The sequence below is a fragment of the Thamnophis sirtalis genome, unplaced genomic scaffold (assembly GCF_051295495.1).
Source record: "Thamnophis sirtalis isolate CommonGarterSnake01/CBP01778 unplaced genomic scaffold, rThaSir2_p1.2 scaffold_21, whole genome shotgun sequence".
Classification (NCBI taxonomy): Eukaryota; Metazoa; Chordata; class Lepidosauria; order Squamata; family Natricidae; genus Thamnophis; species Thamnophis sirtalis.
In genome coordinates, this window is record NW_028261401.1 from 141,928 (window position 1) to 430,285 (window position 288,358).

A 288,358-nucleotide genomic window follows, 5' to 3' on the forward strand; every position below is an offset into this window, starting at 1 on the left:
TTCCCCTTTGTTTGAGATTGGGTCTCTCTTTCATTAATTTCCATTCATTGCTTCTTCTGCCTTCAGATGCTTTTGGGAAATAGTTTGGCCCACCTCTTCCTTGTGGCATCCCCTCTCAAATATTGGAAGACTGCTATCCTGTCCCCCCTTCTGTGCCCTCTTTCCTTTTCTTCCCCACCACAAGACCCTTTCCCACATTATGCCAGCCCAATTTTGCAGCGGGCACATGAGGAAATGCCACCTGGGTGCTACAACTGCTCCTGCCCCCTTGTTCATTTTCACAGACTGACTAACACAGCTCTCCTCCTGCAATTTCTAGGAAACTTCACTGAAATCTTCTATATTTGCCACTCTGTTGAGATGCCAATCTGATCATCATGACCTCTGGCTCTTATAGAATGGCATGTTAAATTTCTCTGCTCCAAGGGAAGCAATCTAAAATCTGTTTTGTTGTTGTTGTTGTTGTTACTGTTGTTACTGTTGCTGCTGTTGTTAGAATCATTTTAGCCAAATAACTTTCTATACATCAGCATTTGGGAAAGAAATGTGCTTTTCTTACATAACATTTCTCTAAATACATTTAATGGGTTTCTTTTCTACCGGTTGGCTGATCTACAACATGCCAAGCATTATCCTTTTAATCTAGATTTCATGTCATGTCATAGTCCTTTCCTGGCACATTTTCTTTAGTATTCAGGAGGCCATTTCCTCATATTTCTTTTATTACAGTATGCCTGTTTCTTTATCCAGGCTGTTTCCTATTTGCAAAAACAATCAACTGGGACCAGCTAAGAACTTGAGAGAAAGTGACTTTGCCATCCACTCAAGTCCTTCGGTGGGGCTCACATTGGGAGGTGATATTTGGTGTGGGGGCAGCTAATGAAGCTTTTGAAGCCCCAGTCTCAGAGTTTGATTGCAATTTCTGAAAAAGTGCCTCACTTAAAGCTTTATTTGCACTAATCAACATCATGTTGAGCCTCAAAGCTGAAGCCCTCTTTAGCAGGAAAGCCCCTGCCGAGCTCTTCTGCCAGAAAGAAGCCGGTTCTCCTGTTTACTTTTGTTCTTTGCACCGTATCTATTTTTAATGGAAGTCTTTGAAGTTGCTTCCCAAACCTGTTGCACAGGTGCGAGGCCTCCAATTCCTTTTTAACACCTTCCTCCCACGTCTCCCTTCTTTGTTCATGAAAACCCTTCCAAGTCTTCAGACCTCTCTGCTGCCTGGGCACTGACTCCATTCAAAGAGGACAGATTGAGGGGAAGGCAGGGGGTCATTCATAGTCACACACCAGGCATCTCTTTGTCATTGTTTTCTTCACCACAATCCTTTAAAACTCTTCTTTTAAATATATTTTTATTATTTTTACATTTTAAACAATGCAGTATCGCGAAGTCGAAGTGACCATACATTCACATTATATACAGCTAGTCTCAACCATTAACAATTAGCCTACTTAATACATTGTCTATCCTTCTGTCCAATCACAATATATACAGTTTGTTCCAGTCTTGTCACCTTGTCTTATACCAATCATAAAATCTGTTCCAGACTTCAAAATATTCCGATTCCCCTTTATTTTTTAAGTTCAAGAGTGAGTCTATCTGCTTCCACACAGGCCAACACTTTTCTGATTATATCTAGCTCTGATGGTGTATTTTCTTTTTTCCAATATTGTGCGTAAGTTATATGTGCCGCAGTTAGTACATGTATAATTAGATAAAGTGTATATGGTTTTTATGGTTTTATTAGCATTTGTAGGCCGCCCTTTTCCCTGAGGGGACTCAGGGCGGCTCACAGAAAACCAGGGAGAGGGGAATACAACATTAAGACAACAACATATAATAAAATAGTAAGCAACATCCATTCATCATTCGGGCGGGGTAGCGATTCTTATCCCCAGGCCTGACGGGTGGTATCTTTCTTAAACCCCTCCAGTATTATACCTAAGAGAAAAATTCCTGGTTTAAACAAGATTTGGCCTCCCAGCATTTGTTCGAATCATTTTCCAATATTTTTTGCCTCATTGCACGTTCATCACATATGATAAAAAGTGCCTGGATTTTTTTACACTTCCAATAATTTGGGGGCCAGATTTTTAAACATTTTGGAGAGCCGTGCTGGGGAGAGATGCCATCTGTAGAACATCTTATAAAGATTTTCTTTATACGCCGTAGCCATTGTTAGTTTCGGATTAAGTATCCAAAGTTTTTCCCACTTAGCCAATTCCACATTAGAACCGAAATTTTTCACCCAGGCAACCATAGTTTCTTTAACATGTTCCTCCTCTAGCTTATATTCCAAGAAAAATCTATACAACACTTTGATCAACCTGTCTTCTGTCTCTATCAGAAGTTTATCTAATATTGTGTAATCTTTGGCAATACCTTCCTTCTTCCTATCCTGTGCAAACCTTGATTGTATCTGTAAGTAGGACCCCCATTCTACTTGTACCCCTTGTGATGCCAATTCTAATCTAGTTTTGATCTCCCCCTGTCTGTTCAATAACTCTTTATATGTAACTATATTTTCCATATTAATTAAATTTGGGTGTATATATCCTTCCATCGTAGATAGCAAATGGGTGTTTTGAGGATGCGCCTAGGGCTGATCTGCTCCCAGATGCTTCCCATCCACCCGGCAAGGCCTGGATCGCTGAGAAAAGGGTGGGAGCGCCATTTTGAAACAGGTGGAGCCAGGGAAAGAGGTCACGACCTCCATTTTGTCTCTCCATTCACAGTGAATGACAGCATGGCAGACAGCAGCATGTCTGATCTCGCTCCAGAGGCTGGCAGGAACGCCAGTATCCTGCTCGCGCTAGGTCAGGACTCCATTTCCCCCACTGGGCAGCCTGTGACCCAGACTTACCAGGGGGAAAAGGCCTCGGGCAAGGGCTCCTCTTCTTCTGGCAAGGGAGCAAAGTAAAAGACTTACAAATCGTCCTCTAAGGATAAGCACCGAGAGGAACCTGGCCCATTACACCAGCGGCTCAACAAGGGTCCCGTGACAATGGCCCGGCCTAGTCTCCTGCCCCACCTGCACCTAGAGCTGAGTCAAGGGCCGTTTATCCACATGCTGCCCATCGACAAGTCTGGGCTTTGGGGCAGTGCTGTTTCAAGACCACTGAGAAGGGCTGCGGAAGCCACCTTCACCCCTACCGTGGCTGGCCTCTGTCAAGAAGCGCAGTTGTCCACCTTGCAAAGAGCCTTCCCCCTGCAATCAATGATAGTTGGTTTCCAGGACATTATAGCTGAGGCCATTAAGCAGGGCATCACAGCAGGCCTTCAGGAGAAGGCCCAGGGGGTGCAGCCCAGGGCTTCCTGACCTACCCCTCAGGCAGGGACAATTCCAGAGTCAGGTGCCCACTTATCCCCGGCAGAGCTGGTCTGCAGCCCTTCCCTCACCTCCAAGGAAGGGGAGATTAGAGACACAGACCTGTCTGAGGAGAAGGTCGCCTTGCATGGGCCTCTTCTTCTAGGGTAGGGCTGCTCCCTACTCTGGAAGACAACCCTTTAGACAGGAGTATGTGGGAACCTTTAGACACTCAGACTACTCACCATCTGGGTTTTGTCAGCAAGTTGGCTTCGGCCAACACCCAAGGCAGCAGCAGTATAGACAGCAGAGGGGTGGTCAATCCACGCGCCCCTTTCTGGGGGCCAGTAACCGATACTACCGCAAACCCTAACCTAGCTCCGGATCGGGCCCCCATTGTGGGAAGGCTGCGGCACTTCACCAATCAGTGGGAGGCCATGACTTCTGATAGGGTTAGAACCACAGTCAGGTTCAGTCTGACCCTGGAGTTCATCTCCTACCCCTCTAGGTCCTTCCTCCAGTGCCCCATTTCCAGTAATCCCCAGAGATGGTTGTCAATGAGACCAACACCTCCTAGACATTGAAGGCATCCAGGTGGTGCCCGCTGACCAAATCCATCAGGGATTCTATTCCTTGTTATTTGTCATTCTCAAGGCCTTGGGGGTAGGGGTGGAGAGCCATCCTTGATTTAAAATGGTTGAACGATATAGACATTTTAAAATGCATGCTTTGCAGACTATCTTGGAAGGTGTGCAGGAGAGCGATCTCCTTACTTCAATCAATCTCACAGAGGTGGTACTTGTACGTACCCATCCTGCAGGAGCACCGCCAATTTCTATATTTTTGTTATAACTCTTGTCATTACCAATACATGACTTTGCCTTTTTGCCTTTCTTCTGCTCCCTGTGTCTTTACTAAGGTTCTGGTGGCCCTGGCAGCTCATTTATGCAAAGTGCCAATCAAGTTATAACTATATATAGATGATATCTTGGTACAATCAACCTCTCAGGACAGGGACAGGGCTGACCTCCACACCACAATACACGAGTTACGAGCCCATGGCTTTTCAATTAATGAGGCTAAGAACCATTTCACGCCCACCACCAGGATCCTCCATCTAGGGGCTTGGATTCACTCCAGGGCTGGGCAGGTCTTCCTCTTGGAGGAGTGGATTGCTAGTCTTAGACAACTGGTGGCTGAGGTGATCACGAGCCAGGGGTATCACTTGCCACTCTATCTAGGCTGCTCAGAAAGATGGTCTTGGCCATTGCCATAGTGCCCTGGGCTAGGCTACATACAAGGGATCTCCAATGGTTTTTACTGCCCTTCCAGAAAAAGAGGAACAGCACCTTTCTGAGGTGGGTTAATCTCTCTGGGGAGGTCCAGCAGTCCCTCTGTTAGTGGCGGTCCCCAGCCTTAAAGAAGGGATGCCATTTCAGGGTGAAAGGTAGGATCACCATCACCACTGATGCCAGTCTGTATGGCTGGGGAGCCCACATAGGCACGCATATGACGCAGGGTCAGTGGTCACAGGAGGAGACCAATAGGAGCATTAACTGACTGGAGCTCCGGGCCATTAGATTGGCTCTAATAAGTTTTCAACAGCACATTGAAGGTCAACATGCGCTGGCCCTAACAGACAACATCACAGCCAAGGCCCACATAAATGGACAGGGAGATACCAGATCTAGGGATCTCATGCTGGAGGCTAATGTTTTAGGAATGTGGGCAGAGAGCAATCTCCTTTCCCTTGTAGCCGAACACATTTCAGGAGAGGCTAATGTTAGAGCTGGCTGGCTAAGTAGGTACACAATAGACCAGGCTGAATGGCAACTGCACCCTTCTCTTTTTCAGGATATTACGCAATGATTCAGAGCTCCAATCATGGATCTATTTGCCACCCCTTCCAACACTCCGGTCCCCAGATTCTTCACGAGATTCCACATGCTGGGAGCAGAGGGAACAGATGCCCTTGACAGCCCATGTGAAGAAGGACCTCCTCTATGCCTTCCCTCCAGTGCCTCTCCTCCCCAAGGTTATCTGCAGGATCATCGAGGTCAGGGCAGAGATCATTCTCCTGGCCCCTCACTGTCAGAGGCGGCTGTGGTTTGCTGACTTTCAGACGTTGTTGGTGGAGAGGCCATGGAGGATACCACCGGACAAGATTGCCCTCAACCAGGGGGCACTTCAGTACTTGGAGCCCCAGTGGCTTCAGCTGACTGCCTGGCAGTTGAGCGGCTCATTCTGACAGAGGGCCAATTCTCTGCCAGGGTCATTAACATTATACAGGCCTCCAGGAGGCCCTCTATGGTATGTATTTACAATGCCACCTGGAAAATCTTCAGTAAGTGGTGCTTGGACAAACAGATTACTACGACGGACTCCACCATTCTTCAAGTCCTGGAATTTCTGCAGGACGGGCTCGATAGGGGGTTATCACCTAACACCATTAGGAGGCAGGTAGCAGCCTTGGGCACCATACTTACCTGGGGTGGAGGACAGACTCTATCACATCACCCTGCAGTGAAAAGGTAGGGTCATGGTTCCATAGAGCCCAGGAGGTAGTGCTCCCTAATTTCTGTCCCACCCCAACTAACCAGATGGAGAGACAATGGCACAACCTCAACGTGCATCGGGCACTTAAGATATATATCAACTGTACATCAGAAATTAGGCAATCAGTGGCACACTTCATTTCCTTTCAATCCTCATCTTTGGGCAGGAAGATCTCCACCACGGTCATTGGGAGATGGGTCAGGTGTTGCATAAAGGCAGCCTATGCAGCCCAGGAGGAGAAGGTCCCAGAGGGTATAACAGCCCATTCTATGAGGAGCTCTGCCACCTCCACAGTGTGGGCTTTGCAGGCCTCTCTGGACAAAATCTGCAGGGTTGCGGTGTGGGCGTCTCCTTCACCATTCATTAGGAATTATAAGTTAGACAAGTTTGCATCGGCAGATGCAGCCTTTGGCCGCAGGGTCTTGCAGGCTGTTCAGGCTGACAGAACATAACCAGGACAGTCACCTTCCCACCCTTGAGGACACTAAGCTTGGGTATGTCCCATGCATGGATGCTATCTCCACTCTTACTGAAAAAGAGCATTGGTACCTACCTGATACGCTTCCAATAAGGTGGAGATAGCATCCACCCAACCCTTTGGGGGCGACCTTTTCATTTCTCAGTTCTGCTGTTGAGGATTGCTCCGGCTGATTATAAATACCTTATATGTTACAATTCATTTAACTCACTAAATATGTTTTTGTGAATAACACGTTGAGTCTGTTTTTCTTTACTTCACCGGAAACTGGGTGGTGGCACTCAGAGGCGCAGGTTATATAGTACATTAATTAATTAGTAATCAGACTCATTCCAATCAGAGTCCGGACAATGTCAACCCATGCATGGATGCTATCTCCACCTTATTAGAAGAAGCGTATCAGGTAGGTACCAATGCTCTTTTCCTTTAGGAAAAGGACTCTCAAGAGTCTTCTCCAACACCATAGCTCGGAAACAAAAGACACTGGGCCAGAAACCAAAAAGCATGAGCTCTAATCTTGCTTAAACATGGAAATGAACCAGTTCACTTTAAGCGAGCCATGTCTTCTCAGTCCCAGGAAGAGGGGAATGGCAAACCACTTCCAAAAATATTGCGCAGGAAATTACTGGGATTAGTCCAGGCAGTGGCCTGGAGTCAAGAGTGACTTGAAGGTATTCAAAAGTATGACTACTGCCTAAATCAACTGGTTTCAATTCGCCCATTGTAACCTTTATAGGAAATTGACACTTCATTTCATTTATGCAGCTGGATTGCAAAGGAAGTGAGGGCTGCATAGAAAACAAAAATAACTGAGACATTCCGAAGAGTAATTGTGACACAGGAATCAGGTTCCACCTGTTTTATGATCAGGGTATTTACGAGCATCAGCTTTGATCTGCACTTTATAGATGGAACTGAAATCAAGAAATCTCAGGCGAATCCCAATGTTTGGAGCATTAGACTCGGGCCATTCTGGTTCCTCTATTTCCAACCCTGGAAAACGCCCAGGGAAAAGGAAGCACTTATAAGCCTCCATTTTGGGAGCAGGGCAGGAAACCTTCCCTCTTCAGTGAAATGTTTGTAGCTGACAGGTCACTCACTATTGTAAAATCACCCGGCAGAGCTGGAAAAAAATTGCCACCTCTCCTCTTTTCGTTTACATCTCAGTTTAAAGGGAGTTTGAATTACAGCTTTCCCTCCAGACAGGGCAAACCCTTGAAAGCGAGCTGAGACCATTGACCAGACAGGGAGTGAATTGGCCCTGGTCGTGCTGGCTCGGTAGAGGGAAATAGGCTGGAATTGGGGTGGGTAAATGAATGAATACACCAGGCGCCATGCTCCCTGCTTTTATTGGCATTTGATTTGTGAGCTTTGCGTTCGCTGTTGTACCTCATATCTTTTAATTACCCATTAAAAGAAGAGCCGCTTCTGGTTGGTCTCTGTTCCGAAGCATGCTTTGCCTTCTCACTTTTCACATATTAAAAGATCTTTGCAGTTTAAGAGATCTGGATCTCTCACTCTTTAAATGCAGGTACCGTCTTCTTCTCTGGTAAACAGTGGCAAGTAAGGATGGAAGAAAATTCAAATGGGCAGGCCAGGAGAGATTAGGACAATTTCAACTGGATGGATGGATGGACGGACGGACGGACGGACGGACAGACAGACATAGAATATGTTACAAATAACCATGGCTGATTCTTCCCTTATTTCTGAATTTTCAGTGTCTAAATGACTGGCCATCCTTTGAAACTGTGATTCAGGTTACTGGCGTTGTGAGCACCTACATTCTTGGCCCAGAAAGTCCCCAGGTGAAATCCTGAAATTATATTGAAATATGAAGTTGCTCTGGGTAAATTAGTACCTAGTTGTTACGGTAACAATTATTAAAAAGAGGAATTTCCATTTCATATGGATACTGAGTCTTTTAAACTGATTAAAAAGTTTAAATTAATTTGGCTTTTAAGTGTAATATGACAGAAATCTCTGTCACTCAAAACCTCCCACTCGCTTCTGAGAACATCTATTGGGTCCTCAAGCCTTATTTTATGGATGTTCTAAATCTAAGTGGTGCATTGGTAGCCAGTAGCCAGGAATTTTGCTGAAGCTGAGCAAGTCTACTGTTGTAAGGGAAGATATTTGAAAACTCTTATTACTTTTCTCAAGAAAGGCATTGCAAGAAACAATAAAACTGCTGTTTCTAACAATCGATGTTTTCTCTACAAAGCAGGACCCACAGCTCAAATGTAGTGTGAAAAACAGAGCTGATAGTTCTGTCTGCTTCGCTGTTGGTTTGATTGGCATCCTGCTATGAATATGGGGGGGAAATAATGCCTTTATTTTGAAGGCACCTGTCGGGGCTTGAGATGTATATTTTTCTCCAATTTCTTTGTAGACAGAGCTGGCTGTTTGGAATCTCTCAAAAAATCAGTTCTTTATGATACTGTTTTTCAATTGGATAAACTTATGAATATCAAGTGTGTTTCGCGTGGCCAAGACAAAATGGCAAATAATGGGTTGATGGCTCATGTAACCCAGTAGGTGGTAAATAATTTCAGAATCACTTTTTTTCCCTGGCACCAAAGAAAACCATTTACTTCAGGAAGAAGACCTCTTTACTTCCAGCTATTTCCATTGTGGAAGGCTTTTCTGGGAGATCTCTGTTCTGAATGTTTTCTTCCTTGGGGAACCAATAGTATCACTGCTCACATAATAATATAAAAGTGGTGGGAGTTACCAGTGGTTACCAGTGGTGGTAAAAAGTTACCAGTGGTGGGATCCAGTTCAGCAGGGAGCCATAGCAAGGGGTCCAAAGAGCCACATGCAGCTCCAGAGCCACAGGTTGCCAATACCTGCTCTAAGCGACTTGCTGAGGGGCAAGTGAGTCACTTGCCCCCAACAATCTAGGTCCTTATTTTATCAACCTTGGAAGGCTGGAAGGCTTTTTCAGCCTTGAGCCTGGTGAGATTTGAACTGCCAAACTGCTGGCACCACCATGGCTCAGTACAACAATAGATGAGTTTTTTTCTATTTTATTGCAAAATTTTATTAACAGAATCTTGTGAGTCTGGAAGTACTTCTCTTCCCCACCTCCCCTTCTGCTTTACAATAGAAGAAATTAGGGAGGGTGCCTTTGGAGATCCTTGCCCCGCCCACACTGGGTTTTCCAACCATTGCCCTAGCTGCCTCTCCTTGTCTTGAGTCCCAAGGTCATTCCCACATACCATTACATCCCTGATAACAACTGTGTCTGCGTAGGTTACCTGGCAGTTATGGAAAAGGCTCATCCCTGCCTCCTTCTGGATTTTTCTTTGATATCTCAGTTTTGCCTGTCATCTTTGGGAATTCTTGGCATCCTGAAACAGCGATGAGTAGCTTCCAAAATAACCCACTGTTTCAATTGCCTTTACATTTTTTTAAAAAAAGTCTTGACCACTAAGTCAATTGAGTTTTGCACTCTTTTAGAGATCCTGTCATAAAATCTGATCATACTCCTGTAATATTATAGTTTTTAGCAAGTTGGTTTAAGGTAGTGTATGTCATGATGACATGATCCACCATTTTAACTATAAACAATTAATCAGTGGAACAACTTGACTCCAGAAGTTATGGAGCTTTTAAGAAAAGATTGGACAACCATTTGTCTGAAATGCTATAGGGTTTCCTGACTAAGCAGGGAGTTGGACTAGAAGACCTCCAAGATCCCTTCCAACTCTGTTATTGTATCCAATTCTATTTCTTGATCAACCCACCCCCAAAAGACTTTGAGATTTACTTTTTCAAAGAAATACAGGGTCAACAAATGTGAAGAGTTTGAAATATATATAAAGCTTTTACATAGGCTAAAATTACAGCACATGCTTTACAGAAGCAGCAAAAAGAAGAAAAGCTTACTGTACTCATTTAGAAAGGCAAGAAAAAGGAAGCATTGAATATGTATGTGATAAATTATACTGTGGAACTAAACAATGCCTTTCAGGTCTGCTAAACCGGCACTTAATCAACCACATGAATATTCATTTAACTGTATTAAATAAACAATTGGGAATAGCAGAAACCTGGAAAATGATAGCTTCTCAGCTGAAACAATACAGTGCAAGATTCCCTTGGAGGGAAACATAATAATTGAGGGGCAATTTTTGGATTGCTATAATTGTTTTAGAGTTCGAAAGAGATGATAACAGGTGAGCAATTGGAAAATTTCCTGTACAGAATAAGTTTGGCAAAATTTTCTCCTGCTTATTCAAGGATATTAACTGTACATTTAATGCTACAGTTAATGCTAAAAACTAATTTAATACAATTAGTTTTATGAGATTCAGAGAGGCCCCAGTGCAGATAGTTTTCCTAGCAAATGGCAGTAGCAATATAAAGAGAACTTAGGTCCTATAGTGTCCTATAGAGATATCCAATGAATCTTTTGAAAATTAGCTTATATTTTGTGGTCCTTGATGCTCTTTGAGCCTGAGTTTTTTTTTGTAGGTGTTTCATTACACAACTAGGTAACATAACCAGTGCTACCATGTTTCCCCAAAAATAAGACAGGGTCTTATTTTCTTTTGATCCCTGAAATAAGCGCTTGGCCATATTTTCAGGGAGATCTTATTATTTTTGAGGTGCAGTAGGCCCCTAAACCTCGGCCCGCAGTTGATCCAGAGAGGGATGAAAGTTCTGTCTCTGTTTTTGGCACACTCTTGCCAGCCTTGGCATCGCTGGGCCTGCCGCTCTTTTTGTGGCCGCCACTAAGAGAAGGGGCATGGTAGCTAGGGTTTGTGGGAGCGGCCTCCGTAAGGCCATTTCAAATGGATGGCAGGTGCATGTGGGGTGTGTGGGGCATGATCTCCCCCTTCCCCCCAGGAAATAGCAGGGACCTGGCTGCACATGTGTTTTGCTTATTTGCTTATTTTAGCACATATGCTCAAAAGCCTGATTGGGCTTATTATCCGGGGAGGTCTTATTTTGGGGGAAACAGGGTAGAAAAAAGGGGATATAAGTTTATGATATGAAAGTCCATATAAGTATTATTCTGAAATTGAGAAAGAGTCCTTACGCAGAATTTCACAGGTGAAACCCAAATCCAATTTTATTGCATGTGTATTCAGGCCCTTCTCTGCAATCTAGAGATTATCCTGGAAGCCAACATATGGTTTACTGTATCCCACCAACTTGGGGGGACTTTCACCCATGTAAAAATAGTGTGAAGTTCCCAGAAGATGACCTAATTAATTTACAAGCTTTGAGACAAAGTTCAAAAGAAATCCATTCATTTATTAGGATCAACATTCTGGCATGCTCTTCTGTGTAGCCAAAACTAACTTCCGTTTAATTGCATTTGAACTTTATACATGTGTCCCCTCCCCTCTGTCTGGGTCATAAATCACATTAACCAACAAAGTTGTAGAAATATGAGATCCGACTCTGGCCAAAGGTATATGCATGGAATCCTCCCTCCAATGCCAAACTGATAATAGTCATGGCAATGCTTTAGAAGTTGACATCCAGCTCCCCTCACTTCCCGAAAGCGACCTGTGTGACACAAAAACAATTTGAGTACAAGTATATAATTTAGGGATGCATTCCTCCCCCAGACTTGCCTGGATTTTCTGCATGGAATTTTGCTATAAGGAGATCAGCCTGGCTATTCCTACTTTTTATCCAAGATGCCTCTGATAAGGGGTAGCTCTTCCACTTGATTAAGTATTGGAGTTGTCTCCTGTGCCACCTCAAATCAAGGACTCATTGAACTTCATAATGGGTTTGGCCCCCTATGACCACAGGGCCCAGGAGCTCCTGGGATAGTGGTCTCAGAGTGGATCTGATCACAGGTTTTAAGAGGCTACTATGAAAATGCCCAGTGTATCTTCCCCAGCAATCGAGGCAGTTTCAATTGCACTGTGACTGGGTTGATGATTTTTACTATTGGGAATGGTCCCATAAACTTTGGCCCCAGTTTCTTGCTAGGCAGTTTTAATCTCAAATATTTTGAGGAGAGGTGTTGTGGCCCAGCAGGAGCCGTTGGAGCTGCAAACAGACTCTGACAGTGAGGGGCCCTATGAGTTGGCTCTGGAAGATGTGGAGGACCCTGGGCAGGGTTCTGACTCCGAGCAGGGATTAGAGAGGCTGGTTGGCCACCAGGAGGCATGAAAGCCAAAGGGAGTGTGCTCCTGACGTCAGGCCTTGGAGCAGTGGGGAGGAGACAAGGGAGTTGGTCCTAGATGCCTGGCAACGGTGGACAGATCAACATAGAGAAAAGCTACACAGGTACAGAAGATAATTGGACCCAGATGGTTGTAATTAGGCTCCTCTCAAGAAAGTATTTAAGGAGAGACTCTGGGAGGAGTCTGGTTGCAGGATTCAACTTAATTCTCAATGCTGGAGAAGCTGTTATCTGTATCTGTCGGAGTCTGGGTTGCTGCCAAGGTTCTTCATCTGTTCATCGTGCTTGGGCTTTCAGCCACCAAGATTTATGTTTCCTGCTAATAAAGTGTTGTGGCATTCCAGCTAAGCTTGTCTCAGCATTCGTTAATGGACGGAGGAAGGGGTCAGAACAGAGAGGTAAACCTTCTCTCCCACCCAGAATAGCTGTTGCAGAGCCCAGTGTTTATCTGTCTGTTTCTTATAGGTTTGTGCTGCTTTAGCCAGTGCTTTTTTGACATTCTCCCAGGTTGTTTTCAGCATCGACATCCAATCAGTCAAGCTGACTGAGGAGGGGGGATCCCTTGGATACTCAAGCATTGGGACGAAATCCATACTGCTCACTGTTTTGAACGGCGTGAGTCCTGTGCTACTGTATACAGCATTATTGTACGTGACCTCAGCAAAAGATAAAAGGTGTGCCCAATTGGATTGCTGATAGTTCATGTAGCACCTCAGGTACTGCTCTATCATGGTGTTCAGTCTCTCTGCTGCCCCATTGGTGCTCAGATGAAAAGCTGAACTAAGACCCTGAGATGACCCAATGAACCGCAGGAACTCCCTCCAGAACCTAGCTGTGAACTGGACCCCTCTATCTGAAATAATTCTTCAAGGTACTCCATGAAGTTGGTAGATATGCTTCACGAACAGTTTAGCCAGCTTGTGAGCTGAGAGGAGTCTGCTGCAGGGTATGAACAGGTCTATTACAGTCCAAATCACTGTGTTTCCCCCACTTTTTGGCAACTCTACTATAAAGTCCATTGCGATCACCTCCCAAGGCCTCGTTGGCTCTGCTACTGTTTGCAGCAGTCCAGGGGGGTGGGGTCCCAGTCAGCTCTTCATTGTGGCACAGATGGTACAACTTTTCACATAACTATCCACATCTTTCTTTATGCCAGGCTACCAGAATTGCTTCCGGGCTAAGTGTAAAGTCTTTAGGAACCCAAAGTGGCCTGCCGGTTTGGCATCATGGCCCCTCTGGAGAATTAGGGTGCGTAGGGATTCTTGGACATAGAGTTTCATCCCCTTCCATGCAAGGTCATCTCTTTTTGTCAAAATGTATTGGTTATTTTGGAACCAGGAGTCTGCTAGCAGTTCGGGTTTTAACTTCATGGTTAGGTCGCTTGCAGGTTGGTTTTGCCAGTCACGGCGTTACCACCTGGTGGTCACCTGGGCAGCTGTTTGAGTAGAGGGAATGTTGGCGTCCACTACGTGCTCCCATTCGCATTTGCACTGAGGCATGCAGGAGAAGGAGTCAGCTAGAAAGTTCCTCCCCCTGGAATGTGCTTTAACACAAAATCAAAACAGTTGAAGTATTGAGTCCATCAGACTTGTTTGAGTGATTTTCCAGATTTTTGTGGTCGGTCCAGACTTCGAATAACGCAGATAGTCCAAATGAACAGACACGAATATACAGACAGATTTTCTTCACTCCAAATTCAAACGGTTGTTTCCTGCAAATGTCCCCTCCCAACGTCTCAGCTATAAACTCTCTTGGGAGGGGCCAATCCACAACCACCTATGCTTAATTAGCTTCTGTGAGTCTGCCTACAGAGTTGCTACTTCCGTTTCTCAGCCCTTCTTAATCTAGCATCGGGGACAAACTGCCTTTGATCCTCCCCATTGCTCCATGCTTCAGGTGCCTCCTGGTGGCCAACCAACCTCTCTGAGTCTGAACCCTGCCCAGGTTCCTCCACATCATCCAGAGCAGACTCATACAGTTCCTCGCTATCCGAGTCCATCAGCAGCTCAACCAGATCCTGCTGGGCCACAACAGGTGCCCATGGCATTCTAGGTGGATATCAGCTGAATCAAGGAATAGAGCTAGCTGGTCTGAATCCCCGTCAAGCTTTCCCCTGAATTGGGGTGGGTCATTCAGCCCTACTGCTCCAACCTCCTGTTGGCCTCTGTATGCTTGCACCTGATATGGCTGGCCATCTTCCTCACCTCTAGTTCGGAGGGAGGGAGGAGTTTGCCTGCCCTAGACAGCCTGCCTGCTGCTTGGTAGAGGCACTGGTTGCAGTTTCGGGCTCCTTCTGCTTCTACTGGGTGGAGGAGGGGGGGCTGCACTCCAGTCTGCATCTCCTCCCTCAACAGGATCATATGTTCCTCCCTTCTCTTTTGGGTGGCATGATGGCCCCTCATCAGCAAAGGTGATCATGTCAAAATCCTCCCTCTGTTGCACTATTGCACTCTCCAGGGATTCCATCTGGGGCTTTGGGAGCCTGGCTTGTGTCCAGTCCCACCTCCAGTCCACTCTTGCCAGCTCGCTGGACACCCTTCCCTGTATCTGGAGTCTAGGGTAAGGGAACTCTACTTCAGCTGCCTTAGGGGCTAATTTCCACCAGTACTCATCCTTTCTTGCTTCTGCTGCTGGGCTGTCTGGAGTTTTGAGGTCTCTCTCTTCAGCCATGGTTGCCTGATTTTCCCTCCAAGCACTCCAAATATTGGGGGAGTGCTTGGAGAGCCCAGGATACAGGAAACCTGGAAATCTTGATAGATTTTTAAAGTCAATTTTGGCTCTCTGTGAAGTTCCAAGAAGATGACCTAATTAATTTACGAACCTCAAGAAAAAGTTCAAAAGAAATCAATTCATTTATTAGGATCAACATTCTGGTATGCTCTTCTGCGGAGCCAAAACTGACTTTTGCTTAATTGCATTTGAACTTTACCCTTGTGTCCCCTCCCCTCTGTCTGGGTCATAAATCACATTCACCAACAAAGTTGTAGAAAATTGAGATTCGACTCTGGCCAAAGGTATGCATGGAATCCTCCCTCCAATGCCAACCTGATAATAGCAACACTTTACAAGTTGACAAATAGCTCATAAAAACTTGGAGCATTGAAGTGGATGGACAAGATGCAGCCTACTTCAAAATATATTCCATGTCTAAGAATGGCCTTACAGCCCTGTGGTGAACTGATTAAAGATGGACTATATTGTAATGGATGCTGCTTTTGTCTCGCCGATACTCAAATTTGCTGGCTCTTGCAAAAGAAATCATTGCATCACTTGAATGTGTCTACCAGGAGCACTCTACAGGCCTCCCAAGCATTCTGTGTGCACCGTATTTTTGCAAAAAATGGGTGAAAAACAGGCCCTAGAGTCAGGAACGATTACACATATGTGCAAGGGGAACCTTTACCTTTACCTTTAACCTTATCCGAAGCTGTCAAGCTTCTACTGCTAGCTCATCAGTATTGTGGAAACATATTACTAACTTGTGCTAATACAATGGAGGGTCCATCCAGGATAGGTGAGGCCACTGATACATAAATGAACATATATTGGATCTCTTTTAACCACCATCTGTGTCACTCCATTCTGAATTGCAAGAAGTCTGCAGAAGAAGCTGACAGTGAGGTTGTGTAGAAATGGATGGGAAGGAGAAAGACGTCATAGGCTGTCTTCACTTATGCAGTGATAAATGCAGGAGGGATCGGCTGCAAGCATAACAAGACCATAAATATGAAGCTTGTTTAGTGGCGGGGATGTCGGAAAACTACAGCAGTTGATATTTTACATTTTATAAATTGTGCCAATTTGTTTAAAAAAATGTTAAGTATGTTTGGAAAAGATAGGGAGTCACAGGGATACTTTAACTCTTTCCCCACGCCCATTAATCTTAGCCCATTTCATTCTCAGAACAGCCATTTTTAACTCAATACAAGCCACAGTGGCATTTTCAAAAGGGGAAAGTTGGAAGTCTGGCTTTCGATTAACCCTCTCATTCCCAAGAGACAAGAGCTCTGAGTTACAAAATGGTTGAAGATCAATTGTCAAATTATGGGAAATGTCTACAAGAAAGGAAGAAACGTTTGTCCTGGGTTCAACTATTATTTTGGTCAACACCTCCCTTGCTTTTGAAGCTCAAGAGAGTTATCTATCTATTGGAAATGTCCTTGAGGAGCTGGGACATTAATTTGTTATATTTTGGTCCAAAATATACAAGGTTGTCCACATGTTTTTAAAGTGATTGCTCCTTGCCATAGACAGACAGGCAGACAAAGATTGTTCATCAAGGATATCTCCCTGCTCCCTGCTCTGTGTATATATATATTCTGTTATTCTATTTGTTTTTCAGTGTCCCCAATATTTGAAATTATGTTATGGAAAATTATGGGTCAATTGTCTATGAAGTATAGGCAAAAGAGTAACTCTGAATCAATCTTCCAGTTTGCATCAGTGCATTTAAAGTAATCTTTTCAAATGTCTGAATGAGTCTTACTTCTTCAGAGAAACAACAGGAAGAATTTTATGAAAATTTACTCAAATTTCCTAGAGTTCAATTTTCATATGGACATTACATGTTCGTATCAACATTACATGTAGTTTTCGTGACAATAATAGAATGGCATTTTGAACAGATTCTTTCAAAGTATTTGCTTGCTGCTGTTGCTGCTCCTCCCCCTCCTCTTCATCTTCTTCTTCTTGTCATCTTCTTCTCCTCTTCCTCTTCTTTTTCCAGTCCGAACATATTTTGCATGCATTATGTCTACATCCATCTTGATGCACGTGTCATGCATTGCATTAATGGTTTAGACAATATGACCTGAAAGATTTGTTTGTTATCCTTTTTTTATATTACTCTTAGAAATGGCATCAGATGTGAAGACACATGCAGAAACCTGTTCTTAGAAACTCATACTGCCTGCCTCCTAATTGTTCCGCTTCATTTTTGCATATCGATAACTGGTTAACTTTTAAAAATTGTGTTTTATTAGTGTTGTATATCAATGATTGCATAATGTTTGTAGATACCATATGATCAATCAATCAATCAATCTTTCAAAATGTTGTTTCCCGACTTTCTTATTAGTTTTCTGCTCTTATTTTTGGATGATGATAATGAGAATCATCACAATGATTTTTTTAAAAAAAGAGGAACATCAGAAATCAATGGAGCCATGCATGCTGTACTAATTGCGTTAAAAATTAATAATGTCTGAACAATATTTTTTAAATGCCTTTTGTAAAGGAAATTATCTGTTAAAAATGATTGATAATTTTGATCATTTAAAAGCATGGTAAATGGGAAGTCATGTTGATCTTCTCCTATTAAGGGGATGTCCTGATGACTGATCCAAATATCAGCCTGGTCCAGCTCTTTTTTGAAATGAACTAAAATTGTCTAGTTGTTGCCATCTAGATGGACAATGTTGACAGCAGAAAGTGCAACTGGAAAAGTCACTCTTCTGTCTCTACTTGAATTCCCGAGTTGAAATTCAGCCTTTGGTTGAAGCACTTCCCCCATGTTGGTTTTCAGTAAAGCAACGGAAAATAAAATGCAATGTTCACAAAATGGGGATGGGGTAAATTTAGCAATTCTCAGCAGCAATTTTTTGCTCTTAACCCTTTCCCAGAAGAGCTACTGTTTCTACAGAATAGGTGCTTCTTTTAATAATTTGTTTCAAAAAAATCTCTCAAAGAATCATCACTCTCATTTGACTCCAGGCCTTTGTTTCTAAACAATGATATTTTCCCTCAAGGGAAGCGGGAGAGAGATTTTAAAAGGTCAGAAACAGGGAGTTGCAAGGGGTGGGAAAACACACGTTCCGACCAACACCCTTTCTCAATAGTGGTGGAGATAGCATCCATACATGGGAGATATCCAAGCCCAATTGTCCCTACAGGAGGGAATCAGATTGATCTGGAATAGTTGCAGTAGAATGAACCACTTGTAAGACCTTGCAGCCAAATACCACCTCTGCAGACACAAACTTTTCTATTTTATAGATGGTAATGAATGGGGTAGGTGAAGCCCAGGTAGCTGCCTGGGAGATCTCTTCTAGAGAAGCCTGTGTGGCCCAGGCTGCCGTGGTGGCCGCGCTCTCATAGAGTGAGCTGTTATGCCCTCAGGTACTGGCTGATGCTGCAAAATGTACGCCCTGACTATACAACTGCGGAGCCACCTGCCAATGGTAGAGGCAGACATCTTCTTACCTAGGGTCTCGGACTGAAAGGAGACGAATAAGGCTTCTGGTCTCCTAAAGTCAGACATGCGACTGATATAGACCTTAAGGGTCCGTTGCACATCCAGCTTGTGCCAGCATCTCTCCAAGGGATGAGCAGGAGAGGGGCAGAAGTTGGGCAGAACTTCTTGCACCCTATGGAACCAAGAGGAGACTGTCTGCGAAAAGTAGGGGTATAATCGAAGCACAACTCTGTCGGTGTGGAAGATACAAAAATCCTCCCTGACAGAGCCTGCAGTTCCAAGATCCTCCTGGCGGAGGTGATGGCCACCAGAAAGGCCACCTTCCAAGTAAGGAACTGTAGTTCCACAGAACGAAAGGGCTCAAAGGGTGCTCCCATTAGAGGAGACAATACCTTGGGCAAATCCCACATGGGATAACAGTGAACCACCGGTAGTCTCAGGTTGACTGCCCCTTTTAGGAACCTTCTGACAGCTGGGTGATGGGATAGAGGCTGTCCCTCTCCACAAGTCAGAATCATGGATAGAGTGGCAATCTGCCATCTCAAGGTATTGGGTGATAGCCTTTTCTCCAGCCCATCTTGGAGAAACTCCAATACCTTTACCACAGAGGTAGTTGGGGAATGAATAGACCTTTTGTCACACCACTTACAGAAAATACGCCACATAGTGTCATATATGAGGACCGTGGAAGGCCTCCTGGAGGCCTGGATTGTGCCCATGACCCTGGAGGAAAGATTGTCCTCCCTCAGAGAGTCCCGTTCAAGCACCAGGCAATCACCTGGAGCCACTGAGGATCTGGATGCTCCAGTGACCCCTGGCTGAGGGCACTTGCGGTCTGAGGGATCCTTCAGGGTCTGCCCACCAACAGGGTCTGTAGGTTGGCAAACCACAGCTGTCGTGGCCAATGTGGGGCCACCAGGATCACCTCTGCCCGTTCAGTGATCACCTTGCACAACACCCGAGGAATCAGGGACAGCGGGGGGAAGGCCAGGGAGCCACTGCCATCTGAGAGTGTCTGTCCCCTCCACCCCCTGTCCAGAACCTCATGTAAAAGCACGGAAGTTGTGAATTGTCTGGAGTGGCGAATAGGTCCACTACTGGTGATCTGAAATGGGCCGAGATCTGTCAGAAGAGATGCAGGTGGAGGTGCCATATGGCATTGTCCACCTTGGCTCAGCTGAGCCAGTCGGCCCAAACATTCGCCACCCCCGAGATGTGTTCCACAGTCAATGAAGCCAAGTGCCTCTCCACCCAGCGGCCCAGATCCCTGGTTTCCGTCATAAGAATCTTGGACTTCGTGCTGCCTTGCTGGTTGACATGGGTTTTGGAGGCCACGTTGTCCATTAAGACTAGCACATGTTGCCCGGCTATACTGCCCAGGAATCTCTGGAGGGCCAGATGGATGGCTCTGAGTTCTAACCAGTTTGTTGTAAGTCCTGTCCACCAGGTCCCATTGCCCCTGGGCCATCTGCACATGCAGATGAGCCTCCCAGCCATACAGGGTGGTGTCCGTGGTAACCGTCACCCTGTGAACCACCCTGAAGTGGAAGCCCCTGGTGATGGCAGTCAACTTCCACCAACGGAGAGAGTGGAGGATGCCCGCCAAAATGGTGACCTTCAGCAGTGATGTACCCTGCAAGCCTTCTGGAACGGTAAGAGAAACCACTGAAGGTCCCTAGTGTGGAGACATGCCCACGGCACAATGTTAATAGCTGACACAATTTTCCCCAGCAGGCGGGATAAGGTGGCCACAGAGACTGTGTGCCAACCCAATACCTCCCCAACCAGTTGTCTAATGCTTTTCTATCTCCTGACAGGAATACCTGACCTGAGATGGAATCAATCCATGCCCCTAGGTGTAATATCTGGGTGGTAGGTTCAAGATGGCTTTTCCCCAATAATAAGCCCCCTGGACACCACCCCCTCCGAAGTCGGAGACGGAGCCGTCTCCGACTTCGTCAGCCTAGGGCTGCTTGTTTGCCGACAGCTTGAAGTGCTTCCCTTGGGTCAATCAAGGACTTTGCGATGTCCCTGAGACCAGCAAGGCTTTGTCTTCCTGCTCACCATCTCTACAGGATGGTTTAGGTCCAACTGGACCATCCAGTGGCAAAAGTGTCAACGGCGGTCTCGGACTGTCGATGTCTCACTTAACTGCATTGCTTATCTACAGAGTTGCTGACCCTAATTGTGGTCGTTAAGTAAGGATTACCTGTAATCTCTACCAGCCGAGGTGGCGCAGTGGTTAGGGTGCAGTACTGCAGCCACTTCAGCTGACTGCTAGTTCGGCGGTTCAAATCTCACCGGCTCAGGGTTGACTCAGCCTTCCATCCTTCTGAGGTGGGTAAAATGACCCAGATTGTAGGGGCAATATGCTGACTCTGTAAACCGCTTAGAGAGGGCTGAAAGCCCTATGAAGCGGTATATAAGTCTAACTGCTATTGCTATTGCTATTGCACGTTGTATTGTTGCGACATTGGCTCCTCCCCCCAGCCACCACTATCTTATTGAGGTCTTGATGGGCCCTCAAGTTGGTAGCAGGAATTCTTTGTTGTAGCTGCAGCAGCCAAAACAGGGAAGACCATGCAGGTGTCGGCGTAGCTCATAACGCCATGCAGGTAGCAGATGCTTTGGCCTTAGTCAACAAGGTCTTTAAGTGGACCAACTGGAATAACCCTGAAAATGGGGCTTTTTCTGGAGCAGGCTCCTCATCTCCAGAGAACTCTCCGTCCTTAATCTCCACATCTTCTGAAATAGGAGACTGGCTCCTGTGGGACCTAGCTGGTGACAGAGGTCGCTGCACTGATGGGACTGTTAGAGTAGGCGGATCAGCCACAGGAGGCGGTAGTTGGACAGTCCCAGGCCTCTGCTGCAGGCCAGCCGCTATGCCCAGGGCAATAGCCGAAGAAATGACTTCCTGAATATTAGGTACCACCACAGCAGGCATTGGCATATCAGGGCAGAGCCCTGCAGCTGTATGGGTGAAAGTGGCTGTCACAGGTCTGTTACCCATGGCTCCAAACTGAACATCTTGCAAAATGTGCCCCTGCAATTCAGTGCCAGACCCCCTAGACCTGAGGTGTTTATAGGAAACAGGAGACTAATAACAGGACCAGGTGTCTGGATCACACAAATAGAAGGCTGAACAGACCTGAAGCAACTGGCCTGTGATACCCGATTCTCTTTTGAGGAAGAAGAGGAATGCCTGTGAGGTGCCTTGGGTTCATTTTTGCCCTCTGCTTTGCTTTTGTTCTTGCCAGACCTCTTTAATTTTCGAGTGGGCAATCTCTGCCTCAGGGTTTTCCTTCCCCTTGTGATCTGAGCCAGACCAGGGGTTGGAAATTTCTACTGTCATCAGGAATCCCTGAGGGATAGGAGAGTCCTGACTCCTAGACTCCTGACTCAGCAGTGTCCGCCATCTTAGTTGTAGTTCTGGCAAACAAAATGGCACCTCACGCCTTTTTTTAAAACGTTCACTGAGGCCTCAACAGTAACTTAAGACAAAATGGCGGCTCACACCTTTTTTTAAACATTCACTGAGGCCTCAACAGTAAATTAAGACTGAAGCTTATGGCCCTGGTTCGTCTGGGGCACTCACCTGCCTCCCTGCAGATCGCTCTCCTGGCTCTCAGGCAAGCATGGGAAGCCCGACTCAGCTGAGTTAAAGGGCTGGCTGCAGCTGAGGTGCGACTTAGCTGGTTAATCAGAAACGTCGCAGCAGCGATTTAAAGCCATCTCACCCACCACTCTCCTCACTCCGGCCACCTTAGCTATTTTAGAAGTGGCGCCGCAGAACGCGCCTCCTGTCAATCTCTCCAGCTACCTCTTTGTTAAGCCGATCTGAGGGAAGGGGTAGCTACACAGCCACTTCAAAGACAGCTGTGCTGGAGCTGTCAAGCCGGCAATCTGAAAGCCTCAATTGTTTCCAGCTGTCAAAGCCATGTTTTTTCGGAGGAGAGCTGTGGCGACGGTTGTGATTGTTCAGACAAGTGGGGAACATAGTCACTGTGAGTGACCAGTCAAAGAGCGCTTCACTCTCTCCTGCCCTGGCAGAGCCTCAGGAGCAAGACAGTGTGGTATAGGGCGAGCTATGGCCCCAAGGCCTAATGCTCCAACCCAGATGGACCGCTCAGGGTCAATTTTTAGTCCCAATAGCAAGAAACACTGGAATAAGGTCAAGACCACAATATCCAAATGATTTGATCAATATTCTCAGGAGATATTCGATGACACAACCGTCCCTGAAGTGGACTGAGTCAAAAAGCTAGGTAAGGCTAGCAACAAGGAGCGTATCTTAACTAATTTTAATCAGACTCAGTCCAATCAGAAGGTGGACAATGTCAACCCATGTATGGATGCTATCTCCACCTCTATTGAGAAAGAGAATATTCAGATAGACTGAAGGGTCGATTCATGTGTAACATGTGAGGACAAAAAGTTAGTGTTCAATTAAACTGTAGAGCAGCTCTGAAAGACACTCAAGTCCTTTGTAAGTGTGTGTGCTTTTTAGCTTCCAGGTTGTTTCTTCTGCATATAACTTTGTATAGGTTATACAAAAAATTAAGTAAGCTTGATGTACATTACTTAAACTTTAACATACAATTTTAGGAATGTCAACTTCTATAGATATCCACTTAGATCAGAATACATCCACAACTGATGTGTAGGGTATAATCCCTTTGAACTTTTAACAATTCAACATCTATGAGGCCAATTGGTAACATCCACAAGCAAATGCAATTGAAGTTAAAAAACAAGGAGCACAATTTTCAAGTTTTCCCAGACAGAAGCTGCAAAGAAAAGAATATACACCTCCCAGGAATCTGATGCGAAATCCTCCAGGATACAAAGGCCCTTGTTAACATGGACTTTTTGGGGCTATGGACTAGAAACAAGTGTGGTTGCTGGTGTTGTATATGTACTCAAAGCTCATCTGGTTTCCTTCAAAATTATCTTAGGTGTTCACATGTTCTTGAAACTAAACCTTTTAGTTAATCCCAGCTTCCTTCTGGGTATTTCTTCACTATTTTATGGTCTTTTAATAAACGTGTGTATTTTTCAGTCAACTTGCTCTTGGATATGGATTGTACTAGACAACCTAAGGTTCTCCAGACTGTAGAGAAATCCTTCAGTTCTCAAGAGCATGGAACATGAAGTGAAAGGATCAATTTTTATTTTTTTAAAGAATGCATTTCCATCAATTGTAGCCATGAAAATACCATGAAGGTTTGCAGCTACTACAAGAGAAAGATACAAGCAAGAGGTGATGAAAATGAAATGCCCCTTCTCCCCACAATTAAGCCAAAAATCGGGGAATCTGGACAAAAATTAAACAAGTCATTTTCAAGTCTTTAAATAATTGGCCACAGAAGTTTATACGAAATATAGGATACATACAACTGAGATCAGTGTTTCTCAACCTTGGCCACTTCATAATGTGTGAACTGCGACTCCCAGAATTCCCCAGCCAGCCCTGTTGGGAATTCTGGGAGTTGAAGTCCACACATTTAAGGGTTGCCAGGATTGAGAAACACCAACTTAAACCTATGCAAACAACACCGTATATGAAGTTTTTGATAACCTGTTGTCAAAGAACTAGAAGGGAGAGCCTTCAAATGAACATACCCAAAGGCTGGTGTGGAGAAAAACATCTATCGATTTTATTATTTTTCCATTACCAAAAGGAATCTTGAATACATAGCAGAAGATCAAGGTCCCAGCACTCCAGTAAAAGCCAAGAATCAACTGCCCAACCTGCCAGCTTTTGTAATCTATTGCCCGGTGCCCACAAGGATTGGCCGAGAGAAAAGCTGCGGTTTTGGCTGCATCGGCTTGTTGGCTGGACGACGATCCCACAACTGTCCCTCCTTGATGAGGGGGATGGAAGCTGCCTGTGGGAGGCGTGTTCCACACCGGGGGGAGGGCCCAGAATGGAGCCATTCTGGAAGATGTGATGAGAAGCTGTGGACCTGTCCTAGAATGAGCTTCTTCTTCCATCAGGAGGCCCATTCCTCTCTCCAGCCCTGAGGTCTTTCCCTCTGAAGCGGGAGAGATGGTTGGCCAGTCTCCCTTCTTTGCTAAGTAGCCAAGCCTTCTTCGGGCTGCTTTGCCTCTCTTCCCCATCGGCCTCCTCTCTCAACTGGACAGAAGGCTGTTTGTACAGCATCTCCTGGCGGATCACCTCCCTTCTTCTCTCTTTGCCAAATTTCCTTTCCTTTCTGCCTCCCACACCTGAGGTAACTTTTCTTAGAACTTTTTCTTGGAAAGGAGGCTAGGAAAGAGGGAGCAAGCCTGCTCTGTGGAGCTGATGCTCTGATGGGTGGTCAATCCCTTTTAATGACCTTCAAATCCACCCCGATGCCTGCTGCACAGAGGTTTTATCATTATATAATGAACCCCCTAAGTATAACAGTCCCGGTTCTTATTGTACATTTAAATAATATAGGTGTCTATTTGCCTCTTAGCAGGATCACAACATCCAGCAAAGAACTTTGTGCAATTGATTTTTTTAGAAAAGCTGTTTCATTATATCATAAATAGATGGCCCTTGTTATAGGTTTTTACAATGTAAGTCTACATCAAAGAGTAGCTTTGGCTGTTTGGCAACCCCAATGTACCACTGCCTTTCCCATTCTCCCTTCCTGTCCTCTTCCAGCCACTTTCCATGTAGAGGGAAGGTCTGGATAACTCATTCTTTCTCTGTTATTCTTGCCTTTTCTTAACACAGAAGAAAGTGTGTGTTTGAAAAAGTAAAATCTAAATTTAAAAAAAATCAGGATGACTTGAATTGTGTATGTAATGCAAAATATATATATTTCTATATTTTCTTTGGGTTTTTTTTCTTCACATCTACCCCTTTAAAGTTATACCGCTGGCGTGTGTGCTAAAGAAATCACTCATTCGCATGGGGAACGTAAGCCTATGCCAGTGAACTCCATACATAAATGTATGTGGACACTGAGACAATTATAAAAATAGAAAGGCAGGCCCGTATCAATCTATTTTCAGAGAATGCTATAAGGAATGGAAATCTTCTGCCAACCGTCATTTCTTGGTGAGGGAGGAGAAATGCTCTGTATGCTCTGATCAAGTTTACTTTCTGCTTTGGAAAGAAAACAGATTTCTTCTCAAATATCAGTGTTGGTCTTCAGACAACTATATATGACACCCAGCAATCCAACTGACAGTTTATAGGGAAAAGGAAAAATATATTCGTTGGGCGCGCAGTCACTCTTAATCATCCAAACCCCGCTCTTTCTCCTCCTCGGGAGGGCTCATGTAGGACTCAACTGTATTGTAGATGAAAGGGTACAGCTTGACTTCTGGCCTTGATGTAGAGCAACACCTGCATTCCTCATTGTAGTATCGAAGCAACAGCTTGTAAACATCTCCTGGAAAATGGAAACAAAACAGAGAGAAAAACTAAAATTTACATACAGGTCCTCGACTTATGACCACAACAGAGCCCAAAATTTCTGCTGCTAAATGAGACATGTATTAAGTGAGTTTTACCCAATTTTACGGCCTTCCAGTCAACCACCCCGGCTGATTCACTTAAACCACTGTGATTCCCTCAGAGCCAGCTTGGTCTAGTAGTTAAGGCACCAGGCTAGAAAGCAAGGCACCGCGAGTTCTAGTCCTGCCTTAGCCCTAAAAGCCAGCTGGGTGTCTTTGGGCCAGTCATTCTCTCTCAGCCCAGCTCAGTGCTTTTGTTATAGGGAAAATAAGAGGAGGAAAATGTGTTGGATAGGTTCGCTGTCTTGAGTTATTTGTAAAAATAATCAAAGTACGATATAAAACAAACAAAGAAACAAATAAATAAAAAAGCTGCCCAACTCAAAGAAGATTCTAGGCAATCCAATGTGCAGATTAAAAGCACATTAAAGGCCACATAATTGCACAGATCAAAAGACAACTCCCCATTAAAAATTGCAAACTGGGGAGACATTTCTAAGGGGGTTGGAGACCACTACTCAATAGTTTTTGGGAGTACATGCAGCAAGAGCCAGTGGTGATACGTTACAATATATAAGTTCCATGGTCCTCAGCTTCTATTCTCATGGAAATCATGTTAGCTCGGTTTATGCAGCTGTACGGGTGGTCAGCAGTATGAAGTATCTGGGGTTGCAGATAACTAACAATCTGAACTGGTCTCTTCACACATCATCCTTAATGAAGCATGCAAATCAGTGTCTGCATTTCCTGCATCGGAGAAGGCAAGCACATTTTTCTCCTTCTGTCCTGGCCACTTTTTACAGAGGTGCAACTAAAAGTGTTTTACAGAGGCACAGTTGAGAGCATTTTAACAAACTGCATCCCTGTTTGGTTTCGTGGCAGCAGTGCCTCAGATAAAAAGTCCATATAGAGAGTGGTGAGGACAACCAAGAAGCTCACTCCCTTGATTCAGGGCACTGCTTATAAGTGCTATGTGCTTAAAGCTCGAAGGCTCATGAGAGACCCTACACCCTCATACATCCGAACTAGACTGTGTTGTTTCTCTGTGTCATGGAACATATGCAGGTATATGCATAATTTTGCATTTATTTATTCTGTCATGATTATATAGTGTATATTTGAGAGCTCCATCCAATGAAGTTTCATTTTAATGTATGCTGATTAGTCTAAAGTGACAATAAAATTATTCTGTCAAATTTAGTTCACCCCAATTTGACTTGTCCATACCAAATTCAGATTTATTTTAAAAAAATCTCCAAGGTGTTTTCCTTGACCTATCCTAGTAAGCATTGCCTCCCTTCTGTGCTGTCCACGGTGCTCTTCAAGGGAAGGGAGATGATACATACCCACCACTTGGCCCCTCTCGCTCAGAAACGTGTGCATGCTGTAAATGTCTCTCATCAATTCAGCATCTCCAAAGGTGAAATAAACCACGTCGCGTCCAGCCTCAGCAGCTGCTAAGATCTGTATTAAGGCTAAAGCAAATGAAGAGAAGACAGTGATCAACGAAGTGGAGGAAGAGGACCCCATTTTTCATCTGAAATGGACTTTCTACAACAGGTGACCTGCACTGGGATGCTTCTCCAGCTCCAGGCAAGGAGAAACTGTGGCTGCCTTCAAGAGACGTTATCTAGGTGAGTTTCTCCTGGGAAGATGGAAAGTGTAATTCAGCAGCAGGGAACATGTGCTGCTTCTCTTTCAGCTGGGCTGTCAAGACAAGGGGAGCCAAGGGGGAGAAGGGCCGATGGTTACTTTATCTCTTGACTTAGATGTTTCCCTATACAGGAGATGATGTGTCTACTGATCAACCTTAAGTGAATATTTTATTTGTTCAAAATGATAGGATTTAACTTTGAATTGCATTAAAAAAAAGTCCTTGGAAAGACAAAACTTCCATATATAAATGCAAGAAAGCATCAGGGTCTCTAATGGAGCCCACACCTAAATCATTGGGGGACACATGAGTTCAATTTCCAGCAAGAATGGTGGTTTTAATCAAGCTATGACAGAGGCTATGAATTCTCTGCAGCTTCAGTAACTTGATTTTCATGAAAAGTCCTCGTTAAGAATACATGACTTTTCTTTTCAAGTAGCAATGACGGTGACAGGAAGGCGACCCTCTGCTAAGAAAGAAGCGATGCACTTCCTATACTTGGGACAGCATGATGAGGACAGAAGACCGGAGAACTGCAAAGTGAAATTAATTTACAGGAGATGACCACTATGCTGAACCCGAGGGAGAGGTCAAGCGTGTCATCAGTCTTGAATACTTTCCTGCTCACAAGAGATCTAAGTCCAACCCCACTTGAATTCCTTTGACTCACATCTACTGTCTATTTGCTTTGGACTGTTAGTAGTTCAGATTCTTGTCAAGAGCTTAAGCTTGCAATAAACCTTTATATTCATTTGAACTGCCTGGACTGCTTAGTCAGTGTTCATACAGAATTTGAGAGCAGAAGAAAGAGCTTGATTTCAGCCTTCCCCTGTCCCATCCGTGCCCTACATTCCTCTGGCCTGAAGCTGCAGAAATGGCGAGCGCTCACGGCAGCCAAAACCCCCTGAGATTTAACTGCAAGGAGAGTCAGGTTTACCTTTCAGTCTTGAGTCGCCTCCAAAAGCCCCGCAGCCCCAGTTTCCTGTTGCAACAGCTGGAAGGTGATGTGGAGGGAGACCGGGACGAGAGAAACCACAGAAAGCCTGCAGGCAGACAAAAAGCTCACAGCCCCTGGCAGCCTTGGTTTTTCAAGAGCATGCCACGATAAACTTTCCTTTTTTTTTTTTTTAGTGGATTGGCTGTTTTTAACCCACAGGGTCAATCCAACATTAAGGGCACAGCTGAAAAGAAGAAAAGAAAGGAAAAACCTTACAGGGCAAGAGGGATTAAGAAGTTACTGGCCTTGTTCAGCTCTCTTCTAATTTTCTCCGGAGCGAACTGATCCAGAAAACGTCTGAAATGAAAAGCATCTATAGCCACAATTTCTGTGCAGCGTCTCTGCCATTCATCCCTGGCAAAAGGGAAGAGAGAGAGAGAGAGAGGGAGGGAGAGGGGAGGGAGAGAGAGAGGGATAGAGGAAGAGAGAGAGGAAGAATATGTTGTAATTAGTCATATAAATAAGACAGATATGAGTTCATCTCTCAAGAGATTAACCGAAACCTCAGAGCACAAAAACAAGCATTAGGAAAGGCAATGTTCAACTAGATTACCAATAATCTGTATTAAAATTGAAGAAGACAGATGAGAGGGGAGAAGACAAGATATTTTGTCTCCTAAATATATTTCATGATGAGAATGTCAAATCAGCCACACTCCAGGATTGTCAACCTCCCCCACTAAAAAATGTTGCTACGTAGATTATCACAGTAACAGGAATATCATATGCCCAATTCAAAGAATAAATTCTTTTTTTCTTTAGCATTTCTTTGTTTTACACTGAAGCTCTAACTTTCAGGTGCAGCTGTCAAGTTTTGATTCACCATTGGCATATTTATAATAAACCAGGGCATGATTGATTTTGCAAAACCTCTACAGACTGTGTCAGACTGGCGCTACCCTCCCTTCCCAAATTTCCAATTTGTATTTAGGGGGAAAAAAATAACCCTAGCAGATATTATGGAAACGGTTCAAGTGGGAGGTCAGACTTCTTTACAAATGTGAAAAATCGCCATTTTTTTCTCTACATGAAGATTTTTTAAAAAAAATATTATTATATACTTTATTCATTAAACATGACTCAGTCAACTGAACATTCAAAAATGTATCACAAATACCAATGACTGGTGCTAATGGTTGATACGGATTGCTGCCAGTGTCCTAGGTATCAACCAAGTACCTTCTTAAAATATACAATGTTCTGAGTAGTGCAGTTTTTTTGCAGTTCCGCTGGTGTTATTGCAGGAAGCTGCAATTTGTTGTTGTATCTTATACAATTCTTGGACATGGTACCAAGTGCCCCAATGACAATGGGTATCACTGTTACATGTTTCATCCATAATCGGGTAGTTTCGATGGCCAGGCCGCAGTATTTTGTATTTTTTTTCCAGTTCTTTTTCATCGACTCTGGCATTTCTTGGTACTGCGATGTCAATAAATTGTACGCTTCGGTTTTTGACATTTGTGGTATCTGGCATGTTGTGTTCCAAGTGACGATCCGTCTGTATTCAGAAGTGAGACAAGATCTTTACCTTCTCATTTTTGATAACTTTTTCCACTTTATGTTTCCATTTACTGGTAAATTGTATTTTTTACATAATGACCTGTGGATTAATTTAGCAAATTGATCATGCCTACCTTTGTTTTTGTGATTTTGCTGTATTCACATATTAAATGTGAAATAGCTTCAACTTTGTTGTTGCAAAGTTGGCAGTTTGGATTGTCAGTGGATTTTTGTATTTTGTATTTCGAAGAGCCGAGGTGGCGCAGTGGGTAGAGTGCAGTACTGCAGGTCACTTCAGCTGACTGCTATCTGCAGTTCGGCGGTTCAAATCTCACCGGTTCGGCGGTTCAAATCTCACCGGCTCAAGGTTGACTCAGCCTTCCATCCTTCTGAGGTGGGTAAAATGAGGACCCAGATTGTGGGGGCGATATGCTGACTCTGTAAACCGCTTAGAGAGGGCTGAAAGCCCTATGAAGCGGTATATAAGTCTAACTACTATTGCTATTGTATCTTCGCTTTCATGGGATTCGTTTGTAGTGCTTGTTCTTGAGCAGCAAACATTAAACCTGTTTCTTTCTTAATGGTTTCTTAAACCATGTTCTTGTCAAGTTGTCATCACATTTGCCAATGTTTTTCAAGTACTGTCCATGCAAAGATTTGGTTTTCCATCTATTTACTCTGTCATCCAGCTGTTTTTCCTTTGTTTCTGTTGTTACTATAATGTTCTACATTTTCACAGCCTGCAGCAATCTTTCAGTGCTTTGGTTCACATAATCATTCAAACTTCATTTTTCTCCTTCCAGAGTTTGATGGATTTGCAGTAGCCCCCTGCCCCCTATTTTTTGTGGCAGGTACAACCTGTCAATATCACTTTGCAGATGTAAAGCGTAATACATATTCAAAATTTTTTGCGTTTTCTGGTTCAGATTTTCCAGGTCAGTCAAAGTCCAGTTGATGATTCCAGCTGAGTAGCATATCACTGGAACTGCCCATGCATTAATGGCTTTAACTATATTTCCAGCATTCAGCTTTAATTTTAGTAATTTGCGGACCCTCCTGATTTATTCCTTTTGCATTGACTCTGACTTTTCCATTCAAGATGTTATCTGCTCCCAATATGCCTAGGTATTTGTAACCGTCATCCTTTGCTAAAGCTTTCACTATGCTTCCATTTCCCAGTTCTATTTCTTCTAATTTTTCCATTTTTCCTCACTGCATGGATAATGTATCACATTTTTCAAGCCCAAAGTTTATTTTGATGTCACTGCTGAACAGTTGAACTGTGTTGAGGATTTATTTAAGTTGAGTGGGGCTTTTGGCATACATTTTTAAGTCATCCATGTATAGTAGATGGTTTATCTTGCCATGTTGCCTTGAGATTTGGTATCCCAAGTTTTGTGTTTCATAGGATTATTGTCAGTTGAATTAATGCGATGTTGAACAGTAGTGGTGAAAGTGAGTCCCCCTGGAAGATTCCTCATCTGATATTGACTTCACCAATGTTCTCCCCATTTGCTGTTAGAACTGTTTTCCATTTTTGCATATTTGTTTCCAAAAATGTACAGATATTTTTGCTGATTCCAAAGTTTTCCAGACAGGTGTTAATCCAGCTATGGGGTAATTAGTCAAATGCCTTCTTGTAATCAATCCACGCCATATTTAAATTTGTTTTTCTTTGTTTTGCATTTTTTAGTACCATTTTGTCTATGAGCAGCTGATCTTTTGTTCCTATTGATTTTTTATAATTTTCTTTTTGTTCTACTGGATACAAACTATTTTCCATCAGATGATTGAATACTGAATTTGCCAGTATTCTTGCAAAAAGTTTGAATGTTGATGGTAGACAAGTAATTGGACAATAGTTGCTTGGTTCTATGCCCTTTTCTGGATCTTTCATTATCAAGTATGTTCAACCAGCTGTTAACCAATCTTCACTTTTTGCATTTTGAAGCATTTGATCAAATTGAGTGGCCATGTGATAATGGAGACTGATCAGGTATTTTAGCCACTATACATACAGTTCGTCCAGGCCAGGCACACTCCAGTTCTTGACCTTTTTTGCTTGTTTTGCCACCATGTCAGTTTTTATTAAAATATTTTCCATTTTGTTTCGTGTTGTTTGTTGTTGAATATCTTTGATCCATGAGGTAGTTTTGTTGTGTTCCACTGAGTTTTCCCACAGTTCTTTCCAAAAGTTCAAAGTTTTTTCTTTACATGGGTGAACATTAGTTTGGATTCGATTTTCATTGAGAGACCGGTAGAAGAGGTGTTGGTTTCTTCTAAACTGGACATTTTCATGATATTGTTTTATTCGTCTTTTGTATCTTTCAATTTCACAGGTCTGTGACTAAAAAGTTGTTTGATTATTTTCATCTAATTTCCATGTATTTTGGTGTGCTGAAAACAAATAAAATATTGAAAAAACTCCTAGACGTCATATTTGCCACAACATGCAAAATTGTCTTCAAATTTAGCAAGGAGGGAAGGAAGGAGAGAAGGAGAGAAGAAAGGAGGGAAGGAAGGAGGGAAGGAAGGAGAGAAGGAAGGAGGGAAGGAAGGAGGGAATGTAGGAGAGAAGGAAGGGGGGAAGGAAGGAGGAAAGGAAGGGGGAAAGGAAGGAGAGAAGGAGAAAAGAAAGGAGGGAAGGAAGGAGGGAAGGAGAGAAGGAGGGAGGGAAGGAAGGGGAGTAGGAGAGAAGAAACGAGGGAAGGAAAGAGGGAGGGAGGGAAGAAGAATTAGGACCGTTGTAAGATAAGATGGATCTATGGGATGATAAAAAAGCAATCTTCAAGTATATTGTCAACAGTAGGGAAAAATTGTTATACATATGATTAATAACAGTTATGAGATCATATAATTGTGAATGTATATATGAAATTGATAAAATAAAATAAATTATAAAAAAAATTGTCTTCAAATTTATCATCTTTTTTAATTTTTGGTATTTTTTATATTATGGGTTTTTAACCAAATTTAAAGTCCAAATTACTATTAATTAATTTACATAAGTGCATTTAAGATATAAAATGCCAAAAAAACCTTAAAGGATTTGTCCGAGTTATGTAAAAAAAATATAGCACTGTAAATCTGATGGTCAGCAATATATACACAAGCTAAGCAAGTTTTAAGTCTGTGAATGGTAGAAGGGGTTAATCTTTCCTGAAGAATCCAGTGGGAGGGAGACACAGGGCAGATAGGAGCACCTCCGGTCAGTGCAGGGGGCGTGGCCAGCACTGTGATGTCTCATGTACAGACACAGAATTGCTCTCTCCTGCATGCCACACTTGTGCACGAATTATCATCAGGTTCTTGGTTCTAGGCTGTTCATACTTTTTCATCGCAATTCATGTTAGCTTGTCATTCTTCAACTGTTATGTTATGGCTCCACGAAAGTGTATTAATTCACCAGACAGTTTCTGTTTCATCTGTGGTGAATATGCAATGTTGAAGCAACAGCAGAATATTACAGACTTTGTGAAAAAAGTATACGTTGCATACTTTGGATTAAAAATTTGAGATCAAGATAAAGTTTGGGCGCCTCATAAAGTATGCAAACGGTGTGTTGAGGACCTCCGAAACTGATTCAAGGGTAAGAAAAAATCTTTCTGTTATGGGATTCCTATGGTATGGCGAGAGCAAAAGAACCATAGTGATGACTGTTACTTTTGTTCATGCGATGTGAAAGGGTTTAATTCCAAATGGAAGCATTCCATTTCATACCCCAATCTTCACTCAGCAATTCGTCCCATCCCCCATAGCACAGATAAACCAGTACCCAAGCCCCCTGCTACCTTGGAAGAGATATCTAGCTGCAATGAAGGCGAAGTCATACCTGAACCAGATGACGAATCAAGTTCTGAGTTTGAAGATGATACAAGACCAAAATTTTCTCAGGAGGAGATGAATGATTTGGTAAGAGATTTGAATCTTCCCAAAGATGCCGCTGAGTTACTCGGATCAAGGCTGTAAAGCAGGAATTTACTGTTGCCAGGAGTGTCATCTTCATGATTCAGACATCATGAAAAGGAGTTCGTTCCTTACTTCGCCCAGGAAGACAAGTTGGTTTATTGCATTGATGTCGAAGGTCTGATGGGTCAATTTAAAATCCAATATGATTCAGAGCAATGGCATCTTTTTATAGATTCTTCAGAAAGTAGTCTCAAAGCAGTTTTACTCCACAATGGTTTTTACACTTCCATACCTGTAGGTCATTCCATACACTTGAAGGAAACCTATGAGAACTTGGAATTGGTTCTTCGTAAACTTAAATATGAAGACCATGGTTGGCAAGTGTGTGGGGACTTGAAGGTCTTATGAATGTGCTCGGGCAACAAGCTGGGTACACCAAATACCCTTGTTTTCTGTGTCTATGGGACAGTCGAGACCGACAAAATCACTGGACCAAGAAGAGTTGGCAGCCGAGGGTGCTAACAGTCGGTGAAAAAAAATATGTCCTCCAAGAAACTTTGGTACCTTCCCATAAAGTTCTTCTACCACCTCTCCACATAAAATTGGGATTGATGAAGCAATTCGTAAAATTACTTCCAAGGGATGGAGAATGCTTCAAATACTTGGTCACCAAGTTTCCATGCCTGTTGGAGGCAAAATTGAAGGAAGGTGTGTTTGTCGGACCAGACATTAGAAAGCTTATAGTTGATCAAGAGTTTGTCAATACTATGATGGATCCTCAAAAAGAAAGGTGGATTGCATTTAAAGAAGTCATACAGAAATTTTTAGGCAATAACAAAGATCCTCACTACAAAAGGATCGTCGGAAGAATGCTGAAAGTATTTCAAGCTTTAGGCTGCCTGATGAGTTTGAAAGTGCATTTCCTCCAGTCCCACCTTGACTACTTTCCTTAAAAGTTGGGAGCTGCGAGTGAGGAACAAGGTGAACGATTCCACCAAGACATTAAAGAGATGGAAAGGAGATACCAGGGAAAATGGAGCATTACAATGATGGCAGACTACTGTTGGATGCTTCAGAGAGACATTCCAGATGCTACTCACAAGCGTAAATGCACCAAGAGGAGCCTCACAAGGAAGAAGAATCGAGTTTAGTGTGTGTAGGTGAGCTCATTTCAGTTCAAAAAAGGATTTTCATGAAAATATTTTAATAAAACGTTAATTTTATAAGTCTATTTCCATTTATTTTTAGGCCTTATTTAACAGAGTTGCCTAATTTGTCAGGAAATGTGATGTCTGTGGAGGTCATTTTCGGATTCAGTGGACCAAAAAACATAAAGATTACATGGAATAACCAAAAACAGCTCTCGAATTTTTTATTTTTTTTGGCAGACCTGGGTTTTCTTTGCTGTTGCTATTACACATGGTTTCAGTTCTTCCATGATTTCACTTGCTTTTATCTCGAGGTTGTATTTTTTGTATAAACTATTTTTCACCATTTTGTTCTTTAGTTTCCTTCTTTCAAGTACTTCAGATTGCTGACATCCCCTCATAGTTTTTTTTTAATATCAAGTCAAATTTTCCACTTTGGTGTTCCAGCGGGGGTTTGGGTTTTTTTGGGGGTATTTTATAACCCAGTTCTGCAGTTATATTGGCAGCTGTGCTATACATTAAATGATTGGTTTCATATAATGTGCTGGATGAAATGGAAGTTAAAATGTTGTTCACAGCAGTTAACAGATTTTTCACTCATTTGCTATGCGCTTCGCGAATGGTAGGTAGTCTTTTCCTTTCTATATTTTCTTTGATGTGGTTTTCAATTTTTCCTTTCAGCATTTTTGCTAGATAACTTAGCTCTACACTTTTGAGTTGTTGCACAGAAGGATCTTCATCCTGCATGTTGGTTTCTTCCACTGGCTTATTGTTTTATTTTTAGCCAATATTTCTAGATGTTACATTTCCACATCTGTGAAAACTTTATGTCTTTGATCCATTAATCTTTGTTCAGTTATGTCACTTTCCTTCCACAGTTGCATCATTCTTTTTTGAAATCCTCTAGCTATTGGTTCTGCCTGGTAGTAATATTTGAGGATTTCTTGATTTTCTTCGGTTGTCCAAGTTTTGTGCTTTGGTTCCAGTCGCTTTGCACCCTGGCAGTAACAACTGAGCCCTGTAGACCCTTATTCTACAGATGTCCAGGAGCCATCGCATCTGACGTGGTCCTTGATGACCCAGGCGATGACCGATCCAATGTGGAATTTTGTTGGTTTTTTTCTCATCATTAGTGATGGTAGGTGCCTGGGTTGGTATTCAGTGCTAAGCCACTATTGATTCAAAGATGATACCATAATCCCATATATTATTATTATTATACAATTGTTTCATAGCGGCCAGTTGTTTTGCCGGATTTGGCATTGATTACTAGTCGGGCCCCACCCAGGGGCCTAGGACGTTGTAACATATTTTCGTAATATGCATGCAGATCCAAGCAGTGCGGCTTTTTGCATTTGACTGATAGTGATTTTGTCAATTGTTAACTGTTTTAAATATAATTCCAGTGCTTTTGGAATAGCACCCAGTGTGCCAATTACCACTGGAATTACCACTGCTGGTTTGTGCCATAGTTGTTGAATTTCGATTTTTAAGTCCTGGTATTTTGCGATTTTTTCATGTTCCTTCTCAGCGACCCTGTTATCACCTGGTATTGCAATGTCTATGATTGTGACTTTATTTTTCTCAACCAGTGTGATGTCTGTGCCAGTATTTTGTCCGTTTGTATACGGAAATCCCACAAGATCTTGACCATCTGATTTTCGGTGACTTTTTCAGGCTGATGTTCCCACCAGTTTGTTGCTGTTTTATTATTATTATTATACAATTGTATCACAGCGGCGAGTTGTTTTGCCGGATTTGGCATTGGTTACTAGTCGGGCCCCACCCAGGGGCCTAGGACGTTGTAACGTATTTTCGTAATATGCGTGCAGATCCAAGCAGTGGGCTTTTTGCATTTGACTGATGGTGATTTTGTCAATTTTTAACTGTTTTAAATGTAATTCCAGTGCTTTTGGAATAGCACCCAGTGTGCCAATTACCACTGGAATTACCACTGCTGGTTTGTGCCATAGTCGTTGAATTTCGATTTTTAAGTCCTGGTATTTTGCGATTTTTTCATGTTCCTTCTCAGCGACCCTGCTATCACCTGGTATTGCGATGTCTATGATTGTGACCTTATTTTTCTCAACCAGTGTGATGTCTGGTGTATTATGTGCCAGTATTTTGTCTGTTTGTATGCGAAAATCCCACAAGATCTTGACCATCTGATTTTCGGTGACTTTTTCAGGCTGATGTTCCCACCAGTTTGTTGCTGTTTTAATATTATAATTTTTGCACAAATTCCAATGGATCATTTGCGCTACTGAATTGTGCCGCAATTTATAATCAGTCTGCACGATTTTTTTACAGCAGCTGAGTATGTGATCAACAGTTTCGTCAGCTTCTTTGCAAAGTCTGCATTTGGCATCATCAGAGGATTTTTCGATTTTGGCCTTAATGGCATTTGTGCGGATAGCTTGTTCTTGCGCAGCCAGGATTAGTGACTCTGTTTCTTTCTTTAATGTACCTGTTGTTAACAATAACCAAGTTTGTTCACTGTCCACTTTATCTTTTATTTTTTCCAGAAATTGGCCATGCAGTGCTTTGTTCTGCCAACTCTCCATTCTTGATTTTATCACATCTTTTCTGTATTCTTGTTTCGTCCGTTGGGCCTTCAGTAGTTTTTTGTTCTTTACTTCAATTAATAGATGTTCTTGACTTTCTTTTAAATAATCAGCCAGTGCATGTTTTTCTTCTTCAACTGTTTGCTTCACTTGTAATAATCCTCTGCCATCTGATTTTCGGGGCAGGTACATTATTATTATTATTATTATTATTATTATTATTATTATTATTATTATTATTATTATTATACAATTGTATCACAGCGGCCAGTTGTTTCGCCGGATTTGGCATTGGTTACTAGTCGGGCCCCACCCAGGGGCCTAGGACGTCGTAACGTATTTTCGTAATATGCATGCAGATCCAAGCAGTGTGGCTTTTTGCATTTGACTGATGGTGATTTTGTCCATTTTTAACTGTTTTAAATGTAATTCCAGTGCTTTTGGAATAGCACCCAGTGTGCCAATTACCACTGGAATTACCACTGCTGGTTTGTGCCATAGTCGTTGAATTTCGATTTTTAAGTCCTGGTATCTTGCGATTTTTTCAAGTTCCTTCTCGGCGACCCTGCTATCACCTGGTATTGCGATGTCTATGATTGTGACCTTATTTTTCTCAACCAGTGTGATGTCTGGTGTATTATGCGCCAGTATTTTGTCCGTTTGTATACGGAAATCCCACAAGATCTTGACCATCTGATTTTCGGTGACTTTTTCAGGCTGATGTTCCCACCAGTTTGTTGCTGTTTTAATATTATAATTTTTGCACAAATTCCAATGGATCATTTGCGCTACTGAATTGTGCCGCAATTTATAATCAGTCTGCGCAATTTTTTTACAGCAGCTGAGTATGTGATCAACAGTTTCATCAGCTTCTTTGCAAAGTCTGCATTTGGCATCATCAGAGGATTTTTCGATTTTGGCCTTAATGGCATATGTGCGGATAGCTTGTTCTTGCGCAGCCAGGATTAGTGACTCTGTTTCTTTCTTTAATGTACCTGTTGTTAACAATAACCAAGTTTGTTCACTGTCCACTTTATCTTTTATTTTTTCCAGAAATTGGCCATGCAGTGCTTTGTTCTGCCAACTCTCCATTCTTGATTTTATCACATCTTTTCTGTATTCTTGTTTCGTCCGTTGGGCCTTCAGTAGTTTTTTGTTCTTTACTTCAATTAATAGATGTTCTTGACTTTCTTTTAAATAATCAGCCAGTGCATGTTTTTCTTCTTCAACTGTTTGCTTCACTTGTAATAATCCTCTGCCATCTGATTTTCGGGGCAGGTACATCATTATTATTATTATTATTATTATTATTATTATTATTATTATTATTATTATTATTATTATACAATTGTATCACAGCGGCCAGTTGTTTCGCCGGATTTGGCATTGGTTACTAGCCTAGGCCACCCAGGGGCCTAGGACGTCGTAACGTATTTTCGTAATATGCATGCAGATCCAAGCAGTGTGGCTTTTTGCATTTGACTGATGGTGATTTTGTCCATTTTTAACTGTTTTAAATGTAATTCCAGTGCTTTTGGAATAGCACCCAGTGTGCCAATTACCACTGGAATTACCACTGCTGGTTTGTGCCATAGTCGTTGAATTTCGATTTTTAAGTCCTGGTATCTTGCAATTTTTTCAAGTTCCTTCTCGGCGACCCTGCTATCACCTGGTATTGCGATGTCTATGATTGTGACCTTATTTTTCTCAACCAGTGTGATGTCTGGTGTATTATGCGCCAGTATTTTGTCCGTTTGTATACGGAAATCCCACAAGATCTTGACCATCTGATTTTCGGTGACTTTTTCAGGCTGATGTTCCCACCAGTTTGTTGCTGTTTTAATATTATAATTTTTGCACAAATTCCAATGGATCATTTGCGCTACTGAATTGTGCCGCAATTTATAATCAGTCTGCGCAATTTTTTTACAGCAGCTGAGTATGTGATCAACAGTTTCATCAGCTTCTTTGCAAAGTCTGCATTTGGCATCATCAGAGGATTTTTCGATTTTGGCCTTAATGGCATTTGTGCGAATAGCTTGTTCTTGCGCAGCCAGGATTAGTCACTCTGTTTCTTTCTTTAATGTACCTGTTGTTAACCATAACCAAGTTTGTTCACTGTCCACTTTATCTTTTATTTTTTCCAGAAATTGGCCATGCAGTGCTTTGTTCTGCCAACTCTCCATTCTTGATTTTATCGCATGTTTTCTGTATTCTTGTTTCGTCTGTTGGGCCTTCAGTAGATTTTTGTTCTTTACTTTGATTAATAGATGTTCTTGACTTTCTTTTAAATAATCAGCCAGTGCATGTTTTTCTTCTTCAACTGTTTGCTTCACTTGTAATAATCCTCTGCCACCTGATTTTCGGGGCAGATATAGTCTATCAGTATCACCACGTGGATGTAAACTGTAGTGCATTGTCATTAGTTTCCTGGTTTTTCGGTCCAAAAGGTCCAAATCAGCTTGTGTCCAGTTAACTATACCAGCTGTGTATCTTATAACTGGTATTGTCCAGGTATTTATGGCCTTGATTGTATTTCCACCATTCAATTTAGATTTCAGAATTTTCCTAACTCTGTTGGTGTACTCTCGCCTGACAACAGTTTTTACTTTTCCATGCTTGATGTTATCCAACTGCAGAATGCCTAAGTATTTGTAGGCTTCATTTTCTTTGCATTTAATTAGTTGGCCATTGGGCATTTCAATTCCCTCAGATGCAGTGATTTTGCCCCTTTTTATGGATACAGTGGCGCATTTTTCCATGCCAAACTGCATTGAAATATCGGTGCTGAATACTCGGACTGTATTTGTCAATTATTGGATTTCTATTTCTGACTTTCCATAGAGTTTCAAATCATCCATATATAGTAAATGCGAAATTTTTTCAGCTTTTTTGGCTGTTTGGTAGCCTAATTTCATTTTTTTTAAGATTACTGATAGTGGGATCATTGCGATGATGAAGAGAAGAGGTGAAAGTGAATCACCCTGGAAAATTCCTCGCTTGATATTAACCATTCCGTAGCTCTCATTCCCTACTGCCAACTCAGTTCTCCATTGTTTCATTGCCTTTTCAGTAAAGGATGTAATATTTTTGCTAATGCCAGTTGTTTCTAAGCATTTTATGATCCAACTATGCGGCAGTGAGTCAAATGCCTTTTTGTAATCAATCCAGACCATATTCAAGTTCGTTTTTCTGTTCTTACAATTTTCTAATATCATTTTATCAATTAGAAGCTGATCTTTTGTGCCCCTGCTCCTTCTTTTGTTGCCTTTTTGCTCTACTGGCAAGATGTTGTTTGTTTCCAAATAATCCATCATGTTATCTGCAATAATGCCTGTGAGTAATTTGAAGGTTGTTGGTAAGCATGTTATTGGTCTATAGTTTGCAGGTGTTGTTCCTTTAGTTGGATCTTTCTGAATCAAGTATGTTTTTCCAGTTGTCAACCATTCATCAATTTGGCCCTTTTGTAAAATTTCATTCAGTTGCCTGGCCAATATTGCATGTAAACTGGTCAGATATTTGAGCCAGAAACCATGTAATTGGTCCTTTCCAGGTGATGTCCAATTCTTTACCTTTTTAACTCGATTTTTGATCATCTCAGTTGTTATTTCTAATACTTGCATTTGTTTGTTGCCAATGCTTTTCTCAAAGTCATGTATCCACTTTGCTTCCTTGTTGTAGTCCTTTGCATTTTCCCACAATTCTTTCCAGAATTCAACTGTGGCCTGCTTTTCTGGTTTTTCACTTTTGGTGTCACCATTCACATTAAGACTTTGATAAAAACGCCGTTGGTCTGATCGAAATTGCTGATTTTGTTTATATTGGATGATTCGTGCCTCATATCTTTCAATTTTTCTAGCTGTTGCTGTTATCTGCTGTTTTACAATCTCTACAGCTTCATTGATGTTTCTTGTATCCAATCTATATCTTCTGATTAGCCGATCTATGATTTTGTTGTTTTTAAGCCGTTGCTCATGCATGTTCTTTAAGTTACTAGCATCTGCCCTCAATTTTTTGATTTTTTGTTCTAGACGGATTTTCCACTTTGGCTTTGATGCTTTTTCTGTTGTGTGACTAGGTACTTTAATTTTAATGCCTAGTTCATTAGTGACTATTACAGCTGCACTGTACATTAACTGGTTTGTTTCCAAGATGGATCCCGGTTCAATTGTTGAAAACACTGCATTAACCATTTTCATGATAGGGGCCAAAATTTTCTTAGGCACAGTTTTTAGTGATGGTAAACGTTGCCTTTCCTCATTAAGCAGAAAATGCTCCATGATCTTATCCTTCAATTCTTTTTGTTTTTGAGTTAGTTCATCAGTTGGTTCAGTGATAACTGGTTCTAGTGGTGGTGATGTTATTTCCTTCCTGAGAGCTTCTTCTGGGAGTTCTACTATAGTGTCTTTAGTTGTGTCTTGAATATCAGTTATTTCCGCTTGTGATATTGTTTTTTGGGTTTTGCAATTTGCCTGAATTTCCTCATGTTCAACTTCACTAAACACTTTATTCCGTATAATAAATCGCCTTTGATCTGCTAGTCGTTGTTCACTAACATTTGAATCTGGATATTGTTGTTTCCATAATTCATACATTCGCTTTAAATATCCTCTTTTTTCTGGCTCTGAGTTGTAGTAACAGGCCATTATGGCACGGTTTTCATCTGCACTATATTTTTGTCGTTTTGTTGGCTGGTCCACTTGTAGCCCACTTGTCGACGGATGTCCAGGGACCCCAACATCCGCCGCGGCCCTTGTTAACCCGCGCGACAACTGATGCGGTATGGAATTCTTATTCGTTTTTTTCACCATATTGTATGGGTTGGCAGGGGTTTTTTTACGGGACCAGATGCCAACCTGATCCCAACCTTCCTCCTTTCTCATCCGGGCTTGGGACCGGCAACGGCGGAGTTATTATTATTATTATTACACAATTGTATCACAGCGGCCAGTTGTTTCGCCGGATTTGGCATTGGTTACTAGTCGGGCCCCACCCAGGGGCCTAGGACGTCGTAACGTATTTTCGTAATATGCGTGCAGATCCAAGCAGTGCGGCTTTTTGCATTTGACTGATGGTGATTTTGTCAATTTTTAACTGTTTTAAATGTAATTCCAGTGCTTTTGGAATAGCACCCAGTGTGCCAATTACCACTGGAATTACCACTGCTGGTTTGTGCCATAGTCGTTGAATTTCGATTTTTAAGTCCTGGTATCTTGCGATTTTTTCATGTTCCTTCTCGGCGACCCTGCTATCACCTGGTATTGCGATGTCTATGATTGTGACCTTATTTTTCTCAACCAGTGTGATGTCTGGTGTATTATGCGCCAGTATTTTGTCGGTTTGTATACGGAAATCCCACAAGATCTTGACCATCTGATTTTCGGTGACTTTTTCAGGCTGATGTTCCCACCAGTTTTTTGCTGTTTTGATATTATAATTTTTGCACAAATTCCAATGGATCATTTGTGCTACTGAATTGTGCCGCAATTTATAATCAGTCTGCGTGATTTTTTTACAGCAGCTGAGTATGTGATCAACAGTTTCATCAGCTTCTTTGCAAAGTCTGCATTTGGCATCATCAGAGGATTTTTCTATTTTGGCCTTAATGGCATTTGTGCGGATAGCTTGTTCTTGCGCAGCCAGGATTAGTGACTCTGTTTCTTTCTTTAATGTACCTGTTGTTAACCATAACCAAGTTTGTTCACTGTCCACTTTATCTTTTATTTTTTCCAGAAATTGGCCATGCAGTGCTTTGTTCTGCCAACTCTCCATTCTTGATTTTATCACATCTTTTCTGTATTCTTGTTTCGTCTGTTGGGCCTTCAGTAGATTTTTGTTCTTTACTTCGATTAATAGATGTTCTTGATTTTCTTTTAAATAATCAGCCAGTCCATGTTTTTCTTCTTCAACTGTTTGCTTCACTTGTAATAATCCTCTGCCACCTGATTTTCGGGGCAGATATAGTCTATCAGTATCACCACGTGGATGTAAACTGTAGTGCATTGTCATTAGTTTCCTGGTTTTTCGGTCCAAAAGGTCCAAATCAGCTTGTGTCCAGTTAACTATACCAGCTGTGTATCTTATAACTGGTATTGCCCAGGTATTTATGGCCTTGATTGTATTTCCACCATTCAATTTAGATGATTATTATTATTATTATTATTATTATTATTATTATTATTATTATTATTATTATTGCTGCTCACGGCAGGCGGGCATGTTTTGCTTGGTTATAGCCTCAGCATTGGGAACCTGTCAAAATATGAACTACATTTGGGAACATGAAGATCAATGAAAAGAATTACACAGCACAGGAAGAAGAAATCTAGCTCTGGCTTGCAGCAGTGAATTTTTCATATGTTATTCATCAACATTCTTTTTCCACAAACAGGTAAGAAAGAAGACTTTTGAGCATATTGGTCGAAGATTTTGTAGTTTTTTACTTTTGTAGATTTTGTAGACATAATATCCAAGCCTTTAATTGTCCTTTCTTTTGCTTGTTTTTTTTTTAAGTCCCCAATTATCCATAAGTACTGTGTTAAAACTACTGTGTATGAATCATTTAATGCTGGTACGTTTTTGTTTTTGACTAGTGTAATGTAATGCAATGAAACTAACTTAAAATGAACATCTAAAGTCCAAACGTCATCTCGTTCTCATGAGACGACGTTTCCTTTTGGTGCTCCTGAGGGAATCGCCGATATCCAAACTATCGGGGTGGTTCTTTGGGACCGAAACCATCCTGTAGGGACAGTGAGCAGGGGGAACGAACCCCAACGATTCCAGGGACTCTGCAAATTCCCTGATTGAATCGGAGGAAGCTTCCCAAACTGACAGCTGTGAAGGCAGGCATTGCAAGCCGCTACAAAGCTGGGGCAGCCACAGCAAAAGTGTGGAGGAGGAAGAAAGGTGTGAATGGTTCTAGTGAGATCACACACACACACACACACACACACACACACACACACACACAAACACATTTTCTTTTCTTTTTGAACCTCCTTGGAAACAACACAGAGAGGAGAGTACGGCTTAAAGAGGTGGTGGAAGTGGGGGCTCCACCTCCGATAGAACAGTTGCGAGGAAGGCAGATGGAGCCAAAAGAACAAAGGGGAAAAAATAAAACTGGCTGAGAAAGATTGGTTTGAAGAATAAAGACAGAAAACCAGACTGGATATTCAAATTAGGATTGATAACTAAAGCTAAAGTGAGTATACAAACTTTTTGTTGTTTCTTTTGTTTATAAAACTTTTTTTCTTTGAATTGAACAACATTGCCATCTAGAGGCACCAGTGTAAATTGGAGGACATAAAAGCCAGGATGAGATGTGACCTTGGGAGCCTGTGAATTGAAATGATAAGAAATTGTTTTGATTGATAGAGTGCGGAACATGGGGAACTTTGTTTTTGCTTCTTACTGAATAGTGCAGCTCTTGGGACTTCAAAGGTGAAATAGTAGAAATAGACTATAAGGATTTTTCTTTTCTTTTTGTTTTTTGGATACTCTGAAATAAGATTCTGAGTTTTGCTCTTTTTTTAGTGACTGTTATCTGCCTTCTTATTTTTAATTCTATATATTTTTTATCTTCTTGGTGGGCTGATTTGGATTACAAATTTTATTTTTATTTTATTTTTCCTGTTCCTGAGGTAATTTGTATTAAGGTAAGAATAACCTGAAGAAAAGAAGTAAAATTCTGAAATTTGGATTACAAAGGTTTTTTCTATATTTTTTTTCATTTTTTTTCTTCTCTTTGGGGGGTTTTCTTTTCTTTATTTCTTTTTGTCCTCCTTTTGTGGGGATTCATATGTGGATTACAAATTGGATTGGAATTATAACAATTTATACTCAGTGGATTACAAATACAATAATATTTCCTTGTATTGTGAATACAATACAATGTATTGTATTATATTGAAAGGTGAAGAAAATAATATCAACACTGTCTTCAGCATCTTCTTCTACAACGTCTAGCCCTGCTGGGCAGAGAACACTGGATAATATGGCACAAGAGGAAACATGGTTCTTGACTTTCTTCCCATAAACAACGGACAATGGAAGCTCCACTCAAACTCAAGGCGTTGGAGGATTGTAGAAAAACAACTGTATCTTGATGATCCCTTCTCACATCCTCAAGTTCAAGGAACCAAACATAGGTGACAGAACCCAATAGATAGATAGGTTTTTAATATAACTGGGATTTTACAGATATTTTTTTTACAGAGAGATGAAAAGAGTCCAAGCAATAGTGAGCACAGTTAGTAGATACAGAATATGGTTCAAGGAAGGAATGAAAAAATATATTTCTTCTTCTTTTGGAGATCAAAATGGTCCCAACCCATAAATCAATTCTTTACTGTTTTAAAATGTTTTTAGTATTTTTATTAGTAATATATTTTTTTAATTATAACCCACCCAAGTGATTGACAGAAAGGGGAAGATAAAGCAATCAAATGAAATGAAAGAAGGAAGACTGAGGTGTCCTGCTTGGACGAAATGATGGCCTGGATTTCTGAAGAATACTTACTTTCTGTTGCAGATTTCCCCAAAATTATGCCAATACAAATTCTATTATTTAAAGTTAATTTGGAGGGTCAGAATTTTACCTGGGCCTGTCATCTTCATGGCTCCTGGCCCACTGGTAGGTTTCTGCATATCCAGTATATTCACTGTACTGTTCAGTCCCTGAATTAAAAAAAAAAAGTGGCATTAAAAACTCATTTTCAGATGAGCATTTTACTTTATTCTAGCATTTTCTGGATCTCTCTCCAGCTTCTCTCAGTTTTCAAGGTCAGCAATGGGGAGGAAGGAGAAGAACAATGAAGCCAAAAGTAACCTGGATGGGATATTAAAAAATAGAAGCACAGAAGATCAATACAAAGGGGAAGATCTCTCCTCTCTTCCCAGGAAATATAGCCTATTCTAAATCAGTGTTTTTCAACTTTGCAATGTAAAGATGTGTGGACTTCAACTCCCAGAATTCCCTCACCAATGGCACCCTTTGGAACTACGGGTCTGCTGTATTGACTCTGAAAATGGCTTGAAAGGCACATAGAACACCTCTTTTTGGAGCTGTTAAAGCAGGCATTTTCCCAATTTCCCCAGCTGTCACAGCTGATTCTGCATAGGAAAACCACCCACTGGAAATCCACCATATTCATAAAAGCTTCCTATTGTATTAATTTTAAATTTTAGAGTTATATAAATGAAACACTCGGATTTATTAATTTTCACATTCTGTCTGCAACTATCAAAGCAAGAAACAAAACATCTCAGAATACAATTATTGGATCATGAGGTTCTTTTGATTCATTGGTGGGTTAGGAAAGGTATCTGTTTGTGTTTTTTGCATGACTGATCTCATATTTGTTACTGGGATGATCTCAAGCAGATGCCGGTCAATTGCAACAAATCTAATTTATTTGCAATTTCTCAGCCTTCTGCAAAATTCAGCAGCACAGTCTTATCCATTAGGCCACTGAGTCAAGATACATCACTGAAAAAATGTAATCTATCAGACAGATAGCTGTACACAGCAAAAACCTGCTTAAGTAGAGGTGGAAGCCAGCCAGAGATATAATGAAGATGATGAAGTGGCATTTTCCATTAGAGAGTAGAACGCTGCACCACAAATATTAATTAGAAAACACCAGAATAACTATAGGACTTTGAAAAAGAATTTTACTTTGGTTTGCACATTAGAATCTTCACCTTTTGGATGTAGGATCCAAAAATCTTTGATTTACCAGCAAGAATTGTTTTTAATCCCTTTCTGCCAAGCCTTGCAGGATCATCAGGTACTAATATGCAAACAATACTGACATTTAGCAAACAATTCATAAAGACCACAAGACTATTCTCTAGTGGCTCCCTGGGTTAGCTCTCTCAGCTCAAACTAACTACACTTCCCATTGGGAAGATTTTCATACAGATTAATGATGAAATTATAATAATAAAGTACTCTCAATCACACATAAAATCATTGTCATTTGGATCCTGTTAAAGCCTATCAATTTTACTTATGTTTAAGCAACACTTTAAAATGATCTAAGGACAATTGATTTATTTATTCACCTTCCTATTAACAGTATCTTCAAATCAACATAAACACAACCAGTTCATTTCTCATCTTCCTGTTTTCCACTTTCTGTTTACTTCTTCAAACTAATTTGCCAACACCTAGCACTGCTGCTCTTTAAAAATGGACTTTATTTTTCAATCAAACAGAAGCATCTATACAAGAGTTATTCAGCTGTTACCGAGAACATCTTTCTGCAATTTTTTTTTGCAAAAACCCCACAGCCACGAATCTACTTAAATAACAAACTCTAGAGTGTTTATAAAGATTGTCATATTTCTTATTCAATAGAGCGCACAGGAAAAATCTCTGTGATATACTTGGCCTCTAATAAAAACCATGGGGCCTTGCCAAACGATGGGAAATGAGATTCCATTTTCTAAATCGATCCTCAAAATTAAATCCCCATATGCATTAGAAGCTAAAAACTGCAAAATGCTACAGGAATGGCCCTGCTAAAAATGGCAGGATTCTGTTCTGGTAAACCGAGAAACCATTCGCTTCTTTCATTATTCAATATAAGCGATCAATTTTTGTTTAATCAATAGGTGATTTTTCTTCTAGGACTCATGAATTGACTGGACAGTTTTAAAGAAGGCTAAATCTTGCAGCAAAGGTGACTTCTCGTGGTTTTGGTCATAAATCAACCAATTGTTGCACAGATAAAGATTCCCAGTGACCTCGGCTTTCCCAAGAAAACCCTTTTATAGAAGGACCAGAAATTCTATGAATTACCAAGAAGACCCAAACTAAAAATGGGAAGAAAATAAGGGAAATAATAGCACCAACTGCTTCAAAGTGAACTGTGAATCTAGAGAGCTGCTCTTTTAAAGTGTTTCTCTGATTGTGGAACGGAAAAGCTAGTTAACTATGAAATATATGACTAAGGAATCCCACATTGTAGAAAAGTAACAGGTGAGACCCTTTGTTCTTTGCAATACAACAAAGACTAAAAAAGGAGAATATTTCTAGTTCAGGGTTGAAATGAGGGCTCCTTGGTGCTCTCTGAGCTTGCTTGTTTCCTTCCAGATGGTTCATTACTGAAACTAGGTAACCTCATCTAGCACTCATGATGTTACCTAGTTGGGTAAATGAGACATTTTGAAGAAAACAAGCAAGCACAGAGAGCACCAAGGAGCCCTTACCACAAAGACAATTCCAGATCTCCTTGTACAATCTCAATTCTAGAGCATGGTCAATCTTGACTTGCTTTTTACCAGTGCACCTGTGAATCAAGCTGAGTTCTGCAATCCACAGGAATCCATCTGGAGAAAAGAGTTACTCACCTGTGATGATCAGACATTCATTGTGATCCAGGACCTCCGTAATGAGACGAGAGACGATCAATTCTGGATTGATTAAGAACCGGATTTCTTCTTGTACCAATCCTGCACCAGTGACACCCCCTCCGACAAAGCGGTTGGCAAAGTCCACCTGACAAGATACGCTGAGCGTTAATTTCTGAATATCTGCCTTTGCTGACCCCATTCAATAAATCCAAAAACGAACGGAAATGCCCATCTCTTGTGGCTGACAGCTACATGGTTGATTCTGATCACAAGCCACTCGACTTTGTTCATTGTTCATGGCTAGCCTAATGTTCATTTGGGGTTTAGGTTTAGGTTTAGGTTTTATTGGGATTTATATGCCGCCCTTTTCCCTGAGGAGACTCAGGGCGGCTTACAACCACAGGGGAGGGGAGGTGCAAGGTCAAAACAAAACAATTGGTGAACAAAAGAAAAATAATAAAACACAACTTTCATTCAGCAATCAAACACTCGGGCGGGTGATTGGAAACCTATTCCCAGGCCTGCTGGGAGAGCCAGATCTTGAGGGCTGCGCGGAAGGTCTGGATCGTGGTGAGGGTGCGGATCTCCATGGGGAGCTCGTTCCATAGGGCCGGGGCAGCAGCAGAGAAGGCTCTCCTCCGTGTGGTCGCCAGTCGGCATTGACTGGCTGATGGAATTCGGAGGAGGCCTAGTCTGTGCGATCTAATTGGCCGATTTAGGGAGGTAATCGGCAGAAGGCGGTCTCTCAAGTACCCAGATCCACTACCATGGAGTGCTTTAAAGATGGTCATTAGTATCCTGAAGCGCACCCGGAGACCAACAGGTAGCCAGTGCAGCTCGCGGAGGACAGGTGTAACGTGGGCGAACCGAGGTGCGCCCACTATCACTCGCGCGGCCGCATTCTGGACTAGCTGTAGTCGCCGGATGCACTTCAGGGGCAACCCCATGTAGAGCCCATTGCAGTATTCCAGTCTGGAGATCACAAGGGCTCGAGTGACTGTTGTGAGGGCCCCCCGATCTAGGTAGGGCCGCAACTGGCGGACCAGGCGAACCTGGGCAAATGCCCCCCTGGTCACAGCTGACAGCTGGTGGTCAAAAGTCAGCTGTGGATCCAGGAGGACTCCTAAGTTGCGGACCCTATCTGAGGGGTATAAAATTTGACCCCCCAGCCTAAGCGTTGGTGTATTAGCCAAATTATTGGGGGGGAAACACAACAGCCACTCGGTTTTATCCGGGTTGAGCACCAGTTTGTTAGCACTCATCCAGTTCTTAACGGCCTCCAGACCCTGGTTTCTTAAACTTCATTTCTAAGCTATGCAAATATGCTAAGACCGCCAAAGGCTACGATAAAAATGGTGCAAAAGCTTGCCTTTGAAGCGTTGCTCAAAATACCAAATCATTAAAAACCAATATTGTCTTTCAAATATTTAGTCTGGCTACAGTACGTCCTAGCAAGGCAATTTGCTTTGTTTATTCAGGATCAGAGATCCAGCAAGCTTAAACAGGACTGACAATTCCACCTCACAGGTGAAAATGTTCTGGATGCAGTCAAAAGTAAATTTATTAAAGCACAACAATGCAGCCGAACGTATTTCTCATTCCTCTTCCCACAGAGTTATAGTTCTGGAACGGCTGCTTCATGATCAACAGGCATGTTGATGTCAATGCATATTTAATTTTAAAAAATTACATTACTGGAAAAATGTCTTATTATTTCAAGCAAAACAAAAAAACACCACACAGTGGACAGTTTTCTGGGCTCAGCTGGAAAATGGATCCTGCAGCTAGAACTTTTGCAACCTCAGAGACTTAAGATATGAAAAATCAACAGCTGAAGATGCCCGAAGCAGCAGGAAACTTCAAAATGTTTTAACAGCATCCTGCTCCAAAGATTATATTATATTTTATTTATTATTTTATTAAATTTACCATAACAGGTGGGATCTGTTATTATTCAATCAGCCCCCTTCACTGCGGTATAGCCACGTCTTTGGGCCCTTACTAAAAGATGGGAGAGTTGGAGCCAACCTCACATCGGGGGGTGGCAGGGGGAAAACCCCAGCAGAAAAGGCCCCCCACCTGGACCCTGCCAGTTGGAATAATCGGGCAGACGGGACCCCCACCAGGCCTCCTCTGCCAGCACGAATGAGGTAGGCCAACCCCAGTGGGGTGAGATGGTCCCTCAAGTAACCTGGACCCACGCCGTGAGGGGCTTTAACCTGGATCCACGCTGTGAGGGGCCATCTTCCCTCCTCCCTTAAAAACTGAGCCATTCCTGAAAGGGATAGCCATCTATAGCAAGGACAAGTACTACTGGCTACTAGTCAGACTACTGACTACTACATTTAGTAGTTTTTTGCACACAGTAGTAGTATCCAAAGACGCTAATCAAAATTAAAACCCATAAAAATGTTGTTTGAACATAAATGGCTGACCATTTTCTGAGAAGCTCTTAATCAAATTTATGATCATCTGCCACTGAATCAATTTAGTTAAGTGGCAACTAAAAACTGGCATCAAGCTGCCTTCTAGCATTATATTCACAATATGTTTCTGCATATTCTCCAATTTGAGAAACTAGTGTATTTTCTGAGGTTGCATATGAGACCAATTTCCTCATTCTTTTATGCAATTAATTTTTTTATGCATTCCTCATTCTTTTATGCAATTAATTTCAGTTACCGTATTTTTCAGAATATAAGATGCACTTTTTTACCCCCCAAAAGAGGGTGAAAATCTGGGTGTTTCTTATACTCCAAATGTAGCCTCGCCCATCTGGTCTGCACGTTGGATTTTCGGTTCCTGGCGACAGGGATCCTCACTTCCACATGGAGTCTGATTCCCGAAGCGGCCCAGGGAATTGCATTGAAAGCATTTTGAAGGCTCCCCTCAGGAGCCACCAAGTGCTTGCCACCTCTCTGACACCCGCTCAGCCTCCTCCCATCGGAGACGTGCATTCTCTTTTCTCCTGGCCAGATCCGCCACCTGAAATGTGAGGATCGTGGAGGAAAGAGCTTTCAGGTGGCAGCGCTTTCTGCATGCACCGTTTTTGGAATTGGGATCCGCTACCTGACAATGCTTTCCTCCACGATCCTCACAGGTGTCAGAAGGGCAGCAAGAGCTTGGTGGCTCCTGAGGGGGGTTGAGCCTTCTCCGTTCGCAACGTCTTTGCCCTGGTTCACCGACAAAAGGGCGAACGACAAAACCGCGCCTGACTAAACCGCGGTGACAAAACCATGTGTTCTAAAGCACTCCGACGAATGAGCGCTGAATCGCGCCGACAACAGCGCGGTGACAGAAGCACGCTGTAAACCTAATCTCTAACCCTAAATGTAACCCTAAATGTAACGCTGAACCTAACCCTGAACCTAACCCTAACCCTAACCCTTACCTTGTTAAATCGGCTTTCTGCTGACGCGCTGTTGTAAAGCGCCCTTCTGCCTCCGCGTTGTTGTCGCCGCGTTGATGACATCGCGATTTTAGCGATGCGGTTTTAGCGACGCGGTTTAGTCGGGCGCGGTTTTGTCGTTCGCCCTTTTGTCGGGTCACGCTTTGCCCTGAGGGCATCGCTGGTAGCCGCTTCCCGCAGCTCAGGAGGTGTGTGGTCTCCCCACTGCTGCTGCTCGGCCTGAAAACGCTTTCATCCACGATCCTGTTTCAGGCCGAGCAGTGTCAGCGGGAAGAGCACGAGAGTGGAGCTGCTCTTTTTTCCACGGGGCAGAAGGCTTTGAATCAAGTTTGATTGTACCCTATTCCAAGTTTTAACTTTCCAACCTAGCGTCCTAAGAAATCTAGCGTCTCTGAGACACCTCTCATTTGCAGGACGAGGACTACGACGGCATATACAAAAGCCTCTTGAGTAACTGGTAATGAAAGCCGTGCTTTTCGGGCGGCGGTTTTCGGCAGATTCCAAGCATGGCTTTCTTTCTCAGTTACTCAGAGGCTTTTGTATATGCTGCCCTCCTTCTCCTGCAAATAAGAGGTGCCTCAGAGACGCTAGATTTCTCAGGACACTAGATTGGGAAGTTAAAAACCTGGAATAGGGTACAATCAAGCTTGATTCAAAGCCTTTGTCTTTGGGTCACTGCGCTGCCACCCAAAAATGCTATTACAGCAATCTCTGTAGAGCCCACTTCACCTGCCTCTTCTCGGGCAGTTCCAGGTGGCAGAGATCACGGTAACAGTATTTTGAGGTGGCAGCGAAGCGATCTCAGGAGCTTGATTGGATCCCATTCCAGGTTTTTAACTTCCCAATTTAGCGTCCTGAGAAAAGCCTTCATGGAGAGGAGACTGTTCCTCTTCTCTTCCTCCACCCCCACCTCCAATCTGCCTGGATCTGTCATGCAGCAAAGAGCCTGGCACTTTGCTGCATGACGGGGGTTGTGAAGAGGGCTGTGAACCTGCCCAGTTTTTCAAGGAGGCAGCCTAGCCAGGTCATATTCTTTGGGCTTTCCTTTTGCCGCTCAGGCACCACCACAAGGAACCGTTAATCCAAATAGAAAAAATCCCCACCCCTCCTCGCCCAATGGGCCCTTCCCGGTCAAGCACAGTAGCAGCCGTTCAGCAGCCGCCACGTGTCTTTCTCTCCTCACTGAAGGGAAGAGGCGACTGCTGCTCCTTGGACCAAGCGGCTCTGCTTGGTTGCTGATCAGAGGGAAGGGGGAAAAAAATAAAGGGTGGAGAGCTATGTTTAGTCCTGCCCTGCCCTGGGGAGGGTTAGAGAAAAACGGATTGAGATCGATAAAAACCTTATCCTTTAGGATGACTGAGCACGCACATCCCGTTTTTGCCCTCCCTGGCCCCCTGAAGCACTTTGCAGGCCTCCCAAACTCTCTGCATGCCTCAGTTTTCAGAGGGTTTGGAAGGCCTGCAGAGTCCTTCTGGGGGCTGGGGAGAGTAAAAACTTTTTAAAAAAATTTACCTCCTCAAAATCTTGGTGGGCCTTATACTCCTGTGTGTCTTATACTCCGAAAAATACGGAACTTCTCTTAACTCCAGGATATGTGATGCACAATCTTCTTAATCACACAACTGTTGTCTCTTCGCAAATGCCCTCAATTTACTATTTTGGTTTATAAAATGCATGTCACAATCACAACCCACTTAATGACAACAAAAGTCAAAGATAACTATTGAAAAAGAATAGGCATAACCCTTTGTGATGCTTTTGCAAAGGGAGAATTTTAAGCTGCATCCAAAATTTATTTGAGTGGCTTGCTTGTGGTTCATGGCTCTTACACTTAGGGCCTGCCCTTTTTTCAGGATTAAAAGATGTTTATTGTGAAGAAGATCCTACTTTATCCCCACAATAATTCCACAATGCTGCTTAGACTGAGGTTCCTCAACCTTGGCATCTTTAGGCATCTATGGTTTTCAATCCCCAGAATTCAGAAGTCCACATGTTTTCACGTTGCCAAGGTGGAGAAACAATGGTTTACCTCAAGTGAGAAAAAGTAGCTGTTCTGGAGTGAGTTTTTAGAGTTAAACGCAGATTTGAACCTTATCCAGCATTGTCACCACAAACTCACTCTGCCGTGAATAGAATGAACATGCCCAAAGGTTTAAGGAAAATAAAACGATATTCGAAACACTTATTTATTTGGGTTCAAAGTAGAAGTCAAACGAACAACCGATGTAGGTCAGAGTACTTCACGCACTTCAAAATTCTTCTCTCTCCGGTTTGCAAATATGCAAACAATGCCTAAGGATTATGGACAAGACAGGCTCCTTATCAAACTGTTCTGGTTGACTGGTTTTCAGATGAAGCTTCCTGAACTTGCTGAGCTGGTCACCAGACAGGGCACAGAAATACTGCTCTCAGTTTTTTATGTTTTTTTGTTTAAAAAAGGGCAAAAACTGAAAAATTGGCAGCCTGTCACTCCTCTACCCTGGCCCCCTCTCCTCCGACACTTGTCAATCTTCACCTGACTTGGAAAACAAACAAAGCCTAAACTCCATTTAGGTCTTCCGACTGTCAGTCAAAAAGGCTTTTCTCAAGATAGGAAACTGAGCCAATAGATCTATGTTGCAACGTGATGTGTGATAGCTTTGACATAACCTAGCGCAGAACTGATTTGTAGACATGTGCAGATTCTATGCCTACCTGGAGCATTCCCTGCCCGTTGCTCTCAATCGTCCCTTCATGGGTGACATGCAATCTGGGCAATTTTTTTGGAGATCTGTAAAAAGAAGCACATCAAAGCAACATGGGGGGAGTTGTTGATTTATTTTTTTTGTCCTCATCTTAATATGCTCTGTGCCCATTAATAAAGCAGCTGCTGCCTCTCCAACTAACAAAAAGTCCCCAAACAGCAGGAAAACTGTACAGAAAACAGGCTGTATCTCTTGCAGGTTTCATACCCTGATTGTGCGGCGTCTTTTTTTGCACCCGCCCCAAAGTTGCATCATGAACTTGGTTCTTAATGCAATCTGTCAGCTGGAAATGGATGTAAAGGAGCCTCAGGGGACGATTTTGGGTACAACACCCTGTTGTGCCAGCTACATTGCTGATTTGTGAATCATACAGCAGAATCTTTTTATTATCTTTCATTGAACCCTGCTGAAATAAAACGTGTCATTTGCAGATTGCAAGGAGATAAACGTATTGGCAGCTGTACCCTTAACTGGGGCTTTATAGATTTACCGATTTACCAAAATAGCAGCGACAAGAAGCAAGTTTTCAGGGTAATTCTTAAAGAAGAATGGCAAATTAAAGACTTTGTGTTGTTGAAGGTTTAAGATCAGGATGACAAGTTATCAATTTCTATCAAAAAGGAGTACTTGAGGATTTTCATGCAAAATAAAGTTGCTTTTCTCCTTTAGAAATAAAAATAGTCACCATCCTAACATACAAAACGGTTTTGTTTGTAAAACACACCTCTTGGTCTAGCGCTCCTTTTATATGAACATCGGATATATGGACTTTGTTTCTCTCAGTGGTTTTGGCTATATTTGGGTGTCCAGCCTTGGCAACATTAAGATCTGTGGACTTCAACAGCCAGAATTCCCCAGGCATAGCATAGCATAGCATTTAGCATAGCATATAGCATAGCATAGCGTAGCATAGCTGGCTAGGGAATTCTGGGAGTTGGTCCATAAACCTTAAAGTTGCTGAGGCTGGAGACCCCTGATCTATATGGTTCTAGAGAGGTGGAATCAGCTGCCCTTATATACCTTTATCACTTGTTATGCCCATTCTTTTTCAGTTACTCGGGCAATCCTGTTTCTCTTTATGTTGTTTGTTCCTGACTGGTAACAACCATGAAGTAATGATTCAGGTTGCAAAATGTTCCTACCTTGCTTACTAATTACACAACAAGATATTACTTTTAACTTGTAATAGTGACAATAGCTATTTGTTGAGATACACTCTTTGTTTCAATTTGCATTTTGAATCTTATTCTTGGCCAAGCTTTCACTGTAATGAATTGAAACATATATAGTAAATAAAAAAAGGAGATATTGTTTGACTTTACCTTTCCCATTCTGGAAATTCCTGCAGACACTGTCTGGTAAATGTCACAAGCCCAGTGGGTTCTTAAAAGCAAACAGACCAAAACAGAGAAATATTAGTAACTTCAATATCTATAACTCCAATCTGCAGCCACTGTTCATTATTAAATTCATATGCCGCCCACCACACTACCATGCAACTCTGGATGGGATACAGTCTCATAAATATGAGCATAATACAATTAGAAGTTTTTTTAAAAAACATGAAAACATTAAGCATTAAAAGTTTAAACATTAAAATAAAATAAACAACAGAATACATAAACTTGGATGCCTACTAATAATTAAGGTTGACATTCTACCCAAGCATCTTGGAGAAATCAGAGCTGGACCCAGTAAGTTTTCTAGATAAGCATTGTACCGGAGGAAACAAGTTTATTTTACTTTACTTTCGTTTATTCTTGTGGAAATGCCTCATCTCTTGTGTTTTGCAATGATTTGGCTGACTGATTTGCTAAACGGAGACATGAAGGGAGCAGAATGCAATATCCCTGGAAAATTCTCTATGGAAAATATTTAAAGAGTCTTATTAAACTATTTAGAAGCTGCAAGGGATTCAAGAAGTTTGTCGGAAGCCTTGTTCCATCCCCGCCTCCCCCAGCAATATCTGCATTAATCTTCTGTTTCACCACAAAATGACTATTGTATGAAGAGCTAATGTTGCCCAAATAAAGCTTTCACCTTCTAAAAGCAGAACAGCACAAGAGTTGGAAGGGAACTTGGAGGTTTCTAGTCCAACCCCTTGCTCAAGCAGGAGACCCTCTACTATTTCAGTCCAATCTCTTTCTTAAAAATCTCCAGTGATGGGAGTGCCCACAACTTCCCAAGGCAAGCCCTTCTACGGGTTCATTGCACTCACCGTTAGGAACCCCCCTTCCTTGTGGCAGCCCCTTTGATATTAGAATGACGCTATTTGGATCTGCCTCAGTATCATCTAAACGCCAAGGCTGGAGGGGAATACATGATGCTGCCATCCTTTGGCAATAAACCGAAGTTGATTAATCGGAGGTAGGCAGTTTTCGACTTATGGCCACCATGGAGCCCACAATTCCCATTGTTAAGTAAGATAGTTATTAAATGAGTCCCCCCATTTTACAAACTTTCTTGCCCACGGTTGTTAAGTGAATCACTGCAGTTGTTAAGTTAGTCACAGGATTGTTAAGTGAACCTGCCTTCCCCGTACACTTTGCGTCTCAGAAGGTCACAAAAGGGGACCACATGGCCCCGGGTCACTGCAACAATCATAAGTATGAACCGGCTGCCAAGTGTCCAAATTTTGATCCTAAGGATGCTGCAACTGTCATAAGAAAAACAGTCGTTACTTTTTTCAGTGCCATTGTAACTTTGAACGGTCACTAAACGAATGGTTGATAAATGTACAGTTCATTCAATGACCGTTCAGAATTACAACCATACTGAAAAAGTGACCATTTTTCAGAGTTGCAGCATCCCTGTGGTCGTGTACCAAAATTCAGGTACTTGGCAACTGACTTGTATTAATGACGGTCGCAGTGCTCCGGGGACACATGATCCCGTTTTGTGACCTCCTGACAGGCAAAGTCAATGGGGAAGCCAGATTCACTTAACCATTGTGTTACACTCTAAAGAATTGCAGTGATTCACTTAACAACTGTGGCAAGAAAGATCATTAAATGGGAAAAACTCACTCAACAAATGTCAAGAACAGAAAACTTGGGCTTAATTGTGGTCGTAAATCGAGGACCATCTGCGCTGTCCAATGACTTAGCACGCTGTTTTTCCAAAGCTATGTTTGCTACTTGGTGATGTCATTATTATTAGTTGCAGAAGTAACACTAATAGTGCAACCCATTTCTTAGGGTCAAACTGTTCAGATTTCATAATAATGGGGTGACTTCTTCCTATATATTTTTTACATTCTTCAGAGGTTATGATCTCCCTCCGCCAAAGTTCTCATGAAAGATCCCGAAGCTGAAGGGCTGACATTGACCATTTGTCACGATCTACCAGTCATTAAACCAGAGAGTTAAAGGCTTAATTCCCCTGGGGCAGAGAAAAGGCTACGAGATTAGCCACTTTACTTTTTTCAGTGACTCTTCGGAAGTAGCAAAAAAGGGTTTTCAGCTTCTCAGGCTTTCTCGGAGATCGCCCCTCAAACAATCTACGGGAAGCAAAAAGATAGGACAATTATTGGAAAGTAATTAAGCAAAGCAAAATGAAGCAATTGCATTCCCCAAAGCCCATTTTAAAACAATCCCTGTCACAATTTTTCTCGGTTCTGGTTTGCTCTTGGTACGGGCCAAGGATCTGCAGAAGAAGGAAGATGGTCTAAGTCCACATCAAAATGCTGGGTGGTTCCTTTCTTTGCGTATCAAATGTACTTGTCCAGATTATCTGAATCCAATTGAAAATTCAGAGCCCCAATCGGAACAGATGATATTCTGCTCTTCTAAACAGATACTGTCTTTTTTTGGAGCATAAGACACACCTTTTTCCTTAAAAAAAGAGGCTGAAAATCTGGGTGCGTCTTATACACTGAATACAGCATTTTTCAACTTCCAAAACCCCACCCCCTTCACCAAAATGGCCGTGCATAGCTTTAGGAGGCTTTCAGATTGCTCCTGGGGGCCTGGGAGGGCAGAAATGAGCAAAAATCTTGCTGCGTCTTACACGCCGCTGCGTCTTAATACTCTGAAAAATACGATAGTTGGAGTATACTCAAGAGAGACTTTTTATTAGCCTTATTCAATTCTGGAATTGGGTAATATGTGTTCCGTCCTTGCTCCGTTTTAAGTAGTAAATACAAACTTTGATTTTTTAAAAATGCTTTATTGCTTTACTATCTATTTTTTCATGTAGTACAGGCAATGCGTTTTTTTCTGAGCTTTTTGCTACGTAAGACCTAGCAAGTGAAGGACGTGGTTTCTATATTTAACAAGTGAAAACAAGTAACTCGGCCACTTGTGTCACCATTTCAGCATTTGTTTTCTTGGTCATGATTATATTTGCCCTGATTTTGGCAATAAGCATTTCAAAATCTGCCCCTTTAATATATTGACAATAAGTTAGGTTCCTTCAATGGTTTTTTTTCCCGATTAAGAAAAAGAAAATTTTCTTTTTCAGCCATTTTACTATGCAAGGAACACATTTCCTTGTTTGATTTCAAAGCTGGGGGGGGGGGGGAGGATACCCTCATTAAATCCTGGAACACCTGTAAACATAACTATTTTTAGTCATTAAAAGAGCACATACTTTTATATCCAGCATGTTTTAAACTGCCTTCCAGCCATCTGCACTTATGTGACTGGATTTCATTTCATACAAAACAAACTCCATCGCAATGGCTGGCCTATAATGCAATTTGCCTGGAAGGAGAAGCTGTGGTGGCTTGAGAACAGGAAGGAGGAGGCCTCTTAAGAATCTCTTCGCTAATAGAGGCCAGAGATGGCAAAAAAGATTGGGGCACACTCTCATCTCTCACATCCACTCTCGAAAGGTTAACTAGGAAAGGCTAGGATCTGCCTCATTCTGTTTGGTAGAAAGGAACGCTCAATTTGAAGAAAAAGATTTTGACATGTCCGTGGAGATTCTCAGTCATCCAAGTCATGGTTTTCCCAAAGAGCCTTTATTTTGTTCAAGAGGCAACTGGACTTCCTTTGTTTTTCCTTGAAGAAATTTCGCTTCTCATCCAAGAAGCTTCTTCAGTGAGGAGGAGAAAAAGGTTCTTGAGAACTGAAGAAACTTCTTGGATGGGAAGTAAAATGTCTTCAATGAAAACAAAGGAAGTCCAGTTGCCTCTTGAACAAAATAAAAGCACCTTGGGATCAAATTTCAATAACTGAAATTTAAGTCTTTGTTTGGAAGCTAGCTTTCAAAACAGTGATGCAAAACAAAAAAAACCAAAGTTGAAATAATGTTTTCATAGAAGCCTAGGGCTAGAAGGGACTTTGGAGGTCTTCTAATCCAACCCATGTCCAGGGCAGGGATCCTCAGGCCACCCTTGGCCAATGGCTGTCCAGTCTTTTCTTGAAAACTTCCAGAGAAGGAGCCCCCCCCCAACTTTAGGAGGGAGGGAGACTCTCAAAGTTGGGAAATTTTAAATTTTGGATTGTTCATTGTGAAGCTTCCACCCATTGCTTCTTCTCTTGTCCTCAGGTGGTAGGAAAGCGTCTGCTCTGTCTCCCCTGTGAGAGCCCTTCATGCATTGGAAGGCTGCTATCACGCCTCTCCCCAACCTTCTCTTCTTTAAACTAGACATGCCAACTTCCTATAACTGCTCCTCATAGGATTTAGCCTCTACGTTCCTTACTATCTTGACATTCTTCTCAGCGGTCTTCCTTTGTATTGAGGTGACCAGAACTGGACAGTTTTCCAGGTGCAGTCTAACCAGGGCAAGATAGAGAAGCATTTTCACTCGTTGGTTAACTTCAGTTGTAATGGTGAAGAACACATCCACATAACTCTGGAAATTCCTAAGCTGGGAGAAGATCTAGAGTCAACTTGGGAATTCGCTGGAGATGCTGCTTAAAGTCTATACCTGAAGGTACAGGTGCCTGTGAAGTAGGAAAGAATGAGTTTGCTACCTGTTAACCTGTTAACATGGGTGTTGCATCAGACTGTGATGAATGAAGTAGCAGTACTTATAATAAGGTCAATATAAGGTCTATCCTACAAAATAGACCTTTGGTAGATCTTCTGTGGCCTGGTGGGATTGGTGTCATTGAGACACCTCTGTAGGTGAACAGAATGGTTGCAAATTGCTCAACTTCTCAGTTATGAAGAACCAGGCCTCAGCGGTGAAATTGACCACCTCAGCAAAAAGGTCACACAGCGGATGCTACAGCAACTAATGAACCTCTGTTCTGTTGATTTGGGCTGGAACATGAACTGTTGTGGTCCGCTGGCAGCCTGCAAAGCTGCCAGAAGAGTCGGACAGCAAGGAAGTTGGGGAGGAATATAGACCAGTCCTGGAGTCTGGGGAAGGTGCGGACAAGGACTCTGTGTTGGCATCAGAGAGATGGCGAGGGCCATCTGGGAGTTATGTGCTGCCTCTGGAGCCTCCAGAGTTGGACAGCAGCGAGGCAGAGGAACAAGCTCCCACTGTTCCCAGTGCGCTCATATACAGAGCTGCCAGAAGGCAAGAACAGTTAAGACAGAAGGGACGACTCAGGAGTAAGGCTTGGAGGTGATTGGCCCCTCCCATAGGACGTAAGGGAGGAGCAAAGGCATGTGAGCCTTTGCAGGAAGCAACTTGGTTCATGCTGGTCAGTTTACCTTCTGAAACTCCGTTTTGATTCTTTGCTCCATGTGGCCGTGCTAAGCTAATTGCCAATTAAGTATTTGGCAGCGTTTCAAGGAAGATAAAGATGGGTGCTTATCAGCCTTATCCCAAAAGACTTTGCCAGCCTACTGTAGGACTCTTTCCAACTATTTGGGGCTCATTACAGGATGTGAATGAACATAATTCACAGCCTTTGAAATAAAAAGAGGGTTTGGGGGATTAAGCGTGTGCTTTTTACTGTATTAGGAAACCTAGGTCAGAACAGCAACAGGCATGGAACGAACTAGGAAGAAAAGCACCAGTAAAGTCAAGGGAGTGGCACAGTGGTGCATCTCACATGTTTTAGGAGATTGTTCTTAGGCTAAAATGTCCCAGATGTTTTCTGTAGCACTTAGATGTTGCTGGCAGTGGAACTGTGAGAGAAGTAGGGATGCTGCAACACTTGGGTCTTCGGTGGTGCCCCATCTTACTCGTTACATTTTTATTTAGCTCAGCTAAAGATTTGCAGGAGAGACTTGAAAGCAATTTGTTGATCAGACTTCACATAATCCATTTGCTAATGGAACATTCTGGCTGAATTTCTTTAGATGTTGACCTAATTATAAAGCAATATAAGTAAAAGGCAAAACTCATCGTTTTGATCTTGTAGTTTTGACTCCCATTATTCAGCATCTGAGATTTGACCAATAATGCAATTTGAGTGTTATCGTGTGTGTGTGTGTGTGTGTGTGTGTGTGTGTGTGTGTGTGTGGTTTTTTTGTTTGTTTTCTGCTAACAGGGCAATGAAGCAAGGGTTGTTACCATAATCGTCATTTTTTGTTTCCTAGCAAACCTGGAGAGATTCAGTCTAAAAGCAGGATTATATTCCGATCCACTTTTTTTGGAAGTCTCGATATAAACATCTGATGACAGGTTGAATCTACAAAATGTCTGCTCAGGAAGGAAAGTGGTGGCTTTGGGTATCTTTACGGTACTTCAATTTTACAATTTTCCTTCAAGAATTTTAAAAAAGTATTTTTCTTTTCCTTTTTTTTACTTCATTCTGGTTGCTACAGGTTGTTCCTTGTCACACACTTTTATTTGTAGCAGTTTTAATAATTGCAATAGTTTAAGATTATTCTTACTCCTTTATAGGAAAAAAATGTGTGTATAGTAGAATTTAAGGAAAACAGAGCTCTTCCCTTCAAAAAGTTAAGAGGATTAAAAATCGCATATTAAAGTTTTATTTTCCAGTTTGCCTTTTTTCATATATTAAATTTATTTAAAAGGTGTCCATACCAATCGTACAAAATCTATTTTGCTTTGCCGCTACACAATTGTAAGTACTTTTTCATTTTCTCAAAACATCTTCAGAATCTTTCATAGAGAATTGGGAACTTTAGTCAGCTGAGCATATAAAGAATGTTTGTATTTTACTTTTTCCCTCAAAGTTTTAGGAAAAGAGAATTTTCCTCAAGTGAGATTTAAGTTTTCTAATGAAAAAAGTCTCCAAGCACCTCCAAACCATGTCAAACACAAAGTACCATGGAAAACAAATTCTTGGTTATGGCTGTGAGTCTTTTTAATTAAGCAAATGAGTTTCATTTTCTTTATTTACATAGAAAATAGCTTGGAGGTTTAGGAATCCCCTGGCTTATGAGTAAACGAACACATTTCAACCATTTCACCTCACAGACAATTTCTTTCCATCTTTATTGCAGTCAACCAAATATCAAGTGTAACATCAACTCTACCCAACAAAAAACAACAACTACTACTTGATCTCAAGGTGAATTATTTTTTGCACTTGTGACAAAATCACATGTCCCTTTCCTCTATGGTATCATCTACCCAACAAGTATTACTTTTCTGGCTCTTTTTTTTTGTTCCTGTAGAAAGTGGAACCATTACAAACTTTGTAAATAGAAGAAAAAAGAAAGAGAGGATGGGAAGGAAGGAGGGAAGGAAGGAGGGAGGGAGGATAGATTTTGACTTTGAAAATGAATACAGTTAATTCAAGGTCTTTACATACACTGCTATATTTAACTCTCCTGATGTTCTATTAATTTCTAGCAGGGAAGCTTTTAGTCAACATTTCAGAGTGCCCTGAGTTTCCACCCAAAGGCCAAAGCTACTGGGATGGGCCTCAATCTTTTCTCCCCATGATTCAGTGTTGCATTTGTTTATAGGCCTGTGTGTCTCTATTGAGAGGTCAGTGGATCTGCTGGACAAGACTTCCCTTGGCAGCACAAAAGAAAGCGAAATGAAACTTTTGAAGGCAGTCGAACAATCAAATGGAGTCTCTGACTAAATCCTATTTAAAGGCATCAAACACAATTAAACTGCAAGTCAAACAAAGTCCATGTTGTACCATCTTAACTTAGCAATGTTTGGTTCCAAAATGAATATTGGATATATTTCAATTTCCCCCAAAACTATCGGCCTTTCACTATCCCTCAAAAAGCCAGCTTATTTTTGTGGCTTGAATATTTATGGAGAATTTCCATCATAAAGGTGGCAGAATCAATATTTTTAGTGTTTAAAAAAAGGATGGATGGATGGATGATTACGGTAGCTGTGTAAAACGCCTTATGGACACAGTCTGAAAGGGGCCCCCTGACACCTTCCCAAACGTATCCCAAAGTATTGTTGGTCTCAAAACTGCACAAGAACTCAACAAGGAAATGTTGCTGTTGTGGTGGTTTTAAATTTTCCATGGGGAAATAATATATGGAATTCATAAACAAGCTAGTTTTTTAAACCAACTTCCAGAAAATATTCAGGTATTGGAAATGAACTCATTTGTAGGAGGTGACCAGAGGCAGTTTTCATACATACGATATGGGGCTCTCTTTCCTAAGTGGATTAGCTCAAATAGATGAAAAAATTGAGGGTCATTAAAGTTATCCAATTGATGCTTATGGTAAAAGACAATTGCATTACTGCAAAATCAGATTTCCACTCCCCTGCATAAACATAATGTGCAGCAGAATCATTTCCTTGCAGTTCATGTATCTTAACTAGCATACTTTGCCCTTGTCTTGATTTTTTTTAAAAAAAGTTCACAAGCTTTCTTTGCTGGCATTCAGGAGAGGACAGGGTTCACCACGGCTTCGTCTTCTAGCTTTAATCAAAGGAACAACACACTTCAATCAAAGATTCGTCCCTGCATAATATTTTTCATTTAGAGCTGTCCCTTGTTTCTCAAATATGAACACAATGTTCTTTATGGGGACGTGAGAAGCCAGTAGCTCTGAGGCTACACTGAGTAAGGATTCTTCTTAAAAAGATGACTTCATTCTTCATGAGCAATGAGTTATGGGAAAGGAGGGAGGGAGGGAGGATATGGGACATCTATTGCAAGGGGAAATCAAAGTGAGCTGCCAATCCAAGGAAGTGACCTTTGACACTAAACTATGTCTGCGGCTATATCCCCTAACAAATGTTTAGGGGAGACTCATCAAAACCTGTTGGGGCCCCAACAGGTCCTCTCCTCGTCACCCTTGCATTTTCAAGTTATTTTAAAGACCAATAGCCCTCCAGGGTCCTTCCTCCAGGGATGCTTCTGGCTCCAGTTCCATCAGCAGGGGAGCCCTCCGTAGGTCTTTCCCAGACGGCAGAACCCATTAGGAAAGAGGAGCTACAGCAGAAGGAATCTGAGTCGGAGTCCATCAGTGGGGGGAAAAGCGCAGGGTATGATCAGCCGATCGGCATCCCTGCTCCCTTGGTTCAGCATCAGCTGCGCTGGGCTTGGATTCGCCTTGTGTGTTTCCTAAGGCTGCGCCATTCTGTATAGTGTGCTTTTGGTCTGCTTTGCAGGTCTTTCTGCCGAGCATCCAAAATCTTAGCTTGGCAGAAATATCTGTTGTGTGTCACAGAGCTAATATCACCAATTCACCAAGTGACACAGATTTGCATTTTTGCATGCTTCGCAATTGTTGTGCGAATGTGCAAGTCTCACAGAGGGTGGCTGTTTTAGCAGCCCTCTCAAAAACCCTGAATGTTGCCCCTTAGTTGAAAATGCTGCAGGGACTCTCGACCCAAGAGAAATTTTGGAGAACCACAAACCAAATAAACATCTATAACACAATCTCCGAAATCCCCACCTGGCTCTCCAGAAGCTTTGCAGTAAATGAAGTCAAAATAATCCGCTACATAAAATTCAGTCGGGCTAAGAACTTAAGGGTTTCTTTCTTTTTTTTAAATCCTCCTGATCAGTTGTTGTCAACAGCAGATAAGAAGGGTGACGGAAGCACCTTTGGTTTAAGGAAAATAAAATATGTAACATTTTTAACCTTTTGTAGCCAGCGTCTCTTATTTTGATAAGACAGATGGATAGCCCTGTCATCAGACCTACTGCTTTTTACCGAACAGGTACACCATTTGAAGTTGCTATTTTATTGCCTAAAATGACTCTTACACCATAGATTTTAAAATTATTTTGACAACAGCTGAGTCTCCAAGTAAAAAACAAACAAATGTGAAAGGTTTAAGCTTCCCAAGCAAAGTGTACATTAAATGTCAGTGGAGATTCTCAAGTCATCCAGGTCATGGCTGTCCCTTCTTCAAGAGGGAGAAGATGTTTCGCTTCTCAGTTCCCCATCATCCAATCAAAGCTAAAGAAGCTTCTTGGATGACAAGTGAAATGTCTTCAAAGAAAAGCAAAGCCTCTTGAAAAAGGCACCTTTGGGACAAGTGTATATTAAATTCGTTCTTTTTTTTTCTGTTCCAAAAAGATTAGCAGTCAAATGGCTAGCTCAGGTAATTAACTGATTTAGAAGGCCATATTCTCAAAGATATCAAGTACAAAGATATCCAAGACAAGTTCAACTTTTTCTGAGATAGAATATAATTTCAACCCACAATTGAGATGTTTAAAAAAATGAGTAACTGTGTTGCGGCAAGCTGTGCAATAAATACAAAATGCAATCTAAATCCACGGTGTTTCTACCCCTTCAGAAATGCCCTTAGATGCTCCTATTTATCTCAGGAAGACAACATCAGGACCAAATAAATAAAAAAAGCAATTCGGATCCAAATCTAATTCCTCCTACTTCCTGAATGAACTTCTGCAAAACGACTTCTATAATGAGATATTCTGGAGACTACAGGAAATCCTTGATTTACAACCACAATTAAGCCCAACATTTCCACTGCTAAGCAAGACAGTTAAGTCAGTTTTGCCCTATTCTGCAACCTTTCCTGGACGCAGTTATCATATCATTAACACGGTTGCTAAGCAAATCTGGCTTTCCCAAGGTCAGAAGATTCTTAGAGGGGATCGCTTGACCCTTGGACACCGCAACCATCCTAAGTACATGCCAGTTGCCATGACCATGACCCTGGTACAAAAAATGGTCTCAAGTCCCCCCCCCCGCCCCCACGCTGTCACTAAATGTATGATCTGATAACTCGAGGACCCCCTGTAACCAGAGGAAGCCATGAGGCCCCATGCAGACCGTTCCAGTCAGGGGAGGCCCTGGCGTGTGTTCTGAGGCAGGGAGGGGCACTCTACCTGTTGAAGTTAATGTCCGGGTAGCTCGAATACTCTGACTTCATCTTGGCATTGCGCCGAGGGAAGGTACAGAAGAAGGCGTTGGCTAGGAGAGTGGCTGCCTGCTCCTGGGACAGAGTGACTGCGTGGTTCATTTTCTGCTTTAGAAGAGGGATCGGCTAAAAGAGAAATAAAACAAGAAGGGTCTTGGGAGGGTCTCGGATGAAAGGCAAAACATTTGCAAGGAAAAAACAAAAAGAAACCAAGTCCAGTCCGCTTTTGGAAATGAAGACAAGACATCCTCACTTGAGAGATCTGGAAGAGAAAGCACCCACAAGAAGCCAGGAGAACAAAATGGCGCTTGCTAATTTAGAGGCTCGGGGAGCTCCTGAAATCAGCATCGCCCCGAAGTCAAGAGTTGTTTATCCAGGCTGATTGGGACAAGAGCCTTGTTTGACAAACTGCAGACTTCAATCAATAACAACAAGAAGACAAACAGAACATCGGGGTCTTGAAAAAAAGACAGGGGGAAGAGGGGGAAGGTGAAGGAGCCGGGAAGGAAAAAGAAAGCCGGAAGGGATGGCATTAATTGTGCTTAGCAGGCTGGCTCTCATGCCGTTCAGCAAAGGGCAATCACAGGCAATCACATCGCAACAGCTGTGAGACAAGGCGCCGTGATGAGACACCAAACAACACAACTACATTGGAAGGACTGACATGCTCCTTAGGTTGATTGCCTTCTTTAAATGGGAAAGAAAATTACGGTTCAAGAAAAAAATAAATGGCAAACTGAGGAGCTTCCACCGAAACATCCTGATTGTCTGGTTGCTTTACAAACATGTTTAACCTCAACAAAATATACAGCCAGCAGCCCCCAAATAGGAGATATCCTGAGGTCAGGTTTTTTGTGTGCATCTCCTTAAGAAGAAACTGTTTAAAACTTGCAAACAGAAGTAACTGTTAAGAACAGGGTAAACCACGGAATTCTGGAGGATATGCAGATTCTCAAAATGTGAGGGCATTCTTCGTTAAAAATTATCTTTTCTAAATTCAAGAGAAAGGATTATTTGCTTACTGGGACTCTGACTCATATTTATGATGGTTGCAGTGTCCTGGAGTCACGTGATCCCCTTTTGGAATCCTCTGACATGCAAAGTTAGCGGGGAAGCCAGATTCCCTTAATAACGGAGTTACTAACTTTACAAACTCAGTGATTCACTTAGCAACTGTGGCAACAATGGTCGTAAAATGGGGCAACACTCACTTAAACACAGAAATTTTGGGCTCCATCGTGATCATAAGTCAAGGACTACCTGGATAACTGTAATAAATAGGTTCCATTATGGCTGTATGTCGAGAACTACCTTTACAGCAAATCAATGATTAGATGATTAGTGGCCTGGAGGCTAAAACATATAAAGAATGGTTGCTGGAGTTGAGTTTGGCTGAAGTAGTGAAAAGAAGCACTGGGGGTGACATGATAGCAGGTATTTGAGGGGCTGCCACAAAGGAAAGAGGGCCAAGCTATTCTCCAAAGGCAAGATAAGAAGCAATGGGTGGAAACTAATGAAGGAGAGAAGCAACCTGGAACTAAGGAGAAATTTCCTGACAGTTAGAACAATTAATCAATAGAACGACTTTCCTTCAGAAGTCGTGAATTCTCCAACAATGGAAGTTTTTAAGAAGGAATTGGACATTCACCTGCCTGAAATGGTATAGGGTTTCCTGCCTGAGCTGGGGGTGGACTAGAAGACCTCCAAGGTCCTTCCAACTTTATTATTCTGTTTTATTCTATTCTGCGTTCCTGTCCATCCCATCCCACATCCCATCCCCCATTCTGTCCTGTCCTGTCCCCTCTCTAGAGAAGACCCCTCAAACATGCAGACTCACCTGGGTGCAGATGGTGGGCAGAGAGAGCGCCAGCTTCACCATGTCAGGCAGAATGGACTGAAAAAGATGCTGGGCCTCAGCGTCTTCCAGCACCTGGAGTAAAAACAGAAGGAGAAATTCTGACATCAGGATCTGAGGGAACCAAATCTCTGCTTAGTGTGTTTTAAGGTGATTTGGGAGACCTCTTTTTCAAAAACAACAACAACAACAACAACCCTGATCTCTGGATGCACAAAAAAATAAGGTAATTGATGTTTTTCAAGGAATCCCTCCATCCAGCTGAAGGGAGGGAGCCAAACTATTCTCCAAAGCACCTGAGGGTAGAACAAGAACCAATGGGTAGAAATTAATCAAGGAGAGAAGCAACTTAGAACTGAGGAGAAATTTCCTGACAGTTAGAACAATTAATCAGTGGAACAAGTTGCCTTCAGAAGTTGTGAATGCTCCAACACTGGAGGTTTTAAAGAAGAGGTTGGATAACCATTTGTCTGAGGTTGTGTAGGGTTTCCTGCCTAGGCAGGGGGTTGGACTAGAAGACCTCCACGGTACCTTCCAACTTTGCTATTCTATTCTAATTACAGGCAGCCCTCAACTTATAACTCTTCGTTTGGTTACAACATTAGCAGAAAAAAAATGACTTGGGACTGTTTTTCACACTTATGACTATTGCAGCATCCCTGGCAGCGTTCCGGAAAACTCCAACTCCAATGAAACTCTGAGAGAGGCATTTTCTCCAAGCTCCCATTTATTAGAGTAGGTATAAAGGCATATCTGGGAAAACCCAAATCTGAGAATTCCGGCCTTTCCCTCAGTAAGTCAGAAGTCCAAACCCATCCCCTGCATCCATCTGTTCATCACATGGTCCACTCCCCATCTGTCCCAACTCCAGACATCACTCCAACCACTCCTCCTCCAGATGCAGGAATACCCTGAGCTTGACCGAAAGGAAGAATGCTATTTTATCTAACTATGTTCCATCTACTAAATCCCCTCTCCAGAAGAATGTGGCAGTGTGGAAGCATCCGGTGTTAATATGGCTTCCAAATCTGACAATCCCCTACACCCGACGGGCACACAATCAAAACTCAGACACTCAGCAGCCGACTCATACTTATGACGGTCACAGTGTCTTGCACTCATGGGATCCCCTTTTGCAGCTTTCTGGTAGGACACATCCATGTGGAAGCCAGATTCACTTCACGGGACCCGTCACTAACTTAAGAAGTGCAGGGATTCATTTAACAATGGTGGCAAAGAAGGAGGTAAAACGGGGCAAAGCTCACTGAACAACTGTCTCACTTAGAGGCAGAAATTGGGTTCAAGGACTACCTGTTTCTGATTCTCCCATCTATTTGAGTCATGTACCCATTGCCAGTTGGGTGGGAAAGTAATATTTAAAAACCCTTGTAGAAATGGCCCACTGAATCTGTTTGAAAGTAGTTTAAAGCAGAGGGTTATGAGCCTGTCCTGTAAAGGGGGAAAAAGACAGACTGAGACAACCGGAGCGCAAAGATGAAGTCCAGAATTGAACATTTTAAAGAGAGATTGAGACAAGCCAAATCCAAGGGGGAAGTCAGATCCCCCTAACCACCATGTCACCAACTGCAATGATTCACTCAACAAGAAAGGCAAGAAAGGCTGTAAATGAGGCAAAGCTCACTTAACAACTGTTTCGCTTAGAGGCAGAAATTTTGGGCTCAGAAATTTGGTCGTAGGTCAAGGGCCACCTGTAATCAGATCCAGATCCTTAAGTTTCTACAAGGGAATCTCTGAAGTATTTAACACCCATGTGAATCGATGAGCTAAATTTTGAAAAGTTTCTAAAGGAGTTCAAAGGTTTCCATTTTTTCATTTCTCAATCGATGGCCACCTATTGCGACCGTATCTTTGGAAGTTTCACAAATTGAGGGCCGTCCAATGTCATCCTCCTCACTTTTTCTTCCCACGTGCTCTGAATTTCCAAATTGCGATGTGTGTGAAGTGTCACAGGTTGAACTTGGATTTTAGGAAGTGACATCAAACCAGTGCATGTAAAATTGATTCAAAAGGCGACATTTGACCTTAAGCATCCAGAAGACTGGCAGATCTGGATGGTGCTGCTAGCCTGCTTCGTTTGAAACTGACATGCGAGGCTTTTTCTGACTGCCACGCATCCCATAACCTCCCTCACCTGATGACAGATTCTGGCACTGGGCTCTGTTCCATCTGTCAGCTCTTCTCTCTTTTCTTGATACAGAGAATAAATAGACCCAAAGCACCAAAGACTGAACTGTGCTGCCTCTACCCTGCTCCTTTTCAAGCAATTAAAAAAAAAAACCCGTGGGGTTTCATTAGCAATAAACAACTGCACGAACTGGCAAACTCTTTATTAGCCCAGAAATAAATGCAATTTTGTTGATACAATCCTGAAGTGCTCAGAATACATGAATGTCTGAGAGTGTCCAGACATCACTTCTTTGAACTAGAATACAATTATGTTTAATTATTCCTGTCTTCCTTTTCATCTGGCCTTTCTTTCAAGCAAAAGGTTGCTTCTGTCCTTGATTAGTTTCCATCTGTTGCTTCTTGTCCTGCCTTCTGGTGCTTTGGAGAATAGGTTGACCCCCTCTTCTTTGTGGCAGCCCTCAAATACTGGAAGACTGCTATCATGTCTCCCCTAGTCCTTTTCTCTAGGCTGGCCAAACCCAAACCTGCAACTGTTCTCCAGGCTTTAACTTTCAGTCTCTTAATCATCCTTGTTGCTTTTCCCTGCAGTCTTTCCAGAGTCTCAATGTCTTTTTTATAATATGGTGACCCAAACTGGATGCAATATTCCAAGTGTGTGTGGGGGGGGGGGTTCTTCCAAAGCCGTTTAGCAACTTCCTATGGCTGTGACAGGGCCCCCATTGCTAGCCTTTACTGCTATTCTTATCCCTATTTTGGGTTGCATTCCTGAAAAACAGTGAAGTCTTCTGTCTTGGCCAAATCCATCATAACCTACCAAGAGGACTTCTGTCTGGAGGCAGAGATTCAGCTCTCCTTCTCAATCATGCTTGAACTTCTCTAATGAACCGTGGTCTTCTCAGAGGCGTTTTAGAAAATGGATCTGCCACGATCCTTTTTTTTAAATCCAAAAATACTTGGATACCACAAACACCAAAAATACCACAATGACCTTGAACCACCTTTAAGCTGATTGTTTCAGCTGTTGTGGACCTCTTAATTCCTTTTGAGGAAGGCACAGAGCTTCCCAGGCCTATCAAAGAGCCATTGGGAAGAGAACTGGCTAACCATTAACAGAACAAGCCCCCAGCTCACCTGTTCAGATTAGTCTGCTCAATGGGAATCAGGCAACAAATGAATTTAATAAAAGAAACAAATAAATAGTTTGTGTACTGTAGCCCATTTCTTTAGGTTAGTGTTCTGACCTAGGCTTCCTGAGAAAGCATAAATCACAAGCTTAGTCCCAAAAACCCTCTTTTATTTAGAAGGCTGTGAATTATGGTCATTCACAGCCCGTATCAAGTTGACACAGTATTTTAGGGTAATGTTCATAAGCACCCAACTTCATCTCCCTTGAAACGCTGCCAGAGACCTAATTGCCAATTAGTTTTGCAAGGCCAAACATAGCACAGAGTCAAACAGGACTTCTCAGAGCTTGAACCGACTATATGAACTAATTGCTTCCTTCAAAGGCTCACGTCCGGTTGCTCCCCTTTTATGTCTTATGGGAAGGGCCAATCATCTCCAAGCCTTACTCCTAAGTTGCCCTTTTTTCCTTAATTGTTCTTGCCGTCTGGCAGTTTTGCGCATGCATACACTGGGAACAGGCTCACACTGTTTGTTTGCCTTACTGATGTCAGAGTCCGGAAGCAGCACATAACTGCCCTGGCTCCCTTTCTGCTTCTGACGCAGAACCCTCCTCAGAGCCTTCCCCAGACTCCAGGATTGGCCCATGTTCCTCCCCAACCTCCTCACTACCAGCTCTGTGGGCTGCGGTGGACCACAACACCAGTTAGTTTGTTTCTTGATACTTTTACGCCATCCATTCCCTCAACCACCTTGAAGGCTGAGAGGAATTAAAACAGCAAAAAAATACAATGTTGGCAATGGGTATGAAGAAAATGTAGCAAATTAGACCCCAACCCCAACCCTGTTATTATTTTTGTGATCTAAGCAAATTATTTGGCAATAAAAAGGTTAGGGAGTGCCTTTGTCCACACAAAAGGCCTGCTGTGTCATAATACAACTTTTGAGCAAATAACTTGACACAAAGCAAATTGCAGGCGTGCATCTATCTTCCTTTCTTAAAAGATGACAGAAAACTGACAAGCCCATTTTTTAAAACTCTCATTTTTAAAATAAATGGTATGACTCAGGAAAAGTTCCTTGTTTACACAATGTTGTTTGCCTCTCACAATTTGGGTGAATTTTATCAAGCCTAACTAAACAAAGCAGTTCCTGGGAGTTTAGCCCAGTTCCACCCTTAAGTCACTGGTGAGGCTAAAGCAAATTTGGGGAACAGGATGGAGAATACCTGACCTTCCCACCAAATATCCACACCCAAACCCCTCTGCTCAAAACCTAAGTGACCAGGGCTAGGACAAGCAAAACCCTAGTAAGTTCAGAGAAGAGCAACTAAGATGATAAAAGTCATGGAGACTAAACCATATGAAGAATAGCTGCATGTTTTGAGTCTGGCTAGTCTAGAGAAAAGAAGAATTGCAGGTGACATGATAGCAGTATTCCTGTATTTGAGGGGCTGCCCCAAAGAAGTGATCAAATTATTCTCCAAAGCACCAGAGGTCAGGACAAAAAATAATGGTTGGAAACTAATCAAAGAGAGAAGCAACCTTGAATTAAGGAGAAGCTTTATGATAGTGAGGACAATTAACCAGTGGAACAGCTTGCCTTCAGATATTCATCACGGGAGGTTTTTAAGAAGAGACTGGACAGCCACTTGTCTGAGATGATATAGATTTTGCTGCTTGAGCAGGGGGTTGGACTAGAAGACCTTCCAACTCTACTCTGTCCTATTCTAAGCCTACATTTACTTTAATAATTATTAATAATGTAATACTTACACATCCTTCCTTTGGCTATGCTGAATGTTAAAATCCAAGGGCAACGTGAACAGAGCTTTTCAAAATCTGGGAGGAAAGGGCAGGTAGGTGCAGGTGGAGTTTTAGAAGACTCAAGGAGCACACAGCACAGAGGGGTGGGGGAGAAGAGGAAGGTTGCCTGTATATATTACCAGTTTCGTGGGATGAATATTTATGCCAAAATGGCTTCATGGTATTACATATTTATCCTTCAAAACTCCCAGAGCAAGCGGAAGGTGAAGTAAAACCAGAAAAGTGAGGCTGGACAGTCTTTAAATCTAATCCTGAAAAGATCGGAAAACTAATTCTTTTTAGCAAAGTGCAGCTCATCCTCATTCAACGGCAGTAAACAGGACCGAAAAATCTGTTGCTAAGCAACATGGTCATAAAGCGTGATGTCATATACCTGGGTCCCTGTCTCATTTGCCCCCATTAAGCGAATCACCCTAGTTTATTAAGTGAGTATTTCATGACAATGACTTCCGTCTTCCTGCTGGCTTCCCCACTGACATTGCTTGTCAGAAGCTGGCTGGGAAGATTGCAAATCCCAATCACGGGATTCAGTTAGGATCACGTGACATCACACTGGCTGCGGCTACGAGAACTGAGCTGTAAGTAACGCATGTTCAGTGATGTGTAACTTTGAAGGATTGCTGAATAAGTGTTTATTAAGGAGGACTAGCTATAAATTCTTTCCACTCTCTTTTTGGGAGTTACGACATAAAATAAATCCACCAGGATAATATATACCGAAAGACCTTCACTATCTTAAAATAAATTTTGATAAGAAAAACACAAACAGAGTGAATGAAGTAATCTTTGAATAAAGCACCGAAAGAGTTATTATATTGGAATATACAGAGAAGAGCCTCATTAGAAGACAGTGAAATGGAACATTTGACATTTATCAGACTCATAAACTGACACTTGGAAAAGGGAGATGACAGCTGAGATGTGAGTAGTTAATTTGGCGCTCTCTAATTTTCTTTCCAGAAGGTAAAATATTTCTCCTGCCAATCCAGGATGACAACAATCTCTCAGGTGTATCGCTCTTGACATGTGAGGCTGCCTTTTAATGACTTCAACTGTTTAAGAGACCCAGCAATACCAACTTACTCTCTTTATTAAGTGATATGAAAGTGGCAGTTTTGCTGTTTTCAAAACAGCATTGAGGAACTTGTTCTGAGTTCCTTGTTTAATTTCCATCTTTCCCCCAAGACAGACATTCGGCACTGTTCATAAGCTGTGCAACAAAACGCCCATCTTTCAGATTCATCACAGATCTTTCCAAAATGCAAGCCAAGCAACCAGCAACAATGAAGCTTCTTCCTCCCCTCCAAGTTTCTTCCCTAAATTGACAGTTTAGGGAACTTTAAACCACAAGATGATTAAAATGTGAATAATACACTAGACTTTGTTTTTAAATACATTAGTCTTCGACCTATGGGACAATTGAGCCCAAAATCTCTGTTGCTAAGTGAGACAGTTGTTGAGTGAGTTTTGCCCTATTTCATGACCTTTCTTGCCACAGTTGTTACATTAGTCAGACTGTTGTTAAGGGAATCTGGCCTTCCCATTGACTTTGCCTGTCAGAAGGTTGCAAAAGGGAATCATGTGACTCGGGACACAGCGACCGTCATAAATATGAGTCAGTTGTCAAGTGTGTGAATTTTGATAATGTGACCATGGGGATACTGCAATGGTCGTAAATGTGAAAAAACGGTCATAAGTCATTTTTTTCAATAACATTGTAACTTCAAACAGTCACTAAACAAAAAAGAGAGTTAGCATAGACCCTCCCTTCCTTGCCAGGAGATCCCTTGATCCACATGGTGCCGTCCAGGCAATGCCTCTGCTCTTGAGGGTGTCCGTTCCTTCCCGCCTTCCAGAGTAGGGAAATGGGACCCACAAGTCTCCTTCCAGAACTTCTCTGGACTTTTCTCGGTGAACTCTGTGTGCAGATGATGGACGAGGAATATGGGGGAGAAGAAGCTGATGTGCTTTCGACCGAGTTTGCTCAATGGGCCGTTTGGTCTCCAAATGAGCATTTCTGGTGGTGCTTAATTTCCCCATTAAGCCCTTCTCTTGTTCCTCAGCCGTGCTACTAGACAGATATAGAAGCAAGGGCAGGGCAGGCCACGCCGGGCCTCCTCATCCCTTCTTGGTGATGCCGGAAAACGTCCTTATCAACCAGAGGCCTTACATCATGGACAAAGGATTGGCTGAAGGAGACTCCAAAAAAGGATGACCAGCTCAAAAAAATTATGAGATAGGGCAGCCTTATCAGTCTGGTCTACAACCAGCTCAGCAGAGACTAAAATCCAGGAAAAACTTCCTTAGGTCCATGACCTGTCCTTTGCTCTAGATGAGTTATGAAAAGATGATTCTGGTACACAACTAATTGATGCCTCCTATTAAGGACGCAGTCCCTGGGAATTCCGCTTGTATTTCCGGTGCCCGGTAGCCTGATCTGCAAGCTCTGCAGTCAGCTCCAACCTCTCCCTGTCAGAGGGTCCTATTTCGGACCACATCCCCCCTGAAGGGTGTGTGTGTGTGTGAAGTAAGATGGGACCACCTGGCAGGTCAAGGAGAACCGCATCTCTCCTCCCTGACTGGGAAAGCTCCCTCATCTGACAATGAGAAGTAGCGGTAGTCAAAATGGCTGCCATGAAGCCGGAGACAGCCTGAAGACCCAAGCCTGTGCTGGAGAGGAGAAAGTGAATGGAGTGTGAGCTGGGTGAGAAAATATTTTTTATTGGAAGTTGACCCGAGAAATCCAAGAGAGAAGCATCTTTAAAGCTATTTACTGAAGTTGCGAATGGGCACATAGGAAAAATACCAGAAAATTGAAGAAGGAAAAAAAATCTGCTTTTTAAATAATAAATAGAAACTTGGTTCCTCAAAGTTAAAAGAGTGGTATTTAGTGCATTTTAAAAGCACGAACGCCATCTGCTGACGAAAAGGGAAATATGCAAACTTGGAAATCACTATTCAAAAAAACAACTGTAAATATCTGTTAAATACAGACCTATCCTAAGACCACTAGAGATCTGATTATTAACTAAGGACTTCAGTTAAGAGCCCCTGAACATCATTGAATATTATTGAACATATAAGGTAATTTGAAGAGGCCTGGATAACTTCCTGGTGAACTCAAACTCTTTGGACTTACTACTGATTAGACATTTAAAATTGTGACTTGGAAGTTTGACTTTCTGAATTAATGAAGTGAGGAGAACTTAAACAGAATGGAGCTTTTTCAAAGCATTGAGAAAATATCTGATCGTATAGACCAAAAATTGGGAAATTTAATGCAAAGAATAACAGACAATGATCAGAACAAGGAAGAAAGAATGGAGCTACCAGAAGAAACAGAGGGGACTGTAGAGAGAAAGAAGATAACAAGGAGGAGATGTTTTCAAAATGAACAGTGATTAAGGAACTAAAAAAGGAGGGAAATAATGTAAAAGATTTTAAAAGGGAATGGGAGAAACAAAAGAGAACTGGGGAAAAGACATAGGAGGTGGAATGGTTAGTTTTGGAATTAGTGGGAAAAGGTAGAATTGGGAGGGAAATTTAGACTGCATAGGCAAATCGAGGGAATAAAAGACCCAAGGGAGGGGTCTGACGCTGAAGCGACACGATGTGCGATTTTGTAACTCTGAGATCGCTGTCGATATCTCTCCTGCTGGACGGTCCTTTTGGACCTAAACCATCCCGTAGAGATGGTGATAGTGAAGGGCACATCCTGCCGATCCCAGGGACATCGCAAAGTCCCTGGTTGATCCAGGAAAGGCCTTTCTTTCCAGCGACTACAAGGCAGCCATTAAAGCTGCTGCGGACAGCTCCAAGAATAGGAGAAAGTGTGTCATTTTGGGGAGAGGACTTTTATTCACTATTATTTGAGAGAACACCCTAACAGACTAAAATTAAAATTGAAGACTGAAGTGGATAAGTGGTGAAATTAAACCAAAGTCAGGTTGAGAGTCCCCCCCCCCACTTTTTTATTGCTGGAATTTGGCTGGATTTCTACAAACGTCTTTTATTTTTAAACTGGACTGGGTTTTTTTTCTCTTTCTTTGTCTTTTACTTTTTAAATAACTTACATAACAATTTCCACTGTCATAGATAATTTTTCCTACTATTTATTGCTTACAATGTGTTAACCATACATCGTTTTTGAACTTTCTTTTCTATTTTTATTTTTATTTTTTGAGAATAAGGGAAGTAAGGGAAAGTGAAAGAGAACACTGCCACTGAAGAGGAATGGAAATATTGTTTTGTTTTTTCATGTATGAGTGTTTAGAGGAAAATTAAGACCCGGCGTTATACTTCAAGGACTTTGAATTTGTTTATGAAATGATAGTGGAATGAGCATGGAGAATTGTTTATTCAGGTTCTCCTTTGGGATACTATTAGCATGTGGAGCTTGGGCTTGAAAGAAAGGCTGGAAACGGAAGAAAGAAGTCTGTTGTGACCTTGAAGAGAGAACTGTCAAATTTATCTAAATTCAACATAAGAGTTTGGATCTTACATAGTGGCAGTGTTTTAACCTTGTCATTTTTCCCCACTCCCTTACTTTCCCTCTCATTTAGCCATTGCCAGCTGTTTGAGGCTTGCTGCAAAGAAGCTTGGCTCTTTTCTTTCCTAGCTTGGCTCTTTTCTTTCTTCTTTTTTTAAAGAAGTGTTCCCTTTTTGCCTTTTCCTTCCTATTTTTTTGGATGTATATATAGACACTTATTTTCTTTTTTCCCCTTTTCATTTTTTCCACTGGATTTTGTTTTCTTTTTTGTTTTTCTCTCTCTCTCTCTTTTCCTCCTCTTTTCTTGTTCTATGGTTACTTGGGATTATAACTGACAGAAGAATTGGAAATTTTGTACTTCTCAACTAGATCAATTCTTTGAAAATGAGTAAAAAAATATCGAAGATTGGCTCTACAATACCAACTTCCTCTTCTTCACCATTGGGAGGACAAAGATCAATACAAACAATATTGCAACAGGAAAAGGACAAGGATAAGGAAGTGACACTTCAGATGATTATGCAAGGAATACAAAAAATACAAATGAAAACAGAAAATATTGAGAAAAGAATAGAAACGATAGAACAAAGAGCAGAGAGCATTGAACAAAAAACAGAGAAAACAGATGAAAAAATTGAGAGTATTCACCAAATGATAAAATATGAGGAAAGACTTCAAAAAATTGAAGAAAAAGATGAACAAAGAAATAAGAAAATTGGAGATATTGACAGCTGATTGAATGTGGTGGAAAAAGGCAACAGTGGAATACTGGAATGGGAGAATGATCGATCAGAATTTTATCTCAGATTCCAAAACATTGAAGGGAGAAAATTTCGCAGAAATAATGATAGAAATTCTGGCAGATGCCCTGGAGATAACCAAAGAGAAGATGATAGACGGTATAGATAAGGTGTTTCGAGTCTATACAAGATATGCAGCGAGAAACGGTCTCCCTAGAGAAGTTCATATAAGATTTACTAAGAAAGCAATTAAGACACAAATACTACAAAAGGCAAGAGACAAGAAACTGGAATATAAAGGCAAGGAAATTGTAGTTTTGAAACAAATACCAAGAAGAGTGAGAGAGATGAGAATACCAATTCTTGACTAAAATCCTACTTAAAAAAGGTGTTAATTACAGATGGCTGATACCAGAAGGTCTTATGTTTGCATGGCAAGGACAAAGTTACAGAATAGATTCAACTGAGAAAGCAGAACTATTTTATGCAGAACATTTGAAAAGGAATGATGAGGTGACAGGAAAAGAAGAATCACTAATTGAATTCCAAGAGGAGTGCACAGTTGAGACTGAGAAAGGAGCAGTTGGCGGCATTGACATCAGAGAACAACGTGAACCGAGATCTACTAGAGCAATAAATCCTACTTATAAGAAACAAACATGGAAGAGAAAAAAATTGATTGCAATCAATATAAATGGACTTAATTCAGCTATGAAAAGAAGGAAAACATTTCATAAATTAGAGAAACTAAAATTGGACATAATCTGCTTACAAGAAGTACATATCCAAAAGCAACATGAACAAATATTGGTTCAGCCAAAGTTAGGGAAAATATTTACTGCATTGGCAAGATGTAAGAAAAGAGGAGTGGTCTTTTACATTAAAAATACAATTCCAGCAGAACAAATTTATACAGATGATGATGGAAGAATCTTGATGGTGGAAATTATGGACAATAATAAGAAAATACTTTCAATAGCAATTTATGCTCCCAATGACAATTAAAACGAATTCTATAGAAAACTACACATGAAAATAATTGAATTGGACCATGTCAATATTTATATGATGGGAGATTTTAATGGAATTGTAGACCAGAACATGGACTATAAAACGCAAAAAATAACTAAATTAAATAGAAAGACTCTTCCAAAATCCTTCTTTAAAATGATTGATGAAATAGACTTAAAAGATGTATGGGGAGAAAGAAATCCCACAAATAAACAATATACCTTCTATTCAAATACACATTCATCATGGTCCAGAATAGATACGATATGGGTTACACGATATGGGAATTGATTTGTAACATACAGGAAATTGACATAGAAACAAGTACCTGGGCAGACCATAATCAATGACAATCAAATGGAAATGACAAAGGAGAAGATCTAGATGGACATTAAACAATACTATATTAAAAGAGAAGGACTTTGTATGTAAAATGTAGAAAGAATTGGCTTTCTTTTTCAAAGAAAATAGAAAAGAAGACACATCAACGCAGAATCTTTGGGACACAATGAAGGCCTATGCCAGAGGCTTGATAATAGACTATACAAGGAAAAGAAATACAAAGAAAAGACAAGCCTTCAAAGTACTAGACGATGACTACAAGAGACTTGAAAAAGAATTACAGAAATCTCCACAAAAAAAGGACATCAAAATAAAAATGGACACGATTAAACATAAAATGGGATTAATTTTTCCATTAATCCCATTTTATGTTTAATTGTGTTCATTTTTAGGAGGAATTAGCACAAAAAATTAGAGGTGCTAAACAGAACTATTTTGAAAATGCAAACAAATCAGGCAGATGGTTAACGTACTAATTGAAAAAAGAGAATCAAGAAAAGTACTGCAATTAATGGATGATCAAGAGCAAATTTGTCATGTAAATGAAGAGAAGAAAAAATTATAGATTACTATGGGAAATTGTATGAACAAGAGAATATAGAAGAGGGAGGAGCTAAACAGTATTTACAGAAAGTGAACTTGCCCCAGATACCTAAAGAAACTAAAACAATGTTAGAAGGCAATATAACGATGATGGAGTTAACTGAAGCACTTAAAAAACAAAACAATGGTAAGCTCCAGGTCCGGATGGATTGCCAGTGGAATTTTATAAGACATTGCAGGAACCGTTGTGTTTCCGTTGGTTATCAACTATTGAAGCATTTTCATATTCAATAACATACAAAAAGGAACAAACAGTTAGATATGGTGAAATATTGAATGCAAAGGGTGAACTTAAATCGATGCAAGAACTTGGAACAGCAAGGTATAAAGATGAACTGGTTTTCATATGCGCAAATACATTCTAGATATGATAAAGATCCATGATAAAATGACTGAGCTAGATAAAATTTTGATAGGTACCGATGAAAAGGTAATTAAAAAACTGTATGGATACTTATTAGAGGTTAAGTTAGAAGAAGAACAAGTTAAAGAATCCATGATTGCTTGGGGGAAAATTTTTTGGATGTGGGATCGACTTAAGAGAATTGGCGGAAATTGTGGTCGCAAAATTATAAAATGACCATGTCAACAGCATATAAAGAAAATTTGTATAAGGTGTTTTACAGGTGGCACCTATCCCTGACGAGAATAGCAAGAATGTTCAAGAATAAATCGGAAAAGTGTTGGAAATGTCATCAGATACCGGGTTTATATTATCATATATGGTGGACTTGTATAGAAGCTAAAAGATATTGGACTAAAATCCACACTTGGAAAAGGTTGGAAAAGATGATACAAAAACATATAGACTTTAAACTAGAAATCTTTTTGTTGGGAATTATACCAGAAACATATAGAGAATTGAAATTCTTGATTGTAAATGTATTAACGGCAGCTAGAATTGTATTTACTAAAAATTGGAAAAATGAGAAAATACCAATGCAGGAGGAAGTTATCTACAAAGTAATGGAATGTGCTGAAATGAGTAAATTGACATTTGAAATTAGAGAACAAGAAGACAAACAATTTTATAAGACATGGATTCATTTTATCAATGGCTGGATAAAAAAAACATGGAAATGAAAGATATTATAGAAATCTATTAATACAAGAATAATAGAATGATATTGAATATAATATAAAGATATTATTATTATTATACAATTGTATCACAGAGGCCAGTTGTTTCACCGGATTTGGCATTGGTTACTAGTCGGGCCCCACCCAGGGGCCTAGGACGTCGTAACATATTTTCGTAATATGCATGCAGATCCAAGCAGTATGGCTTTTTGCATTTGACTGATGGTGATTTTGTCAATTTTTAATTGTTTTAAATGTAATTCCAGTGCTTTTGGAATAGCACCCAGTATGCCAATTACCACTGGAATTACCACTGCTGGTTTGTGCCATAGTCGTTGAATTTTGATTTTTAAGTCCTGGTATTTTGCGATTTTTTCATGTTCCTTCTCGGCGACCCTGCTATCACCTGGTATTGCGATGTCTATGATTGTGACCTTATTTTTCTCAACCAGTGTGATGTCTGGTGTATTATGCGCCAGTATTTTGTCGGTTTGTATACGGAAATACCACAAGAATTATTATTATTATTATTATTGTACAATTGTATCACAGCGGCCAGTTGTTTCGCCGGATTTGGCATTGGTTACTAGTCGGGCCCCACCCAGGGGCCTAGGACGTCGTAACGTATTTTCGTAATATGCGTGCAGATCCAAGCAGTGCGGCTTTTTGCATTTGACTGATGGTGATTTTGTCAATTTTTAACTGTTTTAAATGTAATTTCAGTGCTTTTGGAATAGCACCCAGTGTGCCAATTACCACTGGAATTACCACTGCTGGTTTGTGCCATAGTCGTTGAATTTCGATTTTTAAGTCCTGGTATCTTGCGATTTTTTCATGTTCCTTCTCGGCGACCCTGCTATCACCTGGTATTGCAATGTCTATGATTGTGACCTTATTTTTCTCAACCAGTGTGATGTCTGGTGTATTATGCGCCAGTATTTTGTCCATTTGTATACGGAATAATAATAATAATAATAATAATTATTATTATTATTGGATAGATTGAAGATGATGTAATGAATTATTACAACATAAATGATCCCAATATTAAGTATATTGTTGAAAATGAAGGAATAAATAGTGCTAGTCAAACAAATAATTGATTATACACACACACACACACTTGGATTTGTTAATATGTGTTTTTATATAAATTGCAAGTAATGACTATGGAAAGGATGCACAAAAATTTTGTAACCAATTGACACACTGAATGTAATGAAAGATGGCCTTATGGTCTTGTTTGTCTATGTCTGTTTTAAAAAAAAAATGTACAAAAAAAAAAAAAAAGACCCAAGAGACAAATATGGGAGGAAAACTAAAAAGAAAATAAGATTAAAGGATCAGATGCGGGTACGAGATGAAGGATAAGAGAAAATAGAGTAAAATAATAATTTTATGAAGATATTTCAATGTGTATTAATACCAGAGTTATACAAGTTGGATTATTATTTTAGCAGTGTGACAGATATCAGGATAATATTGTAATATAAATGGATATAAAGAAAGGACAAAATAGACTTTGAATGACTGTACTACTAAATATGTATAAAAATGTGAATACCAGTGGAACTTAAGGGGCGATTAGGGAAATATATATAAATATATACAAAACAAATATATATTAATCTAAACATGTATATTAATAGAAGAATTATATGGATTAAAGAACTGGAAAGAACATGTTGTTATGTTATCTTATTCTATTGCACTAAAAAGAGAGGGAAGTCAATGCTTTTCTTTTTTTCTCTCTCTCCCTTTTCCCTTACACTTTTTCCTATTTTCCTCCTTTCCCTTCCCGGCATTTTCATTTTTCTTTGTATTTTATATTTTGATTAATAAAAAAACTTTGATACTGAAAACAATATTTGAACTTTCAACCATGCTGTCAATTTAGAGTTACCCCATGATAAAGATGGGTGAACGGTAATGTTAATTTATTAATACATTTAGTAACACATTTAATGAATAAATAAATACATTTAACCTTTCACAGGCAGCATTGGGGAACAAAATTATCTGAGAAAGACAAGAGCTCCCTCTTCTGTCGTTTTTTTGAAAATTAAGAGAAAACAAAGAGAGCTGTGTCTTATACAGATCATGTTCTCTTAAAATAAAATTCAGGGCATCTTAATTATAAAGTCTCAAAACAACACATGGGCTTTGTGGCTCGGAGAAGTGTGGGGGAATCAGAAATGTGGCATTTTTGTACACCTCTAAAGGGCCAGCAGCTAGAAAGGGCAGGAAAAGATGGAGATTTATTGTGGCTCCTTTTGTCTATGGAGATTTTCAATCGTACAGGTCAGGGTTGTCCTCTCAAAGGGGCGCTTTTTTTTTCATTTTCAAAACAGCAAGAATCTCCTGCATGGAGAGTAGCCCTTGCTAATATGTTAATTAATGAAATAATTAAAAGAAAAACTAAACAGCCCAACAGCCCTTTAAGCTCTCTGGGTGGCTTACACTAATGAGGTGAACCGCAAGGTAAAATAACCAGAACTGTAACTAACAGCAAAAATAAACCAGAATTGTAATTCAAAACTTGCCTGGAGTTACCAAACTAACTGTGTTTTGAATTGTGATAGAACAAGCAGTGTATAAAAATCAAGACTTCAGCATGCAAGAAACATTAATTAATGCGATAGGCAAAAAATAAGCAACCACAAGAAAACAGGCCCAGTTTAATTGCGTAAGTTATCTCTCTCCTCTTCCATTTTTACTTCTCAAAAACAGTAACTGTGAGAGTCTTAGTGGATGAACATTTGAATATGAGCCAGCTGTGTGCAGAAGCAGCCAAAAAAGCTAATACAATCCTGGGTTGTACAAACACAGGCAGAGAATCAAGATCACGTGAAGTATTAGTACAGCTTTATAAAACCCTATTAAGATCATATCTGGAACACTGCAACCAATTTTGGTCATCATACTATAAAAAAAATATTGAGACTTTTCGAAAAGTTCAGAGAAGAGCAACTAAGATGACCAAAGGCTTGGAGACTAAAATTTATGAAGAACCACTGCAGGATTTGGGTCTGGCTCGTCCAACCCCCTACTCAGACAGGAAACCCCATACCATTCCAGACAAATGGCTGTCCAATCTCTTCTCAAAAAGCCTCCAGGGAGCAATCACAACTTCTGGAGGCAAGTCCTTCCACCGGTTCACTATCCTCACTGTCTCCCTAGATCCAGGTGGATTGTCTCCTTGATTAGTGGCATGCCTTCACTGATCCCGTCAATTTCATTGCATCAAATCCCCAATCCTTTGATTCTTTTTTTTGAAAGCCAGGTGATAGAACACATCCACAGTTGGATGTTCTCCCTAAATATGCTGCTGGAATCAATTCTCTGCTGATGGTATTTGCGTTCTGAGAATAACCTAAGCAATACCCTTTGCAGAAAAGCATCGGTGAGGCAATGCAGCCAAACTAGAGAACCGCATATGCTCTTCATCATCTTCTTATAGCTGCCTGTACTGTGTGAGGCTATGGCTGGTTCCTTCCTGAGGGGCCAAGCACCCCAGCCATAAATCCCGAGGGCTCTTGTCAATGACTGAGACAGAGCTGGGCTGCAGAGTCAAATGAAAGAGCGCCTGGGCTCCTTCTCACCTTCTTCCGTCTCTTATTTACGACTGGAATAATCAGGGTCAGGCTCTCTGCCTGTTCATCAGAAAGCACTAAGGGGACAATGGCACTTAAGGATTAATTATTGCTATTCCCAGAGGGAGCATTTTAAAAAAAAAAGACCCGTTAATTGGAAAGAAAAAGAGGTCACAGGGGGTCCTCCATTTACACTCATTCGTTTAGTGACTCTTCTAAGTTACAACAGCACTGGGGGGAAAAAGGGACATTGACTATTTTTCATACGATCATTACCGCATCCCCTGGTCACATGATCAAAATTCAGAATGGCTTGTACTTAATGACGGTCGCAAAGCCCCGGGGTCATGGGGTCCCCTTTTGCGACCTTTTGACAAGCAAAGTCAATGTGGAAGCCGGATTCACTTAACCGTTGTGTTACATGCTAAACAACTGCAGTGATTCACTTAACAACTGTGGAAAGAAAGGTCATAAAATGGGGAAAAACTCACTTAACAACTATCTTGCTTAACAACAGAAATGTTGGGCTCAATTGTAGCCGTAAGTCAAGGACTACCTATATGTTCACAGAGTACCTAAAATACACACTCACACAGAGATAAGATTTCTTCCAATTTTTCTTTGACCTCTATGAATTCCCCACTAGGCACGTTTAGTTAACTACAAGTATATATAAAATAAAATTAATGAAAACATACCCATTCAAATCACATTCAACGATAGGAAGCAGTATTTGTATTATTATTATTATGAGATTTTTTTGCATGTTTCCATTTTTTTTATTACCTTATCGCAGAATTCAGTAAGGGCTGTGAAGTCCCATTTCTTGGCATAGGTGATATTATACCTGAGGATGCCTTCCTACAAGATAAAAATATAGCGAAGCATTGGCAATGGGAAAAAGGAGCTTTGAATCACTGCACCCTCTGCTGGCCAAGTGCTACTTAGCAGAAGATGTAATAGCACCACAGATGCCCGCAGAAAAAAATATGTATATTCCAAAATAATGGATGAGAGTGAAAATCTCTCCCCACTTCCATTCCTATCTTCAGGGCTCCCTGAACAAAATTGCCCCTTGTGATCCCCCTTTCAGCTAGTTTTCTTGCTTTGGGGTTTTAAGGACAGAAATAGGGATGGGAAACTTTAGCACCTCCCAGACCTTCCAAACTGCCTGAAAAAGTAGAAATTTAGAAATGTCTTTTTGGAATCTTGGGAAGGATGCAAATAAGAATAAAAATGCATTTATTCCAATTCCCACTTTTAAATCCCACCCAAAGTTAAAACACAAATTGAAAAAAAAATTTAATTTCACTGAATTAGTCTTGGAGTACTGGGTGGTCACAACCTTTGATCTCTCTCTCTCTTTCTCTCCCTCCCTCCCTCCCCCCTCCTCCATCCATCCATCCATCCATCCCCTGCCTTTACTATTTTTACAAACAACTCAAGATAGGGAACATATCCAACAGACTTTCCTCCTCCAATTTTTTCCTGTAACCACCACCACCCTGTGAGGCAGGTTAAGCTGAGAGAAAGGGACTGGCTCAAAGTCACCCAGATGGCTTTCATAGGTAAGGCAGGACTTGAACTCAGCCTCTCTTGCTTTTTAGCTCAATGACTTAATTACTAGACCAAACTGGCAGTCCTATATACATGTTGAGATGTTGCAAAATTAAAAAATAATCAAATTTCTGAGCAATCAGTTAGTATTGATTGGCTGTCTCTTAAATTATTGCCATTTTTTCCTCCACCTTTAAGGCTGATTGAATAAAGGAACTGAATGTGCATCGACTCTTGGATCAACTCACCCAATAACACCATTTTGGTTGCTCAGTTGTGCAATGACACCATTCTTAGGCTACCCAAGTCTGCCACAAATCTCTGGGCCATTTTTCATGTTAGGGAATCCAGCCACACTGCCAGATGTTCATCTCACTGTGAAGCGTGAGGTCATTCGTCTGAGCTCCTCCACTTTATCAATCACTCAAGTCAGCCATCCCCCCCGCCTCAGCTTAAACAGCAATTCTGTCATATTAAGGCCAGCCAGTTCTCTCAATGGATTAGGTGGCAGCTTAGAAGAATAAGCACTGAGATGTGAGCATGGGTGATCAATTCCAGTTTTCAGATTCATTTTTATCACCCGCCTGCTCGGAATGCAAGCAGAGATGAAGCAGAGGGGTGGGCTTCATTACATTGGCCGCCACTGTGTGAGTGCAAAAGCCATAGCTACGAATAATGAAACCTTTGACCACAAGAAATCCAATCTATGTTTGAGCTAATGTGCAGAGTTACCTTGTGGTAGGGTAGGTGGTCAATAAAATTAATATTAATAATAACAACAACAATAACAACAACACAACCTGGTCTCTAGTAAAGTGTCTTCTAGCTATCAGTCAAATCTGAGCCCATATAGGAGGAGACTGAGTTTTTTTGCATAGATTAAGTTGCCAAATTATTGTTACAACCAGGGCTGTGAAATTTGTTGAATTTCTGCTCCTTGAAGCCAAAAAGAAAACAATCTGATCCCTGAAAGGGGAAACTGAAATATTAACCCCCTCTCCAGCTTCTAAGAAACTTTTCAATCACAGAAGTCCAAAACTTAAGAGAGAGACAGAGAGATGCTAACTGCGCAGGTAAGCTGGACCTTAAACCAGTCTTAAGCCTGAAACTAGCATGTAGTCCAAATGAGCTCTTGAACTGGTGTAAACCTATTCACTTGGAATAATTCTAAATGGAGAATATCCTCTCCTGACTCAAAACAGATAGAAGGAGAGAGGGAGGGAGGGAAGGAAAACAGAACAAGAATTTGAGATGATCCAGAAGCAAATAATATCTGTAACTGGCATTGCAGTTAAATATAGTTAGGATCTATCAAGAAATTGTGATGAAATTATATGCATAAATACTGTACTATTTTAATTCCTTCAAGGGAAGAAATACTTAGACCAGAGCATAGTTCCGGTAAGTAACTACAGCCAGCAAATATTCTTAATGTGTAATGTCTGTCTCTCTTTCTTAACACTGACTTTTTAAAATTATGAAAAAAATCACTGGGTTCCGCAAAAAAAGTCAGTCTTTTAATAAGAAACTGTATTTTCTTATCCAAAATGATGAATTGTAACTATAACATCCCTATGATGAGCAAGAAGTCAACTACCACATTTATAACTGATTATAGTTAAGATAAAGGTTACATTTACTTGTAAATTCCTGGAAATGCATAAAGCAGTTATTTCCTCAGCCAGCAAGCCAGTCAATAATACAGCTTAAGTAAGGAATCAATGCTAAAATTCTGCCGCTTTCTAACTACCATGATTCCTTATTAAAAACCATTCCCAACCTAATTTCATAAATGTTTGCATTCTCATGGCAGAAGTCTCCGACATTTTGAAAAACAGGTTGTAAAACCAAATTGCAGTGTTCAGTGAGTCTCAGGCAGGGAGGACCATAAAGCAAATAGAGGCAGTCCTCATCTTAGGACAATTCCCTTGGTGATGTTTCAAAGTTACAACAGTTTATTTTGTCTTTATGGGTCTTATACTCCAGTGGTCTTATACTCCAAAAATACGGTAAGACTTAAATACAACTTTGTAGTGCTTTACCAGCACTCTTTAAGTGGTTTACAGAGTTAGCCTCTGGCCCCCAACAATCTGGGTCCTCATATTACCCACTTTGAAAGGATGGAAGTCTGAGTCAATCTTGAGCCTGGTGAGATTCAAACTGATGGCAGTGGGCAGAGTTTGCCTACACTAGATTTTAACTACTGGGAAGAGAGGGAGGAAGATAGCAATAGCATTTGGACTTATATACTGCTTCACAGGGCTTTACAGTCTTCTCTAAGCAGTTTAGAGTCAGCCTCTTACTCCCAACAATCAGGGTCCTCATTGTACCGACCCTGGAAAGGCTGGAAGGCTAGTCAACCTGAGGAGGACCAGTTGCTTTTGTGGTGTGGGGACAATAACTTGGTCCTTAAAACCAATAAGACCAAGGACCTTAACATTATAAGACCATAGTCTTATAGTGGAGTACAGAAGGAATAGATCAGACATCCAGCCCTTGCTTATCAATGGAGACCAAGTGGAGCAAGTGGCCAGTTTTAATTTTCTGGGTGTTATCCTAAAAGAGGACCTCACCTGGGGTGCTTATATTGCAGCACTGGTCAAAAGGACCCAGCAGAGATAATACTACCTGAGACTTCTCAGGAAAAAGAAGTCTCAGGTAGTAGAGACTTCTTTTTCATTCTATGAAAAACTGCTGGTGACCTTCTACTGCTGCACCTGAGAGTATTTTAACTTACTGCACTTGTGTATGGTTTGCTAATTGCCCAGTGGCAGACAGGACAGCGCTCCAGAGGGTTAACGTCATTGCTCAGAGGATCATTGGTTGCCCTCTCCTCCCTTTGGAAGAGCTTTATTGGTCCTGCTGCCTTAAGAAAGTTCAAAACATTCTTAAAGATCCATCTCAACCTGGGCACTTTTTTTAAAACTATTACCATCTGAAGAACGGTACAGGATAATAAAAACAAGGACAAACAGGCTGAAAAACAGTTTCTATCGCAGGGCAATAGCCATGTTGAATTCTATGGTATAGTGCAATATTAATGCAATATCAGGTTTTCAGTTTCAATTATATAGCATGTGAAGGATGTGTGCTTGTGTTTTTATTTTTATAGTTATAATTTACACTGAAGATGGCATTTAATTTCATTGTATGATGAGTAAAGTAAACCTTGAGCTTGGTGAGAGAACTCCTGGCAGTGAGAAGTGAGTCAGATTGCAGTGCTGCCTTATAACTGCTGAGCCACCGCGGGATTGCTACTTCCCAACAACAAATGGAGGAAGCAAATTCGCCGCAAGACTGATTCCCTTAACTGCAGTGATTCTCTTAAGGCCCATGCCAAATAAAATAACCACCACACCCAACCCTATAAAACCAACCACCAATTCAGTGGCCTAGCAATGAAAACTTTGGTGATTAGGTGAGGATTGGCTGATTACAGTCTGTATCTGAAAAGTCTTTTACCTTCAAATCTCGTGAACATGTGAATTTCTTGAGGAGCGAAGTCTGTATTAATTCCCATCGGCTCCCAGCAGTCCTCTCGCCATTCTTGATAAAGAACAAATATTTGTATATCATATTAAAACCATTCAATGTCTTAAGGTTTGCTCTCCTATTAGAACAAAGAAAAGTGTGTGTATAATGTATAAAACATTAACTAAATTTACAACTGTGTTGCTGTTCGGGAAGGAAATATTAAGCATTTACTTAAAATTTAAGAATATTGTACATAGTAATCAATTCCTCCCACCTCCCCCCCCCCGGTTTGCAGTAGTAATATAATTTAGTGTCACATTTTCTACTAGAAACTTGATTTTATGGCCACCCACACAGGCTAAAAAAGTGTTTACAGGACCCCGATTTCCTACAGACTTGATATTCTTCACAGCCTTACAATGAAACCCTTAAAACCCTTACAATTATGAATGCATACTCCCTCCTGCAAAATCCAATACCAACTTCATCCCAATGAACCATAAACCAGTTTTCAGATCAACCCTCACAAGAGAACATAAGGTGAGCAAGTCATGCAAACATGCGACAGATACAATATGGGAAAAATATTTTAAGTCACGTGGCCCTCAATTCATTGGAAAGAAATGAAAAAAAAAATCCTTTAAATAAGAAAGCTTTTTTTTTTTTTGCTCATCAGTCCAACTGAGCTGAGAGTGGGCAGAACCCAGGAACCAAGGCCATGAGCCCAGAAGACGATCCCTGAGGCAAACAGGTTCTCAAATCACTTTTTGGCGTAAGTCTCTGGACTCTAAAACACAGGCAGAACACAGGCAGTCCTCGGCTTACAAAAGTTCATTTAGTGACCGTTCAAAGTGACAACGGCACTGAAAAAGTGACTTGTGACCGCTTTTCATGCTTATAAGTCAGCATCCCCAAGGTCACATGATCAGAATTCAGAGGCTTGGCAACTGACTTGTATTTATGATGGTCATGGTGTCCCCCCCCCCCCGGGGTGGTGGTGGTGGTCACATGATCCCCTTTTGTGATCTTCTGACAAAGTCAATAGGGAATCCAGATTCATTTAACAATCATGGTACAAACGTAATAACTGCAATGATTCACTTAACAACTCTGGCAAGAAAAAGTCATGAACTGATAAAGGACAAAGAGGAATCGGAGTACTTCAAGACATGGGGAAGATTTTATGATTGGCAAGAGAAAGCAAGCTAGAAAAGAAAGTAGGGAGAAGATACAGAACCCAGGCGAAGCACTGTTAAATGGAAAAGGGGGGAAGAAGGGGAAAACAGAAAAGAAAATATTAAATATATAAGTATATATTCAAGAGCGAGATTTAAAGGGGGATGGAAACATAACTAGGGTAGACTGGCGAAGGTAAGGGAATAAGAAATGATACTAAATTATATTTGGGTTGACGGAAATACCATTCCAAGGAAACATAAACTGAGTTTTGAAATATACACACACAATAATAGAAAAAGAAAGGGAGAGAGGAGGAATGAAAGGAAAACGGGGGAAAGAAGAAAGAGATAAGGAGAGGAGGATGGAAGGGAGAGGAAGAGAAGGAGAGGGGGGAGGCAGGGGAAGAGGAAGATTAGGAGAAAGGTAAGGGAATAAGGAAGGAGAGGAGGAAGAAAGGAGAGAAGGGGGAAAAGAAAGGGAAAACAAGGTGTTACAAAAGGAGGAAGGGATGGTAAATAAAGGAATCCAAACTGTACATTATAACTGATTAAATGAAATAATAAATGTATAAGAATGATAAATGTAAAGAATAACAATTATATGAATGTATACTTAAAATGGCAAGAGAATAAAAAAAAATAAAAAATTCTTTGGAAAAAAGAAAGTCATAAACTAGTGCAAAATTCACTTAACAAATGTCTTGCTTAGCAACAGAAATTTTGGGCTCAACCGTGGCCATAGGTTGGGGACTATCTCTAAACGTAACCAGCAAAAAGTGGTGCTAACTGTTCAGACTTATCTAAGCCCATCAGTAACTTGGCAAGCGCTTTTCAAGAATTGCACAGTCCAACCTTGTTTGGGACTCAACGTGCACAATCTAGAACTTGTTGTTGTCAGCTGCCCTGTGACTCACTATGTGGAAGATCCCTATGTGGAAAATCCGTTTGGTCATCATTGTTGGTACTCATCGCACCTCCTGGAACCAGTTAATGCTCAGTACCGAGGTACCCCAGTAAAATTGGGACCACTTACCCAATAAAATGATCATTTTCTAATACTGAAATTTACTTGTGAATATAGAACAAGCTGGAACCACAGGTTCGTACATCATGAAAGTATTTGTTTATGGAAATGTAATTGTCATTGTTACAAAAGTTTTACTAATTATAAACAGCAAAACAGCTGCCATGGATATTAGATTTATACAATATATTGATGATTACAGACAATGCATCCTGCACATCAGAAACAATTGGTCAACAAATGTGATCCTCCAGTAAGACCAAGATTATAAAAGGCCCTTAGAGGGCAGCTAAGAGACACAGAGGATCCTGTTGCTTAAGCAGTAACGTTGCCTCACCTCATCCTCTATAGGATACAAATTCTGTTCTGAGCAAGGCATTTTCACGTGTTTATTGTCCCACGAATCCTTATAATGTGTTGGGAAAGGTTTAGGTACTTCTCCTTCCTTCAGAAGATCTACCTGAAACAGAGAAGACAGGATGAAAAACAGAAGCAAATCACCTTTAAGCTGAAGTTCCATATCTGCAACACTTCAAGGTTTTTGCAACCACCAAATCATGTGCCAAGTTGTTTCTCAGCCTTAGCAACTTTTAAGGTGTGGGGACTTCAACTCTGAAAATTCTTCTACTCATTGAAGCCCAAACATTTTAGAAATGTTTAAGGTTGGAAAGCATTGATATATGGAGACCTTTTCTGACATGTTCCAAAAAAATCTTGTTATTTTTGTACAAATTTGGGTATTTAGCTGTGAACTGCGTTACTTGGTGTTTTAGGTGCCATTCGCACTTTCAGAGACTTTAAGCCTGAATATATTTACACATATTTAAATATATTTTATACATATTTAGAGAGAATATCTGTAACTATATCTAATTATTGACTTTACTTCATACAATGCAACCTATGCTCGTTTTACATCAAATAGATATTACATGATTTTCTCTTTCTCAATGAATTTGTAGCAAGTTGCTGTAATAAAATACAGAAAAATAACACATCATATTGGCTTAGATATATTCAGAATTGACTAGCAATTTATGTATGGGCACAACACTTCATCTAAAAAAATCTGCTTGTACAACTGATTGATACAAGATTTCCTTCCTTTCTTCTCCACCTGGAGTCCCATTTGAGCAGACAAATGGGAACAAATGTCTATGGAGCTTCTCAGTCATCCAGGTCATGGTTGCCCCAAAGGTGTTTTTTTCAAGAGACAACTGGACTTTCTAGTTTTTCATTGAAGATGTTTTGCTTCTCACTTCCTTACTTTTGTTTTAACACAGCACTAAACCAAACCTGTTAATACCTACGCTTGTATGAGTGAATGATATCACCGACTTCCAATTTTCACTCTTTCTGAGACCCAGAGTTTGGGAGTATCAGAATGTAGCACTGTAAGTACTTCCTCAACCTACAAAATGTCAAGATGTAATGGGAGAGAGTGGATCCAGGGCCACTCTGGAGGAAAGATTTGCAAGTAAAGGAAATGTCATACTCTAATTGTAACCGTATGATTGGCAGATGGTCTCAAATGAGGAAGATGAAGCCCACAGACTGGCATTCTTCGCATCTCTTCAATTGGGGTCCCAAACCACTTTTTGTTAGTTGGGAGTGAAGGAGGGGTATATCTACAATGCTTCCTTCCTGGGCGGTGTTCACTCCTGTCATTGAAAGATTAAAACGTTCATTGAAGAAAGAAAAACAATTAGCAAGAAACAGGACCGTAATAAAAACTAAAACTAACAAGGATGAAATACAGGAAATCTGTTATTTACAACAATTTGTAGTGACTGGTTGAATTTGCTACAGCACTGAAAAAAATGGCTTATGACCGCTTTTTTGCACTTATTACCAATGCAGCATCCCCATGGCCACGTGATCAAAATTCAGACGCTTGGCAACTGTCTCGTATTTATAACTATTGCTGCGTCCCCAAGGTCATGTGATCCACTTTTGCAACCTTCTGACAAGCAAAGTCAATGGGGGAGCCAGATTCCCTTAACAACCGTGTTACTAAGTTAACAACTACAGTGGTTTTCACCTAACAACTATAGCAAGAAAGGTCTTAAAACGGGGCAAAATTCACAACAGCTATCTTGCTTAGGAACAGCAATTTTGGGCTCCATTGTGGTTGTATGTTAAAACCAGCTGTATTTAGTACTGTCCATTAACATGTCAAACTAACTAGCCAAATTACTCAATAGCAAAACAGCAGCAATTTCAGTATTAGTGAATCTGATCCTTAAAAGCAATCAAATTCAGAAAACTACAAATGATTTTTCCTTTATTATCACTATATTAGGGGCCCACTTCCAAATTGCAACTTCTGATATTATTTTGTGAGAATAGTGGATCAGTTGTATTTTATTCCAAATTTGTACCGACAAAATAGAATAATGGAACAAAGAAAAGCCTTTTAAAAACTCAAGAGAGTTTTGCACCATCCCTAAAACCTCTTCTCCTGTCCTATGCCATCCGGTGATTTTGTCACATTGTAATGGAAAACATCTGTTTTCCATTTTCCTCTGTCCTCTGACTGGGGGTGGGTGGAGAGAGAAGCAATACCTTTTCTCATCCCCTCTATGGACCCGTGGGAAATGGGAGGTAATTTTAGAGTCCTTCCTTCCCCCGTGCTTGGCACTTCGGCCCTCCGATGCCAGGTGAGGCGAGGGTCCCAATACTTCCGAGTGCCTTTCAGTATCTTTCCAGGGATTGTCCACTACTTCGGTGTTGGGGCTAAATCGGGCTCCTTCACTTTTCAGTGGTGCAAACTGTCGCTTTCTGGAATCCGGGTCAGTCTCTGCCCTCTGGAACTGGGGGGTGTTGCCTGGTCCTTCCGACACATCGAGATCTCCGTGGTCCTCGAGAAGGGGGCTGATTTCCTCATCCATCTCCGACCCCTGCCAACTGTTTTTGGAGTTATCCACATCCATTGGCGATTCGGGCTCACTCTCCTTCTCAAAAGAGGGTGACTCCCCTAAGTGCCCCTGATCTCTGTCCCGAAAGCCATAAAGATCGGAAAGTGGGCTCTCCGGGATCAAGTCTGCCTCGTCTGGCTCAGCTTTAACACCTACTGGATCCTCAGAGCTGAAATTTTTCAACAGCTGTGGATTCTGCAGAGTTGCTTCTTTTGCAGCCCAGTCTTTGGAAGCCTGTTTTAGATTTGGAATCTTTGTGGGGCTGCTTATCGAAAGCTTCCTGGCGGGACAGTTTTCCTGGATTTCAGGAATGGCTTGATAAGCCTGAGTGCCAGTTTTGTATACCTGGTGAACATTTATGTTTTCCAAGGACTCGCTTGCCTGTCTTTGTTTCAGAGCCTCGGCTTCAGATAGATTATCCCTACAGGTGCCCTCAGCTGGAGGAAAAAAACACTGCTTGGTGCTCATTTCTGTGGATAAATCTGAGCAGCCCTGCTGGAAGAGGCCTTCGACCTTTTTGGCATCATGGTCGAAAATGCGATCTTTTTTAACAAAGGCCGTTTGGGATTCTGCTTCCATGTTGCTTCTTTTGCTTTGTCTGAAAAAAAAAATATACAAGGTGTTGTACAAAAAAATGGAAACACAATTCTATGCCACTGGCCAGGCTGCTAGCAATTGGTATCCCAACATCTGGAGGGCACCCAGTTGCTTATCTCCGAAGTAAAATATTAAAAAGCTTTTAGAAAGCTTGATTTGAGCATTGCTTTCCTTCTAATTTTTCTAGATTAGTTTCTATCCTAATTCCACCATGAGGTCAAAGGACCGTGTACTTCTAAAGTATTTCTATAATTTGCTATAGTACAGGAAGCCCTTGACTTACAACGATTTGTCTACTGACGATTCAAAGTTGTACTGAAAAAAGTGACTTACGATCGTTTGTCACCCTTATGACCATTGCAGCATCCCCATGGTTACCTGATTAAAATTCAAGTATTTGGGAAATTGCCATGTATTTATGATGGTTGCAGCATCTCCCAGGGCCACTTGATCATGTTTTGTGACTTTCAGATTAGCGAAATCATTGGGAAAGCCAGATTCACTTAACAACTGTGTTACTCACTTAAACGCATGATTCACTTAACCAATGTGGCAATAAAGGTCATAAAATGGGGCAAAAGTCACTTAGCTTTCTTGGTTGACAGATAAAATGTGGGCTCAATTGTGGTTGCAAGTTGAGGAATTACCCATATTGCTTTTTTTAAAAAAAAATTTGAGCATACCAAAGGACAGGATTCTTTTCTGACTTTTTTTAAAAATATGGTTATTGACAGCTTCTAAAAGCTGAAAAGCTCCACAACACACAACACAAATAACATGCAACAGGTATAGTGTTTTCCCATAAAAATGCCCAAAATACTGCAATGAGTAAGTTGTAATTAAAAAATGACAAGGCTAAACTAAGCAATCAAACCGAGCCAAGTGTGATTAAACACCCTTCCTTTACAAAACGCTCCAAATGAGAAGCAGGCCCTCTGTGTCTGATATCAGCTTTGTGACACATATCACTGCTTACACCGTTTCTTCTTTTTGTTGGCATCTTTGTTAATAAAAGTACACTTCACTAAAAGTCATCTCATAACAGCAAAAGCTAACATTTTGGAGGACTATTAGCATTCTGGTGGAAGAATCTGGCAGTAGCCGTTCCTATAGGAGGCTGCAGCAGAAATAAAGTTAGTTAGAATCTTGTTTTTGTTTTACCTTTCAGATTCTACCGTTCTGGGTCCTTTGTTCTCCATCCAGGAGGTAATCCTCTTTTGTTTGTAAACTGGAAGGAAATATACAGTAGTTTTACTGGAAGTGGGAAGGTTGGACCAAACATACCAATCTTAAAACAGACCTCTATAAATTAATACATTTACACTAGTATTTAATTGGCAGGGAGGCTACGTCATCAGTTTGAGACAATACACCAAAGTATTCAGCATCCCTTGCGTATCCAAATATGCAAGTGTCGTTTACCAAAGTGTCACTCTTTCGATCCAGCTACAGGTAGGCCTCAACTTGCAGCCTTTCTTGCCACTTGTTGTTAAGTGAATCTGTCTGCCACGTTGGCTTTGCTGGCCAGGTCACATGAACCCAGGGCTCTGCAACCCTCCTAAATAGGAACAAGTTGCAGTGTGTTTGAATTTTGATCATGTGACCCTCCGAGGATGCTACAGCCGTCCCAGGTATTAAAAAACAATCATGTCACTTCCTCCCCCCCCAAGAATTCTTGTGACTTCTAAAGGCCACTCAAGAAACGGTGGAAAGTCGAGGACCACCTGCAGCTGACTGCAGCCTCTCTTTAATAAGGGGGGGGGGATGTTCCACCTACTAGGTTTAATAGCTCGAAAGCATCTTTAGTGGGGGGAGGGGGGCATCCCGCGTTGAGCAGGGCCTGAAGTCACAGGCTGAACACAAGGCGGCTTCCGATCGGGGGGACCGCCCCCAATTTAAAAGGGGGGGGAGGCAGACGGCGAAGGAACACCGGGGGTCAGGAGAGGGATCTCCTGGTGGCCTCCCATCCCTCCCCGTCTCAATCAACCGGGGGGGGGAGGGGAAATAGGGAAGCTCACCTTTGTTCCCCACGGTGGCTGAGGGGCCGCCGGGTCCGGGCCCTTCCTCCCGGCGGCGGGGAGGCGGCAGGGGCTGCGAGACCACCGCCTGAGAGGAAGGGAAGAAGCCGGAACTCAGGCGAGCCCTTTTCCCGGGGGGTTCACACTCGGGCCCCGCGCTCATGCTGGGGGGGGGGGCGACCCAGGTCACCCCCGGGGGACGGAGGACAACGGACGCGTCCCCACTCTTCCTCCTTTCCCCGCCGAGCCGGAAAGCGAGTGTCGCAAAGAGAGCGGAGGGGGGAGTGAGACGCGGACGGCGGCGCGAGGTGATGACGTTATGGGCACGCGGCGCGCCGGCCGCTCACGCTTCTGGCGCTTAGAGGTCGTCCGCGCGCCGAAGGGGAGCTTCCGGTTCCAGGAGCGGAAGGGGCGGCGCCGAGAGCAACGCGAGGAGAAGGAGCGAAGGGCGGCCTGAGGCCTCCGCCATCGCCGCCAGCATGGAAGGAGGCGCGGGGAACTCGAAGGGGTCCGGATTCGCCGGCCTCTTCGGCGCTGGAGGAGTGGCGGGGCCGGGCTATTCCCACGCCGACCTGGCCGGCGTCCCTTGTAAGAGGCCCTGGCCGCTTCCCTCGGAGGGGGATTGGGAAGGGGCTAGGTGTGTGGGGGGGCTTGGGAGGGAGCGGGAAAGAGGCCGGGAGTCCAATGGAGGCTGGGCGGTTGGGAAAGGGCGGGGGGCTCCGTCTCCTGCTGAGCGGAACCAGCCGCAGCAGCACGTGGTGCGGCTGGGAGGACGGGGCCGGGACGAAGAGGACTTGTGGGGAGGTGGGGAGGCGGTTGTGTCATGGAGGGATCTTTTTCAGTTCTTTTTCTTCCACTCCGGCGTCTCCGGGTACAGCGATGTCAATACATTGTAGGTTTCGGTTTTCGTCGCCATCATCATCGTCAGCGAGGAAAGGGTTAATCCCTCCCTGATGCCTTTTATCGAGAAGTGGTTCAAGCACCATCCGGAGAGCACGTGTTCACCCCCCCCCCCTTGCCTGTCTCCCCTGAAGGAAGGAGCTTGGCTTCCCTTCGCCTCCCAGATCCCAACCTTCCTCTTCCTGGAAGTCATTTAGGAAAAGTCTCCCTCGGACTACCTTTATTTTTTGCCAGGCTAACCTCAGCAGCCCTTTGGAATCTCTCGTCTAGGCCTTGCTTTACTGCTGAATCAGGGCATCTCCACCTGCTTTTCTTCCGGAGCTGGGTCATGCTACTAGTCCCAAAATCCTCAGCCATCGTTTGTTGATTAATTGGAATGATAAATGTTTGAGCCCATCCAGAGTACGTGGGGCGTGGAGTCACTTGCTCAGTTCCCATGCTGTTCTTGTGGAATATTATAGGTCCAGCTTTAGGCTTCTGTAGCAAGGCAATTTAGCATCCCTGCACAGTCATTGTGCAATAGCAATAGCACTTAGACTTATATATCACTTCACAGCTCTCTCTAAGCGGTTTACAGAGTTAGCCTCTTGTCCCCAACAATCCGGGTCCTCATTTTACCCCCTCTCGGAAGGATGGAGAGCTGAGTCAACTTTGAGCCTGGTGAGGTTTCAACTGCCAAATTGCAGGCAGTCAGCAGAAGTAGCCTGCAATACTGCACTCTAACTACTGCCACCATGGTTCAATTATAAACTATAGTAAATTGTAAATGTGGCAGTTATTACTTTCTTTGAAACTTTAACTTAATCCTGGGGAATGAGGTTTCACATATTGAAAGCTGATTGAATTGCTTGATACAGTTTATATGCAATCTAGGACATTTTGTCCGGCCTTGGCTGGAGGTACCTTAATATGTGTCCCTGACGTTAGGTTTCATCTAAATAGTTAAGAAAAATTGAAGGCTGGCAAGCAGAGATTCAGGGACATAGCTTGCTGATAAGCTTTTTTTTTTCTTTTCTTTTTCAAATCCTATATATTAGGAAGGACATAATTAGGGTAGAAACCCAGAACTGCCCAGAAAAAAAACTTCCATGCCTATAAGTTCAAATTTTTAACTGACAGCTGATCATTGATGCTTATATATTCTTATTAAAGGAAACCTGCTTGCAGATCCTTTTGAATCTGATCTTGTGTTTCCTGCCCCTCAGACCTGATTTAAATTGAAGCACACTTAGGAATTCACTCTACTTATGAGAGAGTAGAGAGAGTCCTCAACTTACAATCACAGTTGGGACCAGAATTTTCAGGGCCAAGCAGGGCAGTTAAGTGAATTGCATCTAATTTTACAACCTTTCTTGCCACACTTAACTGAATTATCTGGTCATTAAGTGCATATAACTTCCCTCATTCACTCTGCTTGTTGGAATCTGGCTGGGATCATGGCAGATGGTGATCGCATGACCCCAGAATGCGCAACATTGTAAATACATTCCAGTTGCCAAGCGCCCAATTTTTGATCATGCGACGTTGGGATGTTGTGAGAGTGCGATTGTAAGTCACTTTTTTAGTGCTGTCATAATGTCAAACAGTCACTAAATGAATGGTTCTGAGTCTAGCATTACCTGTAGCCCTCTTTCTTTGAACTGTTTTTTATACTACCTTGGTATGCTTTCCAATTTGAAACCTTTTTTTTTTCTTTCAGTGACTGGAATGAATCCCTTGTCCCCCTATTTAAATGTTGACCCCAGATATCTTATACAGGTAAGACATCCGTGATTGCTCGATGTGTAGTTTGTGAATCAACTTTTTGTGTGATTGTGTAAATGATTTGATGTATAATAGAGGTAGTCCTCAAGTTGCAATCACAGTTGAGCTCAAATTTAAAATTTATGTTGCTAAATGAAACATTTGTTAAGTGAGTTTGCCCCATTTTACTAGTTTTCTTTTTTCAGTGCCAATGTAACTGAACAGTCACTAAATGAACTGTTGTAAGTGAAGGCCTAGCTGTATAGTGGTTTTGAATAAGATTAAAATAGGTAACTAAAAAGTTGCACATGAAGACTTGGCAGTCAGGTGAACACAGTTGTTTGTGGTCAGGAACTGTTTTCTTTATCCTCTGACCAGAGGACTTCTTGAAAACATCTGGCTGGCCAGGTAAAAACGCATTTCTCCCACAAAGTATTTGAGGAAGTCAAGCAAGAAACAAATGGGTTTCTCTGTCATGAATAATACTAACTTAGATTTTAAATAAGTCACATAAGCCTGTGTAACCTAAGTTGTTATGGTACAAATTTATTTCCACTCTATTTGGATGTAATATATCTTCCTTTTTCCCCAACTGTCAAATGGAAAGTTAGCTGGGTCCATTTTTTGAATTTGAAAAAGTATCAGGTTTTTTCCCCTGCTTTATATCATTTAAAAAGAAAATATTAGAGACACTTTCATGATCCATTTTTATTTTTTAGAAAGAAACCTCAGTGAAAGGTTCTTATTTTTTTTCCCTGTGGGTTTTTCCAGTCCTTCCCTTCTATAAACCTGGCCCTAATCTCAGAGCTGAATATATTTTGTTCCTAAATCCCAGCGGTGGTCAGCTGTCTGTGTCAGAACTGTGTCTTTGACAGTGTTACACTGCTGGGAGAGAAAGATACTGTGTGTTTAGCTGTCTGTCATTTTCTCCGTTCTGGAGATAACTGACACCCAGCATTAACAGTATTGTGCTTTTCTGAGAGTGTGTTGAGCAGACAACCTCCTGGTCAGCACTAGTCTGAAAGCATACACAAATTGAACATGTATAAGTTGGCTTTAATTTCTGAAGCAGAGGATATTATGCAGCAGTGTTAGTACAGCTTATATACATCAGCCATGTTGATAGTAACTAATATGGGATTAAGAGCATATTACAGCTTGTCACTGAATGCTGGATTAAAGAAAATAACATTTATTTGTACTATAGAAATACAATTGTTTGCTTTTGTTGGGCTCACTAATACCTGTTTGAACATTCAAAGGGAAAATGGGTAGACACTTTTCCCTTCTATTTTATTTACTGGGTTGACAGAAAATTAACAGTTTAAGAGTAAAAGATTATCATGTGCTTCATTTTATGAAACTAAGGAATTTATATGCAGATATTGCTGGAAAGGATTGTTTTTGTTTCAGGATACAGATGAATTCATTTTACCTACTGGAGCTAGTAAAACCAGGGGAAGATTTGAATTGGCGTTCTTTACAATTGGCGGATGTTGTATTACCGGTGGGTCATCGTTTTTTATTTATATCACAATGTTGGATAGATGTTTCTATTCGGTAGAATAAAGAGAGATAAGTAATCAGACAATTCTTCAAAGTTTCCTTTGGGCAGATAGAGTTGCTATATTTGGTGTGTATCAAAGGATGAAATCCCAGTTTGTGAGACTAAATGAACCCTTAAAAATTTCTGTCATTTACTAGGTATTATCCCAGAGAAATTCAAGAAAAGGGGTTCTTATTTGATTATACATGTAACTACAGCAGCAAGAATTGTATTTGCCCAAAATTGGAAATTAAATAAGCTACCAACAGATGAAGAGATAATGAAAAATATATTAGATTGTGCAGAGATAAATAAGTAGATAATGAAAATAAAGGATAAAGAGGAATCGGAGTACTTCAAGACATGAGGAAGATTTTATGATTGGCTAGAGAAAGGAAACTAGAAAAGAAAGTAGGGAGACGATATAGAACCCAGACGATGCACTGTTAAATGGAAAAGGTGGGGAAGAAGGGGAAAACAGAAAAGAAAATATTAAATATATAAGTATATATTCAAAAGCAAGATTTAAAGGAGGGGAAACATAACTAGGATAGACTAGCAAAGGTAAGGGAATAAAAAATGATACTAAATTGTATTTGGGTTGATGGAAATACCATCCCAAGGAAACATAAACTGAGATCTGAAAGAGACACCTACAACAATAGAAAAGAAAGGGAGAGAGGAGGAGAGAATGAAAGGAAGATGGGGGAAAGAGGTAAGGAGAGGAGGATGGAAGGGAGAGGAAGAGAAGGAGAGAGGGTAGAGGGTAGAAAGTGTAGGAGAAATGTAAGGGAAGTAGAGAAGGGAGGGAGGGAGAAAAAGGGAAAATAAAGTGGTGTTACAAGAGGAGGAATGGATGGTAAAGCAATCCAAACTATTATAACCTATTAAATAAAATAATAAATGCATAAGTGACAAATGTAGAGAAGAAGAAGAATTTTTCAGAGTATAAGACGCACCGAGGTTTTGAAGAGGTAAATTTTTTAAAAAAGTTTTTGCACTCTGCAATCCTCCCAAGAGTCCATTTTTCGCAAAAATGGACCCATTCCCCCCCCCCCCAAAAAAAGGCATGTAGCCTTTAGGGGGCTTGCAGAGTGCTCCTGTGGGATGCCCCCCCAATGAGCAACAAATGCCCCGTTTGTCATGAAAACGGGCCTGTTTTTTCTCAAAAAAATTGCATGCATAGCCTTTAGCTTATAGAGTGCTGCTGGAGAGGTGGGGAAGGGGCAAAAAAAGGGCTGTTTTCCGTTCATTTCTGCCATCCCCAGCCCCTAGGAGCTCTCTGCAAGCCCATTTTAGTGAAGGGGCGGGGTTTGGGGAGCCCCTTTTTGATGGAAAAGGGTGCATCTTATACTATGAAAAATACGGTATGTGAATGAATACTTAAAATGGTATGTAAGAGAACAAAAAAAAAATTCTGGATAAAAATTTCTGTCATATTATCTATACTGCATGCAACTCATTTTTTAAAATAAATACTTATATTTTATCTTTTTGGCTTTAGCAGTTTTGTAAGCAATTTAAAGACTGTTGAAGATTGCTTGGCGAGGTTATTTATTTTACTGTACATTCACAAAGCATACTTTATTATATTTTAGGGAGTCACTGTAAATTATAGTATTAATTTTTATTCAGCCCCGACTGAGAATAATAATAGTGTTTTGGATTACAGAAAGCAGGGAATGTCAGTTGGTCTTACCTGAACTGCATGTCTCGAAGTTGGTGTGGGAGGAGTCACAACTGGGTATTAACACGGCCCATTTGCCCAGAGACGTAGATAGAATTTGAGGCCATTCTCTCTACTCCTCCTGACTTCACAGATTAACCAATGGTCCAGTCGCAGAAAAGCCTGACTGACCAATAACTAACTCAATCAGCCCCCCCCCCCCCCATGCGTGGGAGTGCACCTGAACGGGCGGGAAGTGACTCCTCCCACGGCAACTTCAAGACATGCAGTTCAGTAAGACCAACTGACAGTCTCCGAAGTGAGGCGTGGGAGGAGTCACAACTGGGACATACCAAAGCTAGATGTCCATGGGAGGGAATCATTGGGCCTGAGCCCCCCAAGTGTCCAGCACTCCCTTGAGAACCTTCCTACCAAAGGATGCCTCCGCAGAAGCATAGACATCCAGCCGGTAATGCCTAATGAAGAGAGAGGACAAAGCCTAAGCGGCTGCCCTACACATATCCTCAATGGGTGCCTGGGTGGCCCAGGCCGCAGTGATTGCTTCAGTCCTTGTGGAGTGTGCAGTGTTGCCCCCTGGAACCGGGATCGCACGGGCCTCATAAGCCTTAGTGATAGCTAGTCTAATCCACCTACTGATAGTGGCAGGTGATACCTTTGCCCCTCTGGTAGAAATCTGGAAGGAGACAAAAAGCGCCTCTGACGTCCTGAAGGCAACTCTGCGTTTGAGGTAAATACACAGTGCCCTATGGACATCCAGGTGATGCCAAGACCTTTCCCTTTCTCTGGAAGGTACTGGGCAGAAGTCCGGAAGCACCACCTCCTGAGCCCTATGGAAGGGGGTGTTGCACTTGGGCAGGAAAGCCGGGTCTAGTTTTCATAGAAGGTGCACAGGTCCGCCCTGGCGGATAAGGCATTGTTCTCAGACACCCACTTAGCTGAGGTAATGGCTACCAGGAAAACCACCTTGAGTCTTAGGAGCTGGAATGTTACCTTTCCAGAGGCTTAAAAGGCGCCTCCATAAGGGCCTGGAGCACTGTGGGAAGGTCTCAGGTGGGAAAACAATGGACCACAAGGCCCGAAGATTAGCAGCCCCTCTGAGGAACCTCTATGACCGGGTGTTGGGACAAAGGTTGGCACAAATGACCGTTGCCAAGGGTACTGTGGGCCAGACCTTTCTCCACAACATCCTGGAGAAACTCCAGCCCTGTGGTCGGATCCACCTGGGCAGACCTACACCAAGTTACAAAGGAATCCCAGGTCGCATCATAGATGTGTGTGGTGGACTTCCTTCTAGAAGCTTCAATGGTCCCAGGCGGAGAACTGGGCCTCCCTCAGCTGCTCCCGCTCAAGTGCCAAGCAGTTAGTTGGAGCTACTCTGGATCCGGATGATCCAGACTCCCCTGGCGCAGAACTACCTCCTCCCTGGGAATCCTCCTCCCCTCAAAGGGGTCTCCCTAGTGTTCTGAAGACTGCGCAGGAGATAGAGGAGGGAATAGTGGGCTATCCTCCCTTGCAGAGCCACGGGGGGAACCTGGAGAACCCAGTTAGACCTCTGGCAAAGGTGAAGGCCTGAGAGGGGAGCGTGACCTGGATGGGGAAGGGCTGATTTCCTCCCTAATCCTTCTGCCTGCAGCTCTGGTAACACGGGCCTCCTTGCTAGGCACTCTCTTCCTAGCCGACTTTGAGGTGGCCTTCTTCGAGATAGACCTCTTCCTCGTTACTGCGGTAGCTCCACGGGAGGTCCCCTTGCCCGAATTGGAATTCCCTGATGATCTAGGGGCCGCTCCTCGGGGCATCCGCCATCACCCCTACTTAACAGTTGCTGTTTCACCACCTTCTCTTACTCTGTAAACCGGCCTGGGTTTCTGCTCGTGGTTTGGAGCTCCTTCGAACCGGTGCTATCTGTAGCTACATTGTTGATCCGCGGCTCAAAGAAGCCAGCCCACCGCCGAACCGAAGGCCCTCCCTGGATCACCGGCGGAGCACAGGCCCAAAGAATCTTTTCCGGACCCCGGCGGTGGCTCTGGGTGTTTGCGGCAGCTGAAAACAGGAGCGCCGATGTCCGAGCTCCAGCCACGTGCATCCCAAGATGGCCGCTGTCCAAAATGGCGACTGCTGACCATGCGGCCTGATGCCGAGCCGGCTTTGACTGAGCCTCTCCTTCAGCAGCCTCCGCAGCGTTCCGCAGCCCCTTCTGATGAGTCCAGGGGTTGTGTGGTACAGCGCTCTCTGGCATGAGGCCTGGAGTCTCCCCTGTAACCGCCCAGCGGCTTGGGGGCTCCTTGCTAGTACAGCAAGCCCAGCTTGTGCAAAAGGGGAAAGGTAACTTAGAACAGAGATGCAAGGGAGAGAGGTGGGAGGAAGCACAAATAGAATAAACGAAAAACTAAAATTTAAAGCAACAAATCCTCTGAAACCAAATGGGCAGCCAGCAAAAAGTATTCCTTCTGGGCTGAAGATTGAGGTTAATCTAGGGAGTCAGGGGGAGGAGTAGAGAGAGTGGCCTCAAATTCTACCTCAGTCTCCGGGCAAATGGGCCGTGTTAATACCCAGTTGTGACTCCTTCCACTCTTCACTTTAGAGACAGGAATATTCAACAGTGGAACCAAAAAGGGTTGAGAAAAGCCTTAATTCAGATCTCCCTGACATTGCCATGATTTCCATTTCTATAATGTGACCAGGGTAGATTTGATTTAAATCACTAATAAAAAGGCTTGATTTACATCAAATCAATTTAAATCATAATTTTTAAAGAGCAACTGTCATCTCTGTCCCGCAGCAGCTCATCCTCTGACCTGATGTTGACTCCTCAACAGTCCCAATATTGCAGAATATACAGTCTCATGCTACATAACTAAGCTCCATTTCATGTGGAATAAACTAAATAGAATAGAATATGGCATTCTTTATTGGCCAAGTGTGATTGTACATGCAAGGAATTTGTCTTTGGTGCAGATGCTCTCAATGTACATAAAAACACATTCATCAAGAATCATAAGGTACACCACTTAATGATTGTCATAGGATACAAATAAGCAATCAGGAAACAATATCAATATAAATCGTAAGGATACCAGCAACAAAGTTACAGTCCTGCAGTCATAAGTGGGAGGAGATGGGTGATAGGAACGATGAGAAGACTAATAGTAATGATAATGGAGCCTTAGTAAATAAACTAAAATACTTTAGTTTAAAAAATTTCTTAAATAGAAAACTATCTTTAGATAGATCTTTACTCCAAAAGCAATACATTTGATAAAACTTAAAAAATCATTTTAAATTTTTTAAAATCTTATTTTTTTATTTTTTTTAAAAAACTATTTTTATCCACCCTGAATATCACAGTAATGTTGGAGAACAATTTATTGGTTTTAACTACAAGAATGAGATTAATGTTTTAGACATTGTTCTGTTCTGATTTATCCGAATAGGAGCTGCTTTTGGGGCATTAAATGGCTTGAGACTAGGTTTGAAGGAGACACAAAACATGGCTTGGTCCAAACCTAGGAATGTACAGTAAGTATTTTATTTCATTAGAGGCCATTTACTTCTTTCTCTGCTTTGAGAATTCAAAGCTATTCTTGATGTGAGATCAGAGTGTGTGTCACATGTTTGCTTAATCTCTGCTCCGGTTTCCTGATTCCTTTCCTGATTGTGTCAGTAAAGTCCAGGAGGTTGAGGCAAATTAAAATTATTGGAGCTGTATGTAAAAGAAGCGCATGAATGATTCCCTAAACAGTCTGTCCCTTTTCTGCCAAGATGTTTTAAATTTGGGGTGAATTTATTATTTGATAAACATATTAAAAATCTCATTAAAAACCTCTCTGCTTAAAAAAAACCCTTAATTTAGAAAAAGGGCTCGAAGGGATGACTTACACAACCTGGGAAATAACTTTATTTTTTAATAAACTTTTGTCGAAAGACTCGAGTCAAAATGGTGCCATGTAATCATACCATTGTTCTTAGTTTATTTTGGAATAGCAGTTGCATTTAAATAGACTAGAGGGCATATTTTTGCATTTTCTGCTTGGGTGAGTGCAAAAAGTGTGACTAATAACTAGATCAGTGATGGCTAACCTTTTTGTCCTCGCGTGCTGAAAGTGCACAACAGGACGCATGTGTGTGCCCACACCCATAATACAATGTGTGTGTGAAACACACACGTGCGCGCTTCCCTTGACTCAGCGCATGCATGCACACTACCCCATCCCGTGCCCCATTTTGGGCCTAGCAGGCCTCCCTGCTTCCTGGGACCAAAAAATGAGGTGCAGCGGTCACGGGGGAGGGAGTGCCACACACACACCTACCCTCCCCCCCATGCATGTGTACGCTGTTACAGGTGTTATGTCTGCCTTGTATGCAGCTTTATTCCTCTCTAGCATTCATCTTCATTGTTCAGTTATGCATTTCCTGCCTCTCTAGGATTTACTTGTATCTGCTCCTGTGAGGCACTTCCTGTTCCTGTTGGATGTATATAGTTATATTCTCAATGGCTTGTATAGTATTTTAACTGCATTTTGATTAAACAACACGCAGTGCAGAGACCCGAAAATCAGCTGGCTGGTGGGAGGCACAAGCCGCCATAGATTCACCATCATGGAACTAGATGCCTCTGGCGATTATTTTAGACTTAAAAATGATCAAATGAGAATGGAATCATTTCAACCAGCAGATGGCGCCAAGTGTCAATTAGCCTTTGTGAGGAAGACAGTAAAAGAGGGGAGGGGGAGTTGCAGCCTTGCTTCAGATTTAAGATTTAGTTTATTTGTATGCCGCCCTTCTCCGGGAGGGACTCAGGGCGGCGAACAACTCAAAAGGGGAAAAGGGGATACAAACACAAGCATTTCTGGGGGGCCAAAAGGATAGACTTAGAAGACTCAGGATAACTTTATTGTCACTTTGAGACTAATCGCCATACATTAAAATGAAACTTCATTGCATGGAGCTACAATGACAATAAATAAATACAAAATTATGCATATACCCCCTTATGTTCTATGACGGAGAAACAACACAGTCTAGTTTGGATGTATACATGTCCATGGCAAGAAACGAATCCTGTGACTTCAGCAGATGGATAGCCCAGGGAACAAAGCGATTACAGAATCTGGTAGGCCTGCTGGAGATACTTTGAAACAGATACAGACTGTGAAGTGAGTGTGGGCTCTCTAACGATGCTGGAGGGGGAGAGACAGGTACAGAGTAGCTCCCCTTCAGATGACCTTCTCTTGGAGAAGGCAGGAAAAATCACATTCACAATGCAGACCTAGTGAGGAGAGAAGAAGCCCTGATTTGGGCAGGGGTGTCCCATAGAGCCAGGAAAGAGAGCATAGCACCAAATTCACCATTGTGGAACCCTGGTAGTTTAAGAATAACAGCCCCTTTTTTCATCACCATTGGCAGCATTATTGAGGGGAGGGCTTCTTGTAGCGTTTTAAAGTTTGTGAAACCCTACCTTAAGCCAAGAAGAAGTCATTTCCACCAGCAGGCTCTTATATGGATGCCCTGGCTTGGTAAAATAGTCATACATCTAGGGGTCTCCTATGGGTATAAATTTGTTGCCCCGGGTCATATTAAAATTTCAGAACATTTCTTTGCAAATTCGTTTTCTCAGCTTAGAAATTATGGATACGTGGACTTTACTCCTGTCCATTTCACATAAAGCCATAATGTTTTGTGTTTGAATTCTGAGTTCTGGCAGTAGGACCATAAAGGTAGAAAACAAGCTCTCTTGTTAAAAAAGTGGACCATTCCTTACCATGCCTTTGACAGTAAACGGCTATTATCTGTTGTCCTTCCCCTGGTGGGGATTAGTTAGAAGCTTGACCAGAATACAAAAATAAGCTAAAAAGTTATTCCTTAATTCCTGGTTTCTTCCTGCTTTCTTTTTGGGCTTCTAACCGTTCCACTGCAAAGATGGGAGAGGAACTGAAAGGGAAGCAGACCGTTATTTTGCTTGTTTGCATTATTGATTTTAGTTTCAACAAACTGGCTTTCTGTATGTGCAAGTGAGCTACAATGACGAGTGACGTTAGTAGCAGGTGAAACTGAAATAACAGGCCGTATCCAAAGCACTGCAGTTGCTGCAAATATTCATCTCCCTCTTGTCCACGTATGAGAATGTACTTTCAGGGACTCTTGCTTTGAGGGCTCTTTAACACAAGGTAGAACATTCCCCCTCCCCCCCCAAAAAAAGTGGAAGACCACCTTCATGTCCTGAAGAAGATGACTTTTCTCTCTTCTTTTTTTTTGTGTGTGTGTGGGGGGGGAGTTTCTTTCTAGTGGGAGTCTGACTCCATGTTTCTGACAGTGTTACACTACTGGGAGATCAAAGGGCTGTCTGGGGCTCTGCCAGTCCCTGTCTCTGTCCCAGAAACAGTCGATGTGGCCTGTGTGGCACTGGGCTTCATTGCAAACAGACCCAGTCAGCACAGTTTTGAAAGCAAACACACACGTGTTTCTCCAGTGCAGGGTATCTGTCTTTGATTTATAACGGAAAGACACTAATGTCAAGATATTTTGAGTTTGTAATGTTTTCTAGATGTTACAAATTTTAGTAAATGTTCAGTCATTGTGTATTTTAAATTCTATGTTTATGGTATTGATACAGTGCCCTGCAATTTATAATTTTATGACTGATTCTCAGTCAGAATGCAGACATGGAACCGGAAGATGTTGGCAACGCAAAAATAAAAGTCTGGAAAATGAATTTTACAGTAAAACCAGCCTAGCCAAAGTACAACCACCCAGCTCCATCGGCAGCAAAGGCGGGCCATATTAAGTCATCCATCCTTGGGAGGATCATACCAGCTGCTTCCTGAAACTGACGAGGAAGTAACCCACCTCTGAGCCCAGAGTTGCTTGTCCACTTTCAGATCACCCGCTCTGCCTCAACCAGGCATGTTCAAAGTCCGACCCGTGGGCCAATTGCGGTCCGTTTTCAAATTTCGAGCAGCCCGCAGCCTCTTCTCCCCGTCGGAGTTACTTGTTTAGTCTTCCATAAAATAGTGCATTTGCATTTAATGTTAATGTTCAAAGAATGTCAGGCTGAATGGTTGACCCCACACATTTTCACCTCACCAAATCTGGCCCTCCTTGCAAAAAGTTTGGACACCCCGACCTAAACAGATCACCAAACCGACTTGGCCTTGTGGCAGGCTGGCCCCAGCTGGGATTCCTTCTTGGTCCTGATCTGCTCTCCCCAGACCAACCACATTGCAGATACTGAATTTCCCTAGGAAGAGGCTCTTGGGATGGCCTGCAGGCACCCCGATTGGTCAGGAAGAGTGATGATAGATGATGCAATTCTGTGCTGTCTCACTGGTTCGGCCTGTGCTCATTCACTGAGGACAAGTTGTCAGAAAAAGCACCTGGCAATAAAATGGTTGGCACATACTTTCCTATTATATAAAGTAGCCTGGGAGGAAAGTCTTCTACCGGCCAAGTCCTTACAGTGGTGGAAACAGAGAGAGAGGAAAGGTGGAGGGGCGGAGGTTAGTAACATGTGGATGCCCAGTGCTTTTCTCCAGTTTAAAAATTAGAAGCTAAAGAGATCCTTAAGTGAGGATCTACTAGGAACCTGCCTTGTTTTTCATGTACATGATCATTTGCCTTGTGAGATACTAGTTGTGATTCTCCAGGATTCAGGGTTCATTCGCTACTTGGTTTAAACTGTTTATTGTTGAAATAATTGCTGTTTGTATTGATTGTGCTGCAGTAAATGCTAATTATGCAAGTGCAGTTTTTTGGCCACAGATCGATTGGGTAGTACCGAATTTGATTTACACAAAAGTTCCAGATTTACTGACAATACCAACTGCCTTAAAGTTAGATAAACATGTTGGCAGGAAATCACTTTTGCTCCATTGCTAATCCAGGTATTAGATGGTAAAATTACATGGAAATGTTTGTGTAACACAACGTTCTTTTTCGTGGGAAGGCTTGGTTCATCCTTTAATTACCATTGCCTCATGTAAAACAAGTTATATAAGACAGGGTATTGGCAGGCCATGTTAAATTGACCTATTATTTGGGCGTCACACTAAACTTCCCTCTTACTTTCTTGAAGGATTTTAAATATGGTGACACGGCAAGGAGCATTGTGGGCAAACACTCTTGGATCTCTAGGTAAGTAGGCTTCTTTCACAAACTAAATCTACAAAACACTGTTTGTTTGTTTTTTTAAAAAAAGGTAAATTCTAGGAGGCTAAAAGAGAAGGAAACTTTAAGATCAACTGGAACTGTGTGAGGGATCCAGAAGCTCTTACAAGCCGACAGACTGGCATAAAGATAGTCTTTGACTTATGACTGCAATCGAGATCAGTATTTCCATTGCAAGGCCGTGTTAAATGGGTCACAGCCCGTTTTATGGCCTTTTCTTCAACGATTAAATGAGTCACCCCATTGTTCAACCATTCTGGCTTTCCCCACTGACTTTGCTGCTGGCAGAAGCGAGCTGGGAAGATGGCAAGTGAGAAGATCAGGTGGCCTCAAAGATGCTGCAGCTGTTGTAAATACCTGGCCAGTTGCCAAGTGATTAGATTTTGACCACAGGACTGTGGGATGCTGCAACGGTCCTGAGCCCCTATTTTTCAGTGCTGTAGCAACAATTACTAAACAAATGGCCGTAAGTAGAAAGCACCAGAAGAGTGCTTTCACTCCAAATTAATGGATTGAAGCTGTTGATTATTGTGCTGCTCACTTCACCCCACACGCTGCCTACGGGGCAGGTCTAGATTGCCACCCTGGAAAACAAGCCCTAAGATTTCGGCTCAAAGATGACTGGGTTCAAAATTCAATCGATCCAGTGATACATTAACAGACTCTTCACAGCTGTGTTGCTTTATCTTGGGCAACATTTCTCTGTGTTCCTGATCTTTTGCCCTGACCTGCTTTTGTGCAAATAGCATACATTCGGCAGGCTGATAGGTTACTGGAGAGAGAAGTGAAGATGAGAAAATGTCTTTTTAGGACTCGGCTCCGGCTAACCGGCTGCTGCGCATCCCCAGATCAGACCTTGCCATCCCCAGATCAGACCTTGCCATCTCATTTGCCTGATAAATGTTTTGTTTCAAGACTGAAAGCTACAAAGAGACAACTCTCCGGGCTTCCATCATTGGATCTGGGTTTGTGTACGTGTGTGTACAGGGTCTTTGAGTCTAACATGAATTTCAGGAGGAGGGGTTCGCTTGACAGCACTAGCAACAGCGCTTAGACTTCTATATCGCTCCACACTTTTTTACAGCCCTCTCTAAGCTGTTTTATAGAGTCAGCATCTCTCCCCTGACAATCCAGGTCCTAATTTTACTGGCCTGGGAAGGACCGAAAGCCAAGTCAACCTTCAGCCAGTCAGGATTGAACTGCCAGCAATTGGCAGAGACAACCTGCCGTGTTGCCTTCCAACCAATGCACCATCATAGCAGTGGATGGCAGCACCCACTGTTCCGGTCTCCCGTGGGTCTGATCTGGTGGGATGAGGGGCCTCCACCGTAGCATCACCACCACCAGCAGAAGGACCAAGCACAAGATGAGTGCACTCTTTTTCTTTTCCTCTGGCCAAATTGAATTGTCTACCACTATTAAAAAGAGAAGATAAGGTTATAAGGTTTATTGTATTTATATGCCGCCCTATTCCCAGAGGGACTCAGAAGGTAAACAACAGCGGCTTCCGAGTGAGCAATCGGCATTCCAAGGCCTTTGACGTGCTTGGCATGGTTTTTGCTTTCAGAGGGTGGAGCTAGGTTTAAAAAAAAAACCCTTTTTGAATTGGATCCCAGTTCGAAAGGGGAGAAGAAATCTGCCCAGCCCTCCATTGCTGAAGAAAGAGGTGCCTGTGGCTCCTCTAGCTGCTCCCTTCCAGCAACAGGGCAGGAGGAGGAGCTTCCAGGGAAGATGGGAAACCCCTCCCTTCTTCACATTTGGCTGGTTGTGGTGGTGGTGATGCTGCCAAGCATGCAGGAACAGGGTGGTTGATCAAATCCAGGCAGTCCTCACAGCCACAGTTCAGCCCCAGATTTCTGTTGCTAAGTGAGACATTTATGAAATGAGTTTTGCCCCCATTTTATGACCTTTCTTGTCACAGTTGTTAAGTGAATCTCTGCATTTAAGCAAGTAACCTGTAAAGTGAATCCGGCTTCCCCGTGGACTTTGCTTGTCAGAAGGTTGCAAAAGGGGGTCGCGTGATACCCTCCCCCGGGGACATTGCAACAGTCCTAAATAGGAGTCAACGGGCAAGCATCTGAATTTTGATCGCTTAACCATGGGGATGCTGCAATGGTCGTAGTGGTGGAAAGCGGTCATAAAGTCACTTTTTCTATGCTGTTCTTAACTTCGAACAGTCCCTAAATGAACTGCTCTAAGTCGAGGACTTCCTGTATACAAAGACAGCAGCCCTTCCTGAAGGCCTCATCTGAGCTGAGATTCTGGAGGGGAGGGCAGCTCTTTCCCTTTCGCAGCCCCTGCTGGTCAGCCTGCAGCCATGAGGCCCTTGAGAAGGGCAGGCAGGGAACTGGGTTTTGCCCAGGTTAAGAAATGTCCCCTCTCCCCAAGCCCACCCTGAGGAGGAAATTGGGGGGGGGACAAAGTGGGGCTGTGTCCCCGGCTGCCCTGACGGATCGCCTGGTTTCCTTCCAGCGTTGCTCTACAGTGCCTTTGGCGTCATCGTGGAGAAAACACGGGGGGCCGAAGATGACCTCAACACAGTTGCAGCCGGCACCATGACAGGGATGCTGTATAAGAGCACAGGTAGGGTGGAAGTGGGGAGGACGGCAGCGAAGCCACTCTGGCCACAATTGGGCCCCATGGTTCTGTTGCTAGGCAAGGCAGGGGTTAACTGAGTTTTGCCCCAGGTTACGATTCTTAAGCAAAGCGCTGCTGTTATTCAATTAGTCACATGGTTGTTAAGTGAATTCCTATGGACTTTGCTTGTTGCAAAAGGGGATCACGTGACAATCCCCACCCCATCCCCAAGAGGCTGCAGTGGTCATAAGTGCGTGTCGTTGCCGAGCACCTGAATTTTGATCCCATGATCCTGGGGATGCTACAAAGGTAAACGTGAAAAGCGGTCATAAGTCACTTTTTTCAGTGCCGTTGTAACTTTGAACGGTCACTAAATGAACTGTTGTAAGTCAAGGATAAGTCAATAGCTAGACAAGAAGCATTGACCGCACAAGGCACCGTTCTTAATTCTTCCTCTGGCTCTCCATAAGGGAGTCTTGACGGGTGGCTAAATTCCACCTGACCTTTGACCCTGCTGACTGCCCGGTGAAGGTTTCCCAGAAAGCCCCTCCCAGCTGAGGGAAACTCTTGGCTTGACTGCCTTGGCCGCTCCGAAGGCTGTGGGGGAAAAGTTTTGTTTGCCTGAACTTCTCCCTAGTGCAGTTTTTACAGCCCCCTCTTCCATTCAGCCTTAGTCAGGCATTATTGGATGCAATAAAGCTATTTGTTCTATTTGCTTAAAGATAAAGTGAACTTTAAATCGTAAAAGGCAGCTTTGTTTTATTTGTCCTCAGAGTGACGCCCGATATTGGCCACCCTTTCTTGCATTAACGATGTCCATTAGATAAAAAAATCGGCCTCTTGTCTGCAAAGTGCCATTTAATATGTTGTTCGAAACAAAGTGTCATAGACATTAAATATCAAGATAATATGCAGGTAGTTGTCAACATACAGCCACACGAGCCCAAAATTTATGTTGCTAAGTGAGACTTGTGTTAAGTGAGTTTTGCCCCACTTTACAACTTTTCTTGCCACAATTGTTAAGAGAAGCATTGCAGTGGTTAGGTTAGTAACCTGGTTGTTAAATGAATCCGCCCTTCCCATTGACTTTGCTCGTCAGACGGTCACAAAAGAGGCTCACGAGATACCAGGACACCGTAACTATCATAAATATGAGTCAGTTTCCAAGCATCTGCATTTGATCACATGACCATGGACGTCCCGCAGCAGTCATAAATATGAAAAAGGTAACTTTGAACAGTCACTAAATGTGAACTGTTTAAATCAAGGACTACTTGACCAGTAAAGTCCAGTGAAGCCCTGTTTTCTCTTCAAGCCTTGCCTGATGAACAGGGACTCTTGGATTTCCTCTGCTTTGAGGGCTCTTTAACACAAGGCAGAGCATCTCCCCCCCACATGGAAGACCTCCTTCATGTCCTGAAGAAGCTGACCTTACTCTCTTTTTTTGGAGGGAAGGGGGACTTCTTTCCAGTGGGAGTCAGCTGTCTGACTCCATGTCTCTGACAGTGTTACACATTACTGGGCCGTCTGGGGCTCTGCCAGTCTCTGTCCCAGAGACGGCTGATGCAGTTGTGCGGCACTGGGCTTCATTGCGAGTGCTGAGCGAAACAGACCCGGTCAGCAGAGGTTTGGCAGCAAACACTTGTTTCTTCCGTGCAGGGTATCTGCCTGTGACTTATAACGGGAAGGCGCTAATGTCTGTTAAGATACTTTGAGTTTGTGATGTTTTTTGGAAACATTACAAATTTTGGCAAATGTTCAGTCATTGTGTGTTTTAAATTTTATAGCTAGGCTACTACAGACATTGCCTTGTTCAACTTAGCAGAACTTCGTTCAAGGGCACACTTGAAACAAGAGGCAATGGAGGGACCACGGGTGGAGTAGCAGAAGACAATGCAGAATGCTTAAATTTTTGTAACGGGATCAAACAACCTAGAGCGTGGTATACATGGCACACTTCCACATTTAACAGTCAGTCTGGAATAATGGATTCCCCCATTCCCCAACGAGTGGGTTAACTCAAGGTTGTTCTGTATTCACCTTGCTTCTTGTTTAGAAGTTTGAGTCAGCAACAGTGGGAGCTTAACATCACCTGAGGGAAATGCCTGTCCAATCATTGAACTTGTAAAACCCTAGGCAGCAAGTTACCCTGGGAATGAGGGCCACCCGGATACTTGTCAGGACACATGAGGATGTTATTTCATAGAGTTGTGTTGTATGTTTTTTATTTGTTCTTCTTGAAGCATGTTTTGCAACATGCTTGTCACACTGACCTAGTTTATGGCAGTTGACTGGCACTTAAAAGGCCCTTTGGGATCAGATTGTGTCCTGGTGTTTCAGAATCTGAGCCTTTGTATACTGTGGGACTTGCACTCTGAATATCACAAGACTGTTTAGCACCCAAGTATTTGGATGTACCCCCAATGGCTCCCGAAGGACTCTTTGGCCCCAGACCCATCCCCTGGAGTCTAGATCCCAGGGATAACACCATGGCCAAGACAGCACCATTTCCCTGCCTCTCCCAATTTCTTTTACTGGGGGAAGCAGAATGCCAGTCCCCCCTCCCCAATCAGCTGGACTGCCCATTGCACACTTTCCCTTTGGGGAGGAAACTGCTTCCGATTGCATAGGGTAAGGAGACACCTGTGCAAATGGAGTCATGCAGCTTCTCCATAGCTGGAGGCCCACAGAAAGTGAACAGCTTCTGCGCATTTCAACAGTTGAGTCAGAGGTCACTATATCATCACTTCTTTATAACATCTGCATAACTGGGCGTGGCTTGTCGATCCACTTATCTCTGGTGGGCCCCTGCTCTTCCCAAGAGATAGGAAAGTTAATATTCACCACACACGGAGAAAGATTAGACTGCTGGTCCTGCAGGGTACAAACAGACTCTGCAGCATGACCGGCTGGGGAATTCTGGGAGTTGAAGTCCACAAGTCTTTGGAGACAAAACACACACACACACATACACACACACAAACAGAGCTGCTCTGCGGTTTTGAAATCTTCTGATCTGAGTAGCAGCTGCAGCAAGACAACCTATTATGCTTGTATCGACCAGGACTTGTGCATTCTCACGGAGACAACCAACCCAACAGTTGCCATCCAGTCGTGGTGTTGCTTTTTTTCTTAACTGCTACCTGTGTACAAGACAACAGTGGCATATATCGCTTGCAGACGCAGGGGGCTGTGTTCCGGAGAGACCTTACTAGCAGGGAAGAAAAATCCAGATATAGTTGTCAGGATAAACCCTTTTTAAAATAAAAAATAAAAAAGCTGGCGTAGGCATTTGCGAGAGGTGATGACAAACACTCGCTTTGTGAGGCTGGTGGTGGTGGAGAGTCTACTGCTATCTCATCCAAGCAGGAGGCTGATTGCAGGGGTGGAGGAGAACCGCAGAAGCCTATCGCTTGGTAGACAGAAGGGGAAGAAGGGTTAGAAAGTAAAGTCTGGGAATTCCCCGCCCATTGGCTCAGTTTTGCCTTTTCATGTGTTTCAGGGCAAACTCAAAATTATGTTTGATGTGAAAACAGTTGTTTCCCACCTCTTCTTGCTTCAACCTGACTTTGATATATCGTATTGCACGTCCTTTGCTCTGGTTGCATATTTTACTTTATTATTATTTTAATTTATTTGCTGCCTGTCTCGTGCTTGCCTTGCTTGGGGGAAGAAAGTTCACTGCTCAACGCTGGCTGCTGACATGTCTGTATTTACTGTTGCTTCATATCCTCACAGGTGGATTGCGTGGGATAGCCAGAGGTGGCATTGCAGGACTCATGCTCACAGGTCTCTACGCGCTCTATAACAACTGGGAGCACATGAGGGGCTCCATGCAGCAGCAGTCCCTCTGAGCGCAGGACAGAGCCTCCACTCATGCAGTGCAATCAGACCTGACCCCCTTCACCATTGCAGTACCTAGCGGACACCCAGCCACCCCCATACTCAAGACCACCGGTTCTCACGGCTATGGCCTGGTTCTTGAGCAGCAGCTGGTGAAAAGGGCCATGTTATCTGCCAAGAGGAAGATCTCATCTTCATAAGCATGTTCACTTTCGCTCAGTTTGTACATCGAGACCATTGCTTGATTTGACTGTAATAAATGTGTGTGCTGAAAAACTGACTTCTGCGTGTCACACGGATGTTTCTAAAAGCTCCTACCCATAGCCCGGCCTCAGCAGAGTACCGGGAGCCAGCATTCAAGGTAGGTAGGAAATACTTTGGCGCAAGGGAGACGAACGTTGCGCTCACAGTGCATACACAAAACCAGCAGGTGTGTCAAGGGCACCACTTTCCTTTTACTGACATGCTTGTCACACCATAGTGTTCTTTAACAGAGTTTTCTGGATGCTGAGCTGAAAACCTGATCTGGTAATTTTCGACAATCCTTAATAGACATAAAGGTTGGAGTGCATGTTTTAAGAAAGTTTGGGAAACAATTGCTTTAAGTCTGTTTCTAGAGTGTATATAGACCAAGGTTTGATGGCTTCTTTTAAGTAAAGTTCTTTCAAAATGGATTGGAAATGCCTGGCTCTTCCTTCACCCCCTCCTCCTGTTTACATTGTAGATTTCTCTTCTCTTGCCACTCTCAGCCACTTAAAACAGTTCAAAAGAGCTCTGCTATGTTGTTGAACACCACCCTTTACTAATAAGCTTTTGTAGAAAAGCAGCGGGAGCCACATCTCACATACCGTACTCCTCTTTTTGTAAGGTTATGGCGCCCAACACCATAAACCTTGTCACGGCCACAAATGGCTCGTGGTGATTGGGGGCGTTCAGCAGGGTCCATACCCGGATGGTTGCAGATCACCCTGGGAAATGGAGAACACCATGGGATGCAACCACAGTAAACTATTCCCAGATATGCCCATATATTCACCAAGACACTCCAAGTCCGGCTCTTTCTGTTCCAGAACACATTCCCTGTTCTGTAAGGAAAAACAGCTTTTGAAGAGCCAAACAAAACATTGAATAAAATTTTGCAGTTCTCCCATCAACAGCAGATAAAATGGTATAAAAAGGTCCAGAATTACATTATTACATTAGATAAGCATTTTGATGCTTATCTAATAGCTTACCTCTGTGAAGCCTAAGAGAATCTGATCCACTCTGATGTGAGTGTGTGAGAGAGCAGGGCTTAGGCATTTCATAGATTTCAGACATTAAGCCACAAATGAAGGCAAGCCTGCGTGTCCCAGGATGATACATAGCTGGAACTGCTTTGGTCACCAGGACCAGGGATTTGCTCTCCCGAGCTTCTTTAGGGAACCTGCAATATGTGCTTTGGGCTGTTCTGTGAGTTGTGTGTGAGCAAATAGGAAGGCACCACATAAACACAACTCATGGAATAGCCCAAAGCACTATATTCCAGTAGAGAGGCGTTCCTCAAAGATGTGCTCCAAGATTAGCCCAAAAGCTTGGAAAAGGACATCTGTGGTTCCAGTGGCCAACCCAGATTCTACCTTCAATTGATCAATCCCATCCACAGAGCTATGAAAAGAATAACTTCACGCAAATGTACTTTTTATTCACAATGGTTTAATGGCATACTTCATTAGCATCACACACATTGGATTAATGTAAAAGACAGCGGGGGTTTGATTGCATTACATATCAGTCAGGCCTTCCACAGACCCCTCAGAAACCTGACCAGATACGTTGTTAAGCACTGAAAGGCAAACGAGTCAAATGAGTGGATTTTAACAGATTTTTGAGAATGCAGTAGTCAATTCTTATGACAGCTGGAAGGCCTATTATGCTTGTAAAATGTCTAGCAATTAAAAGTACCTGTAAGCCAAGAGCACTTCAAAAAATGAATTTTTCATTTTTTTAAAAAAATTAAAATTTTAGCATCACAACTTATCAAAGTTGCCCCCACAAATTGTGGAAGCAGGTAGTGGTATTCAAATTTCATAAAGTTTCTAAGGCTACTGTCAACCTATTGGGACTATAATTCATAGCGTGAGAGAAATAAACATTAATTTTTGTTCTGCGATACGATGGATTCAGCTTGTACTTAGTACTGGGCTTTAAAACCACACACATTTCATCCACTCTGTGCTCAATTTTGCCTGCTCTCCTTCCCATCCCAGTCACGTTAATCAGGATATTGCCAAATTTGCCAGGTGCCCATGCCAATCTGTAGGGCATGCTGTTGTCTTTCAGCGGAGAAGAGTACGTATAAATTATACAGAACACAGAATTCAGAAGTGTTTTAATGACTTCGTAAGAGCTGTACCTCGTGAACATGTTCTGTAAATATATTTAGAATTAGGAGTGGAAAGAAGGGCCAATGGTGTGTTCTCTGAACAAAATTCTGCCTCTCCCACCCCAGCTAAGGGTCATCCTGTCAGAATTTGTTTCAAAATACTGGCAAAATACTTAGATTTAACGGCTTTTGTGAGACGAGTTGCAATGCGTCCCGGATCAAGAGAACCCAACAAGGACACTTCTGTTTGAGGACTCAAAGGTCCATTTTCTGCAGCTCAACACCAGCTACATACAGCTTTTAAAGTGACATTTGAAATCTGGAAAAGACAGATGGTCAAAAAACACAGGAGAAGCGACAGGCCGCAGTCGCTCATTCCAGGGTTATGTGCGATGATCAGCAGGAAATCAAAGCAATCGTTTGGATCACACTGCAGGGTGGTTGTTTTTTACTTTTTTCACATCTAGGAAACAAACCCAGAATGGTGGTGTTAAAACAAAAACAATGCTAATCAGGGTCAACCAGTAAGAATATTTCAAAACCGCAAAGGCATTGCTGATGTTCAGGAGAAGATTTGATCAATCGTGCTTAGCCCTGCCTGCCCCATTCTTTATAGGGGAGCTTTGTGCAACCTGAATGCTTAGCCAGGAAGATGGGGCATCTGGGCAGCCTATCTGTTGAGAACCCGTAGCCTTTTGTGGGGAATCAGCTCTTTTAGCGTTGCGAACTGATGCTTGTGCCTCCCCTGAATGAACTGTCAAAAGCCACATTAGGTGTATGTTGATGTAAAACTCCTATTTTTAGACACACACCCTCACTAAAAAATCTGCAAAAATTAATTTTCACCCCATTAAATGACACACCTAACCCACATGACCTTCCACTGGAATCAGCTGCTGGTTTCCAGTTAAGAATCAACACATTTTCTCGAAACACAAAAAGAAGCATGCTGGTTGGATTAGCATCTTATGAGAAAGCTAGACACTAACATTTCGATGTTAAAAATAAGCCGGGGTGTTGCTTTCAACATCTCTGCGTCTTTCCATCACAGACAGAAAGGAAAAGAACTGGACTCTGAACAGGCTAAAATTAAGCAGAAAGCTTAGTTCTAACCTAGCATAGTGAATGGATATCTAACCAACCCTCATGTTCTCAAAACGCGGATTTGGCTTGAATGGGGTCTTGTGGGAGAAGTTAGTTAAGCCAAAAAGCGAGAATGCAACTGGGTGGACTTTGTTTGACGGAGAGGCATTTACCTGCAAAGGTGTCTGATAGAGCCATTTCTCTCTCTCTCCACTCAACTTCATACAGGCAAAGAGGTCGCAAACAGCAGGAAGGTCGTTGTCCTGTAAGAAACAAGAATTGGCTTCTGTGAGATCAGAAAACTTACCGGTCTTCGTCTCGTATTTCCAAATAAAACAGAGGCCAGGAGGGCACCAAAGTTAACTGCCTCTCCAGTGAAGGCTATTCTGACTTGGCAGCTTCCAATTCCCAGAATTCCTTGTAGCAAAGCTGGCTGGGGAATTCTGGGAGTTGAAGTCCACGTCTTAAAGGCACCCCATGTTTTGAGGAGCCCCCGGGGTTATATTAAAACATGCCACAGAGCGCTTTCGGCGGGTTAAAGGAACTGGGTTCTTCCTTACGTGTGCTTTCTTACGGAGCAGCCATTTATCTTCCACGAGAGGCTGGCTGGAGAAATCTGCATTTTTTGAGGACAAGATCCAGCTGTTTATGTTGAAAGGGAGGTGGAAGGGCGCAAGTAGTTCCAGGAGGGAACCTTTATGGCTCACTCCAGCTTCCTCTCGGATCGCCTTCTCTTCGCCGGTCTTCTCTTTGACCTCTTGCTTAGCTAGCCAAGAGGATAATGAGGTCTCCTGCAATTCTCTCAGAGGTTCTGCCACCTCCCGGACAGTGTCCTGTTTTATGGCAGAACTGGCTGAATCCCCCTCTGCTTGTCGAGAAGGATGGAGCCAGATGTTCAGCACAGGCAGACGTGCCTCGAGTTCGGAGACCTCCGCTAGTGGCATCCCGTTTTTATCCTTGCCTTCTTTCCTGAGAAGCCATTTGCACAAGGCTTCCTTTTCACAGTTCTCGTCACACGCGCACTCGGAAAAGCTGGAACACGGCTCATTGGCTCTGCATAGGTCCTCGACTCTGAAAGCGGGCTGCTGCAGAAGCCAGCTGTCGGTGTTCGGCGGCTTCCTCGCATCCAGGTGCTCATTAAGGCATTTCAGATTGCCGAGATTTTCTATCTCTACCCCGGTGGCTTGACCGCCGCAACAATGATTGCAAGAATCATTTTTAGGGAGCCAATCGTTCGGGTTATATTCCTCCCGGAAAGACTTAAAAACCCATTTCCACTTCTCATCGGAGGCATTCTCGTTTTGGGGTTCAGAAGGCACGAGGAGCCATTCAGAAAGATCAGTGTCATCTTGCTCAAAGAGCTCCAACTCATTAATCTTCTCAATGGACAAGGTGGAAGCAATGGTAGAAGTCGAGCTCTTCCGTCGGCGGAGCTCCGTTCTCTCAGAAAAGTCTCGCGGTTGGTTCTGCAAAAGCCAGTTCTCCAGATTTCTCAGGTCTCCCCATGCTTTCTCCAAGTAACACACTTCCGAAGGCTTGGAATCCTAAGGAGAAGACGACACCACAAGCATTTAGATCCATCAAGGTAGCATGCAGTATTGCAGGCTAACTCTGTCCACAGCCTAGAGTTTGAGCTGGATTGGCTCAGCCTTCCACCCTTCCGAGGTCGGTAAAATGAAGACCCAGACTGTGTGTGTTGTGTGTGTGTGTGTGTGTAATAAGCAAATAATGCTTCTACATTGTAAACCGCTTAAGAGGGGTGTAATAATTCTAAGCACTATTGCTATTTTTTGGGAAAACAGCAGCAAGATTAAGATTACAAATCCCATTTCACTCTCAATGTTCCAAGAACAACAACTTTGGATCCACCAGTTCCACTTCTTTTGGGAGACAGACAGATTGATTTGTTGCCCATCATACCATGAAACCTTACACTCCTTAACAACAGGAAGAAACCCCCAATATTCAGAGTCGTTATGTCAGCATTTCTTGGAAAATAAACCATTTGGCTATGTATTTGGGTCCATCTTTTCCAACATGACCAGAATCCCTCCTTCTCTATAAATGAAGACAGTAGATGGCAATACCTGATTGGCCTCCTCAGTAGGTGTTTTCAAGAGCCAGTCCTCCTGCTTGTAGCTAGGAGCATAAGGGATACAGCATGCACCATCGGATTTGGTTCCAAGAAGCCAGTCAGAGAGAGGGCAACCCAGCGTTCCACGGAAAGGCTTTGACTAGTAATCAAGAACAAACTGAAGGTCAGTTTAATCCCAGACAAAACCCACCCTGGGAATATCCACTGTCTCCCCTCAAGGATAGATAAAAGTTTCTGGAAGCCTCGTTGAGGAGAATGTTCGGGTGTTTGTGCCACTGAAAATTTCTGGATTTTAGAATAATTCTTTCTTTAGACTTGAATTCTGAACAACCACCAGCCTATTTGTGCATTTTAAGGACTTAAAATTATGTTCCTACAGATCAATTGTATGTTCTCTTGTGGAGATAAATTAATCTCTCTTCCTGGAACACTACATTTTTTTAATGTATTGATTTATATCCTGCCTTCCCCCCCCCCCCCCAAAATAACTTAAGGCAGCAAACATATCACACCTTCCTTCTCCTATTTTCACTCATAACAACAACCCTGGGAGGTGGGTTGGGCTGAGAGAGAGAGTGATTAGCCCAAGTCAACCAGCTGACTTTCATAGCTAAGGCAGGATTTAGATCATCTCCCTAGAGGCTTGGTGGTCCAGTGGTTGGAATGTTGTATTGCAGGCTAATTCTGTCAACTACCAGCAGTTCAATCCTGACCAGCTCAAGGTTGACTCAGCCTTCCATCCTTCCAAGGTTGGTAAAATGAGAACCCAGATTGTTGACTCTGTAAATCAGTTAGAAGGGCTTGTAAAGCATTATGAAGTGTTATATAAGTCTAAGTGCTATTGCTAAGTGCTATTTCTAGCCTTATCCACCAGACCAGACCAAATTGGCATTCCTAGCAAACTGCAAGAGAAGACAAAGTTTGAAAACTCTGCTGCCGCCTCCCTCTAATTTTAGTTCCTCTAAACAAATCTGCAATTCACCTTTTCGAAACTAGCTGTCACAGGACAGTTCTGCACAGAGATCCAAGGGGCAGAATCGTCTTTATCGGAAGTTTGCTATTAAAAAAAAACAAAAAACAGAGATGATAAGCCATTTTTTCAAACAAACAGAAAGTTAACTGCTCACACGTTTAGAAATAACAGATAGAGTCACTTATCTTTTGGAATTTGAAAAAGTCTGGGAGGAATATGGTAGCTATTTCAAGACAAGTGTTCTGAAAGAGATGGAATAAACTCCAGTCTCCATATAAGCCTTCGTGGTTGTTCAGGAACCTGGGTTTTCATTAGTTAGTCCTTGACTTAGGATCCATAATTGAGCCCAAAGTTTCTCTTGTTAAAGGATATAATTGTTAAGTGAGTTTTGTCCCATTTTATGATCTTTCCTGCCAGTTAGGTGAATCACTGCAATTGTTAAGTAACTAACATGGTTGTTAAGTGAATCAATTTCCCCAGTGACTTTGCTTGTCAGAAGGTTGTAAAGGGGGATCACTTGACCCCGGGACGTTGCGACCGCTATAAATGAATCTTGATCATATGACCGTGGGGGTACTGCAATGGTCATAAGTAGAAGAAAATGGTACGAAATTATTTTTTTCAGGGTCTTTTGTAACTTCAGTTACTAAATGAATTGTCCTGTCAAGGATTACCTGTGTAGGTTTCCAAGTTGCACCCATTAGAACAGGCCTTTTCAACCCCTGGTCCATGGACCACTGGTGATACTTCAGCACCTGGCATGTGGTACCTGTACCACGGGTTGCAAAGCCCTGTCCTACACAAGGGTTGAACAGGGAGGATGAGCCCGTGGGAGAGTCAGTGAAGCTGTGGGGTCGCCAACTCTCCAGTGCAAAGTTTAATGTCCTAGAAAAAGGCACAAGCTTCCCATTAAAAGTGTGGTAAGTACTTTTTAAAAAGTCATAACTTTTTTCTTTCTTTTTAGTCATTAGGTTTTTGATACTTTGCTAAACTAATGGTGGTATTGGAATACTGCCATGTCCTAAAAGTGGCCCAATCTGTGAGAAGGTTGAAAATCCCTGCATGAGGACACAGCTCCTTTTGCTCACCATTGTTCTAATGGAGCCGAACGAAGTGATTGCCTGGCGAAGAAATGCTACGTCAGCCTCAAAGTTCAGGACGGAAGTTTCTTCTGGCTGGAGAGTCAAACTGCCAAGACTTAGGGGAGAAGGCAAAAGAATTCAGAAAGAAACAAAGGCGGTAAGCCATTTCCCAAACAAAAAAAAATCAAGCAATTTTTATGCAGAAAATTGAATCTTCAAATCCCCCGTTTCCACCCACAGAGGTGGTAATATCTCCAAAATTAACACTCCGGTTCATTTTGCATGATAGAACCAGAAAGGTTGATGTCACAGTCCACAATGGCGTGGAAAACGACCAAGATAAATAAACAAACGATCATTCAAAGTCTCTTGGAGGGCTCACCTCTCAAAACACGCCGAAATCTGATTTGTGAGATCACCGCTTTGAGGCTGTTCCAGCTGGCGGATGAGGCTGCTGAATTGTCCCAACAACTGGAAATTAAACAAAAATACATGACCTCACTAGGAACAGGATGAGCCAGCATCACCTAAGGTTGAGATACGAAGCTGCAGCCTTGTGCCACAAACAAACAGCACAAGGCCAAGGCAAAGTTCCCGTCATTCTGGACTCAGGAAGAAGATCCAAAGGCCCATCAGCTCTTACCCAACAGAGCTGCTGCGCTTGTTGCTGCAAAGCCTCTTCCTTCAGCTGTTGAATGAGGTCAACCTGTTCCAACAGCCAAACTTCGCGGCTTCGTAGGCATTCCAGGTGGCGACTGATGCAGCTGTGAACCTGAGCTTTTACCTTTAAAGAGAGAAGAAGCCACCTCTATCATTCTCCTCCCAAAGATGCTTTTCCAAAAGGCAACTGGACCTTCTTGGAACTGAACTGAAGAAGCTTCATAGATGAGAATGTTTTCAAAGAAAAGAAAAGAAAAACCCCAAGGTAGTCCAGTTGCCTTTTGTAAAAAAAGAAAAAGGGGAAAAAAAGCACCTTTGGGACAAGAATTGGAAAATCTCCCATAAAACATCTCTATAATCCTATTATTCCCATTCAGATCTCTCGTCCCTCCTGTTCCTATCCCCACATTTTGCAATTCAGGCAGGGTTGAGTTGCCATCCAATGGAAGGAGGAGATCCTCCGGGATCCTGGATTCCTTCCAGCAACCAAGTTCCAAGGTGGCTCTTGCACTGAAAAGATGATCCAATGGCTTGGAAGGGATGGGGACTTAAGCAAGACATTTAAGGAATTCAGATCCGCCCCCCACCCCACCCCGCCAAGAGCTAAACATTGTTCACCATGAACCTTAGTTCTTAAAGGTGCTGAGATTGAGAAATTGAGCTCTGAGGATGTATCACATTTGTTTCTTATACAAGAATTTACCAATAAGAGCAGGTATACTTTAATTGTACCTCAAACGAAAGACATACCATCTTGATGACCAGTTAGATGGCACCAACTAAATGATCTTACTTAGGGAAAACCTAAGAGGGTCAAACCTGGTTAGCATTTTGGTGGGACCACACTAGTAAATCCCAGATTTACGGGATGGAATCCTAATCTGCAACCCCCAAGAAAACTACCTGGAGCTGCATAAAACCTGAAGCTTAAAAGAAAATCTTCGCCAAGCCAGGCCCTTTTAAGCAAAGATTTAACCCCTTATTAGAACCACAAAGCAGTGCCTCTTTCGAAGCCCATCCCAAATACCTCTTTCCAGTTATCTTTGACTTGCTGTTCGGCTTTGACAATTTCAGCAAATGCAACTTCCAGGTCTTTTTTGGCCCGCAGACACTTGTCCAAGCATTCCATGTTGCCAAGGCTTCCATTTCTCTCTTGGAAGGGGATCATCCTAGACAATTCTGGAACAGGGAGAAAAAGAACCCAGTTCAGAATCTGTGGTTTGTCCTAAAAATTGTCCTAGGCCAGTGCTGGAAATGAGACTATCACAATGATAGGCTCTCAACTCTGGTGGCCCAATGGTTAGAGTGCAGTACGGCAGGCTGACTCTGCCGACTGCCAGGTGTTCGATCCTGACCAGCTCAAGGTTGACTCAGCCTTCCATGATTGGTAATCTGAGGGCCCAGATTGTTGTGGGCAAGAGGCTGACTCTGTAAAAAGAGGGCTGTAAAACACTGTGAAGTAGTATATGTCTAAGTGCTCTCGCTATTTCAATTTTCAGAGCTGGTTTGCCAATTTGGGACCCTCAAAATCGACACACGTCTTCATTGGTGATTTTCTCCCAATTGTTTTTTTAAAGTCAACTGGCAAATACCTCCAGCGTTGCTAATTCAGGGTACCCAAGACTGAAATTTATTTGTTACATTTATTTCTTTGTTAAACGTATTTGCCCCACCTATGTCGCCGTGGGGCTGCTCTAGGCGGCTGACAACAATAACGACGGAGAAATGAAAAGAAGGGTCAATATAACAGTAGCAAAGTATTGGGACAATAGAATAAACAACTAAAAAGAAAGCAAGGAGAATATAGCAATTTGAGAATAAATAAACGTTGAATGTTATGATCCCCGATTTCCAAAGCAGCTCGTCAGGTTTGGGATGAAAAAAGTCCCTTTGCTTGGTAGCCCCACCAGTAACATCTCAATCGCCAGCTGTGAACTCCCACTTCTAGCCTACAAAAGCGCTGCATGGTGTGGGGCAGTGTTCTAACAACTTTGTGGCATCTCTCCCAACTCTTACGCCGATACGGTCTGCAACACCCAGCTCATGTTTTAAGCTCATCTACATGCTTCAGTTACCTGCAAACTTTGCACTGACAGACAGAGACAAACAGACAGATACACGCGCACGCACACACACACACACAAACATGCACACACACGGTGGATCTTAATTTACATTGCAAGCATTTTTTTGGCTTGTTTATTCACGTTCTGACTCTGTTTTCCTACAGGTGTTGAATTAACGTTTCCTACAGTAGCTTTTGGATTGAAGCCCACCGTTCTGAAACATCTAATTCATCTAACTGTGCAATTTTAGGTAGCTGAGATGAGAGGAGAAAGTTTGAAAGTTTCCCCTCTCCCTAATTTAAGGTGTTCCTCATGCAAAATAAGCATTTAGAAGAAGATCCTATCTGTTTTCTGACTATACAAAAGTTTTCAGTAGTTAAACTGCTGCTTCTGGACTATAGTTCGTACAAAGCATAGTAAATGAGAACAACCCCCCCCCCCCAAATGAACTAGGGAATAGATCCAGATATGCCAATCCTGGCCTAAAACTAAATCATATTCTGCAACCCTAACAAAGCTAAACGTCAAGGCTAAGTAAAACAACCCAGATCATAATTTATTTAACTGAAAGTTAATTTATAATCGAAGTACCAAGTTCAAATCAATAAAATCCAGGAAAGTAGAAATAAAACCTCTACAACTTTAGTGTAAAAGAGCAAAGCACACAGCAACAAAATAAAACAAACAGAAACAATAGAAGGATATCAAAATAAACACTTATTCCCAGAAAGCTGGATAAAAAACTGATCAGCTGATCAATTTTAAGAAGTGCTGATCAGTTTTAAGAAGTGCCATGAAGGCCTCTCTGGAAAGAGCAAGATTAATATCCTCTGGGCTATATAACTTTGAAATTGAATTAAATTGATTAATTCAAACCCCACCCCCTTCTAACACTGACAATGTTACCTAGTTTGGTATCGAAATGTCTACAAGAAAGAGAGAACAAAGGACGCCTCAAAATAATGTAAGTTTTTTATTTCTCCTTCAATGGCGTTTATTCAGTGCAGAATTTAGGCACCGGTTTGACTCTGATGCTCTCAGTGATCGATTCCTGTTTATACAAGATATTTTGCTGACTTTTTCCCAATATCTGGGAAAATCTTCTTACATGTTTTGTAAGTCAGACTCTGCCGTGTGCAGAAGCCTTGCAAAAACCCCATCCTATGAACCCATTTGTTCCCTTAAAAAATCTTCCAAATTAAAAATCTTCCAAATTAAAGGAGGTTGTGGTCTGATCTCAGTCGGGAGAAAACAGACAGCTAGCAAAGCAGCAAATTCTACAACCTCAATTTCTGTTAGCCAACTTCCAGAGTTGGGAATTATTCCTGCTTTATTCTTTGCTGCCAGGTAATGTTACCCCTTCCTTCTTCCTCCCCCCCTCCACCTCCCCCCCCCCCCGATTCCTGCATACCACAATTTCTGTTCCAGAGGAGAGAAAGTTCCAGCTGACGGAGAGCTGTCGGTCAGCCGCCTTCTGCAGCACACCAGATCACTATCAGCAGCCCAGCCTGCTTTAAAACCTGCTTGCCAGGGCACATTTCAGGCCCGGCCCTGCTTTGGCCTCGCCTCCCAAAACCCACGTGGCCACACCGCCACAGCTGGAGCACAGCCTTGCACGTCCGCCTTGCACGGCTGTGGAGGAGGAGGGGAAAAGATTGAAAACTGCCCAGCAACTCCTCAGAAAGGAAGAGCAGCAAAGAAGCAATTCAGGAAGGAAAGAGATGCAAATTGGAATTATTGCAAAACGGCTAGAAATGTCTATTTTGTAAAAGAAGCTATTATTTCTGCATCCGTGTGGTGTTAAGACCACTTTAGTAGCATGGCTGTATAATTGTTGTTGTTATGATCGTGATGATGACAATGATTTAATCTTCAATTCAATTCACAGTCTGGGACTGGTAAAAACTTAACTGTTAGCCAAGGAGCTAAAAGAGCTCTTAAGATAACGTCTGAGTATATTGGCAGTTCTGAGTAAGGTGGTTTTTTTTTTCAAAGTCAGGATATTCAGGTCTGATAAGTTCAAAACTTCCCTGTACCTGGGCAGCCCTGCAGGTATCACTCAAAGGGCTCCTGTATGGTACAACCCTTGGTTTCTTCCTCCACAGTTGCTCAACTTCAATTTGCTAATCTTGATATTTTGTTCTTTTTCTTAGTTTTTCTCTCCAATTTGTGCATCCCCTGGTATTGCAATAATCAATGAACCAGACTTTTTTCCTCTCCCCAATAATGACACCAGGCGTATCCAGAGATCCCACCGGATCTTGACCTGTTGTTGTTATCCTCTTTCTTACTCCATCCCTCTTATTGTATGATTACTACAGGTAGTCATCGACTTACAGCAGTTTGTTTAGTGACAGTTCAAAGTTACAGCGACACTGAAAAAAGTGATTTATGACTGTTTTTCACAGTTACGACTTTTGCGTCATCCCCATGGTCACGTCATCATAAATGGGATGCTTGGCAACTAACTCGTGCTTATGACTGTCGTTATGTCCCAGGGTCACATGTTCCCCTTTTGCAATCTTCTGACAAAGTCAATGGGGAAGCTGAATTCACTTAACAACTTGTCAGCTGAAGTGATTCAACTTAACAACTACGACAGGAAAGGCCGTATGCTGGGACAAAACTCGCTTAACAAATGTCTCACTTAACAACCGAAATTTTGGGCTCATAATCATGTGTTATGATTGCCATTATTCTGTTGCTTTGCATGTACACAAAGAGCTTCTGCACGGGAGACAATCCCACTTGGGCAAAGGAAGAATTCCCTTCCCTTCCCACAAGCAATTCAGGACCATCTCAGGCAGGGTTAAAATGAGGATGGCTTTTCCAAGCAGGTCAAGCACCAGGGACCACCACCTCCACACACACACACCCCACACAGACCCTGCGCCTAGGAGAAAACCCGCCCCCAATCCTTTCAGGCCCAAGTGAACCGTATGCCTTGCCCCGTCCCAATCGAGCCACTCCTCTCGGCCAAGACCGCAGGAGCGAGGCCTTCTGGTACAGTCTCCAAACAGATGATACCAGCTGCAGCAGCATTTCCACCACCTACCTAGCCCTCAAAGGAGTTCAATTTCAACTTGCAAAATTCAGAATCCAACGTGGCCGTTTCAAGTGTTCTAAGGAAACAGGGGCAAGGGGGTCTACCTGAATTTTGTGTCAACTCAAAAATAATTCTCATTATACCTCTGCTGTGCCCCATCTTCAGGACCAGGAATATACGCGGTTCTTCTTTTTTCACTTTTTTTATTCTAGAAACCTAGCGAAATAAATGTGGAGGTCTTATCCAAGTACACCCCAATGAATTGCATTTCAGAGTGGAGACCTCCATGGATCAATCAATCAGAACAGAGCTGTAGAGGCCTTTGAGGTCTTCTAAGCCAACTCCCTGATCAAGCAGGAGACACTATATCTTTTCAGACAGGTGGCTGTCCAGGCTCTTCTTGAAAGCTTCCAGTGATGGAGCACCCACAACTTCTGGAGGAAACTTCTGTTCCACTGGTTAATTGTCCTCACTGTTAGGAAGTTTCTCCTTAATTCCAGGTTTCTTCCCTCCTTGATTAGTTTCCATCTGTTGTTTCTTGTCCTGCCTTCAGGTGCTTTGACCCACTTTGTGGCAGGCTGAAAGTTTATTGAGCTGTTGAGATCCAGACCGGAGTCCGGATCTCAACAGCCCAAATGTCTCTCGCTACTGCACAGGACAACTTTCTGTATTTAATACAACAGGAGGAAAACATCCCCCTCTCCCTCAAGATCAAAAACTGGGAAGTTGGACAAGGAGATTTTGAACACATACGGGTGAAGGTAGAGTAACTTCCACTTGCCGTCTTCTGTTCCTCAGAACAGCCCTTTAGTTAATCAGATTCACAATGGGTTATTTGTGAAAAGAAGAATTGAACCAAGAAAAGTCTTGTGTCCTACAAAGGTGCAGGATTCAACAAAATATTCTATTCCCTTAAATATTTTGGGGCTATAAGTTACAAGCCGTTTACAGTCCAATTTCTTTTTCATCTGGGCCTTTGCCCAGGGAATCCAACACTTCCTTATGATTGTCATCTATCACTTTTTATTGGTTTTATTGTAATTAAACTGTGAACCACCCAGAGTCATGCAGCATACATGTTTAATGTATTATTGTTCTTTTCCATAACAATATGCAGTCATGGGTGCCACTTCAGGGTGGATTTGATTTAAATCAAGCCTAGTAAACTAGTAAAAAAGTTTGATTTAAATCAACTTGATTGAAATCATTATTTTTAAAGAGCGACTGTCACTTGAGAGACCGCCTGCTGCCAATTAACTCCCAAAGACCCGTTAGATCTCACAGAGTTGGCCTCCTCCAGGTTCCGTCCACCAGCCAATGCCATCTGGCTACTACCCGGGGGAGGGCCTTCTCTGTAGCAGCTCCGGCCCTTTGGAATGAACTCCCCGCGGAGATCCGGACCCTCACCTCTCTCCAGGCCTTCCGGAAAGCCGTCAAAACCTGGCTGTGCCGGCAGGCCTGGGGTTGATGAGTTCGCCTCCCCTCTTGACTGGTATGGCTGTGTGATTTTCGTGTATTTTAATTATGTGTACTGTTGTTTATGTTCCCTTTCCCCCCTGAGTTGTTCGCCGCCCTGAGTCCCTCCTGGAGAAGGGCAGCATATAAATAAACTAAATACAATACAATACAATACAATCTCTGTCCCACAGCAGCTCCTCCTCTGACCCGCTGTTGACTCACTGATCATCCCATTCACTTTAATAGGACGGCTGATGATGCGGCAGGGACACAACAAGATGAGGGACATGGCAGGCAGCAGCTGAGTGGATGTCCACTAACAGGAACGGCCAGGATGGCTCTGAAATGACAGGCGCTCTTTAATATTATATTTATAAGCTGTTTAGAAGGTTTCACTTTCATTTTTATTGCTTGTCCTTCCTCCTCACACTTAGAGCCTGGTGGTACAGATGCATTTCTCTTCCAACAATCATACAGTTTGTGGTGTACATAGATTTGCAAAACAGTGGGATAAAGGATAAACTTTATGATTTATCTCATGGTTACTGTGAAATTGTATGAATGCATCAATGCAGTGCATGTTATCTCAGCTTGCAGAGCTTGGATTCATTGAATGGGTTTATCAAAAATGTAAATATTGCAGAATATATAGCCTCATGCTACATAACTAAGCTCCATTTCATGCTCAATAAACTAAATTATTAATATATCTTAAATAGAAAACTATCTTTTGATAGATTTTTTATTCCAAAAGCTGTTTATTAAAATAAATTTGATAAAAATCAAAAAAATCCAATTTAAAATTTAAAAATCCAATTTTAAAAAATCATCAATTTTTATCCACTCTGATTCTGTTATTATTATTGAATCATCTGCAATTAGATTCACAACTTAAGACTGGCAAAAACTTAATAATTAAAGTCCTAAGGACTTAAGAATTCTTAAGATAGAATCTAAGGATATAGGAGGTTCCAAGGAAAACCTTTTTTTTTTTTTTTGTAAAATTGGTGTAATGAGGTCCAATAAATTCAAACTTTCCAATTATTAAGGAAGCCCTTTAGTTATTGCTCCAAGGATCCAGCTGGTATAAAACCAGATTTCTTTTTCTTTTATTTTCTTCATAAGAACAAGATTGATCTGCAAATTCAGTATTTGTATTTTTTTAAAAAAATGTTTAGATTAAATTAGTTAATCAATTTAAACATTAAGAAAATTGCAAATATTTTTTTAAATTACAAAATACTGGGATTTTCAGATCAAACATGGAACATTTATGGAATTATTGTATTATTCTTTTTTATTCATTAAAGATGAAACTCGGTCAACTGAACATTTAAAAATGTGCCATAAATACCACTGACTAGTGCCAATGGTTGTTACAGGTTGCTGCCAGCATCCTAGGTAACAACCAAATATCTTTTTAAAATATATGATTTATTTATTTTTTTGCAGTATTTTTGCGGCGTAGTTTTTTGCAGTTCTGCTGGTGTTATTGCAGGAAGCTGCAATTTCTTGATGTGTTTTGTAAAATTCTTGGACATGGTATCAAGTGCCCCGATGACAATGGGTATCACTGTTACATGTTTTATCCATAACCGTGTAGTTTCGATGGCCAGGTCGCAATATTTTGTGATTTTTTCCACTTCATTTTCTTCGAATCTGTTATGTTCCAAATGACGATCCGTCTGTATTTGAAAGTCTCCACCATCTCATTTTTGGAACCTTTTCCACTTTATGTTCCCATGACTTTTCGGATACAGGTAGGGTGTTTTTTTTTTCATAATGACCAGTGGACTAATTTAGCAACTCAGTAGTATCTAGCTTTGTACTCAGTTTGCGAGATTTTGCTGCACTCACATATTAAATGTGAAACAGTTTAGACTTTGTTGTTGCAAAGTCAGCAGTTAGGATTGTCAGTGGATTTTTGTATGTTCGCTTTCATGGCATTAATATGTAGTGCTTGTTCTTGAGCAGCCAGTATTAAATCTCCCATTTCTTTCTTGGTGGTTCCCATCTTAAGCCATGTCCATGTAAGGTTGTCATCACATTTTCCTTCAATGTTTTTCAAGTGCTGTCCATGCAAAGCTTTGGTTTTCCATCTATTTAATCTGTTATCCAGCTGTTTTTCCTTATATTCTGCCTTTGTTTTTGTTGTTTTTATATTAATGATGATGATGACGATGATGATGATTTGCTGAGGCCATCTCCCAAACTTCCCAAGCCTAGCAGGATTGTTGTGAAGATGCTGGCCTGGCAATTTTCCTTACTTCCTCCAGATGTTCATAGGGCTCATTCTGGATTTTTGTTTGGTCTGCAGAGGCCAGGCTAGGCACCACCCCAAAACCACAAGCTGCTACAATTCACCCCCTGTGCTTCATTGCACAGGGGGGGGTGATTTTCATCTTTTGCTTAATCCAAAAACAGAAAGGCACAAAGGGATTAATGCTTGTTCCATATTCACTTGGTAAACAGTTATGTGCCTTGTGAAATGCTGTGGTTGGCTGAAATGGCCTGTCTTAAATCCATCCACTTAAGGAAAACTCATTCATTCATTAAGTGGTGTATCTATTCACAAGCAGCAATCCAAGGGAGGAGGAGCGGGGGAGTGTGGCATATTTGCTGCTTCTATTTTTCAGCAGGAAAATCTTGTTCGCAGCTGCTTTCTGGAAAATGGTATGTATTAACTTTAGAAATTTCTAATTTCTTCCACTTCCACTAAATTTCATCTCAGTCAGAGATTTATACCTATGCAAATAAGAGGCCTGCTACCTTTTCAACACTACTAGACACTTAAGGTAGTCCTCAACTTACAACAGTTCATTTAGTGACCATTCGAAGTTACAACAGCACTGGAAAGAATGACTCACAGCTATTTTATTTACTTATGACTGTTCCAGCATCCCCATGGTCATGTGATCAAAATTCAGACACTTGGCAACTGACTCATATTTATGTCGGTCGCAGTGTCCTGGGGTCATGTGATCCCCTTTCGCAACCTTCTGACAAGCAAAGTTAATGGGGAAGCCAGGTTCACTTAACAACTGTGTCACTAACTGAACAACTGCCATGATTCACTTAACAAATGTGGCAAGAAAGGTAAAAAAACACTGAACAACCATCTCGCTTGGCAACAGAAATGTTGCCCTCAATTGTGGTCGTCAGTTGAAGATTATCGTGTGTGTTTGTGTGTGTGTTTGTGTGTGTGTGTGTGTGTGTGTGTGTGTGTGTCTAAATGCCCTTGGCATTTATATATCACCCTTGACACATAGGTAAACATAAAACACTTTTTGTAATCTGCATAAGTGTAAAATTGATTGTTCCCAAGAGTCATTTAATATATAATTGATGCGTGTCAATTATATTTGGAATTTGACCACACTGAATGAGGATGATGTCAGCTGACTAATAAAAAGTGCAACCAAAGACCCTGTAGGAAACGCTTATAGTTGTCATGCAGAGAGCAAAATGGCTTTATTTGGGGGGAAAAAATCCTCAAACTATTTTAACACCAGTAAATTTCCAGCTTCTTAAATCTCATATCTGACACCTGAAAAGTCAGAGAAGGGAACAAAAATATTTTTTAAAAGGCCTCTCTGCACACTTTCCCCCCCCCACAAGAACTGTTTTGTGGCTTATAATAGCCTACAAAAGAGGAACTTCAGCTTTTGCAAGACTGCATTTTTGCTGCTGAAAATCCACCATATTAAAATAAAGTTTCAAAAAAAGCACCACTTTTATTTCGGCAGCACTTTTCTGGTTAATCAGTGTGTTACGTCTGAGAACCTGACATACTGATGCAGTTATACCCTTTTTCATCAAAGCACAAAATTGCTTTAAAAGAAGGAACTGGCAATCATACAAAATTGCACCATTACATGTTTGCAATTTAGCAAACCTAAATTTCCATTACATTATTGTAAATTTAAACACTTATTCCTGTGCAACTTTTCATATTCAGCTCCATTATCCTACCTCATAGATTACGGAGAGATATAAAACTGGTTAATCCGATTAGCACTGTGGCTAATTAGGAATGGGCCTTGAATCTGGAAGCATAGCAAGCACAATTTAATATTTTGAAAGCTTGCCTGTGGTACAGGGACTCACGCAATCACTTTTTGCTTGAAGGGAAAAAGGAGGGGGGAATGAGATTGGTTTTCCAATGTTTTTCAAACCTTCTTGCAATCTAGGTCTGTCAGGAAACAGATTTTCGGGAATCCAGGATCCTAGCTTGCCTACTGTTCTTTTGAGGTTTAATGTGACTATTTATATTCCCTAAGGAGAAATGTGCAAATTGAGTGCTCCACTAACAAAACAGTAAAAGGAACAGAATTTCCATACTAGTGAAAAGTGTGTGTGTCTGTGTGTGTGTGTTTGTGTCTGTGTAAATGCCCTTGGCATTTATATATCACCCTTGGCACATAGGTAAACATAACAAAACAGTAAAAGGAGCAGAATTTCCATACTAATGAAAAGTGAAATCTTAATTACTGGGAAAACAATTAAGGAGGGAACATTAGCAGGAAACCAAGCCAAGATGGAAAATGGGAGTCATAACAACATCATGCATAATCCTCTTTGTGGCTCTTCAACTTTAAAAATAAGAAGAAGAAATAGCAACCTTCAAAACAAATAAAGTCTAGAAAGCACCTTGACCACATAAACACACAATTATGTTCTTACAGGACCATCAAGTGGCTGACTTTATGACTCTTAAGCCTCTATTCAGAGGCCAAAGTCAAAACAGAGTTATTCTATTTTGACCGCTTTTAATCCTGCACACAAGGGAGAAAAATATCAAGTGAATAAATAAAAAATGTAACTAAAGCCTCCAGAATTACCCATAAAACTGAAGGTTATTCTCCAAAACAAGTCTCTGTAAACATTTCACATCAATTATGTGTTGAATTATACTGTTTGCCCTTGCAGTCCAAAAGAAGGCTGAAGTTTTTCAGTCATGTCTATTATTTATTATCAAAATAAATTCAAACAGAGAAACATACATGTCGCCTTCTCTTCTAGCTCTAAGAGGCATAGTTGTTATTCTACCTTAACCTTTAAGGTCTTCTAGTCCAGTGTTTTCCAACCTTTTTTGTGCAAAGGCACACTTTTTTCATGAAAAAAATCACGAGGCACACCACCATTAGAAAATGTTTAAAAAATTTAACTCTGTGCCTATATTGACTATATATAAAGTAATTTTCCCACGGCACACCTTACACTATGTCACGGCACACTAGTGTGCCGCGGCACAGTGGTTGAAAAACACTGTTCTAGTCCAACTCCCTGATCAAGCAGGAGACCCTGGACCATATAAGCCCCTGTTTGTGAAAAAACAAGAGAATAAAATCTGTTCACAAAATGATTCTTTCCTTTCTTGAAATGGATATGAATCAATGCAAAGCTTCCAAGCACTTTAGGCCTAAGAGAACTTCACAGTCTTTGGTGAAAGAGGCCAGGGACTGATGGAGAAAACCCAGGTCCAAAAGATAACCCAAGTTAGCTTCCGGACTTGCAAGCCAGAAAAAGACAAGGCAGAGTTGCTGCATCCTGATCCCTCACCCCACCCCCAAACGCCCATTTTAGCATCTTCTTTTTCCACTTTTTTTATTGGCATGGATGCAACCCCAACCTGGGATAACCCCAGAAAGAGCATAGCGTGTTAATCGAGGCAGCACACACACACAAAAAAAATCAAATACATGCATAAAGAAAACGCCCTTTTCCCACCCAGAACTGCCTGCATTTATGTCTACATCCGAACTAGACTGTGCTGTTTCTCCGTCTCATAGAGGATAGGCGGGTATAGGAATAATTTTGTATTTATTCATTCTGTCAAGGCCATGGAGCGTCTGTTGGAGGTGGGGGCCTTTTGAGAGCTTCATGCAACGAAGTTTCATTTTAATCTATGCCGATTAATGCACATTTAGAGTGACAATAAAGTAATTCTATTCTATTTTCTATTCTGTTCTGCATTATATTTTTCTGTATTTTCGATTCTGTTCTATATTCTATACTCATTCTACTCTCCTCCCGTGGAAAGGAGGAATTGCAACCTGGACGGACGGACACGTGGGGGCCACCCGAGTTCTACCCCAACCCGCCTTTTCAGACCCTTTTCTGGGATTTAATTGAACGTCTCCCCAAAGGAGGGGTCTGCGAAGGCGCAGGGGTCCGTCCCGCACTTCACACACACCGGGGCCTTTCCAGAGAAAAGGGGAAGAGGGGGGAGATCCAATTTGCGGCGGTGACACGTGTCGGCCCTTCCCACGTGCAGTTACGTATAACGGGGACATGCGTGTCCCGGACAGCGGGAGGGGAAGCGGGGGCGAGGCCGGGGGCCTAGAACACGCAAGACGGCCGGGTTCCACTCACCCGTCGGGCGGCGATCAGAGCGGCGACCCTCCGAGACTTCAGGAAAGGGGAAGAGGCCTCTCCGCTCCAGCCTCGCGAGAATTCCCGACGGAGGCTGCGCGGTAGTCTCGCGAGGCTTCCGGGAGACATGCGCACTGGCGCCCGGCAAAGCCGAGCAAGGAGTTGGGCGGAAGCGGTCTCTCCGCTTAGCAGAAACGGGAGTTGCGGGTGGGGGGCTTCCATGATAGGGGAGCGGCCACTTCCACGGGGGGAGAGTTTGCGGGGGGGGCTCAAGGGGGCGGCGGCTTTTGGCTCACTTTGGAGAGCTAAAGGGGTTGGGGGCGGATAGGGCTTGGATGGGAGACCACCAGGAAATGTGTCTTCCCCCCCTCCCTTTACCCAGATGTAGCATTTAGCATCAGCAAAAGCAGCTTTAACTTTGCTCCTCCTTTTTTTTACTATCCTGTTACTGTCCCTCCCTATTTTATTATTATAAAATAATATTTATTTATTTATTTTAAAAAAACTGTAATCCTATCCTCATAATCGCTATTATTTTTAGATTGCAAAGGCTGCTCAAAGGATCTAATAAAAGATATTTGATTCGATTTCAACTTCGATGCCTCCACACAAGAGTGGGAACTCTGATCCAGGCAGGCAGGAGAGGCCAGGAAGCTGCTTTCGCCCCCTGCTCTGCTTCTCTTTTGGCAAAACCTCCCCTCCCCCACCTCATTCCAACCAGGAAGTAGATTTAAATGAAAGCCATCCAAGCTCTTTCAAAGCAATGAATGGGAGTCCTTTTAAACTGAACAGATGTTGACTTTGCCAGCCAATGAAGCTTAAAAGAGCCATCAGATGCTTCAGCCATAGACAACTTGACAACTGTCCAATCGCAAACTGTTTTGTGCCTATTTGGCATGTTCTTTAACCTGCAGTGGATCTGTGCCTGGAGCACCTTTCCATGTACATTCCCTCCCTCTTCATTGCACACAGGTGTGATTTCCAACCAGAATTCCAGGTGGCTTTTAAAAGTCAGTCTCTAGTTTTACATTTAATGCCACAGTTTCAAGGACTTTCTTTTTGTAACCTCAGCTTTTTGCTTTATCAACAATATTCCATCTTGAATTCCTGGAGGGAATATTACAAGAATCAAATCATGGGGAATAGAAATAAGCTGCAAATAAATGGGATCGTTTCCTCTGCTGGCTGCTTTTTAAACAAAGATAATACAATTTAAAGTTATACAACTAAAGTCAGTTTTCAGGAGAGACCTGTGGTGGGGAATTGATGGAAAGGGTCTAAAACAAAGCAGAAATGGTGCTTGTTTTCCTGCTTCCAAAGCCTTGTAGCAAAGGATCACAAATATGTGGTTAGTGTGTGTTGCAGTTTTGCCATTCATTCCAGGTACAGTTTCATCTGGAATGCATCTCCCTACTCAATGATCCATCCTGATTTGCAGCAATATCTAAATAAGTAATTTTAGGGGAACTATGCAAACGCACAAATGTGCAATGAGTGAGATTATGGAAACAGTTACAAGGGAAAATGGAACGGATGATGAATGAGGACAATTTAAGCAGCAACATGAAGGCTTCAAATTCCCGGGAAGAATTGGAGAATGGAAGTGAACCCATTTTTTTCCAATTCCAAACTTTTAACCCAAAGTGTAGTAAAATTGTGTGACACGTGATCTCCCAACCATTTAATAGAGCAGTATTTCTGAACTTTAGCAATTTTAAAATGTGTGAACTTCAAATCACAGAGTTCCCTAGCCTAGGAGAAAGACTTGATGTCATAAAAATCCAAGTATGATCAGACTAGGTTGACATTTGGATAAGCCCACACCAGGAAATCCCAGGGCTCTAGACTATACGTGGAAGGGGAATAAAATAAAATAAATCTTTAAATCCTACTACTAGTAAACCACCAAATTTAACTTTTTCCTAATCGAAATTTCAGAAAAGACCATTTGATACTAAGTCTCAGATAAACCTCTACTCTTGACCCACAAGCAGCTTATAATAGGAAGTTAAAATACCCTCTTTTTACATATTTGATTATTCTTTACATGGGTTAGCATGTTGTGTGAATGGGAGAGCTGTAATCCAGCCCCATTCTATGGTCTTAATTTCATGTATTTAATTTGGGAGCCCACAGAACAAGCCTTAGTTAACTCCACAGCTATGTTACACTGCAAGCATCACTTGTTCTTGTACGTAATCCATGTATGCAGCGGGTGGGAATTTTGCTTTTGCAGATTAAAACAAGCCCCTGCAACATTAAATAAGGTTTAATAATATTTCAGGGGCTGTGCACTATGTGGATACTAGGTGGCAGGAAAGAGCTTTCCCATAGCCAGCAAGAAGGCGCTTAGCCAGGCCACTTTCAACTCAGAGTCATTAAATGCATGTTTTTAACAGCATCATGTGGATTACCTGGCTAAACAATCAGCCTCCAAACTGATCTGGAATCCATCCCAGACAGTTTTTCCTCTTCTTGTTCGTCTTTCTTGTCTCTGGTCAAAGCCAAAGCATCGTTAACCTTTCTTCTTTTCATCCATCCATGCCAATTCCCCCCCCCCCCCAATGTTACTTAAGATGACGCAGGCTCTGTGATCCACCGAGAATCCGATCATCGGGAAGATAACATCTGGCTGGGTCACATAGTCAATGGGATTATTGCATCGGAGAGCACTGAAACGGGGACTTAGGACTCTGCCATCTCCTTTGGAGTTGATCCTTGGTGTGATTTTGGGAAATCGGCCACAATTGAGCCCAACATTTCTGTTACTGAGAGACTTTTGTTAAGTGAGTTTTGCCCCATTTTACGACAGTTCCTGCCAGAGTTTTAAGTGAATCACTGCAGCTGTTCAGTGAGTGAAACAGTTGTTAAGTGGCTTCCACTGACTTTGCTTGTCAGAAGGTTGCAAAAGGGTGTTGGAAAAAAATATCCATCTAGTTTCGTTCCAAACGGGGAAAGAGACACTGGAAACATGGAGGCTGATTGGAAAGAGGGTTGAATGATGAACAGGACCACATGGGTTTGAAGCCCTGGGTAGCTGACCACATGGAGTGGAGAGTGAGGGTTATTTATACCCTCTCTTGGGCCTTGCCCTTGAGTTTCCTGTTCCTGTGTAAGAAATGTATTCTATTGGTTGTTGTAGGGGGTCACTGCTACCTTTGTAGGCTGTCTGAGTCCAGGGCTTGGTTGAAGCTTGCTAGGTGATGCTATGAAGGGGCGTGTTGGGCCCTGTGGTGAGCTCTGCTGCTAGAGGGTAGAGGGCTAATCCTATTATGTCCCAAGGAGTCATGTCTTAACCCCATCACCCTGGAGCTGAAGGTCTTTTGTCTTGTAAATAGGCTGGCCCAGTCCTGCTAGGGCTATTAAGAGAGGTGCAGGCTGCTTTCCAAGAACATGCTTCTCCTTTAGGGAAATATAATATTCTGCCTTTTTTTATATTTCCCAAAATATTTCATTCTTCTAGGAGAGGGGTAGGTGCTAATTTTCTACAAGGGGATCATGTGACTCCGGGATAATGCAATTGTCATAAATCTGGGCCAGTTGCCAAGCATCTGAATGATTGCGTGACCATGGGGATGCTGCAACGGTCATAAATGTGAAAAATGGTCATAAGTCACTCTTTAAAGTGCCATTGTGATTTCAAAAAGTCACTAAATGAACTGTTCTAAGTGGAGGATTACCTGTATAGATATCCAAATCAGGCTGATATTAAGGGCAGTTTTAATACCCATCACAGCCCTCAGCTCTTCCATTGGCAAACTGATAAAACACTAACGCTCAGACTTTTAAGCATTCAAAGCCCTTCTCCCCTGCCAAATGTCTCGGGAGACTCTCCGTCATCCAGGTCACGGTTGTCCCAAAGGTGCTTTTTCCAAAAGGCAACCGGACTTCCTTGGTGTTTTCTTTGAAAACAAACTCAAGCTTCTTGGAGGAGAAGTGAAATGTTTTCAAAGAAAACACCAAGATAGTCAGTTTGTCCTTCGGAAAAAAGCCCCTTTGGGTCTCCATGCCAAAGACAGCCTATTTTTTTCATCAATACAGATTGAAGTAGAACAGGGCAGATAAGGACAATTACAAGAAAAAGAAATGGACTAAAAGCAAGCGAGGCAGTTAAAGATGATACTTGGGGGAATAACTCTGTGGAGCCCCATCTCTTTCCTTCAACCACTAAGCCTCTCTTTTGTTTGCTTCATGGCCAATCCAGAGTTGGGGCAAACCATCCATGTAGGCTTTTGGCCAAACGTTTTGTTCCCACCCCCAGTTGGACTTTACTCCAAAAGCTCCCATTCTCCTGATTCCCACAGAATCTGACCAGCCATCCCCTCTCTGGGTCAGTTAAGTCACCTTCGTGTTGCTGCAGCACACAATGCATTTGTGTGTCCGCTGTTTCTTCAGCAGCAACAATGGAAGCTGAGAGGATATAATTTATTTCCTTCTTCCTCCATTTCTCCTCCATCTCTTTCTCCCTCCCTTCTCCTCCCTTTCTTCCTCTTCTCTCTTTCTTCCTCACATCCCTCCCTCCTTTCCTTCCTTTCTGCCTCTTTTTCCTTCCTTCCTTCCTCATTCATTCATTCATTCATTCCAAGTCAAAAGGACTTGCAAAGACGGAGCTTTGAATGAGGAGGGCTATGATGACTACAAATCAAAATGAGTTAGGAAGCCTCTGTTCAAAGTAACCCCTTCTACTAAAAAAAGAAAGAAGGAAAGCATGAATTGCAGTTCTGACTTGAGGCTTCCAACCCATCTTGAGAGATGGGGAAGAACCTCCTCAAAGAGATGGTTAAGGAAGGGATCACCAAGTTCTCAGTTCGCTCTAGTTTAGTAGCAGTCATCTGATATGGAAATGTTTTCTTTTCCACATCCATTTAAAAGCCAGTTGATAAGAGCTCCATTCTGTTCCTACCACCGAGAATTGTGTCTGGGTCAGCCATGCACGTTAAGGGAGTGGGTGACTTACCCCCATGGTCGCATTCTCTCCTGCCACACATAGAAATCCCACCCCTCGTCCTGTGGGAGAAAGGGAAATGATTGCTTGGGTTCAACAATGCAGATGTGGCCCCTTTCCAACCACAAGACTCCAGAGGAGTCATCTCTGACTCAGCATTTCTCAACCTTGGCAGTTGGAAGATGAATGGACTTTTAACTCCCAGAATTCCCCAACCAGCATTTCTGGGAATTGAAATCCATACATCTCCAATTCTGGGAGTTGAAGTTCACACATTTTCAAGTGGTCAAGTTTGAGAAGCGCTATTCTAGCCCTTGTATGGACCTCTTACCCAATGCCTGCAGGGCAAGATCTCCCTCTTGGACTACAGAGGCATCTGTCTCACGTCCCAATGATCGTAGCCATCATCGTGTCATCATACCCATGATGCCAGGTGCCCAATGACATCATGGTTCACGTGACACTCCCTGTCCCTCCTACAGACACCCAAATGGGAACATCCCTTGAAGATAACCCATTGCAACAAGACAGGACTCATAGTGGAAGAAGCAGGCATCTGTTTTACTGACTTGGTCTTAGTCTGCAAGTGATTGAATGCACTGTCTGTTTGTCCTTCCTCAACAATTGCAGCCTGCTTTGTAGATGTCAGTTCAACAGGATAATTACATTTTATGCCAGGAAGCAGAAGTAGCTATATCTCAGAACAGGTGGAGGTTAACTTAAGGTTAAGCATTCATTGTAAAGTAGCAATTCAGGCCTCTGCTAACTCTGTTTGTTCTTTACTTAATTGTGTCGCTAAGCAATGCTATCCTCAAGAGTGTTGGTCCCCATGGACAAAAGAAGTTGCAAGGAATGTTCTTTCAAAATATCATGTCTACAAAACCACGCAAGGACTTCAACTTCTTCAGCCTAGAAAAAAAAGACATTTATAATATGGATCCTCTTAATTCCATAGACACAGAGAGGGGCGGGGGGTGGGTGTCGACCTATGGCAGGACAAGAAACAATCGATGGAAACTAATCAAGGAGAGAAGCAACATTAGAACTAAGGAGAAATTTCCTGACAGTGAGAACAATTAATCAGTGGAACTGCTTGCCTCCAGAAGTTGTGGATGTTCCGTCACTGGAGGCTTTTAAGGAGAGAATGGACAGCCATTTGTCCAAAATGGTGTAGACTAGAGCCTCCAGCTTGAGTAGGGGGTTGGACTAGAAGACCTCCAAAATCCCTTCCAACTCCTTTATTCTGCATTAGCAATAGCAATAGCAGTTAGACTTATATACCGCTTCATAGGGCTTTCAGCCCTCTCTAAGTGGTTTACAGAGTCAGCATATTGCCCCCAACAATCCGGGTCCTCATTTTACCCACCTTGGAAGGATGGAAGGCTGAGTCAACCCTGAGCCGGTGAGATTTGAACAGCCGAACTGCAGAACTGCAGTCAGCTGAAGTAGCCTGCAGTGCTGCATTTAACCACTGCGCCACCTCGGCTCTTAGTCTGTAAGAAGTGTTCTTCTGCCTATTTAATACATTGTTTACATGCTATTTGTATTGGTATGAAAAGTATAAAATGGCATTCACTCTAGTATTTCAGTGATACAAATATCATTGTGACAGAACAAAATCTAGGCCACAATCAATGTAGAAATATGCACACATTAACAGGAGGAGCCGATTCTAATAACCATAGAGAGGATTCTTGTGATACACTCAAGCAGTTATCAGTCATTCGCTTAATTAATAAAAGAGGTCTTCGGTTCAGTTTTCCCCAAAGATAAAACACAAAAGGAAACTACACAGTTTTTGCTTCAGAGAAGGAGGAATAATGTCATATTCCTACTTTTTTGAGCTAATCAAGATGACCAGGTGCAGGTAGAAAAAGAGAAGGCAACAATATTCTTCATGAATTTTTAACTTTCTGGTCTGCTGCTGGAGGCAAAAACAGGGGTTTGTTTGCTGTATTATCACATTTAGAACCCAAGTTCACACTGACATACAACAGACACAATAAGAAGTATGTGAAGACTCAGACTACTAATCCAGATGGAAGAAGGGTGTTTCAGTCCTTCAAAAAAACCAAAAATGAAGGAAACTACCCCAATACGTGGTAGGAGCAGAAATCCTTACTAAGCTGAGGAAAGAGTGCATGTGGAATGCTCTTCCCCATCAAATGCACCAAGATCATGCCACATTTTTGTCCTCTCTGCAGGGTGAAATGAAGAGTTTGCTTCCTCTGTGGTTCCTAGGGCTCCTAGGCTGTCCTTTGAGAAAGCATCTTTGATGGGTGGAGGAGATTCCTGTGATGGCCAGCTCTGCTGCAAGAGGACATGCTGTGCTGCACAGGAGAAACAGTGGGCAACTGAGATAGGAGAAGCCAAGAAGGATGGTCATGTGGCCTGCCCTTCCCTGCCAATGTTGCAGGAAGTATACCAGCCCATTCAGGGTCTTTAGAGAGCATGATGAGGCTGACCAACAGCAGGCCCCATTGCACCTGTCCCCACTTCCTTAGAGCGGAGAGAAGGAACAGATAGGGTAGGTGTGGGTTTGCTTCAAGAGAGCCTGCAGAGAAGGAAGTGGCGATGGTTCCATCCCCCTCTTTCTTTGGAGGCCTGTCCTGTACAAGCAGGGTTGTGAAAGTCCCAGGGCATCAAGTGGCCTCCCCAAAGCTTCACTTTTGGGGTGCCCTTGATCCACTTGAAGAATCAATATTCGTTGGCAGTTTGGGAAGAATGGTCTTTAGGTGGACTTCACTCCACCGTCATGTTGGACCGTGCACAGCAGGCTGGGTTTCGCAGACAGTGCATCACCATGCCAAAGGAGATTCGCTTCTCCTCTTTGGCGGGCTGTTTCTCAGAGGCCCTTGTGCAGAGCTCCTCAGGTTCCGTTTGGAATTGTTCTATCTGGATCTCCAGGTGCTTCTGGATGGCCAGCCCAAGCTCCTCGGGATCAACCGCTGCCCCATAGACTTCCCAGGTCATGCCTTCATCGTCCCACCTGACATCTCGCACGGGAGACTTCTCACCCTCAGCCTCTGGCTTCAGGTTCACCTCTGGGAAGACATGAGGCTGGCCTTCTGCCAGAACAGATGGGCTGGTTGCCACGGACTTGCATTCCTTTCCTGCGAAAGTTTGCACTTCGGCATCTCTGTAGTCCAGCGGAGACTGGAATCCCTGGGTGAGATCATTCCTAGAGGTCATGGTCCACATGTCTTTGGTCTTCATGACCGTCTGAACCCCCTCTTGTTGGCTGTTCCATACCACATACACGGTCTTCATTTCCTCCTGACCCTTGCTGGGTCGTCCATAAGACTGAGGAGGCAGCACCCGCTCCCCATGGGCCCCACAGCATCCCAGGATGCGGTTGGCTTCCAGACTTGACCCATTCACAGAGGAGACTTCAGTAGCAAGCAAAGATGAACAACCCTCAGGGTTGCCTTGTTCTTCGCCCAGTTCATTAACTGGGCATACTGGCCTAGGGGTAAACTGGAGAGAAGGTATTGGTAAGGAATGGCAGTAGGCAGGAATGGTGCCTTCTTCCTTTGCAGAAGACATGTGGCTTCTGCTGCAGGGCAGAGGAATGCCATTAGGAATGGTCACCATTCCAGGTGGGCAAGTGCCAGTTGAAAAGCTGCTGTGTCCTATTCTGCTGTGGGCAAGCATTGACCGATTGGAGACAGTAGCAAGACTTGAAGCAAGGACATTTGTGTGATATGCTTCGGAGTCTGTAAAAATAGCAACATTGTGTGATGAAGCATCTTGGTGAAAGACATTAGCAGGTACAATGTTGTGGTCTCTTGACAAACATGAACTCTGCATCCTATGGCTTTGCAAATCTGGGCTGTTTTCACGAGGGTCCGCTCCATATCTCAATCCTTCAATCATCAGTCTGTTCACCAAAGCAAAGTTACTACTGTGTGAACATACCGCTGGGGATGTGGCACTAGACTCCATGTGAAAGGTGGGACTCGGTTGCTTGCAGCTACAGGTGAGATCAGAGAGGCTCCTCCGGACTGCAACTCCCGGACCCTCCATTGTCCATTGATATTGGAGGTTGGCCCCAGAGGCTGGAGTTAACTTCTCAACAGGACCTCCCTGGAGGTATGTTCTAGGATACATCATCCCTTCTTCTGATGTTGGGGACTGGTCAACACTAAAGAAGCGGCTGCTGTTTCTGATGGAACGTGGCACATGGTCTTGTGGGGAGAAGCTGCCAAGAACTCTCCCAGTGGTGGTCCCCGTCTCCTGGGTTTGGCAAACAGAACCACTGAGGCTTTTGGGGAGGTCCCGTCTGTGGCTCTGGCTTTCTTCAAAACTTCCTTGCCTGTTGCCTTCTAGGTTTGTGGAGCTCTTTGGCAGAGGGTGGCAGTTGACATTCAGATTATTCAGGTAGAGAAAGTTCAAGGTTTCCCCCAGGGAGCAGTTGTGGGGCTGATGGTCTTGGTTTGCCATGGCCAGTGGCAGCGCTGGAGGAGGAAAAGACAAGATTAGCTGTCAACTCAGATGCTGGAGTGCTTGCTTTGATTTGGGCAATGGATTACTCTCCTTGCATTGCACAACATCTAATACCTGAGCTATAGTTTTCAGAGCACGAGGTAATTTGAACAGCATTTAAACCAATAGTGCTTTCAAAGCATGTTTACAGTGCTCTTTCTTGCAGCTGGGCTCTCCTGGGGCTTCCTTTATTTGGGGAGCTTGAATGCACATCTAGGTTTCTGAAGACTAAAGACAAAACACTGTAAAAACTGTAGGTCTCAAATGCCAAACTAGATGAAAATCTCTAAAAAAGGAAAAGAGCTTCTCAAAAGACCTTCCTGCTTAGAGGGGGTCTTGTGTACTGCTCCCAAGATAGATAGATAGATAGATAGATAGATAGATAGATAGATAGATAGATAGATAGATAGATAGATAGATGATAGATAGATAGATAGATAGATAGATAGATAGATAGATAGATAGATAGATAGATAGGAGGGAGGGAGGCAGGAAAGAGAGGGAGGGAGAAATGGCAGACAGATGATAGAATGATTGGTGGTCAAATATAGGTTTTTCTTAGCCTCCTTAATCCTAAGAGCAGAAATCCAGGTCTTAGAAAGCAGAGCAATGATAATATGTGTCCAAAAAGTGCTTTTCTTGGATGAGAAGCAAAACATTTTCAAGGAAAAACCCAAGAAAGCCCAGTTGTGTTGACCTGGGTGATTGTGAATCCCCATAGACAACAACAACAATTGCAACAACACAAAGGAAACCAAGGAGGTAGAACACCATGGCAGAGAGTTAGGGTTTCATGTGCTTGCTCTCTGCTTTCCAAGCTGTTGCTAGAAGAGCAGCAGGGCAAATCTAAAAGCTGGCTTGCCAACATGGCAATCCCTTCAGGAGTACATTACAGGAACCTCTGGAGAAGAGGGAGGCTGTGCGTTTGTCATGGTGCCTAACATTTCAAGTGTTTTGTCTTTCTACCAGCTTCCAACGAGTGCAGAGTTTATGGTTCAGCCTTCCTTCCTTCCTTCCTTCCTTCCTTCCTTCCTTCCTTCCTTCCTTCCTTCCTTCCTTCCTTCCCTCCCTCCCTCCCTCCCTCCATCCCTTGAACTTCCTTCCTTTCTCTCCCCCTCTCTCCCTCCCTCCCTTACTTACTTATTTACTTACTTGGTCTCTGTATAGTCTGAGCAGCAATACATTCCATTAAGTTCTTAAAGTTTAACAACTACATGTATCTGCCTTGAATGAAATCCAGCACAGCTATTAATGCTTTGAGAGTCCTCTTTTAAATCCAGCTTTTTAAATCTCTTTTGCAAAACTAATTACCACCCCCTCCCCAAAAAAAGTCCTGGAATTAAAAAAGAAAAAGAAAGAAACCCAACCGCACACACAAAAATGAAAAGATCCCTTTAAAAAGATGGTTGTTAGTCCCTTCTCTTTTATCCTGACAGGGTTTCTGAAAATTTGCAAAAAAAAAAAGGGGGGGGGGCAGCAAGGCCCAGGTATTCCCCAATGTTCTCTTACAGTCTCAAGACACCAGATAAAGACAATCAACTTGGTCTCCAAGCAAAGAAAGATGCCACTCCTGAATATGTCTGCTGTTTGATTCTACAAGTTCTTGCTTACATCCTCTTACATCCTCTTTAATTTTTGACATGATCTGCACTGCATAAAAGAGACACGAAATTCAGTGGAAAAACTTCCCATGTTTTGTTTTTCAAAAACCTCCCTTATATGTTGCTAAGACCTGTCACATTACCTAGCATTCAAATCTAGTGTGCTCCCTTTCTTTTTTATTTAATTCTGCATAAATGGCCTGGTATTTCTTTTATCTCAGATCTGAGCTTTCCATTTTCTACAGGAGTAATCCTATGGTTTGTAACTGCAGCAACCACTATAACATTATTATAATCCCTTTGTGCACATTATTTTATCTGTACAGGCAGATATGTTCCATCTGCAGATTCATATTTCATGCCACCGTTGAACAGGCCCAGTTAAAAGGAAAGGAATACAAACTCTGATCAATGAAGATCCATTTGTCAATATGTTTTCCTGATGGAGAAAGAAAGAAATGACCTTACATGTGTCAGCCAATAGATCTGTCTAATTTTCTGGTGTTTCAAATCTGTTTAATTTGACCAACTTTAAATGAATCATCTCTTGTGTACATCTATAAAAATATTTTTACCCACCAGGGCTGTCATCTCAGTTAAGAAAGGACCCATCTCTCATTTTTATGCCTATAACTAAGGATTAATAGAAAGCAGAAGTAGCTGGCTTTCTTTCAGATAATTACAGAACTGAGTTACTTGCAGAATATCATAGTCAATAGATCAGTCATTGAGAAGATGCAATATAGACCATGAAAAAGCAGTAACATTCATTTTCTTCCTCCCTGTATTTCAGTGGGGAACAAGAATCTCCTGTCTACATCTCTAAAACTTTCAAGCAGAGACTAGAAACTCAAAAATCCATAGGAGATGCAGAGACTTCAAGCCCAGTTCTAGAAGTCACCAACTCCAATTTTAGAACCTGTTTTCTATCTTAATCTGGAGTTTGAACCAAGTGGAGAGTATGACAAGTATATCTTCCCTTTCCCTCCAAACAGCCGTCTATTTTTATTTTTCTATCCCATCAGTTAGAAGGACTGGAGGATCATATGCAATAGACAGCCTGGGCAAAGGCTTTTTTAGAAATCCTCCAGGAGCAGAGGTGGGGGGGGGGGGATCACAAGAAAAAAAGAAGCACGTTTTCAGAAGGACTGATTGGGTTTCTTTTGTAGCAATTCTCTTTCTTTCTCTAGAATAAAACTGGATAATTGCTCCAGTTGTTTTATCAGGCTTCCTGCCTCGACCCCTCCCTGTTCTGCCTCTGTTGCTTTTCTAATTTTACAGAATCCCCTCTGTTGTTTGCCCCCAAATCAGCTTTTAACATAAGGTCTCTGTCAATGGTAAGGGGAGAATGAAAGATATTCTGCAAAGATTCTTACCTTCCTTCCACGCCTCAAGATTTCACATCCAGATCTGAGAAGGAGTTTGCTAAAAGATGCTCAGAGAGAAAACCCGAACAGCCTTGGGAGAGTTTTCAACTTCCCCTTGGGATCTTTTCTTCAGGGAATGAATCTGAGGAAGGCAACCAAACAAGATCAGAGAAGGGGACATGGTCCTCCCCTTGTCAATGATAGGGAACACCCCATACCTTCTCTTAATGCTTCTCTATCCATTCCCCATCCCCCCACCCCGACAGACAGTGAGGGAACAAAATGGAGACTGGCCATGAGGGACGGAGATAATCCTATGTGTTTCATCAGATTAGAGCAAGAAGGGGAGGAGAGAAGGAGAAAAGAGAAAGGGGGACGTTGAAAGCTGTGGAGATAAAGCAGTGAACACAGCCAGACCACCAATTGGGGGCAAGATGAAAGGGGCAGCAGATGCCAAGCAGCCAAACAGTTTTGGAATAAAGAAGACTCTCTGGATGGATGTGGGAGAGTTTGGGATTATCTGTACTTAGAAGAGGTTCCAAAGTGGAGTTGAAGGAGCTGCCTGCAGATCAGGTGATGCTGGGACCACACAGGCATCTTTGCCCCTGAAGACACGGAACACAAAGGGACAGCTGCACTTTCAAAGAGGAAGGTCCTGAATTGGTATCCTTGTGAATGGAGGGGAGGCTGGACCTTCCTGTCCCAGCCCTGTCTCCCTAGCCTAATAGGACCTTACCATGACCACAAGGGCTGATCTAGTAACCATGCGAAGCATAAAATGGAGGGATGCCCTGATGGCCACCTTAGGCACACCTCCCATTTTAATTTTAATATTTTTAAAAAATTCAGAGGGCAGGAAGAAGAACTTGATCTTCCAGGTCTTCCAATGATGCTCCCATTGTTGCCGTAATTGAGTCCATCTACCTGCTTACACCCTTTTCTTCTCTTTCATTCCACTTTTCTAAGCATTGCAGTGTAGGAAGAAAAATCCAGGTCCAGTTCCAAGCTGGGAAAAAGGCACTGGAAATAAAAGGGAGGCTGGCTGCTTAGGAGAGAAAGTCCATTTATTGAGGAGCAAAACTAGCAACAGCCTGTGTGGGACAGCTGACAAATTGATTGGATGAGTGGATGGATCTTTATAGGTTTCTGCGGCTTTGAAGTTTGAACTGTTCTGGGGATTGTGCAATGAAGGAGCCTTTATGTCTCTTGCTATTTCAGTGGTGGTGGGTTAATCCTATCATGTCCTAAAAATCATGTCCTGTCCTTCTTAATCCCATCACCCTGGAACTGAAGACGTTTTGTTTAGGAATAGATTGGCCTGGATTTCTTAATGGACACAAAATCTCCACCTCTAAAGATTTCAGGCATCTGCTGGGGGCTGTTTTACTATGCAGTAAACTGGGGCTGCTTTCTCTCTTTAAAAGCATGTTTCTCCATTTCTCCTTTTGTTGCAGAAAATGACAGGCATTAGACTTCTCAGGATACAGGAAAAGTTTATTTGGCAGCCAGGTTCAGAAAGCTAGCCCATGGCTAGCATTGCAAGTTCTGAACAACCTTAATTATCGAAGCATGCATTCTTATACATTCTCAAAAGCATACTTAACACATTTCTTAGTGGTTACCTTGAGGAGAAAGCCTTATAAGGAGATGAGGGTCTTACTTCTCCTTTTGTTTCAGGTATGGCTTACATGTTATTAACGAACTTTAATTGAACTTTGTGGTTTGGACTTTTAACACAAGTTTTGACATAGGGATGTTGGCGAGAACATCCTGTGGTTAGTGAATGGGGACACTTCTTTTAAGTAACTTCTAACTGTCCCTGTTATTCTATTGCAAGTTCCAACTCTTGTCTATGTGACTTTTAATATAGAAGTAAAGGGGTTCTAAGAGGCTGTCCAGCCTGACCCAGTAGGTTTCACACTTAATGTCCAAATCTCACTTTACGGCTGCTTTACTTTGGGGAAATATAATATTCTGCCTCTTAATATCCCCTAAAACAGTGGGTCTCAACCTCCCTAATGCTGCGAGCCTTTAATACAGTTCCTCATGTTGTGGTGACCCCCAACCATAACATTTTTTTATGTTTTCCGTATTTTTTTGAAAATATGTGTTTTCCGATAGTCTTAGGCCACTCCTGTGAGAGGGTCATTCGACCCCCAAAGGGGTCCCGAGTCCCGACCCACAAGTTGAGAACCGCTGCCCTAAAACATTTCATTCTCTAGGCAGGGGAAGGGTCTTCTCCAGAAGTCTAGCTCTTCAAATATTATGTCCAAAGGATGATTAGTTGAGCCTGATCATTTGTGTTTTCATTCATCTGGTTGATGGTCTCAATGATCTAATTGTTGGTTTCCTTGACTATTCCTGGTATTCCTCACCTACCCCCACCCCCCGCCCCAAGTTAGAAGCAGAGGACTCTATTCTTGGCAGGTTAGACTGTAACCCATAAACATGTCACACACTTGCTTTGCCTCTAAAGTCATCTATTTATGGAACCTTTCCAAGGAAACTTCCTCAAACAGCAGTTTGGCCTGAAATCACCACTTGCTGATTCCCCAGGAGGAAAAGCTTATGGAGGGTTGCAGAAAGACATTTTGCAAAATGATCTTTCCTCCAATCACCCGGGGGGGGGGAGGAGATGGGGACAAGGAAAAGGAGAAGATGATGATGCATCTACATGGTATGCAGTGGAGTACCCCAAAGCTCTGTTTTAGGCCTAGTAGTCTTCAACATCTTCATCAATGATTTGGATGAGGGGATAAATGGGGAACTCATTCAGTTTTGGTTGCCACGATGTAAAAAAGATGTGGAGACTCTAGAAAGAGTGCAGAGAAGAACAACAAAGATGATTAGGGGACTGGAGGCTAAAACATATGAGGAACGGTTGCAGGAACTAGGTATGTCTAGTTTAATGAAAAGAAGGACTAGGGGAGAGATTATAGCAGTGTTCCAATATCTCAGAAAGATATTGGACTCCCTCCCACAAAGAAGAGGGAGTCAAACTATTCTCCAAAGCACCTGAGGGCAGAACAAGAAACAATAGGTGGAAACTAATCAAGGAGAGAAGCAACTTAGAACTGAGGAGAAATTTCCTGAGAGTTAGAAAAATTAATCACTGGAACAGCTTGCCCCCAGAAGTTGTGAATGCCCCAACACTGGAAGTTTTTAAGAAGATGTTGGATAGCCATTTGTCTGAAATGGTATAGGGTTTCCTGCCTAGGCAGGGGGTTGGACTAGAAGACCTCCAGGGTCCCTTCCAACTCTGCTATTGTAATCTTGTAATTGTAATGATGATATGAAGAAATTATTTTAAAAAAATTCAGCCCCAGAATTGCAAAATGTGCCAGGACTTTCTAATTCATCTTCCCACAATGCCCTTTTCAGTTTCATGGACCAAACTTTACTTCTGGAGATTCCAAAATCTATTGTGTCCACCAGCCACTCTTTACTTGGAGATCTTGCCATGTGGGCCCACCTGCTGTTCTAAGGGTTGGGCTACTTCCTCCTCCTCTCCAGTTAAGACATGTTGCCAGGAAAGTGGAAAAACAGAGCTTTTTACACACAAGTTAAAAGGCAGCCTATCTGGAATTCCCACCACCACTTTTGGAGAAGCGACTAGCTCCATGCAAGAAAAAAAGAAGATCGGGAATGCTTTTATTACAGCCTTCCCCTGACTACAGAAGGAAAATAGACGAGGCTTGGTTTAATGTACAAGCCACGGCAAGAACAAAATCGTTATAATTTGCTCTTCTGCTCTGGTTCTCCATCCCAGAGAGTTTAGGTCAGAAGGAGACTTTAGAGCCAGGAGCTGAACCCTCTCTTTCCAGGAAGGAAGAGGTGGCTGCAGCCCTGCTGGAGCCCACTGGCCACCTCCTCCCTAGACTTGGCAGCTTCTCCACAGCCCTGAGACATTCAGGAGCTGGTATGTGACCAAGAGGCGGAGCTGGCTGTTCAACAGCCAAAGGCAGGCAAAGACAGACCGAGTGGAGCTCTTGCAGTTTTCTAATCCCAGGTTTATCAGGTCTAGAGGAAGGTGGAGTAGCACCATTGCAGCTGAGAGGAAGCCCTGTCTGATTACTGCTTCTGCTGCTGCCGCAACCACTACCACCTCAGACGCCTCAGTAATAGAGGAGAGCAGAACAGGACAACTGCTAGGAAAAAGTGTGTGTTGGAGAGTTGGATCCAAGATGGAATTGAAGCTCTGAGCTGCAGTGCAATCGAAGTTCCTGAGAACCTCACAGTTTCTTCCATCTAGGTGTCATGTCCGGTAAGGAACATCCCTGTGGAACTTTTGCTTAGAGTAGGAGCTCCACCTTTGGAGATGGGACAGAGGTGTCAGAGGAGAAAGGCAAACGCATCTCACTTTGGATCCTCACTTAGTGGCATCTGTCACCTCATCTCTTTGAACACCTCTCTGATTTAGCCACAGGTGGTTTCTAAAATGGGAGTCTGTGTTAGTCTGCTCGGTTTAGACAATATTTCTCTTCAGCTGGACTGAACAGACAAAGTACAGAATAAGCTTCAAGTTACCAATTGTTGATACACATAATTGAGAATCTAAGTAGATGCCACCGGTTCTCTCTTCCACCCATTTACACAATCTGCAGAAATATCTCCACACTAGACCAAAGCATCCTCTATCTGGGTCTTAGAGGTACAGATCTGTATTTTGAAACAGGCATGAATTTCTAAGGTGGATAAACGTGATGTCCATTAAAGAGCAGCAATTTGAGAAGGAAATGAACTTTACTCATTGGGTGGGAGATAACAAAACAAGGGATGAGCTCCATCCGTGGACTACCAAGCTGGCACCAAATATCAACTATTGTGTTTTTCCAAGAGGCAAAATATTGCTGCTAGTAGCTGCAAAGTGATGCATGGTTTAAGTTGATGGCTTGCTACTGCCTCTGCTGGTGGAGTGCTTGTGGTTGGAGATGCTGGACTCAGGGAGGAAAAAGCTGAATGAGTGATGGCAGTTTCATTCTACCATTTCTTCCAAGTTGCTCTGTGTGTCGGAACAACAGGGATGCCCCCTGCCTTATGGAATTGGAAAGGAGATATGACTGCTTGGGCCTTAATGCCATATAAGCAAGAACAAGTCTAGGAGAAGCTTTGTGTGGCGGTAGGTGAAGGGGATAGCCTCAGTCTAATTCTGAATGGTGTGTCTCTGAGTGTGTGCATGTGTATGCAGCTACTTTTACAATACAGGTAATACAGACATTTTTGGACAAATTTGCCTCCCACCAGAGAGAAGTCCAAGGTGTTCAGAACTTGCTGTGCCAGGTACTCCCAAATGTCATCTCTCCATTAATCCATTTAACTGATTACATCATAAATGAGGCAAGTAAGAAAACCTTACAATTAATTTCCATCCTCCCCCATAGTCTTTCCAGCTGTCTTCTGGGGATTGAAAAGAGTCTTTATTTGTCCATCTCAGGGTCCTTTCTTCTCCCAACTTGAGAAAGTAAAGACTCTTGAAAGGATTATTTCAAAAGGAACTTTAATCAGTCAGAATGGAAACTATTAGAAGCAAAGCAGAATCTGAAAACCTTTAGGCCATGCGAATGGGATTAAGCTGATAATGACCCCTCCCCTTTGTCCGAATGCAGATTCTGACCAATACACAAGTGTGAAGATGCTTCCTTAACTCTTCTGCCCTGGGAGTCAATAAAGCACACGTTCCCATGGCTATCTCTAGTTAGAAATCAAAGTTATATATCCCACATGACTATCATAAACATCCCTCCAGAGATGTTGGGACCTTCAGTCTCCCAGTGACAGGAAACCAGTTGTAAAGTTGTAAAATCATTTGTTTCAGATGTAGCTAATGATTTAACTCTGAGGCTCCCCTCCTCCCAATTGAATGGCAGTATCACTTTTAGGGATCTGACATGCTGCTGTTCTTTAGAAAAAGGAGAGATTCACCTGTGGAAAAAATAAGAAAAGAAATTTCATCATAGTATTTTAACAAGGTTTGTCAGGGTATTGGAAGTGAATTTTTTTCAATGGAGCAGGGGCCCTAACATGGTGTTTCTCTACCCATTTATTTTGGGCTGAAGGTAAATGCTTCCAAGCAACTAAGTATTGGGTTTTCCCCCTGTGGGTCTTAGAGTCCAGGATTTCCTTAATTTCAAAATGTTATTCGCCTTCTATCATGATAGGAACAGGACAGGGGTGGGTTTCAACCGGTTCGCGGCGGTCCCTGTGAACCGGTTGGTCGCCAAACCCGGAAGTAAGTAACTTCTGGGAACGGCGAAGGGCGCGCCCGCCCGCCCGCGGTCCTTACCCGGTTTTGATGAGTTCTGCGCTTCCACGCATGCACAGGACGCATACAGCACCTGCGCGATTGTCCAGGAGCAGCTGGAGCGTCGCGCAGACGCTAGTACGCATGCGTGCACTGCGCACGTGCACGAGGACGCCGCCGGCCCCGTTCCAACCGAACCAGTTGGAACGGGGCGAGAAACCCACCCCTGGAACAGGAGGTGTAGGTGCAGGTGGTCTGAGTTGTGAGATTACTTCTCGTTTGAGTAAACTAATGTGAAACACTGGATGGCCTTTCCTGAGTGACTTTGGCAGGAGTAATTCTACTGTTACTGGGTTAATAACTTTGGTGATCGGGAAAGGTCCGACGAAATGTGACCCTAATTTCTTTGATGGCTGCAACGACTTCAGGAATTTTGTCGATAGGTATACTCTATCTCCAACATGGAAGGGTTTGGAATCTACCCATTTTTTGTCAGCTTGAGTTTTGAAAGCCTCTCTAGCTATCTGTAACACTAATCTAACCACTGGCCATCAATGTTCCCTCTAATTTTTTTTCAGTGTGAGCGGAAAAGTATAGTGTTTGAGCAGCACAGTTTCATGCCTGAGCACCTAAGAGAGCCACAGTTTGAACTGCTGTCACGTCTGCTGGACATTTGCGCAACATACCAAGCGTCAAGCGCCGATTGCTAGCGAGGTTTCAGCCTGATGAATGCCAGGCATGAAAAGTGCCACTCAAAGACTATACTTTTCCGCTCACCCTGAAAAAAAAAAAGGCTCTCTGTTCAGCTTTTAGATTGTTAGACTGGCTAGAGAGAGACATGGCACCAACAGGGTCCTGGGTCCTGGCATTTTGCAGGCAACCTGTCCTCTCACATTCCTTTGGAATGCAACCCATCACATGTGAATTAGATTTTGCCAATTATCCTATTAAAAGATAACGCTATTATTCTAAAATATGACTAACTCAATATTAAAAACTGTAAATATGTAATGCTGATAAATAATAGCAGTAATTGTTATTTAGTATGATTAAAATCAGTATTGATATATCAATATAATATCTATCGAAATTGACAATATACACTAAAATAACAATACAAATATATAATGTGGAATATAAATGTAATAAATATAATATATAAATGCAACATAAATGTAATAAAATAATTTATCATGAAACTCTCCCCCTTTAAAGTAGTAAGATCAATTAAATAGTCTAGCAAGTTTGGACAATATGCTATATGTTATGTTACTTAAGAATATATATACCTCAGAATCAGATACAACATCCACATCATTTCCAACTGAATCAATAAAATCATATGCCATGCCAAAACTATTTTAAATAAAGATATGAAATTAATCAAGTATTGCATTTATTTTTCAAAATGAATGTACAATTTTTTTATTATTTAAGTTTTGTACCCTATATTTTCTAACTAACGTTAACTTTAAAAAAACGTTACATCAGACTACAATACAAGTAATTAAATGAAGACTAAAATAAGTGTTTTGGCATATTGAGCTTTTTATATTTCTTTCTTATATTGCTTCCTTAGTTGAGAACTTGCTCCTCAGCTTACTTACGCATTAACTGTTTGTTGCTTTTATGCTTTATTCATTCACTGCTCCATCTTCAGTTTTTTTCACAGGGGGCAGGGCTTCCTTCCTCCCTCCCTTCCTTCCTTCCTTCCCTCCCTCCCTCCCTCCCTCCACTCCTTTGGCCACCAATTTTGATCCAATTCTCTCTCTCTCTCTCTCTCTCACACACACACACACACGCACACACACACACACACACACACGTTCTTTGTGGGGGGGAGTTAATTACTCCGCCTCACTGCGCAAAGTCAGCTCAGCATGTGTTCGGCCCCCACTTACGCCGAATCAAATCCGCGGCCGGCGGGACCAGGGGGTTGCATTTCAAAGCCACCAGTCCTCTTGCTTCTTCTCTTTCACCAGCAAAGCTCCCGCTGGCGCCTCCGCCCATGGCAGTGGTGCCACTCCCTCCACGCGGAGCCCCTGAGCTGGCTCCCGCGTTATCCCTCCCCCTTCCTCCTCCGCCGTGCTTTTGAGGCCGCGGGAGCTAGTAGGAAAGCAGCGGAGGTGGAGGCGGCAGCAGGGGTAACCCAGAGCCCAGCTGAGGTGGAGTCAGCTGGGCTCTGGGTTACCCCTGCTGTCGCCTCCACCTCCGCCGCTTTCCTACTAGCTCCCGCAGCCTCAAAAGCACGGCAGAGGAGGAAGGGGGAGGGATAACGCGGGAGCCAGCTCAGGGGCTCCGCGTGGAGGGAGACTCGGGAGAGGCACCACTGCCATGGGCCGGGAAGCCAGCGGGAGCTTTGCTGATGAAGGAGAAGAAGCAAGAGGACTGGCGGCTCATCAAAACAAGACTGGGGAGGTCCTTTGCGGGAGGCCAGTTCTAGCCGCCTGCAAAGGACTTCCCCACGTTTGCTTTGGTAGAAATCTCTGCGCGGCAGTTAGAAACTTCTGCGCGGGGATTTTTTTCCATGTGCGCGGCCGCGCACGCGCGCACCTTAGAGGGAACAGTGCTGGCCATGTGTTTCGTAGGTTGTCTATCCATTCTTTTAGTGAGGGGATGGTGGGTTCCTCTGTGGGTAGTTCAGGCATGGGGTTCAAACCCTGGTCTGTTGCTACTACTCTAAAAGGGGTGAACCTAGTGCTTGAGTGCACAGAGTTATTGAAGGCCACTTCTTCAAATGGTAAAAGTTCAACCCAGTTGTCCTGTTGAAAATTAATAAAACATCTTAGGTATTGTTCTAGAACCATGTTCCGATTTTCAGTTTGACCATTGGTGCATGGATAGTGACTAGAGCTCAGTCTTTGGGTGGTGCCCAGTAAGTTTAAGAATGGTCCCCAAAATTTTTGAGGTGAATTGGACCTCTCTGTCGGAGATGATCCTCTGCGGGGCTCCATGAAGGCGATAAATGTGTATCAGGAATAACTTGGCTAGACTTTTGGTAGTTGGGAACTTTTGACACAGTATAAAATGTGTCTGTTTGGAAAACAAGTCTGTTACGACCCAAATGACAGTATTCCATGCACTTTCTGCTAGTTTGATAATAAAATCCATAGCTATCTCCTTCCAGGGTGCTGAGGGCTTGGCTACCTTCTGTAACAGTCCTGGCATTTTGCCTTGGCGTTTTTTGGCTGCCGCACAAATTGGACAGCTGGCTACATAGCTCTCTATGTCCTTTTTTAGTGATGGCCACCAAAATTGCCTTTTAATTAGATGTAAAGTTTTTACAAAACCGAAGTGTCCTGCTAGTTTGGAGTCGTGGCACCTTTCCATTAAGTACAGTCTTTGGCTGGCTTCCCTCCCACCCAAGCTAGGTTATCTTTCATCAGACAGCTGCCTTTGAGGCTCAAAAAACATTTGTTGGTGGTTAAAGCTTGTTTAAAAGTTTGGGTGGTGTCATTGTCCTCCAGAATGTCTCGTTTTCCCTGGGATCTGGTGGTTACTCTAGCGGCTAATTGATTGTCTTGTATCATGGGTTTGATTATGTTTCGCTTCATACTATTGTATTGTGGTTTCCTGGATAGTCCATCTGCCAGGAAATCCCCCCCCCCCCCCGGAGGTATCTGAGTGTAAATTCAAACCTTTTAAAGTACTGAGCCCATCGTACAAACTGGTAAAGGTTTGCAAATCCCAGGAAGCTTTGCAACTGTTTGCATCTATTATGACACCACCTTATTTTCTCTTTCTTTTCTTTTCTCTCTCCCTTCCTTCTCTACTTCCTTCCTACCTCCTCTCCTTCCCCTTCTTTCTTCCCTTACCTCTCTCCTACTTTTACCCTCTCTCTTCCCCATCCTACTCTCTCTCCTTCTCTTTTTTCTCCCTCCTCTCCTTCTCTTACTCTCCCTTCCACCCACCTTTCCTTATCTCTTTCTTCTTTCCAGGTAGGATTTCTATCGCACAGTCAGTGGAGCGGTGAAGTGGAAGCTCATCAGATGCTTTTTCGCTAAAAACCTCAGCCAAGTCCTTATATTCTTTGGGTATGCCCTGGGTTGGCATAGTGTAAGCAGGCATGGCTGTTTCTAGGTGCTCTGCCTCCTCAGTTTCTTTGTCTGGATTCTCAGCAAAAGTCACATGCATCTGCGCTCTTAGGGTGCCTTGCTTCCAATTAATTTGGGGGTTCCATTTTTTCAGCCATGCAAGACCCAGAACTAGTGGCCATTCCATGCCAGGCACCACTATAAATATAAGCATTTCCTCGTGGCTTCCGATGCCTATCTGTAGAAGCTCAGTGGCAAATGAAGCTGGCTTCCCCCCTGCTATTGACCCATCTTGTTGGCCAAAAGTTATGGGGCTTTTCAGTTTCCTTACATTAATCCTCAACTTTCTTACCAGGGTTGGGCTGATCAAACAGCGGGTGCACCCCGAGTCCACTAAAGCTGAGATTTTCATCCCCTTGTCCTAGTTGGGGATAAATAGTCTCAGGGGCAAGGTAAGCGGTTTAATTGGTTTGCTTACCAGTGGTTCATCCTCTGGTTCGCTTTCAGATGAGTATGGTTCCTCCTGCTGCGAAGCTGGGGTTTCTTCCTCAAAGAAGGGAGGGGGTGGAAATTCTACCGTCTCCCTGCTCCTCAGGGCCATCTCCTTTCTGTGCTGGCCAGGTTTCATAAGTTTTCCCCCCAATGGGCAATCTGGTTTCTTAGCCAGTGCCTGAGAACAGCATTTTGCAGCTCGGTACTCCTCTTTTCCACACTTGAAACAGACTAAGGATTTCAGAGAAGGTGTCGTTTGCGGTTTAAAAGATTCTTCTTTCCATTGGGATGGGGATTGAAGTGATTGGGGGGAGGTTGCTGGATAAACGTTTGATATGTACATGTTCATGCCTTTTTGGCTCAGAGCTTGCTTTTCTTTCACTGCTATCTTTTCATGACTAGTAAAAGTATCTTTAATTCCACAAACAATGGAGTTGGGAGTTTTCTTTCTTGGTTATTGATGGAGACACACCTGACATAAACCAATTGTGAAAGAGAAAAGATACAAACATTTCAACAGGTCTGAAATAGCCAGTTTTTCTGGTAATTTGGTTAAAAATTCAAGAATCAATTTATTTGAGGATCATCTTATCCACGAGTATATAGTGGATCACTGGATTCAAACCCAATTATTTGGCTCAATGAAAGGAAGGTCTCCTCTGGAGGCAGTTTCTGTTTCCTTTAAGATTTCTATTTCTCTTTTATGGGAAATGTAATATTCTGCCCTTTTCATTCAGTATTTCATTCTTCTAGGTGAGGGGTGGGTGCTGCCTTTCTACAAAGGAAAGTGGTGGAGATGAAGCTAGAATATTAAGCAGAAATCAAACAGCTGCCAGAATGTTGGGCAATGTGATATATTTTCCTTTGGGAAGTGGATGTCTTCACTTGGCGTGTTTCATGCAAGTGTTTGTGTACCTCAGAACAGGCAGTTGCTGTGGCTGGTGGAGTGGTAACTGGACTTCTGCTTCTGGTCCTTTTGGGGATAGCTGCCTACCTCTTCTGGAAGAGCAAATATCTCAAGGCCTCTTATGAAGAACTGACTGATCCGGTCACCTCAATTTTGCAAGAGCCAGATGTTGCTCAATCAACCTTGGTTCCTCCTCAAAATGCCAGGTACAAAAGCCCTTTTTCTGCTGGCCATCACCTTCTTTGGGAATCTCCTTCCTCTGCCAGGGACAGGGGATCCAGTCGAGTCTCAAGTGGATCACCTCTGTGGCTCAGGCTTTGGGGAAGGACAATCAACCCTGGGAATACAGGGCCTCTCTGACCACTGGGTTTAGAGACAAGGAGTCCATCACCTTCCATTCCTCTCTATCAAGCAGCCAAAGAAATACACAAAAAATAAAAGTAAATAGAATGCAGGTATTTAAGACCCCCTGCCAGAAGATTCCAAAAATCAAACAATTATTGAATAAATGACATGAACAACAGACATTTTCCAGCTCATTGAACAATCCCTGACTGCATAATAACAATAAAATAACCATGAAAAACTTAAAAGCACTTCACGTTGAGAGATAGTTTCAATTATTTCTTCCTTCTAATTACCAGCTAATTGGAGATAGAAGATGTTCCAGGAAAGATATCAAAGAGGGAGGAAGAAGAATTAGGTAAACTGGAAGAAAAACTCTAGAATTTGTATCAGCCCTGGGACAGAATTTACACAAATCATATCAAGTTCCCAGCCATTTTTTCCCAACCTTTGCATTGTTCCACCATAAATAGGATGTGGAAGCATCTTTGACAACCATGCTTTGTAATTAAAATTTCTAAGCAGACGAAATGTGGATTTTCAGAACATGCTGTCTATTCTTATAATAAGTTATCTTTAGATTAATTAATTTCCCTGTGGGGGTTGAAGAGAAATGAAAGCAATATGTGTCAAGTTTCAGAATCTGGGACAATATGCAAAGTCATTTAGCCATGATTTTGGCAATCTTAATGCTTAAAGTTGGGTTTCAATCCAAAACACCATCTTTCCATAAAAAAAAAATTAATCCCCTCGATTTAACTTTTTTTCAAATTAAAATGAGGCCAAAAAGTGAAGAAGGCTTGGCTTTCGATCTGTTACTCTTTCTCCCTTTTATTGGTTTTAAATTTTCTCTATTTTATTTATATTTCCTCCTCCTCCTCCTCCTCCTCCTCCTCCTCCTCCTCCTCCTCCTCCTCCTCCTCCTCCTCCTCCTCCTCCTCCTCCTTTGCATTTCCATTGGAAGGGAGGTAGTTTATTCCCAGGTCTGAGATTGAAGCCCTGCCTTATCCACTCAATTGCCAAGTGTTTTAATCAGTAGCTGTTCTCTAAAAAGACTCAAGGTGTCCCAATCTTGAAATGATGCCCCAAAGAAGTCTTTTTAACCTTTCTATTTTAATTTTAGGCTAATTATTTGGTCTTGTTTTGTCAGATGGTGCTTTGATTTTGTTCAGCTTGTTATTATTGACTGTTTATTTTTTTTAACTGTTGCAGCTACTTTGCCAGCCACTGACTGTCAGTAAGTACAATTATGAGAAGATGTATGCTCTTACATGTAATTCTAGAAAAGAGCCGGGAAGAAACAAGTACGATCTGATTAATGCCAAACATCCTTTTAAGTTCCTTTGACTTTTTGTGCGGCGGACTTCAGCTCCAATTTCTTCCATTTCAGTTGGAAGGGTTCCAGATATTTCAACCTTGCCTGTGTTGTTTTCAGAGTAGTTAGATTCCTGATATGGTTTTTGTTTCCTTAATATAACTCAATGCTGTGTTTGCCTTTGGACAGAACAAAGAGTGTTCCTTTCATTGTCCCACCCAAATTTCACCGACAAGGGTGGACCGATATGCTAAGCGGAGAACCAATTCAAGAGGAGAGCGAGCTTTATGTGACCCCAGACTCTGGACCCCGATCCTCTTTCCATTCTTTAGGTAGGTTGGCATTTCTTTCAGTGAGTAGAATGCCAGGAATTGGATTTTGCCCCAAAATCCCAGTTCTGTATTAAGTTCAATGGACATTGCCATTGCGTTGCTATTTAAACAAAGTCCTTTCCTGTTTAAACACAATAGTTTCCTGTGAGTCTGCACAAACAAACCCTTCTGCCAGAAACAGAGGAGGAAAATTATTAAAGTTGTTTAGAGTCAGAACCTATTTTGATGGTGCAATCTGGTTCAGGATCACTTCCTGTATTTCCAATGTCACTCAAAATACTGGATGCGAGCATTTGTCCCAGAGCTGGATTGGCTTCAGACTTATGTTGAGCCCACAGAAGTTTGCCTTTAGATAAAAGTTAAGATTATAATAGCTGATTAGGAAAGACAATGGGTGTGAGTTTTCAACAAATGCCCTGAAACTTTGCATAATTTTATTTATTTATTTAGAAGATATATAGGGCCGCCACCCGCTCTCAGTCTACAGCTTACAAACAATAAAAATCCAGTATAAAAGAATAGAAAAACCAATATCCCTTCCCCTAGCAACAACCAAAGGAGCCGCTTGATCATGTGGGAGGAATAATTTTTCATTGGTAGAAACCAGTGGTGGTACCGGAGCCTGCCTGGAGCACCAGATACCGTTCCGGTACGGTGCTCCAGAGGGCCCACCCACTTGCTTGAGCTCCTCACCAGTCTTTTAAGTCTTTGGTGCTTCCGTGCACGTGCACGGTGCATAAAGCACCTGCGCGCCACTCCGTTGAGCAGCTGGAGCATCGCAGAGGTGGTAAGACACATGCACATGCTGCATGTGTGCGCATGCGTGCTACACACATCCATGTGGATGACACTGGACCTGTTTCAACGAGATCCAGAACCCACCACTGATGGAAACATTACCTTATCACTCCTGACACTTTGGCTGTTGAGATTTTAAAAGGTTCTGTAGCTTCACTTCATTGTCTTCCTCCTGGCTTGATCAAAGGAGGCAATGGAATGTTCCTTGGTGGCATGGGGCATCACTGGCTTTGCAGCCCTCCTCCCCTCTGCTTCATTGGAGCAGAAACACTCATGGTGCGGAAGACACCAGAGAAAGAAATTTGAAACATGGTCCTGCTCACTTCAGAGGGTGCCTCTGTCCTGATGAAACCACCAAGTGCAAAGTTTAAGGTGATGTCTTAATCAAGAGACTGAAGGAGAGAGTTTAACTGTCTCATTTGTTCCCAAGATTTGTTATGACTTTCCAGGTCCTGCTGTGCAATTTTAAGTGATCCTGGTCATCCAAAAATGCACTTTTAAATAATGGAAAGGGTTCAATAAAACATTTAAACGGTTGGAATTCTATGTGATAACACAGAAATATTGTGTGTATACGATGTAAGTGCTTTTAATTAATAAATTAAGAGTCCATTGAGTTGAATTGAGTTGACTATCTTCTACAGATTTATAAACTAATTCCACTGAACCACGTTACATTTAAGAAGAGTTATGAAGTAATATTCAGCTTCTGTCTTGAAAACTCGATCACTCTCAGATGCAAAATTATTATAACACAATTGATTGAAATCAGAGGTGGGGTTCAGCAAGTTCTGACCAGTTCTGGAGAACCAGTAGTGGAAATTTTGAGTGGTTCAGAGAACTGGTAAATACCACCTCTGACTGCCCCTGCCCCCATCTATTCTCTGCCTCCTGAGTCCCAGCTGATCTGGAGGGAATGGGGAGTTTGCAGTATCCTTCCCCTGCCACGCCCACCAAGCCACACTCACAGAATTAGTAGTATTTTTTTTGAATCCCACCACTGATTGAAATGTGTGGATGGTCCACAGTACATAAGGTAGGAACAACCAAATTTTAAATAAGTTTTGCCCACTTCATGCTTTGAACTCAGTGAGGCTGGCTCTTTCCTTTCTGTCCTCAAGCTGGAGCGTACCTTGTAGGGACCATAAATCCAGAACTCTACCGCTTTCCAGAAGACAAGAGTGAGACGGACTTTCCAGAAGGAAACATTGGTCGGCTTTGGTTCTCCGTGGAATATGAGAAAGAGTCAGAAAGGCTCCTGGTGTCCTTGATTAAAGCCCGAAAGCTTCAGCCTCCTTCTGGTTCCTGCAACCCCTTGGTGAAGATCTACCTGCTCCCTGACGAGAGGCGTTACTTGCAATCTAAAACAAAACACAAAAATCTCAATCCTCAGTTTGATGAGAATTTTGTGTTCCAGGTAAGCATCGCTGAAGATGAGCTTGATTAACCCCTATTGTGGGGTCTGAGCTTGGTTGTTTTCTTGCAGGCATTGCATATCCCAATTAGGTAATGTCACCAGTGCACAAGAGGAAGGGGATGGGGTTTGTGGAGGAGGAGGAAGAGAAATCTGGGGTTCTTGGTGCTTTCTGAACAGGATTGTTTTCTTCTGGACATTTATGAAAATAATCCATCATCATATTGAGCACAGTGGTGGCACAGTGGTCAGAGTGGAGTACTGCAGGGTCCTTCTGCTGATCACCGGCTGCCAGCAGTTTGGCAGATCGAATCTCACCAGGCTCAAGGTTGACTCAGCCTTCCATCCTTCTGAGGTGGGTGAAATGAGGACTCGCCTTGTTGGGGGCGATATGCTGATTTTGTAAACTGCATAGAGAGGGCTATAAAGCACTTTAAAGCAGTATATAAGTCTAAGTGCTATTGGGATTGCTATCAGTGCTAGAAGGGAATAGGGTTTCCGAGAAGGACAGTGGGGTTCTTGGTTCTCTCTAGACTGGATTGTTTTCTTCTGGACATTTCATTACCCAACTGGGTAACATCATCAGTGCTAGAAGGGAGTTAGTTTTCCAGGGAGGAGGAGGAGTAGTTCTGTGGGGTCCTTGGACCTTGGTGCTCTCTGAGCATGGTGGTTTGCTTGCAGATGTCTCATTAACCAACCAGACAGCATCATCAGTGCTAGAAGGGAGTGGGGTGTGCTCTTTATGTATATATAAGTGGCTTGCCCTGTCAGTATTGGTAGAAGTGTTGTTTTCTTCTTGGTAATTCTTTGATTGGAATTCAGGTTCAGGTTTTCAGCCAGCCAGTCACACCAGCCCCCAAACAATCCCCAAGACCTTATCTCTCCCAAATGTTGAGCTAGGAATGACCAACTGTGGTATGCTTGAAAGATTATTCTCATTTGAAGGCAGACCATTGAATTGTTGGATCCAATGATCCCTTATCCTTCATGAAACTTTTGAAAAAGTCTCCCATGGAAAAACTGACCAGTATGGAGCTTTATGTACGCTCAGAATTAAAATGAAGAAGGTTCTGCTGTATCCTGACTATTCCAGATTATCTTAGTCTTCCTTATGTTCAGAGCTGTGGTAAGATTCATTCCAACTGATTCTCCTTCTGTGCTTCTTCCTCTGTAGATTTCGAACACTGTTATATTTCAGAGGACACTGAAGTTCTGTGTCTATCATGTTGACAAGCAGAAGAAGCTCATTCTCCTGGGCCAAGTGGTCTTCCCACTGAAAAATGAAACTTTGGCTGAAGACGGGAAGGTTGTTGTCTGGAAGGATTTGGAACCAGATAATCTGGAGGTAAGGAATGAATGGAATATTAAGTTCATGAGATGAATAACCACATGATTTGTTTTGGGTTGTTGATGTTTTTTAGGACAAGTTTGTAAACAATGAATTTGACAGATCCTGACATATGTTCTATGTTGGCTACAATTCACAGATTATTTAGCTTCCTCTGTTATCGTTTTTAATTTAATGCAATCTGTGAAATTGCCCATTTGTGTATGAGAAACTGTTATTTTATAGTTTGGGGAGCTGTGGGTCACAGAGAATAGAGCAGTCCTTGAGGCTGTTTTTCTTTTGATTGGTTGGGAACTTTGGAAGGCAGGTCTTTGCTTTCTGAGCTATGGTAAGTCCATGTTGGGAGATACAAGCATCAAGCATGTCCTGTCTCAAAATGATGAGGATTTATTTATTTTATTTGCTTGTTTGTCAAACATGTACAAGATAACAAGTAGAGGTATGAACATAAACATGAACAAAGGAAGTAAATACAGATAAATGGGGACAGTAGGGCAAGAATAGTAGGCACACTGGTGCGCTTATGCACGCCCCCTTTATGGACCATTTGGAATGGGGTGAGAAGGTCCACAGTAGACAGTTTGAGATTGAAGCTGTGAGGGTTGGAGGCTGTGCAGTTGGAGTTGGGTAGAGCATTCCAGGCATTGACCACTCTCTTGCTGAAGTTGTATTTTCTGCAATTGAGTTTGAAGTGGTTTACGTTGAGTTTGTATCGATTGTTTGCACGTGTATTATTGTGGTTGAAGCTGAAGAAGTCATTGACAGGCAAGATGTTGTAGCAGACAATTTTGTGTACAATGCTTAGATTGGACCACAGGCGGTGCAATTCCAGATTGTCCAAGCCCCAAATTTCAAGCCTGGTGGCATAAGGAATTCTATTGTGAGTAGAGGAGTAGAGTACTCTTCTTGTGAAATACCCCTGGACTTGCTCAATTGTATTAATGTACGACATACAGTGTGTATTCTAGGCGGTTCCACCACAAATGCGCGAACGACAAAAGCGCGCCTGACTAAATCGCGGTGACAAAACCGCGGTGACAAAACCGCGCCGACAAAACTGCGCCGACAAAACCGCACCGACGAATGAGCGCTGAAGCGCGCCGACAACAGCGTGCCGACAGAAGCGCGCTGTAACATAACCCTAAACCTAACCCTAAACCTAACCCTAAACCTAACCCTAACCCTAACCCTAACCCTAAACATAACCCTAAACCTTACCTTAACTTAAATCGCGCTTCTGTCGGCGCGCTGTTGTCAGCGCGCTGTTGTCAGCGCGCTTTTGACATCGCGGTTTTAGCCCCGCGGTTTTGTCGTCGCGCTTTTGATGTTTGCGGTTTTGTCGGGTCACGATTCTAGGTGGATGAACTGAATTGGCCTGGCAAAGGTTTTGTATGGCGTAGTCTAGCAATACAATGTTATCAGAAAAGAAGTTTCACAAAATTAGGTTAAAAACTTAATGCCTTTTGGGCAATGCTGTTACAGTGAGCTCTGGGGCTCTAGGTCTTTGACTAAGTGAGGGTCGTCTATGAGATTGTTTCTTTTTTTAAACAGATTAACAGAGTTGGAAGGGACCTTCTAGGTTACCTAATCCAACACACAAACACCTGCTCAAACAGATGGCAGTCCAATCTCTTCTTGAAAGTCTCAAGTGATGGAGCTGCCACAGCTTCCAAAGGATGTTCTACTGATTGATTGTTCTCACTGTCAGAAAGTTCCTCCTTATTTCTAGGTTGAATCTCTCCTTGCTCAGTTTCCATCCATTATTCCTTGTCTGGGCTTCAAGTGCTTTGGAAAATAGCTTGACCCCTTCTTCTCTGTGGCAGCCATTCAAGTATTGGAAGACTGCTATCATGTCCTTCTCTTCACTAGACTAGCCATGCCCAGTTCCTGTAACTGTTCTTCACATGTTTTAGTCTCCAGTCCCCTAACCATCCTGGTTGCTCTTCTCTGCACTTTTTCTAGAGTCTCAACATCTTTTTTATAGTGTGGTGACCAAAACTGAATGCAGTACTCTAGATGTGGTCTTACTAGGGCTTTTCAGAGTGGTATTATTACCTCCCTTCATCTTGATTGTATCCCTCTGTTAATGCAATTTAGGATTGTGTTGGCTTTTTTTGGCTGCCGCCACACTCTGCTGGTTCATATTTATCTGGTTGTCCACTCAGACTCCAAAATCCCCCTCACAGTCACTGCTATTAAGCCTGGTTTCACCCAGTCTATATGTGCACCTTTGGCTTTTCTTACCTAATAGGACTTTACTTTTCTCTACATTGAATTTCCTTTTGTTAGATAGGACCCAGTGTTCAAGTCTGTCAAGATCCTTTTGGATCTTGAGCCTATCTTCTAAGATGTTAGCTATTCCTGCCAGCTTAGTATCACCTGCAAATTTGGTAAGTTCCCCTTTTATTCTCTCATTTCCACTCAACTTGTATTTGCTGTTCTGATTTTTATTGCCAATGTGTAGGACAGAGCATTTATTAGTTAAAATTTGGAGTTGTCAATTGCATGACCATTCTGACACATAAACAAGGTCACTTTGTAGGGCAGCAGCATTGTAAGTAGTGTTAAATAAATTTACATCATCAGTGAAGAGGATGCTGCTGCTTTTTTAAAATAAGTTTTTCTTATTTTTAATTTTCAAAACAAACACAACACATACAATCTTCCTTTCTTACATACTATATAAAGTGTATCAGTTGGTTACAAAAGACTTTTGTGCATCTCTTCCACAGTCATCAAGCATAATTCATATTAACTCAAGTATTTTAACTCAGATATTTATACATGTTACCATCATCATACCTCCATTTTCATTTGGCTATAATTGTTTAAACGTCCTTCATCATAAAATATACCAAGATTTAATACATAACCACACACTGGCATTTCATTTACTATTTCTAAAACCCTCCAATGACACTAAATCCTTATATCCTATTCTAGCTAAACATCCATAATGTTTAATAACAAAGTTTTCTATCCTTCTTTCCAAATCATTGTTTACAATTTACATCTCATTTCCTTATATTGTACCCATACATATGCATATGCATATGCATATACATATACATATGTTATTATCATTATCCCTCCTTTATTTGACTATATCCTGCATCATATCATTTTCCCCCCTAGTAATCAAGACTTAACTGAATCTAACTTAATTCTATTATTATTATTATTATTGTTGTTGTTGTTGTTGTTGTTGTTGTTGTTGTACAATTGTATCACAGCGGCCAGTTGTTTCGCCGGATTTGGCATTGGTTACTAGTCGGGCCCCACCCAGGGGCCTAGGACGTCGTAACGTATTTTCGTAATATGCGTGCAGATCCAAGCAGTGCGGCTTTTTGCATTTGACTGATGGTGATTTTGTCAATTTTTAACTGTTTTAAATGTAATTCCAGTGCTTTTGGAATAGCACCCAGTGTGCCAATTACCACTGGAATTACCACTGCTGGTTTGTGCCATAGTCGTTGAATTTTGATTTTTAAGTCCTGGTATCTTGCGATTTTTTTCATGTTCCTTCTCGGCGACCCTGCTATCACCTGGTATTGCGGTGTCTATGATTGTGACCTTATTTTTCTCAACCAGTGTGATGTCTGGTGTATTATGCGCCAGTATTTTGTCGGTTTGTATACGGAAATCCCACAAGATCTTGACCATCTGATTTTCGGTGACTTTTTCAGGCTGATGTTCCCACCAGTTTGTTGCTGTTTTAATATTATAATTTTTGCACAAATTCCAATGGATCATTTGTGCTACTGAATTGTGCCGCAATTTATAATCAGTCTGCGCGATTTTTTTACAGCAGCTGAGTATGTGATCAACAGTTTCATCAGCTTCTTTGCAAAGTCTGCATTTGGCATCATCAGAGGATTTTTCGATTTTGGCCTTAATGGCATTTGTGCGGATAGCTTGTTCTTGCGCAGCCAGGATTAGTGACTCTGTTTCTTTCTTTAATGTACCTGTTTTTAACCATAACCAAGTTTGTTCACTGTCCACTTTATCTTTTATTTTTTCCAGAAATTGGCCATGCAGTGCTTTGTTTTGCCAACTCTGCATTCTTAATTTTATCACATCTTTTCTGTATTCTTGTTTCGTCTGTTGGGCCTTCAGTAGTTTTTTGTTCTTTACTTCAATTAATAGATGTTCTTGACTTTCTTTTAAATAATCAGCCTGTGCATGTTTTTCTTCTTCAACTGTTTGCTTCACTTGTAATAATCCTCTGCCACCTGATTTTCAGGGCAGGTACAGTCTATCAATATCACCACATGGATGTAAACTATAGTGCATTGTCATTAGTTTCCTGGTTTTTCGGTCCAAAATGTCCAAATCAGCTTATGTCCAGTTAACTATACCAGCTGTGTATCTTATAACTGGTATTGCCCAGGTATTTATGGCCTTGATTGTATTTCCACCATTCAATTTAGATTTCAAAATTTTCCTAACCCTGTTGGTGTACTCTTGCCTGACAATAGTTTTTACTTCTTCATGCTTGATATTATCCAACTGTAGAATGCCTAAGTATTTGTAGGCTTCATTTTCATTGCATTTAATTAGTTGGCCATTGGGCATTTCAATTCCCTCACATGCAGTGATTTTGCCTCTTTTTATGGATACAGTGGCACATTTTTCCATGCCAAACTGCATTGAAATATCGGTGCTGAATACTCGGACTGTGTTTGTCAATGATTGGATTTCTATTTCTGAGTTTCCATAGAGTTTCAAATCATCCATATATAGTAAATGCGAATTTTTTTCAGCTTCTTTGTTTGTTTGGTAGCCTAATTTCATTTTTTTTTTAAGATTACTGATAGTGGGATCATTGCGATGATGAAGAGAAGAGGTGAAAGTGAATCACCCTGGAAAATTCCTCGCTTAATATTAACCATTCCGTAGATCTCATTTCCTACTGCCAACTCAGTTCTCCATTGTTTCATCGCCTTTTCAGTAAAGGATGTAACACTTTTGCTAATGCCAGTTGTTTCTAAGCATTTTATGATCCAACTATGTGGCAGTGAGTCAAATGCCTTTTTGTAATCAATCCAGACCATATTCAAGTTCGTTTTTCTGTTCTTACAATTTTCTAATATCATTTTATCAATTAGGAGCTGATCTTTTGTGCCCCTGCTCCTTCTTTTGTTGCCTTTTTGCTCTACTGGCAAGATATTGTTTGTTTCCAAATAATCCATCATGTTATCTGCAATAATGCCTGTGAGTAATTTGAAGGTTGTTGGCAAGCATGTTATTGGTCTGTAGTTTTCAGGTGTTGTTCCTTTAGTTGCATCTTTCTGAATCAAGTATGTTTTTCCAGTTGTCAACCATTCATCAATTTGGCCCTTTTGTAAAATTTCATTCAGTTGCCTGGCCAATATTGCATGTAAACTGGTCAGATATTTGAGCCAGAAATCATGTAATTGGTCCTTTCCAGGTGATGTCCAATTCTTTACCTTTTTTACTCGATTTTTGACCATCTCAGTTGTTATTTCTAATACTTGCATTTGTTTGTTGCCAATGCTTTTCTCAAAGTCAAGTATCCACTTTGCTTCCTTATTGTAGTCCTTTGCATTTTCCCACAATTCTTTCCAGAATTCAACTGTGGCCTGCTTTTCTGGTTTTTCACTTTTGGTGTCACCATTCACATTAAGACTTTGATAAAAACGCCGTTGGTCTGATCGAAATTGCTGATTTTGTTTATATTGGATGATTCGTGCCTCATATCTTTCAATTTTTCTAGCTGTTGCTGTTATCTGCTGTTTTACAATCTCTACAGCTTCATTGATGTTTCTTGTATCCAATCTATATCTTCTGATTGGCCGATCTATGGTTTTGTTGTTTTTAAGCCGTTGCTCATGCATGTTCTTTAAGTTACTAGCATCTGCCCTTAATTTTTGGGCAGCTTACAAAAAAGAGAAAAAAAAGGCACATAACGAACACATAACGAAAGAAAACGGTTTAAAATAGCAACACCTCATACATTCATTCTAATCGGGGTTGGACCTCAACAATGAGGTCAACAGTCCCAGGCCTACCGGAACAGCCAAGTTTTTACAGCTTTCTTGAAGGCCATGAGAGTGGGTATGGTCCGGATCTCTGGGGGTAGCTGATTCCAAAGAGTCGGAGCAGCCACAGAGAAGGCTCTCCTCCGAGGGCCCGCCAGCTGACACCGTCTGGCTGACGGCATCTGAAGGAGGTCCAATATGTGGGATCTTACTGGCCTCTGGGAGGTATGTGGCACTAGGTGGTCTCGAAGGTACTCTGGCCCTAAGTCATGTAGGGCTTTAAAGGTGATAACCAACACCTTGAATTGCATCTGGAGACCAATTGGTAGCCAGTGCAGCTCGCGGAGGACAGGTGTAACGTGGGTGTACCTCAGTGCACCCAATATCGCTCGCGCAACTGCATTCTGGACTACCTGCAGTCTCCGAACACTTTTCAAGGGTAGCCCCATGTAGAGGACGTTGCAATAATCCAGCCTTGAGGTAACAAGGGCGTGAGTAACCATTTGAAGTGCCTCCCGATCCAAATAGGGCCGCAATTGGTGCACCAGACGAACCTGGGCAAAGGCCCCCCTGGTCACAGCCGATAGATGATGTTCCAGGTTCAGCTGCGAATCCAGGAGGACCCCCAAATTGCGGACCCTCTCTGAGGGGCATAAATTTTCACCCCCAGGATTAAGGATGGACTGTCTAAGCTGTCCTTTGGGGGCAGCATCCAAAGCCACTCAGTCTTATCGGGATTGAGCACAAGTTTGTTCACCCCCATCCAGATCCTAACAGCCTCCAGTCATCGGCACATCACATCCGCCGCTACACTGAGCTGGCACGGGGCAGAAAGATACAGTTGAGTATCATCTGTGTATTGATGGTACTTTACCCTATGCTGTCGCATGATCTCACCCAGCGGCTTCATGTAGAGGGGGGACAAGACCGAACCCTGTGGCACACCACATTTGAGGGGCCTAGGGGTTGACCTTTGCCCCTCGACCAACACCGACTGTAACCTGTCAGAGAGGTAAGAGCAGAACCACCGTAAAACGGTGCCTCTCACTCCCACCTCCCCTAGGCATCGCAGAAGGATACCATGGTCGATGGTATCGAAGGCCGCTGACAGGTCAAGAAGCACCAGGATAGAGGAATGTCCTCTATCCCTGGCTCGCCAGAGATCATCGGTCAGGGCGACCAAAGCAGTTTCTGTGCTGTACCCAGGCCTGAAACCGGACTGAAAGGAGTCTAGATAATCCATTTCATTCAAGGTCCGCCGGAGGTGAAGCGCTACCACCTTCTCAACAACCTTTCCTAAAAAAGGAAGGTTGGAGACAGGACGATAGTTTTTCAAAATAGCTGGGTCCAGGGAAGGATTCTTGAGGAGGGGTCTTACCACTGCTTCCTTTAATGGTTGCGGGAAAGACCCCTTCTGCAAAGATGCGTTAGTAATCGTCTGGAGCCAGACTCGTGTCACCTCTCTGATGGTTGAAACCAGCCAGGAGGTGCACGGGTCCAATAAACAGGTGGAGGCACTCATCGCTCCCATGGCCTTGTCCACTTCCTCAGGGGTGACAAATTCGAACTCATCCCAGAAAATCTGATTAAGACTAACCCTCAGCATCTTGGCTGGTACTGCCCAAGTGGAGTCCAGGTCTGTCCGAATCTGAGTGATTTTATCCGACAGAAACTGAACGAACTCCTCAGCTCTTCCCTGCAGGGGTTCCCCCGTCTCATCACCTTTCAGGAGGGAGCGGGTCACCCTAAACAGGGCAGCTGGGCGAGATTCCCCTTAACTTGAGATCACGTCTCCACTGCCCCGAGAGAAATACAAGGTCAAGTGTGTGTCCTGCTCTATGAGTTGGACCCTGAACTACCTGGGTCAAGTCCATGGTTGTCTTGGAAGCCATGAACTCCTGTGCCTTATCTGAGTGTTCATCAAGAGACGGCAGATTAAAGCCCCCAGTACCATTAGTCTGGGGAACTCCACCGCCAATCCAGCTACTGCCTCTAGCAGCACAGGCAGGGCTGTCGTGACACAGCTGGGAGGTAGGTACATCAACAGCAAGCCCAATTGAACCCCTAGGTCCAACTTCAAGAGGAGAGACTCACAGCCCACAATCTCTGGGGCAGGGATCCTGCGAGGAACTAACAACCTTCGGATGATAACTGCTACTCCCCCACCCCTTTCTCTGGTGTCGTGGTTGGTGGAGCACCTGGAATCCATCTGGTCACATTTCTGAGAGGGGGACTCCTGCCTCTTGGCCCAGCCAGGTTTCGGTTATACATGCCAGGTCTGCCTCCTCATCTAATATTAAATCCCGGATGAGGGGAGCTTTGTTCACAACCGACCTGGCATTTAGCAGCAACAACCTGAGACCAGGGCCCTGAACTCCTCTGCCACCAGGTTCTTGAGTTGAGCCTGAGGGGCCGGAACAAGGAATCGCTGTAATGTAGCGAGTCCTTCTTCCCCAGTAATGGCTAGCCCTACAGCTCCCGTCATATCTGCCCCTCCCAGTCGTAACTGAAATGCTCCGACATCCCCCCCATCCCCGTAGATTCCCTCTCCCCCATGGCCCCCATTCTTCCCGGCAGGCCATGCGTACCATTCACTCCAGGACAGAAGGCGAGTCTGGCCCCCCATCCACTTCTGCTTCTGCACTCAGTGGAGGGGACTCCAGGTCGCACTCCCGATCCTATCATACTCACCAATCAAACACTGTCTTCAGACACACCCCACAATAGTTATTAAAATACAATAATACAATAATTAAATTAAAAGTGGGCACATTTTCTCTCACATTCATATACTCATACACCCAACAAACCAGCTAAAAAAATGCAGTTCCTAAATCGATGGTAATTAAAATAATTTACAAACGGTAAAAAAATTGGAAGTCCCGATCAGTGGTTCTGAACGGGCTCTCCTCTGCTGTTTCCCGCAGCCTGGCCCAAAACCGGGCCCTCGTCCGAGCTCCGCAGGGAAGGACCTTTGTCCGAGCCCCACAGGGAAGGCGCTCAGCATGAGTCCGAGGCGGCTGGAGCTGGTGGTAGTTTGGGGGGGAGTTCCTTGTTCTCCTCATTCTTCTCCCCTGCAGGGCCTGGAAGCAGTGCAGGAAGTCTGAGGCGGCTGGGGCAGCTGGAGATAGTTGGGGGGGCAGGCTCCCCATCCTCCTCGTCCTTGTCCTCCCTCTCTGCAGGGTCCATGTGTCAGTGACGGGGCCGTCGGTGTGGGCAAGCCCAGCGGGGGTGACAGGGCCGTCGGCATGGCGGACTGTCCTGGGCCTCCCCTCAGGAAAGCCGGCTTGAACTCGGTGGTGTTTGGGCATGAAGGGCTTGGCGTTGACATTGAGGTGCTGGCTGGAGGCCGCGCCCAGCAGCAGCTCCTCCTCAGACTCCAGCAACTCCAGCAGGGCTGAGCCGGGCGCCGCTGCGGCTTCCTCATTCCCAGCGGCAGGTGAGGCAGCGCTCCCGGGCTCGAGGTCTGCCTGGTCCCAGCAATCGGGCACTGAGTCTCTGCTGCTCCCGCTGCCGTTCGCCTCCATTTTGTGCACCCGGTCCCTCGCGAGCCTCTCTGCTATGGCCCAATAGGACGAAGGGAACTACTGTGATCGTAAAGCTGTTGTTTATGTTCTTGGTGCTGGTTTCTGCCATGCTGGCATCAGACGGGAGAAAAAAGCCCGCTGGCCCAAGCTGAGGCAACATCCGTCTGACCCCTTCGGCATCCGAATTCCTTTCTCAAGGCTCTCGGCTCCTCCGGGGGACCCCTCACTGCGGCGGCTTGACAAGCTCCAGCTTCCTCCTGTTGCTGCTGCTGCTGCCGTTGTCCCATTTCCTTTTGTTGCTGGCTGCCGCCGGCGCCGGAGCAGTGGGTGAAATCGCACGGGGAACCGAGGCCACGGCGGCTGGAGAAGGCCCCATGGCAGCGTTGCCCGAAGAAGTCAAGGCAGAAGAAAGCCTTGCACGGAATTCAGTGCATGCTGCCAAGCCGGCGATGCCTCGCTCAGCTCCTTCCAGCCGTCGCCTCCCTCACGGAGCAGGGGGCCTCTCTGCATGACGGAGCGAGGAGGAAGCTTCATTCCAGGTTGCTTGCATGCTGCTGCTCCCGCCGTGGGCTGCAAAGATTCTGCCCTTACCTATCTCAAGCTGGCGCCGGTCACATGATGGATTTGATGAACATCTTCAACTTTTCTGTTGTATTTTACTCTTAGATGCACTAAGTAATCCAACATCTTCTCTATCCTCTTATTTGTATTTGATAATTTCTGTATTTCTGAGAATATCTTTTGCAGATTTAAAACTTCTATCTGATGCTGAAATTGCACCATGATTTCCAGCTGACAAACTGCTACCCTATCTTAGAAGGTTTTAGTAGAATTAAGCGTCACAATAACATTTCACCCCTCTCTGGCCAAGAATCTACTTCAAAGGAATAATCTGTGTGCCTTTCTTCTTCTTCTTATCACTCTATAAACAAGCTGTGAGTCCTTGAAGTGCCAAGCCAGGATAATGAGTGAAAAAAGTGTTTCGTTTCCAATACACAAACAGCCTAGCTTCCGAGTAGCAACATTATAATGTTAGAATATTACCACTTCTTTGTTTCTTGTTTGTATCTCTTTGCATTTCAAGTTTTTAAAAAAGATCCAATTCTTAAATGAGTTAGAAAAACACCCACAGTAATGAAAGAAGAAAGTTTTAGTCCATATATTATGAAGAATAGTCAAAGAAAAAAAATAGAAAAAGGAAACTTAATCCGTTCGTTTTAAAAGGCTTGCATAAATTCCATCCGTAAAGATAGCATTTAAAAAGTAACTTTTCAAAACCAGTCCAAATTTAATTCCGCCGCTTATTTCTTCTGTTCTCCAATTTAAATTAGTTTTAAATTTTTTTTGTAGGGAGTCACTTTTAAAACAGTAAAAATTCATCACCAGCTGAAAACAATTTCTCTTTCTGTATCCTTCCATTTTGGAGCCGCCCAGACCTCATCAGCTATTTGGCTGGATTTTTTTGTCACCAGCTTGAAGAGCTTCTCTTGGATCAATCAGAGTCTTTGCGATGTCCCTGTGATCAGCAAGATGTATTCTTCCTGTTTGCCATCTCTACAGGACGGTTTAGGTCTGTTTAGACCATCCAGAGACAAAAGTGTTGACTGCGATCTCAGAGCATTGAGATTGCACGCCCTGTCGTCGCGACTTTTGCTCCTCCCCATCATGACATTGCTGCTTTTAATATGATTGCATAGGTAGTTGATGTACAGCAGAAAGAGTGTGGGTCCTAAAATGCTGCCTTGGGGGACACCACTGTTAACAGGTGCCGGATTTGATTGGGCCCTCCCTATTTTGACTATTTGTTGCCTGTTTAACAGGAACTTTGCTATCAACTTGTCTCAGGATTTGGAGATTCCATAAGAACTTAGTTTCAACAATAGTTTGTCGTGCACCGCTGAATCAAAGGCTGTGCAGAAGTCTATGTATGTTGTATCTATTGCTTTACCCTGGTCAAGATGTGTGGGCCAAATGTTTCTGCAGTAGTTTCAGTTTCAGTTTCAGTTTTGGTTTATTTGTATGCCGCCCTTCTCCAGGAGGGACTCAGGGCGGGTATACGAGTTGCAGATTATATGACCATTTTTTCCTGAAACCAGCTACTTGTTAGAATTATGTGGGAATACGAATAAGGGATCTAATTAAGTTTTGAAACCTAAAACCAGATACTTCTCACTTGCATTCAAACTAAAGCTTGATGTGTTCTTCATGAAACGCCGGCTTAGCATTATGTATGACTATAATCAACATCAGATTGGATGAGCCAAGAAAATCTTACTGATCTTATTTGCCTTCTTCCATCTTTTCAATTAAAGAGAAGAAATTTGTTGAGGAAAGGAATCAGATGTTGCTGATGTAGGAGAACCTTTCCCATTTCAAGTTGAGTAGTGTTCTCCTTCTTCCCCACAATGCTGACCATCCACCAATATCTGGGGTGGATGAAGGAGAAGGAGAATTAATTACAGACTCATTAGCTATGCCATTTCTAGTTCAGCCATCCCACTAATTGAAGTGAATAACAATGTTATAGATTTCTGACCCATGTCTTCTCCTTCAAGCCACCTTCTGAACATGGCGACTTGCAGTTCTCCCTCAGCTACAATGACTACCTGGCCCGGCTTACAGTGGTGGTTCTGAGAGCGCGAGGTTTAAAGCTCCAGAATGAGAGAAACAGCACTGGTCAGTATGTGGGGAGGGAAGATCTACAACTATTTTGCTTTGTTTCTTTTCTTCATCTAAATCTAATTTGTAAGAATAATGAGGGTCTTCTGTATTTTGGATGATAAACTGTAATCACCAACTGGAAATTGACCACACTGGCACCTTCATTCTTCAACCACGAGAGGAAAGCAGGAAACTTTAAATTAAATTAAAATTAAATGTTTGAATATATGTATATTCCACATCTCAGTTTGGGTCTAAATTGCTACCCTCTCTGGATTACCAAACTCCAGAAAACCACATGGCAGGATTGAGATATGTTTCTTCTTTCTCTTTGCTTTCATCCACTGGCCATCCAGAATTTTATAGCAGCCTACATTAGACTAAAGTAATTCTTCTGTGTACAGAACATTAGCCCTAAATTCCTGTTTCAAAAACTGTTTATTCTCAATATCAAACAATTTTATCCCCATTGGGGACTCAATGTTGAATGTCCTCTAAATAGTTTTAGAGATTTCAATATTTGCTTAATATTCTATCTGTATTTGACATCTCACAATATTACATTGCAGTATTTAACATTTGCTATTTATCAATTGGTGTATAAACTTATGCTACAATACTCCAGTCTATTAAAAATTGGACAAATGGTGATTTATGAGGGCACTAATAATCCTCCAATTTTACATACCCCTAATCCTCTTTCCCATGGCACCCCAAGTAGGGAATGTATTGAGGCATTATGAAGAAAGGGCTACTGATTGTGGTCAAAAAAAGTCAAACTGACAAATGCAGGGGTGCAATCAGAACTCTTTTTATGTGTATTGCATGTATGATGCAGATAAGAGAGTCGGGGCATTAATCACATCATAGTGGTCACCAACTTGATTTTGACACTTACAGTGCTAATTTCCCCTGTCTACCTAAATGCTTATGCTGTGAACAAACTATCTCAACTACAGGTGACCTCCCTGCCTCAGAACCCCTTTCCAAGACCTTCTGAAAGCTTCTCCAAGGTCAGATAACTGGTGTTTTGTGAGTCAACAAATCACTGCTTTCTGGTGCCATGATTTTTGGGTCTTGGCTTTCCCTTGCAGTCATAAAAGGATCTCTAGGAGGTTTGACACATTTATTTAGCTTAGCAAAATAAAACAAATATTAACCATTTCAGTTCCAGAGACCTTTCTACCATGTTCTTATAGGTTTTGGAGGCTAAACAGAAAAAAAAAAGAATGAAAATGAATGAAATGTATATTCCTACCCCACTATATAGCTGGGGTGGGAATAGATCGCACTCACAATGTCTGACTGAATTTAAATCATATAAAATAGCATTGGAAGGAACTATGCATTTTGGCTTTCTGATAAGGCATCAAAAGATGATAAACTCAAACAATTCAACTTTAGAGTGAGCTGCCAGACTTTTCTATTAGATGTTTGAGCAGCATGCATTGAATATTGACCAAACTCTGTTTTAAATATACCCATATCTACTTTACAACAAGATCAAATTTCTCATTATCCATGCTTATGTTCCAGATAATTTGGAGTATTGTTGCAGGTGCAATCCATAAAATTAAAGTGAAATTATATTTTGTATGACATTCTTCCAAAGTGCCATTCTGGATGTTGTGCTTGAGTATCATTTTCTTCTCCATGTTTCCAACCTCATCGTTTTGTTCTAGGGGTGTGTGTCAGAGTGTCACTAATGAACCACAACCAGCTCATCAAAAGCAAAAGGACCACAGTAATCATTGGATCCTCCAATCCATTATACAATGAAACTTTTAGCTTCAAGGTGGATCAGCTGCAGCTGGACGCAACCAGTCTGAGCTTGTCTGTTATCCCAGGGGATGGTAAGCAGCCCACGATGCTACTCTCAGGGGTCTTGGAGATCCTCGTTAAGTTTCCACCATGATCTTTGTTTAATCCTCATGATTTTTGTGGCTTTGTTTAGAGACCTCCTCCCTGGGCTGTGTGATTGTGGGGCCCTTCATGTACACCCGGGGAAAGGAACTCGAACATTGGAATGAGATGATCAGTAAACCCAAGGAGCTGGTGAAAAGATGGCACGCTCTGTCACTTAGCAGCTGAAAACTCTCACAAGAGAGCTTCTGTCTCCGCAGTGGCTCCATTCTGATTCAGTTCATCACAGAAGTTCTGAGTCCCAGGGATCAAAGACAAGGGACAACCTTTCTCAAAGAGGCTGGATCACATGCTAGTAGATTATCTCAGATGACCCACTGAATGAAAACAAGAAGCCTGTTTGATCCTTAAACAGAGAAACATCTGCTGGATGCCTTGCTACTTTTATCATAACTGATATTTGATGGCCTTTACCCCAAAGCTCTGTAAATTAGTAGTATAATGCACCCCTAAGTATAATTCATAGCTGAAATCAAGGGGTTTGAGATTACCTATGTAAGGGCAGTTTTATTTTAACCCCAGAAAAATTACAGTGTACTTGCCCACAAATTACAGACAACCTTTCAAAGAACTATTCTAAAATAATACTGCAGCACTCCTGTTGAAAACATAACTATTGAACCAAATGAAATAAATACTCTTAGTTCATTTTAGTCATGTGTTTATTTAGATCTAACTCAGAGCAGTGGCTCAGTGTGGTTACGATGGTGAGGACGCTGGGCTTGTTGGCTGGAAAACTGGCAGTCCTGGTTGGAGATCTGAGCTGCACGCAACAAGGTGAGCTCCCTTTCCTTGCTCAGCTCCTGCCAAGCTAGCAGTTTAAAAGCATTGAAATGCAAGTAGATAAATAGGTATCACTTGACTGGAAAGGTAATAGCACTCTGTGATGTCATGCTGGCAACATGACCTCAGAAATGTCCTCGGACAGTGTTGTGGCTCAATGGCCTTGAAACAGAGATGAGCATTGCCCCCTAGACTCAGCAATGGCTAGTTGAGTAAAATCTTCCCCTCTCCCATTGGAAATTTGCTGTCTAAAATATTTCCACAACTTATTTATTGTTCTTCTTGGGAACAGACTTGTAAGATCTCATATCGATATGAGATCTCATATCTCATATAAGATCTCGTAGAGTTTCCTGCTTGAGAAGGAGTTGGATTAGAAGACTTTTAAGGCCCCTTCCAACTCCGTTATTCTGAAATTTCCATGGACTTCCCTGCTTACTATCGACCATAGAAGTGGACATTCAGATTTCCATAATGGAGTTCTCAGAAAATTTGATTCTGCCATTAAAAGAGAGTTTAATCTTTTAGTCCTTTCAATAAGGGAGGGACAATTGAACTCCAAGAGGTATTTCTCTCTCCTTAGCAACAATTCACAAATTATTTGCCTCTAATTTTGGCAGAAAACTGGCAGATAAGCATAGTGAGGAAAACAAGGTAATCTGATCTATGGGACGACGACTGTAATGTCTGCATTATTGGAACTGTTTCCTGTTGTGTGAAGACTTTTTCCATTCTCATGCTGACTGACAGTTTGGCAAAATTCTGTGTTGATAAGGGAAGTCTTTTAGCTACTACATGATTCTTGAAGAATCAAATTATAAACCTCTACACCAGGGGTGTCCAGACTTGGCAACTTTAAGACTGGTGCCTTCAACTTGCAGAATTCCCCTGGCTGGTTCTCAAAAAAAAAAAGAACCTCACATTTTAAATGTGAGATTCAGTTCAATCTTGGTAAATTCTACTTTTGATCCTTTTGTTATGGTAACGAATAGCACGTCCATTATTTAAAGAAACTTGGGGGGGGGGAGTATCAAATTATTTCAGAAACTCCCCTGAGAGTCAACCTGTGATCTTTTTGTAGCTATTAATTTATTCATTAGCTCGACAGCTCTTGAGCAAAGGAAAGGGATAATCAGGAAATTAATTGAAACAGGAAAAAAATTTTGTTTTGCCAGAACAGGATACAGTATTAATGAGACCGATGCTCATTTGCAAAAACACAGGATTTTACTTTTTGCTGCATAATTATGATTAAAGGAGTTCTGGTAAAGCACCAACATGCCCTCCACTGGGTGACTAATAAAGACTTTGCACATCATGGTGAACTCCTTTGTCTCATTTTGGCTTAGCTCCTGTCGTGGGAATCCAGGCTCTGTGGTATGTGGACTATATTGTGATGTTCATTCACCCATGATTGAGGATAAGCTTCTCAATGCCAAATAATACTAATGTGTCAATGCACATTGACACACCTTTGTGGCTAATGCTGGAAGACTACCGTCCAGTTCAGGCTGGGTCAAATTCTTGCAAACCTGGTTAGCTGAGGATTGCTACAGTATTGGCAGCCATAATGTGGTTTTAGCTCATGCACTCGCCTTGTTTTGTAAACCGTGCATAGGGGTGATGTGTGAACCCAGATCATTATGCTTTTTGTGAACAAATTATGATCAAGCAAATGAAGACTGGACATAAAAATTCTGTGCTGTGTTCTGACTGATCTATAGCAAAAGAACATGTATATGAAATGTCTTTTGAGCCACAACTTGTATAGTTTGATAATCTGTCCAATATTGTATTTTGTTAAAATAAAGTATTGCGAAGCCTGGGAAACTCCCGCTGTCCCTGTCATATGGGCATTGTGGGTCTCATCTTAAATCTGGAGGTGAGGAAGTTTTTACAATCTTGGCTCCTTTAAGAGCTATAGATTTCTAACTCCCAGAATTCTCATGACTTGAAAGTCATGACTGGCTGGGGAATTCTGGAAGTTGAGGTCTACAGGTCTTATGCACAGCCTGTCTTAAATAAAGGGCATTTGCATCCCCCACACACCCTCTCAAAGGCCCATTCGTCACAGTTTTCAAAGTACACAATTGAGTTAGGTACAAGGAGCTCCAGGAAGGTTAAGACAAGCCCCAAAAAATTTCCTTGCCTGCGTAGGAAGCCACTCAAGTAGTGAAAATTGCTATTGTAAATACTTTGGAGAAGACAAGCAATTGCTTTGCTGATTGCAAAAATAAAGCTGTCTCTCCACCTTGGGCTGTGCTTTGGCTGAAGGAGCAGCAGAGCCACTCAAGGAAGCCGAGAGTCCAGTTGCTGCACTCCAAAGACAATATGACGCCTGTAGCTCTGGACTCTTTGAGGGAAGAAGAGTCTTCTATCCTGGATGGGGAACATGCAGCTCTCCAGATGTTGCCCAGATGAACTCCCAGCCCCCTGCACCACTAGCAGCCCCAAAAGAAGAGATTATTTTTGATCAGGGTTGAATTGTGGGGCACTCTGAGCTCAGTGGTTTTTTTGCAGACCTTTCATGACCCAACTAGGCAACACCATCAGTGCTAGAAGGGAATGGGGTTTGCTCTCTGTTTATATACAGGTGGCTTACCCTATCAGTGTTAATGGAAGTGTTCTTGATGGTTCCTTGGTTAGGCAGTTGTTTACGGATAGACAGACGGACAGATGTGGGGACCCAGCTGCTCTATGAGCTTGGTGGTTTTCTTGACTCATCTAAGTAACATCACCAGTGCTTAGAAGAGAAGCGGGTTTGCTCCCAGTACAAGAGCAATGTATTTGAAATATTTGGGGGAATATTAAAAAAGGCAGAATATTACATTTCCCCAAAAAGAGAAATGGAGAAAATCTTAACCAAGGCAGAAAGTAGTCCCAACAGCCTCCGCAGATGCCTGGAATCTTGAGAGAGGGGGATTTTGTGCCCATGAAGGGAGGCTGGGCCAATCTATTCACAAAAAAAAACCACTTTCAGCTCCCAGAGGCTGACAGCTCCAGTGGATGGGATGAAGAAGGACAGGCCTTTCTGGACATAAGAGTAGCATTAACCCACCACTATTGAAACAGCAAAGGACACTAGTGCTCCATGGCACACACACACCCAGGAGCATCTCAAGCACAAAACACCCCCAAATGCCTAAAAGGTCACCTCTGTCCCAACCCCATTTTGTCAGCTGTCCCAGAACTACATGCTGTGGTTGGTTCTTCTCATCAATAATCAAAATCCTTCTTTCAAATCAACCTCCTTTTTATTTCCAGCATCTTTCTTCCAACAGCAACATTTTAAGATTCAGCTTCCCGCTACAAATCAAAGTTCAACTAGACTCCACCGAGCTAAAATCCCTAAATTACACAAAAAGATAAAAGAGTTATTAAATACACTTAAGGCTGCACTTTGAATCTGAACCTATTTTCCAAAGGAAGAGACTGAGAAATAGATTCCACACCTCCCCAGTACCCACCCAATATCTTTAAATCAGGTGCATAATTTAAACTCTATTTCTCTCTCTCTCTCTCTTTGATTCATTTATTTGCTTTGCAGGCTGACTGTATTTGGCACATGTCCTTCAGGAAGTAAAGGGTTTTTTTAAATGCGAATGTCAAAATTCCTGCCAGAGGTTTGATAACATAGCTGAATCCACCATTTATAAAGAGAAAAGCTTCTTTCTGCCATTACAACAATTCCTTTGAAAAGTGGAATTTCTAATAGATAAGCCGACGCAATGACATGAAGGCGAAAATTGAGGCGGCAAGGAAAAATATTTTTAGGCAACACATTTAAAAACGTTGGCAGAAACAGTTTTGAGATATCTTTAACTCTCAGGAAATTCCTGAGGTCTTCGGTTATCCCAGACCAATAAAGAAAACATCAGCTATCTTTTGAGTAGTTTTTAATAACTGTCTGAAGGAACCGTTGCTTTCAAATTGTACAAAATGTATTTATAAAAATTAATTTCATTCCAAGACAAACAACACCCCCCCCCTCCATTCACGTCCCCATTTTACGACTTTTTGTGTGATTGTGATATTAAGTGGGGAACCTCATTAGAAGTGGCTGCTTCAGAGGTCGAAGTGGAACTCCAGCAGCTGGAAATCTTTCTCCAAGGGAAAATTATTTTCATCCAGGACAAAATGGATCTTGATGGTTAGAAGGTAGGGCACCTTGGGAATCCCTGAGCAGAGAGTGGCAGAGATTGGCCACCAGCATCCCATGGATGGTATCTAAGGAAGGATCTTCTGCAACAGAAGAAGAAGAAGAAGAAGAAGAAGAAGAAGAAGAAGAAGAAGAAGAAGAAGAAGAAGAAGAAGAAGAAGAAGAAGAAGAAGAAGAAGAGGGCTTCACAACCATTCCCATTGGAGGCTCCAGATAAATCTCTTTTCCCTGGCTAAACCATAGGAGGGGAGTGCAAAATGTGTGGGAGAGTCTCTTCTGATTTTGCGGGAATTTATGGGATGTGAACTATACTTCTTTTGAGTTAAGAAATCCATTCTGCAAGGGGTCATCCAGGCTGACTCTGATCCATGAACCCTGAGTTCCTTGTTTCTGTAGAGAAAATGCCTCTGGGGATTTCTTAGGTATTCCTATGCAGGTAGTCCTCAACTTACAACCACCATTGAGTTCAACCAACCAGGTCTTCCCTAGGCACTCTATTGATCTTTTGCATGACAGCTCCCATCATCCTGAGCTGCAGGGCATGGCTGGAGGGCACCAGGCTGGGCTGAGTCATGTCCTGACCTTTGAGAGGGAATGTGATCTGATGACAGGAGTTAAGGAAGGTTTATTAATGTGGGGTCCTTGCACTCTCTGAGCTTGGTTGTTTTCTTACTGTAAATGTGTTTTTTATTTTCCATTTTCATCTTCGTACAGTCACATATATACTGTGCATAACCGGGGTCGTATAACATTAAACAATAAACACAGCCATTCCTCTTGTCAACAACCCCCCCCCCCAAATAGAGACCCAATGTACCTCTTCGACCCTCCATACACCCTTTCTTTCGCCCCCCTCCAACTTTCCATCCTCCCTCCATCATTCCCCTCTACCCTACTTCTCCTCACCCTCTACCACTCCCGGTACACTCCCTTCCTTCTCCCCCTCCCTCCAGTCCTCTCTCCCACCCTCTCTACCCCTTTCTTCTATCCCTCTACTCCTCCCTTTGGTGTATTTCTACTATGTATTAATATATTCAGCTTGTCCTATTTTTACAGTGGAATTAAAGAGCAACAGTATACAAGTGCAGTCTCGTTACTTTAAAATCTAACACATACTACATATCCCTCCCTCCCCCCTCCCCCTTAACACCCCAAGCTTGGTTGTTTTCTTGATGAATTTCATTAGCAAAGTAGGTAACATCATCAGTGCTAGAAGGAAGTAGGGTTTATGAAGAGCAGCAGCAGCAGCAGTTGTTCTGTGAGGTCCTTGGTGCTCTTCGAGCATGGTGGTTTTCTTGCAGACATCTCATTACCCAATTGGGTAACATTTTCAGAGCTAGAAGGGAGTGGGGTTTATGGAGAGGAGGAGGAGAAGGACTTTATGGCTGTTTTGCAGTCTTCAGTAGAATATGATGGATATTTTGAAAATCTTCTCCTATATATCTACTAAAATATTGATATCTATACATACACTGACATTGGGGCTGTGCCATTCTTTCTGTATTGTGTCCCATGGCATGATCATAAAAGCCCAGACCAGCACAATATCAATGAGAAAGAAAAACAAGAAATCCAAGAAGAAACCAGCATGGCTGCACAAAGATCTCTCTGACAAATTGAAAGTTAAAAAGGACAAGTAAAAAAAAAAGGGAAAAGGGATACACAACTAAGGCAAAATATCAGAAGACAGTCAGAATCTGCAAAGACGAAGTCAGGAAAGCAAAGGCTCAGATGAACAAAGATTTGCAGCAAAAGTCAGAAAATAAAAAACGTTTCTTTCAACATATAAATAACAAGAAAAAAAATCAAGGAAACAGTTGGTCCAATAAGGAGAGAAGATGGAGAGAAAGTTACAGGCAACGGAGATAAAGTAGAGCTGCTTAACTCATTCTTTGCATCAGTCTTCATGCATAGCCCAACCTATCAAAAAAATAAGTGTAAAAGATGGACTGGAAATAAAATTTAAAGTAAGCAAAAAAAAGTAAGAGAATACCTGTCTAAGCTTGATGAATACATATCACTGGGACCTGACGGATTACACCCCAGAGTTCCAAAGGAGCTGGCAGATGTCATCTTACAACCACTGTACCACATCTTTCACAAATCCTGGAGCACCAGGGAACTACCAGAGGACTGGAAAAGAGCTGATGTGGTTCCCATCTTCAAAAAAGGGGAAAAAACAGATCCAGAAAACTACATACCAATCAATCTTATATCAATACCTGAGAAAATACTGGAAAAGATAATAAAAAAACAGATCTGCCAACACAGGGGTGGGTTCCTGCTGGTTCCACCGGTTCTATAGAAGAGGTTCCACAAATCTACCATGCTGTTTAGAACCGGTTCCAGAACCCTCCCCCTGCCCGTCCGCACCATGCTTGCCCCGCCTGCCGCCCACTGATTGGCTGGCTCACCAATCACCCCACCTGCCTCTAAGAGCCCTATCTAAACCCACTTACCTTTTTTCCTGCTTGGCTCTCTATTGCTGCCTGCCGAGGAGGTAAATAAGCTGCAACTAAGCGTGAGGCAGGGGGACAGTGATGGGAACTTACGTGGTGTGGTCGGTCTCCTAGGACCTGCTAGGCGCCGGCCGCAACGTGCAAACTACCGCCCGTTGCCCCGTGCTCAGCAAAGCAAATCTGGGGAGGTCCTTTGCTGGTGGCCAGGCGTTCTAGAACCTGGCCACCAGCAAAGGACTTCCCCGGACTTGCTTTGCTGAGCATGGGGTGATGGGTGGTAGTTTGCTCGGGCAGCAGAGAACGGAAGGAGATAGCGTAGCTGAAGATGAAGGAGCCTGCAGCCTCCTTCATTCCTTCCCTCAGCGCCCACCAAAGTGTTCCTCCTGCTCGGCTGCCATCTCTGCCGCCACGCCCCCTCTGCATGCCCGCCCAGGCTCCCGCCTGAGTGGTAGTGAACGATGGTGGTGTGGGGTGGCTGGCGGAAGTGGCTACTGCTCCTGGGCTAGCTGTGGGTAGCGCTGCTCAGCGGGCAGTGCCCCAACTCCCACCACCACCACCGCCACCATTGCGCCACCCCACGTTCCTTTTCTTCCCGCCGCGGCCCCCCTCCATGGAAAACATAGGCATGCCTACACCCCGCGCAATTGCAACCCAGAGCAGGACCAAATCCCCTCTCCCAACTGGCCCTTCCTCCTTCGGAAGGCTTAAGAGGGAAGCTTCTGCAGAAGTCCGGATGAGTGAAAACAAGTTCCTGCCGTTACGAAGTCTCCGATGCTGTAATTTTACGAGCTGTGCATATGCGCCTATGTTTTCCATGGCGTGGAGTAGCGGCGAGGCTCTGCATGGCCAGCGATGCCTCCAGAGGCCATCCAGGAAGACGAGAAATGCGAAAGTGACTCCGCCCCCTGCGGATGGCCTCTGGAGTCATTGTCAGCCCCGCAGCGCCTTGCCACTGTTCCACGCCATGGAAAACAAAGGCACGTGCGCACAGCTTGTAAAATTACAACCACGGAGACTTCGTAACAGTGGGAACTTGTTTTCACTCACCTGGACTTCTGCAGAAGCTTCACTCGGGAGCCTTCCAAGGGAGGAAGGGCCAGTTGGGAGAGGGGCTTTGGTCCTGCTCCGGGCTGTAAGCTTCCCTCCGAAGTCTTGGGATGTTCTGGGGAGCCCCCCAGGGAAAACTACCACTGCCAGATATTTTTAACCATATATTTTGGTCCTATGACTACAGAATGCTGCAAAATACTATAAATGTAGGCCAGTTGTTGAGTGTTTCAAGTGTCATTGGAACACTCAACAAGGTGACCACAGTATGTGAGTGTCTGTATATGTGTGTGAGAGAAAGAGAGTGAGTGAGACAGACAGGCAGAGAGAGACAGATATACAGACAGAGGCACAGAGAGAGACAGATATGGAGGGAGAGAATCAGAGACAGACTGACAGACACACAGAGAGAGATAGAGAGACAGACAGAGAGGGGGAGGGAGGGAGAGAGAGACAGACAGACAGAGAGACACACACAGAGAGACAGAGTGAGTGATTAAATGAATGAGAGACAGACACACATACACACTTATACACACAGAGTGACAGAGAGAGAGGAAGGGAGGGGAGAGAGGGGGAGAGATAGAGACAGACAGAAAGAGAGAGAGACACAGGGAGAGTGAGTGAGACACACCCACTCATGGAGAATGACAGAGATGGGGGGAGGAGAGAGAGACAGAGAGATACAGAGAGAGAGAGAGAGAGAGAGAGAGAGAGAGAGAGAGAGAGAGACACGCACACACAGAATGACAGAGAGACACAGAGAGGGAGGGAGGGAGAGACAAAGAACTACAAAGAGAGATAGATAGACAGACAGACAGACACAGAGAAAGACAGAAAAAGATAGAGAAAAAAAAGAGAGAGAAAAAGTGGAAGAGAGATGAAAGAAAAAAAGAAGGAAGGAAGGAAGGAAGGAAGGAAAGAAAGAAAGAAAGAAAGAAAGAAAGAAAGAAAGAAAAAGAAAGAGAACTTATGACCACAATTGAGCCCAAAATTTTGGTTGCTAAGCAAGAGCGTTGTTAAGTGAGTTTCACCACATTTTCCAAGTTGACCATACCCACCCGGTCACATGACCGCCAAGCCACTCTCACAAAACTGGCCACACCTGCAGAAGAAGTTCTAAAAAAATTTGAAACCCACCATTGTGCCAACATCTGGAAACGAGTAAAGTAATAACTAGCAGTCAACAAGGGTATGTTAAAAATAGATCATGCTAAACAAATCTTATTCCATTCTTCAACATAATGACTAAATTAGTAGACCAGCGAAATACTGTGGACATAATATACTTAGACTTCAGCAAGGCATTCGACAAAGTAAATCACAACCTACTTCTTGGTAAACTAGAAAAAAGTTTGATAGATAGCATCACCATCAGATGGATTGGTAACTGGCTGACAAACTCAATGAGTAGTCCTTAATGGGTCTACATCTACATGGAGAGAAGTAAGCAGTGGGTTATCACAAGGTTGAATCTTAAGCCCAGTACTTAGATGGGAGAGCCAATTACAGCCTTATCAGGAGCCGATAAGGCTGTCAGAAACAATCTGGCCAACCTTCACACAGTCTTTGTAAAGTCCAAAGCCCACTGAGGACATCTCTGGGTAAACCTTATTGTAATAATAATCTATCCATCTTGTTGGGTTATCATCAACCACTGGGATTCTGTTTTACTCACTCCTGTCTACCTGGAATGCCTGCAAAAGGGGGCCATGGCAAAACACAAAATCCAAACTTGGCTTGGCGTGATATCCTCTAATTCAAATCAACGGAGGTTTGTTGCAAAAGCGGGACTCTCAAGTACAGCACACAGGCAGTCCTCAACATAAAACCTTTCATTTAGTGACTGTCCAAAGTTACAACAGCATTGAATAAAGTGGCATGACTATTTTTCACATTTATGACCATTGCAGCATCCCCCGTATCACGTGATCAAAATTCAGGTGCCTTGAGACCGACTCATATTTATGACAGTTGCAGTGTTCCAGGGTCACATGATCCCTTCTGATGAGCAGAGTCAATAGGGAAGCCAGATTCACTAAACAATCATGTTACCAACTTAACATCGGCAGTGATTTACTTAACAGCTGTGGCAAGACAGTCACAAAATGGAAGAAAATTCACTTAACTATTGTTTCGCTCAGCTACAAAAATGCTGGGTTGAATTATGGCCATAAATTGAGGACTGTTTGTATTCAATCTGACTATGGAAACCCTGAAGAAGCAGGGGAGAGTTTAAGAGAAAAATCCTCAGCTCAAAATCCACATTGACCAAACAGTTGGAACTGAAATATGGAGTCACAGGATCTACTGTGCATTTTTCCCCAGCTAGCCCACCGTTGGAAGAAAAATCCAGTCTGGTTCCAATCCAGAAGAAAGACGCTGGAAATAAAATGGAGGCCAGCTGCAGGAAAAAAAGATCTCTGTTTATTTGGATGCCAGAAACTACAGTGACAATAGCATATTTCTGGGGTGGCTGAAAAAATGGGGTTGAGACAGGTGGGCTTTTAGACATCCTTTGGGCTTTGCGATTGAGCTGCCTGTTCCTGAGTGTGTCCTTTAATATTTTAATGGCTGTTGCCAGATTCCTATGTGGTCACATAAGGGTCAGGGCTGGGTCTACAGGCAAAAGGGGAAATGCAAATCCTACATGTTTCTCTGAGCTAATCTCTGGCTTGCCTAATTTGGAGTCTCTTTGCTTATAAATAGATTGGCCCAGTCTTTCTAAATGGATACACAATCTCCATTCCAAAAGACCCACCTCTTCTACTGGAGAGTGGCATGAAGAGTGGGCTGCCTTGTGCCTTTGTTAAGATTTGTCTCCATTTCTCCTTTGGGGGAAATATTCTATCCTGCCTCTTTTTAATATTAAGAATAAAGAATATTTTAATCTCGGCAGGAGGGGTAGCTTCCCACAACACTGAAAACAGCATTCGGTATTATTCTTCTGTAGAGGGATAAAAGCAGAGACAGTGGCCCTCAGCTACCTGCCCCAGTGGCTGAACTGAACCTTTAGATGAATGAAGTATTTCGATCAGAGGTGGGTTTCAAATCCCAGTGCACCGGTTCGCTCATGCTTGCACATGCATAGAAGTGTCCAGGCAAGTGGGCGGAGCCTCCCACCACCACCCTACCGGTTCAGCCAATCCGAACCGGGAGCAACCCACCTCTGATTTCGAAGCAGAAACCCAAAGGCTCACCACAGTGATCTAAATGTGGTTAAGTATTTGCTATTCAGACCTCCAGATGTGTCCTCCAAAACACAGCTACAGTAAAAACGTTGGGATCAGAAAAAGGTGAGGGCTTAATGCATCCCTGCTGTTTAGAGCAAGATCAGAAATTGATTCCTCCAATTTCTAGAATCATTATATGAAGTCAGGTGCAACTGAAAGAAAGTCCTTTTTCTCCATAAATTGTCCTTTACTGCCATCTGGTGCCAGCCAACTGGAAGTTGGCCATAACAGAATAACAGAGTTGAAAGGGCCCTTGGAGGTCTTCTAGTCCAATGCCCTGCTCAAGCAGGAGACCCATATCATTCCAGGCATGTGGGTGTCCAATCTCTTCTTCCTGCAGCTAAAATCTTTTGGGTCCAGGTGACCCAAAACTCCCAGTGACTTCATGGATACATTGATGGTCCTAATTCCCTGGCTCAGTTGGTTGGAGGGCCTCCTCTGGAGACAGCATCTGGACTCTGTTTCCAAAGATTGCAGAGTTGTCTGAGGAGATCTGAAAGATATGAGAAGGAGACCACCTCCACATATTGTGGGCGACTCTCCCAGAAGAGGTATTGTGGGTCTGACATAGGAATGGAGAACAGAGGTTTAGGGATGGAGATGTGGAGTGGGGGGTGGGGAATTTGCAGGCAGGGTTTGAAAATACTGCATAAAAGTGAATTGTTATAAGAAACAGATAAACCAGTTGCAACAAAAATGGGGACAAAGTTCTCTTCAACTTATATTGCTGGCCAGGCAAATTTTTCTTCTTATGGTTTAACATTTTTTTTCCTAACAGAATTTAGAATTCTTGTCTCTAAGACGGTGGTTCTCAACCTTCCTAATGCTGCGACCCTTTAATACAGTTTCTCATGTTGTGGTGAACCCCAACCATAAAATTATTTTTGTTGCTACTCTATAATTATGCTACTGTTATGAATCATAATGTAAATATCTGATATGCAGGATGTATTTTTATTTATAAATTGAACATAATTAAAGCATAGTGATTAATCACAAAAAGAATATGTAATTATATATTCTGAACTATTTCTTAATATATTAAGAATATATCTTTCTCTCTCTTTCTGTCTCTCTGTCCCTCTCTCTGTGTGTTTGTCTGTCTGTCTGTCTGTCTGTCTGTCTGTCTCTCTGTGTGTGGCTCTTTGTCTCTCTCCCCTCCCTCCCCCATCACTGTCACTCTGTGTGTGTGTGTGTGTCTGTCTCTCACTCACTCACTCACATGATCACTCTGTGTGTTTGTGTATGTGTCTCTGTCTCTGTCTGTTTGTCTCTCCCTCCCTCCCTCCCTCCCTCCCTCACCCCTCTCTGTCACTGTGTGTGTGTATGTGTGTATGTGTCACTCTCTCTCTGTCTGTCTCTCTCTCTCTGTGCCTCTCTCTGTCTGTCTATCTGTGTGTCTCTCTGTCTCCCCCCTCCCTCCCCCATCTCTGTCACTCTGTGTGTGGGTCTGTCTGTCTGTCTCTCTCTCTCTCTCTCTCTCACACACACACACAGATACACATACTGTGGTCATCTTTAATCACAGGTCAAAAGTACCTGGCAGCATTGTTTTTCTTTAGGGGGAAAGTCTCTGAGGCTGTAATTTACGGGGTTTGAGCACGCCATGTGCCTATGTTTTCAATGGCGTGGAGCCACGGCAAGGCTCTGCATGGCTGCTAATGACTCTGGAGCCCATCTGGAAAACGAGGAATGCAAGGGGGATCCCTCCCCCTGCAGATGGACTCCGGATCCCATACATCTTTCAGAGCCATTTCATTTCCAAATGGGGGATCCATGCAGAGGATTTCTCCCCCACCACAATTGGAAACAAGGATGCACCCGCCCCCTGCCTGCCATGCCCAATGAAGCGGTGGTGGCAGCGCATTGCTGGGCGATGGGCAGGGTGGAGGAGGGCGTGACGCTGCTGCCCTTGCCTCTGGGGCTCTTCTTGTGGGACATGCTGGCTGGTGTTGCTTCAGGGCGCCCCGGCCACCAGTTCCTCTGCACGCAGTCCGGCTCCCAGCACTGCCGGCATCCCATTCGGTGCTCATCCTCGGCAGCATGGATGGGCTCCGGACCCCACACATCTTTTACAGCTGCCTCGTTTCCAATTGGGAGGATCCATGCAGAGGATTTCTCCTCCCCCCCCAATTGGAAACTAAGTGGCTATGAAAGACAAGGCAGCACTTTGTCAGAGTGACTTTTCCATCATTATGAAGTCTCTGAGGCTGTAATTGTATGGGGTGTGGTGCACACCTATGTTTTCTACAGCGAGGAGTCACGGCAATGCTCTGTGCGGCTGCTGATGACTCCGGAGCCCATCCACAGGGGGCTTCGAGGAACGCGAGGTGGAGTTTAAAGTTTAGAGTTCTGATGGTCTTAGCGACCTTTGTGAAAAGGTCATTTGACCCCCAAAGGGGTTGTGAGCCACAGGTTGAGAACCACTGCTCTAGGATTAGAGGTTAGCGATTAGCGGTTAGCAGTTAGGGATTTCTAGTTTGACGAGTTCGGAGATGTGGATACCTGGGGTTCTGCCTATTAGGGTCCCAGCTACTTGCTTGAACCTGATGAGGTGCGGTGCGAATACCTATCTGCTCAACCACGGAGAGGCTGATTAGGCATCTGGGGCACCCTGAGTCTATAACAGCTCCTACCTCCCCTTGGACCACTCTCTGGCACCACTAAGCAGGCCTTGATCACAAAGAGGCAGATGGCTGCACTTATCATTGAATCATCTTCCCCACTGATCTCCTCAATTAGGGTTGGTTGGTCCCCTTCATTTGGCATTTCTTTCTGACTTCTGGAGGGAGGAGACCCCTCAGCCTCTTTAAATTGTTAATTTGTGCTATTTCTCTAGCAGCAGCATGGATATCCAGATAGTTGGGTTTTGGATTCTCTCAGTGATGCTACTGTTCTGATAAAGCAGAATGATCAGACTGGCAAGTTTGCCAAGGAACTTCTGATTGTCCTTCGTGTTCAGATTCTGGGCTGGCAAAACAGCTTCTGTGGCCACCTTCTTGTGCTGTCCCTGCAGCTTCTTCAGATTTATCTGGGTCTTTTTGAAGATTTTTTTGGCAATCCATTGAACAAACGAGCAGTTGAGTTGGTTTTTGCTTCATCAGAGTTTCCAACAGTTCTGTTAGGGGCAGGGCATCTTCTGCAAATGCCGTGATAAACTGCCTGTAAAAGTTGACAAATCCCCAAAAGCTTTGAAGTTGTCTGCGGGTGTATGGGGGTTGACAGTCGAGGACTGCTTTCACCATCCCTGGGTCCATTTCCACCCCTCTACTAGATATCCCTTAGCCCAGGTAGTCTAGAGAGGATTTGTGGAATTTGCACTTCAACAGCTTTGCGTACAAGCTTGGCAGCGAGAAGCTTCTTCAGTACTTGTCACACAAGCTTCATGTGCTCCTTTAAAGTCTCACTGAATATGAGAATGTCATCCAGGCTGATGTCCTTGTTTTCCCAGCCCAAAATATAGTACTTTGCAATTTCCAGGTGACTTAAGACTAGTCAGTCAGGCTTGGTAAGGTCTGCTTCACTCTAGTTTGTGATGACTTTCAGTGAAGGACTGGATCCAAACCCAATTCCTGGCTCAACTGGATGGAAGGTCTCCTCTGGAGGCATCTGGATACATGTACTCTGCTCATCTGTTCAGGGCTGAAAGACATAAGAAAAAGGTCACCTCCGCCCACAGAAAAGACATTGTTGGAGGATTAGAAATAAGGGTGTGTTTGGATAGCTTGCAGGCAGAATTTGAAAAGAAACAATACATCAGTATTGCAATTACTAAACAGATAAACTGGTAACACTATGGGGATAACACAGATGAGAAAAGGGAGCTGGATTCACATGCTTCAGGAAAGAGATGAACAGATGAAATCATTTAAACATATATAGTAAGTGGAACACTGAAACTTTTCTTGTAAATGAACTTCAGACATTTCCTCATAACCTTGAATTGTTACTTTAAGAGAAGGAAGGAAGGAAGAATACTTTACTTTATTTTTGTTAGCCAAACAAACACAGGGCAAAGGCTCCTTTCCCCTTTCCCCTTTCCTTTTATTCATTTTGTAGGCCCAATAAAATGGGGCCAGGCAATTTCTGTCTGTTTACTCTTTTCTTTCTTTGAACAATTTAAAATTCTTGTCTTTTTGGATTGAGATATTTTATAGTTACAATTGCCTAAAACAAGGAGGATAAAGAGAGGAAAACAGAACTCTGAGGTTTACACACACATCAGAGCCGAGGTGGCGCAGTGGTTAAATGCAGCACTGCAGGCTACTTCAGCTGACTGCAGTTCAGCAGTTCGGCTGTTCAAATCCCACTAGGCTTAAGGTTGACTCAGCCTTCCATCCTTCCGAGGTGGGTAAAATGAGGACCCGGATTGTTGTTGGGGGCAATATGCTGACTCTGTAAACCGCTTAGAGAGGGCTGAAAGCCCTATGAAGCGGTATATAAGTCTAACTATTGCTATTGCTATTGCTATTGCTAGTCTTTCCCAGCCCAAATCTCAATTAAATTTAGGGAAGGCACAATCTTAACAAACATACCAAGTGGTTGCATAGAAGACAGAGAAAGAGACACAAACAAACAAACAAACAAACAAACAAACAAACAAAACACCCCCCCCCCCAACATTTTTCCATTTTCTTTTGTATCTTTATTTAACCAAATTGGTTTTCTTGTATCATCTCACAGCAAAGGCCATTTTTTACGTGTCTTTTTTGCTTTTTGCTTTTTCATCCCAGCTAGGACTGACATCTGCCATTCGTCCCAAGCCTTAATCAAATCTTCAAGGGAGGTTCCTGTCAAGACCCTCAAACTTCAGTTCCCCATGTTCCTATTCCAATGTAGGGCACACTTCAACTTAGTTGGGTCACCAAGCTATCAGTTTTGCAGACTGAAAAAATGTCCGGGGGAGACTCCGGTTCCCTTGCAGAGTATGTGCCCCCCCTCAAAGGGAAACTCAAGCCATGTTTTTGGACCATCATGGAGGACTAGCCACCCCCTGGCAGACTACTGACTCTCCTTCTTCAAGCCATGGTTTTCAGTCTGTGAATAGAGACCATCCGGAAGAACTTGCTGCCCTTGGTGAACAAGTATGGCCCTCCTACACTTCACAACTGCACAATTACCTAACTATCTAACTAACTAAAATCACAATTACCTAAAAATCCTGGGGTTAGGGTTAGGGTTGTAGGTTGTGTGTCTTTTGATTCCCAAGCTTGGTTGAGTTCCCAGATGCCATGTGGTGAGTTTCTGTTGCAGATGGGTTTTCCTGAAGGCGGTAGATCTTTGTTATGTAGAATAGACTGGCTGTCAAGGTTCTAAATAGAATCCCAAAGTAAATCAAATCAAAGGTCAACTCTCTGTGTTGATATTACATGCAGAGCATCGGCGGAGCCGGATCTCAGATTACAGTAGCTGGGTTGAGATGAATGAAGCTATTGGATAATGTGATTCATTGACAAAGACTGAAGGGAGGGAAGAAACATGGGCAAAGTTTAAAAGCAGATAAAGAAAGCAAAAAAAGATGTCTGCGAATAGGAAATGCCTAATGAAGAATACCCAATGAAGCTGTTAATAAATCATTGCTTTTTGTATTACAATATCGAGTTGCTTATTATGAAGCAGACATTGTTAGGGTACTTTACAGTATTGCTTAAAGGATGAATTGCCTGTAAAGGTTCACAAATCCCAGGAAGCTTTGTAGCTGCTTGTGGGTACAGCTTTCACTTTTCCTGGGTCCATCTCTATTCCCTCATTGGAAATATAATACCCAAGGTAGTCTAGAGAGGTCTTATAGAATTCACATTTTGATAGCTTCCCCTATAGCTTGGTGGTCAGAAATTTCTCCAGGACTTGTTGCATCAGCTTTACATGTTCCTCTAGGGCAGCGGTTCTCAACCTGTGGGTCGTGACCCCTTTGGGGGTCAAATGACGCTTTCACAGGGGTCACCTAAGACCATCGGAAAAGACATATTTTCGATGGTCTTAGGAACCGAGAAACCTGCATGCCAGTGTTTGGAGCAAGGGGAGCAGAGATGGTAGCGGCCATTGCCTTGTAAAAGGGAGGGGCTACCTTATAGGAGGAGCAGCGCAAGGACAGCCGGCGCCCAGCCAATTGTGACATGAGGGCAGATTGGACGGCTGCACTTGACAAGGGAAGGGGGAGAATGGAGTGCCCAAGTGCCAGCGAGTCAGTGGCCTGAGAGGTGGCTGGGCCGGGCTCGGTCTCCCAGAGGTGAGGGAAAGGAATGCCGGGAAGAAGGAGCCGAGAACCGAAGCAGGAAGGATGGCTTCGATGTCCCTTCATCCCGCAGCTGCCTCCTCCTCGGGGACTCAGAAGTTCACGCAGGTGCTTTGCAGCAGCTGGCTCCAGATGTTCGGGGTATTCCTTTTCTGTAAAAACTTCTGTCCATTCACAAGGAGACCCGCCATCGTTTCTTTCCCACAATATCTATGAATGAATGCGTGGTTGGAAAACTTGGGATTGAGAGGATTCCAGGAGTTAGGGTGGAGGGGGAAAAAAGTAGCCATCACAAAACATCTTCAGCAGCTGCTTTGAAAAAAAAAAAGCACTAAATCTTTTTAGTTTTAAGTTTTAAGCTTCCATGCTTAGAATAGAATGGAATGGAATAGGAGAATGGAATGGAATGGAATGGGAATAGGATCTGGTCAGCACGCATTCTCCTGTCTGGTAGTACGCCAGGGATTCCAGCCCATGCCCTGGTCGGTTCCGGGGCTACCATGGTCTTGTTCGTCAAAAAGAAGAGCGGGGATCTGAGACTCTGTTGCGATTATCGTCGCTTGAATGCAATCACACTGCACAACCATTACCCGCTGCCCCTGATTCCTGAGTTGTTGGAGTGGCTCCAGGAGGCAATGGTGTTCATGAAACTGGACTTGCGCGGCGCTTATAACTTGGTCCGAGTCCGGGTGGGGGACGAATGGAGGAAGGCCTTCAGCATCCAGTACGGACATTTTGAGTACACAGTCATGCCATTCGGCTTGACCAACGCCCCAACAGTTTTCCCGCACTTTATGAACAATATCTTCCAGGACCTCTTGGATCAGTTTGTCTTCATTTACCTGGATGACATTTTGATTTACTCAACTTCTCAGAAGGATCATCTGCAGCACCTAGACCTGGTCCTGCAACAACTCCGGGACCATTGTTTGTTCACAAAGTTGGAGAAGTGTCAGTTCTGGCAGACTACCATCGAGTTCCTGGGGCACTGTATCTCCCCTGAAGGCATTGCGATGGAGCCGGGCAAGGTAGAGGCATTGCACAGTTGGCAACCTTCTTGGCGAGTGAGGGATGTCCTCGGGCTTGCCAACTACTACCGGACCTTCATCCCCAGCTTCGCTTTCTTGACCGCGCCCCTCACTCGGCTCCTGCAGAAGAAAATGCCATTTCTCTGGGGGCCCATGGAGCAATATGTGTTTGAGGCCCTGAAAGATGCCTTCATGAAGGAGCCGATCCTGAAGCACCCTGATCCCCATCATCCGTTTGTGGTGGAGGTGGATCCTCCACATGGATGACGCCCTTCATGGCTAACATCGTGTATCACCCTCGCTTCTTCCTTCTTACCCAAGTTGACTCCCCGGTCCCCGCAGCACATGACTTCCTCTCAGAAATGCAGGTGGTCCACCAAGCAGTGCGCCACTATCTGAATCAAGTGAAGGAGGATTACAGGAGGGTGGCAGATAGGTCTCGGCATGTGGTGCTGGAGTTGGCTGTGGGAGATCGCGTGTGGCTGTCCACGCTGCATCTTCCCTCCCACCGGCTGGCTAAGAAATTGGACCACCGGTATCTTGGGCCATTCCCTGTGGAGGCCATTATCAACCCGGTGGCCTATCGCCTGACCCTGCCACGCTTGCTGCAAGTGCACCTAGTGTTCCATTGCTCACTCCTGATCCCTGAGCGGTTGGCTTGTCCTCTCCGCCAACTGTCTCCGCCCCAGCTGTCACCACGTAATGTGGAGATGCAGCTCCCGCACAAAGTGGCCCTTATCCAAGACTCGAGATGGCTAAAGGGACGTTTCCAATACTTGGACTGGAAGGACGATGGGTCGGACGGGGGGACTTGGGTCGATGCAATGGACATACATGCCCACGCTTTGGTGCAGGCCTACCATGCACAATATCCCTCAAGCCCACACCCTGAACATCAGACCTGGGGGAAGGGCCCTGCGGTGAGGGATAGTGTTGTGGCCCAGTGGGATATGTTTGAGCTACTGATGGACTCGGATAGCGAAGAACCCTATGAGTCTGCTATGGAAGATGTGGAGGACCTTGGGCCAGGTTCAGACTCAAAGCATGGATCTGAGAGGCTGGCTGGCCACCAGGAGGCACCTGAGGCATGGAGCAGTTTGTTCCTGATGCCAGGCAAAGGAGGGCAGAGAAACGGAAGCAGCAGCTGCGGAGGCAGACTCATAAGAGATAATCAAGCTCAGGTGGTTGTGGCTTGGCCCCTCCCAAGAGAGTATATAAGTGAGAAATTGGGAGGGGTCCTTTTGCAGGACACAACCGTTCATAACAGTCTTGAGGAAGACTGGTCTGTTTTGTATTTCTGTTCTGTTTGGTTTGGGTTGTTGGCAACCCTTCTTGCATGAGAGTGTTGTCTGGGCTTTCAGCCAATGGAGTTGTAATTCCTGTGATTAAAGAGTGGCAAAGAGCCAAGCCTGTGTCTGCATTACTCACAGGCCAGAGGGGGGGGGGTCAGAACAGATCACCATATTGGTTTATGTGAACCAGACCCGATTTAGGAAATAGGCTAGTTTTTTACAAGCCCCATCAAACATCACCCAAAATCAGGGAGGTGCAGGAACTGGTAGGGCTGGTGCCTGAACTTATGCAGGCTGTTGGACTGGCAGTTGGGGTTGCACCCCCCCCCCCCCTTGTGGCACTAATCCTGGCTGCAGGTGTGGGGCAGAGGCCCGTTGAAGAATCGTGGCTTGGGGATGAAGTGGCCCTTGGTCTGGATAGAAAGCCCACCCCAGCGGGATTTGACTCACTAGTGGCAAACCATGCAATGGTGGCTGGCTGGGGTCCAAAACTCCCCAAAATCTAAATTGTAGGCTGGTCACCGGCTGGCTAGATGGTCCCCCAAGCCCTGTTGTTGGACTCTCTGTCCCATTGGATAATGGGGCTTGCAGTTGGCCTCGTTCCAGCGGCGAGGTTATGAGCTGACCCATTCTTCACTGTATGGAAGGAGCCAGAATCTCCACTCCAGGATGCTACAGGAGGGAGGGGGAGGAATTCAAAAAGTTTGATTGCATGCAGAGCCACGTTGCCTTTTCAAACACACACACACACACACACACACATACACACATACACACACATACACACACATACACACACATACACACACACACACACACACCTGGATAAAAGTATATAAGCCCAGCTTCACTGATTACAAGTTTGAAAAGGCGACCTGCAATCAAAGGCTGGGATCGGAAGGCAGCAGGGGAATTGGGGGGTGGGTATGGCAGAGGAGCTGCTTTCAAGCCATTGGAAAATATATCCAATCCAACTTCTGTGCTTGTGTTTGTTTGAGAGTGAGTGAGTGAGAGAGGGATCCAACTTCTCTGTGTGCGTGTGTCTGTTTGAGAGAGATGGGAGGGAGGGGGAGGGAGAAGAAAAAGAATGAAGGAAATTTTTTTCACAAAGGAGAAAAATAAATGCTGTTGCTTTAAATCAGAACTGAGCATGCCTGGGTGTGGAATTCTGGGAGTTGAAGTCCACAAGTGTAAAAAAATTTGAAACCCCTGTGTCAGTGCCTCACCAGCCATAAACCTCACCACACGTCACTGCTTTAAATCGGAACTGAGGATGCCTGGCAATGTTCCTTCTAATTTTTTTTCAGTGTTAACAGAAAAGTATAGTGTTTGAGCGGCACATTTTCATGCCTGAGTATCTGAATTTTTTTCACAGATGTCACCTAAGACAACAACGAAATCAGTATTATTTGAAACTCAAAGTTATGTTTATTCAAGGTACCTGCTTAATTAAAAGTGTTATATAATATCAGTATCACTTAACAACGCTCCTGCTTAGCAACCAAAATGTTGGCTCAGAAAGTCTGGCATTTGAAGCACGCAAGTCTTAAAGCTGTTGTTACAAGATCCTTGCACCCCTAACCCTTTTAGAAAAAAAAACCCAGGGGTCTTCAAACCTGACAGCTTTAAGACTTGTGGACTTCAACTCCCAGAATTCCTCCTCCAGTCATGTTGCAGCAACGTCATCTGCGTGGATCTGCTCCATCTTCGGTTTTTTCACTGGGGGCATGGCTGCCACTGAAGATGCCACCAAGCCCCCGCCACCACCAGAATAACTGCTGCCGCCACCTCCGCCTCCAACAGCACCACCACATTTACTGCCTGGCACTGCAGCTGAGGTGAAGCCGCCAAAGCTCCCGCTGTCGCCACCGCTGTCATGGGCTCTGTGTTACCTCTGCTGCCTCCTCCTCCTCCACCATGCTTTTGAGAAGCCATGAAGCCTTTTTTTCCTGCTCCTGCCCCCTCCGCCGCCTTCCTACTTACGACTCTGTTCCAAAGTTCTGACATGGCCATATTTTGGGTGTTCGGCACTTGAACTGTATTCCTGTAGTCAGGCGACCACAATTTACACGATCACCACCTGCCCGGTCTTCTAGCCCATCCTCCTGCTCAAGCAGGAGACCCTGTACCATTTCAGATAAGTGACTGTCCATTCTCTTCTTAAAAGCCTCCAGTAATGGAGCAAGCTGTTCCGCTGATTAATTGTTCTCACTGTCAAGAAATTTCTCCTTAGTTCTAAGTTGCTTCTCTCCTTGATTAGTTTCTACACGTTGCTTCTTGTTCTACCTTCAGGTGCTTTGGAGAATAGCTTGACTCCCTCCTCTCTACAGCAGCCCCTTCAATATTGGAACACTGCTCCCTCCCCTCCTCACATGGGGTGAGAAGCAGCCTTGATTTCTCCCTTTCACTCATTTTTTCTACCTCTCTGTGTGTTTGTGTGATTTTTTGTTTAAACTCTGCAAAGTTCTGGTAACTACCTTATCACTAAAGTTGTTCTTACAAACTGGCTGCACTATTTCATCAGCCCTTCTGTGCAAAGCCCTTGAGCATTAGCTTTCAAAATAAAGTAAATTTTGGCTCCAAGTCAACAGGCAGCTATTTCAGATTTGTGACATGCTCTGGCATTAACTGGCCTCTGGGATTTTCTGTTTCATCACAATGCCAATAATGTCACATTTCTTTTTTTTCTTCAGCCACAGGTGCCGTGTATTCCCTCTGGGGTCAGTTTCAAGCTTAGAGACCCCAAACCTCTCAATTCTAGATGATGGATTTAACTCCATTTGTTCCCTGTTATTATGAATCACATGGGGATTATTTCCCTTTCATTTCCCTCCAGAGAATTTCCCAACAAACTTTGAATCCAAGAACTAGTTGAATTATTCAGGGATCTCCCCTGGAGGGGGAGAATTATGATAAAGATTTCAGCTCTGCTCTTTGAACGAAATCTTCCAGGGGAGACTTTCGGCAGCGAAATATGGAGTTTTGGGACAGGCAGGGTCTGTGCTCTTGAATGTACGTCTCTCTCCTTTCCAGGTGAAGCTGAGTGTTTCTCTGTGTTTCAATCAGGAAAGCAACTGGATCATTTTCCACCTTGTGAGAATCCTTTGAATTCTTCTAATTCTTCTTTAGAAACAGAAAAGGGATTCATTGATTCACCCCATGAATGATGGACCTTCTGCTTCCACTTCTGATGCTGCTGGTGTCCCATCCAGTCTCTGGGAAGCTGAGAATGAAATGCCCGCTGAGTTTAAAGAATCAGGATGGAAAACAACCACAGAGCTTTTACAGTCCAGGAGACCATCTCCTTAGTATAGTCATCACTGGATATGAAATATTGCATACAAATTTGCTTTTCAATGTGGTTCCTTCTCTAAAATTTGTTTTCTATGATTTGTAAGTCATTCAGGGTGATGGAGTTGCACTCCCTCCAATCTAACACTCTCCTTTTTCTTTTTTTCTTTTTCTTTGCATTTATCCTATATATCTAATTTCCTGAATGATTTTGATTTTTATGGCTTCTCTCTTCTGTCTGATTTTGTGAAAGAGACTCAAAAAGGGGTCTGAAAAAAAGCTGAAAGGGCTGCAGATTATTTTCCTCAGTTCAATCCTTAATTTATCATTTAAATAATGAATTTTATTTAAAGTAGTGGTTGAACCAATTGTACTTGTACCTCAGCCAATTGTGCAACTGATCATTGATTTTGGATCAATGTTGGCTTAAGGCTCAGTAGTAATTCTTGAGGCTTATATATTAAAAACAGTATTTGTTCTTGCTGTTCTTTATAATAACACCTTTTTTACGATAGGGATATTGATGGTTTTGAATATGGTTTACAATTAATTTTCAACATTCAAGTGGTCAACAAGAATTCCCAGCTCCTGCACAATCTCACACTGGGCTACAACATCCATGACAACCATTTGAGCACTTTACATACTTCAGATGCCTTGCTGGACATTCTCTCCACTGGAGAAGCCAATGTCCCCAACTACGGCTGTGGAAGGAAGGACAACCTTCTGGCTCTTCTGGATGGAGCTAGCAGGGACATTTCCATCCAGGCATCAACATTAGGAGGCACCTACAAAGTCCCACAGGTTTGTGTGTGTTTTTCTCCATCTGGTAAAGTGAGTGGTGGATGGTGGTGGATGAGCAATAAATGCAATCATGTCTTCTCCATGAATTTCAAGAACTGCTTTTCTCCATATTAGCAAAACTGTCAATATTTTACCCCTCTTATGTTGAGATTAATCATAAAAGGCTTGAAATGCAAGCAATACATTCCCTGGATAAGACATTCTACCGAATATTTAATTGATCAAAAAACATCCCTGGATGTTTGCATCTTCATTTCCACATATAAATAATGCTGGCCCTATCCACTCAGATTGAAGTTGGCAATAGTAGCATTTTATCTATCCAAAAAGTGGAATAAAAAGGACTCTAGCAATTATAGCCCAACTAGACTAGCAGATATTGTGGGTAAAATTTTTCCAAGGTCCTCTTAATTAAACTTGAGAAAAATGCATTCCTTGCAGAAGAACCAGAAGGTTTTAGATAGTGAACAGCTATATAGATTTTATTAAAAAATATTGCATGTTAATAATCTAATATTGGTAAGAAACTGTCTTGAAATATCTCATCTATACCAGCGAAGTAAAACACGGTTTGCTGGCTTTCTAGATGTTAGTGTATTTGTCATAATTAACAGAAAAATATTATATAGGAAATTGATTGCCCTCAAAATGGAGCTCAGCCTGTTGGCCCTGATCCAAGCTCTTTCTCCAATTCCTTGTTTAAGAAGGAGGTTTGGGCTCAATGGAGCAATGAGAAGAAGGATTGATAATTCCCAAGGAAAAAGGGAATGCTTGAATCCTTGTTATTCATATATATTGACAACTTACTTCAACTAACAAAGAATCAAAAAAACATAATAAATAATTGTTATTTCATTCTTTGACAAAAATTGCTAAATTAGAGGACCAGCTAAATGCAGTGCACATAGTATATAGAACTTGGATTTTAGAAAGGCTTTGAGAAAGTAAATCACCATCTACTTCTTGGTAAGCTAAAGATATGTGCGATAGATGGCTTCACCCTCAGATGGACTCAGCCTGTGGTCCTCAATAGAACTACATATACATGGAGGGAAACGAGTAGTGGGGGACCCCAAGGTTCCATTTTAGGCCCAATACTCTTCAACATCTTCATGAATGATTTGGATGAGGGATAGATAGGGAACTGATTGAATTTACAGAGGACACTAAAGTGGCAGGAATAGCCAACACCCCAGATGATAGGCTCAAGATCCAGGTGGATCTAGATCAGTGGGTCTCAACCTTCCTAATGCCGCAACCCTTTAATACAGTTCCTCATGTTATGGTGACCCCGAACCATGAAATTATTTTATGATTTCCATATTTTTTCTAAAATATGTATTTTCCGATGGTCTTAGGTGACCCCTGTGAAAGGATCGTTTGACCCCCCCAAAGGGGTCCCAAACCACAGGTTGAGAACCACTGATCTAGATGGACTTGAACGCTGGGCCTAGCTAACAAAAGGAATGTTAGTGTTCCAAATATCATCCAGAATTAAATCAGAGTTCAAGGCATAGCTTTCATCAGTGTTCCAATTTAATAAGAGAGACATGTTGGTACAAATTGTGGCAACCTGAATCTGAAAGCTTCCTGGGTTTCCACCCACTTTAAAGTTCAAAACCTTGCTCCCACACCCACAAGTCCATCACATAGTCCAATCTTCCACTGCCACACTGGCATTTCCACCCATCTAGTTCCATCTGGTTCCGGTCAGGTGCAGAGGTGCAGAGACAAAGAATGACCTTGGGCTTCTAGAAAGGAATGTTTTATTATGACAACAACACATTCTACAATTCTACTCCTTACTATTCCCCCTCTCAATTACTACACTAATGAAACAGCATAGTAAAATAATAGAGAGTGTGGCAGGACAAAGATTCTAAAAGGAATATGCCTGCAGGCCTGACAAGGAAATCCAATGTAGAGAAAAGTAAAGTCTTACACTGAGGCTAGAAAAACCAAATGTACAGGTACAGATTAGGTGAAATTTGGTTCAATAGCAGGAACTGTGAGAGAGATTTTGGAATCTTAGTGGACAACCTCTCAAATGTGAGCCGATAATGTATAGCATTAAAAAAAATAATGTGTAGCAGCCAAAAAAAAAGCCATTGCAATCCTAGGCTGCATCAACAGAAGAAGAGAATCCAAATCACGTGAAGTATTGGTACCGCTTTATAATGTCATTGAAAAACCACCCTTGGAATAGTGCATGGATGAAGAACCTTTTCAGCACAGAGTGCTCTTGTCAGGGTTGTGATCTGGAAGAGGAATTGTCCAGTGTGCATGTTAGTGCACACATGTGCACCAGGCAGCTCCCCCTCTGGTTTCTGGCCTGTGCACACATGATGCTCTGGTGTCCATGCACTTGTGGAAACTGGAAGACCAGCTCTTCCAGTTCCTGGCACTGCCATGTGCGCAAAGGCCAGCTGATCATCGCGTGCATATGCATATCAGAAACCCAGAAGAGCAAGAGGCAAGGCCGCACATATCAGGTGACATGGCTCTGCATTCCACTTAGCCCGAGCTAAGAAGCTGAGGCAGAGGGCAGCATTTTCCCCTCCTGATTTGGGCGGGGCAGCCTCGTGGTCCCATGTGGGCCAGATTAATGGCTTCGGTGGGCTGTATCCAGCCCACAGGCCATAGTTTGAGGACCCCGGTATAGGGTCTCTTTCTTGAGCAGGGGGTTGGATTAGAAGACCTCAAAGTTCCCTTTCAATCCTTTTATTTTGTGCTTCGTTCTGTTATAGGTACATATATTTAGCATGCTAAATAACTTTTGAAACATGCTGATTTACACTGTGATATTATCATACTTACACATTGGATTATATACCCCGTAAAGACTTTAATTCTGGCTTTGTTTTCTCTGAGACTGAATCTTGGCTCCTTCATCATCAAAGGAGCTCAGTTAGATCAGAGACATGAATGAAAGTGATGCTTAAAAGAAAACCTCATAGCTCTCCAGCTTCCTCAGCCCCAATTATTGAAGCATGTGAGGCCAAGGTTTCCCCTATGTGTTTATATCAGTCTGGTGTTTGGGGCTTCAGAGAGAAACCACCAGCAGAACCAACCCAATCACAGCCTCTGAGGTGGATCTTGGGGTGGACAAAAGGACTCCAGCTGCTGCCCTCAGAGCTGATTTGGGGATTTACACAATTTCTGCTTTGTCTAAAATCAGAAAATATGGATATTGGCATAAAATTTAACCTATGGAAAATTACAGACTCCGAAAAGTGTGACTGTTAGAACAGATAAAACTTCAATTAAAGACCAATCTTGGATTATAAAACTGACAAATTGTATAAAGAACTGAGGTCTCCCTGTTTCTTGGACAATTGGAGAAGAAGCTAAAAAGATTCCTCCACAAAGAATCTGGGCCATAGAAGCATTAAAATATGCGGCAATGCTCAAAATTATAGTAGGCCCTTTATTGGAATAGAATACTTCAGTTGGCATTTGCACATGTTAATCTAATTGCAATAAATTGTAGGGGTGAGATACAGTAATATGATTTACATTGTTTATAGTTATTTATTTATTTATTATTTTCCACTTTTATAATACAATCTTGCTAATATTCTGTCTTTAATATTTTAAACAATGTCTAATTGACAATTTATTCTTGCTTTCATGAGAACAAAATTGGATTTATTAAATTCTAATATTTTGGATTTGATCTGACCCCAAATATAACACAGCATTCTTCATTGTGTGAGGTTTTGAATGTGGCTCAGAATCTGATAAGTCCAGTGAAACTCTGAAGATGAGGCTACGGATTATCAGCTTTTATTTCTGCAGAAAGCAAAAGATTGGATGACCTTTTGGTCTCCCACCTTTACAGAGCAAGCAGCGAGATTTTTCCAAACACCTTACAGTTCACACAGCTTGAACAGTCATTGCTATGGAAACATAATTTGATATCATGTGAATTTCATGATTTTTCTCAGCGCTCTGAAAACAACAGACATTGGAAGGGAAAAGAAATACATTTTCTGGCATATAACTCAGAGCTTTGTTAGGAAATGCTGAACACACATTTTTAGTTACAAGCAAAGCTACTTGGCAGAATCCACATTTCTCTCCCTCTCTCCCTCTCTCTCTCTCTCTCTCTCTCTCTCTCTCTCTCTCACACACACACACACACACACACACACACACACACACACACACACATATCGATATATATATTATTGAGCCAAGGTGGCGCAGTGGTTAAATGCAGCACTGCAGGCTACTGCTAGATCAGCAGGTCAGCGGTTCAAATCTCACCGGCTCAGGGTTGACTCAGCCTTCCATCCTTCCGAGGTGGGTAAAATGAGGACCCAGATTGTTGGGGGCAATATGCTGACTCTCTGTAAACCGCTTAGAGAGGCCTGAAAGGCCTATGAAGCGGTATATAAGTCTACTGCTATTGCTATTGCTATTGCTATTGATATTATACCACATGTATTCTATTACATAGCCAACATCGTATTTTATTATTAAATGTTTACATCAATTCATCTTACCATCATTATTGGCTCTTCTGCTCTCCATACAGCATATTTGTACCTTATCCATCGCTTACTTCTCCCTCTCCCCTCCCCCTCCCTCCAATGTTCCCTCTAAGGTGTGCGGCCCCGCGGCCGCGCACATGGCAAGTAAACATTGCACAGCAGTTTCCAACCGCACAGTGTCGTTTGCAGTTTCCAACCGCACAGTGTCGTTTGCTGGACACGGACTGCAGTCTCTGTACTCAGCAGAATGGCCATGGAATCGTGAATGAAACCCCCTCCAGCTAAACAGGAGTCTTGACAACATTTTTTTAAAAACTTTTGGGCAGAATTGGTGCGATTCATTATGCAGCTGCACGTGGGTGGCACCTCCTGATTCTCTGTGCTTCGGACCTTTCAACAAAGCCTTTCCCCACCCTGCACTGGGGGACTCACTTGCGTGCAAACCGGCGCCCCAAACACAGCTGGGTCCAGTCGTCTCCTCCCTGTCTTTTCTTCCCTTTTTATGCCCTGTCTCGGACGCGGGGGCGCACATGCTGTGGACTAGCCCACTTAGATGTCGAGGTTGCTGCGTGTTTAGCTGTGGCCCTATCTCCTCTTGTTTTTTCCCCTCCCTCTTACATGCCCCCTTGGTGCAGCGGGCTAACGTCGGCGAAAGGAGTGGGGTGGACTACATGGCACAACTGGGTAAATTATAAACCACAGATTTTAATCCTATTTAATTTTTAATGGTATCAAATTTAGCTATAAAGTGGCTTTACCTACTTTTTTTTCCTGGGCCTGCTAAATTCTGGTCCCTGGTGATACAATGAGTTAAATGCATTCTGGCCTGGATTTCCTATTGTGCAATTTGTGTCATGGACTTAATCATTTTAAATTCCATAAAATGCCAGTAACCATCCTTTCTGCCAAGAGATCAGAAAAAACAATGCCCGAATCTTCTGATATTTAAATGATTTATAATGTTGTTTAGATATATAATTTGGATTACATTTGAAAGCTATGCCTCGATTAAATACTACGGAATACAATCCTATGGCAGTTCTTCTTTCTTTTTTGGTTTTAGAAAAGGATAGTTCCCTTTTTAGTCAGCTTTTTGAATTAGATTATGGTGATGTTAACACCAGTTTTTAAGTAGATTTCAATTTTAAAAATATCTGTTAGCTGCTTTGAATACCTTGGAGATGAAAAGATGGGGTACAAAACTTAAATAAAAAAAATGTACATTCATTTTGAAAAATAAATGCAATACTTGATTAATTTCATATCTTTATTTAAAATAGCTTTGGCATGGCATATGATTTTATCGACTCAGTTGGAAATGATGTGGATGTTGTATCTGATTCTGAGGTATATATATTCTTAAGTAACATAACATATAGCATATTGTCCAAACTTGCTAGACTATTTAATTGATCTTACTACTTTAAAGGGGGAGAGTTTCATGATAAATTATTTTATTACATTTATGTTGCATTTATATATTATATTTATTACATTTATATTCCACATTATATATTTGTATTGTTATTTTAGTGTTTATTGTCAATTTTGATAGATATTATATTGATATATCAATACTGATTTTAATCATACCAAATAACAATTACTGCTATTATTTATCAGCATTAATTATTTACAGTTTTTAATATTGAATTAGTCATATTTTAGAATAATAGGATTATCTTTTAACAGGATAATTGGCAAAATCTAATTCAAATGTTGCCTGCAAAATGCCAGGACCCAGGCTGTTGGTGCCATCTCTCTCTCTAGCCAGTCCAACAATGTAAAAGCTGAGCAGAGAGCTTTTTTTCCCCAGTGTGAGCGGAAAAGTATAGTGTTTGAGTGGCACATTTTCATGCCTGGCATTCATCGGGCTGAAACCTCGCTAGCAATCGGCGCTTGACGCTTGGAATGTCTATTGTCATATTCAATCAATTAGCAACTGAGTTTAATTATCATGTATAAAAGTGAATCACAAACCTCTGCTTTACAATCTCCCCATATTAGTTTCATATTTATCCATATTCCATATGTTTCAACCTTTATTTAATTCTTTCTATTATCATATTCAATCAGTTAGCAACTCCATTTTATTGTCATATTTAGGAATAAACCCCTTATCTTAGCTTTATATTTTCCCATATAACAATTTCTAGATGTCTGATTTTTTCCTAGTACATCTTTTGTCCCACTTCTCTATTCCTGCTTTCTCCTTTTTCTTTGTTTTGACAGGTCCACCCTCTTCAATTTTCCCCAAGCCACCATCAAAAAGATTTTTTATATTTACCTTTGTTGGGGTATAACCTCCTATTTCAATTTTCCTTATGCCACTGTCAACCTCCAAAACATCTTTTGTCTGCTTTTTATTCCTTTTTGTTGGGACAGATCCCCCTTTACAATTTTCTCTATACCACTGCCAAGCCCAATGGAGTTTTTTGTCTGCTTTTTATTTCCCACCGTTTCTACCCCTTCCTTATCTCTTCCCCCTTATTTCTTCCCTTCTTCTTTAAATACCTGCTTCTCTGAATTCAGAATTCTACTTAGGCTTGATTTTAATGATTTATGCATATTTTTTTATAATTTCATGTAGTTCTTCAGATTCCCACTTTTCCATAACGTCCAGTCCCAAAATTACAATTAGTTATACAGTTCTTATTTCAGAGTTCTGGTCCACCTTAAATTTATCTACTTCAGCTGCTGTAGGGAAGAATGATGGGAGCCACCTTGGTCTTTTGTTCTTCCTTAATGTCCAGTTCCAAAATTTCAGTTAGGTATACCAATCTTATTTCGAGGTTCTGGTCCACCTTAAATTTAATTAATTCAACTCCTGTGAAAATGGAAGAGAAACTGGAGCCATCTTGATCTTTTGCAGATAAAAAAGAAAAAAGGACTGTATTTCCCAGTTCTTGATTTTGTTATTATATTTTCCTGGGAACTTTCCACCTCGCATTAGTTATAATCACTGTTCCCTCTAAGGTGCGGGCCTGCGCGGCCGCTCACATGGCAATACCACACGCAGTAGTTTCTAATTGCCGCTCAGAGGCACGTGGGGCAGGTATCTGGACACGAACTACAGAGCGATCGCAATCAAAACCTACTCCAGCTAAACCTTTTCTACTGCAGTACTTTGCCGCCCGACTTCAGGATTCTCTAATCAGTGTAGGTTGAAAAGAAAAAAGGGAAAGGGAAGCTTAAAGATTTAAAACACTGGAGCAAATGCTTCAGAGGCAACAGTTTTCATGGGGGATTAGAACAGTCAGAGAGCCCTGCCTGGAGTTTTGCTCCCCCTCCCCCCCCAACTTCACACCTGCTGCGAGATTGGCTAATTTGCTATTGCCTGGGCTGGCTGGCTCTCCCCGGTTGCATTTAGCAACAATGTAGCTCTTTTGAGCTCTTTTTCTCCCTCCTCAGCCCCGCCTGACTTCAGGATTCTCTAATCTGTGATTCCGTGTGGGTCGAAAAGAAAAAAGGGAGAGGGATCTTAAAGATTTAAAACACTGGAGCAAATCCTTCAGAGGCAACAGTTTTCACGGGGAATTAGAACAGTCAGAGAGCCCTGCCTGGAGTTTTGCTCCCCCTCCCCCCCAACTTCAGACCTGCTGCGAGATTGGCTAATTTGCTATTGCCTGGGCTGGCTGGCTCTCCCCGGTTACGTTTAGCAACAATGTAGCTCTTTTGAGCTCTTTTTCTCCCTCCTCGCTTCTCGGGGCTCCACCAATGGGGGAGCAAAGCCCAGTGCCAGGCTTTGGGCTAACACAGGGGTCTGCAAAGTTGGCTGTTTTAAGACTGGTGGACTTCAACTCTCAAAATTCTGGAAGTTGAAGTCCACCAGTCTTAAAACAGCCAACTTTGCAGATCCCTTGGCTAACATGATTGATGCCCTCAGAGTTGGAAAGAGGCAGAGAGCCCGGTCACATGAGTCATGACACGACATCGGCTTTGTGACCACATTGCTGAGTAATAAAAATTCCAGTCCCATGTTGTAACAAAGGAGTACCTATATTTGATAACTCATTGGGATTTTCAAAGTCATTGAGAATATTTTTGCTTTTAATCTAATTAAACTTCCTATCTGTCAGTTTAAAATAGTGACTTCCATAGAGCAAACTAAAATCACTACTTTATAAACAAAAGGAAGGTGGTTTTTTCTCTTATTTGGTTATGGTAGAGCCATTTTAACAATCTATTTATATTTGCAAGTAGTATGCAGTTTAGAAATTAGTTTTGCAGTAGTAGTAGGTTACTGAAACCCTCTGTACAGAGAGGAGCAAATTCCCACAAATTTTTAAACAATCAGCAAGCATTGTCGAACATGCAGGCAATAAATCCTTGAGTTTACAAATTAATGATGGAAGAAAACTCTTAGATGTGAATGAGACTAATTATGGTGATTTTAATAATTTTACTCATTTAAAATAGCAAATTGCATATAATACATTCACAGAAGCATACAGTGTATAGACAACTTTTGCAATTGAATGTTAACTCATTAAAATGAAGTATACCAAGTGAAATTCATTAAAATGAAGTATATCAAACATTTACTCTTTTAATATTAGTGGTATTAAGTGCCATTTATATATTCATTTCAAAGCTCTTTTTTATTTAATCCAAAATGAATTTGAAAAGATAATTGTAATAATTGATAAACCCTAACCCTATAGGTACATCATCAGTCAGTGCTGATGTCAAAACTTAAAGCTGGAGTAAATGTTGTTACGAAGAAAAAGTGCAGCTGGAAGTTTAAACTAGAATGGTTGGGACTCAGGCATGAAAATGTGCCGCTCAAACACTATACTTTTCCGCCCACACTGAAAAAAAATTAGAGGGAACATTGGTTATAATTGCTCAAAATATATTAATTGGAGCAAACTTGCATACAGCCAAACTCAGGTATGTTTCTCTTCCATCCTGCTTTTCCAAGTTCTGATGTATGGCAGTTTGTTAATTAAAATTTCCGACACAGGCAAGATTAGGTTATTAGTTGTCAGTGAGGAGATTTTTTTCTTGATCTTTCTCCCTTGTTGCATTCCAGCTCTCATTAATTGGAGTTGCTTAAAATATATTAGTTAAAAGACACTCGGAAGAAGCAAATCTTCATGCTTCTAGACTCCCTTAAAAACACAATCTTTTCAAGTCCAAAACCAAATTTAGAGTTTGTGTTTAAGTGGGTTTGTCACTTCTCTACTTTCTCCATATTGTTTCAAGAAAATGGCTTTCTTTTGGGTTAGTGATTCAACCTTCCATTTTTTCCCTTCTTTCTTTTTGCAAAAATCCTGATCTGTCCATCAACATTACTTATGCTCTCAAGATTTTTTGCCTTTTCCAAATTCTGATTTATAACTGTGGGTTAATACATCTTTCCAGGCTTTCATCTCACCTCTGCACGCTCCTGTTCAGCTGCTTTGGCCTGGAGCCAACTTCTTGCTATGCTGCCACCCCGGCTCTGATTCAGAGGGCAAATCTCTGACCTACGAGGGACCTGTTGTACTCCCACTGGGAGTACTGTCCCTTCTTCACCCCCACCAACTCACAGGGGGGTTCTGATCCAAAAAAGGATCTTGGAGACAGTTTGTCTACTGCAATGCGCTCTACATGGGGCAGCCCTTGAACAGCATTTGGACCCTTGCCCCTCCTGGCTGGTTGCGAACAGCAAGGAGGTGACGCGGGGCTGGATCCAGGCGATGGTGAATGCCTCCCTTCGGGAGGGCTTCTTTCCTCCGCCATTGAAGACAGCGGTGGTGAGACCCCTCCTGAAGAAGCCATCTCTGGATCCAGCCATTTTGAATAACTACCGTCCAGTCTCCAACCTCCTCTTTGTTGGGAAGGTTGTTGAGAAAGTGGTGGCCTTTCAGCTCCGACGGTCCTTGGATGAAGCCGATTATCTGGATCCCTTTCAGTCCGGATTCAGGCCTGGCTTCAGCACGGAAACCGCTTTGGTCGCACTGACCGATGATCTCTGGAGAGCCAGGGATGGAGGTCATGCCTCCGTCCTAGTGCTTCTTGACTGCTCAGCGGCCTTCGATACCATCGACCATGGTATCCTTCTGTGACGGTTACGAGAGGTGGGGGTGGGAAGCACCGTTCTTCGGTGGTTCTCCTTCTACCTCTCGGACAGGTCGCAGTCGGTGTTGGTCGGGGGGCAGAGGTCAACCCTTAGGCCCCTGAAATATGGGGTCCCACAGGGTTCGGTCCTGTCCCCCCTCCTGTTTAACATCTACATGAAGCCGTTGGGTGAGATCATTCGGCGGCACGGGATAAAATACCATCAGTACGCGGACGATACCCAGTTGTATCTGTCTGCCCCGTGCCAACTCAGTGAAGTGGTTGATGTGATGTGCCAGTGCCTGGAGGCTGTCAGGGTCTGGATGGAGGTTAACAAGCTGGCGCTCAATCCAGACAAGACCGAGTGGCTGTTGTGTTTCCCTCCCAAAAATTTGGTTAGTACTCCGTCACTCAGGCTGGGGGGTGAAATTTTACTCCCCTCAGACAGGGTTCACAATTTGGGAGTCCTCTTGGACCCACAGCTGACCTTAGAACATCATGTGTCGGCTGTGACCAGGGGGGCATTTGCCCAGGTTCGCCTGGTGCACAAATTGCGTCCCTACCTGAACTGGGAGGCACTCGCAACAGTCACTCATGCCCTCGTGACCTCAAGACTGGACTACTGCAATGCGCTCTACATGGGGCAGCCCTTGAAGAGCATTTGGAGACTTCAGCTCGTCCAGAATGCAGCCGTGCGAGCGATTGTGGATGCACCTCAGTACACCCATGTTACACCTATCCTCCACGAGCTGCACTGGTTTGAAGAAGGGAGAGGAGAGTTGGCTGGGAAATGCTTTTTGTCCTAGAATGGACACTCTTGGCTGCTATAATATTGTGCAGATTCAGGCACCCATCCTCTTTTGCAGAGTCAGGGACCCAGAAACTCTGGGCAAAAAGTGATTGCCTGCTCCTCCCCTGCCCCTAACTATTTCGCACTTAACTACTTAATTGGGCTTCTTTGTCTCACATGCAAATGGGGCCAGGCAGAGACAGTGAGGGTAAGAGAGGAGTGTGTGTGTCTGTTTGTTTGTGTGTTTGTGTGTGGGCGGGCACCCCAACTGTTGGCAATGGTGTGGGCAACAACTGAGCAGGGGGGCAGGGTGTGCGTGTGTATTCCTCCCCATTCAAGCAGGGCCTCTCATTTCCTCCCCAGCACAGTCGGGGAATGCAGACTGCTGCCACTTAAGCACTATGATTGCCCCCTCCCCAGCCAGCCAGCCAGCTCCACCTGACCTGCTCCCTGCCAGCTCCTGCAAAGCTTCGCCATTCTCCTCCTCCTCTTCTTCATGTCCTTGTCCTACTTGGCCAAGTAGCAGTGGGCTCCACAGACAGGTTCTCATTTCTGCCCTGGGGCAGCAAACTCCGGTGGGCAGGAAGTGAGTGTGAATGCCCCCCCCCAGTGCTTCCTGGCTCAGTTGGAGATTTCCTTCAGCCGTCAAACAGTTGCAGGTTTTTTTTTGGGGGGGGGGCTTCCAGATTGGTGCAGGAGGCTTTCTAGGGCCAAAACGGGGGGAAAAAAACCTGTGCTTTCCGCACCCCATTTTGTCCCTGGAAAGCCTCCTGCACCAACCTAGGCCCAAAAACCAGTTGGCCGATGGGAGGTGCGTCTGCATGTGGATGCTAGTGGAGTTGGGCTGGGGCGGCTGGCATGCCGGGAGAGAGGGCTCTGCGTGCCACAGTTTCTCCATCACGGCTCTAATCATTTCAATTCCTTTTTCAGATCAATCATGTAAAAGCTTCAGAGGCTTTGAGTGATAAAAGTCAATTCCCGTTTTTCCACCAGATGCTCCCCAAAGAAGGATTCCAGTACCCAACAATTGTCCAATTGCTTCTTCATTTCAGATGGACCCTCATTGGCCTCTTTGCTTCAGACACAGAGAAGGGAGAGAATTTCATGAGGATTTTTACTCCTGTGCTTGTCAAGAATGGAATTTGTGTGGTTATATCACAACAATTCTCAACAACTGGATATACTGCATACCTCAGGGATTCCCTCTCTAAGTGGAGACAAGTCAACGTCTTTGTTAACTTCATGGAATTTGATTCCCCTTGGGACAGAATCCTTCCTTTCCATTTAGTATTTATGCGTTTGCCAGGACCCATTGAAGGGAAAGTCTGGATCCTCACAGATTTTGGAATATATACAATCACAAAGCACAGACTTCTCAAATACATCCATAGTATTTGGAAATTTAATTATGTGCGAAAAGTAAGGCCAAAAGATTCTACCTTTGAACCCCATTTCTTTGTGGAAGAAAAGTTTCAAGATCATTATTTCCACTGTTCTCTTTCAAAGCACCTCTTTTCTATCAAAGGGCGCAGAAGATGCACCCAGAACGCCCCACTGGAGACCCAGGAGAAAAGGGAAAGAAAAGAGATCCAAAATTACTCCTCACCTTACAGTCTTATGAAGACTCTGGCCCAGGCCTTGAATGCTGCTTATTCCTCCAGATCGAGGAGAAGGAAGGAGGGAGAAAAGATGTTGGGGTCTCCAAGGCTGCAGCCATGGCAGGTATGGGTTCCCAATCTGGATCCATTAATCTTAGATCCTTTGGAGGAGGAATCCAGAGGAGGAGGGGAAGCATCGCAACAGATTTGGCCAATTTAATTACTCAGGGAATAATGGTTCCAAAGAGTAGATACCATGGCATTTTTATATTAAACACTGCTAATTGGAAAATGCTGTATTCTTTTCAAAATAATTTCCTGTATTTGTGGGTTTGTGATTAGCCTGGTGGAATTCCACCTTTCTTCCATCCCCATTGCATGTGGGTCTATGTGCAGCTCAACAGACAGCTAAGCCCCCCTTTTCTCCTCCAGTGAAAGGGAGCCTGGCGTGGATCTGGATGCTTTATTGGGAGAAGAGGGCAGGTGAAACTGAGGAGCTGCAAATAGTGGAAATCAAATAGAAAGATGAAATAGGCAGCATTAACTAACAGCCAGCAAAGAAGCAGCTGGAACCTCTCCAGGGATGCTCTGTGGGACGGAGGGATGGAGGCCGTCTCCGGATGACCAGGGGTCTCGGTCACAACGGCTGCTTCCGTCTTCTCCAAAGGCTGACAGAAAATAGAGTCTGGCTTCAAACCATATGGTTAGGCTTATCTGCCCCCGGCCACTAGGGGGGGGGGGCTAGATCAATAACATCACAACAGTTACATGTTGTGTCATGACAACCTTTATAAATTTGGTGGATAGCTGAGACCATCTAGCCCAACTCCTCCTCTCTGCAAGAATTCCAGTTAAGCTTCTCTGACTGATGGCTTCTCAGTCTTTCCATTCAGACAATCCATGAAGAGGAGATTGAACTTCTCTCCTTTAATGGCTCAGCTCTAAAACAGCTCATCCTTTATCATATTTTTCTCTCTCATTCAGCTAAAATCTCCTCTCTTGTAACTGAATTCATTTTTCTATGTCTGACACTTTGGAATAATAGTGAGCAGATCTTACACTCGTGTAAAATGAGTCACTGATCGGAAGAGGGCTGTATCCTCCCTTTTCCAAGCAAGAGATTTTGTCAGTTGGAAAAGAGGCTCCCAGATTTCTCCTGATCTTCAGCTCTTCTCCTTGTGGTCTTTCCTCAAGGTTAAGAGCAACTCCTTTGATCTCTTCCTTGGCTTCCTTGTCCTTCCCTGAACTTCACGTAGATTTTGTGCAAATTCTTCTCCTGCAAGTGGACCTGGTCCTTGAGTTGGGGTCTCCCCAAACCAGAACGTTCACTTCCTGAGATTCTTATGGCTGCATTTACCTTCTTTCCATGAACATCTCCCGGCTGACTCAGACTCTGTTCCCAATTAACTACGATTTTTAGATCATTTTCACAAATATACATATCAAATTTGTTGTCCCTCATCTTTCTTCCAGTCCATCATTCATGGTCTTATATGAGACTCTATTGTTAGTCAAGTCCTAGTTGCTAAAAAAACAGATATTTTTTTTCTACTGCTTTTTACTTATGCACCCTTCTCTGTGTGGAAATCATAAATATTGTTTCTGGAAACTTGATATTCCTCTTATAAAATTTTATTTTATTCAAAAAGGTAAAATACAAGTTTTGGAAAATAAAACGGTTACAAAGACAAAACAAAACTATACAAAACATTTTTAAAGCGTGCATTAAAAACAGACAAAACATGCATATTGTCCCCCCAGTTGAATACAATACAGCAATAATAGTTTCTGCCCCTTGCAAAATAGGCCCACAATTATAAACTACACATCTATTTGCAACTACTTGACTTGTCATCTATCTGCTGTATATAAAAAACGTAGTTAACAGGCAATCCAACAATAAAGTTAAATTTCAAAACTTCAAACTTCTGTTGTATCTACTGTTGTATTTAACTCACAGAATATTTATAGGGGTTTCTTCTCTACTACAGACCACCACAATCATTACCTCTGATCCATCCAGAATCTGTCCAGGGTTAAACATCTTTGTTTGATTCTTAATAATAATACATTTCCTTAAAATTTTAATCTTTCCCAACAACTGCTTTACATTCCCCAAAGTCATAGGACCTCCTGTAAATTGAAACACGATGACTTTTAAGACTTGTTTTCTAGTTAAGTATGACAAGTCCATTCCCCAATCTCCCTCAATCTTCTTGAAAGGATCCATTTCATCAGCCATCCATTCTGTCCACTTTGAGTCTTCAGGATCCATGGCCTCTCCAGCCATCTCCAAGCAGCCTGCCTTCAAATCAGACTCCTTCTTCAGGGATACCAGCAGCAAATTTAAGTTTGAGTCCATCCATCCAATCCATCCGATTCAACAATTGTTGCTTGTTTCTGATTATCGCCTTTAAGTTTATTTAAAACCATTGTTATTTTATCAAACTTTTAAAATGAAGTTTCAAATAAGGTTTGTAAGTTCAGAAAATTTATATTCTTTAAATGACATCAAATTACACAAATGACATCTTGTGTGATGGAGATTTAACAACTCTATACTATTAATGACAATATAGAAAAATTGATGATCAGTGAAAAAATGTTATCCATAAGCTTCAGGTTTCATATGAAAGATTTAAAAGATTAAAAATTATTTGAATATCATTTTGAATACACTTTTATCCACTTAGTTATCATACCATCCACCCCTCAAGTTTCTAATCCCATCACACAATTGTTTGTGAGTCTTTACTGAAATCCAGTGATATCACCAGTCTTCCCATAACCTATTTAGGATATGTGAGAATGACTTTTGGGATGAGGGGAAGAGAGGCTACCTAGGGAAGGATCAGCTAAGAGGGGAGAATCCTGCAGCTGCATAATGGGAGAGAAAGACACTCAGAAAGGATCCTTACTAACTTTTCAGGCAGAGAAAAGAGCTGGTGAGAGATTTGTTCTTTCAGATTTTCAAATTTTTGTTAATGTCACATTACAATCAAGTAGAATTAGCACATCTGGAGATGTTTTCCATCAGGATGACCAGGAGAATCATCAGGAGGTTAGCCTGATAATTTGATAAACCCATGCTTTCTGGGAATCAAGTTATTTTTTCCCCAAAGTTTATGAATCATCTTTTTTTCTCTCTGTTCATTTTATTTGTTATCTGCTCTAGAATGTTCCCTATAATTGACCAACTGTGTCGATTGTTTCCTCTATATTTTGTCAGTATATGATTGACAAACTTTTCTCAAATGTTTTCATTCACTTACGAAGATAATTGCAGTATTTGTATCTTATTTAACTTATTTGGAGATTAGACAATTGTAGAAGAAAGAGTCAATGTAGGATAAGAAACACATTTTTCTGCTTTTCAAATTCCTGGATGTTCCTATTCTAGTTTCATCCTTTTCTGGAGAAAAATGAGTATTGGAATATTTCTGAGGTGAAACTGTACTTGGACCAAAATGGAGAGATAAAAGCAGATCTGGCCATTTCGGGTTTCTTGGTTCTCCCCAAAAAGGATGCCAAGAAAGAAATTCTGGTGTATTTTGAAAGACAGAAACTTTCTATCGAACAAGATGCTCTTTCACGGCTGAAGTTGCTGAATAAGGTGGGAGAATTTTTGTGTCTTTTCTCTGTTTTCCAAAGCCTGAGGCCCCATTTCAAGGGAGCAAAGCCTATATAGTCTCCAGGGTGGTTGGCCTTCCATGCCAGTTGGTGTCTAATGGAAGTTCTTCAACAGACGGGACCTAAGTGGAGGGGCTTTGCCATGTTTTATGGAAATATTTAAAGATGTTACTGGCCAGAGGTTTCTTTCTACATTAAAAAATCTAATGGAACGTTTCCTAAATATTTTATAGTAAATTTTATTAGCTTTAATATGAATATCATCATACTTAAATATTTTTAAAATTCCATCCCTCTAGACTTTATTAAGTAGAAAAGTCCTTTATTGTGTTAAATAACAAAAGCAAAAGGAACTAAATGAAGAATCTTTCAGTTGTTATCTTTCCTGCATCTGTTTAGAAGTAGTCAGAGATTTCATATTTACCTCAGTGAAGACCAGAGGCTACTTGTCTCCATCCATTTCTTCCTCCATTTTCCATGGACGGAGAGTCCTAACATCTTTTCTTTGGCATTCCTTCTTTCTCTTCTCAGTCCCTGCCTCAGTCCACATGTGTGGAAAATTGTCATCCTGGATTTGTCAAGAGGGCTCGAGAAGGAGAGCCAGTTTGCTGCTATGACTGCGTTCCTTGTCCAGAGGGGACCTTCTCCATTCATGAAAGTGCAAGTTAAAAAAAAAGATTGAAGCTCAATTGCTTCTTTGTTTATACAAAATTTGCAATGGGATTCTTCCAGAGCATTTTAATTAAAGAGCAAGTTTTTTTAAAAAAAAATTGAAGTTCTCTATTCAAAATGAAAAAATTCTTAGAATATCCCCCAATTTCATAGAGATTAGATGATTAGATTTTAGAAAATGATATTTTCATTTCTTCTATGGAAGAAATGAATGCTAAGCAATGTCCTTTGAAACTATTCCTGATATTCTTCAATATCTTCATAAACAATTTAGATGAGAAAATAGAAGGAGAAATCATCAAATTTGCAGATGAACCGGCAGGCATAGCCAATGCTTCAGAAGATAGGTTTAAGATCCAGATGGATCCTGAAAGACTTGTTCGCCCAATCTAACAAAATAAAATTCAATAAAAAGAAAAATAAGGTTTTACATTTAGGCAAGAAAAACCAAATGTGCAAGTACAGATTAGCTGAAATCGGGCTCAATAACAGTAACTGTGAGAGGGATCACTTAAATTGTGTGGCAGCAGCAAAAAAAGCAAATGCAGTTCTAGATTGCTTTAGCAAGGACAGAATCAAAATCACGTGCAGTATTAGTAACTGCTCCATAAAGCCTTACTAAGACCACACTTTGGATATTGTATCCAGTTTTGGTCACCATGTTATAAAAATGATGTAGAGACTCTGAAAAGAGTGCAGGAAAGAGCAACAAAAATTATTAGAGGGCTGGAGGCTAAAACATATAAAGAACGGTTGCAGGAACGGGGTGTGGATAGTATAGGGTAAAGAAGGAGTATGGCTGACATGATAATAGTGTTGTAATATTTGAGGGGCTGCCATAAGGAGAGGGGGTTAATGTCTGCTAAGTATTCGAGGGCGGGAAGGGAAGTAACAGGCGGAAGCTCAACAAAGAGAGATCCAACTTAGAAATGAAATGAAATTTCCTGACAGTGAGGACAAATAACCAGTGGAATAGAAGTTGCCTTCAGAAGTTGTGGGGGCTCCATCACTGGAGGCTTTTAAGAAGAGACTGGAATAATACAGGGTCTCCTGCTTGAATAGGCTTGGACTAGGAGACCTTCAAGTTCCAGCTGTGTTATTCTGTTGTGTCAGCTGTTGTTCCAAGAATGTTCAGTGGAACTTCAGTACTCATCATCAATTGGACCCAGGAGGTGTAATGAGTACCAAACAATTTCTTTCTCATAAGAAATAATGTAAATAAATTTAATGTGTTCCCAAACCAAAGACAATACATATTTTAAGGCAATATTTAACATTGTTGTATATTATTACTTTACATGGGAAACAAACAAACAAAAATACTTAGATTACATTTAAAAACAACTTTACCTGTACCGATGAGAGAGAGAGAAAATGTACACAATGACCACAGAAGCTAAGAAAAGACTGCAAAGAGTTATGCAATGGAGAAGAGCTACCGCCTGACTAATGCATCATTTTTGTTTTGACTGGAAAGGTTAGTGAATTATGAGACAACCGACATGGACAAGTTAAACAGGATAACAGAGCTGGAAGGGACATTGAAGGTCTTCTAGTCCAACCCCCTGCTCAGGCAGAAAACCCAATGACATTTCAGACAAATGGTTGTCCAGTCTCTTCTTAAAAACTCCCAGTTGTAGCTTGCTTGTTCAGTAACAATAAGCACTGGGACAAAATTTTCTCATCAGGGGGTGTTGAGTACCAAATTTGATGACTTTCAAATCAGTTGAATACCAAGGTACAACTGTATTATTTGAAATATGAAAAGACAGAAAGTTTATTTATTTTTTTGGTTTTCTCAGATACAGAGAAATGCACCAAGTGTCCGGATGATAAATATCCAAATGAAGACAGAGTCCAATGTATCCCCAAAGTTATAACCTTCCTGTCTTTTGAAGAATATCTGGGCATCATACTGGTCTCTTTTGCCTTACTCTTCTTCCTAATCACAGGACTTGTCTTAATCATCTTCATTAAATACCGAGAAACTCCACTTGTCAAAGCCAACAACCGGGACCTTTCCTACATCCTCCTGGTCTTCCTCCTGCTTTGCTTCCTGTCTTCTCTTCTCTTCATTGGTCAGCCAAGAAAAGCCACTTGCCTTCTCCGACAAACGGTCTTCAGCATCATCTTCTCAGTTGCTATTTCTTCTCTCTTGGCCAAAACCATCATGGTGGTGCTGGCTTTCCTGGCCACAAAACCAGGAAACAGAGTGAAGAGATGGTTGGGGAAGAGCTTGGCCAACTCCATCATCCTTTCTTCTTCTACAATCCAAATTATCATCTGCTCCATCTGGCTGGGAGTTTCTCCCCCCTTCCCTGACTCTGACCTCCACTCCCAGCATGGAGAGATCATCCTGCAATGCAATGAAGGGGCTGTTGTCATGTTCTATGTCACCCTCAGCTACATGGGCTTCCTGGCTGCCATCTGCTTCACTGTGGCTTTCCTGGCCAGGAATCTGCCTGGGGCCTTCAACGAAGCCAAGCTGATCACCTTCAGCATGCTGGTCTTCTGCAGTGTCTGGGTGACTTTTGTGCCCACCTACCTGAGCACCAAAGGGAAATACATGGTGGCTGTTCAGGTCTTCTCCATCCTGGCCTCCAGTGCTGGTCTGCTGGTCTGCATCTTCATCCCCAAGTGCTACATTATCCTTCTGAGGCCAGACCTGAACACAAAGGAGCAGCTTACAGCCAGAATAAATGTAAAAACATGAGATATAAGACTATTATGATATTGGAAGAATCGACCGTTGACTTACCTGAACGGTCCTTCTATGTGTGCTGCGAGGGGAATCCAAGTATGGGTTAACTTTGTCCATTAGCCTAGAGACTGAGTTATGTAAATTGGTGACCACGCCTCCTCTGACTGGATGGGTCAGTTTTGTATGAAGTCAGCCATTTAATGATGTATAACAAGAACAATAACGATAACAAAAACCATAACAATAGGAAATAAAGGCCGTAGCCCAAAAGGTATACAAACATTGTCAGAAAAAAAAACAGTCACAAGTAAATAACGTCCTTCATAGTCCGGTGACACGTCAATGAGGACAGTCAAGTTCAGGTCATGACCACCCTGGCCAGCCGAAGCTGCGGGCGGGTTTGGATTCCCCTCGCAGCACACATAGAAGGACCGTTCAGGTAAGTCAACGGTTGTTCTCCTGTGTGCTGCTTGGGGAATCCAAGCATGGGACATGCCAAAGCAATTAAGGTCCAGGGCGGGAATTAGGCTGGCCAGGGTCCCCTGCAGGGGGGAGCACCTGTTGCAATACACGCCACCCGAAGGAAGCCTCAGCTGAGGCATACACGTCAACCTTGTAATGTCTGATAAATGGTGATGGTGTAGACCAGGTAGCTGCCCTACAGATTTCTTCCACTGAGGCTTGCGTGGCCCAGGCCGCCGTGGTGGCCACACCTCTGGTAGAGTGAGGAGTGATACGCCTGGGAACCTGTCGAGATTGGCTGTCATAAGCAAGAGCGATGCATGCCTTCAACCATCGCCCTATCGTATGAGAAGAAACTTTCTGTCCCATGGAAGATGGTTGAAAGGACACAAAGAGTGCTTCAGACCGCCTGAGGGACGCTGTACGTTTCACATAGCGATGAAGAACCCTGCGAACATCCAGGTGATGCCATTGGTGCTCCTGCGGATGAGAAGGGTTGGGACAAAAGCCCGGAAGGACGAGCTCCTGAGCCCTGTGGAACAGCGTGTTGACTTTCGGTAGAAAAATTGGGTCCAAACGGAGAACGACTCTGTTGGGGTGGAATATACAGAGATCCGCCCGAACGGACAGTGCCGCCAATTCGGAAACCCACCTGGCTGATGTAATAGCCACCAAGAACACTGTCTTAAGAGTCAGCAGTCGAAGACTGATGGAAGTAATAGGTTCGAAAGGAGAGTCCATGAGTGCCCTGAGCACTAATGACAGATCCCAAGTAGGGTAGCGGTGCATGGTCGGAGGCTGGATGTTGGCCGCCCCCTTCAGGAAAGCCTTGACTTGTGAATGCTGCGACAAGGAACGTCCCTCACCTCCCCCAATCACCGTGACAAGGGCCGTGACCTGCCTGCGAAGCGTATTGGGTGCCAAACCTTTGTTAAGACCAGATTGCAGAAAGTCCAACACTCGGGGCACCGAATCCTGGAGGGGGTCTGCCCCAGTCCGGCAGCACCACCTGCAGAAGGCTTGGCAGGTAGCCTCATAAATTCGAGTGGTGGAAGGTCGACGGGCCGCTTGAATCGTGTTGATGACCTCGCTGGAATAATGAAGGTTCGTCAGAATAGTCCGCTCACATGCCACACGGCTAATTGTAGCAACTGGGGGTTCGGATGTATGAGAGCCCCCTGATGGAGCTTGATTTGATCGTCCGGGATCCTCCACGGGCCCAAGATCGACAGGTGCACCAGGTCGGCATACCAGGTTCGCCGGGACCACATTGGAGCCACCAGGAGGACTTCCGCTCATTCCGACAATATCTTCTGGATGACCGCCGGGATCACTGGAAGAGGCGGGAAGGCGTAGAGGAGGCCAGCCGGCCACGGGCTGCGCAAGGCATCCACTCCCTCCGCTCCGGGAGTCACATACCTGGAGAAGAAATGGGGCAGTTGCGCATTGTGAGGCTGTGCGAACAAGTCCACTATCGGACGGCCGAACCGGAGGGAAATCTGCTGGAAGAGGTCGGGATGTAACTGCCACTCCGCATGATCCACTGTGGCTCTGCTCAACCAATCCGCCTGGACGTTGGAGTCGCCCGAAATGTGCTCTGCTCAAAGGGACAACAGTCTGGACTCTGCCCAATCATGCAATTTCTCTGCCTCCATCATGAGGGCTCTGGAATGTGTGCCCCCTTGGCGGTTGACATGTGCCTTGGAGGCCACATTGTCGGTGAAGACCAGCACATGTTTGTGAGTCACAATGTCCTGAAATTCTCGCAGGGCCAGTCGGATGGCCCATAGCTCTAGCCAATTGATGCTGTTGGACAGCTCCCGGTCCGACCAACGACCCTGTGCCACCCGATCCAGGGCATGGCCGCCCCATCCAAACAGGCTGGCATCCGTCTCAACCTGGATGCGTTCCGGTTCCTTGAATGGACACCCCTTGAGAACCTTGGAGGACGTCCACCATCGAAGCGATCTGAGGGCTTTGGGTGAAAGACGGACCTTGAGTTGAGAATGACTGGTGTGAGACCTCTGATAAGGAAGCAGGAACCATTGGAGTGGTCGTGCGTGAAACCTGGCCCAGGGAACGATGTCGATGCAAGAAATCATCTTCCCTAACAGCTGAGAGAGTAAAGCCAGGGGCACAAGACGCAAGGCTGACACTTGAGATGCCAGCCGCTGGATGCTCTGACACCTCTCCAGGGACAGGAAAACTTCACAAGTGGCGGAATTGATGATGGTCCCTAAGTGAAGCAGCGATGTAGTTGGCTGCAGATGGCTCTTGGGAAGATTCAGCATGAACCCGTGCCCCCGCAGGGAGTCCATCGTTACTTGAAGATCCCATAGGGCCTTGTCCCGGGATGGTGACAGGACCAAGATGTCATCTAAATAGCAATTCACCCTCACCGGAACCGAACGAAGAGAGGCCGCCACTTCCGCCAGGAGCTTGGTGAAGGTGCGGGGCACCGATGAAGGGCTGAAAGGCAAGGCCTGGTACTGGAAATGACGGCCCGCAAAGTGCAAACGCAGGAACCGCCGATGAGCCGGATGAATGGGCACATGGAGGTACGCCTCCTTGATGTCGACTGATGTCATCAAGTCGCCTTGGCGAATGGATGACAGGATGCTCTTTAACGACTGCATTTTGAACCTCTGATACTTGATGTACCAATTGAGTCTTTTTAGATCCAGAATGGCTCGCCATCCTACTGAGTTTTTGGGTACCAGAAATAGAATGGCGTAAAATCCTAGACCTTCCTGCCCTTTGGGAACCTGTTCTATTGCATTGATGGAGATGAGATGATGTATCTCGGTGTCCATGAGGCGCTGCTTTACTGAGCACCTGGGTACGGGGCACCTGATGAACCGTCTTCTGGGAATGGAGAGAAATTCTAGTGTGAGGCCCAGCCTTACCACCTGAAGGGCCCAGGCATCGGATGTGTTCCCAACAGACGCCTACCCACTGACTCCTCCCCTTGCGAGTCACCGGTACCTCCGAAAGGACCAGTTTCCCGAGCCACGAAAGATCTTCTATTGTGGGATTGCGGCTGGTGCTGTTGGCGCCCCCTATCCCTGGCCCCTCCACGGTCCTGGCCATGGTCCTGTGACTGGTGAAAACCTCTGTTGTAATTGGGAGCGAAGGGGGCCACTGAGTAACCAGAATAGCCGCCCCGAAAGGACTGGCGTCTGTTATATGGCTGCTGCCTCCTGGTATTGCGCCCGCCCGAGGAGCGAAGCACCTTGCATTTGTCCCTGGTTTCTATGAGTATGGGGTCGAGAACGGACCCAAACAAGGCCCCACCCTTGAATGGCGTGGACGCCAGGCGCCATTTAGACTTAATGTCGGCTTGCCAATGGCGAAGCCACAAAAGGCGACGAGAAGCCACATTGAACACCACAGCGCGAGAAGCGAACTTGGCAGCATTGAGCGTGGCATCCGCCGAAAACTCTAAGGCAGCCATGATTTTAGTAACGTCTTGGTGAAGACGTACCTCATCAGGAGCCAGTCTTTCCTGCAACTGTTTAAGCCAGAGCACAGATGTTCTATTAAAGAACGATGCCGCAGTAGCAGCACGCAAGGCCCAGGCCGCAGCTTGATGAGTTTTCCGAATTACTGTTTCAGCTTTACGGTCATCTGCCTTTAGACCCTCAGAAATTTCAGACATAATCAGAGCAGGGGACGCTAGGGCTGCTACTGGCTGATCTGTTGGAAATTGCAAAATGTTTTCCAAATCAGAAGTGGAAGTGTACAACTTCCTGCCCCGTTGCTGGGTGGGGTAACCACAATTGGTTGATCCCACTGTTTCTGAATGAGATCCATGAAGAGCTTTGGTGAAGGAATCACCTCCTGCAAGGAGACTGGTTCAGCATAGAGGCGCTCAGTAGTGTCAAGGCCTACAGCCGAACTGTCCTTGGAAGCTACCTCTCCCATGTTTGTAGTGGCCTTAGCTTTAAACAATAAGGATTTGAAAAGAGTAGGCCTAAATAGGCTAGAAGAATTAGGCTGATCAAAGATCAGTCCCTCATCATCAGAGAACTCCCTATCTATTAACTCCCCTTCCTCCACCAAGGCCGAATCCTCACTATAAGTAGAGGGAGGAGGGGAAGAAGAAGGCCCTGCTTGCACATCAGGTAGAGCTACATGTGGAGCCGGGATAGGAGGGCCACCTTGGGAACTAACAATCACCAGGGCCTGGTTCCTTCGAAGCAGCTCAGCATCCACCCCCCTGGATATGGCTGCAGAGATCATCTGGTAAAGGTCTGGGGATAGGCCCTGGTCATAGCCTTCCATAGGCCTCAGGCCTGCAGCAGTGGGAGTAAATGTAGCGGAGGGCCCAGCACGTGGCAATAAGAAGGCCGAAGCAGCCTGGGCCTCAGACAATACAGAGGAGGGTTGGATCCCCCCCCCCTGTCCCAGTTTCAGAAATAACAGGGAGAGATCGATCTGGGGACCAGGTCTGATGCCCTGCTGTCTGGGGAGCAGGCGAAATACGCTGAGGTAAAGGTGCGGGAGGGGAATTCCTGCCCTCCCCGGAGGATTTGGAAGTTGACTTGGATTTATCTTTCTTTTTATGGCTTTTATCAGGGCCCCCGGAGGCCTCCCTGGGCCTCTGGCTGATGGTTCTAGAGGCGGCCCTGCCAGGCCTCGAACTAACCCCTGCTTGGGCAGTACCCTGGTTATCAACAGAGGGCTCAACTGTACCTCCCAGAGAAGAATGATCAGCCATTGGAATGATTAGATGCAAAAAGACTCAAAAGGCACAAAGCACAGCGTTCACTTGCAAATAGAAAGGACCGCGTGGTCAGCAGCAATGCCAGGAACTATTCCCCCAAGGCAAACAAAGCCAAAGCGAATGAGAAGGGTGGGTCAATGAGTCAGCAGCCCCTTTTAAGCTCGAGGAAGGGCAACGCCCAATCCCTACAGCGCCTGCGCTCTGAACGGCCCCAAAAATGGCAACCGCAATTCGGGCGCCAAATTCAAACCCAGCAGGGAACGAAAATGCCTTCTTCGCCTCTCACAACGAGAATCAGGCCAGCGGCGGCAATAGCGCGCCCTCAGGACGGCCCAGGCTTCAGAGGTGGGTGAAACCACGCCGCGCACGCCAGGCTGGTCCCATCGGTGAGAGCAGGAGCCGCGCCGCGAATGGCGGGCGTTTTGCTGGCTCCGAAGCGGCGGGCTCTCCAGCTACAAGGATGGTGCAAGCCGGCACACACGATGCGATACGAGCCCCAAGCCTCAAAATGCAATAATCGCTTGTCGTTAAGTACCTTGCAAGGCTGCAATAGCCTGCAGCCAGAAAACTTTAGAGCTAGCAGCGACCAAGGACAATTCAAATATCAGATCGAGGCAACGAGCTACAAGGGAACTGGGCAGGCAGCGAACTGCCGCCTCTCCCCACTCCATACATAAACTTCCATAAATCCAAGAAAAACGCACTTGAGAGAAAATCCCCGATAAAGTATAAATTTGTCTCATTAGTCTGGAGAAGAATTGGTATACATCTCTTTCGGCTGGACTGAGTTAAAAAACTGACCCATCCAGTCAGAGGAGGCGTGGTCACCAATTTACATAACTCAGTGTCTAGGCTAATGGACAAAGTTAACCCATGCTTGGATTCCCCAAGCAGCACACAGGAGAATCTTAAGTTTTTTTTTTTATGTCAAAGAAAATATTAATTCTTTCTACTTAGATAGTATGCAGGAATCCAAGAAGAATATATCTATATTTATTTAATCCCCTTCCCTTTCAGCTCAATAAATCTTAATGAAGATGACTTTGTGAAGGTAATTCAGAAGAATTTGATGTTCAGCAACAGCCAATGAACCTGATGCCTTATAACAATAATTTGAGCAGGTTTTCCTACTGACAAGAGCCGAAAAGTGTCTCTGTGTGAGAGAAAGCTCAGTGTAGGAAAAATGGCAAGATGGAAGCTGTGGAAAAGAAGCTCCAGTCATACTGTGAGATAATCTCTGTGGGAACCCATGAAATCCCCAAATGGTGTGAAATGAAGGGTTTCACCTGCTCTCTGCTGGGGAGGGAAATCTGCACAAGTTCCTCCTTCTCCTCTAGAGAAAGTGTGGCTCACAACAGCTGTCTGGGATTTCTCTTTGGGGTCATTGTGTAGCTCTGTATTTTTTCTTATTTCCTTATTCAAGAAATAAAAGATCAATATCTGACTATGTCCAGACCCTTTAATTGTCCACTCTACAATTTCTACCTAAAGCATTTTTTCTGCTCCTCTTCCAAGCTTGTCTTGTCTGTGAAGGGCTGGAGAAGATGCCCAGAGAAAGAGGACCTTGAGACTCTCCCCAGGAGGAGGTTGGAGGAATCCTGTCTAAAGGCAGCCACATCATTGACCAGGTCACAAACCTTCAATGCTGCATAATATTCATCCAGGTCCAAGAAGCGGGAGAATAAGACGGGGGGTGGGTGGGTGTTTCTAGGTTTCTAGGAAGAGGCACCCATGGAAGCTCTTCTGCTCTCTAACTACAGAAATTGCTGATGAATTGGGAGTCAATTTTTATGTTTTTGAATGGCTATTAATTGTGAATGGAATCCCTTTGCAAATTCCATTTTAAGTAGACAAAAAAAGCTGTGATGGATCAGACCAAGGTCAGAATGAGCACACAAATACCTCTCGTTATCCCACAAGCAGAAGGAAGAGACTTTGCCCAACACGCAAGGGGTGTTTCCCCAGAACTGATCTTTTCTCCATCACATCAGACAGTGTTGGACACTCAGCCATCCCTCCATCTGGAAATCCCCAATTCTGATACCCCAGATGTTCTGATACCAGAATTGGGGATTCCCAGATGGAGGGATAGCTGAGTGTCCCACATTGTCTGATGTGATGGAGGAAAGTTCAATTGTGGGGAAACACCCCTTCCGTGTTGGGTAAAGCAATAAGTCATCAATATGAGAACATTCATTTGAGAAAATGTTTCCAAGTTTCACTCCCCCAATCATAAAGTCCTAAGGCAGGACCGGAACTCAAGAGTCTCCTGGCGATTAGCCCAAAGTCCCTCAGGAAGTTTTCATGCCTAAGGGAGGATTAGAACTCAGAGCCAGCTGGTTTTCACACCTAAAATAGGACTAGAACTCAAAGCTTCCTGATGATTGGCTCCAAGTCTCCCATTTGACTTTTGTTGGAAGGTGGGATTAAAACTCCAGTGATTGACACAAAGTCCATCTGGTGGCTTTGATTCCCCTTATAATTACCATGAAACTATGATCATGCCATCCGGCCCTCTCAATTCCTGGCCAACAGATGGGGAAGAAATGGAGGTAGTGACAGATTTTATTTTCCTGGGCTCCAAGATCACTGCAGATGGGGACTGCAGTCAAGAAATTAAAAGAGGCTTGCTCCTGGGGAGGAAAGCTATGGCAAATCTAGACAGCATACTAAAAAGCAGAGACATCACCCTGCCAACAAAAGTGCATCTAGTCAAGGCTATGTTTTTCCCAGTTGCAATGGATGGCTGAGAAGGTTGGACCATAAGAAAGGCTGAGCGCCAAAGAATGGAGGCCTTTTAACTATGGTGCTGGGAAAGATTCCTGCGAGTCCCTTGGACTGCAAGGTGATCCAACCGGTCAGTCCTGGAGGAGATCAACCCTGGCTGCTCTTTAGAAGGCCAGATCCTGAAGAGGAAACTCAAAGACTTTGGCCACCTAATGAGAAGGAAGGACTCCCTGGAGAAGAGCCTCATGCTGGGAACGATGGAGGGCAAAAGAAGAAGGGGATGGCAGAGGATGAGGTAACGTGGTCCATGGGGTTGCGATGGATCCGAAAGGACTTTGCAACTAACAACAATTGTCACCAGGCACAACTTCTCACTTCCCACAGACAAAAGCTGCTTTCTGCTGCTGCCCCCTTGCTCTCCTCTCGCCTCGCCCAAAGAGACAGCTGTGACACCCGCTTGTCACCTGCCACGCTCCTTCGCACCCAGCTCGGCCAGCGCCATCCCCGGCAGGCCCGCTTCGGCCTCCTGACCGCGGCCTTGCCTTCCTCCCCTGGGACTGGTTGAGTGAGCGATGAGCGGAGCGGCTGGGCACCCAGTTGGGCTTCGTCCCAGCTTTGCTGCAGGGATGGGGGGGGGCTTCCTGCACCCCTTCCCTCCTGGGCCACCTCAGGGGTCCGTCAAGGAGAGGGGTAGATGAGCCTCGGTGGGCAAGCACCCCGTCCCACCAGATCTTAGAGCGCGAGGGGAATCCCTGGTGGGCAGGCGGGCAGCTCCTGGAGGTCTGAGCCCACGCGGGACTTTTAGGGGTCTATGCAGGGCGGCATCTGTATTCAGCCCCTCCCTGCAGGTCTGCAAGGCGGGCAGGCGAGCACCAGCAGAGAAGGGCGGCGGGGAAGCCATTTTTGGGAGGAGCGGAGCGTATTGGCCACCGCTGGGCCAATGTTCCCTCTAATTTTTTTTCAGTGTGAGCGGAAAAGTATAGTGTTTGAGCGGCACATTTTCATGCCTGAGCACCTGAATTTTTTTCACAGATGTCACCTAAGACAACAACAAAATCAGTATTATTTGAAACTCAAAGTTATGTTTATTCAAGGTACCCGCTTAATTAAAAGTGTTATATAATATCAGTATCACTTAACAACGGTCCTGCTTAGCAACCAAAATGTTGGCTCAGAAACTCTGGCATTGAAGCGTGCAAGTCTTAAAGCTGTCAAGTTACAAGACCCTCGCACCCCTAACCCTTTAGGAAAAAAAACCTCAGGGGTCTTCAAACCTGACAGCTTTAAGCCTTGTGGACTTCAACTCCCAGAATTCCTCCTCCAGTCATGTTGCAGCAACGTCATCTGCGTGGATCTGCTCCATCTTCGGTTTTTTCACAGGAGGCAGGGCTGCTGCTGAAGATGCCAACGAGCTCCCGCCGCCACTAGAATATGCATTTGTTTAGCATGACATAGAATAGTCTTTCAACCAGAAGTATGGAATAAAAGAGAGACTGATAAATATTAAAAAAAATAAAACCAAAAAGCAGCTATTTATTTGAGTTCTAGATAAACATTTAGTTCAGAAGAGATTAGAATAGAACAGAGAAAGAATAGAATATAGAGAATACAATAGAAATAGAATTGGAAGGGACCTTGGAGGTCTTCTAGTCCAACTCCCTGCTTAGGCAGGAAACCCTACACCACTTAAGACAAATGGCTATCCCACATCTTCTTAAAGACTTCCAGTGTTGGGGCATTCACAACTTCTGGAGGCAAGCTGTTCCGTTAATTGTTTTAACTGTTAGGAATTTTCTCCTTAGTTCTAAGTTTCTTCTCTCCTTGATTAGTTTCCACCCATTGCTTCTTGTCCTGCCCTCAGGTGCTTTGGAGAATAGCTTGACTCCCTCTTTTTTTGTGGCAACCCCTGAGATATTGGAAGACTGCTATCATGTCTCCCCAATTCCTTCTTTTCATTATACCCAGTTCTTGCAACCATTCTTCATATGTTTTAGCCTCCAGTCCCCTAATCGTAGAATAGAATGACAGAAGGGACCTTGGAGGTCTTCTAGTCCAACCCCCTGCCTAGGCAGGAAACCCTACACTACTTAAGACAAATGGTTATCCAAAATCTTCTTTAAAACTTCCAGTGTTGGAGCATTCCCAACTTCTGGAGGCAAGTTGGTCCATTGGTTAATTGTTCTCACTGTCAGGAAATTTATCCTTAGTTCTAGGTTGCTTCTCTCCTTGATTAGTTTCCATCCATTGCTTCTTGTCCAGCCTTCAGGTGCCTTGGAGAATAGTTTGACTCCCTCTTCTTTGGAGCAACCCTGGGCCCTGAGATATTGGAAGACTGCTATCATGTCTCCCCTAGTCCTTCTTTTCATCAAACTGGACATACCCAGTTCCTACAACCGTTCTTTATATGTCAATATCATTTAGACAAAGTTGATCCCCTTATTCTCCACTCCAGAACCTTGGAGTTTGAAGTTCTTTGGTTCTCTTCTCCCACCCTCTGTGTTCCCACGAGGGGATTAGCATCATAGCTCAACTGCCCCCCTCCCACCCATAAAGACCAGGAGAGCATCGCTGCGCATAGCCAAATGCTACCATAGCAACTATGGCGTTGTCTGATGTCTTTCTTGCACGCTAAGATGGACTGACGGGGTGAAGCATAGCTTGCATTGTCCCTAGTGCGGATTCTTTTCCCAGCCTTGGTCACTTTACGAGGGGTGGACTTCAGTTCCCAGAATTCTTCAGCCAGGGAAATTCTGGGAGCTGAAGTCCTCTGTCCCTCCCTTATTCCTGTTTCCTTTTCCTTCATTATATTCAACTGTTTCAATATTAAGTGTAATTCTTCCTTCCTAACATTTTTCCATTTTTTTCCTTATATTCTTTTCCATTTCAACATTGTCTTTGTTCCTTCCATTCTTTCTTCCTTCTTTCAATCCTTCCAATATTTTTTCCTTCATTCCCTTGTCTGTTTCAATATTAAGTACATTTCTTCCTTTCTTCCTATACTTTTTTCCATTTTCTTCCTTATATTCTTTTCCATTTCAACATTGTCTTCCTTTTTTCCTTCCTTCCTTCCTATACGTCTTTCCATTTTCTTCCTTATATTATCTTTTCTGTTTCAACAGTCTTTGTTTCTTTCTTTCTTCCTTCCTTCCTTCCTTCCCTTCCTATACTTCTTCTTTCATTCATTATATTTTCTTTTCCATTTCAATATTAAGTGTAATTCTTTGTTCCTCCTTCCTTCTTTCAATCCTTCCAATACTTTTTCCTTCATTCTCTTTTCCTTCAATATTAAGTGCAATTCCTTCCTTCCTTCCTTCCTTCCTTCCTTCCTTCCTTCCTTCCTTCCTTCCTTCCTTCCTTCCTTCCTAAGTTATTTCCATTTTCTTCCTTATATAATATTTTCTGTTTCAACATAAAGTGCCTTCCTTCCTTCCCTCCCTCCCATCCCTTTCTTTATGTTTTCTTCATGCTTTCTTTTCTTTTTCCTCTGCTCTTTTTAAATCCCCCCCCTTCTTCTCCTCCTCTACATTTAGGTTGGATTAGTTTGTACAACGGTCATCAAACTTCTGAAGTAAAAATAAATAAATAAATCATATTTAAGAAGAAGAAGAAAAAGGAAGACGTTTTTAGTTAAGTCAAACGTTTTAATAAAAGTTTCATCTTTTAAGATTTGTCCAACACATCCAATTGTAACCTTAACAGTAAAGAATATCACCCCAGCTGCTAAAGGTTCAACCAGTCTGAGAACCATTAAAAAGACAACAGTGCAAAATCCAAAAGACACAACTTCCTCACCGCCATTGCTTTGGTACCAAATCTTTGAGGAAGGGGCTCCAGAAAGAAGGAGGAGGAGGAGGAGGAGGAGGAGGAGGAGGAGGAGGAGGGAACCAAAGAGAGGCTTTTACCGAGTCTGCGCCCCACAGCCAGGACCGTCCTTGCGCCTCAAGCCGCGTTTCTTCCCCGCAAAGCCCTTCGGGCAACCCGAGAGTTCCGCTTGACGCCAGAAGGGCTTTGCAGGAAGAAACGCCGCGTTTCTTCCTGCAAAGCCCTTCTGGCGTCAAGCGGAACTCTCGGGTTGCCCGAAGGGCTTTGCGGGGAAGAAACGCGGCTTGAGGCGCAAGGACGGTCCTGGCTGTGGGGCGCAGCCGCAGACTCGGTAAAAGCTCTCTTTGGTTCCCTCCTCCTCCCCCTCCTTCCACAGTTTGTGTGACGCTGCCGCCAGGCTGAGAGCTGCCGCTGAAACAAGTTTGGGGAGGTCCTTTGCAGGCGGCCAGTTCTAGCCGCCTGCAAAGGACTTCCCCACGTTTGCTTTGAAAGAAACCTCTGCGCGGCAGTTAGAAACCTCTGCGCGGGGGTTTCTTGCCATGTGCGCGGCCGCGCGGCCGCGCACCTTAGAGGGAACAGTGCCGGTAGAGACTCTGGTTGCTGCTTGGCACTCGGCAGCATCGGAGGCCCTCGACCGGATTGCGCCACTACGGCCCCTCCGAGGCGGCAGATCCCGGAGACCTCCTTGGTTTACCGAGGAACTCCGGGAGATGAAGCGCTGGAGGAGATGCCTAGAGCACCGATGGAGGTCCGATAAGTCCGAATCGAACCGAGCAATGGTAACCACCAGCACCAAGGAATACACCAGGGCACTTAGGGCAGCGAAAAGATCTCACATAGCCACCTTGGTTGCATCTGCTGAGTCCCGCCCAGCCGCCCTGTTTAGGATAACCCGCTCCCTACTAAATAAGAGGGAAGCGGGGGAACCCTTGCAGGGTAGAGCTGATGATTATGCCCAATTCCTAGCGGACAAAATTGCTCGGTTTCGGTCGGACTTGGACTCCATCCCTGCAGTTCCAGCCGAGGCACAAGAGGATCAAGTAGACCATCTCTGGGTTGAGTTTCAGGATGTTGCCCCCGGGGATGTGGACAAGGCCATGAGGGCTGTAAGTGCCTCCACCTGTGTACTGGACCCGTGTCCCTCATGGCTGGTTACTAACAGCAGTGGGGTGACACGAGGCTGGATCCAGGCGGTTGTTACCGCCTCTCTTCGGGAGGGGAACTTCCCCGCCGCACTGAAAGCGGCGGTGGTGAGACCCCTCCTAAAGAAGCCATCTCTGGATCCAGCTGTTCTTAATAACTATCGCCCAGTCTCCAACCTTCCCTTCCTTGGGAAGGTTGTTGAGAAGGTGGTGGCCTTCCAGCTCCAGCGGTCCTTGGAGGAAGCAAACTATAACTATCTTGACCCCTTCCAGTCAGGCTTCAGACCCGGTTACAGCACAGAAACCACTTTGGTCGCATTGACCGATGATCTTTGGAGAGCCAGAGATGGAGGACATCCCTCCATCCTGGTTCTCCTTGACCTCTCAGCGGCGTTCGATACCATCGACCATGGTATCCTTCTGCGACGACTGCGGGAGGTGGGAGTGGGAGGCACCGTGTTGCGGTGATTCTCCTCCTACCTCTCGGACAGGTCGCAGTCGGTGTTGGTGGGGGGGCAGAGATCGTCCCCTAGGCCCCTAACATATGGGGTGCCTCAGGGTTCGGTCTTATCCCCCCTACTATTCAACATCTACATGAAACCGCTGGGAGAGATCATCCGAAGGCACGGGATAAGATACCATCAATATGCGGACGATACCCAGTTGTATCTGTCCGCCCCGTGCCAACTCAATGAAGTGGCAGACGTGATGAACCGAGGCCTTGAGGCCGTTATGGACTGGATGAGGGCTAACAAGCTTGTACTCAACCCAGAAAAGACCGAGTGGCTGTTGTGCTTCCCTCCCAAAGATTCGACCAATATTCCATCACTCAGGCTGGGGGGTCAAATTTTACACCCCTCAGAGAGGGTTCGCAACTTGGGAGTCCTCCTGGATCCACAGCTATCTCTTGACCACCACCTGACGGCTGTGACCAGGGGGGCATTCGCCCAGGTTCGCCTGGTGCGCCAGTTGCGACCCTACCTGAATCGGGAGGCTCTCACAACAGTCACTCAGGCCCTTGTGACCTCTAGGCTGGAATACTGCAATGTGCTCTACATGGGGCTGCCCTTGAAGAGCATCCGGCGACTTCAGCTAGTCCAGAACGCGGCCGCGCGAGTGATTGTGGGTGCACCTCGGTTCACCCACATAACACCTATCCTCCGCAAGTTGCGCTGGCTACCTGTCGATCTCCGGATGTGCTTCAAGGTGCTACTAGTGACCCATAAAGCCCTGCATGGTAGTGGATCTGCGTACTTGAGAGACCGCCTTCTGCCAATTACCTCCCTGCGACCAATTAGATCTCATAGATTGGGCCTCCTCCGAATTCCATCGGCCAGCCAGTGCCGGCTGGCAACTACAAGGAGGAGGGCCTTCTCAGTAGTAGCCCCAACCCTTTGGAACGAGCTCCCCGTGGAGATTCGTACCCTCACCACCGTCCAGGCCTTCCGCACAGCCCTTAAGAACTGGCTAGCAGGCCTGGGGACAAAGATAGCCGCCCCTCCCGAATGATGAATGAATGTTGCTTATTATTTTTTACTATATGTGTCTACGTCATTGTTTGTATTCCCCTTCCTGATTTTTATGTGAGCCGCCCTGAGTCCCCTCAGGGAAAAGGGCGGCCTATAAATGTTAATAAACATCTAAACATCTAAACATCTAAACAGCTGCGCTGACTGGTGAGTAATCTAATTCTAATAGAATTTTCCGCTCGCCGCAGCAGGAGGAGAGGGTGGGGGCAGCTGCAGCCGCCCGCAGAGAAGTTCCTCTTGCTTCCGGGGCTCCCGCCGCCCGGCAGAAGCCCCTGAAGCACGTGGAAGTTCTCTGCGGGCGGCTGCAGCTGCCCCCACCTCTCCTCCTGCCTCTTCGTGAATGGGATCGCCGCCTCCGAGAGCGTGGGGGCAGCTGCAGCCACCCGCAGAGCAGAAGCCTCTGAAGCAAAGCACGTGGAAGTTCTCTGCGGGCGGCTGCAGCTGCCCCCACGCTCTCGGAGGCGGCGATCCCATTCACGAAGAGGCAGGAGGAGAGGTGGGGAACGCGGAGTCCGTTCGTGAATCAAAATGGATCGCCGCGGCAGGAGGAGAGGTTGGGGCGCTGCCAGCCGCCCGCAGACAACTTCCTCTCGCTTCTGGGGCTCCCGCCACGCGGCAGAAGCCCCTGAACCGCTTGGAAGTTGGCTGCGGGCAGCTGGCAGTGCCCCAACCTCTCCTCCTGCTGGGGAGTCCGTTCGTGAATCAAAATGGATCCACGCGGCAGGAGGAGAGGTTGGAGCGCTGCCAGCCGCCCGCAGACAATTTCCTCTTGCTTCCGGGGCTCCCGCTGCCCGGCAGAAGCCCCTGAACCGCTTGGAAGTTGTCTGCGGGCGGCTGGCAGCGCCCCAACCTCTCCTCCTGCCGGGGAGTCCGTTCGTGAATCAAAATGGATCCGCGCGGCAGGAGGAGAGGTTGGGGCGCTGCCAGCCGCCCGCAGACAATTTCCTCTCGCTTCCGGGGCTCCCGCTGCCCGGCAGAAGCCCTTGAACCGCTTGGAAGTTGTCTGCGGGTGGCTGGCAGCGCCCCAACCTCTCCTCCTGCCGGGGAGTCCGTTCGTGAATGAAAATGGATCCGCGCGGCAGGAGGAGAGGTTGGAGCGCTGCCAGCGGCCCACAGACAATTTCCTCTCGCTTCCGGGGCTCCCGCTGCCCGGCAGAAGCCCCTGAACCGCTTGGAAGTTGTCTGCGGGCGGCTGGCAGCGCCCCAACCTCTCCTCCTGCCGGGGAGTCCGTTCGTGAATGAAAATGGATCCGCGCGGCAGGAGGAGAGGTTGTAGTGCTGCCAGCCGCCCGCAGACAATTTCCTCTCGCTTCCGGGGCTCCCGCTGCCCGGCAGAAGCCCCTGAACCGCTTGGAAGTTGTCTGCGGGCGGCTGGCAGCGCCCCAACCTCTCCTCCTGCCGGGGAGTCCGTTCGTGAATGAAAATGGATCCGCGCGGCAGGAGGAGAGGTTGGAGCGCTGCCAGCGGCCCACAGACAATTTCCTCTCGCTTCCGGGGCTCCCGCTGCCCGGCAGAAGCCCCTGAACTGCTTGGAAGTTGTCTGCGGGCGGCTGGCAGCGCCCCAACCTCTCCTCCTGCCGGGGAGTCCGTTCGTGAATGAAAATGGATCCGCGCGGCAGGAGGAGAGGTTGGAGCGCTGCCAGCGGCCCACAGACAATTTCCTCTCGCTTCCGGGGCTCCCGCTGCCCGGCAGAAGCCCCTGAACCGCTTGGAAGTTGTCTGCGGGCGGCTGGCAGCGCCCCAACCTCTCCTCCTGCCGGGGAGTCCGTTCGTGAATGAAAATGGATCCGCGCGGCAGGAGGAGAGGTTGGAGCGCTGCCAGCGGCCCACAGACAATTTCCTCTCGCTTCCGGGGCTCCCGCTGCCCGGCAGAAGCCCCTGAACCGCTTGGAAGTTGTCTGCGGGCGGCTGGCAGCGCCCCAACCTCTCCTCCTGCCGGGGAGTCCGTTCGTGAATGAAAATGGATCCGCGCGGCAGGAGGACAGGTTGGAGTGCTGCCAGCCGCCCGCAGACAATTTCCTCTCGCTTCCGGGGCTCCCGTTGCCCGGCAGAAGCCCCTGAACCGCGTGGAGGTTATATGCGGGTGGCTGGCAGCGCCCCAACCTCTCCTCCTGCCGGGGAGTCCGTTCGTGAATCAAAATGGATCCGCGCGGCAGGAGGAGAGGTTGTAGCGCTGCCAGCCGCCCGCAGACAATTTCCTCTCGCTTCCGGGGCTCCCGCTGCCCGGCAGAAGCCCCTGAACTGCTTGGAAGTTGTCTGCGGGTGGCTGGCAGCGCCCCAACCTCTCCTCCTGCCAGGGAGTCCGTTCGTGAATCAAAATGGATCCGCGCGGCAGGAGGAGAGGTTGTAGCGCTGCCAGCCGCCCGCAGACAATTTCCTCTCGCTTCCGGGGCTCCCGCCGCCTGGCAGAAGCCCCTGAACCGCGTGGAGGTTATCTGCGGGCGGCTGCTGCTGCCCCCACGGGCCCCACCCTTCCGCGGAGTCCGTTCGTGATTGGGATCGATCGCCGCCTCCGAGAGGGTATACAGAACACTATTTATTTACCTAAATGTGCATATATACAGTTTAGTATTTTAGCATTTATTTTTGAAAAAAATCAAACTCCTAAATCATGGTGTATAGCTTATTGCTCCTATCTTGGACATATTTTTTCTGATCAAACATTTGTGTTTACTGGGGTGGTGCATAAAGCTGAAAAGAGTTATTGTTTGTAATCTTTCTACATTATTTTGCTGTGAAAGAAGAGTTTTCTTCTTGGGGATAGATATTGATGGAGATTTCTTGTGCCATTAGGAATTGTTGCAAAGAAAAGATAAAGAATCTTGTGGTGTGATATTGGTGAATTTTTTTAAAAAAATAGTCTGTGTTGTCTTTCTGTCCCAAATAGTTAAATATAATTTCATTATGAACATCTGCAGGGCTTATGGGATTCCCATAATATGGGAGAGTCATGCCTTTCTAGATCATATTTGCCCATTTGTGGTTTTCTGTCTCATCTGTGAAATTCACAACCTTTTATTTGTTATGTTCTGAATTTTTCTCTTTTTAGAAAGTGATAAGAAATCTACCTGCAATTTAATCTTGACCAGGCATCCTGACTTTTAAGAAGTCACTGACATGCCAGTTTTAAAATTGTTTTTTTTCTTATGAACATAACTTTTTTATTTTTCTTTAAAAAAAACACAAATATGTCATCATTTGTCAATCATTAAAACATTGAAGTACAATTTTTTTGTTGTTGTGTGTACCCCTCCCTCCCTCCACCCCCCCACCCCCCCCTCCTTCCCCCCCCCGACTTCCCAGAACCCGTACACAGTATGGATTTTTAACTAACACAGTCTAAAATCTATTGAGAAAAAAGAAATAAAGAAATTAATGACATTCTAGATTGACCTTAGCTTCTTCTTACTGAACTGACTTTTAATAGTTTAAATCATTTCTGATCTTAAGCATAGGCTAACTGGAATTTCTTAGTCCCGTATTTATTTTGTATATAGTCAATCCATTTTTTCCAGTCTCGTTTATATATCTCATTTGAATGATCTTTGAGATATGCCGATATTTTAGCCATTTCAGCTAAGTTTGTTACTTTCAATGTCCATTCTTGGATTGTAGGCAAGTCTTCCTTCTTCCAATATTGCGCCACCAACAGTCTTGCTGCAGTTATCAGGTACAGAATCAAATTGGTCTCTACCACTGTAAAGTCAGTACATATACCTAGTAGAAATAACTGAGGACTAAACTTTATCCTTCTTTTAAAAACATTTTGCATGACCCACCATATTTTTATCCAAAATGCCTTAACCTTTTGGCAGGTCCACCATATATGATAATATGTAGCATCGAGAGAACCACACCTCCAACATTTAGGCTGTACATTCGGATACATAGAAGCCAACTTTTTAGGATCTAAATGCCATCTATAGAACATCTTGTAAAAATTTTCTCTCAGATTTTGAGCTTGTGTAAATTTCACATTTCTTACCCAGATTCTTTCCCATGTATCCAACATTATTGGTTCCTCAATATTTTGAGCCCATTTTATCATACAATCTTTAACTAATTCTGTTTCCGAATCCATCTGTCTTTCATTAACACATCCCCAGCAGGGGGCGTAGGAAGCGGAGGCTGCAGCTTTGTGCCAGGCACTGAGGATGTGCCCCTGGAAGTAGAGGGTGACGACTTCAAGTTAATATTTGGTTTTGAGGCCATTTCAAAATTTATCTGCCTGCAGTTAATAAAACTCTATTGCCTGAATATGCAGCTTTAAGTAAAGAGGCTTTTATTTTGAAGTTTAAGGCTTGGCAAAACTTTCAGTGAGTAAACATTGTAACAAGACCGTTCAGCAGATTCATCACCATTTAACTTCCAGATAAGCAAGGTTAATGAAGGAGTAAAATTCTTCTATTGTGAAACCAAAACAAATGATAAGCAATCTCTTTTGTTTTGAATTCTTGTGAGGATTAGCAAAAAGTGTTCGTTATTACCGGAGAAACCAGCCTGCTCGGCGCCATTTTAAAAGCCTCTGAGTAAATAATTTTTCGGAGGAGAAAAAGAAAATAAGCTAAAATGTTGATAAGCAATTATTGTCCACGCAGTAAACGGATCCAGCTCGTGATAAGATTAAATCAAACAAAACTTTGAGCAGAGTGGGAGAGACCTACTTTGTCCTGCACAAGGCAGTTTGAAGTTCCCAGCACGGACAGCCGTTCTGCCTTGGGCTAGCCCCCCTTTCCTTGCAAGCACAAAAGCTGCAAAAATCGAAGAGCATTTGCCAGCAAAACAGTTTCTTCTTTCCTTCTTGCCTGAAGGATAAGAAAACCTGATAAGACGTCAGATGGAAGATCCTCTAAACAGGTACGTAGCCAGGAATTCGGAGGCAGCTGATTTTTTGCTGCCCCCACCAGTAGGCTCCTCCCAGGAAGTCAGTTTTTTTTCTTGATAGTTAAGGTCAAAAATTTAAACTTGCTGTCACAACTTTGAGCAGGGTGTGAGATTGTTGATGTCCATTTTACTGTCTTTCAATAACTTCTGTATAATGTTCCAATCAAGCCTCAAATTAAGATGTTACCAACTAGTATGTGAACTACTGGAAAGATTGTGTGCCTATAGACCGTTGCAGCATCCTCATGGTCACGTGATCAAAATTTTGTTTGGCAACAGATTCATATTTATGCTGGTTTCAGTGTCCTGGGGTGACCTTTTGACAAAAAAAAATTTTTTTAATCAAGCCCCCCCCCCCCCCCCCCCGGGTCAAGGGCGTCCCTCTTTTCCAATCTGAAAATCTGGTCACCTTAAACAAAATGCATAATGTAGAACATTAATAAGTTGGGTAAAAAACAGAATGCAGGACTAAACTAAGTAAGAAATAATAACTTCTACCCTCAAAATGACTTTATAAAGCGTTGCACAGCAGAACAAGTAGACACAAGGACAGTTTCCCCCCGAATGCCATCACTCTGCTAAACAACCAATCCCCACAACACTGTCACACTATTTACTAAGACTGTATTACTACTATTCTTCTCATGCTTCCTATTACCTATCTCCTTCTACTTATGATTATAACCATGCTGCTTGTATCTTTATGATTTATATTGTTTTATTTCATTTCTTAGTATGATTTGATTGCTCATTAGTAACATATAACTATCACTAAGGCAATTCCCTCCATGTTTTTCTGTCTCGTGTCAAATGCTGCACTAACATCTGTAAAGCCAGCAAACCCTGGCTTATCCAATGGACATATTTTGTGATTAAATTTTCAAGGTAAATTTGTTGTCAGTATCAGATTATCAGTGATGCATTGCTTCCTATTCAAATTTATATGAACTTTAACTCTCTCTAAAACCTTCTTGTTCCTCTAAAGAATGCACTTTTCTTCTTTCCATTTCCAGTTTATCTAAGAGGAACATGGCCCATATTTTAGACACAATATTAGACTAACTGACCTCTAATTGCTAGACTCCTCTTTCTTCCATTTTATCTAGAGAGACACTCATATTGCCAACTTCTGTCCAAATGGATATGAAAAGTATATGTGAAATGAACATGCCAATAAAGACCCGCATAACTAGGAATATTTTTCTGAATATCCACTGGAAAGTCCTTTCTGGGAACCTAATTGATCTTCAGGTCATTTAGGATAAATTTAAACATGAACTGTCAGCTCCTCTCCATTAGTTAATTAGGAAAGAATGACCATGAGACTCCATGCGTAGAAATCAAATGTACTTTTACTAATTAAAAATGGTTAAAGGCAATGCATAGCGAAGTCTGGTTAATTAGGCGCGAAAACAGTTGATATATAGAATAGCCCATTCCCCACCCCTTGGCATCATAGACCCAGTCCAATCATAAGTCTTCCAAATGTCAGGTGCAAGATAACTTCAAAAGGCATCACGAAGATGGAATGTCGGTGCCGTTAGAGCTGGCGGGAAACACCCACGCATGCGTAGTCCAATCAATCGGTAGACTCCAGAAACTTCCACCAGCACAATGAGTAACCCCTCCCAAATACCATGCCCTCTCTCCCCGTTTCATGGCAGCTGAAGCGATAGCAAAGCAGAAGCTGACATCTGGCCGTCCCCTGAAAAAAAGGCGATCAGGCCTGTAAAACGAAAAAACACAGACAGACAGACGAACAACAAAACAGAGAAGGAAAAATGGGGGAGGGGGGTAGAGAGAAAATTAAGGCTTGTCAGGATAAGCAGCATAAAACTTCCGAAGTAGTCGGGGAGCACGAACATGGGACTTGTCAACCCATTCCGTGTGGGAGGGGGAAAAATGTTTCCAAGCAACCAAGTACTGGATGCGGTTATGCCGCCTGCAGGAGTCCAAAATCTCACGGACTTCAAAGTGTTGTTCACCATCAATCAACAATGGAGGAGGAGGAGGAGTATCAGGCGGATGTAAAGTTGAAACACGAACAGGCTTAATGAGGTTAACGTGGAACACGGGATGAACACGATTGAGATGCTTAGACAGTTGCAAACGAACGTAAACAGGATTGATGATCTTGAGGATGGGGAAAGGACCAACATACTTAGGCCCCAATTTTTTGGATTTTTGAGTGGTCTGAAGGAACTTTGTGGACAAGTAGACCAAGTCACCCTCCTTGTACTGATAAGGCTGAGCACGCTTCTTATCAGCTTGTTTCTTATGAGCGCGATGAGCAGCATCCAACGTAGCAAGAGTCAAAGGCCAAACACGGCTGAGACGCTCACTCCAATCAGCGATGGAAGAAACTTGCGGCTGGTCACGAGGCAACTCAGGAATAGGAACAAAGTCTTGACCAAAAACAACCCAGAAAGGGGTAAAACCAGTGCTGGTATGCACAGAATTGTTGTAGGCCACTTCAGCGTGCGGCAACAAGTCCACCCAATCATCCTGCTGATAATTAATGAAACAACGTAAGTACTGTTCTAGAACAGAATTAGTCCTCTCACAGGCCCGTTAGTCTGAGGGTGGTGGGCGGAGCTAAGGCCCTGGGCGGAGCCAATGCGTTTAAGAAATTCCTTCCAGAAGGTTGAGGTGAATTGGACCCCTCTATCAGAAACAATACGATCAGGCACTCCATGCAACCGGTAAACATGGGAGATGAAGAGTTTGGCGAGAGCCTTAGCAGAAGGAATCTTGTGGCAAGGTATAAAATGAACTTGTTTGGAAAATAAGTCCGTAACGACCCAAATGACGGTGTGCCCCTGGCTCTCAGGAAGCTCGACAATGAAGTCCATCGAAATTTCCTTCCAAGGGGCAACAGGTCGTGCCACAGACTGGAGCAGCCCCTGTGGTTTCCCGGGCGGCCTCTTAGCGGCAGCACAAACCGGGCAACTGGCCACATAAAGTTCAATGCCCTTTTTCAAAGAGGGCCACCAGAATTGCCTCTTGACTAGATGTAAGGTTTTGACGAATCCAAAGTGACCTGCCAACTTGGAATCGTGAGCCTGTTGGAGAACGACGAGACGAAGAGAGGCGGGCACATAAAGCTTGGCGCTGATCCATGGTAGATCGTCCCTCACAGTGCACTCATCTTGATGTTTCTGGAACCAGTCATCCTGGGGAAGGGCATGTTTGAGGTCAGACAGAAAATCTTGAGGCACCTCCACTTTCGAACGTGCTTGCTGGCGAGTGACCACCAGAGCCGCCAGGCTGGAAGTGGGAACAACAGGTTGAACAACACTCAGTTTGGAGCAGTTGTATTGGGGAAGTCTGGACAAAGCGTCAGCCATGAAATTTTTCCCTCCAGGGATGTACTTGAGCATGAAATTGAAACGGTTGAAATGTTGGGCCCACCGCATTTGTTTAGCGGATAGACGGTGTGGGGTCCTCAACGCCTCCAAATTCTTGTGGTCAGTCCACACCTCAAAAGGGTGCTTAGCGCCCTCCAGAAAATGGCGCCATGTGGTTAGGGCCCATCGCACCGCAAACGCCTCCTTCTCCCAAACGGCCCAACGTCTCAGTGTCTGTGAGCTTGCGAGAGGTGTAGGCACATGGTTGTAAGTCACCGTGGTCGTTGGCTTGTAGCAAGACGGCCCCAACGGCGACATCACTGGCATCAGCTTGGACGACGAAAGGCTTGTCCATGTCGGGATGTCTGAGGACAGGCTCCGCAGCGAACAGGCGTTTTAGTCTTTCGAAAGCAGCTTGGCATTCCATGGTCCAATCCAGTGGTTTGCTAGGCTTAGGTCTAGGCCCACCCTTGGACTTCAACAAATTTGTGATAGGAAGTGCAATTTTGGCAAAAGAAGGAATGAACTGACGGTAGAAGTTAGCAAAACCCAAAAAATTTTGCAACTGCCTGCGTGTTCGGGGTGCTTCCCACTCAGTGACCACTTTCACTTTTCCAGGGTCCATCTCAATGCCAGCGGGAGAGATGCGGTAACCGAGGTAGTCAATCTTAGCCTGGTGAAACTCACACTTAGACAATTTGGCATAAAGTTCAGCGGCCCTGAGTTTCTTCAAAACTGCGCACCAGAGCGACGTGGTCGTCATAATTGTGAGAATAGATAAGGATATCGTCCAGATATACGATAACGCCTTTGTAAAGGTGGTCATGCAAGATTTCATTTATTAATTGCATGAAAACAGCAGGCGCCCCCTGCAGGCCAAAAGGCATGACCCGGAATTGGAAGCAACCAAGAGGGCAGTTGAAAGCAGTTTTCCATTCATCCCCTTCCTTTATACGGACCCTGTAGTAAGCCTCCCTGAGGTCCAGTTTAGTGAAGATGCGGCCCTTCCCCAATTGGGCCAACATGTCCTTCATCAAAGGCAATGGGTATAAGTTTTGGGTCGAGATGGCGTTAAGGTTTTTAAAATTAACACATAATCTCAGAGAACCATCTTTCTTCTCACGGAAAAGCACAGGAGCAGCGACTTTAGGGCAGGCAGGTTCAATGAAACCCCGCTCCAAATTCTTATCTATGAATTTTCTCATCTCTTCCATTTCTCTAGGAGACATGGAATAAATCTGGGGTTTTGGCAACTTCACCCCGGGCAAAATGTCGATTGAACAATCAATAGGCCTGTGGGGCGGAAGTTTGTCGGAAGATTTCTCACTAAAAACTCCCCTTAGGTCCCAATATACTTTCGGAATTCTGTCCTCTCCTTCTATCCGCTCCTGCCCTCTAGCGGCCAAATCAGAACTGCAGCCAACAGGGTCTGAAGAAGGTCCCTCCCCTTCCGGAGGTGTGGCCGTGCGAATCCGTAACCAACCCTCCCTCCAATTTATGTGAGGGTTCCATTTTCGAAGCCATGGAAGGCCCAAAATGAGTGGTCTGTCCATCCCAGGAGCCACAATAAAAGAGATTAGTTCTGTGTGGGATCCCATTTTCATCTCTAAGGGCTCAGTGAAGAAATGGGCGGGTCCCCCCCCTGCGATGGACCCATCTATCTGGCAAAAAACAATAGGGGTTTTCAAAGTTTTCAACTTGAGGCCCAGTTTTTCCACCATAGCAGGATTGATCATTGAGCGGGAACAGCCTGAGTCAAGGAGGGCGGGAAGGCTTTCAGACCCCCCATCGGGCAGAACTCTTAACTCATAGGGCCTTTGTTTGAACTCACCCAGCGAGGCGAGGCGTCATCATCGGAGTCATCAGAGGAGCTGGTGGAGACATCTGCTTCTCCCTCCAAAGCCTGGGCGAATTGGGGTGGTGGTGGTGGTGGAATCAACGGCGAATGCAGCTTCTTTCTTTTTCTTATCTGAAGCCTTGGTGGGTTTTCCCTCCCATTTGGAAGGGGTTAGGGCGGCTGTGGGCAGCTGGGTGCGGCATTCAGGGGCGCAATGGCCGATTTTCCCACAACGAAAGCAAGCAAATGGTCTGGATTTCCCAGAGGGGCCTCCCCTCCCTTCGCCTCTGCTTCCGAAAGGGGTTTTGCGGCTTGGGGGGGAAGATTTCGCAGCTTTCTCTTTTTTCTTCTGCCTCTCCTCCCTAGCACATTTGAGTCTCATTAAATCCAGTTCAATGTCTGCCGCGTTTTCAAACCAAACAGTCAAGCGTTTGGGAAGGTGGCGATTAACACATTGTTGATAAATATCTTCATCCAAGCCCAAAGCAAACTTGTCCAAAAGGGCTTCTTCACCCCAACCTCTCATGTAATTACATAGGTGTTGAAACTCCTGAATGTACTCGGACACTGGCCTGTCCTCCTGCACGAGGGTCATAAATTTCAGTTTGCCCCGTTTCTCAGTCAGGGGGTCATCAAAACGTCTCTTGAAAGCTCCCATAAACACATTGAAATTCCTCAGGAGGGGGGAATTTGATTGGTGTAAGCCTGTTCCCCAGTCAGAGGCTTCTCCGTCTAATGCAAGTAAAACCATGCATATTCTCAAGGTATCTGATTCAAAATCGGGCCCATAGATATCCATGTAATTATAAACCTGCATGATGAAAGACCCCAACTTCTTAGGGTTTCATATTTCACAGGTAATGGGGGAACTTTAGCCATTCTGCGTCTTCTGGGGAGGGGGGCCCCTGGCCTGGCAGCACCCCTGGCAGGGGGGGGGGTGAAGCTGCTCGTGGGTTTTCTTGCTCCCATCCCCTCTCGGCCTCTTCACCTTCCCCAAATCTTTGCCCAGAGTACCTCCATTCCAAGTAATCAGGTTGATCTCTTTCCTGGGGTCTTCGTTCGGCTCCCGCCTCGAACGGCCTTTCCTGGTGTCTTCTTCTGGTAACGGCCGCATCCCAGTTTGCCCCCTCCTCTCTTTGTCCCACCGACATAGACCAACGGGGGGGACTAGCAGGGCTCGATATCTCCAGCTGAGCCAATTCTTCAGGAAACAAGATATCAGTGGTTTCTTTGTCCTTTTCTCCATCACTAGCTGGCGAAGACATTTTTTTTTCCTGTCTCCTTGAAGTTTTGCACCTTCCACGGTAGATTATAGTCTCCTGGAAAGGTGTTTTGAGACTTCGCTACCTGTCAGCTCCTCTCCATTAGTTAATTAGGAAAGAATGACCATGAGACTCCATGCATAGAAATCAAATGTACTTTTATTAATTAAAAATGGTTAAAGGCAATGCATAGCGAAGTCTGGTTAATTAGGCGCGAAAACAGTTGATATATAGAATAGCCCATTCCCCACCCCTTGGCATCATAGACCCAGTCCAATCATAAGTCTTCCAAATGTCAGGTGCAAGATAACTTCAAAAGGCATCACGAAGATGGAATGTCGGTGCCGTTAGAACTGGCGGGAAACACCCACGCATGCGTAGTCCAATCAATCGGTAGACTCCAGAAACTTCCACCAGCACAATGAGTAACCCCTCCCAAATACCATGCCCTCCCTCCCCGTTTCATGGCAGCTGAAGCAATAGCAAAGCAGAAGCTGACATGAACAGAGTAGACTAAAACAAAGTGGACATTTTTTCTAATATAAAGAAGAGGAGCTCTTGAATTCCTCTGAGATGATATGATTAGATCTATCACTCGCCCATCACCACCCCAATCAGATAAAGAAAAAAAGAAACCTGTGGGACTTTGTAGATGCCTCCTAATGTTGACATTTGGATAGAGATGTCCTTGGCAGCTGCATCAAGAAGAGCCAATAGATTGTCCTTCCTTCCACAGCTGTAATTGGGGACATTGGCTTCTCAAGTGGAGAGAATGTTCAGCAAGGCATCTGAAGTACGTAAAGTGCTCAAATAGTTTCAAGAATTGGGAATTGTTGTTGATAAGCTGCATGACAAAAATGAAGCACAAGGTTTCTGCATAACCAAAAGAAAGTTTACTGCAAAAAAATATGTTCATGTTATCATTAACAGCAACAACATATATATTTTTTTAAAAACTTAATCCTCTTCGTTTCCATGAGCCTACTGAGTCTTAAGCCAACATTGTTCCAAGGCCAAAGAACAGTTAGGTCAGTTTGCAGAAGAAAAGGAAAATAGTCTCAACAGCCTTCAGATTTTCTCCAGCCTCATTTTCTGATTTAAATTTAAAAGAGGCAAGCAACAGAAATCAAAATCTTTCAGGAAATTAAACAGGTCCTGCAATATAGAAGTAAATGAAATAAGAAGGAAAGGAGAGTGTTAGGGCTACAAATGGTGGGAATGCAGCTCCACCACCCTGAATGGCTTACGAATGCGACTGAATAGAAGGAGCACTGGTGAAAGGGAACATTTTGTGCAATATTTCTGTTATAGTGATGACCATACTAATGAGATGGTCTCCTGGTCTGTAATAGCTCCATGCTCTGTTTCCATCCTGGGGCTCCACTCAGTGGGCATTTCCTTCTAAGCTTCTGAGAGAGTGGCCGGGACACCAGCAGCATCAGAAGCAGAAGCAGGAGGTCCATCATTCATGGGGTTTTATTAATCCTCTTCCTGTTTCCAACACAACAAAAGGAGCAGTTGGAAAACCTCAAAGACTCTCAGAAGTGCCCCTGGCTTCCTGGTATAGACAGAGAACCCCCCCCCCCCAGTTTCATCTGGAAAGGAGAGAGAGGTGTAATCAAGAGTGAAGCCTCTACCTTGATCCAAGGAATTTATCCATTGCTGATACAAGATCCTTTGCTTATGGCTTCAATCTGATGTCAAACTCAAAAACAGGATCATGGGTCTCAAAGGCCCAGATGGTGATAATTACAGTGAGAAGCAACTTCTCCTCTTGGGATCCTAAACCTTTTCCAGGGTCCATGTGCAGAGGAGAGGCAGGAGAAAAGCAAGTTATAGTGAAAAATTACAGATACAGCCCTGGGGACCCTGCTCTGTTGTGGTTGTGCCCTTCCTGTCAGGACACATCCAGAAAGTGATGCTGGAGAAGACAGTTCAGGGAATTGACTTCTGCTGTCCTTCAACATGGTCTCTTGTCTCCAGAGATTGCTGGGTAAGGTCACACAGAGCTATGGAGTTTGGTGCCACTCTAGATTAATTCCATTTAACTTTAGTATTGCCTGTCTTCTAATGACAAGGAGGCCATCAATACCCTGGAACTCTGCCCAATGTTAAGAGTAGGCCCTGTTTGGAATTTTGTTTTATATCAGAATTTCATATATTAATCTTAAACTGCAGCTCATTTTAAAATTGCTTGTGCCTGAAGTGAAATTTCATTTGTTTTCTAGCAAAATTAATTTTGGGATAAGAGCTCATTAAGAAACCAGAAAGGGACAACTTGTGGACTATATTGTTGGGTAAATAGGGAGAACATTATAGACTGGATGGAAGCTTTCATTTTTTTTCTTCCTTGTCATTTTTGTGTTGTCTTTCCCTGTTCATATAATTCACTAAGATTCTATATTTTGACCTTTTTTAGTTTTTTTTTAAAAAAAGAATGGTCTATAAGGTCTACAGCTGAGATCTATCTATGTGCCATCCATCCATCCATCCATCCATCCATCCATCCATCCATCCATCCATCCATCCCTCCATCCATCCATCCATCCATCCAAACATTGCATTTATTGGCCACCCATCTTATCATAGGGTAGCTCTACAAAGATGGTGGAGATGCGCACAGTGTGGTGGATGATGCACCACCTGATTTCTAGCAACATGATTTTTGGAGATCTGGAGGGGCTTCCTCTGTTGTGGGGATGTATTTGGGGAGGGGAGGACCTTCCCTTTGACCTTCCTATCTCTGAGGCTTTCTATACCAAAAACCTCCAAGGGGTTTGAAGCTCCTATTGAAAACTCCTTTGTTCCTGGTTTATATGGATCCATTGTTCAGGGATTGTGTCTCTTCACTGGGGGTGAGAGACATTAATATGGACTTCTTGGCCTAGAAGGGAGAATTGGGGGAGCTGAGTGAGGGGGGGAATTGAAGAGACAGGCAGGTCCATCCTGACAGTGAGGAACAGAGCATGGCCCATATCCCAGGTCCACCGCCTGGAAGTTCTCCCACTCAACGTCCCTCAGATTCTGCTCTCAGTGCCTGGAGACCAGATCCTGGGTGGCTCCAGGTTAAAGCTGTGGCTTCTCAATGCCTGGTTGATGTGGGATTAGACTCTGTTCTCCTCCAGGGGGTTCACAGCCATGTCTTACCAAAACCGGCTTCTGCCCAGAAGGGAGGAAGCCCCTTCTTGGCCAGGAATGAGCCCACCCCAATGTCTGAGTTTGTCCCAGGGGAGACCCCAGAGGAGAGGAAGAGGGGAGGCTGTGGTCATCCATAGTTTCTTACAGGCTTTGAGGAGCCTCCACATGGACCTCTGGTATATCTCAGGGGGCTGCAAGGACCCTGACCTGGTCAAGTATGTTGTGTGAATGTGGTCCTTGCAAGCAGAAAAGTGTCCCCAATACAGATAGTCCTCAATTTACGGTCACAATTGAACCCAATATTTCTGTTAAGTGAGACATTTGTTAAGTGAGTTTTGCCCCATTTTGTGACTTTTCTTGCCATGGTCGTTAAGTTAATCACTGCAGTTCTTAAATTAATAACCCGGTTGTTAAATGAATCTGGCTTCCCCATTGACTTTGCTTGTCAGAAGGTTGCAAAAGGGGATCATGTGACTTTGGGACACAGCCAGAACAGCCATAAACATGAATCAGTGGCTAAACTTCTGAATTCTAACCACATGGCGATGGGAAGGCTGCAAAGGTCGTAACTCTGAAAAATGGTCATGTCACATTTTTCAGTGCTGTTGTAACTTTGAATGGTCACTAAGCGAACTGTCGTAAGTCGAGGACTGCCTGTGTATCCTATTGTTCAGCTTCTCTCCAGTGAATTGATCCACTTCGGAGTTCCTATAATCCACTGATTCCTCGGCCAACAGATTCAACCTCAGCAAACAAACCATGGTTAAAAGTGGCACACGTGAATGCGACCATTGGTGAATGACTGGATTAAGTGGATTGTGTGGCTCTCACCAGAGTCAGTCGGGTGTGGTGGTTGTGAAATCCCAGGGGACCCTGAGTTCTAGTCCTGCTCTGGGAACTAAGCCAGCTAGGAGACTCTCAGAGCCCTGGGAAAGAGACAATGGCAACCTCTTCTAAACAGCCTTGCCGAGATCTCTGGGTCAGCTTCACCTGGGGGGCTTTCTGACCACCTTCACACCCAGATGACCTCCCTGTGCTGGCTTCCTCCTTGCTGGTCAAGTGGCCTCCAATGGGCTGAATTTGGAGAGAGTTTTGCAGGTGGCTGTGCTGTGAGGAGGGGGCACGCAGGGGTCCTGCAGGACCAGAGGGGTCTGCAGGAGATCCTCCCCCTCCCTAGTGAGGGCAAGGAGGGAGAGGGTCTGGGGAGAGGGAGGAGGGAAGCCCCCCCCACCCCATCTGCTCTGGGCAGCTCAGGGGCTGTCGGAAAGCTCACCTCAGAGGGAGGGACCCTCCTTGGGATTGGCTGGGAGGGAGAGGAGCTCTGACATCACAGGTGGGGCTCCCAGATGAGCCCTGGGCACATTCAGGCCAGGTGGGGCAGGTGGGTCCAGGGGGGGAAATGAGGTCAGCCTGGGCCTCTGCTGCCAATTTCTGCCTGGGGAAGTCAGGTGCTTCTTCCTCCTGATCTGCCCCATAGAGAGGTGTCCCACTGCCCTTGCAGGGCAGATGAGGGGCTCTGCCCCATGTCAATGACAGAGAGTGGGAAATGGGGTGGGAGAGCCCCAGGCCGCCTCTGTGGCCAAGACCCCAGTCCATAGCTGGCTTGCTTGGGACCGAGAGGGTGGGTGCTGCTGCTGTTCCCCCAAGGGTGGAGGGTTGTGTGAAGCCCACCAGCTCCTGGTCTGGCCAGAATGAAGGGCTGAAGCAGGAAGAGAGTTTCTTTGCTCCAACCTCCAGGAGGGCCAGTTTTCCCTGCATGGACCAGGCTGAACCCCACTCCAGCCTCTCCTTCTCCCCCAGAGCTCTGGGTCCATCCCAGAATATCTCCCCCCCCTGAGCTCCTTAAAGCGGCTTTAAGGCCGTTTCTTTCTCAGGGAGACGCAGGAGGGAGGACGGAGGGAGAGGAGGACGGAGGAGAATTGGGCCTCTTTTCTTCTGGGTGGATTGAGGGGGGGAGGAGGAGGAGGAGGAGGAGGAGGAGGAGGAGGAGGAGGAGGAGGAGGAGGAGGAGGAGGAAAAAGAGGCCGGGAGAAACTTTGCTGCAGCTCCGCCAGGATTTATAAATGAGTCCTCCTCTCTCTTCCCTCTTGTGATGGTTTCCCTTTTTGCTGGACAGAGTCCTCGACTTACAGCGTATCATTTAGTGACCATTCAAAGCGACAATGGGTCTGAAAAAGGTGACCTATCAACATTTTCACACTTACGACCACTGTGGCTCTCCCATGGTCACATGATTTACATCTGGAAGCTTGACAACTGATTCATATTTATGACGGTCTCAGTATCCCGGACTCATGTGATCCCCTTTTATGACCTTCTGACAAGCAAAGTCAGTGGGGAAGCCTGATTCACTTAAAAACCAGTTTGCTAACTTAACATCTCCATATTTAACAAATATGGCCAGAAAGGTCATAGAATGGGTCAAAACTAAACGTTGTACTCAATTGTGATCATAAGTCGAGGACTGCCTGTATATTGTTTATATTTCCTCCCCTGGATGTTTCATTGCTTCCCTTATGTGTCACATCAAGGAGGTTTTTCAAGCTGCCCTGCGTTGGGCGCACTCCCATCTCTTGCCAGCCCCACCAAGAAAGGGGTTGGGGTGGGTGCGGGGGTGGACCTTCTTCTGGTTCTGGGCATGTGCTTAGTGGGCTCTGTGGCCCCTTGGACCTCCCCATCTCAGAGGCTTTGAAGGTGCAGTTAGGGGTCCCTGAGGTCTATCTGGGTCAGTCGTTGGGAGGGGTTCATTTCCAATCTGGAGGGGGCCATTGACAGGCACTCCTTGGCCCAGAAGGGAGAATTGAGGGTTTGAGAAAGGAAGGGACGCTGAGGAGATAGAAGGACCATCCTGAGGGTGGTGGCCAGGAAAGCCACCATGAAGCAGCTGGTAGAGAGGAAGCCCAAGTCGCTCAGGGCTCCATAAGAGGAGAACCTTCATTGAAGGGGGCTCTCTCTGGGTTGGGAGTTCAGATTCAGGGAGAGGAGGAGAAGATCCCACCCAGGTGACACAGATGGGACCTTGGACTCCAGATGAAGAAAGGATGGCTGAATTTGCCAGGCTTTTCCCCAGCCTCCTCCTCAGGTGGTTTCCTGGGTCTGTGGCTGGGAAGGCCAGCACCACCATGGTTGTCTAGAAATCTTAGATTTCTTAGAAATCTCCGGATATGATTTGTGATTTTGTGATTTTATTTGTGATTTTATTGACATTTGTAGGCCGCCCTTTTCCCTGAGGGGACTCAGGGCGGCTCACATAAAATCGGGGAAGGGGAAATACAGACAATAACAAAGACACATATAATAAAAACAGTAACCAACATGCATTCATCATTCGGGAGGGGCAACTATCTTCATCCCCAGGCCTGACGGGCTAGCCAGTTCTTCAAGGCTGTGCGGAAGGCCTGGACGGTGGTGAGGGCACGAATCTCCACGGGGAGTTCGTTCCAAAGGGTCGGGGCGACTACTGAGAAGGCCCTCCTCCTTGTAGTTGCCAGCCGATACTGGCTGGCCAATGGAATACGGAGGAGGCCCAATCTGTGTGATCTTATTGGTCGCAGGGAGGTAATTGGCAGAAGGCGGTCTCTCAAGTATCCAGATCCACTACCATGTAGGGCTTTATGGGTGATTAACAGCACCTTGAAGCGCATCCGGAAATCGACAGGTAGCCAGCGCAGCTCGCGGAGGATAGGTGTAATGTGGGTGAACCGCGGTGCACCCACAATCGCTCGCGCGGCTGCGTTCTGTACCAGCTGAAGACGCCGGATGCTCTTCAAGGGCAGCCCCATGTAGAGCACATTGCAGTATTCCAGCCTAGAGGTCACGAGGGCCCGAGTGACTGTTGTGAGTGCCTCCCGATTCAGGTAGGGTCGCAACTGGCGCACCAGGCGTACCTGGGCGAATGCCCCCCTAGCCACAGCCGTCAAATGGTGGTCGAATGATAGCTGTGGATCTAGGAGGACTCCCAAGTTGCGGACCCTCTCTGAGGGGTATAGAGTTTGACCCCCCAGCCTGAGAGATGGAATATTGGTGGAATCCTTGGGAGGGAAACACAACAGCCACTCGGTCTTTTCTGGGTTGAGCACAAGCTTGTTAGCCCTCATCCAGTCCATAACCGCCTCCAGGCCCCGGTTCATCACGTCTGCCGCTTCATTGAGTTGGCACGGGGCGGACAGATACAGTTGAGTATCGTCCGCATATTGATGGTATCTGATCCCGTGCCTGCGGATGATCTCTCCCAGCGGTTTCATGTAGATGTTGAATAGTAGGGGGGATAAGACCGAACCCTGAGGCACCCCATATGTTAGGGGCCTAGGGGACGATCTCTGCCCCCCCACTAACACCGACTGCGACCTGTCCGAGAGGTAGGAAGAGAACCACCGCAACACGGTGCCTCCTACCCCCACCTCCCGCAGTCGTCGCAGAAGGATACCATGGTCGATGGTATCGAAAGCCGCTGAGAGGTCAAGGAGAACCAGGATGGAGGAATGTCCTCCATCTCTGGCTCTCCAGAGATCATCGGTCAATGCGACCAAAGCGGTTTCAGTGCTGTAACCGGGTCTGAAGCCTGACTGGAAGGGGTCGAGATAGTTTGCTTCCTCCAAGGACCGCTGGAGCTGAAAGGCCACCACCTTCTCAACAACCTTCCCAAGAAAGGGAAGGTTGGAGACTGGACGATAGTTATTAAGGACAGCTGGATCCAAAGATGGCTTCTTTAGGAGGGGTCTCACCACCGCCGCTTTCAGTGCGGCGGGGAAGTTCCCCTCCCGAAGAGAGGCGGTCACGACCGCCTGGATCCAGCCTCGTGTCACCTCACTGCTGCTGGTAACCAGCCATGAGGGACACGGGTCCAGTACGCAGGTGGAGGCACTCACAGCCCTCATGGCCTTGTCCACATCCCCGGGGGTAACATCCTGAAACTCAACCCAGAGATGTTCCATCTGATCCTCTTGTGCCTCGGCTGGAACTGCAGGGGTGGAGTCCAAGTCCGACCGAAACCGAGCAATTTTGTCCGCTAAGAATTGGGCATAATCCTCAGCTCTGCCCTGCAAGGGTTCCCCCGCCTCCCTTTTATTTAATAGGGAGCGGGTTATCTTAAACAGGGCGGCTGGGCGGGACTCAGCGGACGCAACCAAGGTGGCTATGTGGGATCTTTTCGCTGCCCTAAGCGCTCTGGTGTATTCCTTGGTGCAGGTGGTTACCATTGCTCGGTTCGATTCGGACTTATTGGACCTCCATCGGTGCTCTAGGCATCTCCTCCGGCGCTTCATCTCCCGGAGTTCCTCGGTGAACCAAGGGGGTCTCCGCGATCCGCCGCCTCGGAGGGGCCGTAGTGGCGCAATCCGGTCGAGGGCCTCTGATGCTGCCGAATGCCAGGCAGCAGCCAAAGTCTCTACCGGATTGTGGGCGAAAGAATCAGGAATGACCCCAAGTTCCGTCTGGAACCTTAATGGTTCCATGAGTCGCCTGGGGCGGAACCACCTGGTCGGTTCCTCCTCCCTACAGTGGGGGTTTGGCCTCCGGAAGTCGAGCCTCAGTAGGCAGTGGTCTGACCACGACAGGGGTATGATGTCGTTACCCCTCAGACCAAGATCACAAATCCACTGCTCCGAGAGGAATACGAGGTCGAGCGTGTGCCCCGCCGAATGGGTCGGGCCCCGGATTACTTGGGTCAAGCCCATGGCTGTCATGGAAGCCATGAACTCCTGCGCCCCGTCAGAGTTTTCACCGAGCGACGGCAAATTAAAGTCCCCCAGGACCATCAACCTAGGGAACTCAATTGCCAGCTCGGCTACCGACTCGAGGAGCGAGGGGAGGGCTGCTGCAACGCTGTTGGGAGGCAGGTACGTTAACAGCAGACCCACTTGACCCTTGAGGTCCAACTTTATCAGCAGAGACTCACACCCGACAAGCTCCGGAGCAGGGACCCTACGAGGAACTAACGACTCCCGGATAACAACGGCCACACCCCCACCCCTTCTCTGGGCTCTCGGCTGGTGTAGCACCTGAAATCCTTCTGGGCACAGCTCTACAAGGGGGACTCCTCCCTCTGGGCCCAGCCAGGTCTCAGTAATACATGCCAGGTCTGCCCTCTCGTCTAAAATTAAGTCCCGGACGAGAGGAGCTTTGTGTACTACAGACCTGGCATTTAGCGACAGCAGCCTGAGTCCAGGGTCCTGATCACTTGCGCCATCTGGTCTCGGAGTGGGACTCATAGGGCCGGAAGGAGGGATCTCTGTAATGTAGCGAACCCTCCTTCCCCGGTAATGGCCTGCCCTAAAGTCCCCGCCGTATCTGCCCCTCCCTGTTACGACCGTAATACCCCGACCCTCTCCCGTGTCTCTGGTCCCCTCAACCACCCCCATGGCCCCCGCATCTCCCGGCAGGTCCTCCGAATCATACATACCCATGCACTCCCCCAAACAGTCCCCACGTAAAAGTTAAAAAACACAAAAAATTTACAACAATATGATAGTAAAAGTGGGCCATTCATTCAATCACAACCAATCCCATACACTCATCATACTATTTAAAGAAATTGCGCAATTAGATGTGTAACAATATGAAAAGGGGGGGGAGAGGTACTCCGTTTCTCTCCCCTCCTATGTCCTGGGGAAACGTCCTTGGCCGCCCGATCAAAAATGGATAATATACAAGGCGGCCGTATGCAGGCAGGGCAAGATGTAAAAAGTAGAAAGTCCAGTAATTCATAGATGGCAGTCTTAACGATGAGCAAGTGTCCCAATCCAGGGGGCCAAGGTTTGGAACTAGCCTGAGCCACTTTAGCAGAGGAGGAGGGAAGTGCTGATGTTTTTGGAGCCCAGTCTCTGCCACCATGGTCGCCATCCCCCATTACTCTCACACCAACTCAGCCACAATCCTATTCCCCTAGTGGCTGGAGCGGGATGCAAAGGGCAATGTCCGGAAAGGCCGCAGTGACACAGGGCTCAGTTCAGGGGGTTTAGAGGGCCGTCCTCTTCCCCACCCTAGCAAGCACACCAGTCAGTCGAAACGGCCAGGTCTTTCCTAAAGCCGTAGGGGCAGATAGCAAATAGCAGGGTGAGCAAGATAGAGCCAAGGGGGGGGGGCGTCTGAGGCAGCAACAAGCACAGTCAAAGCTTAAGGTCTCAATAAGCTTCCAGCGCTTCCTTCTTTAAGGAGAAGTTGATTAAAATTAAAACCCTCCAGGCTCACCAGTCACCAGGGCTCACCAGGGCTCACCAGTCCCCCAGCGCGAACAAGTTCAAGCAGGCTGGCCAGGGAAGAGGCGTCCGAGATGTAAAAGTGCTGCGGATCAGCTGTTCGAAGTCGCCATCTTCCCTCCGCGTTTTCCCTCCAGTTTCAACCACTGCCGCTCCGCTGCTCAGGAAACGGCCGCCAGGACAAACAACGAAGCCTTATCTCATCAGGGGGCCCACTAGGTCGGACGGGCAGCGCCAGGAACATCCAGGCGTGCAGGATGGTAAAGAGAAAAAACGCTGACCGTCAGCGTCAGCGTCGCCATCCTTGCGCAGCCGGGTGGTCGAAGGCTGCAAAGCGTTGCGGGGCTAAAACGAACCTCCGAAGTGTTAGCCCCCAGCTATCTGGAATTCCTCAGGCCCTGCAGATCTTGAGCTCTTCCAGGGTCCCTTTCCAAAAGTTTTTTGCGGTCTGTTTGGAAGGCTTCCCAGCGCTCTTTCGCCAAGTTTGAACAGAGCGAAAGAGCCCGGTCGCCATTCCAAACCCGCACATGCGGAAAAGCCCACAACCTTCATAGGGAGACCATTCCATGCTTGAACGGCTCTTCATATCCTGAAGGAAACAGATTGACAGATTTTTTTTTAATTTTAAATTTTAAACACTTAAACACATCAACAAAAACAAAAACATAACTTATAAACAACACCAGAACTAAACGTTCCTTCTCACAGCAGCTACATCGGTGCATCATTATAGTTATTGTTTACCCTTCTATACATTCCAGTTTTACATTTGTGGTCACCTTTTTTCTTATTGCTTTACATGTATGATTCCTTAGTTGTTTATGTTTAGATGTTTATATCAGTCTATCATATTACCTTTATTATATTATATATATTTTTCTTATGTTGGTGTATCTTAAATTATTTTTCTTACCCTCAATCTTATCGCTATATCCTAATTATTTTACTATACGTTAAGTTTACATTTCCCAATTTCTTATTTCTATCATCTAACCATTTGTACCATTTTCCCCAAACTACAGTATATAGTATTCTGATTCTTCCTTTCCTTGAATTTCCTTCATCAATTTATCCATCTCCACGCATTCTTGGATCTTCCTTACTACCTCGTCTTCGTTCTGTACTGTGTTGTTTTCCCATTTTTGTGCGTATGTTATTCTGGCCGCTGTAATAATATGTAAGATTAGGTATAATATTTCTTTACTGTTCTTTGTTCTGGTTAAACCTAATAAAAATAGCTCTGGTTTCCAGTCTATGCGGTTTCCGTTATTACTTCCAGCCACTTTTTAATTTTAGCCCAGTATTTTTTGGCCGCCTCGCATGGCCACCATGTGTGATAATAAATCCCATATGATTTTTCACACTTTCAACACATCAGAGATACATTCTGACAAATCTTTTATCTTGGAGAAACTTGGAAAATTTGTGTCATATCAGGTTATTCAAAAAGGAAAGAGCTCAGTGTTGGATCAGCTGCCTGGAACTGCTACTAAAAAATGTATTACAGGAGATATTCCAATCAAGTATGGTAGCTTTCTTAGAATGGTTGGATGCTCTATAGGTGATAAATAAATGTAATATTTTCGTTAGAAAGTGTGGGATGAAGGGCAATATGCACTAGTGGTTATCAAAGGTGGCTGAGAAAATGCCCCCAAGGAGGTTTCCTCAAACACTCCTCTGGAAATGACCATCAAATGTTGAATCTGGTCACACTCTTCCACTCTGGACATTGGATTCTTCTACATTTTTAATCAATGGCTTTGATGGAAGGAGAGAGGGAAGATATCTGAGAACCAGAAATGGAGTTCTAATACGAGAAAAGACAGAAGGGGCCATTGAGGCCTTGGATTTTTCGGTGTGTCCATGAGGCTGCCTGAGTCAAAATTAAGGTGACCAGATTTTCAGATTGGTAAAGAGGGACACCTTTGACCGGGGGGGGGGGGGAGGAGGCTTGATTAAAAATTTTATACAGAGCAACAAAAATTTTCATACAACGCAAAAATAGTATTGTAATATTTTTTTTAATTTCAACATAACTACAATTTACAAATATAAATTGTAACTATTGGCAAACATCAAAATTTTGATCACGTGACCATGAGAATGCTGCAATGGTCGCTAAGTGTGAAAATGGTCGCTAAGTGTGAAAAATGGTCATCAGTCACTTTTTTCAATGCCATTGTAACTTTGGTCACTAAGCCCATTATACCACCTTTCTTGCCACAGTTCTTAAGTGAATAACTGCAGCTGATAAGTTAGTAAAATAAGTGAATCTGGTTTCCCCATTTGACTTTGTTAAAAGGTCACAAAAAGCAATTACATGACCCCAGGACACTGAAACCATCATAAATACGTATCTGTTGCCAAACATCAAAATTTTGATCACGTGACCATGAGGATGCTGCAACAGTTGCTAAGTGTGAAAATGGTCGTTAAGTGTGAAAAATGGTCATCAGTCACTTTTTTCAATGTCATTGTAACTTTGGTCACTAAACAGCCATGTTCCTGACTTAACAACCACCATGATTCACTTAACGTGGCAGTAAAAGGTCGCAAAATGAGGCAAAAATCATTTAACAAATGTCTCCCTTAGCAACAGAAATTGGGGGATCAATCCTGATGGATTTTATAGAAATCTCCATGCTAAATTAGTACAGTGGGATTTTGAGTCTTGTATATTAATGGGTGATTGGAATGGCGTGATCGACACCAAAAGAGATAAGAAGACAGCTCGCCCGAACACCAAATTTCGAGCTAAGTTACCCAAACCCTTTTTTGACATGCTGGACGACTTTGAATTGCGAGATGCTTGGCGCGAGAGGCATGCAGAAGAATATGACTTTACCTTTTTTTCCAATAGACATCAATCTCTTTCAAGGATTGATTTTATACTAATTACAAATGATTTACTTTGTAGGGTGAAGAAGACAAAGATTATGGCGAGAGTTCTTTCAGACCATAATCCAGTCTGGATGGAATTGGGAAGGGTAGCCCAGGCAAGAAGGTCCTGGAGGTTGAATGAAAACTTATTTAGATATGAAAAGTATGTTAATGATTGTAAAAAATTGCTATCGGAATATTTTGTCTTCAATATGAACAAGGGTACATCTTTGGAATATGTATGGGATGCAAGCAAAGCGTATATGAGAGGAGTATTAATGAATATAAATAAAATACATAGATACAAACAAGGGCAAAAATGAAAAGAATTGGAAGAGGAAATTAAAGGGAAAGAGTCAGAATTAACATTGAATCCAGGAGATACAAAGATTAGGGAAACAATTGCTATATTAAAATCTCAGTTTGATATGCTGATCTCTGACCAGGTAGCTACTAGTTTATTATATGCTAAACATAATACTTTCTGCAATGCAAATAAACCCGGTAGGTGGTTGGCTTATCAGATTAGAAAAAAAAGGAAAGCTCGAAATGTATCCAAATTGTGTTACAGAGGGAAGGAAGTGTTTCAACAGGAAGAGATTCAAAAGGTATTTCGGGAATTTTTTACAGAGTTGTATAAAGGGGATAAAATTAAGGACGGAGATATAGACAAATACCTAGATAAAGAGAAAATCCCCCTAGTCAGAGAAGAACATAGGCATAAGCTGAACCAACCTATAACCTCTGGGGAAATTTTGCAGGCAATTAAACAATTAAAGTTAGGGAAAGCACCAGGCACAGATGGTTTAACAGCTGTTTATTATAAATATCTACAGTTAGAAATGGTAGAACCCCTCAGAGAACTATTCAATAAAATTCAATCGGGAGGGAAAGTGCCCCCCTCGTGGAAGACTGCGTTCATATCGTTGATACCCAAAGAAGATCAAGACCTTACCCAACCAAAAAATTACAGACCTATTTCATTACTTAATGTAGATTATAAAATTTTTACTTAAAGATTATAAAATTTTTTATAAAATTTTTACTAAAATATTAGCAAATAGGCTAATGGGGGTAACTCAGCAACTGATACATACCGATCAAACTGGTTTTATACAGGGCAGACAGATGAAGGATAACGTTAGATTAATTATCAACGCTTTAGAATACCTGGGAAAGAACAATCAAATCCCGGCCGCATTCATATTTTTGGATGCGGAGAAAGCCTTTGATCGAGTTAATTGGCAATTCCTGCTGAAGACATTGCAAAAAATGCAGATAGGAGATGGCTTTTTACGGTCAATTGGTGCAATATATCAGCAGCAAACAGCCCAGATCATTGTCAATGGAAGTCTGACAGACTCCTTTCAAATTGAAAAAGGTACAAGACAGGGCTGTCCTCTGTCCCCATTATTGTTTATTATAACTTTGGAAATACTGTTGAATAAGATACGGGGCCTGGGCGGTCTAAAAGGGATCAAAATTAGACAGCAAGAATATAGAGTTCGTGCATTTGCGGATGATCTGGTTATAATATTGGAACAACCGCAGGAATCTAGTAGGGTATTATTGAATACGATCAATCAATATGGTCAAGTCTCGGGATTTAAAATAAATCTAGGAAAAACCAAAATAATAGCTATAAATATGACTATCAAACAGAAGGAAGAACTGGGGGCGACGCTAAGATGTGAGGTAGTTAAAAAAGTTAAATATCTTGGAGTTAATATCTCAATCTCAAATGGGAAATTATACAAGTATAATTATGAATCACTTTGGCATAGTACACAGTTGGAGTTGAAAAGGTGGGAAAAACTGCATTTGTCCTTGCTGGGTAGAATAGCGGCAGTAAAAATGAACATTTTACCAAAATTTTTATTTCTTTTTCAAATGTTACCAATACTTAAAAGAGATGCGAATCTTTTAGAATGGCAGAAGGGTATCAACAAATTTGTGTGGGCAGGAAAGAAGCCGAGGGTAAAGATGAAAATAATGCAAGATGCACGTGAAAGAGGAGGATTGAAATTACCTAACTTAAAATTATACTATGACGCAGTGGCATTATCTGCAATTAGTGATTGGATTCATCTAACTAATGACAGAATTTTGAATATCGAGGGATATGATTTGTTATATGGTTGGCATGCTTACCTGTTATTTAACAAAAAAACGGATAAGAAATTTAAAAATCACATCTTAAGAAATGCTTTATTGCGGGTTTGGAAAAAATATCAACATAAACTAAATGATAAAGTGCCCATGTGGGCAATTCCTAGACATGCAATTGAAAATATGAATGTAGAACAAAAACACGATAGAACCACCTATAGACAACTTCTTATCTCAGAAAGAGGGGTGATGGAACTAAAATCTCTAGAGGTACTTAAAGAAGAGAAGGTAGTTCAAACGTGGTTTCAGTATGGTCAACTACAAGCTAGGTGGAAAACAGATCAAAAAACTGGCTTTGTAAAAGTTGAGGATAATTTGTTTAAACAAATAAGAGATCAAAGCTCAATGCATATAAAGAGGATATATAATGTATTAGTACAGATGGATTCTGAAACGGAACTGATTAAGGATTGTATGATAAAATGGGCTCAGAATGTCGAGGAACCAATAATGCTTGAAACATGGGAAAGAATCTGGGTAAGAAATGTGAAATTTACACAAGCACAAAACTTGAGAGAAAATTTTTATAAGATGTTTTATAGATGGCACCTAGATCCTAAAAAGCTTGCCTCTATATATCCAAATGTTCAACCTAAATGTTGGAGATGTGGTTCTTGTGATGCTACATATTTTCATATATGGTGGACATGTCGTAATGTTAAGGCATTTTGGATAAAAATATGGTGGATCCTGCAAAACATCTTTAAAAGAAGGATAAAATTTACCCCCCAGCTGTTTTTACTGGATATATGCATTGATTTTACAGTAGCAGAGACTAATTTGATCCTGTATTTAATAACGGCAGCAAGACTCTTGGTGGCGCAGTATTGGAAGAAGAAAGATTTACCCACAATTCAAGAATGGACGTTGAAAGTTATGAACTTAGCCGAAATGGCCAAAATCTCAGCATATCTCAAAGAACATTCAAACGAGAGATACAAAAGAGACTGGAAAAAGTGGATTGATTACATAAAAAGTAAATATGGGACTAAGAAACTCCAGATAGCTTATGCTTAGTATCAGTAATAATTTAAATTGTTTAAAATTTGGGTAACAGTAAGAAGCTGAGTTCAATGTAGAGATATTTCAGACTGTGATTGTTCAAAAATTATACCACGTATGGTCTTTGGGAAGTCGGGGGGAGGGAAGGGAGGTGGGGATTTAGGGGGAGGGGGGAGGGGGGAAATACAATATGTGTTAAATTCCATGATTGTATTTGTATACTGTGGCTTTTCAATGTTAGTGCGAAAATAGTACAAACCGAATATACTGGAAGGTAATAGATACCGAAGGAAAGAGTCGAGTGAAAGAAGAAGGAGGGTGGAGAGGGTGAGAGAGAGGAGGAGGAGAAGGGAGGGAGGGAATGGAGAGGGAGTGATAGGGTTAGAAAGAAGGGGAGGGGAAGTAGGCGTAGAGGGGTGTGTGAGAAGGAAGAATGAAAGTTGGAGGGGGTTGAAAGAGGGTGTATGGCAGGCCAAGGTGGTATACTGGGTTTGTATTGTAGAGGGCATTTTCTATATAAGTGAGGGCCGTGTTTATTATTCAATGTTATATGCCCTGATCAAGCACAGTGAATATGTGATTGTATAGAATGAAAACATAATAAAATATACATTAAAAAAAAAATACAAATCTGTTGCCAAACATCAAAATTTTGATCGCGTGACCATGAGGATGCTGCAACAGTCGCTAAGTGTGAAAATGGTCGCTAAGTGTGAAAAATGGTCATCAGTCACTTTTTTCAATGACATTGTAACTTTGGTCACTAAACAGCCATGTTCCTGACTTAACAACCACCATGATTCACTTAACGTGGCAGTAAAAGGTCGCAAAATGAGGCAAAAATCATTTAACAAATGTCTCTCTTAGCAACAGAAATTGGGGGATCAATCCTGGTCGTAAGTCGAGGATTACCAGTAGCCAATTGCAAAAGGCAACTTTACTTGGAGCAGGTGAGATTGTGCCCGGATCCCTTTCATGCCAACATCCCATCCTGTCCATGGGGATGTCGTATTTCTCTCGGAGCAGTGGACTTGTGATCTTGGTCTGAGGGGTAGTGAGATCATACCCCTGTCATGGTCAGACCATTGCCTACTGAGGCTTGACTTTCGGAGGCCAAACCTCCACTGTAGGGAGGAGGAACCGACCAGGTGGTTCCGCCCCAGGCGACTTATGGACCCCTTGAGGTTCCAGACGGAGCTTGGGGTTATAGCAGTAGACTTATATACCGCTTCATAGGCCTTTCAGGCCTCTCTAAGCGGTTTACAGAGAGTCAGCATATTGCCCCCAACAATCTGGGTCCTCATTTTACCCACCTCGGAAGGATGGAAGGCTGAGTCAACCCTGAGCCGGTGAGATTTGAACCGCTGAACTGCTGATCTAGCAGTAGCCTGCAGTGCTGCATTTAACCACTGCGCCACCTTGGCTCTTATGCCTGATACTCTCGCCCACAGTCCGGTGGAGACCCTGGTTGCTGCCTGGAATTCGGCAGCGACGGAGTCTCTTGACTGGATTGCGCCACTATGGCCGCTACGAGGCTGTGGATCCAGGAGGCCCCCTTGGTTCACCGAGGAACTCCGGGAGAGGAAGCGCCGGAAGAGACACCTAGAGCACTTGTGGAGATCCAACAAATCCGAATCGAGCCGAGCACTTCTAACATCGTGCATCAAGGATTACATCAGGGCAATTAGGACGGCAAAAAGATCTTATATTGCCACCTTGATTGCCTCCGCTGAGTCACGCCCAGCCGCCCTGTTTAGGATAACCCGTTCCCTCCTAAATAGGAGGGATATGGGGGATCCCCTGCAGGGTAGGGCTGAAGACTACGTCCAGTTCTTGGCGGACAAAGTTGCTCGGTTTCGGTCGGAGTTGGACTCCGATTCTGCAGATCCAGCCGAGGCACAAGGGGATAATCTGGTAGACCATCGCTGGGTTGAGTTTCAGGATGTTGCCCCTGGGGACATGGACAAGGCCATGAGAGCTGTGAGTGCCTCCACATGTGTACTGGACCCGTGCCCCTCCTGGCTGGTTGTTAACAGCAGGGAGGTGACACGGGGCTGGATCCAGGTGGTTGTTACCGCCTCCCTTCGGGAGGGGGTCTTTCCCCCCGCACTTAAAAGCGGCGGTGGTGAGACCCCTCCTGAAGAAACCATCTTTGGATCCAGCCGTTCTTAACAATTACCGTCCAGTCTCCAACCTCCCCTTTGTGGGGAAGGTTGTTGAGAAGGTGGTGGCCTTTCAGCTCCAGCGGGCCTTGGAGGAAGCTAGCTATCTTGACCCATTCCAGTCCGGCTTCAGGCCTGGCTAGAGCACAGAAACCGCTTTGGTCGCATTGACCGATGACCTCTGGAGAGCCAGGGATGGAGGCTATGCCTCCATCCTGGTTCTCCTTGACCTCTCAGTGGCTTTCGATACCATCGACCATGGTATCCTTCTGCGACGACTGCGAGAGGTGGGGGTGGGAGGCACTGTTTTGCAGTGGTTCTCCTCTTACCTCTCGGACAGGTCACAGTCGGTGTTAGTTGGAGGGCAGAGATCGACCCCTAGGCCCCTAACATATGGGGTGCCGCAGGGTTCGGTCTTGTCTCCCCTACTTTTCAACATCTACATGAAACCGCTGGGCGAGATCATTCGGCGGCACGGGATAAAATACCACCAGTATGCGGACGATACCCAGCTGTATCTGTCCGCCCCGTGCCAACTCAATGAAGTGGTGGACGTGATGAACCAGGGACTTGAAGCTGTTAGGGACTGGATGAGGGCTAACAAACTTGTGCTCAACCCAGATAAGATCGAGTGGCTGTTGTGTTTCCCTCCCGCCAATTTGGCAAGTATTCCATCGCTCAGGCTGGGGGGTCAAACATTACACCCCTCAGACAGGGTCCGCAACTTGGGAGTCCTCCTGGACCCACAGCTGACTTTCGAACACCATTTGTCAGTTGTGACCAGGAGGGCATTTGCCCAGGTTCGCCTGGTGCACCAGTTGCGCCCCTACCTGAACCGGGAGGCTCTCACAACAGTCACTCGTGCCCTTGTGACCTCTAGGCTGGAGTACTGCAACGTGCTCTACATGGGGCTGCCCTTGAGGAGTATTCGGTGACTTCAGCTAGTCCAGAATGCAGCCGCGCGAGCGATTGTGGGTGCACCTCGCTTCACCCACGTAACACCTATCCTCCGTGAGCTGCACTGGCTACCTGTCGATATCCGGATACGCTTCAAGGTGCTACTTGCCACCCATAAAGCCCTCCATGGTAGTGGATCTGGGTACTTGAGAGACCGCCTACTGCCAATTACCTCCACACGACCTATTAGATCTCATCGATTAGGCCTCCTCCGAGTTCCATCCGCTGGTCAATGCCATCTGGCAACCACGCGGAGGAGAGCCTTCTCGGTGGTAGCTCCGACCCAATGGAATGATCTGCCTGTGGAGATTCGTACCCTCACCACCCTCCAGACCTTCCGCACAGCCCTCAGAAACTGGCTATCCCGTCATCTCGGGTCTCCCTGGGGCAAACTCAGAAATCATGGGTGGACACATTCCCAACAGAGAAGCGGCTTCCTCCTCTCTGGGAACCACCTGGCTTCAATGAGGCAGAAGAACATCATGGAGGAGAGCAGCCTTGTTAGGTATCAACCTGGCATTCAAAAGCAAAAGCAAGAGCCAAGGTGGCGCAGTGGTTAAATGCAGCACTGCAGGCTACTGCTAGATCAGCAGGTCAGCGGTTCAAATCTCACCGGCTCAGGGTTGACTCAGCCTTCCATCCTTCCGAGGTGGGTAAAATGAGGACCCAGATTGTTGGGGGCAATATGCTGACTCTCTGTAAACCGCTTAGAGAGACCTGAAAGGCCTATGAAGCGGTATATAAGTCTACTGCTATTGCTATTGCTAGCTTCAACCCAGAGCCAACCAGGATCTCCCAGATGGGAGTGAAAATTTCACTTCAGGCACAAGGAATTTTAACATTACCTCCAATTCAGGATTGATAAATGGTGTTCTGTCTATGGAGACTCTCGGTCATAGTTGTCTCAAAGGGGAGACAATGGTTGAGCTATATGGAGTTTTGATATAAAAGAAAACCACAAACAAGCCCAACTTTCAACATGAGGCAGGGTTCAAGGGGGTTGATTGCTTCCTTGGTATTACAACACAGGCAACACGAAAGTGACATCAACTTAGAGTGTCACAAAGCTCCATAGCTCTGGGCGACCTTCTCCAGCCATCTCTGGAGACAAGAGACCATGTTGAAGAACAGGAGAAGTCAATTCCCCTCTTATTGAATTCTCGCCCTCCAGCATCTCTTTCCAGACATGTCCTGACAGGAAGCATCACAACCACTATGGAACAGTGTCCCAGGGGTGTATAGTATCTGTGGCTTTTCACTCACATATTTTTCTGCTACTTCTCCAGTGACTGTCTCTGATGTAAACATCAAAGTGAAGCAACCTGGAAGGCATCTTGTATCAGAAAAAGGATAAATGCCTCAGGTCAGGCTCTGTGTGGCAAAAGATTTCAGACCGTCTTTGTGCTCTTGAGGGGACTTTCTCTCCTTTCCAGGTGAAGTTTGGTTTGACTCTGAATCAGGAAAGGCACAGAAAATTTCTTCTCATGAGTGCTTTGAATTATTCCAACTATTCTTGTTCTTGTTTAGAAACGGGAACGGGATTAACAAAGTCTCATGAATTATGAACCTCCTGCTTCTGCTTCTGATGCTGATGTCTCAGCCGGTCTCTAGGAAGCTTAGAAGGAAATGCCCCCTGAGTTTGGAGGATGGAGACCATCCATGGATCTATCACAGGCCAGGAGACCATCTCATTGGCATATTCACAACTGAAAGACTAATATCGCCTTTCAGCATGGATCCTTCTAGTCATTCTCATCCATACGTCTTTCAGGGCAATGGAGTTGCATTGCATTTATTTGCAGTTCTCGCCTTTTCTTGTTATTCCAGTTATGTCTATATTGTAGGATCTGAATGATTTTGATTTCCATGGCTTGCCCCTTTGTCCGATTTTGTGGAGGAGACTCAAGGATGGGGCTTGAAAAAAACCTGAAATAACTCCAGATTATTTTCCTCTCCCAGTTAAATCCTGAATTCATCACTTGAATACTGAACTTTGTTTAAAGTAGTGATTGAAATTAAAGTTGTTCCTCAACACAGCCCATTTCCATATTTGTATAACTGATTATTACTTTGAATCAATAGGGACTACTTAAGACTCAGTAGGATTGTGGAGACAAAGAGGATTTAATTTTTAAAAAAAGGTATTTTGTTATTACAGTAGATGATGATAATAACATCAACTTTATTTTTACAGTAGTTCTTCTGTTGGTTTTACAAATATCTTACACTTCATTTATACCTTTCAACTGCTCAACAAGAATTCCCAGCTCCTGCACAATCTCACACTTGGCTACAACATCCATGACAATTCTTTGAGCCCTTTGCGCACTTCAGATGCCTTGCTGGACATGCTCTCCACTGGAGAAGCCAATGTCCCTAACTACAGCTGTGGAAGGAAGGAGAACCTTCTGGCTTTTCTGGATGGAGCTAACAAGGAGATTTCCACCCAGATATCACCATTAGTAGGCACCTACAAAGTCCCACAGGTTTGTGTGTATTTTTCTCTATCTGGTAGATATCTTTCTTTCTCTGAAGGGCTACTGTCAAGGGATGGAGTGAACCACACAAAAAGTGAGGGGAATATATTTGGAAAATGGTTGGCTCATCTTATCAGAAGGGCTTTAAACTATTGAGGGGGGAGGGAGGCAATCTTCAAGACTTTTAGAAACCTAATTCCAAGCACAAACTACTAGATAATCAATTGTATAAAAAGGTAGGGAATAAAGAGAAAGAAGAAATAAAAAGAAGAAAAGAAAAACATAATGGAGTATAGAGTGATAGGAAGGTTGGAAATCCCAGTTACAAAGAAGGAGATATAAGAAACATAGTACTCAAGATCCATAAAGGGCTCAAATGCATATACACGAATGTTCAAAATTTAGGGAACAAACAGGGTGAACTCCAAGTATTAATACATGAAGGCAGATATGATATATTTGCCATCACTGAAACTTGGTGGGATGAAACTCATGACTGGAAAGTACTGGTGGAAGGATACAAAGTATTCAAAAGAAACAGACCTAACAAAAAAGAGGTGAAGTTGCATTTTATATATATATATATATATATATATATATATATATATATATATATATATATATATATATATATATATATATATATATATATATATATATATATATATATATATATATATATATATATATATATATATATATATAAGATCACTAGATCTCTACAGAAATACACCAAACCAAGGATGAAAACTTCTAGAATCCATATGGGCCAATATAAAATGAAAAAGAATGACATTGCTAGAGGCATATACTACAGGCTATCCAACCAAGCAGAAGAAATAGATGAACTCTTTGCTAATCAATTAACAAATGTATGTAGGAAACATTCCACAGTAGTAATGGGAGACTTTAACCACCCTGATATCAACTGGGAGACAAATTCTGCAGCAAGTGGAGATTCAAAACCAACTTAGGTGACAACTTTGTCATCTAAAAGGTAGAGGAAGCAATTAGAGGAAAAGCAATACTGGACCTAATTCTTACTAATAGAGAAGTGATAGATAGAGTTGAAGTTGCTGGAACTTTGGGCGAGAGTGACCACATCATATTGTTTTTCAATATAATGCGAACACAAGCAATGAACATAACCCAACTAGTGTCTTAAACTTTAAAAGAGCTGATTTTAACAAACTCAGAGGGAGCTTAGGAAAAATTCCATGGATGAATATCCTAAAGAGGAAAACAACTCAAGAAGCATGGGAAACACTGAAAAATAAGATCATAAAAGCCCAGACCAACACAATACGACTGAAAAAGAAAAAGAAGAAACCCAAGAAGAAATCAGCATGGCTGCACAAAGATCTCTCTGACAAATTGAAAGTCAAAAGGACAGGTACAAAAAATGAAAAGAAGGACACACAACTATCAGCAGATAGCCAGAATCTGCAAAGACATAGTCAGGAAAGCAAAGGCTCGGAATGAACAAAGACTTGCAACAAAAGTCAAATATAATTTTAAAATGTTTCTTTAAACATATAAATAACAAGAAAAAGGTCAAGAGAACAGTTGGTCTACTTAAGAGAGAAGATGGCAAGGAAGTAAAAGGCAGCAGAGAGAAAGCAGAATTCTTTACATCAGTCTTTATTCAAAAAGAAACCTTCCAAAAATATGACTGTAAAAGACAGATTTGAAATAAAAATTAAAATAAGCAAGAAAATTGTTAGAGAACACCTTGTCTGATTTTAATGAACATAAATCACTGGGACCTGATGGATTACATCCCAGAGTTCTTTTTTTTGTATAAAGTTTTTTTTTCATTTTCATAACATATAACCACATGTATACTATTACATAGCCAACATCACATTATATTATTAAATGTTTACATTAGTTCATCTTACCATCAACTCCCCAAAACAATTAAACAATTATTGGCTCTTCTGCTCTCCATACACCATATTTGTACCTTATCCATCACTTTCTTCTCCCTCTCTCTTCCTCCTCCCTACCTCCTTTCTTCCCTCTGTCATCCTTCTCTACTTTCTCTCTCCTTCTCCTCTCTCCCCTTTCCACCCCTTCTTTCTCTCCTCCTCTCCCCCCACCCTCTCCCCCACCCTCTCTCCTATCCCTCTCTTCTTCCCTTACCTCTCTCCTCTACTTCACACTCTTCATCTCATTTACTTGGTGTATTTCAGCTTCTGAGGGAGCTCCATTTTATGTTGATGGTATTTATAATTCCTTTTCAATATACATATTTAATTTTAACATATATCTTCCTCCTTTTTTTTAAAGAGAGAAAAAAACTATACATATATAGTAATTGTGTTTTTAAACCGCCGCCGCCACCCCCACCCCCCCGGCCTATTTTTGGCTGAGATGTAGACCTGGTTAAAATTTCCAGCTATTCTCATCACTATATATAATTATGCATCCTTAGATGCCCCAAATTTGGCATCCTGTATTTAAACCTCAATAATTTCCCATTGGAAGTAAATTTCATGTTCCCTCTCCATTTTTCCATATCTTGGCTTAGGTTACCCTTAATTGTCTTTAAATAACAATCCTTACTGTTCAATATTCATTACAATTCCCTTAATCTACTATATAGAATAACAAGTGGTACATATCTCACTTTGTTCATCATCATAAAAGTTCTATATATCTCCTCATTTCATATATTTTAACCCCTGCTTAATTATTCTTCCATTGTTATATTCAATCAATTAGCAACTCAGTTTAATTATCATGCATAAAAATGAATCACAGACCTCTGCTTTATAATCTTCCCATAACAGTTTCATATTTGTCCATATTCCATATCTTTTAACCCTTATTTAATTATCTTTCCATTATCATATTTAAACAGTTAGTAACTCAATTTTATTGTCATGTTTAGGAGTAAACAACCTATCTCAGCTTTATATTTCCCCATATAACAATTTCTAATTGTCTAGTTTTTTCCTAGTAAGTCTTTTGTCCCACTTTATTCCTGTCTTCTTCCTTTTCTTTGTTTTGACAGATCCAACCTCTTCAATTTTTCCCAAGCCACTGTCAAACCCCCCAAAAATCTTTTATATTTCCCTTTGTTGGGGCGTAATCCCCTTCTTCAGTTGTCCCTATGCCACTGTCAACCTCCATAAGATCTTTTGTCTGCTTTTTATTTTCTTTTGTTGACATCCCAGAGTTCTGAAGGAGTTGGCAGTTGTCATTCTACCAAATCTTTCAAACATCCTGAGTAGATATAGTTCATACTTTTTTAAAATGAAAATTATCAGTACTTTTGATCAGTGATGTCATCAAAGTAAACAAACCCACGTGCTGATTACATCACCAGATCATGCCCCCTAAGCGGAAGTGACGTGCACAGCCCCCACCCTCCGGATGTGACGTGTATAGCCCTCCTCCCTGGCTGGGGTGTGCATAATTGACCCCACGTGGTGCAGGTTTCACAAGATCATAACCCTAGCCAGATATGTGTAATGGCCTAAGCCCATCATGATGAGTAGCCCTAACAGATAAGTTGTTGTGCAATATCCTAACCCTATTTTTCAGATAAGACGTGTTGAAACTTACCCCATCAAGAAAGATGCCAAGACTCTGTGTACATGATTAGTTTAACCCTAGATTAATTCTATGGACATTCAAGGGTGGTGGGAGTGGGGTTGTGAAATAAAAAAATGTTTTTTATTTGTAATCAATCTCCTAAGGGCTGCATTTAAACCCACTTTTTTCCCTAGAAGGAATTTATTTCTAGGCAATGTTGGTTTTAATTTTTGTTGAGACATGGGGTCTGCGTTTAACCATTTTTTCTCTAAAAGGTATTTATTTCTAGGTAGATTGAAGCCCACCAACAGGAAAAGACAAGGAATATTAACAGGGATTAAAATGTTCACAATAGGCAACCCCGCCAGGTTGCATGCAGTGGATAAGCCTGTTCATTCATGCCTGGGATATGCCCTGACATGCCTTACTTGCCCACCCACCCCACTCCTCTGTGATTCCGGGCATGTGCAAGAGACATGTGTGGGACATGTCCGGACATGTCTTACCCGCCCCACCCCACCCCTCCCCTGTGATTCTGCGCATGCGCAAGGCGCACTTGTCATTACAAGAGCTGGTTAGTTTGCCTTAATTTCAGCAGTGTCTTGAAGATGGCAACCTCTGATTCCAAAGATGTTTTTAAAACAACAGCAAAAGCCAGCATCGAATGCTCTGACACAAGACCCCTGCCACTAGAATGCAACAAACCCTGTATGGCAACCTCAGAAGGGGATTTGTTTGATATAAATTTGACCCCCAAACCTCCCAAGCATAGGCATAGAATAAGAAAAAGACCTGGCTTCATTGAAGAGAATATAAAGCTTTGTTATTGCAGATTCTGCAAAATATCAAATGGTAAGTCAATATAAAAATTAAGAAAACAATATTTTGATTAGTTGAAACACCCCAATCTAATTCTACCTTATTTCCTGTTTTAGAAACGGTGGAGCCTCAAAATGTCAGCATGCCACAGGTTCTGAAAGCGTGTGTTATTAAAATAATACATCATTGTTTAATGGGATGTTTAAAATCAGAAGATGATGTGGATGGCAACAATGAAACATAACTTATTAACAGCTTATGTATTCGGCTTTCTATGCCACATGTTCTCTGGGTCATCATCAGTATTACTGACAAAGTGAATAAATTATATTTCACCCGGGATACACTTGACGATCTCAAGACATTCATACAGTGTATCGAGAAGAGTTTTAAACCGCTGTCATTAATGTCAAAGATTGAAGCTGAATTGCCATTGGCTCTGAAGAGGATCATATGCCAGAATGTAACAGAAATCAATTACAAGAAACTGTTAAAGCTATGAAATTTATAATAAAATGTGCTTTACAAAACATATGAAAGGTGTATTATGTTTTTTTCTTTTGCTGACCCTTCTGTTTAAACTTGTCAGATGTTAAACACAGAGATACAGTTTAATTAAAGCTCATGTGATATTATTCATTCGGGATTTCCTATGCTGGTTGGGGGGGCTGGTCAGTGTTTGCAAAAGGTGTGAAGAACTCATCAACTCTAATGCGGTTAATTTGCTACATTAGCTTCTATTCAAATGCATCTTCCGGGTAGGCAGGGCAGACAGTTTTTGCAAAAGAACTCCCCTTTTCTGATGTGATTAATTTGTGACATCACTAAGGTGTATAAAAGCAGGAGACTATACATGTCTAGTCATGTTTACTGGTTTCTGGCATAACCATACCTCTGGAGCAATTTGAACTGCTAAGAAGACCCCTATTCAGAATGGAATCTACTATTGTAAGTAATTTTATGCCTAATTTTGAAACACTTAGATGTAAAATGGTTTTTATAGAGTTCATGTCTGTCTGCTTGCTTATTTGTTTGATTGAATTTTTTCTTTCACTAGAATGAATTGACAGATTCAGAATGTTTGATGGGTGTTACAATTGTAAGTAGATTTATGGCTAATTTTTTTTGATGCACTGACCCCTTGTTAGATGTAAAAAAAGTGTTTATAACATTCTTGCTTTCTCGCTTGTTTGTTTGACTGTTTGTTTGGTTTTTTCATTAGAATGAATTGACAGACTCAGAATGTTTGAGGGCATATGAAGGTATTTATATTTCATACTTTCATATATTTAGATTCTTATAAACATTCTGCAACAATTCTGACTATTGGGGGGGGGGTTCTTTTCCTCCAGAATGGGTGGACGATCAGGCATTCGTGGATCTCACTATTCCTGCAGAACCCCAGGGGTCCCCGCATAACATGACCCCCTCAGCCTTCCACAAGCCACACAGCACAAAGGCCGTTAGGAGGTATAATATCTAGCATTTTATACAACTATAACTCTATTAGTATTATTTTTTAGAAACTAAATGTGTGTATGTGTTTGTGTGTGTGCGTGTGTGCGCGTGTTTATTAGGAATGTTGGTGATAACTTTTTTGTTTCTTTGTTTGTTTGTTTAATCAGAGCCATCCTGCAAAAAAGCAAAAATGCATGGCGCCGGACTTCATGAATCCCCAGCAGACAGTGTTAGTTGTGAGTCTATGATTGTCTCTCAACCAGAAGAAAATACACGCCATTCTATGTCCCAGCTACAAGCTCCTAGCTCTGTAAACTCTCAAAATGTGAACAATATCTGGATATGATGCAGGCATGGGAAAATCCTATCCGGAATTTTAGAGCTGTGGAATACTATCAGCGATACAGATTTGTTAAACTTGACCAAATCTGATCTTTTGTAGTTGCTATAGAGGCCATTCATAATGTGTTACAGATTCTTTTGAATAATGTAGCCATGAATATCGGCCCAAATGATTTTGTTCAACTACGGTTGGATGCAGAGGGGTTAAACCATCCTCTCTTTTGTCATAGGAGGTGTATGAATGATTTAAATGCTGATGATTTTCTGACCAGTGTTGAAAATCTGCTTCAAAGTAAGGCTGAGATATTGTGGGGGGGGGGGGGGTAATTTGCAATTAGTGGTTACCATCGTGAAGAACAAGGAGGGAGGTGGGCTTAGGAAGTTAAATACTTTGCTGCTCACCAGAGTACTGGAGAAAAAAAGACAGCATCTAGTAGATTTCAATGTAGAAGGCGAATTTCTTTGTTTTGCCAGATGTTTGCTCTGTCTGATTGGTTCTGATGGTAGAAAGCAAGAAATTATTATCAGGGCCAGGGAACTTCACAGCAGACTGGGTATTTCCACAGGAAATAGGATTGACTTTTCTCAGGTACGCATCTTTGAAAAACATTTGCGGGTCACTATAAAGATCTTGTTTTACATGCAGGACGGGTGGCGGATTTTTGTTACAGGTCACCCACAGCAAGAAAAAATAGTATTTATATTATTATACGACAAGCATTACTATGGCATCAAAAATATCAAGGGCTTTCTGGGCGAACGCTATTTCTGTAAATTCTGCCACACGGCTTACCACCACAAATTTAGTCATGGGTGTCAATATATTTGCAGAGCATGCCTAAAGCAAGAATGTCAGCAGGTTGAGGTGGAGAAGGGGCTGTGCTGTAGGTGCAAAGCACCTTGTCAGTCTAAGGAATGTGCTGAAAGACACACACAACTCGCTAAGGAGGGAAAAGTTGAGTGTAAGACTAAAGAATATTGTGAAACGTGTGGGCTTTATGTCTTTACCCCCCACAAAAAGTGCAAGGAAGTCAAATGTGGGCAGTGCTCTGAGAAGGTTGAAAGCTTGGAAGGTCATTTATGCTTTCTAAAACCGTTGGACCGACCACGAATTGGCGAAAGAGACATTATTTATGATTTTGAATGCTGTCAAGAAACAGGCACCCACATACCTAATTATACATGTTGTGAGGTGGGATTGTTATGGTGTTAGATGCCTGGAACAGTTTATAAAGAAATTTATAAATCATAAGTTTAAAGGATGTACTTTTATTGCACACAACTCCAAAGGTTGTGATGGATACCTTGTACTGAGGCAGCTGATCCGTGAAAAGGTTAGGGTTCAACTTATAAGTCAGGGGGGGAAACTACTGTGTATTACCCTTCCAGACTATAAGATTCGATTTATTGACAGCCTCTCATTTTTACCACTTAAATTATCCAAATTACCCAAAGCTATGGGGTTTCAAGGCTGCAAAGGATATTTCCCTCACTTGTTCAATACAATGGTATTTGGTATTTGGTATTTATTGGGATTTATATGCCGCCCTTTTCCCTGAGGGGACTCAGGGCGGCTTACAACCACAGGGGAGGGGAAGGTGCAAGGTCAAAACAAAACAATATGTGAACAACAGAAAAAATAATAAAACCCAACTTTCATTCAGCAATCAGACACTCGGGCGGGTAATTAGGAACCTATCCCCAGGCCTGCTGGGAGAGCCAGATCTTGAGGGCTGCGCGGAAGGTCTGGATAGTGGTGAGGGTGCGGATCTCCATGGGGAGCTCGTTCCATAGGGTCGGGGCAGCAACAGAAAAGGCTCTCCTCCGTGTGGTCGCCAGTCGGCATTGACTGGCAGATGGAATTCGGAGGAGGCCCAGTCTGTGCGATCTAATTGGTCGATTTAGGGAGGTAATCGGCAGAAGGCGGTCTCTCAAGTACCCAGATCCACTACCATGGAGTGCTTTAAAGATGGTCATGAGTATCCTGAAGCGCACCCGGAGACCAACAGGTAGCCAGTGCAGCTCGCGGAGGACAGGTGTAACGTGGGCAAATCGTGGTGCGCCCACTATCACTCGCGCGGCTGCATTTTGGACTAGCTGTAGTCGCCGGATGCACTTCAGGGGCAACCCCATGTAGAGCCCATTGCAGTATTCCAGTCTAGAGATCACAAGGGCTCGAGTGACTGTTGTGAGAGCCCCCCGATCTAAGTAGGGCCGCAACTGACGGACCAGGCGAACCTGGGCAAATGCCCCCCTGGTCACAGCCGACAGCTGGTGATCAAGAGTCAGCTGTGGATCCAGGAGGACTCCTAAGTTGCGGACCCTATCTGAGGGGTATAGAATTTGACCCCCCAGCCTAAGCGTTGGTGTATTAGCCAAATTATTGGGGGGGAAACACAACAGCCACTCGGTCTTATCCGGGTTGAGTACCAGTTTGTTAACACTCATCCAGTTCCTAACGGCCTCCAGACCCTGGTTCATCACGTCCACCGCTTCATTGAGTTGGCACGGGGCGGACAGATACAATTGTGTATCGTCCGCATATTGGTGGTATTTTATACCGTGCCTCCGAATGATCTCGCCCAGCGGTTTCATGTATATGTTAAATAGTAGGGGTGATAGGACCGAACCCTGGGGTACCCCACATGTTAGGGGCCTCAGGGACGATCTCTGCCCCCCGACTAACACCGACTGCGACCTGTCCGAGAGGTAGGAGGAGAACCACCGCAGAACAGTGCCTCCCACTCCCACCTCCCGCAGTCGTCGCAGAAGGATACCATGGTCGATGGTATCGAAAGCCGCTGAGAGGTCAAGGAGAACCAGGATGGACGCATAGCCTCCATCTCTGGCCCTCCAGAGATCATCGGTCAATGCGACCAAAGCGGTTTCTGTGCTGTAACCAGGTCTGAAGCTGGACTGGAAGGGGTCAAGATAGCTAGCTTCCTCCAAGGCCCGTTGAAGCTGAAAGGCCACCACCTTCTCAACAACCTTCCCGATAAAGGGAAGGTTGGAGACAGGACGAAAGTTGTTTAAAATGGCTGGATCTAACGATGGTTTCTTCAGGAGGGGTCTCACCACCGCCGTTTTAAGTACGGCGGGGAAGTGCCCCTCCCGAAGGGAGGCGGTGACAACCGCCTGGATCCAGCCATGTGTCACCTCCCTGCTGTTAGCCACCAGCCAGGAGGGACACGGGTCCAGAATACAAGTGGAGGCACTTACAGCTCGGATGGCCTTGTCCACATCCCCAGAGGCAACTTCCTGGAACTCAACCCAGAGCTGATGTGGCAAATGATCCTCCTGTGTCTCAGCTGGGTCTACTGCGGTGGAGTCCAGGTCCGATCGAAACCGAGCTACTTTGTCCGCCAAGAATTGAGCATAATCCTCAGCCCTACCCTGCAAGGGGTTTCCCGCCTCCCTCATATTAAGGAGGGAGCGGGTTATCCTGAACAGGGCGGCTGGGCGTGACTCGGCGGACGCAACCAAGGAAGAAATATATGATCTTTTTGCAGTTCTTAATGCTCGGACATAGTCCTTGGTGCAGGTAGTTAAGAGTGCTCGGTTTGCCTCGGACCTATCGGACCTCCACTGGTGCTCTAGGCATCTCCTCCGGCGTTTCTTCTCCCGGAGTTCCTCGGTGAACCAGGGAACTCTCCGGGATCCACTGACCCGGAGGGGCCGTAGTGGCGCAATCCGGTCGAGAGACTCCGACGCCGCCGAGTACCAGGCGGCGGCCAGAGTCTCCGCCGAACTGTGGGCGAGGGTATCAGGAATAACCCCAAGCTCCGTCTGGAACCTCAGAGGGTCCATAAGTCGCCTGGGGCGGAACCACCTGGTCGGTTCCTCCTCCCTACGGTGGGGGTTTGGCCTCCGGAAGTCAAGCCTCAGTAGGCAATGGTCTGACCACGACAGAGGTATGATCTCATTACCCCTCAGACCAAGATCACACATCCACTGCTCCGAGAGGAATACGAGGTCGAGCATGTGACCCGCTGCGTGGGTTGGGCCCCGAATTACTTGGGTCAAGCCCATGGCTGTCATGGAAGCCATGAACTCCTGCGCCCCATCAGAGCGTTCACCGAGCGATGGCAAGTTGAAATCCCCCAGAACTATAAGCCTGGGGAACTCAACTGCCAGCTCGGCTACTGACTCGAGGAGCGAGGGGAGGGATGCTGCAACGCAGTTGGGAGGCAGGTACGTTAGCAGCAGACCCACTTGACCCTTGAGGTCCAACTTTATCAGCAGAGACTCACACCCGACAAGCTCCGGAGCAGGGACCCTACGAGGTAACAGAGACTCCCGGATTACAATAGCCACACCGCCACCCCTTCCCTGGGCTCTCGGCTGATGAAGCACCTGAAATCCCTCTGGGCACATCTCTACAAGGGGGACTCCTCCTTCTGTGCCCAGCCAGGTTTCAGTAATACATGCCAGGTCTGCCCTCTCGTCAACAATTAAGTCCCGGACGAGGGGAGCTTTGTGAACAACAGACCTGGCATTTAGCGACAACAGCCTGAGACCAGGGTCCTGACTACTCTCGCCATCTGGTCTTGGAGTGGGACTCCTAGGGCCGGAAGGAGGGATCTCTGTAATGTAGCGAACCCTCCTTCCCCGATAATGGCCAGCCCTAAGGTCCCCGCCGTATCTGCCTCTCCCTGTCACGACCGCTATGCTCCGACCCACTCCCATGTCCATGGTCCCCCCAACCACCCTAGTTCCTCCCGCCTTCCCCAGCAGGTCCTCCGAGTCAAACATTCTCATTTATCCACTCTAACAATTCCCACAATGGCCAATCAAGACTACATGGGATCACTCCCTGAAACCAAGTATTACAGCCCAGAAACTATGATGCCCGGGGAGAGAGAAGAATTCCTGAAATGGCACACTGCTAATAGAGGTACTGTGTTTAAACTAAAGAAGGCTCTGGCTTACTATTGCAGACAGGATGTAGATATATTAAGAGAGGCCTGTATTCGATTTAGGGATCAGGTGATGAAAATGACTGAGCGTAAGTACCACAGTGGGGTCGGGTTGGATATTGTTGAGGAGATTCAATGCATTGACCCCTTCCAATATATCACATGGTTATCTGTCTGCATGGTGCAGTACCTGTTCATGTATTTGAAAAGCAATACCACTGCTTTAGATCCTTTGGACAATTATCACAATACACAGAAAAGGTATTCGGCTCCAGCGATTCAATGGTTGTTGTATATAGAGCACACTGAGAAGCTCAATATTCAACATGTTCTGAAGGGCGGTGAAAAGAAAGTGGGCAAATATTTTTTGGATGGTTTTGCGGTCATAAATGGAACCTCCACAACTTTTGACTTTCACGGGTGTTTTTTTCATGGGTGCCCTGTCTGCTACTCTGAAAAAGACTTCTACAAATTACTTGATTCAACATATGGTAGCCTGCACAGCAGTACTAGGATTAAAGAAGAATACCTCAGGTCATAGGGTTATGCTGTGCGCTGCATCTGGGAACATGAGTGGCGTGCCATGGTGGAGGATGACACCTCTTTGAAGCAGTTTCTAGTTGAGAATAAGCTCCCAGCTCCTTTGAATCCTCGAGATGCTTTTTTTGGCAGTAGAACAAATGCTACATGCCTGTACTACAAACCAAAATAGCAATAGCAATAGCAATAGCAGTAGACTTATATACCGCT

At 43.6% G+C, this 288,358-nt stretch overlaps 7 protein-coding genes, 1 long non-coding RNA gene and 1 other non-coding gene across 14 annotated transcripts; 5 read left to right on the plus strand and 4 right to left on the minus strand.

Moving 5' to 3' along the window:
- Positions 1 to 24,323: 24,323 nt before the first annotated feature.
- Positions 24,324 to 99,391, minus strand: LOC106546002 (poly(ADP-ribose) glycohydrolase). 3 transcript variants are annotated; one of them, XM_014062759.2, is made up of 19 exons: positions 99,153 to 99,291; positions 98,557 to 98,692; positions 98,296 to 98,362; positions 96,185 to 97,135; positions 95,115 to 95,280; positions 93,957 to 94,079; positions 91,406 to 91,489; positions 87,173 to 87,247; positions 69,415 to 69,507; positions 67,546 to 67,703; positions 58,852 to 58,931; positions 56,755 to 56,815; positions 55,383 to 55,458; positions 49,277 to 49,424; positions 46,519 to 46,597; positions 29,037 to 29,145; positions 28,732 to 28,837; positions 27,487 to 27,615; positions 24,324 to 26,076 (listed from the first exon to the last, which is right to left on the minus strand). In XM_014062759.2, the coding sequence occupies exons 3-19, from the start codon at positions 98,331 to 98,333 to the stop codon at positions 25,919 to 25,921; spliced, it is 2,634 nt and encodes an 877-aa protein (XP_013918234.2). In that variant the 5' UTR covers positions 98,334 to 98,362; positions 98,557 to 98,692; positions 99,153 to 99,291; the 3' UTR covers positions 24,324 to 25,918. The 3 variants fall into 3 exon arrangements, with proteins under 3 accessions (XP_013918234.2, XP_013918233.2, XP_087559231.1); XM_014062758.2 differs by lacking the exon at positions 98,557 to 98,692 and having other exon boundaries at positions 99,153 to 99,391; XM_087703105.1 differs by lacking the exons at positions 24,324 to 26,076; positions 27,487 to 27,615; positions 28,732 to 28,837; positions 29,037 to 29,145; positions 98,557 to 98,692 and adding an exon at positions 29,192 to 32,691 and having other exon boundaries at positions 99,153 to 99,391.
- A 145-nt stretch (positions 99,392 to 99,536) lies between these two features.
- Positions 99,537 to 119,888, plus strand: LOC106546001 (mitochondrial import inner membrane translocase subunit Tim23). 2 transcript variants are annotated; one of them, XM_014062756.2, is made up of 7 exons: positions 99,544 to 99,740; positions 101,752 to 101,810; positions 103,209 to 103,302; positions 108,460 to 108,544; positions 113,097 to 113,155; positions 115,661 to 115,771; positions 119,504 to 119,888. In XM_014062756.2, exons 1-7 carry the CDS (start codon positions 99,632 to 99,634, stop codon positions 119,617 to 119,619), a joined length of 633 nt encoding a protein of 210 aa, XP_013918231.1. In that variant the 5' UTR covers positions 99,544 to 99,631; the 3' UTR covers positions 119,620 to 119,888. The 2 variants fall into 2 exon arrangements, with proteins under 2 accessions (XP_013918232.1, XP_013918231.1); XM_014062757.2 differs by lacking the exons at positions 115,661 to 115,771; positions 119,504 to 119,888 and adding an exon at positions 114,323 to 115,653 and having other exon boundaries at positions 99,537 to 99,740.
- LOC148042226 (small nucleolar RNA SNORA74) lies at positions 102,626 to 102,828 on the plus strand. Its single transcript, XR_015695249.1, has one exon. It is a non-coding gene; the product is annotated as a small nucleolar RNA SNORA74 (small nucleolar RNA).
- Positions 119,889 to 121,283: 1,395 nt separating the features above from the next.
- Positions 121,284 to 140,891, minus strand: LOC106546000 (nuclear receptor coactivator 4-B). 2 transcript variants are annotated; one of them, XM_087703099.1, is made up of 10 exons: positions 140,812 to 140,891; positions 128,894 to 129,045; positions 127,850 to 127,990; positions 127,589 to 127,677; positions 127,213 to 127,321; positions 126,134 to 126,208; positions 125,144 to 125,290; positions 123,617 to 124,600; positions 123,230 to 123,319; positions 121,284 to 122,436 (listed from the first exon to the last, which is right to left on the minus strand). In XM_087703099.1, the coding sequence occupies exons 2-10, from the start codon at positions 129,032 to 129,034 to the stop codon at positions 122,431 to 122,433; spliced, it is 1,782 nt and encodes a 593-aa protein (XP_087559225.1). In that variant the 5' UTR covers positions 129,035 to 129,045; positions 140,812 to 140,891; the 3' UTR covers positions 121,284 to 122,430. The 2 variants fall into 2 exon arrangements, with proteins under 2 accessions (XP_087559225.1, XP_087559226.1); XM_087703100.1 differs by lacking the exon at positions 140,812 to 140,891 and adding an exon at positions 131,344 to 131,477.
- Positions 140,892 to 146,551: 5,660 nt separating this feature from the next.
- On the minus strand, positions 146,552 to 153,401 carry LOC148042227 (GRIN2-like protein). Its single transcript, XM_087703098.1, has 2 exons — positions 153,219 to 153,401; positions 146,552 to 150,213 (listed from the first exon to the last, which is right to left on the minus strand). Exon 2 carries the CDS (start codon positions 150,197 to 150,199, stop codon positions 148,499 to 148,501), a length of 1,701 nt encoding a protein of 566 aa, XP_087559224.1. The 5' UTR covers positions 150,200 to 150,213; positions 153,219 to 153,401; the 3' UTR covers positions 146,552 to 148,498.
- A 3,738-nt stretch (positions 153,402 to 157,139) lies between these two features.
- LOC106555292 (synaptotagmin-15) lies at positions 157,140 to 185,632 on the plus strand. The gene is made up of 8 exons (XM_087703108.1): positions 157,140 to 157,473; positions 164,897 to 165,089; positions 166,733 to 166,875; positions 168,795 to 169,090; positions 170,262 to 170,432; positions 182,520 to 182,640; positions 184,308 to 184,478; positions 184,580 to 185,632. The coding sequence occupies exons 1-8, from the start codon at positions 157,467 to 157,469 to the stop codon at positions 184,714 to 184,716; spliced, it is 1,239 nt and encodes a 412-aa protein (XP_087559234.1). The 5' UTR covers positions 157,140 to 157,466; the 3' UTR covers positions 184,717 to 185,632.
- Positions 185,633 to 189,210: 3,578 nt separating this feature from the next.
- On the minus strand, positions 189,211 to 192,181 carry LOC106555295 (uncharacterized). Of its 2 annotated transcripts, none has more exons than XR_001313986.2 (2): positions 191,484 to 192,181; positions 189,211 to 189,573 (listed from the first exon to the last, which is right to left on the minus strand). It is a non-coding gene; the product is annotated as an uncharacterized LOC106555295 (long non-coding RNA). The 2 variants fall into 2 exon arrangements; XR_015695248.1 differs by having other exon boundaries at positions 189,211 to 190,091.
- Positions 192,182 to 207,950: 15,769 nt separating this feature from the next.
- On the plus strand, positions 207,951 to 228,823 carry LOC148042228 (vomeronasal type-2 receptor 26-like). The gene is made up of 6 exons (XM_087703101.1): positions 207,951 to 208,177; positions 208,591 to 208,879; positions 221,141 to 221,932; positions 225,209 to 225,421; positions 225,970 to 226,096; positions 227,913 to 228,823. Exons 1-6 carry the CDS (start codon positions 207,951 to 207,953, stop codon positions 228,821 to 228,823), a joined length of 2,559 nt encoding a protein of 852 aa, XP_087559227.1.
- Positions 228,824 to 283,332: 54,509 nt separating this feature from the next.
- On the plus strand, positions 283,333 to 284,251 carry LOC148042229 (uncharacterized). Its single transcript, XM_087703109.1, is given in 2 exon segments — positions 283,333 to 283,874; positions 283,876 to 284,251. Coding segments are annotated over 2 exon segments (918 nt in total).
- Positions 284,252 to 288,358: the final 4,107 nt, after the last annotated feature.

Coding starts and splice junctions, on each gene's coding strand:
- LOC148042227 (XM_087703098.1), bottom strand. CDS start 150,199: ATGGCAAACCAAGACCATCAGCCCCACAACTGCTCCCTGGGGGAAACC.
- LOC148042228 (XM_087703101.1), top strand. CDS start 207,951: ATGGACCTTCTGCTTCCACTTCTGATGCTGCTGGTGTCCCATCCAGTC. Junction 221,933..225,208: donor CAAGGCTGCAGCCATGGCAG/GTATGGGTTCCC, acceptor TTCCTATTCTAG/TTTCATCCTTTTCTGGAGAA. Junction 225,422..225,969: donor GGCTGAAGTTGCTGAATAAG/GTGGGAGAATTT, acceptor TTCTCTTCTCAG/TCCCTGCCTCAGTCCACATG.
- LOC106546000 (XM_087703099.1), bottom strand. CDS start 129,034: ATGATCCCCTTCCAAGAGAGAAATGGAAGCCTTGGCAACATGGAATGC. Junction 125,291..126,133: donor TGACAGCTAGTTTCGAAAAG/GTGAATTGCAGA, acceptor CTTGATTACTAG/TCAAAGCCTTTCCGTGGAAC. Junction 124,601..125,143: donor CTACTGAGGAGGCCAATCAG/GTATTGCCATCT, acceptor TCTTCTCCTTAG/GATTCCAAGCCTTCGGAAGT.
- LOC106546002 (XM_014062758.2), bottom strand. CDS start 99,315: ATGAGCGCGGGGCCCGAGTGTGAACCCCCCGGGAAAAGGGCTCGCCTG. Junction 97,136..98,295: donor AGAACGGTAGAATCTGAAAG/GTAAAACAAAAA, acceptor TTTTTTTTTCAG/ACAAAGCAAAAGAAGCAACA. Junction 69,508..87,172: donor TTACTGAATTCTGCGATAAG/GTAATAAAAAAA, acceptor TTTTTACTCCAG/GTGCTGGAAGACGCTGAGGC.
- LOC106546001 (XM_014062756.2), top strand. CDS start 99,632: ATGGAAGGAGGCGCGGGGAACTCGAAGGGGTCCGGATTCGCCGGCCTC. Junction 99,741..101,751: donor CGACCTGGCCGGCGTCCCTT/GTAAGAGGCCCT, acceptor TTTTTCTTTCAG/TGACTGGAATGAATCCCTTG. Junction 108,545..113,096: donor TCCAAACCTAGGAATGTACA/GTAAGTATTTTA, acceptor ACTTTCTTGAAG/GATTTTAAATATGGTGACAC.
- LOC106555292 (XM_087703108.1), top strand. Junction 166,876..168,794: donor ATCCTCTTTCCATTCTTTAG/GTAGGTTGGCAT, acceptor TCTGTCCTCAAG/CTGGAGCGTACCTTGTAGGG. Junction 182,641..184,307: donor GAATGAGAGAAACAGCACTG/GTCAGTATGTGG, acceptor GTTTTGTTCTAG/GGGTGTGTGTCAGAGTGTCA.